The following is a 288,358-nucleotide window of genomic DNA, read 5'->3' as shown; positions in this document are numbered from 1 at the left end:
CTATGGGACTCGCAGAGCAGCTGTGACATCCTCCCAGCTCTCAACTGTGGGCTTCTACCTGTGGCCTCCTCCAAAACAGTGGAGAGTCACCATCCAGAGTTGACGGGTTAACCCCAATACTGCTGAAGCCAGTGGGTGTTATTTCACTTAACTTGCCTGCCTTTGGGTGGGTCTGAGCTCTAGGGTCAGCTCTAGGTAAAAGTGAGTGATTTCTCCTCTGTTATTTCTTCTTTTAATTTCACATCACTGCTTTGCTCACTGACAGCCTAATTCAGTCCCAGAAAAAAATCCAGGGGAGCCTTCTCACTGGCTTGCATTGCTTTAGGGTGAAACCAGATTATTTGCAGCAAAGTGCCTATTCATTTTTCAAAAACATATTCAGATTTCTCAACAACCAACACTGATGGTCATTCAAAACAGGGAGTTGCAGAGGAACATACAAGCCACAGGGCACAGCATCACGTCTAGGATATTACTTAAACTACTTACACGACCACAGGAATAGCTTGAATCTCTCTGACTGCAATACTTGCTGTTTTGATTTGTTACGGAGTTAATCCAGCCAGGAAATAGAAATAATGCCAAATGATGTGGGTAACTAGCTGACCACGGCACAGGTGAAAAGATCAGTTCTGCCGCTGAATGCATTAACTGAAATTTCAAAGTGTTACCAAAAAAAGAGAGGAAAAAAAAATGAGCCAGAAACTCAGTCAAACTGAAATTAGCTGTTGAATTTAGAAGAAAATCTGTGAAATTTTTTCAGTTATTCATTCATCACTAGTCACAAGTTTTGTCACAACTTCAGTGATAAATGTGGCACCCTAATCATGATATTTAAACTAGTTGCAGGACACAGATGACTCAGATGCAGTTCAAAGAGCCTCTTGTTTCAGTCAGACTGAGGCCAATAGCATTCATACAGTTTTTCTCATGTGAGAAATGTTAAGATACACCAAACTGAGTCATTGTGGGCAGTTCTCCGAATGTCAACTCAGTGCTCAGCAGCAGTCTAATGAAAAATACCGCTGTTAAGATAGTAGTCGGGGATAAAGTAGAAAATGTTATTAGGACACATTTTAACTTGAATGCTCCTCTTGGCCCCATCTCAGAGGTATGTCAGAGTATGAGTGCAGGAAGGACGCAGGGAGTGCACTACGGAAGAGCATCAGTAGAAAGTCTAAATAAACTATAATTTGGAGAGGTGGCAGTAGGAAAGGTATAATCAAAAGGGGGTGTGCAGTTACAGTTACAGCAGGAAGAAGCAGCTGGAGGAGGAACCTGCCATCACATGAGATCTGGGGGGCAGCCTCCAAGACAGTCAGGCACAGGTATGGGATATGCCAGAAAAAGGACTTTTTCCACACGGCAGTTTTCCCACATGATTTTTAAGCTGTGGAAGCTTCTGCCATCAGATACTGTGGAAGCCAAAGTCTAAGTGGATAAAAGGGCCATTAGGGACTATGAAACGCATCAGAGCAAATATAACCTCCAGCTCAGGATCTCCATAAAGCAGAGCTGCAGAAGAGGGAGGAGATACAAAAAGACACATCCTTGCATGCCCACTATGTTTCTTGCTCATTTTCCCTAGGTCTCTACTGTTTACCATTGCTAAAAGCAAGATGGTGAGCTAAAAGGACCTCTGCTCTGACCCACTATTGACTATCCCTTAGTTCTTAGGAAAGGCTTAAGGAGAAAAAGCTTTCGCTTGGAGATGTCCTACTACACCTCAAGACAGAGCAGCTTAGTGCTAGGCCCTGGTCATCCAGACACTTGCATGCAAGTGACTTCACACATATAAGTAGGTTCATTAAATTCCCTGGGACTACTCAAGTGCATAAAATTAGGCATGTGCAAAAACGCTTCCAGGTGCAGGGATGTTAAAATGCATTCACTGCAGCCCCAGCTCAGCAAAGCGCTTAAGCATGTGCTTAAACCCCCCCCGCCAAAGAACTTCGGTGTGTTTGGCTGAGCAGGCACGAACTTGTGGCAGAGCTAAACCAGATTTACAAACATGTAGAGCACAATGATAAAATCATGGGATACTTGTTTAAACTCTGATTAAATAAATCAGCAACCCAGAGTATGGTGCACAGCTTGCACACTGCAGTTGCAGGTTTATGAACTCCACAGACATGATGAGAGACGAGTCAAAATTCTTCTAATATAGACATTTATTTCTGATCTTTCCTTTCACCAGGCTCACTAATTGGACAGAAATTACCTTATTTGTGGGCATCAATTTATCATAGTCATGACTGTATGCAGCTATGGTTTTACTTCTTAAAATCTCTTCCAGAGCAATAGGATTAGGTGAGACTGTCATTAGAGTATTCTGATAAATAACAAGAAAAACCTTAAAAACTTGCCGACTGTGGAACGGAGACACTTAAAACAGAATGTAGTGTTTAGCCCCAGGCCTTGGCAACAATTGAAACAAAATGTTTTGAAACAAAGCAAATTGGCATTTTGCTGACTTTTAATGTACTGTCTTTCCAAGCAAGACACCTGGTTCAACTACACAAAACATCTATTCAGAATTATAGTCTGAGCTTTTGTTATGCAAAAGGTAAATGAGGGCAACATGAACTCTGTGAGAGAGTCAGGTTTGGTTTTTTTTTCTTTTTCCCTAGGGTAATCTGTCAAGAAGATACTGGTTACTGACAGGAAACCAGGAGTCTTTTGAGGATGTGTTGGTTTCTTTTTTAGGGGGTGGGGGGCAACAGTCCAGTGGAAAAAAGATATTAAGTACAATAGAATACACTAGGTGCATTAACCAAATGCATATTTGAATATCAGGCTTTATAAAAATGGCACGTGTGTGCGTACACGTGCATGCATGCAGGGGCTTACCAGTATATAAAAAGAGGGGATTCACATATGCAAGAGTCTAGAAGGGTACGTGTCACAGCCTTGTTCATGTGTTACTTTAACTTTGATGATTTCAAGGCATTTTATGAAATCCCTGCCAAACAGTGAGCTTGTCTGTGTGTTTCCTTGCATGTCTGCTGGCTTGGGATTTTGATGAATTCAAACCATTCAAATCTGATGGACTATCAAGTTTACTAACTATAAAGATGGGCCTAAGTCCAGAGTAACAAAACTGCAACCCCAAGTTCGGTATTTAAACTTATGGAAGGGTATATAGTCAATAAAATCCTTGCCTGCTCATTCAGAACACCTCTTTCATCTTGAATTTCATTTGAAGGGCAAAATATGTCATATTTCAGTATTAAATCTCAGTCATGCTGATCAGAAGCCCAAAGAGCTTGACCAGTTTGACCACTCACTCCTCAATCTCCTCAAGCTTTCAGGCAACAGCAAAGCAGCTTGAAGCCCTCTGTCAAATAAAGAAGGGTGATCTGTCAAACAAAGTACCAACAGTACAACAAAAAAAACCCCTATTTGCTCATCAAGTCTCACGCCTCTAAACAAAATGCACAAAAAGCCCTCCATAGCTGATGGAGCCCTTGGTCAGGCTTTTTTGGAGGTCACAGGAGATGCAAAAGTTGAATGCATATGTCATGTTTAACTGCAGTGGGTTAACCACTGCTGTATGTGTAGTTCCCTTTGCTGCTCATGGGCAGAGCCTCTCATTGACCATCAGCTAGAAAAGAGTTGCTTGGGAATGTTTCAACAAAAAGTATTTTTTCAGAGCTGCTGAATAAAAACTTCTCAAGAAAGAATTGCCTTTGACTAATTTCTCTCCTTGAAATAGCTAATGAAAAAAATAGGAGTCATCTAAATGTCTCCCTTTGTACTTTCAAAGGAAAATGGGGGGGGGGGGGGGGGGGGGGGGGGGGAGGTTGTCTTTAAAAGCACTTCTCGTTTTGTAATATAAATAAGTAATGTTTTAAAAAGCTGAAATAAAAACTAAAAACTGTTTGAAAGTCATTAAATGAAACCTGTTTTGGTTAGTTTTGTTGGGTTTTTTTAATTTCAAAAACATACTTGATATTTTAACTATTTGTCCTGACATCAATGGAATTTTTTTTTACCAATTCAAGATAGTAAAATATTCAAAATCTTGAAAATTTCCCATGGGATAGAAAAAAACATATCCTACCCAGCTCTACTAGAAATCACAACACAAAAAGACAATCCTGACTTTATGCCTGAACATGTCTTTTGGGGATGGTGAGCACAAAGGAGGTAAACACTCCTGTCAGTGGATGCTTCAGGAAAATCAGATCTGCATTGTAGCATATGGGTGGCAGATAAACTGGGCTGCAGAATGATGGGTCACATGGATTCTGTGAGATGATTCCCTGGGATAAAAGGTCTTACTGTAATAGTGTACCATGGACAATTTGCTACATCCTTCAAATAGTTATTTCTTAAGGCCAGTCCCCTTTGCTGGTGGCTACCTCTAATATTATTATTTAATTAAAATCATGACAGTATTGCAAAGTGGTGCCATGGCAAGGTAGGACTGCCCCATTTCCAACAAGGTGGAAAAGAAAGGGATGGGAGTACAATGGGTAGCTCAGGCATCAAAACAGGGACTCCAGTCCCAGCCCAGCTTTCCTAAAGACTGGCAGCTCCCACCTGCCCTGGGCATTTATCTCGCCCCAGCCCTCTCTTCCCCAAATTGCTCTGGCCTTGTGCCTGCCTGAGGCTTCCCAAGCATTCTTCCACATCCATGGCCCTTACCTCCAATCTCACATATGGGAAGCTCCTGCCCTGTCCTGGCAGAGCCTCCAGCCCTGGGCAGCTTCCTTGCTTCAGAGCCACCCAAACTTCCCTTCCCACCAGCACCTCCACCCCACCCCAAACTCCTTTCCCATAGCCCCAGCCTTTTCTGTGACTCCCTGCTCCCTAACCCTCTTCCTCCAGCTCCCCATGCCCACTTTCTGTACAGGAACCCACCTCCCCAGCTTCAAACTTTCCCCATCCCTGAAGTCTGTCCTGTCTCCCATCTGGCCTCAAATGCAGCAGATGATTAAAATTAATATAATTAATCCCATTCTCTGTGCGCTAACGGAGACAAGTGCAGGCACTAATTCATGCTCCTGCCCCTTGATGTAATGCTCACTCTTGGCGCACAGCCCACACCCCCTTCCACTGGAGGGCTTTTCTCCGTTTGGCCCCTTTCCCTGTCCCTGGGTGCCACCAGAGACCCTTGGGACCCCGGCTTGCACAAGGTTCAGCCCCATCTCATGGGCCACAGGCTGCTGGCTGACCTGGGGCTGCCTTGGCTGGCCAAACCTGCCTCCTCGCTTCCTTACAGATCTGCCTGGGCTCCTGGCAGAGATTTCCAAAATCCAGACAGGAGCTGCAGCTCAAACTCCACCTGGATCAAGCCTGGAGGGAAGAAAAAGTGGACATGTCTGGGAAAAAGGAGCTTTATGGTAATTCTACAGCACGCAATCAGACTTTTAGGATGGGAGCCGATTTTCTAGAGGCCCTAAAGGGGACGGGGAGCCCAATATCCATGGGCAACAGCAAGTGTGAACACAGCAAGAGGAGGGTGAGACTAGTCCTAATCTGCCTGGTCAGATCCACATCTCACACCGGATGGATGCTGTCCAGGACAACAAATTACAACATTTTCTTCACTCTGACTCAAGGCCTGGGGCTGGTGCTCACCATAACTGCAGGGGTGAAGGGTTCCTTGAGGCTTGCATGCAAAGGCAGCGCTTCTCCCAAGCAGCCTGGTGGCAGGGGTGGCTGGCTGGGGTAGGCGGCCTGGGAGACCAAGGACAGCATCCTCAGCCCTCCCATTGGAGCGCTTCCCTCTCAGTTTTGGTAACGTACCAGCTCCAACACTGCACGGGCATCAGATTCACAAGCTGCAACTTGGGCATCTCAGACACTTGCCAAGAACACCATGAGGGCATGCATACGAAAGACAGGAGAAAATTAAACAAAATAAAGACCAGGGGCGACTCGAATGCTCCAAACGCTAACAGAAGTGAAAAATGTTGCTTCTCTTGCCCAAAGTAGAGCAGACAGATACAGAGAGGTGAAATTGGTCTGTTGCTGAGCGAGCAAGGATGGGGCTGCCAGGCACAGTGGTCAAACAAGTAGACACCAGAAAGCCATGACTCCTTTTAGGGTGTCTGGCAGGGCCATGTCCCCATCAGGAGGGATGAGGATGGGCTGCCTGCATGCCTCAGGCAAACCATCTCAGACCTTTGGGTTCAGTTTACTGTTTGGTAAAACGAAGGCGATAATATCTGCCTCACAGGGGAGCTGTGAGGCTTATTAACGTTTTGTCTAGTGCTTTGAGATCCACTGAGTGAAAGTCCTTTATGACTATTTTATTGTTACTGTACAGAGATCAAAGTAAGAGCTCTAATCTAATGCCATCCCTTTTATGTTTATACCACCCACTTGTATCCAGAAGTCAGCCCGACTGCAGAGTCTCTCTTCAGCCTCTTGGTCTTTCAAGGCTGCAAGCGTTTGTTTGTCAGTGAGGTTTTCCAGGGTAACTGGCTGCTAGTCAGTCATAGTCTGAACCTTGTAAAAGAATAAGGGCAGACACAAAATTGCATCATTATTCAGCAGGGCTGGAAGTAAACCATTGAGCTCAGTATTTTCTCTAGTTATGTGCTAAGTTAAATAGTTAGGTGTGGCAGGCCAAAAATGTACAGTACCAAGCCAGTGCTCTATTTGAAATAATTTTTAATTTATTGGTGTTCAACCTTTGGTTCTTTTATTATTCTAGGAGGTTGTTCTTGTAAGTACAGATACATATACGGGTATACGTGTGTGTTTTTAAGCCACAGAAGTCTGTAAGTCACAGAACAGAAGACAGCAAATGGGTAGTTCATGGATTTTCCTTACCCTGTTTGAAGGAACTAGTGTCAGAGTGTGATCTAATCCTACAGAGATATTTTTTTTTTCCTGTAAGGGAAAGCTACTGCTGGGAATCTCAATTTATTAAGTGTGTGTACTTGTTTATTCTTGGACATCAATTTTACAAAGTGCCTTAACTGTACACAAAGGGTCCAAGATGTTGAAGGGTGACAGTAAGTGCTCTGTTGACAGGAGACTGTGTGGTCCAATTATTACTAGAGGGAAAAAAAAAAAAAGCAAAAGCAAAAGAAAAAAAAATAGTATGCAACTTCATGTCCAAACCTGAATGAAAGGGAGGAAAAACATGAGCTCTATAGAACAAGTCATACTCCCATTCTTGGAAGAATACCAAACCCCATGGCAGATATGTTTATTTTAATACTTTTATTGTGTTAGATATTACTCTAAAACCTGTTCATTTGAAGTTCAGTACCAGAGGGTACAGCTCATGCAAGCAACCTATTTCTCCACTTGTGCAGCGATTCACACCTGCTTGAGTATGAAATGTAGTGCTGTCTGGGTGATGGAGTTTTCTGTTTAGTGACTGAACTGAAAAGGGGGAACAACTAGGACTTAAGAGAGTAAGTTGTCTCACAGTGGAAGTGTCTTGATTCCTGGCAAATCAAAGAGCAGTGTGTTTTATTTTGGATCACTCTCAAAAGATTCTCTGGAGCCAAAACTAAACGTTTGGGGTGGAGGGGATGTTTTGTTTCAGGTTGCTTGCACTTTGTAGTAAGAAACAAAGGAAAACCAAATCATTAAAACAACAACAAAAAGATCCTTTTAAATGAACAAGTAAGCGAGATGAAAACTTAGGAGTTTCACTTCAGAAGTGCTAAAACAATGTGTTTTGATGCTCTGGAAATGCTTCTCTTGCTGTTTTTCACCTCCTAAAACTGATCTCTGAATTCAGCTCAAATTTGAGAAGTTTTTGACTGCCCAAGCCTGTGTTTTTGACTCATTTTTATTTGGCAGAGCAAGTAAGACCATGTGTTTAAGTACTTTTTATAAATAGAGAACTCAAATAATTCATAACTGTGAGATTTATCATGGAGCGAGTCCACAGCCTCATCTATCAGCAAACCAAGTTCCTACTTCATGAAAAAGTGAAAATGTGCATATATCCTGGTGAAAATAAATGAGAGTCTGAGGAACACAGGCACATCCTGTGAAACTACGCCAGCAATCAAAACCTGCATTTTGCATTAGAAGAGTAAGGGGTATGATTTTTTTTAAAACTATTTGTGCAGTTCAAATAAAAAGGTGCGCAGCAGATGAACTGGAACCATGGGGGCACTTCAAAGAGACACCAACGCTAAGGCAGGTGTGAAATGAGATGTAATTGCAGAGAGATATTTGGCGATGTGGGTTATTTCCAAATGATTACCTATCTACTTGCAGTGCCCCTGTCAGCTGCCATATGTGTGTATATTTACCTATTCATATAGGTAAGTATATTTATGTATATAATCTATTCAACAGTGCCAATACCTGGTTTTAACCATTCAAAATGTCATTCTACTGCAAGAAAACATGACAGTCAGCTCTAAGCCCTTGACCTTGAAGGATTCCTGCGGGCACATTTTTGAACTAGCATTCAACATCAGTAAATCTTGTACTAATACGCTTAGCGACTCATAGCCTTTATCTGCCTTTTTAGGGTCAGGCTTTCCAAAGTCCTGAGTGTTTGCCTACTTCTCCCCTCCCAGCAAGGCCTTCCCCTGACTTCAAAGACATGAGAGACAAGCCAACACAAATTGCTCTCAAAAATCCCACCCTCATCTATTTGGCTGCTCTCCCCACCCCATCTGAGCATCTCTTGTTACCCTGGGCAGCAACACATGCCAGCTGCAGGTAGCACAGTCCTGACTTGTACGGTAAATGAGTAAAACTACGCACTGCTGCCCTGATGAGTGTACAGCATTTCAGCAAGTCGTTGGTTAGAATGACAGTAATTTTTAAAGCTGATTGTGGGATTGCATCACAGAAACTACTCCCCTCCAGGGTGGGTGGCACTGCTGCATTATAGGTGAGAAATTATCTTTTTTTGGTTCTTCCTGAAGTAAGAGTCAAATAGATTTGTCAGCAGGCAGTGTCCTGGGACTGCATTATCCATAATAGGAATGCAAGCTCATTTTTACTGCAGTTGAGCAATGGGGTTTGATTCTTTTTTTCCCAGGGTGGCCTTTTTATGTGCTAAAAATGCCTCATCATGGTAAAACACAAAACAGGACCTTCCTTAAAATCCCACCCCCTCTCCTGGGGTGTTTGCCTCATCCAACTCTTTGGAGAGCAGTGTGACTCATGTAGACTATATCAACATACTTAATATTTCCCTCCCCACTTCATTTTCAGTGCTGAAGAGAGAGAAAAATGTTTGTGAAATAGTGCAGGGTGACAGCAGGGTGAAAGAGAGCTTGTGGAAAATTGACACTGCCCTGACATTTCTTATCCCAGGGGCAGGGGTGCATGCCCAGCATTAATGCACCCTCCTACCCAGCACCAAAGCATTGCCTAAGCTCACAGCCAGTATCCACCAAAACCTACCTGTGCAAGGGGCAGGTGCCAGCCCAGGAATACGTTTGGCCTGAACTTTGCCCATGTCCCTGCTCTCTGAAGTCTCCGCTGTGGTGGGCTCCTGTAGTTTGTGCTCCCAGGCTGTCAGTCCGCCCTGTTACAGCAGACATGAGAAGCGGCATCTTCCTTGCTAAGGCATTTTAGCCTGTGTCTGCTTACTGCTGCATGCCCTGAGTAGCTTTTGTGAGAAAGGACTCAGCCTTGGTCCCTCTGGAAAGCAGGACACTTCCACCACGGATGGTGCGTCAGCAGCGCCTTGGAAGCCTCACATGTGTCCTCCTTCCTGATGGCTGGTGGTCAGCTGGCTGCAGCACGGGGGGCAGCTGAACCACAGCTCCCGGCTGTGCGCATGCACTTAGCCCACTGCAAAGGCACAGTGAGACACCGGGAAGGACATGAAGGAAGCTCGGTCCTATCCAAACAACTGTCCTAACCACAGGACAGGGCTATGGGGACACTTTCTCCTTCACCCTCTTTGCAGACCTTCTCTACTTTTGATAAGAAAATTTATTCCTGACGTAAGATCTTTCTGGTGAATCAGCCCTGCTTGGCAAACAAATTTCCATCTGCAGTCCTGTTCAGCAGCAATCCATCCTTGCCTGTACGCTGTCTGCAGGCACAGGGCTGCACCTACCAGCTGCACCACACTCATCTCCTTCCAAACAGCCTTGTGTATACACAAGCAGGATGTCAGGGGCCCCTGACCCAGTTTTAAGAATTGCAGAGTTTTTGCAGCTCTTGAATTTAATTTTACAGAAAAACTTAATTTAGGTTTCAAGAAAATAACCTCCTGATGATATAAATTTGCCATACCCAGTGCCCTTGGGAAAGGCTTGTCTTCATGTTTGGCAGCAACCTGTCTTTTTAGTGACTACATTGCAAAGTGGGTGTCTGGGGACCTTTCCATTCACTTACCAGTTACTGATAAAAGTCTCCTATGTACCTTCTGTTGTTTTGCTATTCCCCCCTCTCCAAGCTGATAAATTCTGCTCACTTGGAGATCAGGCTGACCAAGGGAAGTTCTGTGTGTTTGTACATGTCTGTGTGTCTTCGTACCTCTGAAAATCTTTTCTACTACAGCAATGATTTTCTTCATGATGCACAAGTTAAAAAAAGAAACAAAACCATGCTGATTTTCCTTCCCTCAGTCTACCAGGACCAAACTCTTTGTGCTTCTCTCCCTTGGGAATAACCCCTCTGGGGGGTTATCTCCCCCTTGCTGAGGGGCAGATACCCAGTATACCAGTGGACTCTGGCTCTCCAAGCTGCACCCTGTCCTGCTGGGGTGGCTCAGCAGTATCTGTGGAGTTACGTTGCCCCTGCAACTGGCCTGATGCAGTGATCTTCCAAGACCCAGTACACATGACTTAATTCTGAAAGGCCAGGTCCTCAGCTGAGGGAAACCAAAGTAAATCTGCAGTTGCTAATCACAGCTAAGCTAGTGTTATGAATTGGTTGAAGTCTGCACCACGTATTTCTTGGGATTGTCTGCTGCTTCTATTGAGAGGCAGTGATGACTCTTGCCCAATACCTTCCCTGGAGATGCTCTGGATTTGGGTTACTGGTGGAATGCAGGACCTCAGTCTGTCCTGTTTGAACCAAAATAAGCCTTCACAAAGTACATATTGGAAAAAGTTAGTGGCTTTTTTGCCTTGTACAGTTAGACACATTATCACTATAGTTTCCATTTTACTCTAAAAATAGAATTAGGAGCCAAATTTTCCTGTCCTTTTTTAACTTTACTAGTATAAGCTAGATTTACATTAGTTGAAATAAATGTGAACAATATGAAATTATAATTCTATGCCAAATTAAGCAAAACCAGTAATGGGTAAATTGTAATAATAAATGTATAACAACAATAGAAAAGGAAATAGTATCGCAACTTGAGCTTTAGTCCTAGGCCGACACTGCCATAACTTTCCTCACCCTAGTTTTATTCCACTCAGCTTTATGATAATGGAAGAGCTGAAATACAAAGATCAGAGTTAAATCCTGACTTTGCAATAACTCACAGCATCTGGTCCCCCGTTCCTTCCTGGATTGCTCTCTCCGTCATTCTCCAAGCATCATGCTGATGATTTGCAGTGCCACTGCTATTTGACTGCGTGACCCATTTATCATCTGCACACTTCAGCATGCTCATTTTTCTTAATTTAACCAATGAATGAAGTAGCCTTAAATCACAAAATGGAAATGAGGGAAAGTGCTTAACCACATCTAAGAAAAATGCTGGCTAGACTCCTCCCTGGGAAAACAAAATACATTTCTTTAATTTCAGTCTCAAGCTTATCACACACTTTCTCAGACTGCGAAAACCTCCCTTACTAGGTTTACAGTTTCCACATTGTGCAATAGAGTTTGCTCTGACTCATCTGTACAAATCAGTCATTTTTGGATCAAGGTCCCATTTTTGCAGATTAAATTGCAGGGAAGAAACATCTAAGTGCTAGAAATAGTCATCTAGTCAATTAGTCCCCACAGATGGTCATCTGGAGTCAATGCTCCTGCCTGCAGCAGACATGTTAGGCGCATTCACACTTCTGTGAGTTTCTCCACGTAAACTCTTCTCTCTGCTCCCACCAAGCCCAGCAGCGGGCCATCCCCCAGCACTGTGTAAGGACCCACCACTGTCTGCCTTGCACCCGCCTCCTGTCAAAACCGCCAGCTGGCTCCTAGCTCATGTATGCTCAGCATCATTGGTCTCTGCTATGCTAAAGGCTCCTAAACTAACCACTCATTCTTGACATGGAAGCTGTTTGCATGAGCTTGATGATCACTGCTACCCTCCTGTGCATCCTTTCTTGTCCCAGTATGACCTTTCTTGAGAGGGGCAGCAGGACTGCACACAGTATTCAAGACAAGGACAGACCAGGGTTTTATACCAGGTAGTAGTGACAGTGGTTTGGTTTGGTCCTTCCTTTCCCAGGGCACAGAGAGGATATTTCCGTAGCAGTCTTGCCCCAGGACTCCATTCCTGGATGCTCACAGGTGACTCAGAGCTCAACACTGAATATTTAAAGTTAAGATCTATTTTTCCCAGGGTGACATCACTTTACAATGTTGAAATTAATCTGCCATTCTTATCTTCAGCTTAATTTCCTTCTGCAAAATATGAATGAGTTCCTATGTCTTAGGGTTCAACAGTGTTCACCATCACAATGCTTGTAAACATCTTTAGAAACGGGCTGGTAGTAATGCATTTATAGTATTATAATTAATCCCTTCTATTGCCTAACATCAAATGCAAAGAAGTATACCACTTTCAAAGCCATAATTTAAAAGAAACCTCACCAATGACCATTTGAAAACTGTGGAAGAAAAGCAAATAATTAAAAGCAATTGGTGCCATCCCAGCTCTTTGCCTGTGAGCAAAGCAAATTATCCACAGAACACCATTTTCTTCTGCTTTGAAAATGTGTGCACAGGGAAAAAAATCACTGTAGAATTCTCAGGCTCATTAGATCATGTTGAAAAAAGGGTATAATTGGTTAATATTTTTTAAATAGTTTTCACATCTTTCTCTTTTATGTGAAATTTTAAAATTTGTATTTTAAAAGTCATCATATTTCAAATTTTGGAACCTTTCTGTTACATCTGTTTCCAGCAAGAGGGAAAAGAATAATACATTTTAAATTGTGACAGTTTTTTCCTCTACAGACAATTGCTAATAGTTATGTCAAAACTACATATTCAAAACATTCTCAACCTACTCAAAAGAGGAATCATGGAATGAAAGTATAGAAGAATTGAAAGCAATTTAGGGCTCTCATGAGCAAAAATAGGCCAAATTCATTTCTCACAAAATGTGTGTGTCGTGATGGATGGGGTAAAGATCAAGGCTAGGAGTTTTTCAAAGCAAAATATCAGAGATTCCTCAGCAGAAGGACAAAGTTCAGTGTGTGAGGAAATTGGAACTCCCTTTTGCTAAGGGAAATGGAGAAAATGCATCAAAATAATAAACTGCAAAGCATTTCATAGTCTATCCTTAACTTTGGAGATAAATGCAGGATATTATCTTTTTCTCCCAAAGATATATGTGTGACGAAGACACTGGTTCCAGTGCTATTATAACCAAATGAAAGATAAATAGCAATTACCAGAGATGAACACACTGCTTACAAATCAGGACTTTCAAAGCTAGCACAAGTATTGCCCTTGAAAAATGAGAAAAACTGAGCAGAAAAATTCACTTCAAACCAAACATGTAAACCTGCTTTTGAAACCTCACCTTGCTGGATTCAGCTCTGCTCCTAAAGCACAGTGAGCAGGATGGGCAGCCACACCAGGCACATGCCAGGCTCAGGTTTAGCCCAACTTGCCCCCCAAAGCCCGGACAGCCAGCCTGCAGCAGCGTGGCTGCTGGCAGGAGGAGTGGGCACACCATGGCCCGAGACAGGAAAGGGTTTGGAAAAAGCAGGAGCCAAAACTATCTGAACCAGGGTTTGCAGCAGGAATGTCTCAGAAGGAAAAGCAGAGCAGACCTCTGGACACAAGAGAGCCAGAGCCGGGGGGCAGAGCAATGCAGCAAGGGGAGTGTTGGCTGGTGGGAAAGCCTGGCGTGATAAGGGAGGCACATCAAGAAAACCCAAAGTACAACTATGCAGTGAGTCAGGCTGGGGGGAGAAAGGCTTGAGATGGAAGGGGAAGAGATGTATCTACAAACGCTCCTGCTTCGATCTACACTCAGGGTGCAAATTTATTAAAGCCTGGGCAGCATTTCTGGCTGAGGATATCACATCTGCCTCTCTTTCCTCATTTCCAAATTTTCTTAGCCAGGTTTGGTTGGCTGTTTTAATCCTTTTTCTTTTTTTTTTTTTTTGACTGGGGCATTGAAGCTCCAAGGGGTGTTAACTTACAGTGTCCGTGGAAAACCTTGAAGGAAGAACAAAAGCATCCCAACTTTTCCCAGGGCGGACAAGCAACAGCCAGAGAAGCATCACTTGGTCACGAGGGGGGAGGGAAAGCCGATGGGCCAGTTGTGGGCAACCGCAGGAGCATGGGAGCAGTGGTTCGAGAGAGCAAGTAATGGCATGTGCAATGAATGATGATGAAACGTGGCTGAACTAAATAGTTATGGCCGGATTCTTGCCCTTCTTTCCTAAAGTCAGCAAAGTTTAGCCAGTTTTACAGCAAAGCCAAGTGCGGCTGAGAAATCAAGTTCAGTGTTATCCAGTTTTAACCACCCCGAGTGTGTGCAAAGTGTACCCAAGGTTAAACAAAATTTACCGTAACTCGTATTTTAAGTGTCTCTGAACTTGGCCGCCCACACGGGAAACAGCTTGGAGCAGGTGGTCAGTGAAGCCTGCGGATCCCGGCTGGCTCCACTCGGGGTACTTGTGGGTTACTGACTCACTGCTGAATTATGAGCCCAAACAAAAGGCTTTAAGATAAACTCCAAGTCCAGAAATTGAAGAAGGCAAGGTGAAGGAAATGATGATCCTAGCCTGTGACCTAAATGCACGCGATGGATGAGAAGTTGGTAAAAAGCAAAATAAACCAAGGGGGTGTTGTGCTTGGGTTTGCTCCTCCTGCTTGTCAGAGCACCTGAAGGAGAAATCATGGGAGTGTGACAAGAAACAGCAGGTGAGGGAAAAGTTGTTGTCGATGTGTCATGCTGCTTCTAGCCTGCTAGTAAAAAAAAAACTCTGTATTTTAGAGGATATTCTAACCATCTCATTGGGCTGAAACTGTTTGCTTGAACATATTAAAAATGTTGAAATTCTTACTGAATAATCTCTCCTAGATTAAACTCTTGTGAATACTGCCAGAAATAATTCCTAATGCCAATATATATTTATTTTTTTTTCTCTGTCACTTTTCAGAGCTAAAAAGCTCACAACTGTGGGAGAAAATCCTACCAAACTGAAAAAAGTTTGCTGTTCATTTATCAGCCATGTCACATGCTGAAGTCTTTTGTGAGTATTACTTTCAAGGTACTTAATATTATTAAAATAGATGTTTTTATTTCAGGTACTGTTAAAAATTAAAAACATGAGGGTAAAGGAGAAGAAGTGGGCTGTAGATGATAATATGTCTTTAACCCCTCCTGTACTCTGGTTTTGCTGTCAATGCCGTGCAGTGGGTGATTTTAAGCAGTTCACTGTGCAGTGACAAGAACAGTTTTGCACAGTGACTCCTAGTCCTGAACTTTCCATCTATAAAACATACTGTATGATGGCAGATTTTGGTGGCTTATCTGGCAGCCAAAGGGAGCCCACTCAGACATGTCCTCTTAGGCTGGTTCACAACCGTCTCTGGAAGGGAAAAAGGGCAAGCAGGAGGCTTGGGGAGAGCAGAGGCAGAGGACGAGGTGAACACAGCAACACTATGCATTTATTTACTTCATTATTTCTCCCAGGCATCCCTGTGTGGTGCGGGTTGTTGTTTCATTCAGGGTCCTTCTGTTATCTTACCTGACTGCAAGGTCTGCCGTCACCCCAAGAGTCCCCCACCGAAGAGGCCAAGGGGGCATGGTCAGCTCCAGCCCTAGACCAGCAGTGACATTAATTTACTTTCTGTTTGCTCTATTGACAGGTCTCCTTTCTCTCACCATCCCTCCTGCCGCTTTCTCAACAGCATTCGTTTTATGATCTCCCATTTATTTGGTGCATAAACCCCTGCACCAACCATGCTTTTAATTCCTGTTGAAAAAGAGGAAAAAACAGTCACATTTCCTAAAAGGGGAGTTTTCATTCAGAGAGCACAGATCACATCATGAGTGTTCATGCTGTAAACTAGGTCTGTCTAGATGACTCACAGTGGTTGCCAGCAGACATACCTGTACAAACACACACCCTGAAGTATTATAAATTAGTCTAGTTGTCTAATGCACTCACTGAGTGCCTAATACTGCTGGTAAAATATGTGCTGGCTTTGCTAGCACGGGAGGATGTTGTAAGGTCTGATCTGAAGCCAATTTAACTCAATGAGCTTTAGATCTGGGTTTAAATGGTGAGAAATGCTCCAAAATAGCTCTCATTCAGGGGAGGACATCAAACCACTGGGGCAGCTTCAAGTGGGGGTTTAAATATCTAGCAATATCAGGGTCTATGTAGTTAGCTAACGATGCTAGGAGCTGCACCGTCCTTCCCAGATTCCCCTATTTTCTGTTACAAACTTGAGCCAGGGCGTGTACCATAAACAGCTGTCAGTGTAGCAACACAGTTTAGAGGTGTGGACTCTCATATGCATTTTTATACCAGGATGCTGTGTGAACTGAGCCTATACCACAAAAACAATTGCATCTGTAGTAGGAGCTTTTGCTGATATTAAAGTATTATGAAGAATTGCTCCCCTCTCTTATAGTTTCTGTGACAGATCAGGACCACAGAATTATTTATTAAAACTAAAAATGTAGGAAGCCTAGTGCTGATCTGTACTGGGGAGCCCTTTCTGCCCTGTGTTATGTGGGTGAAAAAAATAGAGGTCTTTCCCTTTTGGAAAGAGGGGTATATTTCCAAACTATTCATATTCTGTGATTCAGCTTCCTTCAGCTGGGCAATGTGTTTGAAGTCACAAAGATAGAATAACGCAGTTCTGCAGAAATGTCTTTTCTGGTTTGTTTGTGCATGCTACAATACAACAGGAAAATTGCAAATGCTCTTTCTAAACTCCCCAATCACAAATTGTAAAATACCCATCCATGAAATACTTTCCAAGAACATTTCATGTGACACGTCTTCAAGACAAAGCCTACTACTTGGAAGACTGCGCGCATCAGGGATTCAGTGGTCTTTTACATCTTATTGGAAATTAACTTGTTTGGCTTTTAGATTCACTACCTTAAAAACCATTGCTGTGGATGTGCTCTTTGCTGCAAGTATCTGGCAGAGCTAGGAAATGGAGAATGGGAAGATTTGGGGAATAGATTTCCACCCACAGTTATGCCATTTTTCAAGGCATCCATTGGATTTCTGTTTACCTGCCCATGTTCCTTCAAGTCAGTGGAAATAGCTCTCTCTCAGTGAGGCAGGCTTGGTTGTGGTTACACACTGGTCAAAAGCAGCCAGAGCAGCCTACAGAGGTTCAAATGAGCTTTCAAGCAGTGAGCTTGCACGGTGGAGCAATTTTGCACAACAGCGTGAGGCTCGAGGATGAGCTACTTGACACTTCTGAAGTGCATTTCTAAGTCCCAGGGAGTTGTGCGTTGCCTGTTAGAGCCAGCCTGACACTGGTACCCAGCTGAACACTTTAATTGTGCAGGAGCTTCTCTTCATCCCTCTGTAGCAGCTGTGATAAGGCTCCTCTTGTCTAATTTGGCCCTCTAACAGGGAGGCGTGTGGTTATTCCTCCCAGATTTGGCAGCTCTTCTGCTGCCTCCTTCCAGAGGTAGGTGCTTCCCTCCCTTCACCATCCAGGGAGCCGAGGTAATTAGCTGGGACTACAAGTCTTGCTTTATACAGCTGAAGTTGGGTGAAATTAAACCTTCCCTGCATGAATTCTGAGACTGTGGTGCCCTAAATGGTTCCAGCATTGGGACCCTTCAGCTTTTACTATATCTTTATTTCACCACAATATCCAGATTGAAAACACATTGCAAGGATCGTTTGGGGCATATGTTAGTGTCAGATCTGTTCTGTGAGTTTCTGAAATTTGGTATTCCCATGTTTGTAAGACAAGACAGCAGTTTCTGCATTAAGTTTTGGCTTTGATAGTTTGATGCTGTCTCTGAAGCAGATGGGTATTCAGTTCCATATGTCATCCAGAGCTTTGTTTTGAAAACACCAGGAAAAAAAAAAAAGCAGCAACTTTTGTCAGATTTCAGCCTGGTTCATTGACCATCACTAAATAAATAGTGGACAGACATTTAATAGTTTTGTGTGTGGGTCTGAACACAGAAACTAGAGCAATATAGCTTCCAAGTATATCTGCAGCATAAATGAATCAAAAAATTAATCTGAAACTTATTGAAAAAACAAATATTTTAAAATAATAAAATCTTCTGGGATATTTTTGTCAGTTTTGCCACATTGCTTATATCAGATGTATTTAAAGGCTGCATGACTTTGATACATTCTCTTGGAGATGACCTCATTATCACTTCCTTCCATTATAGATTAAAAAAACATTAAAATAAGTTTTTTTAAAGGGTTTTAACTACAAGAGAGTTTTCTGTTTCTGGGCTGGGTGAGAGATTTCATTATCCAAAATACAGAGTCTTGTTCACACCAAAATCTCTTTGACAAATTTTCTTGGCATAAAATTGAGTCTCTCCCCATTCAGTATATTGCCACAGAAAGGAGAAATTATTTGTTCCACCTTTAGCCAAAAACACACCTTTGATCCCGCCTTTCCTTTTTGGCACCCTTTTCTCCCCTGGTGCACAGCTGCCACAGACAGCTGCACCTCCCGCCCCGCTGCGAGGACAGCTGCCCTCCTGGTCAGTCAGCACCAGAAGCGCCACAATTTGCAGCGAGATGGGTTCAGATGAGTCCTCCCCGAATTTGCCTTTCCTGATAGTGGCAGCCGACTTCTGAGCCTCCCCAGCATCCGCGGGGTGGGAGTGAGGGAGACCCAGGAACAGCAGCTCCAGCAGATGCCTCAGGCTCAGCTCTCCCACTCACACATCAGTCTGGCATCAGCTCACAGAGCTGTAACGGCCTCGATGCTGGGCTGTGCAAGTCCCAGCCACAGCAATCAGACCTTAACGAAAGCCCACCAACCGCTCCTTGTAAAGCAGTTGGGTATGAGAGGGAGAAAGGCAATTGGAGCACCTATCCAGATAACCACCCTTCCCTGTGGAGATCATCACAGGGGAGAATCAGAGGCCTTTAAAAGTTAGCTTTTAACCCTGCAACTCAGAAAGCACATGCATATCTATTTTAAACCAGTATCTTTGGTAAGAACGTCGGGTCGTTTCATTGCATTTTGTTTTTTAAAGATTAACAAAGGATTTTGTACACACCCGCAGACATGCACATGCGCACACAAATGCACGCATTTATTTTAATCGTTAATCCAGACAAACTAAAGATTATGTTGTCGCATTAAAGGCTAATGTGATGAAAAGATCAAGGCATTTAATGAAGTGCAAAATTCATCCTACTTATGAAAAGAAATGTTGCTCTCTCCAGGGAAAACTCTGTACAGAAAATGTGGCTTTTAAATGAAAGTTATTTGTGTCTGTTTAATATTCTGGACCATGAGAAAAGATTTTTGTTGTTGTTTTGGCACGTTAATAGCGCAGAGTGCCGCACCACTTCATTTTTTTCTAACAACTTGAACTCTTTGGCAGACAGCCCCGCGCAAGAGTGGATTACCTCTCTGCTTTAATGGGATAGTTCATTAGCAGATTTGGTCATGTAATTGGGGAGGATGGTAGAAAAATTTTAAGAACTTCCTAGCTGCTGTATGTTCAGTTCACCTCCTATCAAGCGCTGGGAACCCAGACCCACCGCAGCCTCTGAGACACTCAGTTAATTACTCTCTGTCTCGGAGAGATTATTGCTGCCCCAGCTTCCTCCTCATGGAGGCTAAGCACTGTCTAGTGAATGTGGAGGGAGAGTTAAAAAGTCACATCTCTAAGTGTGCAAAGATCAACTGTGTGAGGCTTTTCAAGCTGAATTGTAACGGTGGAGTTAGCAAAGTGCACGTAAAAGAGAAGTCCCTCCAACACAGGCAGCTGCCTGTGACCATCACTGCACAAGTAACATAATAAAAACCTCCAAGGAAGCTCTCGGAGCAGGCTGCTTTGCAGGGATTGCTCTGCCTTACACTCACAAGCATCTTGAAATACTTAGATGCAGCGATTGAGTAAGCAGCTTCATACCACACAGTATTTTACTTGCAGTCAAATACACCTATATTCCTACCCTCCAATAAATTGCAGAGAGCTAAATTTGGAATTCCTTGTCAGAGGGATTTGGAGAAAAGAAATGCATTACAGACGAATGCTTTCAATAGTTTCCACAGATTCAGTCTAAAGCTAAAAATCACCTGTTTGCTTTTCCTAAGGTGGTTTTCCCTTGCAGCTGAGATTTGCAACTGATGATATCCTTATAGTGAGTGACACTATGAAACTATTTATTTCCAGCAATAAGGAAATTATGTATTATATTACTCACAAGAGGCATGGTGTATTCTGTTCTTGGAAGTCCATATTAATCTGTAAGTTTTACAGGAACAAGGTTGTCAGAAGCACTGAACACTCCTGGCCCACTCGTGAAGTCAGTGCAAACTGGGGATTTACTTGTAGTTATCGGAGTGTGATGACAGCTTACTCTCAGGAAAACCTGAATTACAGGAGCAATACAGCAGATGTGGAAAGCTTGGACAACCTCATAGCAATTGTCTGTAGAGGAAGGAATGCTGCAGTAGGCTGATGATTATTTTTAAGTTCTAAAACATCCCTAAACCTGGGATTTGTGTGAGCAAGGAAGGAACCTTCACCAAGCCATCCTCACACCATGATGTCTCAGAATAACTGAGATTTCAGAAAACTCTTCTATCAAATTGCAGTGTTACTTTTGCAAGCACTGGCTTGGGATAGACACCTCTCGTTTGGGACTTTTCTGGCTCAGAAGTATTTTTACCAGGAGATATGGTGGATGCTAAAGGAAAGGTGGAGACCCCTCTAAAAATTTCCATGTACGAAGCTATAGTTGAATGCTTGACCAGCTTTGGTGAGGAGGACTCCAGCAGAGCTGAGGATTAGACCAGGTACCTAACAGTGAATTACGTCACTCAGCACTGTGAATCCTGCTGCCTTTCTGCATTTCCAGACCCTCTGGTATCATCTTGCTATCCCCACCACCGGGAAGGATAATCAGGGCAATTCTGTCGATTTAGACCCACTGAAAAACACGTCACTGTGACACAAACACAGTGAAGCTCTAGCAGGCAGCAGGGAGTCAAAATTGACTTACTAGGACGTTAGAGGTGGCCGTGGTGGTTCTGGGACTACCCTTCACTAAGACATTGTGCGAAACACATGGCTCTCAGCAGATATTGCCAGTTTCCTAACTAGGAGCAGTGAAAGTCAACTGTTTCATTTCAGATTAGAGGTTGTTATGTACTTTCAAAAAGTCATACTCTGTATGAGAGGCATGCAATGTATAAGTTGTAATATGTGTCCAGAGTCCAGAAGAGAGAGAATATCAATAGGATGGTTATTTACACCCCAACCTTGATTCATTACAGCTGAAATGGCAGAAGAGTAGGTCTTTAATATTTATACCTTAACAGATGGTGTAAATTCACTGTTTAGGGCTAGCCTGCATGGGAAATTTTGCCCTAGCAGCTATGCAAGGGTAGCTTCCTTTGTGGGATCTATTCCGGAAAAAAAATCATTTTACGTCTTAGTAACACTTGTACTCACAAAATGGAAATACTATTCTGGAATAAGGGGATGTTTATTCTGGAGTACCACCCATACGGGGAGTCACACAGAATAGTAACAGAATACCAGTTCTGTCCAGAATATTTACTCTGATTGATTTTTTTTTTCCAAGGAGAGAGCCCTGCAACAAATACGTAAAGGTTGAGCATGCCAGATGCACAAGGCATGTGTAGGGTAGGAACAGATTTAGAGTAGCTCAGAAAGAGCCATTTTTTAGAATTTTGGAAAAATGTCTTCTTCAAAATGTTGAAATTTTATAGTTCCAGGAAAGTTCCGGTCTTCAAAACAAACACAAGACCCTTAAAATGAATGAAAAACACACTCTGCAAAGCAAAGCTGCCTATTTAGACAGTTACTACTATCACTAGCGCATTGACCACTCCTGTTGAGTGCTGGAGTAGATTTTTTTTCACTCTCTCTGTACAAAACAGATATAAGAGATGGCCATATTTCTCGTGTTTTATCAGAAGATGGATGACAACCCCATAGCTCAGCTGAGAGGATCCAAGTCACAAATATTAGCCCAGCAAACCGCTGGGTTTTGGAGAAGGTCTACCAAAGGAGGGCAGCAGCCTGTGGCCTGTCCTTGGTATGCAAAACATAAATCTTTGATCAGAATGAAACTTACAGTCTGATGAACAACCCATATATTAGACTTGCCTATAAAACACAAACACAGAGATCCAGCAGTTGAAAAGGTTAAGATGGAGACTTCTCTTCACAGTTGCGCTTCCTGTTTTAATGCATTCTGTACAAAACCTTTTCATATGTCTGAGAAAGAAAATGTCTACTTTAAACGATTAGGGTGCTGTCCTCGGGGGAAGTTAAAGACGTCCATGGTAACAAAATAAATAATGGAGTAAAAAATGGGTCATGCTTTATTACACCATTTCACGATAACACAGATCTTTTTTTGAAGTGTTAAACTGTGTCTTTTGTTTAGCAAAGCATACCAGCCAACACTGGCTTTCGGCAATCTGCAATGTATTAGCCATGATCCTCTTTCATCAGAAGTCATTCTAAATAAAATTGCGGCTGTTTTTTATTTACTGTAACTCATTGTGTTCACTAAAAATGATGATCTGGCAGGTGAAAGTGAACAGCAGAGAAAACTGTTGGAGATTTTTCAGGCAGGGCCGTTGCACTGGTGGGAATGTCATGGGGCAATGGCAAACACGTAGAGGGGCAGCAAGGACCCCACATGTGTTGGAGATCATACATTTTCCCAGTGTGGGCAGCAGTGACAGAGACATCTTTCCAGCAGAGAGCTTCGCTCCCCAGTGCAGATCCTCTTCAAGGACCTGGGGAACCTGTCAGAGGACAACAATGAGCCTAGCACTGAGTTTCATAAGAGCAGTTCATGAGGCAGGTATGAGAGGAGGTTCACGGTTAAGGCAAAAAATGACACCTTCAGGATTTTACTGAACAGCTGAAGTTCTCCTCTTGAGATGTAAGAGCTTCTGCTGGGAGAGGGGTAGAGGCTTAGCCTTCCTGAATCTATTTTTAATTAGCACCTCACTTTCTGGGAAATGGACTCTCTGGGATATACCTTATGTAAGGGCAGAGCACCCACTGCAACATGCCTTGACAACCACTTGAGGGAATGACCTCAGTTTGAAAATCTTCCTTTTATTTTTCCAACTGGCAGGTTACCAGTTTTTCTGAGGCACATGGAAGGAGAAAATCATCACCAACTTTGAGCTGATTGCTCCCCAGAATGATCCCAGCCTCCAAGGGAGCCTCCTAACACTCAGCAGAGTTTGTTACTCATCGTCTCAAATTTTTAAATTCCATGCTGAAAAGTTAAGCCCCACAAAGATACAGGTACATCCTGCCTCCCATACCTTTTCATCTGTGATATCCCTGGAAGATCTTGCATCCAACTTTCCCAATTTTCAAAAATCTACCCAGTCAGGCAGCTTTCTCCACCCTCTATGCTTTATGATGAGAATAAGGGGTATTATCTTTTTTCAAGTCTGAGAGGGGGAAGGTGAGCAACACGTAAGAGGTGCATTAAGGTCCCAATCTAGCTGCCATGCAAGCGGGGCAGCTGCAGAGGTGTGGACACACCATGTGTCTCTTGTAACACCTTTTGTGGAGATGCAGGAAGGGTATGAATTCCTTGTCCTGGCCCCCTCTGGGTGAATGTCACATCTCAACACTAACCCAACATGCCATCACTCTGCCAGTCTCCAGCCCCCAGTTATCCTCATTTTTCACGTGGAAACACGTATTCAACATCACCTAGAAGTGGAAGATGTAGTCCCCACTCCAGCAAGCTTTCTATCTAAATGCTACCTCAGTAGTATAATCTGAACATCCAGCAAGAGAGTAAGATGCACAATGAAGACGAATGTAGTCTTTGATACAGTCATGGCAGGACTTTTAATGTATTTTTCCTATCTTCTTGGGTTATGTCTTTTGCAGACAGACACAATTTGGTTTGTCCATGCTCAGAGCTATGTGTGCACAAGCCAACTCTGCACCGGAAACCACATAGCCATGATTAGCATAGCGCTGTGCCCAAGCTAATAAACTGGGCTCTGAGGCAGGATATATTAAGTTGGGCTCACTGCCACCCTAATATGTCTACCTGGCATCCATCTGGTACAACATGCAAGCATAGCTTCCTTTTCTTTCAAAAGACCATATAGCTGCACCCGCAGTTATCTCCCCAGTGCTTGGGGTTAGGTCTGGAGGAAGGAGCATGTTGGAAGAAGGAAATGAACTGGCGATGTCCCTCAACTGCCAGGCAAGGGTGAGGAGGAAGCTCTATGGACTGTGATCAACTTGAAAGAAATTAGGGAACATTAGAAGGAAGACAAAGTAGGAGTAGCCAGGACGTGCAAAGGCAAATGGAGAAATAAAGACTTCATTCATTGAGCTGTGGTAGATTTTATGGTGGTATAAGCCCAAAGTCCTCCTGGTGACTGAACATGTCAAGACAAGAATTCATCACTCACTGCCTCAGCCAGGTATGAATGTCCTGAGTAGAGGATACCTCTCACATTGCCATCCACATTACTTAGCTAAACACCAAAAAACATTTGCAGGATTTTTTTATCATCTTCCTTCTCAGGTCCCACACAGAGTGGCACCCCTTGGTCATGTCGTAGTCCTCTCTGCGCTGGTTCCTGGGAAGCTCCGTGGTCACAGGTGCCTCTGATACCTTAGCATCAGCACCAGCTAAATCCAGCTGAAGAAGAGGAATGGGAGCCAGTACAGAGAATTGTCCCATCAGTCTCCTTTAGCCATGGAGGTTTGTAAGATTTGGTGTGAAAAAACTGCCAAATAAAAAGTCAGACCTGTTGTGTTGGATAACTCTGAAGGTGTAGGAAAAGAAAATTTGTCTAGACCACAAATCCTATGGAAGCAGAAGCCACAAAGATTTTGGCCTTCCCTTTCATTCCCTCTCTCATTCTCACAGTTTCAGTCCATCTCATACAGCTGCTTCCCATTTCTTTCCCTCCTGTTTCTCTTGAGAACTTGCCTCATGACTGTGGTGTTTTTGATGGAGAAGGTCTGGCTACTTTCCAGACTGAGTCACCTTGGAGGGCAACTGCTGAAGCAACTCCGCTCTCAGGTGCAGAGCACCCAGTCTGTATGTCTCTGGTGAGCTGAGGAATAAGTCATGGTACTGCAGAGGTCGAAGGTATTCCCCATAGGTTACTGCAAGCAGCTATTTTATTTTGCTGCTACCATTAGACCACCCTAGAGCCTCCTAAGTGTCTTTGAGATAAGTCCTCATTTTAGAAATAGATCCAGGGAATCATATTAAGTCCTGGATCAAGATAGGGGTGGGGAGAAGGTTGAGTTTTGGCCTATTGTAGACAGAGGTCTAGCCCAAAATTTTTGAGCTGGAGCTGGATGCTGCCATGAGATGGGAGGGGGGGAGCAGGAGGAGGAGGCAGAGGTCCTCGCAGGCCCTCCTCTGGGGAGCTGTAATAGATTCCCGCACATTCACTTAGTGGGATGGAGAGCAGATTAAAACCAGATTATTGTCGCTGTAGCTCATGCTGAGCAGAATCTTCACTCTGCTCAAGATGTTGCTCAGATGTGAGCCAGGGTGGCCCTTTACCTTCCCAGAAATGACTCAGGGGAGCACTACCTCTCCCATCAGAATGAGTTTAGTCTGCAAATGTTCACAACATTTTTGAAAAGGTGAATCCCTGGGTACACGTGAGACTGCAGTTAGTTAAAAAGAATTTTATTTATCCATTATTCTTTGGGTTTTTTCCCCTGACTGCTGTGTTGCTTTGAATCCATACTAGAAATTTGTAATTTCCTTAAGCAAAATGCTCAGGGTCATTTGCATCATGACCATGCAAATATGTGCGTAAACATCCTGCTTTCTAACAATACTTTCTTCTTTGGTGGAGTTTGGTTGTGAAATTCTGACCTTTATTGTATTTGTGTTTGCATCTTAACTCATTCAGCAGGGACACAGAAAGAAACGGGCTGCACATACCCTATTCATACACAAAGCACAGCAGCAGCAACAACAAAAGACAGCTAAGATAAGAAGAACACATCTGATGGGAAGCTTTCAGTCCAAACGTGGGGGATGGATGGAGTCGAGGCATGGTGTGGTAACCCAGGGAGTCTGTCAAAGCTTTAGAAAGCTTTAGGTAGGAACAGGAAGCCAAGCAAGATGGGCAGCTGTCTGCTTCACTGCTAGCTTGCAAAAAGTCCCATCAGGCTGCTTCCCATTCAGCCCTGGAAAAGTAATTTCCTCTCTTTTTGCCTCCATTCCCTCTGTAAAATGGGAGCCTTTCACTTGTCTCATACCGTGACAGTAGAGGTTCGGCTTTGTTTCTCTTCCTATAGCACACTGGGCTCCAGCCTGCACCTGAGGATGCTGGCTCCTACTGTTGTACAAGCAAATAAGATGGAAGAAAAGCTGAAGGCAAAGAAGGGGGACATGAACCCTGAAAATGAACCTGGAAACAGAGAGGACACATATTAATCGGTGCTGTAACTTGCCCCAGTTCTTTTGACTGAATTCATGTTGAATATGCTTCTCTCAGCCTAAAGACAGAGAAATAAGTAATGCCACCAATAAAGGTAGAGTTTGGAGAAACAGGACCCTGTGAAGTACAGCTAACCATAAGGAGGATCCTAGCAATGCAAAAAGAAGGATATGACCCAGGAAGTAGCCAGGAAGATTTGCCAGACTTTCAGAAACTTGGAGGACATGGAAATGAGGAAGGGTACAGACTGACAAATGCAGATATTTCAAGAGAGAGAACATTAGACCACAAGACACAAAGCTGGTGCTGAGGACCAAAAGGAGACTCAGAGGACAGAGCACACTTCTCTGTATGAAAGATCTGTTCTTAAAGATTTGTATCAATTAACAGGGATCAACTGGCACAAGGCAAAAATGTTTTCTCCCTCTCATGCACTCTTAGTCACTTTTGGAGGAGGTGGGCAGGGAGCAAGAGAGGATATACGTATACGAATGTATATTTATACATACACATATATATATATATTCATGGCAAGACCTTTATGTTGCACAGAACAGACCGTTTCTGGGCACTTCTCCACATTTAAAAATACATTCTGGCAATTCAAGTGAATAACACCCAGCCACTTCCACTTTGGCCCGACAACCGCCTTTTCTTGATTTTGTGTGTCTCCCCGTAACAATGTGCTAAGCAGAGCCCAGGGGCTTGCCAAAGCAAGCCTCCTCATCACGGTGCCCTCCAGACCCCCGAAGGCTAGCTCTGGCAAACTCTTGAAGGAAGCAAATTCCAGAAGCAAGAGTTCACCCCTGGAGCAGGCACACAGACGGGAATACTCCTCTGCTGCAGAGATTTCAGATACGTGGTTTCTGGCCCCTGTCTAGCACACAGAGCGTGTGTTGGTATATAGGTGGTATAGTTACACATTGTATAAGATAACCTTCCTTTTTTTATGCAAATAGCTTTCTGATTGCAGAACAGATCTTTCAAAGGCAAAGTACAGTATAATGAGGTTGTCTGGAGTTCATGGATAATGTGAACCAAAGCCTCAGGAAAGTAAAAAGTTACCCATCCTGTAATCTCTTTGCAGTGCTCACTCAAATGGATATATTTGAGGGGACCAGATAGGAAAAAGAATCTTAAAGTAAGACAGAGAACAGGTTGAAAGAAGAAATACAAACAAGGTCAAAAAAGCAAAGAACATAAAGTTTATTTCACCAGAAGATGATAGTAAATCCAAAAATATGACACCAAATAAACAGTAGTGATCATAACTAAATGCTAGTGGTTTTGGCTTTTACACAGCCAGAAGAAATCTCCCAGGCCAGGAGAAGGACACAATGAACTGCAGTCCTGGAGACTGGCTAGAGGGTGTCCTGCTCTGTGCCCATCACCTGGGACCAGAGGGCGCATTCAGCCTCAGGGCTTGATCCTCCTGTCATTGATACTGCAGAACTGGAGAAGTGGCTGGAAGCCAGGAAGGCAGGTATGTTAGACCACCACAGACAACACAGCCCCTGTTTAAGCGAATGAATTTCACTTTTCTTGACTGCATTATTTTTTGCTGCAAAGCAGAAAAATATGTTTTTCTTCTTTGTCCAAGTGTGTTGTGTGTTTTCATCTTTGCTTATCAATACTACAGTGAACAGGCAACCAAGATGAACACTTTGCATTTCTAGGTTGGGTTCCAAGGAAACAATACCTGTCCAGCCACATGATCTCTTGTTATTCCCTCATAATAACTTTTGGAGAGTTAGCCACTTTCAACCAAAATATTGACGGCAAATAGAAGCACCAGAGATTACCAGGAAGGGCAGGTAGATCTCAGCCCTATCTGTCCCAGGAGACAGAGGCCAGCCAGTCAGTGTGCTGACATGGGGAGCCCAAGCACCATGGGCTCTGGTGCAGCCACAGGCACCAGCTGTCTCTTGTGCAGCCCATGGCAGGGGACACAGAAGGAGGGACTACAGCACCCAGGAGTTGGCTGAGGGCATTGAGTCTGGGGACAGGAGACGAAGTGGCGTGAAGGTGAGGATGTTTAGGGGACACAGAGGGAAAAGCTGATGACAGAGGAGGAGGAGAAGATGGAGAGCTGGGGAAGATCTGGGAGCTGTTCTGGAGAAATGATGGGAAACGGATGCAACAGCTGGAGGAAAGATGCGTTCAGCAAGACGCCTCACAAAATGCAAAATCATAATAATAGTTATGTAATAACTTCTTATTTTCAGGTTAATAAGGGAAAGGAGGCACACAGCCGGGCTTAATGGAAAGACTTTGCCTTGCTGGGGTTGAACAAGCAGTTTCTTTGGACCAGGGCTGAATATCTGGATCTGCACCTGCCCTCAGCGATAGCTCTGTTCTAAGGGAGAAACAAGCAACAGATCCAAACTCTGAGTTAGCTGGAGAAATGCTGTTTACAGGAGTCTGGGAGTATCCTCCACCTGGGACATCTCGGTCCCTAAAATATGAGGCAGCTCCAAGGGATTGGTGAGGGTATTTCCTTAACTCAGCCCCTTCCCTCCCTCTTTAAATACCTTCCTCTTTTACAAAACTCAGCAGAAGTATTTTAATTTTTCAAGCCCTGCAAGTTCTGGGGAGAAACATGGGGCATTTGGCACTTTTCAGATTTTTAAGCCCAGTCAGATGGATGGTCAAAGGGAAAGACATGGGCTGAGAGTACTGGAATGACTGAGTTTATCTATGGAAAAGTCTAGCAGGAAATAACTAAAGTCACAGTCATTTAAAAAACACCCAGCCCTAGGGCTACAACAGCCAAGCACTTGCTTTAGGCGGTGGACTCAGTGCACTTTTGTTAGCAATGAGGGAGCTCCACAGGTAATGGCTGTGCAGTGGTGGCCCTGGCCTCTACCACCAAGAGAGACTGAGGTAGCTCAGGACAGATGGGGGAGATCATTAACCAAGTGGGAAAGCCACATAATACACTTTTGTTTAACTGATTCTGTCCTGAAAGCCTAAAACCTGTTGGCTTTCCACTGCTTTGTCAGTATGAAAAAATAACCAACCAGGTATGCCTGTGTAAGGTCAGTCATGAAAGAACACGCTAGTCAGTATTTTCTCCTCTGCCCTGATGTTGAAATGCCAACAGCTCTGCAAAAGAAATTCATAAAGCTGCACCAGTGATTCAGCTAGGACTTTTCTAGATTACAGAAGTATAAGGAGAGAGTATTTGCAGCTTATAATTGCAGGGAAACAGGCGTGGTTTACAGCAACAGTAGTTCCTGCTTACAGTTTAAATGTAACGTGATGGCTGCCTTAGAATAAAAGCAAAACAAAAGCTGTTCAAAATAAATGTCTTTAACACCATTTCAGCAATAACTACTCCACACTGGTGACAGCTTTCATAAAGTTTCACTATGAGAGAAGTGCATGGTTTCCCAGGAACTCCAGGCGTCTAAAAGAAAATTCTGGCAGGTAGGAAGCTGCCTTAATTCCAGTAATTGCTTCAAGAATTCAAACACGAGCCTCCTTCTGGCCTTTAGGTAATAACTTCTTTTTCTCCAGGTGAGATAGTTTTTACATATCTCACGAAGATGCAGAGAGGCTTACTTAATCATTTTGTAAAACATTTGAAGTCACATGCAACCACTAGGTGTTAGGATTATTGTGTGCTGTCTGTGGCCACCTTCGGACACCATGCTTTCTGTGTGCTGGGAGCAGGCAGTGCTGCAGGAGATGCTCACTCTGTCACACTCTCTTTCTAAAAGCCACCATCAGAAAGAAGTTTAGTCACAGCAGTCGTGTCCAAATAATGTTAAATATCTGATTAGGTTCACAAGACAAGGCAGTTTAAAAGTTCTGACTCAAATTTCATCCTTATGCCACTACTCAGTGTCCTGAAAGTTAAGTTGACCATATTTGCATTCCTCCAGACTTCTATGCAGACCATTAGGTTGGGAACCATTTGTCTTCTGATACACACAGAATTATCTGTAAATGTTAAAATGTTCCAGGTCTTCCAACTATAGATGTTCTTGAGTCTCCGACAGATATCTACATAATAATTTTATGTAGGGTAGAGTAAGGAAGAGGTAGGCTGCTTTTGGAGAAATAGTTCATGTCTGTAATACTGATGGAGTATATTGAAGGTGCAGTTTTAGTCAGATGCTTATAAATGAAGGTTTTAATTAAATACTTAAACTGTCAAGGGTAATCTGTGTGCTTTTAACCTGACTTTACAGATCTCTAGTGCACCACAGAAGAAACATACCCACGCAGCTTCATAGCTGAAATAATTTGTTAAAACTGCCTGTAGAGCTGTGATAACTCTTTGCAGTTAATTCTGCCCCCACAGTATTTTCCTCTGCTGTAAACATGGTGTACAGAATATTTAAAATTAATTGACACCTGTAGCACTTTCCAGGTGAATATGAATATATTTCCTGTAAAAGGCAGGAGCATTTTGCTGTCCTTATCTAAGCTGTGGAGGAACCAAGGCAGAGCAGTTAAAAGACTTGCAAGTCAGCACAGTGGACTGTTTTCTGTCTGTCTGGTAGAAAACGCAGATGAGACACAAATCCCCAAATTTTAACCATTGTCTTGTGCACAGGCATCCTTTTGGGTCTACCCCAAAGTTTGCTGAGGGCTCCAGGGGATAGCAGCTGGTGAAGAGCTGTCCTGTTCACAGGCCGTTTAAGGAAATGCAGAGCAGACCAAAAAGCAGAAACAGAGAGTGCAAGTTTTTAGTGATATTCAGATAAGTCACATGCAGTGTTTGCGGCATTTTTCCTGCCTGCAGTCTAGTCCTTGAGTCTTCCTGAACTCTGCAGTAAAGTCACGTAAGCTTTTTTTCAGCTTCCTTTTCCCTGAGCACCTAGAAATAAATGCCACTTACCTTGGGAAGTCTCAAACTCCCAGCAGACAAGCAAGCTTGGGCAATTTTCGGGGCAGCAGAGAAGGCTTTGGCCCAGGTGTTGGGAGAGCCAGGCTCTGCCCTTAGCCATGTGGAGGACTTCTCCCAAGGAGTTGCTCCAGCTCCAACATGGGGAGAATGAAACAGATGTTTCTGTGCTTTAACATGTACTGGGGAAGACTGAAATCTTGCTGTTTTGAATACCAGACTCTCCAGAGGAGTCCTCCTTCCCATGTCTTAATTTTTACTGTTGTGGTCTTTTTTATTCCATCTATATTTAGTTGGAGAAAGGATTTAGAGGAATGTAAATAAGTTGAATGTATGTCTGTAAACTTATGAACGAACTTGGCAGTCCACCATCAAGTGGTCTGTTAAATGTGTTGACATGATCATACTGTATTTTGACAGATTTAGGAGCCTGCCTGGTTTCCCACTCTTACTTTCTGTCTTTCTCTGCCTCACACAGACACACACATAAAGACTCTTTCACATTTTAAAACCAATCTAATCAGGCAGGCACTATATTTGGCTGTACAATAGACAAACTGAAACTTCTTTTAGATCTTGGGCACCTTAAGTTAACCAGTTACTGTTACACTGATAGATGGATAGACAGATAATTTACTTGTGGATTACCAGATTTTCTTTTGACATCTGCAAATAGCTCAACCTTGCAGGCTGACAAGATAGTCACAAGTGAAGTCAATAAGGATACTGCTTTTGTGTCCTACAGCTTTGTCACCCTGAATAGTTTTTGAAAGCTGTGAGAACAGTGATTGGAGTCCCCAGAAGCCAGTGCTCCTGCTTGTCTGCCACGAGGCAGTCTATCAAAAGGAAAAACATCTTGGGCTGGAGTCTCTGGAGTGCATATGCTGTCTAACATATCTTTGAAAAGGAAGTATAGTCAATTCTCTGCAAATGGTCATCCATCCTACTAGCCAATAATATCAGGTGCTGAAGAAGTCCCTCCATATAAATTATCCCATATTATCTAGCCATCTCTTAGACTGGCGAGTAAAACAGCAGGATGTTTGCCAGCTGTTTTAACGTTTCCCTGAGCAGCAGCAGCAACATCCACATAATCATCCTTAAACAGTGCAGTGGCCACAGTGGGATGATGTGACATCTCAGATGTCAGATGGTTACCCAGAAATTAAGATTGTTTTCTGAATTCTCCTGAAGTGAGAAGACAACCGGTCTCAAAAGCCCATTTTCCCTCTCTTCCCTCTCTCTGCCTTTTACAAACATGATTTTTCTGGAGTGTTTTGCGAGCAGGTGTGCTCACATAGAGCAGACTCCACAGCCTGCCGGCTTCCGAACCTCACAGCCACCCTGGGGGGAGCCTGGCCCCAGGCCGGCTTGCTAAGCCACCCTCCTGCAGCAGGTCCACCTCGCCACCCTGGGGATGCTCTCAGAGACAAGACAGCCAGTCTCATCCAGGGAATGGCCTCAGGGCAGCTGCTCTGTCCAGAAGGATCCCTTCCATTGCACTGGCAGCAATGGCTGTGAACATCAAGCTCTTGCTGCTTTTCAGGGATGTGTTTTTGTTACATTCATTAAAAAATATGGAAATGGTCAATGATGTCTATGAATGCAGAGTGAGGTGTGAGCACAGTACACAAGAGCCAGTTTGGTGGGATTGGGGACTTGGTTTATATATATATATATATACACACATATATATATTTATAATTCTAATAAGGAGAGGAATGAGGGGAGGAAGTTGGAGTTGTGTTCTAGCTGCTCCACAGGGCCTAGTAAAAAAAAACCTCAGTGGGAGCAAGAGAATAGGTATTTTCCTCATACCTTTTTTAATTCAGTGATAGAATTGCTGTTCTGTTTTGTTTTCTTTTTAATGTAGGAGAATGATGATTTTCCAGCTCTTCTGTGCTGATTCCATGTGGTTCAAGTAATCATGATGTTGTCTGTGAAGCTGCTGTTTAGCTTTCACTTTTGACCACTGAAGACCAGGCACATTTCGGAGGTGCTCATTCTCTGACGGGAGAAAAGGCAAGAGGTACCTACAGCTCCCTTTAACAACCCATCACATCGCAACCAGCCACCGTGCCCTTCTGCTTGCTCTACGCAGCTTCACACATGCCCCGGACATCAGCTGAAGCAGACAGATCCTCTTCAGTGTTAAATCAAGCTTGTGGTTTGCAGGCACTTTATTTGCAAATGCGGCCAGTGACCAGCTCGTGCGTAATGTCAGAGGTGGAGTACTTGGACGACGCCTTTTTCTGGAGGAAGCGGGGAATACCCCGGGAAGCTCCTGTGGAAGAAGCAGCATGGGCCACCTCTGCAGCTGTCTGCAGCCACGCAGCCGGCTCTGGTGCTTGCTGACTGCGAAAATGTTGGGAAGGAGGAGGGGAGAAATACAAACAAAAACATCATCTCTGAAATCTTTACCATCTGGCTTTAAGAAGATGAACATACAATGTTGTTGTTTTTTTAACTGACAAGCAGAGAAACCTGGGGGGTTTTTTTTTGGTTTCTGGGTGGTTTTTTTTCTTTTTACATTGGCGTCTTTGACACAGTCTCCTAAACTCCCTTGTCCTACCTCATCCCCCTTGCTTGCCTATGCAGAGTCATTAAAGGCTTATAATGGAAATATTTTTGTATCTATGTAGTGCAAAACACCCGTTTAAACCGGATGTTTGAGATCAGAAGGACTGACCCAGAATCTGCACTGGGGCAGACATGAAAGCATGAAAATTTCATTCACAAAGGTTTTCTGGGACCAGTTCTGTTCTGCCTAAGTGGAGTCACGCACATGCTGGCTCAGACGCTCCCACAGCGTTTCCAGAGCGGAGTCAATTGCTTTTAAAGTTATGCAGGGCTACATCCTTAATGGACAGAGGCCATGAGCACGACTGGGAACAATTACCAGCTGAATAAGATGTTCATCTGCAAGGGGTGCACTTTTACCAGCTACTACCCTTGGACGGCCCAGGGAGCGAGAGGCACAGTCAATCCCACGCTTACTTGTTTTCCTTCCCTTCATCGCCACAGTTTCAACTGATTTTGATTACTCTGGCGCCAAATAAATGAAAACATTTCATAGACATATAATCATCCGTCACTGTGAAGAAAGGAAAAATGCTTGTGTACTGTATGTTTATAAATACGCTTAATGAAAAAAGGGATAGCTCTACCCTTCCCAGCCTCGTGCGGCTGTAGCCAGTGTAGCTGCGTGTCATGTCGGAAAACCCGGTTGCTGCTTACATCCCAACACGGTCTCTGGCACAGCTGAGGAGCTGGTGGTGCCACGGAAGGATGTGTAGCCCTGCCCTTTCCTTCCCACCAGGTTACGAAGGTTAGTTCCCCGGGGAGAGGTAAGTGATGCGAGGTCTCAGGAGGCAGGAGTGCAGCCTGTGCCCATGGACTGCAGCAGAAAAGCAGCACCTGGGAGGGAGCAAAGGGAAGGTGGGGAGGGGGGCAAGGAGGAAAATAACTTGCAGGCACAGTCTGCTGCAACTTGCTTAGTCCCTGGAAAGAAGCTGACTTGGCTCCCAGCAGATCAGGGGACTTTGGCATTGCCAGGTGAAAGGGAAGAGCAGTCATCGTTAGCAGTGCTACGACAGCCTGCGTGCTGCTCTCATCTCATGGGAGCATTCAGCTTGTCACACAAGCTCTGTGTGCAGATGCTCATCAGGAAGTTTTTCTGACTGTCTGACAATGGACTTTCCTTACATATTCAATCATTTTTTACTATGGGGAGTGTTTGGCTTGCCTCTGTTTTGACGAAACTGCTTGTCACATCAGGCTAACTACAACTTAATACAAGAATGCCATGTCCTAAATGCAACCTTTAAAAAGGCCAGATCCTCTTCCGTAAGAAGAAAATAAATGTGCAAAAATGTCATGAAAAATTGCTGCTAGGATCTATCCATTAAGCTCTTTTGACCCTTATTATTTACATGTCAGATCTGCTGATAGGTTACTGTTTGCATCTGCCTTGGACCCATGAACAGGCATACTGTTGGCCTTTTCCAAACTACGTGAGCTGCAGTAGTAGAAAGTAGCTGCAGTGAGTAGTAGAAATCACTCACAACAAGCTTTTTTCCCTTTGAAGTTCTTGTGAGCATCTAGTGGAAATGAATAAAAATTAAATGCATAAAGTGGACAAATTAAATAGATAAAGTATTGTGGCAAGATATCATGCCAGGTGCTTGTGGAGGTGCATGCTGCTGCAGGAGCAATTAAACTGCACCACACAGTGTGCACTTGCAAGACTGGGGTGGGCAGGGGAGTGATTAGATTATCAAAGGCTCCTTCTAAGTTGCTACACCTTGGCAGGAATATACTGCAAGAGCTGAGAGATGCAAGTGCAATCACTACTCTGCCCACAGTGAGTTGCTCTAAGGCACAAGCCAGCTTGTAATTCACTTTTATATTTCTTCTTTTTTTTTTCAATACCATGTAGCTGACACAGCATTTCAGGTTTTGTGACCCTGTTGTAAAAGTAACAGTGTTTCGTGTTCCACTGGAAGCACCACATTATGAAGATTATTATTTTTTTCAAAGAATGGTCAATGATTTATTTTTCTTGCATGATGATGGAGGATGGCTTTTAAATATTTTTCTTTCCAGGCATGCTTCGAAGCCTGTCTTGTGGCTTTTGGCAGCTGTCTTGTGATATCTGAAGATTTCAGATGTGGTACCAATACCACAGCAAGAACTGCAGTCTGACATGAGCTGTAGAGTAGTGTCCTGCCTTCCCAAGTGGAGAATTGCCCTTTTTTTCTTGAAGTTGTGGTAACTGTCCCCTGGGTGTGCGTTGGCCAACAACACAGATTGGCTATGTGGAGGGAAGGGCTGGTTAGGTTGTGTCTCCTGATAGAAACATAGAGCTAGAGAGTTGGAAGAGATCTAGGAGGTCATCACTTCCATCCCTAAAATATAAGCAGGACCAGTATTTCAAACATTCCTGCTCTTCAAAACTTCCAGTGACGGTGAGTTTGCAGCCTCCCTAGACAGCTTATTCTAGTGCTTTATTATCCTAAACTGTAGAAAGTTTTTCCTCATGTTTAGCCTAAGTCTCCCTACCTTCAGTTGAATATCATCACTCCTGTCAACCTACAGTGAATAGCACAGCTTACTCCCTTCCTACATGTGAGCCTGTGACAGGTTTGAAGACAAGTATTGGATCTCCCTTGAGAGACTGGGAAACAACCCCAGCTGAATCTGTCCTACAGACCACATTTTTCTAGACTTCTCCATTGGTCTCTGCAGTTTGCGCACATTCTTGAGCTATGTGTTCCCACTGGGGTTTTGTCAGTAGCAACTCAAACAGAAAGACTATGTTGTGTGACTTGCCCATGACACTCAGCACTTGCTTTTTCTGTAGCCACATAACACATTTGCACCATGTGGACTACAAGCCCCATATCTTCCTCTGCAGAACTTCTGCCGAGCCAGTGTTTCTCCAAACAGTATTTGTGTATCTGGCTATTGCTAAATATACGACTTTGAATTTGCATTGACTGAATTTCACTTTCTTTATTCACATTGTTGCTCATTGGATCAAGACCTTTTAGGATTTTAGGCTTGTCTTCCATTTGTGGTTCCACTGTTCCAGTAGCATCAGTAAGAGTCTGAATAAGAGTCTTTCCTTTCCCAAGGAGTTAATATAGGGGGATCACACCTGATGCTTGTTTTCTTTGTCCTTGTTAGCTGCTTCTCCACACCATCTTAGCTTCTATCTGCTCATAGGAAAATGGACCAGGAAAGCATCAGAGATCCTGGAGCTGGCTTCCCTCTTTTCCAGTCCTCTAGGAACTTATCTGTTACCTCAGGTTCCCAAAGGTAGCTGCTAACAGCCCTGTGATAGCTTCAGCCAGTTGCCAAACTGTCTTAGGTTTCGATTCCATCCAGTGTATCTGATGTCAAAATGCTTAAGGGCACATCCCCACTGGTACATCAGTGTGAATCAGGAGTGTGCTTTTGAAGCAAACCTCCTGCCCATTTCCCCAGTGGAGCTTTGGCTCACACCATGGAGCACTCACAGGACATGTGAACAGGGTGACTTTCGGATGAAACTAAAATGCAAGGTGCACTCTGGGCCAGACTAGCACTGATTTGAGGAAAACCTCCCTGAAATACGTATGATGTAGAGGTCAGGTCTTCAGCACAGCCATTCCCTGGTACTGTTACTCCTTGCAATTCTTTTCTCTATGAGCTTGAACACGTGCCTCCCTGTCAACAACCAGACTGTAAGCCAGCTCCTCATAGCTGACCATTTCCATAAAGACTTACATGAAAGATATAATAATCACTGTGGTTTCCTTGGGATCTGTTATCAGGTTTCCCTACTCAGTGACAGCAGACTGACTCTTTCCTTGGAAGGCAAGTGTTGGATTACTGCTTGTTTGGCACATACACGCACGTGGACACAATCTCCCCACAACTGTGAAAATACTCCCAGGGTACCTACTGCTCCTCTGAAACACCCTTTACAGCCAGGCATCTGGCTGTGATTAAGATACAGTTTAACTCTATGAAAAATCCCTTCTTCCCTCTTTCCATCATTAAATACGGGGACTCTGAATGTATCTGAAAGAGTCCTCATTTGCACGTGTTGCTTAAAGGGTTCAGAAAGGACAAAAATATTTTTCCTGCCCTGACGTAGAAGTGAGTGCATACTTGCAAAAACCACACCTCTGTTCCCAGGAAAGTCATTCTCATCTGGTGACTAATGTCATCAGTAGTAGGTTTTTAATGAACCTCACCTAAGCAGGTAACATAAAGCAGACCATAACTTATTAAAAATATATAAATGAATATTGACTTTTATTTAGGATACTGACCAAAGTGGGTTTTCTCACATATCCCTCAACTTAGGCAATTTCAGGGCTGCTGTCCAGTCTCTGATATCAAGACATAACTGGCTAAGTGCTACCCTCTGGAAATGCTGTTTGAGGTTTTTCTTATGATATGTCATTAGCCATGGCATAATAATTCAGTAACACATAAAGTACATGCATTATGCATTATTACAAAATGATACAGAATGCATGAATTTCCTAAGTAATACAAAAGGAAATCTGTTGTTGATCACTTCTACTCAACTTTGATGCAAATTGTTTTAATATTTTATTTAATTAGCATTTACTGTGCCTCCCATAAAACAGCTGTCTTTCCACTGAATGCCACAGAAATGTCTGAACAAAAGAAAAATGAAACTAAAGTAATGGAATATCTTCTATTTTGCCTGTGTGTATAAGGTACAGTTGTGTTTTGTTAGGTATGAGGGCTTTTTTCAAAGGCTCATATGTTCAGCCTCACAGCAAATTTATTCTCTGGCTTGAAAGGGAATAAAAGGGAGTAAAGAAACAACCTACTTTGTACAAGCAAACAAAAGCAAATTAATAGATACAATTTCAGTCTTTTACAGTATTTCCCTCCCACTTTGTAGTGCCACAGATCAATCTGCATTTGGGGGGAACTTTTGATTCAGTTGTAGTCGTTCTTCACTCTGCTGGCTGCACAGGAACTGAGGTGGGATTTTCATCACACTTCAGATCTTCAAGGATGTGCATCAGCTCATCCTGTACAGCCTGGAAGAAGACAGAACTGAAGTGCCCTTTAGCTTAAAATCATAAAAGTCTCAAAAGATCTAAATAGAAAATAAAACAAACTCAGACATTTATTAAGAGCAGGCAGAGAAAGCAAACTTAAAGGAAAAGAGCTGGCGTATCTTTGGTCATAAAGGGTCAAGCTCTAGAAAGCTGGTTTATTCTCAGAGCAGCTAGAGTTTAACTGCTTTGATGTTGAGTTCTCTGCCCTCTCACAGAGTTCCTCAGCAAATTACTGCCAATTCCTGTGTCATTGTCCAAGCCTGAAGGGAGGATCAGTAATGACTTATATACTGTTTCAATTGTAAGCTGTTCAGATCAGTAGCAAAAACTTGTTAAACAGTTGTAAACATAAACCCTAGAGGCTGTCAATACAGTTTCTAGGAACCAACTGAAATACATCACTGCCACTTCACTGATGTTCCCCCTTTTTTACTCCAGTACCTAGTCTGGCTCTGAGGTGCATTCCTTGATCTCTGTGTCTCTGTTGTCCCCCTCCTGTCACCTCTTGCGGGTGCATGAGTGTACATTTCTATATGTCTGGACACTTTTTTCTGCACTCTATCACATGCAGATCAGAAGGCAGTGTTAACCACTCTGACATGCTCTCCTCCTAAAAGCAGTGTGGCTTTTGGGTTGAATATATGTAGTCTCCATTTCATAAAGTCATGCCTTCATACGCATCTGGAGCTCCTAAACTGTTCCAGGAGATTGAAAGTGGTTGGGTACATGAAAGATCCCCCACTGGAAGTGGGTACTGCCTCCAGAGCTGCTTCTGTTATCAGACTCCCGAAGAGTGATGGGTTTGCACAGCAAGTTATTTACTTGCTGGACAAGAATATATGTATGTATAAAAGACTTATATAACTTTGTAACTTTATAACTATGTAACTTTGGTGGAATGTATCAGATAGTAAAAGCCAGCTTCTGCATGGGTAAGCCAGCCAGAATGGACTCTGTAGGCAAACCTTTGTGATGAGTACAGGGAAGGACTTTCAGAGAGCTCAGAAGGGAAGCTTAGCTACAACTGCTGAGCCTGCCACAACCAGAGGCTGCCCTCTCCTTGGCCTGCATGGGTAAATGGAAGATTTCTAGTACCCCCAGTGAGAGAGAGGTTGTTCAGACATAACTTCTCAGTGTTTTTTCATTAACTGCCCTAAAGGGGCACAGGAGAAAATAGTACGTAAGAGCTGATATGCTCCTGATTAGCTGGCGTGTTACCCCTTTTCAGACTCCACAGAGGAACAAATGAAACTGAACCAAGGTGACAGCTGCTCTTCAGATCTTAAAGGAACTGAAATAAGCTGCAACCACCTTCAGTGGAAGTCCTAAGGCACAAAGGCTCCCTTCTCTTGAATGTGCATGTTAACACATTTTTGTTCTTAGCAGTGTTCACAGTCATAAGACCTTAAAATCAGATAAATGTACAGATAAGGAGATAGTTCTGCTTTTTAAAGGGGTGGAGCAAAATAGAGGACATGTAACATACTCTCCTAGCAGGACGGCTCTGTGAGGGGATTAGGTTGCAGCCCCAGCATGCCTGAAGCTGAGTACAATCTCACAAACTCTACATAGCTAGTTTTAAGCAAATAAGCCGTTGCCAGCTCTCAAAGACAAAATAAATAAACCTAAACAAAATGTGCTTATTTTAAGACTATGGTTCAAAAACCAGGGGGTCCCTTTCAGTGACATTCTTTCCATTGAGTTCAGTAGGCATTAGAGCAGGCCTTCAGATGTTTGAAACGGTGATTTCTGTCGATATCTCAGTAAGCAGTCTCCTTTCATGGGTTTCCTTCTGCTGGCATTTTATCCATCTGTGTGGTCTGTTCTGAAGCTTCATGTGCCGTGCTGCTGCAATCAGAGGAGATCCAAGGATTCCCCAAATGCTTTCCCTTGAGGGCACTTGGCATGAAACTTTGCCAGGGAAGAAACACTTTTGAATGCTGTTTGGTTGTATGTTTCCAGAGATGAACAGGCAGCAAGTAGCATTCAGAGGTTCAGTCTGGGAAAGATATCCTATCACTGCAGTTTCTCAAACAGACCCCCCCACACCTCTGGCTAAGGGCTGTTCAGTTACACTGCGGGGCAAGAAACTCATATGATATGAATTGACAGTGAAATGCATTTTATCATTGATCCATTGGCAAATTGGCCCAGAAAGATGACAATGCCAGCTTGTTTCGAGTGATTTGCTCCTGGAAAGAGCAAGATCACTCTACTGTTGATGGTGAGTAATGTGGAGCAAAGAGAAACAGAGCTCCACAGTATCCAAAAGTTTCCACTGGTCAAGCTACTGATTGCAGCAGGATTTGGAAAGATTTCTTCCCCAGGGATCTCACCTTTCATTCCAGATCTTTGTTCCACATCACTTTTTTCAGTTAGGTCCTGGCAGGCTGGGAGACATCATGATCCCTCAGCAAAATGGAAACCTGCACAAACTTCCCCTGATCTCTTTAAATGTTCACTGAATCTAAACCAGGAGGAACCACTTATTAAATAGAAATATCTGCAGTAGTTATTGGGAAAGCATACACTGTTGTCATGATCTGTGTTTCAGTGCTATTGGGCATTGAAACTTTCTGAACAGGGACTTCAAAAAAATTTGATAAGTGAGTATACACTATGACCAGGAGTTTCAGAAGCAGATAATGGCTCAGAGTGCCTCTGTCTTCTGATAGCTTCTATGAACAAAATTAAGGGGACTTAATTTTCACAAAGGACTAGACTTCCTATTGGCAAATCTTTCCACAGGCTCATGGTGGGAGTATGGAAAATCAGGAGCTGCTACCGACAGTTTTCACCATCAAGTCCACAGGAGACTTTCCAACTGAAGGATTATTTCAATAAGATCACCTTCTCTCCCAAACTGAAGAGAGTTTCTCATTTCTCCTACAGGTGTACTAAGTTCACAGCGTTAAACCTCTGTCAACACAAAAATCAGTTTTGCATATTGTTGCTTTCTGTGTTGTGGTATGATCTTTTTTATGTATATGCTTGCAGCCTGGGGTAAGAGGGCTCTGGTATGGTACTTCAGGGAAGGTTTTCCTCAAAATTTCTAAGACAACTGAATAAAAGGTTGCAGATATAAATGTGAAATTCCGTTCTCGATAACTCTAAGTTTATAACAATGTAATTCCACTGAAAACTGTGGCATTTCCCTATATTTAGCTACTGAACAAAGAGTAAAATTTAACAGAGGGTGTTGAATGTGATTCAGTGCTTGTAAAAACAAAGTGAAGACTTCTCATTTGCAAGTTGCCCTCTCATTCTGGTGTCTGCCTGTTTATTGCTATGCACTACCTTGAGGCTACAGGGAATTTTGTACAGCTGTCATTGCATCTTTGTAGGTTGGCCAACACATGACAAGCTTGTTAAATGATATGAACAGCACTCTGTTGCTAATGACAAGACCTCTCATCAACTCACACTCCCATTCTATGATTCACCAGCACTTCTTTCCTTTAGGAGCAAACCTTAAATGGAAGTCACGTTAAGTTAACTTTCATTAACTTTCTACAGGGTACCTCATCCCACTGACAAACATGCATATGCTTAACACATTTCTTTAAAGACTAAGAGAAATAGTATGTTGATTATGGCACCACCAGCACATCTGTGCTATCAGATATACTGCCTGGGTGAAATAGCAGCCCAATATACGATGATCTACACAAAAAGCAAGACTGAAGCTCTTCATTATGGAGCAACCTGACTACACCTCATTTTGCTTTCAGCCCTTTTATCTGTTGTGTGAGTAAAGGTGTGGATGCTTCGTGGGCGGGAAAACAAATGCATTCTTTGCCTGCTCAAGAGATTTTTTTCATCACAAAACTGTGCCTAATGCAGTAGCCACTGGCTGTTTAGGAAAGCCTTCATTCACTTTCAGTGGGGGCTGGATCAGACCCAGTCATGCCTGTCACTGAATGGCCACATGTGTAGGGCCAGGCTGTTTGCTGGCCTGTAGGCAAAGGTCTGAAGAGAGATACTCTCATAGCCACAACAAATTTCATTGTAATCAAAAGAGGATATAGGTTTGGGATGTTTTTTCCCCAGCCATTGCCCTGACAGGGCCCACCAGGGTGTTTGTAGCAGATGTAATGGTGGAGATGTGCTGTGGCTGACAACAAGAGAAACTCGTTGTTTTGCAGGATGTGTCCAACTCACAGCTGCCCTCCACTTCAACTTAGCACATCTCCAAGCCAGCAATTAAGACATCCAAGCATTTCATACTGAGGAAAGGGGGAAAAACCCAGACAGGACCATGAGGAGCGCATATGGAAGAAAAGGCAAGTAAATCCAGCATGGAAAAATGAGGTAAACTACCCATTTGACCACTCTTTTGTTAAGCTGTTTTTCAGGATGCAGTCATAGCGTTAAACCTTTCCTTCAAAAAGTCTATGGCAATAACTTTTTTGCACTGGTTCAGGGCAAATTGTCAGTTCTACTCTCTTTCATTTAAGGCTGGATGAACAACAGCTCTCCCCTGCTTTATTTAGTGGTAAAGGTTCATTTATATGATTCTACATCCCTTTTTCATAAATGTCTGGCTCTATTTTCTTTAACAGAGTCCACCTGCCCTCACTGCAATTCCTGCAAGACTTGTCCATTTTCCTGATTGGATTCTTCCCTCTGAATTTATCTTTGACTTTCCATTTCCTTCTTGCTTCTCCCTCTCTCTTTCCTTCTCTTGACTTTTCTCATATTGTGAAATTGCTTTTGCAAATGGATGCTCCTCTATCTCTTCTTCATCCTTTTACATCACAGCTGTCTCTCCTGTATGCTGCCTCTTACACCCAAATGTCTTCCCAGATTCTGCTTGTTAGGCATCTTCCCTGCTCCTAATCATGACTATGCAAAATTAGTGTACTAATCATGATCAGACGGGGCAGGGGGAACAGTTAAAGCTTGTAAGGAATTACTTTTATTAAACACATATATAGAAATTTGGTGGGAATTTTTCAGCCAGGTTTCTTGAGCAGCTGGGTACATGAATCATTTGTACAGCATTTGGAAAATCTTCCCTGGGAATCTGTTTGCTCTTTACAGGGGCTGTACTGGGCAGGCATCCATCTATCTTTCATACTGGATCAGACCAGAGCTCGGTGCAGGGGAAGTTGAAGACTATTTTGGCAGAGGGCAGTAACCAGGTGCAACTCCCAGGTCACCACCTAGCTCACCCAGAGCCAACTCATGTCATGGAACCATACTGGGAAAAGGTTGGCATAGCAATAAAACCAGCAGCTTTCCCTGAGAACCTGTTACCAACTTCAGATTTACCATAGCCATCACTTGCAACATGCCGATATTGTTACAGTGAGAAAGCCCTGTCATAAATGTTAAAGAGTTTTCTGAGCAATTAGACAGAATCAGGTATTTTCGCTAGAATCCTCTGTGAAATACAGATGTCAAGCACTATTCTCTAAGCCCAGAGAAAAGTAGCAGATAAGTAATTTGAAGTTTTATCACTAAGCTATCTGGATTACTTTCTAAAATAGCTACTTCTTATTAAGTAGATATTTCTCATTTTCTACATTTATAGAAAAACTATTAGTTGCTTTGAAAAATATCACCAAGTACATCCTAAAAAGTAAACAGTGAAACAATAGCTCATTACAATATCTAGACAATCTTACCCCTGTGCCTAAAAACACAAAACAAAAGAGATGGCAAAGCCTGCAAAATTTCCCCCACTTGTGAGTAATCCCACTGATTAAACAACTCACATGAAGAAATGTAAGCATGTATTACCTATTTCACTATGTTTGCTTTGTGACTTTATTGACAAAAGTTCAAATTCAGTCCTTACAGATTTAATCCAAGCTCAACTCTTGCCAGTGGTTAGTGTCAGGATATTATTTAGCTGCCTTGATCTGTTTCTCTATTTTATTTTCATCCAAATGGGGTTTTGCTGGTGCAGATATTGAGACAGTGTAAAGCAGTGATACTTGTCAATGTAAAGGGTAGGCTGGGACTCTGGCTGGAATTTGCTCCCCAGGTGAGAAAAAAAGAAAAAAAGTCAATAGCATGGGGAGTTACTTGTTTTTACCATCATGCATCACTTGTAACTAGACACAGCTGTGTCTGTGCCCAGGGAGTAGCACATCCCTGGCACTCACTGATTTTCACAGGGAGTTCAGGGACATGCAGGACAGATCTGAACTGGGGTTGGCCTGTAACTTTTGCAATATTTGCCAGAAAATTAAAAATGCTCAGAAGTTTTATGTGCGCTGCTATGTGCAAACATCTTTAGGTACTTATGTGGATTTTTGAGACCTTTCCTTTTCCCCTCCTTCTCCACAAGTTTCTTGTTATTTCTTTTTTTCCCACTTTTCTGCCTTTTCCCCTGCTTGCCACAAGCATTTGACTCATTTCAATTCCCCAGCAAACGGCTGATGACCCTCCAAACTTTATTACTGAAAATAAGTTATTGGAAATAAATAAAACAGCTCTTGTATCCAAGGAGAAAAAGGGCCAAAAGCAGAGGAGTGATACTGGTCAGGTTTCTGTACCAGAGCACTCTGCAACGGCACTGATGTAGCATTTTTGGTATGGCTGTAAAACAGGAAGACCAGAAGGAAACAGTTCATTTAGGTCAGTCCTTTTTTTAGCTTAGTTATTTGATCTGGGTCAATTTTGAAATGAAAACCTAAAGCATTTTATTTTGAAACTGCCAGAGTGAAACATTTGGGTGTTGTTTTAAAATGTTTCCATCCTCTCCTCTGCTGTGTTGACTGACAGCCTCAATTCACAGGCAGATCCGTTGGTCTGAAAGGGCATCTTTCGGTGAATCTTCTCCTCTGCATTTTTCTTAATTATTATTTTCATAACTCTTAGACATCATTCACAAGGTTATGAGAGGTCATCATAAGCCAGAGCATCCTGTTGATAGCAAACAAGTGCCAGCAGCTCCAGTTTACTACAATACCAGTTTGCTGTTCTGTAACTCAAGCTCTGCTCTTCCATGGTGATTTTGCAGGACTGCCTGGCCCATAACATTCCCAGCCTCTCAGCACTAACTCAGTAAGTGGTTCAGACTCAAGGTTTCTAATGCTGCCGTTCAATAGCATTCACCTTTGACATACAGTGAGGATTTAGTTTGGCAGCTGGCAGCTTTTTCTCTCAGAAAGGCTGAAAACCAGGTCTCTTTCTGACACTGCTGGATAGAGGGAGACTCATGCAGATGTTGGAAGCCTGAAGCCTTTACTTTGGCTTCCAGAAAAGTAGGAAGCAAGGGAGAGTGTTGAGGGAAAATATAAATTACATGTTGAGCAAAATACGCAGGCAGCTTCTAACCTCCTCTCAGTTTCCCCTCTGCAAGATCTGTGCCAAAAGCCTTAGCATGCAAAGTCGTGACAGAGGAAACCTGGGTCATGTTTCTTTTGAGTATACTGGGGGTTGGTGAGAGGGTGCTGTGAAGAGCAGTGTGGCGTGCCTTGGCTGACTAGGGCCTTTACCCAAACTGGAGTGTGCAAGGTTTCGAGTTTGCCCCTGCCTGCTGGCCTCAAGGAGATTTTTGGTCCTCTCACTGTGAGCATTTGCTTTGCTTTAATCTTGCTCTGTCCCATGGATGGGACAAGTGGATGTAAAGGAATGGCATTCTCCTGGTCTTCACCTGCTCTGGCTCGCTTCAGTCCATTTAGCACTTGTCTATCCCTGCTCGTATTTGAACCCAACCAGCTTTGTCCAAGGCTGGCCAGGCACACCATGTATTTCACTCTGTGAAGTCCAGGCTTTGCTTGTGTTGGAGCAGAGCAGTGGAGCGAATCTAACATGCAGATTATGCCCCAGGGTTGAACACATCCTGCTGCACGGAGATGTACAGTGTCTGTCTGGAAGATCTCAAGGGATTAAAGCCAGTCTAAATTGAAAGGAGGATGAAAACTGAGAGGCTGCTATCAGTGGAGGGAAGGAAGCCATTGTTTATGTACAGCCGGTCACTTGTAGGGCAGATGGAGAGACTACGCGTTTCCCTACATTGTTGTGTCAAACCTCATACTGTAAGCCTGACCTCCCAACACCTCCTTAGAGCGGTCAAAATAATCCCTAAATCATTCTGGTTTGGGTCTCTTAGTAGCTTGTGGGATTTTGCAGCCTGCAAGGTGGCTGGCCGCTGGGGCATACCTTGGTGGGGTCAAGTGATTACTGTGCTCTGTGAGGGGAAAAAGTCAGTTTACATGTAGAATCTGATAAATTTAAATGCTCAGAGCTTTTCTGGTGTTAATTTAGCATTTCTACCAGTGAGACCTTAAGTATTTGCTCTTAAAAAACTGGACTTCTGTTGAGGGTTTGAGGGAGGGAGTGGTGGTGGGCTTTTTCCAAATTCTGCCAACCTTATGAGATTCCAAATGGGATCTGTTGACCAAGACTTCAGAGCATGTACATGCCTGATATTCAGGGCTTGTTTACTGGAGCTCATGTTCCAGCCAACCACCCCAGCAACAGAGCCAAGCTCTGTAGTACTAATGCAGGAGATATATTCCTCACTATTCCTACATCTTTGAGTCCTACCCCATACGCAAAATTAAACAAATGACTACTGGCACAATAATTTGATCTTTCCATTGTCATGTGGTCGCTTGTTAATTTGTTTCATGATGTGTCAGCTTCTAGATCTAAGACTGATACTACTCCCTGAAGGTTAACCATTATCTTACATCTTATTTATTAGAAAGCAAAGGATGTCTAAGTACCAGTGATATGAGTTTTCTAAGGGCCTCTGTTTACTGTAACTACAGGACAGCTTTAAAAAAAAATGAGACTGGCATTAATGGTGGAACAGCTCACATAGCAACATTTGGATGCCCTGTTTGGGGCACTTACTGTGAAACGATCCAGTGTATTCCTCTCCTCTGAGCAATGCCAGCTACGCTAACAGTACATTTTGACGTAGATTTATTGTAAGGCTGTAGGAACAGCTGATGTGCACCCAGCATAGAATGGTACCGTGGTGCATTGAGCATTGCCAGCAACCCTTTGCCCACTTCTTTAGGATTCACAGCTTCTCTGGTGGGGGTAGCAGTGGCCTGGGAGAAGAGTCATCCATCCCCCCCGCTTAAGTGTAGCAAAGACCCATAGAGCACAGTCCTTTCCTTGAAAATTCAAGGTTGTTAGATCTTAATAAAGCATATTCTCAGGTCCTGTTTGCAGCTGACTGTTGGCAGAGCAGAGACTGGAGTGGCAGGCTACATGTCGAAACACTCAGGCTTTTGCCTTGCATCATCTGCCCTAGCTATGAGATGACAAAACCAGCCCAACTGTTGCCTGTCACATCGCATAGCTATGCCACAGCCTTCACGGCAGATGACTGAGGTGAAGGTATTAACATAGCTGACATTCGCTGGGCACTGGCATGCTGTGCTGCCGGGCACTGCCCAGAGCGCTGCGGATGCTGATGGCACATGCTCTGGCTGTCTGGGTGTCCGTCCCAGCCCTGGCAGCTCTCCTGCCCCAGCCCGCTGAAAAAGAGAAATAAAATGCAGCACAAACAGTGATTTAAGTCTGTGATCGCTGCTGCCTTCTGAAGCAGCCAGGGACTAGAGCTCCTGCAGGAAGGGTCTCTTTCCCAGATGCCAAGACAAAGGGTCAGAAATAACGGGGTCTGATTTTTCTCTGCCACAGCAGGTGAGCCTGCCCAAGCACACCCCTGCAGCAGCCAGGTTCCTCAGGCTCGCTGAAATACATTCCTGTTGGCCTCATCTCAAACCTCTGTTGTCATTTAAAATCTTCCCTGCCTTTTGGGACAGAGCAGCTAACTCAGCACATTATATACCTCTTCTGTGTCCCTGATTTGAAAAATCTCTTTTTTCTGGTGACAGATCTGTCTGAAATTTGGGTGCTTGGCTTACACCCACGTGAATGTGCCATAAGGTTCTGGCTCTGCTCTCTGGCCAGCCGAGTTAAATTTGTAGAATTAGGTTTCTTGGGCAGTTACCCTGAGAAAGCGAAGCCAAAATTGGCTTCTGTAGGGCCGGTTGCTTGTCTTCCAGCGGCATCGTACCTCATGGCACAACCCAAGCCCACAGGCAGTCGAGAGAAACATTGGAGCCAACCTCCACTCCCGGCTCGGCCACCCGCCTGCAGGTTGCGGGGTCACTTCGGGCTTTCTCCCCTTCCGAGGGAGCGCGGCTCCCCGCAGGGCTGCGGCCTCGTCCCGCCGGCCCGAGCTCCCTCTGCCGGCCCCCGCCCCGCAGCGCCCGCCCGCGGGCACGATCCCGCCCGGGGCCGGGCCGGGCCGGGCCGCAGCGCGCTGGGCCTGGCCGGGCCGAGCGGGCTGTGCTCCCCCCGAGAGCATCCCGCCGCCCAGGCAAGCGCCCCAAGGGAGCCGGCGTTGCTGTCTGGTTTCGTCTTTGGCGGGTGGTTGTTGAGTTAGTTACATGGGAGTGGAAGGAGTCCAGCTCAGGGAGCGGGGAGAGGTTTACCCCAGACCAGCCAAAAAGTTGGTCTGATTGCGGTGGGCTCTGTGTTCAAGACTCAGGTAGGCCTGATTCAAGCGCGGCAGGGGTTTGAGCAGGGCTCAGCGCCCGGTAGCCAAGTGTCCTAACCCTTCAGTTCTTGTTACTCAGAATTGCTCTGTTTTTTTCTGGAAATTCATTTGTGAAAACTTCAGAATTTCCTAGGTTATATGGGGCATTAGAACTGCCAGATCCTTTTGAGTCACGAGAAGCTTCTGTTTCAGCAGATTGAATTTTTCGGAAAACCTGCTGCACACGCATCTCCCCACCAACTCTAAAAGGAAGCCAGAATGCCCGGGTAGCTTGCATTTGTGCTAGAAATGCAGGCAGTGTCAGGAAAAGGCATTCTACTTCCATAGTTGTAACAAGCAGGAAAAAATCCAAACACATTAAGCACCAAATTTTGTCAGGGGACCCCTGCTCCTCGATGAGGGAGAAGCTTCTCCAGGGCCCCTCAGAAGTCTGGCATCGGCTTGCATAAGCAGTATCTGTGTGCCAGGGGCTTTGACTGTGAGCTCCTTGCGGCAGGAACCGCGTGTTGTTACGTATTTGTGCTCCACCTACCAGTATTTTTGATAATATTGCAAAGGCTTCTTCCTTTTCTTCCAAGGGAGCTCTTTCACTGTGGTAGTCACCCAGAAGGTGCAAGGAAAGTCTCGTTCTGCTTCAGGCCTGCTGCTGGTTCAGTCATTTCACTGCCACGGGTTTCTTGGCAAAGGTTTCATGGGTTTCAGTGTGCTGAACCCCAGGCTGTACAGGTGTGAGGCTTCCCGTGCTTTGCAGCAAGGTGGGAAAGGGCTGCTGCCTGCTCTTCAGAAGAGAGGAAAAGGAGACAAAAGGTGGCACAGCAGCCATTTCTCGGTGCTGCAGTAAGTTACTTTTCTCCTCTCTTTTTGCGCTGACACAGAGCCAGAGCCAGAGCCAGAACTGCTATCTGATTATTAGGTTTAGGACCTTTTTTTTTAATTATTATTTTTTAATTTTTTTTTTCTTCTTTTGGGGAGGGAGAAGGAAAGGGAAGAATTTATGACAGGACAGACTTGTTACCACCTCAAGAGATGCTGAGCTAAATCTTGAGGATTTTACTCAGGTTTTCTATTGGGTAGAGATCCTCTGATGGGAACAGGACTTTGCTAAAGAAGGACTACTGGATTTGACTCTATGGAAGTACCTAACAAACTTTTCCCGTGGACTCAGAGACTAGTGACCTTCAAGCACTCCTTAAAGGGTGCCATCATATAGGTTCAAAATAATTTTGGGGGGGTTTTTGTCTCCCCTGGCAGTTTCTTTCTCTTTTTTTAATAATCATTTTTTTAAACCTCTTCACAGTGTTCTTTCCCCAGCCAGTGGTCTTTCCTACAGCTGATTCCTAATGTTTTACAGGATGAGTTGCACATCCTGCCTTAGCAGCAGACTAATACCCGGGTTTGAATTACTATTGAATAAGCAGCAATGAAATCTCTATCAAAATAATCAGTAGTTCCAAAAACCACAAACAACAAAACAAGCAGAGTTGAACAAACTCAGCAAGACCATTTGTAGCATCAGGGACGGTGAGTCATTTTTCTTTTCCCTCCCTCAGCAGACTTCATTGCTGCCTCGCACAGCCCCGGGGAGGGCAGGTGGAGTGGGTAGGGCATGACTTCAGAAAGTTTAAAAAAAAAAAAAGAAAGTCGACATCACTCAGGTCACGTGATGCAAAGGGACCAATGGAGGCAGGTTCTAGAAAGGGGAACAGTTAAATTTGTAATTTTGGTTGTGTGAAACACTTCTTTGGGCCTCATAAACAACCACAGAACCACAAGTTGGGTACAGAGGCAGTCACACAAGAGCGGGTCCGGGATATTGGTCAGCAGGCAGGGCGAATCGTTTTGACTGCAAACCACAGAGTTTCGTAGAGTGGTAAGCATCATCAACCACAACCGATCCACTATTTTTTTTTTCTTTTTAAGAAACAATTTCAGAGTTCTTTTAGTAAAAGAACCTTATAATCCGCTTTGTGCTGCTCCTTAGGCACCGGGATAAAACAGAGCGTGATGGCTGGGAGGAGGGTGGTAGCAGTGACCATTCTTCATTTTTCACTCCCCAAGGTAGAAGAAATCATATATTCCTTCACTGTAAAGAGAGAGTGACTTTTAAAGAGGAAACAATGGCTTCAAACAGCATATTTGAGTCACTTCCTTCTTACCAGCACTTCTTGAGAGGTAAGTGCCATTCAGACTTTCTAAATATACTTTTTACTTTCCCATACTTAAGAAAATGCATGTTTGGAGAGTATCTGGGGACATTCTTGTAGTACATGCTTTTTCCCACTTCAGTTTTCTTTGAGGTGCTCTCATCGAAGCTAATATCTGAGCTTGCAGGAATACCATCTCATTACTTATCAGCCCATTAAAGAGATTATAACAAGGACTCATTTAAGCTGTTCAAACAGCCATGCATGCTTGTGACTTTTCTCTTCATAAATCAAAGTGTGCTAGAATATCTCACATGTATTACTACAGATACAATAGCAGTAGCACAAGCCCCTTTTGATTCTTTTTGGCAGAATTATGACTTTTTGAGCCACTGCCGTGAAAAATGACAGCCAACAGCATACAACACATATTAAAGGCTGAAACACGGGGAGTGAGCAGCAAGCTGGTGTGTACAGCCAGCAGAGCGTGATGCTGTCTCACTTATGCTAGACCATCAGCCTGGGTAAAGGCATGTTCACCGGGAAGAAGTCAGAAAAAGCTTAAAGTTAGCTACAACTCACGTGGCTCAGGAAAAGAAGCGGTGTGGATAAACTCAGAGTTTCTGTTGATGCCACTCAGGTCTTGGATAACTGCAAATTACCGGCTGCACCCACTCTTAGAGAAATGAAGCAGTCCTGTAAAGGCTGAAGGAGGGGATTGAAAGGCTTCACCCAGCAATCTGTCTTTTTTCACCAGTGACCAAGCACCCTCAGTGGCTCCTTCTAACATTCTCACAACCCCCTGTGGAGCTAATGGTTTAGTCATGGGTTATTCATACGAGTAAGCCAGGGACTGGCACGAGAAACTTGTCCGCTTCCTCGTAACTACCTTCCTAAATAGCTCATGCTACAGCTGAACTTTTCCCCTTCCCACGCAAGCCCTCTGCCCGCTCGAGCCCTTTTTGCAGCCGGGCTGCACCTATGCGGATGACAAGGCTCACAGAGCCCGTTGCAGACCTCTCGTCAAGCTTGGCCGGGGTGCTGCCAGAAAGCAGCACTTCATAACTCTTTATAGTTACAGACTACAGTTTCCCGGCCTCGCTGGCGGTGTCGGTGTGAGTCATGAGTTATTCGTATTAATAATCGGGCTGGGGAATGCGGAAGGCTCGTCCCAGCTGCTGTGTCACAACAAGCAGCGGCTCCGCCGGCACCCTGCCACTCCTGCGGATCAGTGCTCCCTCGAGTGGGATGCGAGCGGAGGGCAGTCTGCTGAAATGCTAGCCCACTGTCCTGCCTTGCTTCAGTTCGTTTTTGTTCCCCCCCGTGTCAAAAGTTTTTCTACATCTGTCTTTCCTGGCACCGGAGGAGAGCTTCAGCAATTCATTGCAGCGAGCTGTGTGAGTCACTCAGGCTTGCAGCAGCTTCTAGCCTGGGCAGGGAGATGCTGAAGGGTGAGCAAGAAGTGGCTAACTACTCTGCGGCACTTGCAGTGCTGACATTTCCTCAGCACCCCTACCAAGCAAAGGAAGCAATACTGCTAGAATAACAAGAAGGATCTTCCTGCATTTCGTCAGCCTTTTTTTTTGGTGTTTTGTTTTTTTTTTTTTTAGCTCACACAACTGTTTACTGTTTAATCTGTAGCACAGGAAGACGTACTGAGAAAACTTTTGTGCTTCTGATAAAATAACAAACAGAGTGAACCTCATGGAGCAGTGCTTGCAGCGAGTGCCAGAGCACAGCCAGCCCACAGGAGGGGTTAGGGAGGACAGAGGGTGTATTGCAGACAGGAGCCCAGAGAGCCTGAGAGCAGCTGCTTGGAGACCTGGGATCGATTTGCCCAGAAAAGGAGGAGTTTCATTAAAGTTGTTTAATCCAGCAAGTGATTTAGCTCAATACTCCAGAATGGGTTTTATTATCCTTCTTATTACTGTTCTCATTATTGTCGTTAATGTTACTATAGTACCAGTATTTTTTGTTTGTTCGTGGACCAGGTTAGAAGTCTTGTGCTAGATACCTTAAGATATTAATCTAGTTTTGGAAAACCAGGTACAGATCCTGGTATGTACCCAGTGCAAGCAAGCTCAAACTCCCACTGTACAGTGCTAGAAAAGCTTGGGCAACAGCGCTTCGGTTGAGTTATAAAGCAAATGTTTCATCGTTGCGAAAGAATATTGTGTTTGAACGTGGAAGGCTGTGACGGTTTTCCAGCAGTTCCCTTTTTGTTCCTTTCTTTACTCAAATGAATTTCACACAATTTCAAAATCCTGGGCACAGCAAAAGTAATGCTTGGACCTTGGAGCAAGAAAAATAATCATCCCTAGGGTCGGTTGTTCTAACCCCTATTTCTCAATAGTGTTTACATAGACCGGTCATTCGAAATGTCCAAAACCGTCTCTTTTCTTTTTTTCCCGCCAAAATTTATTGCACTTTCTCTCTTAACTGAAATCGTGAGGTAAAGGGAAAAAATAACATGTTGTTTTCTGCCGTGGATTTCACTTTATCAGTCCATGCAGTTCTCTGTGAAGGAAATCCATAACTCTTTTTTAGCTGATACTATGTGAAAATTGGGAAAAAAAGAGGGGAGTGGGGAAGCAGAACCATTGTTCCAGCCTCTGTGAGCAGTGACAGACATAGAAAGCCTGAGATATTAATTGAATGTGGTACACCACAAAGGATATGGCCCTTTTTCTATCACACCACACCAGGTCCTGTCTTCTGCCACTAGGTAAAGAAATGAGGATTATATTGAAACCTCCAGTGGTGTGCTCTGCATGCTGAACACATTCAAATGCTTACCAGCTCTGCTTTTAATGATGGCTTCATCTTCCTGATGGCTTCATCTTCCTAATGGCTTCTTCCAGTTTACAGTCTGGGCTTGGTGTTAGGAGTACAGGGTAGGAGCATTTCTAAGTGTCTTGCTGCAGTGCAACCCGCAGAAAAACATCGTTCCATCTCTTTCTCAAATCTAGGACTGCATCAGCAAGGCTGTAGTTTAAACTTTTATTCTAGCAAGATTCATAGTATGAGGATAGATATGCTGGTTATACTGAGGGTTCAACACAGGTTCATGTGTATTGGCCGGGTCAACACAGTGATACCTTTTGGGCAGGGGGACCAAAATTAGGCCTGTTGGAGAGTCTTGCATTAAAGAGTGCACATACAGTTTTTATAGGGTGCCTAGATAATTACATGATATCACCCCACCCCATAACTTCTTTAACTTCTTAAGGGTGTTAGACTGTCCTATAAGGTTTCCTAATAATTTTGCCTACAAAGGAAGACAAGAGTAACTAATCTTTTTGCAGGGTTTTTATAGAGCTCTAAATAGCATGAAGCATAATATTTTCCAGGAGGGCACTTTTTCCTCACTTTTCCTTTTGCTGCAAGGTCTAATTATTTCAATATGCAAAGAAGGTTACTCCTGGTTTTGCCTTTGTTGTATTTTTTATTAATTAATCAAGGCAATGAAGACTTGTGGTGCAACATTTTGTTGGTTTCTTATCAAATGGAACGAACTCCAGCAGAGCACTTTTACAACATGGAAAAATACACTGTGCATTCTTTCTTCTTAGTTCTGATGTGCCAAGTAGTGCCCAGCCATTGTGGGTTTCTTCCTTTGCAAATGCTAAATAAAACTGTAGCAAAAACCTCTTCTTGCTCTGGACCCTTGGACCTAAGTATACTGCTTCTCATTGAAAGTTAGTGGCTCTGACTTGCCGTGTGATGGGATCTATGTTGGTAGACTCTTAAAGTCCCTGGTGCTGTATGTGAGGTGAAGTGATCGGAGGCTCCCTGTGATCCGAGTCTACATCTGAAGTGTGTCATTCTCAGCATACAAGACCTCCTTAGGAGTAAGTGTTTGTCTGCAGAGAGTGCTGCATGAGGAGAAGGATAGCAAGTTGATAATGGTTTCAGCCCTCTAGACTTGGTGACATTAGCAGAAGTGGTCATATATTAGAAGTAACTCTGCCAAAGATACATTTCTCTGGGAGATGCACGGTACCCAACACTGCCACATATTTTCCTTCACTCACCCAGTAGAAGAAACCTCTTTTCACAATAGCATAAACTACGTGGTCACTGCGTAGGGGAAAGAGAAAGTTTCCCAGCACTTTTGCAGACTGCCTGAACTGTAACAGAGTTAATTTGTGTCAGCATTATAAAATACTAACTGCATCTTGTGAATAGGAAATTGAACTAAAGCTCATAAAAACCTTGGCTTACTAGAAGAAAAAAACTTGCACAATGTCTGATTTACACAGCTTTCTCTCTGTTTGAGCCTTTTTTCATTTAAAAGCCTTGAGAAACATTGTGAGGCCTGAACACAGGAATTCCTGTGAAGCAAGGGGTAAAGTATCTGACAGAGATGAATACACTGCTTTGGTAAGATCAAGGGATTTTATCCTAGGCCAGAATATTAGACTGAGTGTTTAACCAGTCACACTAAGCGTAGTGATGTGTTGTGATGACAGTCTTAGCAAGGACTTAAGGTTATGGCTGGCTTGCAGATCCCCCAGACTGGCTTGCCCTTTATCATGTGGCCATTAATAAGAGACTGTTGGATGGTTGCTCTGCCTTGGACCATGTTTTACTGCGAGAGCCAAACTTCATCTCTGAGGTAGCTCTCTGGTGGGAAATAAAAGTATCTTCCCCACACTGCCAGTGTATGCAATATGAATAGAAAATAAACTGCATTTTTTTCATGACTAGAAGATAATCATGGTTTAGTCTGACTGCTAAGGCATGACCCCAAAAGAACAGTCTGCTTATCTTCAAATGCATGTGAAGGCCAGTGATATTGGCAAGTTCATGAAAGTAATTTATGAACTCCTGAAGAATTTTACTTGAGAACACAGGATGAGAATCTGCATCATCCTGCTTAAACTAAGAGTGGCAAAGAAATTACTGTTCTTGGATTTAGAAATAGACATACTTGCTTTTAAAAGCTAAGCAGAAGCAATCCTAAAGAAATGGCAAACGCATTTCTCTCTAAAACTATGAGGTTGTTCCACCAACAGGAGAAGCTCATCTGACTTTGACACCCTGCTACACGCAGAGGGGACGTGCTGGGTCCCAGCGGTCTCTGCTGCACCTCCAAAGCAGTGCCCGGAGGGCTGGACAGGGGTGTTAGCCTAAGGTCCTCTTGTGCTGTTATGGAGAGCAAAGGTGACATGAAGAGTGGGCTCAGGAGCTAAGGGGGAATGCCACAGGCAGGAAAAACTCAGGGTGGTCTGGTGCTCTTCAGAAACTGCTGCCTCGCTAAGCGATAATTTGAGGTTGCTCACCCCTGTGACAAGACAGGGAAACCTGTCTTCCTCCTGCACATGCAGGGCAAAGTTTTGCACGTAGGAGGCTGCCACAGAGTACCTGGCTGGCCCTGGTGGCTCAGTGGAGGAGGAAGGCTGCACCACGCAGTGATAACGACCTCCGTCAGAGGCTTGGGCTGCTTCTGCTGAAATGCGTGAGCACCTGATGGGCTGCGGGGTGAGGGCGGCAGTATGGGTCCAACAGCCTCGGCAAGAGGGCAAGGAAGAAGTAGCTCTGGCTCTGGGTAAGAGGATGGATTGAGGCTGGCTGGAGAGGGACCACCCACTCTTTGAATCCAAATTCCACCTGGCATCTCTGTCCTCCCCGTGCCAGCACAGGCCTCCTGGATGCAGGGTGTGAGTTTAAATTGGGGTGTGTGGCATTTTGAGGGGAGGTGGCTGCTGTGAGCATCAGGCTATGCCCAGAGACAAGGCACTCCAGCATGCAATGAGGGAGCTCAGGACAATCCGTTCACTGCAGGGGCATGAGCCTGACAGATTTTCTGTGTTCCTGCAGATTGCAAGGATGCCTTTGCTAAGATTTTTCTCAATTTTTATTTATTTACTTGTGTTTTCTGTTTGGTTGTTTTTTCCTAAAACAACTCTGATCATCAGCTCTCCCACTCCTGCTCCTTTCTCTGTGCTTAGTCAATGGGGCAAGGTATGGTGGAAATTTTTTAAACAGTGGGTGATCACGGCCTAGAACTCATTGCCATAAAATGTCATTGAAATGTCATTGAGTTTAGCAGGATCCTTAAACCAGCTGTGTCTGTATATACATAGCAGTTTCTTAATATGTACCAGACAGGTAAAGAATAAAGCAGCTTTGGAAGGGTTAAGTTGTCTCTTTGTCTCTCACTGCTGTATTTCAGAGCACAAACTGATCTCTGTTAAAGCTTGGAAAGAAAGCTTCCCATGTAAGCAGGTCTGTCATCCGCAAAATGTGGCTTCCTCCATGACATCTTGTACTGGCCATGGAGAGAGACAGGCCCCTGGCTAGGTGAATCACTGGTCTGAGAGAAGGACAAGAAAACATTACACTACCTCATTACCTCTTCTGTCATCTTAAGAGAATGGATAGTATTTGTGTAGACTTGAGTCAGATTCCCAAACAGTAGATGAGTAGTAGGGATATCTCCTCTCTGAAGTGTATTACTGAACTGTATGGGGTGACAGCAGTGGTGTGTTTGGAGCAGTAGAGCACCTACAAATGTCTACAGTATGTTGGTGAAATCCATGCATGCACCAGCATATCCAGTGATACTGAATGCAAGACATGTCATTCTTGCTGCCAGTGGAAAGGAGACTAGAAATTATATATACAGATTCCCAATGTAATCAATTTTCAATAGAAATGCCTTTTCTTCCACTTAGATCCCAGCAAAGTAAGGCCTCAGCTTACAACCAAGATACATTTTAGTCTAAACCATCAAATTCTCCATAAAGATGTATTCAGACTATTCAAATAGGGAAAAAAAAAAAGGGGGCGTAGAAGAACTAACTGTGAAAGCAGGGAAGTAGAGAATGACAGTAGCTGCTACCTGGTAGAGTTTCCAATTCATCCTTAATACTGTCCGCAGGGCTCACCACTTCTGCTTGCAAGTGAAACTCTGTGAAATTGGGTAGTTTCACTTCACGAAGGTCTGTGAGAACATTTTCTCCAGCTTTGATCTATTTGGGTATTTTTTTCAGCCTGTGCTTTTTGTCTTGAGTTTCTGATTCCAGTGAACCCAAAAGCAGTCCAAGTCAGGGGCTTGGGGCTTTTTCTTTTGCCTTCTGAGTATTTTGTCTTGCAGTCTGTTGTCTGGTTTCACACTGAAGCTGTGATTTTGAGATGTGCTGAGAAGCTGCCCTTAGGTAGGGTTTTGACTGTAAGTTGAAAGGCTTGCCTCTCTTACGAATCTTTTCATGAATGTGGTGTGAGGAAACTTGAAACATGTCAAGTTTTATGTGATTTGCTATAAACATTTCACTCAGCTGTATTTAGGGCAAGCCCTGCAATCCTTGTCAAATCAGCAACCTCAGAAGGCACTGACCCAGCCCTTCAAGTGTCTTTTTGTGGTCTTTAAAAGAGAAAGATGATCGTTGCGAAATACCTTGCATGTTTGGGGCAAAGTGGCACAGCATGTGGCCGAGCATCTCTTTCGTTTGTGACAAATGTCTTGCACCTTCTCAACCTCAGCACCACCTGCATCTCTCATAAGTCCATTTTCTAGTCAGTTTTATGGCATACACCTGCACCGTGCCAGCCAGATGCGTGCCTTGGAGGTATCGGGGTGTTTGCAGAGGCCTTGAAGAAGCACCGAAGGATGCCAAGCTCCGTAAGTGCTAAAGTGCCCTGCAGTTTCCTCCTTTGGTGAAGGCAATTGCTGCAAGAGCGCTGAGCTGGGGCTGCGAGTGGTGTGTCACAGCCTCTGCACTGGGCAGACCAGCCTCCTTGCCTGTCAGCGCTCAGGTCTCTATTTATACTTGCTGCAGTATCAAAGGGTAGTGGAAGGCAAGCTGGCACAGCAAAATGAAGGCTTTCATCTCTCTAGCAAGGATAACAGAAACAGATGCAATCGCATGGGTGTAAGCCACCTCCAGCCAACCCCTGGAAGATGTCGGTACACACCGTGGTGGAGAGCGGGGGCGGGAGACGTACCTCTGTGTTTTCACTACTGTTATTATATGGGCTGGGAAGATTTAAGCTAGCAGTGCTTTACTCCCACATGCCTGCAGGCACGCTTCCCCTTTTCTCTGTAGACATGACCAGGAGCAGAAAGCATGCCCCAGAGCCAATTCTTAGGATAATATCCTGGCTCCACCCAGACAGGGACAAAATGGCCATCAACTGCAGTGAGGCTGGGGCTGTCCTTCAAGAGCAAAGAAACCTGTGAGAAAAACACGAAGTTGTGAATAAGACATGAGGTGAGCTCTGAAGGCTGAAAGAAACATAGCATTAAGGTGCAAGTGTAATTCCTGTAATGCCTAGTAGCAGAACTATGGCTTGAGAATGAAATATTTTGTCTCTTCTACCTAGGAAATATTGGTGTAGAACAATTATTTATGGCATATTATGCAGTTTGAGTTGGCTGGGATTTTCTTCTGGTTGCTAGTTCTTAGTTTATACAGCAAGGGTGTAGGCCTCACCCAGTGGACAGGTGAGGTGTATTTCCTTCCTAAGCAGTGAAGAGAGACTCTGAAAGAAGCACTCTTTAGCGTGTACCGTCTCCTGGTCTTATATAGAAGGACAGAGAGGGAGAGGACTTCTGTGAGTGCAACCACAGCTTTGGAAAGCACCCTGAAAGCACCTTGAAGTAAGAGACAAGGAGGAGGCCTCACCTGTGCGGTCAGTCTCCACACAGCAAGACTGCCATGGCTGCTGACCATCTGTCCATATTGCACATCATCCAGAGCAGGCTACTGATATGAGACTGCATGCTACGCCCAGTTCGTAGGAAGTGCAATTTATTTTACAATACAGTTGATAGATAATATCAGACTTCTGTAAAATGCTTCTGTTTTTCAGGACATATATGTAAATGAGTTTTGGGTTTTGCATAGGTTGGGTGTAGCAGAATTCATATCTGGAAGACACATTCAAGTTAAGACTTTGTTAACCCCATTTGCGCAGGGGTCAGTGAATCAGTTACTGCAATACAGAATGGTTTAATTGATCCTATACACATTGGCAAAATGCTCTGCAAAGAAAATCAGTACCACTTTGTCCATTGCATCTCTGTGGACTCTGGGTCAGGGAGCTGCAGAGGTTACTTCATGCAGGGTCCTAAGCAGACCTACATCCACCAGATCACTGAGTATGCTTCTACACCAGTCTGATTCCTATTTTGTTGTCACCATTTCATCTGAACCCAGACCTGGGGGGCAGATACTGTGTGGAAAGTGTTCTGCAAATGACTCAATCTAGGGAAATGGGGTGAGCCTGGCAGCTCAGCAGGTAGGTCACACTCTCGCTAGAGGAAGGACAGCACAGAGAGCTGCCATGTGGTTTGCCCCCACATGCTTTCTAAGGACCGCCATTCACGCAACCTGGAGAGATGGCCACCTCTGAAAGGAAAAATGACACCTTAGTCTCTGCACTAATTCTCTCTTTAGCTTCCACACCAAGCCTGTAAAAAGTGATAATGTATGGTGCTAAACAACCCACACATTTTTTACACTGATATAAAATAACTTGCATATTGAAATGAAGATTCAGGTCTCATATAAGAACAGGAACTTATTCTGGCTGTACCTTGCTGCATTGGAGAAAATGATTTGCTTTTCTAAATGAAACGGGGTGTTTCAAGTACAGTGTGCTGGGCTATTGTGGAAACTAAAGGATGGTTTATTGTTGGGTGGTTGGTTTTTTTTCTCCTAATAGGGATTGCAATGCAAAACAGTTATTTTTTTACAGTTTTATACACAGTCCAAACAACCTTGAGTACTTCTTTGAGGACTGATATATTATTTTGTACTGATGGTTTTAGGTGCATCTATTTTACACTATGCAGCAGAAAAGCTACATTAGCCTCAAACAGCTTCTTTCCTTTTCTACGTAGGAATAATCTTTATCAGTATGAACACCTATATAAGTCCATTCCCATTTGGGAGAGTGCTCTGCTGTAACTAGGCATGTACCAACATGAAGAGGGATTTACAGCTCCCCTGTGGGGTGAAGTTATGTCATTAGACAAATGTCTATATGAGGAAAGATGATTTAGGTTCACCTTTTACTGGGGCGATTAAAGCAGCCCAGTATTTTGTATACATGGCACCTGATCCAAGAGCCAATGAAACCAGAGGAAAGACCTGGCTGACATCCTTGGGCATTGGATGAGACCTGTGATGGCTGTTATCCTCCAGATAAAGGTGTTAACAACCTGAAGTCACTTTGCTGACAGCCCAGGTCAGCAGTCCCTTTTCGCACAGCTGTCCTTACACCCTTGCACACGTGAAATATGGAGGGGTGAGGCTGGCTCCCCTTCTGTGCCACAACCCATCTTTTCTTTGGAGTGGCATCCCGGTGCTTTCTGCCCTTTTTACATGCTTGCAAGAGCTGCTGAATAAAAAATGGCACTGTGCAAGCTAGAGATCGCATTTCCAGCCACCTGCTAATGGGCCGGCTCCTTTTGAAAGGCTATTAGGGCAGCCCTCTCCCGCTCCTCCCCTCCCTCTAACAGCTCCATGCTTCGGGTATGTCCCAGACCCACACAGAGATGGGCCCAAAGCAGCTCCATAGGCCAGCATCCTCCAGATGTTGGAGTGTTGCTGCTTTGACTACACTGCACCAGTTGGAGATCAAAAGCACTATTTAAACAGAAGCAGTTGGAGGTTTTTCAGGTTCTCATCTCCCCTTTCAGCCTTCAGAAAAGCCCACTCTGGCCAGAGGGATTAGGAAATACAACCGAACACCACTGTGTCTGAGGGGATTAGATGGTGTTGTACAAGCTCAGGGCAGTGGCTGGACAAAGAGAGCGCCCTTGGCCTGCCTGCTGCTTTCGTGAAGTCCCACAAAGGGCATCAGGGAGCCTGGGCTGTCCCTGCTCCCTGCCTGGGGTATGGGCATCCTGCCATATGACCGGGAGATGACTTCCCCACCAGGCATCTCTGCTTGTCCTCCACTCTGTTCAGAAGTAAGAGGAAAATCTCATGTTTTGCTCCACAGTACCTACAGGTAAATGGGAGTTCCTTCAAGGCAGCAGCAGGGTTTGGCTTCACAACCCTGGGCCAGCTAAAGTAAGCAGAGGGAGGAGAAAGGGTCTTTCTCCGTAAACAGTTTTTCAACATGGTTTTCATCTTCAGTTTATGAATTATTCTCTCCCTGTCAGACATGCTCTCATTTATTCTTTGCTAATTTCTCCAGCAAATACTGCTCAGTATCCAGCTTTTTTCATGAACACATCCTGGTATACCCCATAGTCCCCGCTGGAGAGACTTCACTGCATGAGTCATGTAGCTGCCAACCAAGCAGCATGCACAGCTAACCAAGGCAACACAAGGTGCTAGCTCGGTAGGTTTTCTCCCATGTACATGACTTAAGCCAGTAATTGAGCATTCCTGCCTAAAACCATAGCCTCCTCTGAAGGCTTAGGCTAATACAACTTTTTTACACAACCATCTTGGTAAAAAAAAATCCAAAACATGATTTAACAGAAATTTGTTGTCAGACTCCAACTTGTTTTCAAGGAAAATCTTTTCACAATTCCCCAAATTCCCTTCTGTCTGAAGTCCCTCACTTGCTAACATCTCAGCCCCTTTTCTTGCAAGGTCTTGTTGGATTATTTTTTTTTCTGCAGGAAATAGAAGCAACTTTAAGGCATCCCTTATTTGAAACTGCAGTTCAAAGGGAGATTGAAATCAGAATTAGAAAAATAACCTATATAAAAGCATTAGCTGTCCTATTTTAGGAGATAATTAGCTGTAACAAAGTTTCCCTCATTTATTTTTCCTTGGTGAGAAAACAAACTACCTTGTCATTGAGGTTTTTATAAAACGCTGCTGTTTGCAACATTTGCCACGAACAAATTAACCCAAACATTTCTAGTGTATGACTTACATTGCTAATTTCGCTGCAGGTTTTCATTTCTGCATCTCAAGACAAAAATGCCTTCAGTTATCACATAGTAAAGGGGGAAAAATAAATGTGGAGCATATATTTGACTGCTAAGGAATATGCATATCCATACCAAGCATTTCTTTCCTGATTGCAGCACAGAAGGGAGGGTGAGAAAGTCAGGAAGAGAGCAAGAATCAGAGGAAGTATTTTATTGTGTGGCAGAAGCAGCGTGCCTGATTTAGCCCTTGTATTGGCAAAGGTACTTTTCCTCAGCAAACCTGTGGAACATAGTACTATTTCCACTGGGTACTGCATTTTCCAGCTTGAATAGGGCATACTCCCAACCAATTGTAGCTGACATGGTTTTGGGGGATCAGTGGGTGATAGAGACACCAGGCACAGCTGCTGATATTTGAGACACAGGTGCTTGGAGCTGCCTTTGCCAGCCAGCCAGCCAGCACCAGAGTAATGCAATATAGGTAACACCTACAGGTTGTGCTCTGAGAATAATCCAGTGGCATTTGTTTGGGTTTTTTTAGAAGCTTGGTGTTTGAACTAAGTCCCCCGTTGTTCATAATGTCATCCTACCAACTTATTAAATTATCGACCTTTTCTTCACTGGTATCTTCCCACTATGGTTAGAATTAGATGGATACAGGTGGCCAAAAGATATCATGCTTCTGTGACTAGCACCTGGTACTGGCCTCCTTTGATCATGATTCTGCAGTCTCATCCCTTTCCAGTTGATACAGAAAGTCAGAAAGGGATGGAAGGACTGGCTTCTTGTGGTGCTGTTATGCAATCCTACTCTTTAATTTCTAAGCTTGCAGATAGTCCTGAGACAACACATTGTGTACTTGGTCCTTTCTATGTAAGTGGTGAATACACCTACAAGGTTTCTGATTTTTTTTTCCGAAATCTCAAGTTTAGTACACTGTGCATAGGGTGCCATGGGATCAACAGGTGTGTTTTTCTGTGGGTTCATGCTTTCCTTTTTCCAGCTTGTCCCAGAAGACTTCTGCATGAGACTTAGCCTGTTAGTTTGATTTTGGTAATGTGATGAAATCAATGCAAAGCTCGAAGGTGGTGTGTGCTGGGTGTGGGAGGGACAACAAAGGTAGGAAAAAGAGAAGTATTTCTAGACTAGTTTCTTAGCCTCTTACATTTTAATGTTTAGCATACATTAATTGATGTGAAACTTGGTAGGCAGCTTGTGTCAGAGTTCTGATGCAAGTTATGATGTGGTAGATAAAAAGTGATGAGGATATTAAGCTAAAGGGCTGGTTCAAGTACTAAAGATTATACCTGCAGGACTTTTGTTTTTCTTTTTTAATCTTACTGTAGCATTACCCTTCAGTGTGCCTTACAATAAATGAATAATATTAATCATGCTGGCTTGTGTTCTGCAGTGGATATCAGCCTAGCACGGTGTCCTCCACCAAACCAGAAGCCATTTGCAGCATTAGTAGTTTCTTTCTTAGTGAGACTTAGTGTTGGACCTCTGTTGAGCCCCATGCAACTTTAGAATGCTAACATGAGACTTTTCAGTGTTGTTATTTGAGAGATAGTTGGAACTGGAGCATACCAAGACCTGTCTTGAGCCACAGCGGATGCTAAGGAAGTGATCAGTGACATCATGAATGTTCTAGTCATGTTGTTAAGGAATTGTTGGGGAAGCACTTAGATGGACTGAGATCTGCCTCAAACACTATGGGTAATTATGCTGTGTATATTAACTCTATTAAATCCAAATGCTCTCATAATGTTGTTAATGTGAGCCTTCCCCACAACCAGTGTAATGTGGTAAAAAGCTCTCATGCTACTGGGGCTGTGGGAAACTTCTCATGAGAATTTATTGTGTTCTTTTCTGGGTAAGCCTTGCTGCACTGGGAAATTTCAAAAAGCTAATTCGGATTATTTGATTGAAAGCGTGCAAAACCACTAAAAATCTTCTCCATGGAAATGTTGGGTTTATGGTGAAGTTTCAGACAGAAGCATTCTGAATTCAAGGCAAGTCTAGTTTGATGCATTTAAAAAGCTGAGACATGCTGTTCTAGGCAGAACTAGTGAAGGCTGATTTCCTACAGACATGGGTCTTGTGGCTGCATTCTCTAAAGCTGATAAGGCTTTAATCTGATTGAAGGTTTTTCTCTTCTTGAGGAATCTCTAAAATCTCTCTTGGGCACCCTTCAGCTGGGAGCACTGACAGAGCCTCTCTGCTACTGCCATGTTTCGTGAAAGCTGTAGGAACTTAAGACCACTTCCACTCTATCAAATTTAAAGTTGACCCACAAACCAGAAAAGCTAGGGGAAGTATACAGAGAATGGGAGCAATCACATAAGCACTGCCTCCACAGAAAAGCAGGCTGATAAAAGAGCTTTGCAGTTCAGTTTGGTGTGAACTGGGCCAAAGTGAATCACAAAGATAGTCAAAATACATTCAGAAGCTCCTTAACCTACTTTGGGAATAGCATGTTCCTCATCTTCATGGATGAAGAACTAGGGAAGAGTGGTCATATCAGAAGTCTGAGGGAGAGAGAAGTCGAAACAGAACCTGAATGTTTTTGACTTACAGTTCTGCGCCTGACTATCTACAAAATGATCTCTTGTTTACTTTGAATTTCAAATCTGATCAAGTCAATGTTTGCATCAGAAATTTACCTTAGCATTACACTCATCATTTCAGGGCCCGGGTATTGTACATCTCCAGCTGCAACTGGGCAATCCAGTTCAAAGAGCAAACAGTAAAGAAAATCCAGGAAAAATTGTTTTCTAATTACTTTTGAGCAGCAGGTAAACTTGAAAATATTATGAGCTGTTTGTGGACAATATAGTAACAGGAAAAGAAATAAGAGTAGATGTCAAAGAATTCGTGATACAAGACTCGTTCAGCTCATTAGAATTTCAGATCCAGGAGGAGCAGTGCACTAGGGTTTTCTCCAGCCTGGCTTAGCACCATCTTGGCAGTAGGTGATGCTTTGCACCTCCCCGTGCCAGCGGAGAAGGGCAGGGAGAGCAGGAGTAGGCTACAGTTCAGTCCTACTAACCCAGCTGGAAACATCACTGCTTGGAGACTCCCTAAAAACCTCCTGGCGTCCAGCAAGGAGGTCGGCGTTGTGGGACAGGGAGATGCGAGAAGAAACCATGCATCCATTTAGGAGTGTTTCTTCTTTTTTTTGCAGAAAATATTTTTTAAAAAAAGTTAATTTTTCTGAAAATTTCATTCTAGAGATATATTTTTTCCTGCTTTCTCTAGTGTTCATCTGCCATAGCACCGGGCAGTGCCAGAAAAGCTTGCAAGTTAAGAGAGCCCTGCTGCAGCTCTGCAGCAAAGCCTGCGCTGCTGTTGGCACGGGCTCCACCTCTCCTGAGAGAGGCTAACCTTTGGCCAGGTAATTATCAGACCAGGAGCAGAGAGTGTTTTGTTTTCCCATATCTAACTTCTGAGTAGAAACCCAGGCTGGTATCTTGCATGTTTGCAGAGACAACAGACTTCTGCATAGCATAGCCCAAGCAACCTTGAAAAACAGAATGTTCTTCTTGAGGAGCCAGAGCAGCAAAGCTTGGTGCAGGGTTTTTCCTAACTGGGGCAAAAACGAGCGGTAGGAGCTTCCCAGCAATGATGTCAGGAGCCCTGGTCCTGCCACAGGCTCTGGAGCTGCTGGCAGTGAGGGCAGTCGCTCCTTTGCCTCCGCTGGTAGCATCTCCATTCAACCAGTCCTACCTTGTGCCTTTGGTCCAGCCTGTGCAGGGGGACTGCATAGAAAAGAACTTGTGTTATCCACATCCCTGCAGCCATTGTGCCATGGGATATCAGTGGCTGCTGACAGACTGGAGAGGAGGTGAGCAGCTTGGATGCGCCTTTGGTGCCTAAACATAGCACAAGCACTTCCTTAGTAACTGCTTTTAGGTGGAATAATAAAAAGCGAGCAAGATGGAAGGTCAGCCTTTCCTCTCCAATGCAGCCAAGCCTGCACCGCATGCTTCTTGTTTTGCTCATCAGCGGAGGGCTGCAGGAAGGAGATAGGCCTGTCCCCTCCGCTGTGCCCTGCCTGGGGTGCACCTGAAGCCGCCCTGCCTGGGGGAGAGGGCCCAGCGTCCCTGAGGTGGCGAGAAGGATCCGCGCCGCCCCTCGCCCCAAAGTTACGGGGAAGCTGTCAGCCCAAGCGGAGGCATCCTGTTTGTTGAAAAACAAGTGACAGTTAAAGAAGGGTTGCAAGAGCGAGCAAACCGCAGGCCCTGCGCAGGGCTGATAACAGCCCTGCGCCGCTTTTGCAGCAGTTCCGTCCCGCCGAGCGCTGGCGGGGGGGACGGCGCGAGCCTCGCTGGCGCTTTCCTGTTTCGCGCTTTTTCTCGCTGCCGTTTCTTGCTGTTGAGTTCTGCCACATTTTTTCAGTTACTCGCTGGTTTCTCAAAAGGGCCCTCCCCTGCTATAAACGGCGTGTGAGGGGTGGCCAGGCGCCTGCTCCATCAGAGGGGGGACCGCAGGCGTCCGTGGGGCTGAGCGGGGGGATAGGGCCCGGCTTTCAAGAAGGTGGCTGCAAATAAGTGTCTTTAAAAGTGTGTACCTGTCATGGGCTGGGGTTTCGTAATCTTGCACCCATGTCTGCCTCCCTGCCAGCACTCCTCAGCCTGAGATCTCAGGGCACTTTATGAGGCTTCATTTAACCCCACATTCAGAGCATTTTTGGAGGAGACCAGAACTGGTAATGCAAAGGGAAAAGCATTTTTGGGCCCAGAGGCCTGCAGTTAGGCAAATAGATCTGTATTTAAATCTCAGCGCAATGCAGACCTAAACCCCCCTTCTGCAACTGTGCATGACTTTATTGCCGTGGCTATTGCTGGCTCCCTCGGGTCTGATGGGAACCCTTTTGTGGTGGTGAAGTGTGTGCATGCATGCGTGTGTGGTTTCTGTTTGCAGCATGAGCCTTGACTTTGTGTACAGCTATGTAAATGGTGCTACTTACCTCTTCAAAGCTAAGCACATGTGTAAGGCTTAGAAAGCTCAAGCTCACAGATGCACGGTCTACAAAGGTGTTAGACACGTGTATCTCCCCCAGCGGGAAGCTGGGATCTTCACTGGGCTTCCCATGACTTAGGTTTACTCACTTTTCAACATCTCACCTTAAGGTTCAGCCATGTGTTAACATAAACGGCTTTCCATTCTTTGATCAGAATGCTGGGGCTAGCAGAAAAGGGGTTTTCTTTCTTCAACCAAGAATGTTATTTTTCTTGAGCTTTGCATAAAATTCATCAGTATTATCAGACCGCTCTTTCTCTTGCTAGATATCTCAAGACATGCTTGTTTAAAACAGCTTGACCAGCATTCTTATCGGCATCAGTTATGTGATCCTGATAATTTTTTTCATTTGCTGAAAGATGGGCTTCTAGTAAGGAATTAGATTCTCAGGAAAAAATACATTGGAAAATTGCTTCAATAAAATGTCAATTCACTTTGTTCTTATAAATGAATAATAATAATAAAAATGTGGACAACATTTTAATTTCAAATACTGCCAAACCACTAGCTTTTGAGTTTCACGGTTTTCCCTGTGACTTTGCCCTCTTTCTTTTACTAACGTGCTCCACTGCTGTGCCAGGAGCTGTTCAAATGTACAGGAAAGCACCCTGAAGAATTTAGAGCCAAGAAATCAATTGAAGATAGGTGAAGGATATGGGCTTACTGGACCAGTACTGTTGAAACTTAGTTCGTGAGAAGCATGAAATGAAACAAAAAGATAAAAATGGTTTTGGCAAGTGTTAACATCAGTCACACAAGTGTGTGGAGGAAGTTAGAGAGCCCTCTGTAATGCAAGGCTGTCTGAAGTCACCTCAATCTCCACAAATTACTCTCCACTCATGCTTTTACTTCTCTCTCCTAGCTGCAACAAAAGTGCTCAACTGTTTTGCTTTCTTTTTGTTTCTGTCCCTGTTGCAGCCTGTCTCGTTTTAGCCCAAATACTGAGATCCCCCAGGCCCTCATGGGGCTCTCTGCTGTGTGGTCTCCCTCCCCAGGCACGTGCATGCTCCTCTCCCCTCTGCTCCTTCCAGTGCAAGACCTTTCCTGGTCCTGGCTCCTCACAAAAGCCCCACTCTCAGTGGGGGCATCACAACACGTCCCCCTCTGTGGCCGCCTCCTGCCTCATTGCCCACTCTGTTATCCCGACAGAGTTAGAGGCACCGTGGCCAGCGCTGCCCTTTGGTCACTTCGCCTCTCCTTCCCATCTAGTAACACGTTTTCTGGGACTGCATACCCCCCATCTTCCTCCCTGCCTGGACCACAGGAATGCTTTACAATTTTTCTTTGCCTTGTAAGTGGGAAACCCCCAAGAAATCTTTCTGCAGAACTCAGACATTAGAAGGACATTGATATTCACATGCTAGCAAGCATTTAGACTGGGATCTTCAAAGGAATCTAGGCAAGCCACCACCGATAGGCTTCAGAGTAACTTGCACATCCCACTCCCTCAGTCACTCTAAGTCTTGGGTTTGCTGCAGCATCTCTCAGTGTAGCAAGTTATGATGAGAAAGTGGAATTGGGATTCACAAGAGACTGCTGCTGGATCAAACTTACTGGCTTCAGCTTATTTGTTTAGTGCTTCAGGCTCTTGTTTAAGTGACAGAAAATGAAGAAAGTGTACTTTGCTGTGTCATTTATTGGTAAGTGAGGGAAACATACATGACCTGCTGTATTTAGTAACCCATCTGCATTGGTTTCTCCTTTAAAAAGTGTGTTTTAGTGTACGAAATCATCTTTCCTTTTTCAGACTTTCCTTTCCTTGCCACAGAGCAACTGGAGAACAGGGCAAATAGTGAGCTGTCTCTTTAGCTGTTGGAGCCAATTAACAAAAGTTGCTACAAACAGCTGTTCTAGCCAGTGTGGCAGTTTTCCAGGGCTTGTTTTCCTTGTCTTTGAATATGGAGTCAGGAGGTGAAAAACTAACTGGCAGCTCGCTGCTCTCATCCCTGTTCCCACCCCATGTACCCCGAGGTGACAGAGGATCCCTCAGAGACCAGGGTCACACAGGCACCTGTGTCTGGCTGCTGCGAGCGCACCAGGTCCCCATCCCAGGCGCTCTGGCCAGCCAGCGATCAGGGCTATGGCATTGCTGCCCTCACTTGATAGAGACACTGTTGCTTTATAAGTTGTGGTGGCTTTTTATTTTGCTGGCACGAAAAGATAGCCTTTTCATGCGTGGCTTGCTTTTGCTGAAGCCTTTTGTGCCCCCTCAAAGATAAAGAGTGGAGAAACTTTCAGGTTATCCAGACAAAGGGTTGCAGGGTACTTGCTCTGATGGGTTTTGAATGCTCTAGTAATAAGGATTCTTTCCATCCCTTCCCTTAGGTCATTCACTGAGAGAATTTATGGTTAGGGATTTTTCCTTAGCATTCAGCAAGTTTCTCTTCTTTTCATCTAAGTCATCTAGTTATTGTAGACTATTATAGTTTATGAATGTGTGTTTGCAGTATACAATACAGAGGTATATATACACATGTGTGTATGTGTAGGGATGTCCATACACCATGTGTATGCACATTGTATTTTATTTACTTTACAGTCTAAATAATACCTCTTCTGTATTTTAAACCCTTCTAAGTGTTTGCAGGATGTGCTTACCATGCCATGTACTCATTACTCATCCAAGGACAAGCTTTCCAAGCTGTCCTCATAAACCTGTTCCTCGACCTGTTAGCTACACACTCCTCAAATCATCCTCTCACTCTGCACTGAGGAACTGCGATGAGCGCAGCAGCCCCACAGCCCATCCCCTGGGCCCACCAGGAAGGTGGCTGCAGCTGAGGCCCCGTTCACACCTCTTGCACTCTCTCTCATCGACACGTTTGATGTACTGCACCATGCCACATGCGAGGGGAGTGGGCAGAGACGCGGGAGGGTGGTGGTTTTGCAGCGCATGGCTGCAGGGGGGGACCCAGGGGGAGAAAGTGGCTCCTTCTGTAGCCCCACAACGACAGTTACATGAGCCAGAGGCCTCAATACTGATATTTTACATCAATGCTTGGATCTTGAAGGCTGGCCCGAATCAGTCTATAACAAAGCCTTTCAGCAGTCCTCCTTATAAAGCCCCGAACAGGACCTCCTCTGGAGGAGATGCCTCTCTCCCTGGGGCTGGCTCAGAGTATCCTCCAAAGTGTGGTGACCCCTCCGTTTTGGGTACTTACTCCTGTGTGTGGATCTACTAGGTGAACAGGGATGGAGTGAGATGTCTGGAGCACCTGCTCCAGCGCTGGGAGGGAGCATGCGTGAGGGCGAGGAAGAGGCAAGGGCAGGAGGTAGGAGTGAAAAGTTTGAGACAAGCTGAGGCAGGGCACAGAGCACTCATAGGGGGCTGCCCACTGGGAAGAACCATCATTGTCCAGCTCAAATAAAGCCCAAAATGCTCTGTTTTACATACCTCCTCCCTTCACACCCTCCTTTCAATTTGCAGCTACCCTCCCAAAATCAGAGTAGGTAATGATCACTGCAACTAGTTCTCACTGAGCTGGGTGCTGTGTAAAAGCAGATGAAAGAAAGCATCCCTGCCTCAGACAGTTTCTCAGCTTAAAAAAAAAAAAAATGAAGCCAGAGACAACAAATGAATATGCAGGCAGCAAGACAGGCTGTCAAGTTACACAGTGCTCTGACATGGCAGCAGCTCATGCCAAGTGTTTGTAGATACCACAGCAAAGGAGGAATTGGAGGGGAATAGTGGGACAATATCATAGGTGTGCCACAAAGTGAGAGCAGCAAAGGGGAAGGGTAGAGGCATTTGTTTGAAAAATCTCCTGAGTGGTTGGGTAACAGCACGGGGCACCACAGGCTGAAGAGTGGTGTATTCGGCCCTTTGATCCTAAAAGGCAGGTGATAAGCAGGGTGAGGTGGGCTGCCAGCCTGTCTTTATTCTGTCAAGGGAGCACCACAAGTATGTGGCAGTGCTGCTTGCTGCCACATCTGTGTGGGGATCAGAGGAAGAGCGTGGTGTACTGGGCGTTGCAGAGCTAACAGGAGGTGCAAGTGTTCTCTGCCCATTCCCCCGTCAGCACTGGAGTAATCCTGGGCTGTGTCTTCGGTGATCGTAAAATCATAGAATACCAGGTTGGAAGGGACCTCGAGGGTCATCTGATCCAACCTTTCTTGGCAAAAGCACAGTCTAGACAAGATGGCCCAGCACCCTGTCCAGCTGAATCTTAAAAGTGTCCAATGTTGGGGAATCCACCGCTTCCCTAAGGAGATTATTCCAGTGGCTCATTTTTCTCATTGTGAAAATTTTTCCTCTTGTGTCCAATCGGAATCTCCCCAGAAGTAACTTGTACCCATAACCCCTCATCTTTTCCATGTGACTCCTTGTAAAAAGGGAGTCTCCATTTTCTTTGTAGCCACCCTTTAAATGCTGGAATATGGTGATAAGGTCTCCCCTAAGACTTCCTTTCTCAAGGCTGAACAAGCCCAATTCTCTCATCCTTTCCTCATGTGGCAGGCTTCCCAGTTCCCTGATCATCTTTGTGGCCCTTCTCTGGACCCTCTCCAGCCTGCCCACATCTTTTTTCTATAGCAGGACCAAAACTGAACACAGTATCCCAGGTGTGGCCTGACAGGCACTGATTTGGATAACGACTTTGTTATCTCTGCTGGTGATGCCCTTGTTGATGCAGCCCAGCATCCCCTGGGCTTTCTTTGCCACTGCAGCACACTCTTCACTCCTGTTGAGCTTGTTGTCCACCAGGACCCCCAGGGCCCTTTCCACAGAGCTGCTCCACAGCCAGGTAGATCCCAGCCTGTGCTCCCCTCCTGGATTATGTTTCCCCAGGTGCAAGACCTTACACTTGTCCTTGTTGAACTTCATAAGGTTCTTGTCAGCCCACTCTTCCAGCCTATGAACCTGATGAACCTATGAAGCTGCCAGGTGTGCCTGTGAATCGCGGTCCTCCCAGGCGGGTGGGTGCTGTCACTTGCTCTTCCCCAGAGGATGCAGTGCAGAGCCGTCCTTCCTGGCTGCTATGAGTCAGCACTTGGTACCTCTCTGCATGGGCCTCTGAAGGAGCCTGCTGGTATCTTTATCTGTTGCCAACATCAGTTCCGTTTGCTTTTATTTACCCTTTCTCTTCTATCAATGGAAGAAGCTGCTCCTTAGAAGACAACCATAGTCAGTGGCTTTGACTTTATGGTGCCGTGATTAGCTTTGATTTCATCTTGTAGTTACCAGAAGTGTGAATGTGATGCCGTTTGCCCCGATGAGTTAAACCACGTCACATAGAAAGTGAAGCTGCAAAAAGTATTAGGTTTTCTCTTGTGGGAAGGCGAAAGCCACGTACACCACTAATTCCACCACAATCATTCCTTGGTTGCTGATGATAGGCAGACTGGAGGTAAATGGGGTACTCTGCTGGGCCACAGATAGGGCTAGCTGACCTCATGTTTTTCCACCAGCATTTCACATTTAATTTGCCTTATTCCCAACACATCCTTTTTGCATTTGACAGAATAGCAGAGAAGTGCAGTGGTGCCACCCCTCACCTCCCAAAATTAACAGCTGTGCCACGGGAAAGAAGCATGGTGCAGGAGGCTGGACTAGAGAGCTGATGGTGCATGGGAAAAAGCTTTGTCTGCGCTTGTGGATGGACCCTCCCTGGATGGCGCAATTTTTTATTTAATTTTTTTAATCTTCTTCCTAGAAAGCATTTCTTTACATTAGTACAGTAACAGAGCTGGAGCTGGAAAGAAGCATGACAAATCTTAAAACATTGAAGTTCAACCAAAGCCTGCTGTAGGCATGAGATTGCCATCCTTTGTTTTGGCCGAGATGCACAGTTCAGACTGCAGTTTTGTTTCATATAAAAATATAATCCTAAAAGGATTACCAGATTTAACCACATACCCCACATATCTGCAGTCTCCTGAGGGGGCTCTGCCTCCACCTTCCTTGCTCAGAGGTCTCTGCAAAGCTCTGCCTCTCCTGATTCAGCACAAACTCTCATACTCCCAAGTGGTAGGTTCAACTTCAGGATTTCAAGTTGGCAAGATCGGATCAGAGCTTCCAGTTTAAACCATAGGGAAAAGCTTACAGCTTGTGTTTTACATTTCTGACCCTCCACAGAAGAGTTGCTTAGGTGTGAACTGTGAATGTCTATCAGTAGATTTTAAAACAGGCTGTATGGTGGTTCATTGTCTATTCCCTACCATATAATTTGCAATACAAATGGATTTTTCCTGATAAGCGTTTTCCACTCAAATGACAAAAGCCATTATTTGTTAGCTACTGTCAAAAATAGGTCATTTCCCCTTCAGGGCTAGCTAAAGTATAAGTGTCACTATTAAACATCTCTGTTTTGCTGTCTCGGAATATTTTGTTTTCTTAACAGAAAGACATACAGAAGACAGCTTGTATTAATGACTGGCCTGACAGAGCCATTCCACGGGGATTTCATTAAAACCCAAGAAGTAACACCTCTTCTGGAGAATATGTCACAAAGCCTTTGTGGCAGTTTCAGGCCATCCCTTTAAATGTAGATAAATCCTTCCTAGACTATTTGTGGGTATCCCTGGTTTTCTAGATGCAAAGCCACCCCTAAATGGCAGTGTTTTAGGATGAAGGATATTTGGCAGCTGCTACAGTCAGCAATTCTAAATCGGCTCTTTTGGTGAAGGCCAGGACTCAAATGAATGGGCCCCTCTCTTTTCTTAAGATTACTGAAGTTCATTGCATGGCCTGGGAAGCCACGAAGGCTGTGCCAGTTTTGGCAAACCTGGAAGTGCAAACCCTCTGTGTGCACCGATGAGGTGAAGCAGAAACAGCAAGAGTATATCCCTACTTAGAGAGACTGGCTAATTCCTGAGATACCTTTAAAGAGAGAGGGCAATTCACATACCCATTCCTTGTCATTTTAAGAGCAGGCGGTGGGTGAGAGAGGAGCCTGGAAGGTTCTTGCTTGAGAGGAGGCAGTTGCTGGATAAGCCTTGAGCTGAGCTGCCCAGTAGGCACAGAAGACCATGGTAGACTAAGGCATTGACTAAGGGATCAAAGCTGGCTTACATCCTCATCAGCTCTCAGTGCAACAGGAGGGTAGAACAGCTCATGCTGTCCAGGTTGCTTACTCTAGATGCATTATGGGTTGGTGCTGGTGGCCTGGATGCATGGCTTCCTAGAAACTGCGGGGCAAAGGCTGCCTATTGTGTGCTTGGTGAACGTCTCTGGGTAGTCGGGAGCTTTTTGTGCAGTGCTAGAGCACATATTTAAAAAAGTCCCTGAAATGCAAGCACCTGAATTCTATGAATTACCATGAATCAGCCTCCGGTGAGCTTGCCGCTGAGTAAATCAGGAAACACACGGTGTTGCACAGCCTGCTTGTGCACTTTGGGCTTTGTGGTAGGCTGCAAGCAACTAATGCAGGCACTGAGGGCGGCTCCGCCACGGGGATTTCGGAGCTCTCTCTGCTGCTGTCAGGATATGCCTTATGGAGGGTTAGGAGTAGAGGGCAGGGAAGCGTTGATAGGTTGGTATGGTAGCACCACTCAAGTAGATGAAAGTTTCTCCTATTGTATAAGTGGGAGCTGCCCAGGAACAGCCTCATTTGCCTTGAGGACAGGTGTATTCGCTTTGTACGGGTGATGCTGTTGTGAGCTCTCCTTTTCATGTGCCTTCACTCCAAAGCAAAATGGGGCAACTGACAGAGAGGAGGGTCAATGTTTGTAGATGGAAAAAAGGCATAGAAGATGTGAAGACTGATAGCTGTAAAACCAAATCCTATTATTCCTAGTTTAAAACAAACAAACAAAAAATCTCTCTGACCTCTATGAAACAGTTTTCCTACTACGCTGAATTAGCTATCTTTTCTTATCAGTATGAAATAATTCCTTCCCTAATGCAAACAATATGCTTGCCATAGGAACAACAAATAGCTGTGAAGCTCACACTGTAGAAATTTCTGGAGGATCAGCAGTACTGACATGACTCCTCTCTATGAATTTACCTCTGCCTCTTCAGGTCAAGTTTTCAAATTCAGCACTTCGATTCTGCATTTAGAGCAGAAAAATGCAAGCTATGAAACTAGAGCTATAAAAAACCAAGTGGTCCTATCTGGACAAGGGGACTTGGCCAAAGCTTCTCCTCTGGATGAGTTCCCGCACGGGGCAGATGTTCCAGAGATGTTTGTGGGGAAGTAAAAGAGCAAAGAATATCAGAGAGGGTTTTGTAGGAGGGAGTAGGAGGAACCACAGGGCTAAGAGGAAAAAGGAGCCTGCTTTTAGGGGAGAGGGGATATCAGCAGAAGAGGGGAAATAGAAGTGGAAAAGGTGTAGAGGAAAGGAGGGAAGAAGCTGCTGAAGAAGGACCCCCTGGGACAGGCAGGGAGTGGGGGCACACCTTTCCCCTCCGTATCTCCAACACAAAAATCCCCCTCCAGGTTTTTGCTTCTTTGAAGTGCAAAGCAGGTTCGTGTGCTCCCTGACAGCAAGGAAAAGGGTCTCCCACAAGTTTCCTCCTACTGCAGCTCTGCTGCTACACGGAAAGTTTGTTTTTTTCTGTGAATATGTGACTCTCAGTAAGCTTTAAAGCCTAAGACCCCAGCTATGGGGTTTTCATGTTTACACTGGCAGAAGAATAGTTCCCTATTACTTTACCACTCTGATGCCATGGCTTCCTAGTCAGTACAAAAAACTGGCATGCTATAGTAGACAAAGAGATTAGCTACAACTCTGAGTCGATTTCCTGAGGCACAGGACAGCAGAAATAAAGCTGGGTGTCCTTGCCCTTGCTGTAGCGCAGGTTGGGATGACTCTTGTCAAAAGCAACTGTTGTGCCAGCTCAAGTTTGGGGATGTTTTTACTCAGTCTTCAGGGGTAAATTGACAGTATAGTGTCAATGGAAGGTATTCAGAATGAGAGCATGTTATTTCACAATTGCATGCAAGAAAACAAAACTATCATATAATTTTTAATGAAATATGTACACAAAAAAATGCCATTCTCCTACAAAATCCCAACTCCCTGGTAGGAGATAAGGAGGTTTATACAGCTGATGATGTTTACTTAAGTAGTGCAAAAAAGCCCCAATTCAGAATTCGTGCATGGCCCCCTTAATCCAGTAGCACCTGCCAAAGGACACCCAATAACCCACTCTTTAGCTGAGAGGGCACACACAAAAGAGACCGTGGGGCACAGGACTCATGTTACAGGCCAGCTGCTCAGTAGGATCGTTAGACTTCTGGAGGAAAAAGGGTCCAGAGCACTTTTGTGGCTTTCAACGGAGTTTATTTAAAAGCTGAGGTGGGGGGAGGAAACTGTATGTGTAAATGCTGAAGAAGAGCTAGTGTATAAGCAAGCTGATAAGAATGTCTAGACTTTGATTTTATGCATCTTGAGCATTGGTGTTAGCATGAGGTTTTAAATGTTAGGTAGTATCTATTCACTATGTACAATTCATCCTTCCATAGGAAACAGGCTACAGAGGACTGTAGTAGGAGTGCAGCTCTGAAGCGATACACAATATTTGGTCTACTTAGGGGCACAACTTCAGATTTCCAGAGATTCCCAAGGGAATTAGGAGTCCATCTTCCACTTACTTTTAATGGGGTTTAGGTGCCAAGCTGGCTTCTGAATCCAAGGCTGGGAGGGGGTCTCAGCTCCAGAAGGACCCTGCGCTGTCACCTGCCCACAGAGGAGCTGACCCACCTGATATCAGTGGAAGTGTTGTGGAAGGAGAACAGAAGATGGTTTTATTCTTCTTGTCAGATCCCATCTTGAAACAACTGTGGCTTTGACTGCTTCAGATTTTAGCCACAATTGCAGATACAATAGGGCTGAAAGTATTTTGTGCAGTCTTTAATTTAATTTAATTTAAAAAGCAAGAGCCTCATATTGTGGAAGTATGACCATACCAGATCCAGACAAAAATCCATCTGGTCCCACATCTTCTCCCTGAGAAAAGCAATCCACAGGTACTTAAGAAAAACATGTAAGAAACATAGCAAGCAGGATATGCTTTCCTGACTTGGATAGGGGCTTTTTCTGCCATAAACTTGCATAGTTGCTTCCAAAACTTTTGACATCCCCAGCTGACTGTAACTTAAATTATGCATTGTGTGAATAATATAGACCCCCATGATAGGTGGTGCTCAAGGTTTATATGGGCAGATTAAATAGCTGGTAGGATTCTTCAGCTCTAGCAATCCTCCATCATTTTTCATAAGGTACCTATGGTTTTATTCCTCAAATAAATTGAAGAGGGCTTGGATGGATGTGTCCTCTTTGGAGATATGAATATATAATGGATTTTTATGTAGGGCAATGAAAAAAAGTAATCCATTTGTTTAGTAGAAAAGCTTCCTTTTTGGAGACTAGTTGCTTAGGAATGGTAGCTGCATAAGAAATGAAGGTTTTAAGGATCCTAAAGACTCTCTACCTTCCAATAAACGTGCAAGTGATTGTCTTCTGCAAAAATATAATGCTAAAAATATACTGAATATATCTATTCAATTCTTTCATTATATGTCTTTAATGAAGTGTTCTTAAAAGAGAAATGACAACTCATAAATGGGGGGGGGGGTGTGTTCTTTTAATTTTCTGTGAAAGTCTATTATTTTTCTTCCACTTAATTTCTTCCTCACACACACCTCCCCCCCAAATTCAACAACTGGAGGTTGCCAGCTTTTCTTTTCTCCATTTTGCCTCAGACTTTACACTGAAGAAGGTTAGAAAGCTATAGTCCTAGAGACAGAGATGCATGTTTGCGTTAATCAATCTGTAACACTTCAAAACCAAGGAAGTTTAGCAAACTGGCAGAATAGTAAAAGACAAAAAGGGCAAATGGGAGAAAAGAATTAAGAACTCATTCAATATATTGCACTCAACAGAGAGAGGAAAAAACTGGAAGGGGAAAGTAAAACTTTTAAGCTAGTGTTGAGAGTGCCCAGATGTTCTGTTTCAACATATTTCAGATGTTTTGTGAAACTTTTCTCTATTTTTGACCACTTGTAATCCCCTGAAAATCAGTATGTTCTTCAGTGAAAGGATACACCCAATTTAAACCACTTGAAGTATGTTTTTATAAAAAAAAAATATCTAATCTACCGATTGCACTAAAGAGAAGGGAGAAAAGTTTCAGGGAAAGATTACTAAAACATCCTGATGAAAATGGTTTGCCCGAGGTTAGAAGCAAATGAATCCAGTACATGTTCTCCTTGGAGTTTTTAGTAGAGGCACCATTTCAGTCTGTAATTCCGATTGCTGAGCACCTGGTAACTTTAAAAGGAATGATAACTTAGGCCAGAGATAGGGTCAGCGTAATGGCACCATATTCTGTAGAAAACAGAGAAAAAGATGGATTGATTTCTATTTGCACTCATAGTTTGAATATAAATATTAATCTGAACTTCAAAAGTTAGTACAGTAAATACCAAAGGGAGCAACAAAATCACTTGGCTGAGAAGTATGCTTTTTAAATATTTTATTTGTTGTAACACTTCACGGTAAACACACTTTACATTTATTTCACAGGCCAATGCTTAAACATGAATAATCGTGGCTTTCATACGTTGGTCTTCCTCTAGGGTAGAGCACGCAGCTGCCAGATATGGCAAATAACTTCACATCTCATGGCTTGAGGCCAAAGGATGGTTTTTTTGCACAGGCTCTCAGGTAACAATGCCATGTCGGTGTGGGACCCACCAGAAAAGGTGGAAAGGTCTGTCTGGAAAATGCTCCCATGCTTTCTCCTGGCCAGGCCAGGACGTGTTGCTCCCAGACATGGAGACAAGTCCTGCTGGGAACAGCAGTTTGGTGAGCAGGGACATGCAGATGCTTCCTCACTGGTACCTCCGTCCTGGTGTTTCTCCCTTGAGTTTCTGACCAGTCAAAATGGATCTGCATTAAGTGCACATTCACAGAGGTGGACTAGCAAAACTTTCTTAGACTTTTCACAAAAAACTTAACTATGGAAACAAATTTGACCCAGGCATAGGGTTAAGGATGCCGTACTATTTCCACCCCCATAGTTCAAGTTTCCATTTGACACTCTTCTACATTCTTTAGGGCAAACAGTAAAACCGCCGATAATTGCCTGTTATTCAATGCACACACGACCAACTTTCCCTCTGAGAGCCATGCATCTGCCTCTCAATTACCATCATGAGATTTTTTTTTTTTTTTGACCAGTGGCTCTTTTTATGTACATGTCTGTTTGATGTCCTACGACAGTGAAATTTCATCTTGCCCTCTAAGCCTGTCCTGTTCAAAACCATTAATTAGCACGCCATAATCACTAGAACCTGTTCATTTGGTTTAACAGCATGTGCTCACTTGCTATCTAGAGTATACACTAATTATGTTATTACTTTGTCAAGAACAGGTACTGGGATAGATGGAGCGAGTGTGTGTTGGGTCTCCAAGGGGATGCTCGGGAAAAGGTGGAGTCCAGGAGGAGTAGGGATTGCAAAGGCTGTGGCAAGGCACCGCTGGCAGGTGGCAGCTGGGTCTGCAGGAAAAGAGCTCTAGCAGAGACATGGTGGAGGTGGATGCTGGAGCAGGGTGAGAAACAGCCAGTGATCTGCTTGTTGCTGTGCAAGGAGATTCACTCCATTTCCCCCAGCTGCTTTGGAGATGGGGACCGATGAGCTTAAGAGGCTGTCCTCTATGCAACTTTAAAGTGTTTAAAAGGGCTGTGAGGCAGGCCTTACCTCACAGTGCTGGTAACTCCAAGCAAAGATGGACAGAGAGTGGCAAGCGGGGACCCACCACCTCCTATTTTGCTGAAAGGGAAGTGAGACAGAGGGAATAACTGTCTTGTGCAAAGTCATATGGGAAGTTTATGCAAAGCAGAGAGTTAAAGCCAAGCTGCATGAGGAGGGCTGTCTGAAAAAACTGCCTAAGTGGTCAAGTTCAACTCTTCTTTTTAATTCCATTTCAGGTTAACCCGAACTGTAACAAAAATCCAGGTATTTCAGATACAGTTTAATATTATATTTATTTCTTTCCACCAACGTAGAAAAAAAAAATGCTTGGCCTTGAACAAAACTTTTATCTGAATTCTAAACCTTCCTTCATATTTTCCGTGACACAAAGCATTACTGGGACCTAGGTGCTGTTGACAGAGCAGCAGAACAGGGGGTGATATAGGGTCTGTCCTCTGGAGGCCAGGGCTGCAGACTCATGCACAAAACCCGGAAAATACTTTTTGCAAACCCTGACTCAATAGCTGGATGACTCCTGCCCTGTCAGGAATTAAGTGTACATCTCAGTATTTCACACTTGGTTTTTTGTTTGGTTTTCCGTACAGCTCAGTATTTCACACTTGTTTTTTTGTTTGGTTTTCCAATGAGCAGCTGAGGTGTAGGCAGAAGTCTGCGTATGCAAGGTTATCCAGAAAAAAAATTAATAATTGGGAATTATCAAGAGGCTTCAGATGCTCTGCTTTTAAAAGCCTGGAGTGGATGTTTTCCTCTTGGCCTGGCCATATTTTCATAGCCACTTGGAAACTCAGCAATAGTATCATCTACAGTGACCCACGCTCCCCTGCTGCCAGTGCAGGATAGTTTCCTACTCTGCCTTCTTGATCGTTTTGTCCTGTGCAGTTTTAAATGACTCAGGCTATGGTGCTTCCTACCACTTCCCTTGGGAGACAAGTCTGCAGTCTAAATAAGCTATATGGTAGCAAATTTTCCTCCTATTCAGCTTAATTTCTTTCCCCTTGGTTTCATCCGTAATGCCTATTCCAGACAGAGGCAATGTTGTTGGAGCGGGGTGAAGCAGCCAGAAGAGCTGGCAGGACTTGCATCGGCACCCCTCAGTGATGGAAAGTGTGACTGCTTTTCGTAACACAGGTGCATTACTTGGGTGCGATTATAGGTCCTGGGCAGCTCCTGGCTATTCAGGGCTGTGACCGAGTGTTGGAACGCCAACAAAACCCAAACTCCTCTGTTACCCTCACCAGCGTCATCCTAAGAAAGTAATATGGAGCAAAGCCAGGGCTTTCCCTACCACAGTCTTATTTCTTCTCCTTCCAACAGTTTCTTTTCCTTTAGTCAGGCAAAGGGAAGCAACTTCAGACCTGTGATGTACATTCACCTCCTGTTTTTAATTGCCTTCCTACCGTAAGAGGTTTCTCATTCCTCACCATTTCAAGCACAGCATCACTCTGTCCTCTGTCCTCCCAAGTACATCAAGCACATCACCTAATCGCTTCCTTAAACTGTGCATTCTGCTTTAGTAATAGAAAAAATTTAGTCTAGGTCACTTGTACAGATTTCTAAAATATTTTAGCCTGGGGGAGGGGAAAGGAAAGGGTTTCTCTTCCTTCATTTCTATACTTGGCAGATTTCTGGTTTTTACAAAAAAATAGAGAGAAGCTGTCTGAACTGAAAGGGGGAGGAGGAAATCTTGCTTAGAGGTGGTTCTAAAAATGTTAGTTTTAAAGTAGGTTTCCTGCAAATTGTGTGTTATGTGTGGAAAGCGTGTCAGTGTGGTATAAATGTGCTATTGGTATTGGATGGCGATTACCTCAGTCAATGGCTTTGCCACTCACAAGTGATGCAAGCTTTTCAAGAATCAGCAGTTAATTTAATTTCATATGTAATATATCAGAATTTGTATGCATATATTATATTTACATATTGCTATTACATAGCAAGGAAAGCAGCTACACCCCCTACCCCCATTTTAAATTAAACTCTTGGGCCTCATTTTTCAGTGTGGTGACAGACAAAGCCCAACGGCCATGGGGTTGGAAGGGAGAGGATTGCATAGATACATGGCTGCAGACAGATCATACAGCCCTGAGCTTGTAAAGACTTCATAGGTCTTTGCAAATCGCCATGCAGGGAAACACGTGCCCTGCAGAGTGAGCTTCTCATTGCTGAGCTCCCCTGTTGCGAGTGAAGAGCAAGGTCCACCTTCCACAGTGTGCATGCTTATGTGCCTGTGGTTTGGGTAAGTGCAGTGCTGGCTCTATACAGCTTTGTGCTACGGCATAACCACCCCCGGCTGCCCACCCCACCTCGTGCCAGCACCGACTGTCATAGAAATTGGCTGGCTGGGGCTCCGGGTGCCTCCACATCTCCTCAGCCCTGGCACAGAGGCAGCAGCCCCTGGCAGAGAGATGTGGAGGAGAGCTGAGGGCTTTAAATCCTGGAATTGATAGGGGTTTTCTGGAGTCCTCCTAAATCACTAGGTGAACAAATGGGCTTTTGTTTTTCTGTCCTTTTTTTTTTTTTTTTTCCTTGCAAGAGCATGGAAGTGGACTGAGGAGGGCACAGAGCATGAGAAACCGTTCTGCCCTTGTGCCCACAAGATAAAAGAGGTCATCCTGGTAGCCGGTGAGAATCTCAGTGCTAAGCCCAAGCTGGAACAGGCAGTAAAATCAGGATTTTAATTTTGGGCATCTTCAGTTTGAGAGGAGTGTTCTGTTTCAAGAACTTAATGTTGTGGAAATTGTCTTAGGTAGAAACAGAAGGATGAAAGCTACAAAGTGGTGTTCAACTAGTTCAGCTAGTTTAGCTGTGTTGAAGGGAGAGTGTGGGTCGAGGGGAGGGAGAGTGGCCTGCTAAACCAAAACCATGTTTTTTGAGCTGCTTTACAAACTGGAGGCTGTGCAATGACATGTTTCTTGTACCAAAGCAAGTTCGCTGTGTTGTCTGGTCTGGTCTATGGAAGGATTTACACAGCTAGAAGTGCTGAGGTTGTGCGGTAGCTTTATTCCAGGAGGTGTTGCCACTGTCAAGGCAGGACTTCTGAGGATGATGTCAGGACACAGCTGCACAACATATTTGTGGACAAATGCACCCCTGAAATGCCCACAGGTACCAGACAAGCGGTATGAAGAGGAACTGCCTTCTAGAAGTGAGACATGGGACAAGTAACCATGTTATCTCAATGTCCAGTAAGTAACCCAGTGGGTATTTATTGTAAAATGGGAGGATTTATCTTATTTTCTTCCTTTTTTTTTTTTTTCAGATGTGCAGCCTAATTAAATTACTCAGAGAAGGGGAAAAAAATCAGTTTAATCTGACTTCAATTTGACTGAAGTCTGGATCTAAAAATGTGGTGCTTTGAAAGACAGAATAAGCAGTTTCCTGAGTCATAAATTGAGTCACACAGACCCCTAATGGTGTTTCCAGGACTGCAGACAAGCTGTTGCTCTTAAGACAAAAAGTAAAACCTTTAAAAATAAACTAGAGTTTGTGGTAGATTTCCAGGGAGATTTGTAATGTCCTGTGAGAGTCACTTCAAAGGTACAGATCCTGCCCCTGCGAGCCTGCATGTTTATATGAAGTGGGCAAAGGGAAAGCTCTGGCAATATGCAGAAATGGGAGCTACATGATAATAATAGTGTGTTTGCATCCGGGGAAGCCCAACAGCAGAGTACTTTACTGTAAGCCTGCAGCACACTTAAAAATAAAGATGTTATTCCCTGAGAGGCTGATGGAATTAGCTGCCACTGCAAACATGCAAGGCCTCGCACATTTGCTTGTGCACATAGTAATATAACTAACCAAAACATCCCTGTACATTAATCTGGTTTACTCTCCCGGTGGCTTTTCAACAACAGACAGAAGGTGATTGCTACCTGTCTGTCCAGCAGCCATTCCCAAATAAATAGAGACCCCATACTGGACAAGGAGGAGAAGCTGTCATGGCTCTGGTGAGAATGGTGTAAGGCACCCGAGCCCAATCCAACAAATGTTTTAGGAATGATCAAATGCCACAAACTGTCTGCTAATTCAGGTTGCTCCTTTGTGGAACGAGTGGGCTGCTTCATATCTTGACTGTGAATTTGTTTGCTGGCAGACCCAGCGGAGACTGGGCTGCCTGCGTGTTCTGCAGTGTCTCCTCTTACCTCTGAAGCTGGTCATTGTGAAAGGAGATGCATTGTGGGGAATGGCGAGTGGGAGAATTGTTTGCTTTCTCTCTTTTATGGATTAACCGAGGATCTTAGTCTCCACAGCTATCAGTGAGTCACCCTTCACAAGCAATAAATTCACACAGCCACAAAAATGCTGCTTTATATTAATGCTTTGGTGCCATTGTTGATGATTTCTTACTGCAACCTGTGCCAACACCACAAACATTCATACTAACATGGGAGCTTCCAAGCCAGCTGATGGAAAATATTTAAGATAAGAAGAAGAAAAAATTTGCCAGAATGAACCCAGAGGCTCCATCTTTAATTAAAAACCAGAAAAAAAAACCAAAAAAACCCTCCAATCCCAGAGCAACTATCTTACACCTCTGGCTTATCTATATTTTCTGGAGCAGATTTGGTCTTTGCTGTAATTTTTTGCTGGTCATCATAATTAAACTCCAAGGGGGTGTGGAGAAGAGAATGTCTCTGATATAGAAGTAACCCACCACCTCATTTTGATTTCAGGTATGTCCCATGCATTCTCCTTGAGATTATGGTAAGAATTTAGTCTACAGAGGATACTCCAAAGCAGCACCTGTAGTGTTGTTCTTTGTGCTGCTTCATGCTTTGGTGTGTGTCCCATGGCACAAGGGGATCTTTAAGTCTTAGAACTGGTTCCCAAGCAAGGATGGCTCTAGCCCTCCCCAGCCGTGTGCTGCCTGTTACACCATGGTGTACCTTGCTGGGTGTCCAGCCTATGGTCCTTTGTGACCTCCCTCTTACCCTTCCACCACCACTCCATACCCTCCTCCCTTTTAGTCCACAGTGATTATCCAGCAGGTCTGGTCTGATTATACACACATCCCTTAGAGTACCTACAGTGTCAATGTATCAGGTGTCGAGTGCGGCTTGCCTTGGTTTTGTGCCTGGAAATAGAAATCCCAACCATAGTGTAAGGGGTTTCATTTTACTTTCTTGAATACAGTACACCACTCTTTGGCAAGGGAGAACACATTTAGAGAAGAATAGACTATACACATGGATGTGGACCTGTCATAAAATTCATTTTAGTTTCCAGTTGAAATTACCCCTGCTAAAAAGATCTCATTACCATGCAGTCTGACAGCATGAAACCCTGTAGAAGAAAAAGGCCACCACCATGAGGCTGGGGGGTGGAAAATGACTGTAGATAAACCAGAACCCATGTTTGCTCTGTTTTCACCAAAATCCTACCAAGTGATGCTGAAAATCCCATCTACTGTATGTTCTAGGGTATGGACAGCAACCACAAGGTCCCACTGCTGGCATTGTTCGTATGGGCTTGGGGCATTCTGTGTAATCATATGCCTGGCCTTGCACAGTGTGGTATACCTAGTTCAACCCAGGGGCATAGGAGTGGGTCTCTGGCAGCTTTCGCTCAGGATAAGGTTTTGGGAAAAAAGCCAGAAAAGGAATTAGAGTCATAGAATCATAGAATGGTTTGAGTTGGAAGGGACCTTAAAGATCGCCTAGTTCCAACCCCCCTGCCATGGGCAGGGACACCTTCCACTAGACCAGGTTGCTCAAAGCCCCGTCCAACCTGGCCTTGAACACTGCCAGGGAGGGGGCAGCCACAATTTCTCTGGACAACTTGTTCCAGTGTCTGACCACCCTCACAGTAAAGAATTTCTTCCTTATATCTAATCTAAATCTACCCTCTGTCAGTTTAAAACCATTATCTTTCATTCTATCCCTACACTCCCTGATAAAAGAGTCCCTCTCCATCTTTCCTGTAGCCCCCTTTAAGTACTGGAAGGTGCTATAAGGTCTCCCCAGATCCTTCTCTTCTCCATACTGAACAACCCCAACTCTCTCAGCCTGTCCTCACAGGGGAGCTACTCCAGCTCCCTGATCATCTTCGTGGCCTCCTCTGGACCTGCTCGAGTAGGTCCATGTGCTTTTTATGTTGGCCCCAGAGCTGGACACAGCACTGCAGGTGGGGTCTCACGAGAGCAGAGCAGAGGGGGAGAATCCCCTCCCTTGACCTGCTGGCCACACTTCTCTTGATGCAGCCCAGGATACGGTTGGCTTTCTGGGCTGTGAGCACGCACTGCTGGCTCATAGTCAGTTTTCCATTCACTGCTATCCCCAAGCCCTTCTCAGGGCCACTCTCATTTAATTCTCAGGAGGCCCTATGGTTGCTGCTGTAGAGGAGGACAGAGCTGGTGACCTGGGTCACCCCTGCAGCCCTAATCAGCTACAAGTCTGATTTTTACGAGCTGGATCAAGGATGCATGAGGTAAAGGTGCAGGGAGGTGCAGCCTGGCTCCCTTTCAAATCCTGATGCTAAAGCCAGCCGGGCGGCCAGGAGGGAGCCCCAGCCCTGGGGCTGTGCGTGGTCACCTCCTGCCCTCTGGTGTGCAGCACCAGGAAAGGGCACGGGCAGCCCCGGGGCCGGGCTAGAGGCTGCCGCCATGCAAGGGACGGGATGCCCCACGGGGTGCCCTGGGCCACCGGCTCCTGCTGAAAAGCAGGGCATTTCCCCAGGTGGCCATAGTGGCTGTCTGGTGTGTAACTGGCCATACCATGCGTGCCCACAGCCACTGATAGGACCGGGCAGAAACCCCCAGTTCAGAAAGCCTCAAGGCAAGAAGCAGCAGCAGCGTGCAATGGCCCAGCTGAACTTGCTGGCACCTAAAGCCTGAGTTTGCAAAGGCATTTAGGAAACTGTCCTAAAGATTTTTTTGGAATTTCAGCAGTATTTATGAGTCTGTCCCTAAATGCTTGTTTAAGTAAGTGCAGCCACTTACGGTATTTCAAGATGAACTTGTCAGTTCCTCTGTTTCAGTGCAGGACATCTCTTCTGGCTTTGCAGTTATTCTCTGAAACACTGCTTGTGCTTTCAGGAGAAAGATGTGCTTTTCCCTTTGCAATCACTTTTCCAAGGTTCTTGGATTATTTAGGACAGAAACATTGTCCAAAGCAAAGCTGGGGAGGATTTCCTGAACACTTTAGGACATTCTTTCCACACATGTCAAAAAAAAAAGAGTTGGTTTGATTTCTTCTCAGGTATGTTAAGATACCAAGTTAGGCCCTCTGTTATTTCCATGTCCATCTATGTCCCATAAATAGGGTGTGTCTGCAGTTCAGCATCAGTCAGTTCCTCTCCCGAGCTGGCTGTGCTGCTTTGGGTGCAGCTAACGGCAGAGCTGTGACCCTAGAACTTACAAGAAATGTTTTCATGTATATTTCTACCATTGGTGATGTCATACAGCAGCACTCTTTCACGAGGGTGGTTTTTTTCATTTCTTTTTTTTTCCTTCAAGAAAAAGAAATGGATGAGTCATGTCTCACAGGCAGCTCTTTCCCTTCTTGTTCACTCATCATCAAAGTACAAATCATGGCTTAACTATGTGCAATTGTAAATTGGTTTGGCATAGTTATGTCTAGATCCACTGAGTTTCCCACTTGTGGGAGTCTCCCATTACCCTTTCTCCTCTCTGACTCACTTGCATGTGTACCAGTGATTTCACTACCAGCTGTCTTACTGCTACAAAAGGTCTAAAAGGGGATATATGTATATATTCCCTGAATTAGATATCTATCTCGCTGCCATTTTGGCATCGTGTACATAAACTAGGATACACCTCAGCCCATCGACATTTCACTCTTTTTAATATTAAACTTGGGTGCAGTAACTGCTTTTGCAGACTGGAAAAATAATTAGGACACACATTTCCAAAGAAGTGTGTGGAGCATTAGCCATGCAGTTCCTTTTGACTCTAGTGGAGGGTTCATATCTAAAGCCTTGTGCAATTGCTTTGGAAGTTTTAGGGGAATTTATTACATTGTCTACTGGTTGAGAGGTTATGTTATTGTTTTACTGGTAGCTGTAATCACCATAATGAAGTTAAGCCTTAGAAAAAGGTCAGAAAACAAATATCTTCTAGTCATTACACTAATGCTGTTAGATCAGTTTGTACAGCTGATGAAAAAAAACTTTGCATGTATGATAGGATAATAACTATTTCAGATTTATGTCAGGAAGTTGTGCTCTGGATCTGCATGCCAGAAGATTGCAAGTTCCAAAAAATGCACAGGAAAAGGTGTCTGCTGCTCTGGGAGACTTGTAAAGTTACAAGAAGTATGGGATGAGGCTCATTTCACCTAACTAGCTCAAGTTTGTCTGTTCTCTAGTTAATGAGGGGAGAGAGAGGGAGAGAGGCACCTCCATATAGGGTTTGTTCCCATCACAAGATAAGTCTCTAAGATAAGTAGGTTGAATCACCCTCTGGCAGTGCCTTTCTAACCTCCAGTGACTATAAAGGGAGCATAGTTTAGACTGGCTTAGACAAGACAAAGCTAAAATTAGGTGAGACGTATCCCACCCTAAGCTTTGCACCCAGACAAATTGCTCTACAACAGCATGACTGAGGAATCTGAGACCAGTAGATTAGGATTGCTGACCATTTAGTTTCCATGCTCTGTCATCCCTGGGCTACCATCTTGCTCTCTTGGAGAGAGAGCCCTACTCCATGGGGGTCACAGGAGTCTTTACTAAATTTGAATGGAGCTGGTGGTGCTCCTTAATACGTTACACATGTAACTGTTCTTTCAACTGGGAAAACTATGAAATGTGGGAAAACAGGATTTGAATAGGATGATCATAAGGATTTTTACCAGTGTTCTCCCCTGGCTTTTAAAAAAAGGAAACTTTGGCAAGAGTGCAAAACCCTTGAAGATGGGTCCACCTTCTTTCCCTCTAATGTTATCTACCTCTTCTGCCCTGCAGGCGAAATGCATGGGATTCCACAGGCTGACAGTTCCTTCTTAGTTCTAGGAAAGTACTTAATGATCTCAATCACTTCATAATTGACTCACTTCCACTACTCCAAGGAGATAGATTTGGAGTGCTAAACCCGGAGGAGTATAGCTGGGCAGCAAAAACTTGCCAGTTTCTGTAAGTGTACTTCCAGGAAACCTATCTCTGTCCACTGCTTGGCTTTCTAACTTTTGTCCCCTCGTTACTGGCTACTATCTTTTGGATTGGTGCCCTTTTGAACTGCAGAATTGCTGTCAGCATGCAACTTTGGTTACAATTCAGACAATTTGTTTTACAAACAAAAAAGTGAAATTGGAAATGTGTCCCTTTCAGTGCCAACAGTCCTAGAGAGCATCTTGTTTGGATACTTTCTTCCCCTGCTTTCACAGAGCAGCTGCCATCAACAGGAGCATCACTGGTAGATGAAGAGTGAGCTGTCAGCATGTTGTCATCTATGTCTGCCAAAATGTTTATCTGAAATGACCACAATTCTTGGGCCTCCAGAACTGGTCTGGAGTTGTCATGAGACTGGAATTGCCCATGAGCTCCCCAGCACTTCCCACATCTGGAGGGCTGGACCTGCCATGAGAACAGCCTGTGTCAAAGGATTTGGCACCTCTGTCTTAAACCCTGGCCAGAGCTCCCCATCCAGAATTGTGCACACAGTATGATCAAACTTGTAAATCAGCTTAGTGCGATAGGTTCATTCACAGAGAAAAACATTTTCCTGCACTTGCTATTTTTGAAATGTTACAGAATAAAGCAAAACTTTCATTGCATGGTGGGAATTGTAGGATTTTTTAGATCAAAGGAAGTTCAGAATTATTTATAAACTGTCAGAATTTCTAGCAATGAAATATATATACAACCAATCGAAAAGTAGTATTGTCTGAATTCTCATAAACAGGCATTCTCATTTTTAAGATGCTGGTTTTAGGAAACCCTAAAAAAACCCAGTGGATTTAACATTAATTAATCAACACAATATAAAAATGTCTAGTCAATTAACCATATCTATATAATTAAGTGTGGTGGACTGTAGCAATTAACCACACCACTCTAGAAACTATGTATTTTCACCCTAAAGTTTTTTAAATTATTTCCATAGTTGGATGGTGGCTGTTCTTTTAGCTTTGACATTGTAATAGGAAGAGATATAGTGTAAACTCAAATTTACTTTTATGTGCGTGTTGAGATGATTGCAGTAGATATTTGAGGAGTCAGCCATTTGCTTTAAAGTACAATGTGAAATTACCTTATCTTTTTCAGTAATGTAGGTATGAGATAGCAGTGCTGACCTGGAAACTGCCCAGTTTTATTCGTTTTCTTGTCCTGTAACAGCTTTAGCCCCTCTTCCCTCATGCCAAATCCTGTTTGCAGAGGAAATATCAGAGGGGTAACTCAGCAATGAATTTACACTGCATTTTGAAAGTGAAGAAAGGTACCTTGCCCTGATGCCCACTGAGAGTATCCACAAGAAGTAATTAGTCTGAAATAACTTGTGCACTGTAAGTGCGTGTTCATGATTACATTGAAGTTCTTATACAAAGTCTGAGACGTTTACAGCAAGCCAATGACAGAGGTTTATAAAGATAATTGTGTAGTTATCTACAATTTTTTGGTGCTTTCCAGTTTACCCTTGCACTTCGCGATATGATCTCATAAACCAGACCCCAAATCCATTTCCATTAGTGCAAGCTCATTAGCAGGGTGACTACAGTGTATATATTAATAGCTTACTGGCTATCAAGGAGACTGACCATCCAATTGTGCCCGTATATAGAAAACAGAAGATTTTTTGTTGCCAGCCATTTCTTTTGAAGGAAAGGAAGAAGTCTGAGTCATCTGGATTTCCTTGATCAGTCCATCTCAGTGAGTAGTACAGGGTGAATTTTGTAAAGCTTATGGATTTCATACCCCAAACAGTCTGTGTTAAATAATTATTTTAGGCTCCAGATGTTTTGAATTTTCCTTGTATTTATAAAAATAAAAAAATCCTTTAATGCTTAATAAGAGTAGATAAAACTTTCTTAACACTTTTGAAAGTGATTAAAAGGCTTTTGGATGCACCCTCCTTTGTTATAGGAAATCAGTGGAATTCATTCAGCTTTTATCCAGATACATAACAAGCTTTTGGCTGAAGTTCCACTTGCTTTCCAGGTCAAGATGAAGGGTTTTGCTGTGCCTTTATGAGCTAAATCTCTCTCCCTTAGCTGCTACCTCTGTCCTTACATGATACTCTAGCAGCTAGAGAGAGGTGAAACGCTCAGACTGGCTGCTTCCTGAATTAAACGCTGGCAGGAGAAGGCTTTCAGTGAAGGATTCCTGTCTCTGACAGCTGCTGGACATCCTGATTTATAAGTGAGCCTGCCTGCTTGGCCAGTCTTGCTGTGAGCAGAGAAGTGTGTAGGGACAGTGGCATGTGTGGGATGGAGATATTGAGTTTCTTGGTCAGGAAACAGGCTCCCTTCTGGACATCTCTGCTCAATGTTTTACTGCAGCTTTACAGATTGAGAGAAGACTGTACAGGAGGTTTTGGTGGTTGGATGTGAAGGCAAATCTGTGACTTCTCTTTTGAGAAGGGCCTTGATCTTCATGGTGCTTCATCTGCTGAGGATCACTCTTGCTGAGCACAACTGATCTGACATTGGTGGTGCAAAGATGCGACACCTTTCCTTCTTTCTGAACCAAGTGGAAAGGACAGTAGTTGGAGGCCTTGAGGGGGTTTCTGCTAGCTGTAGATGCTAGTGTTGGAGCCAGATATTTGTTTGCTGTAATCCTGTTTGTTTACAAACACTGTTCGAAGCCTTATTTCCCTGAATGCAGTAAGAATCAAACAGACGACGGTTTCTTTGATGGTGGCTCCAAGCCTCTCTCAGCCCAACCAGTGTTTAAAGCTCTCATGGGTTTTTTTCTTTGTGGCACCATGCTGTTGCTGTGTCTTCCATAGTCCCTTCTCTGTTGGCTTTGGGCTCCTCTTATTTCAACCCTAAAGGAATTGACTGCTGTCTTCACGTTTATCCCAAATGAAAGGTTAATCCCAAACTTTTTGGGGAACAAAGTTCTTGACTGCTGGGTTGCGGTGCCCTGCTTAGACCTGCTGCTGCACAACCCCATGTTGGCTCTTCCCTGCTCTCAGCTGGCTGAAGTCAGCTCTGGCCAGGGGAGCCATAGCTCCATGTTAACTTGCCTGGGGCTATATGTCCCACCAAGGGGCTGAGGATGCCTCAAATCCTTCCAGGCTGTAGGAGGTTCATGTCTGGGCTGCCCCAAGCAGGGGCACAGGAACAGGGTCTGTCTGCATATGGGTCGTGTAGATGTTCTCTTTAGTTATGCCAAAAAGCAAGTGATTTTGCAAACAACTTGTTAAGAGAATTTCTTGAGCAGCAGCGTCCTTTTTGTTTTCACTAAATGGAGTTATTTGCTGGCAATTATTTCAGACCGGAATAGCTGGAGACTGTAGAGTTGTATTTGCATTTTTGTTCGAGTGCCTGCACATGTACTGCACACTGTGTTCCTTGTGAGGCAGTCATTTATTGTCCAAAAAGCTTTGCTTTCCACATGCAGGCACTACAGCAGGAACCTCACAGGCTGACCTAGGTTTGGAGAACAAAAACTGAATGGCCTGCTGATGCAGAGCCACACTTTGTTATTATTAAATTATTATATTACGCAAACAAACCCTAAGCCTTCTGTAAAGGGGTTGTTTCTTTCCTCTTCTCTGTTGCTTTCCCATAAGATTGCATGCCAGTCAGACTGAAATCTGGTCTTAGTTCAGCACCAAAAAGCTGCCCCAGTGGTCCCTGAAGGATATTCCCCCCTCACATGTCTGAAGGTGGATCTCCCACCCAGCATCTCGCTGTGCTGCTCTCAGGAGTTGCTGAGCTGCAGGTCATGGAGTCTGTTCAGGAATTAGACATAATTCACATTTCAGTTATTCCCTGACATTGTCTTTAATAAGTGGTCCTTTGCAAGCTTGACACTGAGCTCATGGTTTGAGCGGGTACTGGGCATGGATTGCACCAAAACTCCACACAAAATACTGGTTTCTGAAATGAAATGCTTAACTAGAGTGCTTCCTACTCATTCTCTAGGAAACCCAGAGTAGAAAAGTCTTCTAAAAACTGTGGTTATGTTTTTTGTTCTTAGTTAGCATGGAAAATGCAGTGTAATCTATGTCAAGTAGAATTTACCGGTGGCAGCCAGTGCCAGTTTTAAAGGCAGCAAGAAATGACTCAGAAAGAAGGTCTTCAACTAGGGCTCATGCAAGAGACTCTTCTACAGGCTCTGATAGAAATTTGAGACCTGCAAGACCCTAACAAGCTGGGAAGCAAAAATCCAAAGTGTGGTGGGAAGATTAAATAAGAGCAAAATTCTAGCAAAAAGTTATAGTTTTATAAGCAAACAGGGGCAGTGGTTGCAGCATGTGTTAGAGTGCAAGCACTCCTTGCTCTGGTTTGGTTTTGATTTGTTTCGAGGGGAGTGTTCAGCAGAAATTTTCAGCTTGCTGTTAAAACAACACATTCTCAGCTGAACTGGGTCCCCAAATCTTTTTCAGATTCACCTCTTTCGAAGAAAGAGAGTGGGGATTCCCTTCTCTGGTGTGGGAGTTTCCAGAGGCAATCCCCCACCCCTTGGTCATCAGCTGGTGATGCACCCGCCAGACTGGAAGTCAGAACTCAGTATTTTTTTGGAAAGAGTCAGCTCCTAACCTGGGCTCCCACATCCAGAAATAAACATTTATATTGATCTGTATCCAAAGCACATTCCTACGACATCAAATCAGCGCCTTCCAGCTTGTCGGCCTGACAAAGTGCGGCATTTACAACTCCCCATTTAAACACGGAGAGGGATTGAGGCACAGGGCCTGTCATCTGAGCAGCATCACGTTGCGCAGCCCAGCAGGGTGGCGGTGGGACCAGTGAGAGCAGAGGTGCTTGGTGTCTCCTGCTAGTGCTCATTTTCCAAGAGGATAACCTCAACAACCCATCAACTAAATCACAGCAACCTCAACTTCCAGCTTCTTCCCCCGTCCCCTCTCTCTGCAGCTCCCATATTCCCGAGGTTTAACAGAAGTTTTAGATGAGGGTTGGTTTCAGTGTCGCTGTTTCAGGATGGCTTTTTGCCCTGTCCTTTGCTCTTTCTTTTGGGAGCCCACAGCAGGACAACCTTAGGAGCATCTAAGCCAGCTGGCAAGTCGCAGGAGCTACCGTCAGGCACGCCAGCCCTCCCTGCCCCGCATGAAGGCTGCCGTCTGAAACAGTAGGGACATGGACTGCAGCTGCGGAGCAGACTAAATGGGATTTAATTCAATCTTTAGGCAGCAGTTCACTGAACAAAGACCTGACTGTGCCTGGCCTGGCCCTCCCTCAGCAGGGAGCCTGCGGGACAGTCAGACCGGACTAAACAAAATTTGCCAGTCTGGCACTGATTGAAGTTCAAAGCTCCACAAAGGCCAGGAGCAGCGGGCAAGGTCGCTCTGCTGTAGTGGGGTGGTAGGCCAAATGTTGTGGGACCTCTGCCATTGAGCCTGGTTTACCTGCTGTAGGCACTGCACATCAGAAAATGTTAATTCTCTAGGAATAATTGCATCCTCCTAAACACACTTGACCAGCCAAAAATGTGGCAAGTAGCTTGCAGCTTACTGCAGGTTATTCACAGCACAAAGAAATCACCCATCATCTATCATCACCTCAACCCACTCGTTTACATTGTCTTCAGTCTGCCTTACCTCTGACTATCCTAAAAGTAATCCAGGGGTATACAGGTTTTTAGATTTGTTTTTATTTTATTTTTTTAAACACCTGTGATTTCCAACAGCTTGTGGGGTTGGCTGAGCAGCTGCAGCCCCTTCTTGTGGGGTGACCAGTTGCAGTGTATCTCCCCATGCCCGGTGTGTCTTCCATCACTGTCCCTGACAGGGGACAGAGCAGCACTGGCTGCACCTGGAGGACACCTCTACATTTCTCTCACTGTGATTTTTCCCACCAGGGAGTGCTGATCCCATCTCCTGTGCCCGTGGACACAAACAGAGCAAAAGGCGAAGGGGCGCAAGGCAGCTGGTCTGGGGACTTCACACACACCATTAGCAAAAACCAGTTGCACGCGCCTTCTTTGTGTGCCGGGGACAGTGCTGGGAGCAGCAGGAGAAAGGAGCCCATGTGCCTGTAATATTGCCACTGAGGTATTCGGGCCAGTCCTGGTTTTCCTGTCTCCCAGGTGCGAGCTGCGATAAGCCTACACTGGCTTTCCAACCTCTCCCTCTGGATGTGGTGCCCTGAAGGAGTCTTTCCATGGGCTGGAGCAGACTTCTGCACAGGGCTTGCTTGTATTTACAAGGTAGCAGAGCAAATAAACTCTGTTGGTACAAAGCTATGCCTGTAAATTTTTCCTCTCTTTAGGCTTTTTCTTCTCTTCCTTCATTTTTTCCTTCTCCTCTCTATGAATGCATTGTGGCTGACTTGCAGCATGCTGGCCAAAAGGGTCCTCCACAGCCAGGCCTTTTCTACCCGAAATCTGAGGCTCAGAGCTTGCTGCCAGCTGGTAGCCAACATCATTTTGACACACACATTCTCAGTAGAAAAAACTAATCAGTGGCATAGAAGTATGCATTTCCTTCCCTGCTAATTAGAGTATTTTTATTCTGTGCATGTATATCAGCCTTGTGCTATGGAATATACAAAATTTAAGATGCTAGCTACCCCCTGTTTAAATGTCATGCTGCTACACATTGGTATGAGCAACCAAACTGAATCCTGAATCCTCCCCACCCGGGCTGCATCACATGTGAGCCTCGTTAGAGCATTTAAGCAGTCAGTCAGTCACGAGAGAAAATAAAACTAAATGAATGGCAACAACCACACTGGGGAGAATTATGCACGCTAATAATGGTGTCAGCACTTGCTGCTGGAGCACTATTAATGTGCAGAAGTGTTGTCTGTGCTCGATTAGAGCATAATCCCATCCCAGCCAGGGGTCCCGGCTGGTGCCATTGGCAGTGTGTTTGCTGGGGCCCAGATGTGCTGGCCTAAGGCTGAACTGCAGGACCCGCTCCCTCTCGCAGCCCTCGTCCGGGCTGGGGGAAGGATGGACAGCAAGTAGCGGGAGGGGGACATTTTATTTTGGGTGTTGGGGTCAATGCTTAGTAGATCCTATACAGTTCCAGTTTGATATCCTCAGTGACTTGTGCCATGCTCAGGAGGGGATTGCATCAGGCTGGCTGGGTCTTTGCAGAGCATGTGGTCACAGTGACGGAGAGGACCTCAGCTCCTCCAAAGATGTGCCCTTTGGAGGCTGGTGCCAAGCCAGTCATCACTGATGGGGTCCTCCCTGCTGCAGCTGAGCAGCAGGGCTGCCTGCAAGGGCTGGGCCCTGGAGGCTCTGGGCTGTACAGCCACTCATCTGTGGGCATTAATTTTGCCAGCGTTGCTCTTTGTCCTCACCTAGCTCTCCAAATCGTGTCCAGAGGTTAGATGATATCTGGTCTAAATAAATACACTGGACAGGCTGAGTTTCCTGCCTCCTTCTCCCCCTCCTAGCACATCTGTGCCGGAAGAAACCTAATTTAAGCCCTGTGTCTCTGGCACAAACAAATGGGATCTCCAAGCCCTCGGAAAGAGCAGACTATTCTTGCTTTCTTAATACCTTCTTAATTCTTACTCTTCCTTGTGGTTTCAGGTCTCACTGCATTTGACAAGGCAGGCAGCAATGGTGCTTTGAAATTATTTTTATTTGGTATGCTGGAGTAGTCTCTGAGTTGAACTCTGCTGTGTGTAGCTTAACGTCCTGCCATTTTGGATTTGTTTATTCGTTCAGCGGTTGGGAGAATCCCTCCAGCCCATGCATCCATCAGTGAGCTTGCCGTGGTTTGTAGTGGGTTTATCTCAATCTGCAGAACATGTAGCACTGCACTGGTGACTCATAAAGGGCTCAGTCCTGCAAAAAGCACATGTTTAAGCACATGTTTAACTTTCAGCACGTTATTATATCTCACAGAAATCAACAGATCAACTCACTTTCTTAAAGTCGGGCTTGTTCTTAAGCGCTGTTGAGGCTGGAGTCAGAGAGCTCAACACCTTGCAGGAGCAAGCCCATAATGATCTTCTTTTCTTGACTGCATAAGTCACGTTCCTGAAAACACACTCTAAAGGATCAAGTTCTGCTACTGTTGAATAGCACATATTCACAGATAGTCTGGTTTTAATCAATTGGTGGATGACTTTGAGCAAATAAGATCCCCCTTCCTGTAACTCAATTTCCCATGTGTAAAGTAGAGATAATGATACTTGCCTTGTTTGCAGAACACTTAAAGATTTACTGAGAATTCACTCCATAAGAGAAAGGTTCTCTATGTGGCTCTGAATAAATCAATATTAACACATTCTCACACTGGTGAATGCAGAATCGGGGCTGGAAAGGTATTTTCTGATTTTATGCAGTTGCCGGCTCTCACCTGTAGGCAATCTTTTCATGAGAACACCAGAGAGGGACAGACCAAAGTTTTGCAGTCTATCTTTTAGTACAGGAGTCACAGCCTTAGGGAAATAGGTTCTCATTCTCCCTATGTGCATACATGTTAAGGCTATTACAAGGTGCCTAACCAGCAAAATTTAGGCTTGGTGTAAAAGAGAAACTTTTATTTATGTGACACACCTTTTCCTAGGAGAATAAAATATGTAAGGGATAGCATCCTGCCATTCCTGGAGGCAGAGCTCTGCACTTAAAATCTGGATTACCAGGTGACTTGGAGGCAGCTGTAGGTATTTCCTACCTTCACCTGAATGAGGCACGATGACATTGTGCCAGGTGTCAGCTGCTAGGATGGAAACATGTTGACTTGTCCTAGCTAAGGATCTAACTCTTTACATTCAATTGTAAAGATTTTAAGTAAGAAAAAGTAGCTTTTTAAGAAAAGCTACATATGAAGTATATTTTGAAAATGGTGTTGGAAGGATGATATTGCCTCTGTGTGGTCTCATGAGAAGGCCATTGACATTTCCCAGCAAAATTCACCTTCACATCTTTCTAATGACACCCACATCGTATTGTTTAACCTTTTGACTACATTTAATCCAAAAGTTTCTGACATATTCACATTTCACTCTCTATTTTTGAGTCTTCAGTTATTAGCACATGGATAATTCTGGGTTTCCAACTCTGCAGATATAATGTTGGTTGACTCTTAAACCTGTAAGTCCAGTTTCTGCATTTTCCACATCTTTGTGTTTTCTTTTCAGTGGAGGTTTTGTCTGCCATGTAAAACAAAGTGATTATTCCATCCAAATCTTTGGAAAATTCTGTTCTTTGGCACAGTGTTGTACTGTCTGATACTTTTTTTTCTTTTAAGTTTTAAATTTCTGGAAGGGAAACCCTTCCTATGAGGAGACTTAAGTTTCCATCAGTCATGAGAAAAACTGTTCCCTCTGGAATATTAGAGGTAAGCTTGGAAGACAACATTAAACAGAAATAAAATTCCAGATTGCTTCATTTTGAATTTCAGCCCTGTTTCTTTGGAGGGGTTATTGTTTCCAGAAAACACCTTGTTTTTTAAATTTTCTTGGCCTTTTCAAGTTTAGTGCATTGACTGTAGTAGCCAAGACTTTTGGATATGCAGGAAAGAGAAACATACAGCATCTGTCAATAGATAAATGTACATGTGTGTGTTATACAGGACATAAAACTTTGTGTTGTGCTGCTATAAACACAAAGCAATCTTGAAATGTTGCAGTACTGGCTTTCCCTCTCAGTTGTTTTGCTTTGACCGAGAGAGGATTGGGTATTCTTGCAGAAAGTTGTTTTGCAGATAACTTGTGAGATGTATTTAGAAAACTTTCATGTAAGTTCTCTGCCATTTTCATGGTTTGGATGAGCCTATCTTCTCCCTACAGTTTCTGAACTCTGCTCCTATGTCCATAATATGTAGTTCGCGCATATTCATTCAGATTTCTTTTCAACGATTCTGCTAATTATGTTCTGATCTTTCTTAAGACTAACTTTAATTCCTTTGATCCCTGAGCTGCAGGCAAAAGTTTCTGTTCTGATAGACAGGCATAGTGTGTAGCTATCAGAGACTACATGCTGTCTAATTGAATAAATGCTGAAGCCTGCATTCTTTTTACAACAACTGGCAGGGTTATGAATTACTCTTGGGGATAGGTGTCCCTAAATAAGTATTTCCTAATGACACCGGGGGCTTGATTCTGTTGCCCACACATAGACATCTGGTGCCATTTGAGATGCCCTGGGGTTTTCCAGATGGCCTCCAGTTGCTGCGCAGCCTGGCACCTCCCAAGGCATGTGTCCTCCATGAGTCACCTAGGATGTCTGCTGTCACCAGGTGGACATCTTGGACTCCTTAAGTCAGCTCAAAGGGCATTAGATACCTAGTGGGGGTGTCTGAATCCACTCCTAGTAGTCCAACAGAGTTATCCGCTCTTAACCAAAGACTTCCTAGAGATACAAGATTCAAAGAAAGAGTTCTCTTCAAGCAGAGGAACATTTCTGTGGTAAATCACCCAAAGAACAGGGTCTGTGGCATAGAAAAATGCCAGCCATCCTTACTTCTCCAGATATCATGGTACATTTCACACTGTTCCAGAACAGCTTTGCTCTCTGCAGCTCTGAAGTCACTGCAAAATATCAAACAACATAAAGAGGGCACTGTATGGCTTCCTTTATGCAACTGATTCCTAAATATTTGCTTTGGAAGAAAACAGCCTTGTTGTTTAGTATAAATGGAAATGTAATTTGCTTCTGCTTTGATCAAACTGAAGCCAGTCACATGACAGGAGCGCCGCTAACACATGCTGTGTATCTGCTTTTGTCTATTCCCACTAGGCAAGCAGAGATTGCTTTCAGTAGCGAGGCATCCTAGTGCTTGGGTGTGGTACAGAGGAGGGTTCAAGTAATGAGCAAGCTCTCATTTCTCTCAGAAGACCTGGCAGAAGGCCCCGTCTGTTCTTTAATTACATTTCAACAGCTGTTTTTTATATATTTGTGTTTCCTTGTTCAAACGTGGCTTATGAAAAAAAAAAAAAAAAAGAAGGAAAAAAAAAGCAAATGATGAGCATGCTTTTAACCAAGAAACACAAAACTCAGCAACACAAGAAGCTGTCATGGAGTAGCCAAAATCTTTCCAAGAAAAATTATTTCCTTCCCAGATCCACATCAGTGTGGATGCCACTATGGATGAGGTGGAAAGAAAACAGAGCAGGTTGGGACTGGATTAAGAGCAAAGGTTATAATCCATATTGACTTGCAAAGAATCAAACATTGTTAGTTATCAGCCATCCTGACAGCAAAGTAACAGCTCCTCATGACAGTATCCATAGGGTGAATGAAGAGGAATAGCTTTCCAGGTCTTTCCAGGAAGCCTTCGTACTTAGACAGCAGCTCCCAGATCTCCGCTGTAGAGCTGTGCTTGGTTTCAGGGCAGTGATTTGCAGTACTGCCACCCATGCATGCACACACCTTCCCCCAGACATTTGCGTCAGCCCAGGAAATCTGTGGTGGGAAGGAGAGCTATGGCTGTGAATGTCACCTCTGCCTGCAGGGGCTATCCCAGCCACCAGAGTCCATGTGGTGCCATTTCCCTTCAAGGCTGATGGCAGCCCATCTGCCAAGAGGTGAGAAGACCCCTCCAGAAGACTTCTTCAAGATCAGTCACTGGGAGACAAACTTCTTCCTATTAGTTTAGTTGATGTGAGCTAATGGGAAGGTTTCCCTACTGTGGTAAGATGATCGACTTTTCTCCAGCAAGGGTGAAACTGAAAGAGTCCATGCAAACCCCAACGTACAGAGACAGACTTTTTGATTACTGAAAAGGAAAAGAAAGGTTTGCCTCCTTGAGCAAGCTCAGACTCTAAGCTAAAGAGCAAGATTGCTCTTCATAACTTCACTGATGCATGAGAGGTTGTCTTGTTCTGTACATCATGTCTGTCTTGTCCCGTCTTCACTGCCCAAATTTGTAAAAATAGGCATGTGGAGATGACACCAAAGAATCATCTTGTCTCCAGCAATGGTCAGTAGCATATGGTTCAGGAAAGTATGTAGGACTTGGCACTCATGGCCCTTCACAGCTTCTAGCGGTCAGTAGCGCAGGGACTTATTGGGCTGGAAATTGCATGTAGACTATTGTGTTTAGTAGACAGTAACAGACCTGTACTTCCATGGGTTCATCAAATTTGTTCTTTGTGAACATGTTTAAACCCCTTTGAATTAATTTCTAATTCAGCCTCTACAGCATCCTGTGGCATAGGTTCCATGATTTAATTAAAAGCCATGTGAAAAAGTCCTTCCTTAGCTCGTTACAAAAATGCTACCTGCTAATTTTTTGTTCTTGTGCAGTGGGAAATAATGAATAATTGTTGCCTTCACCTTCCTTACTCTATTTATGATTTTATAGACCTCTTTCATACTTTCTCTACTGACACAAACACATGCTGAATCTTTTCTGGTCACCAAGAGGAGGAGAAAATGGAATGCAAAAACATCTGGAATATGAGTGGCTACATGCCATCTAGTTAAAGCAAGATGGTTGTCCATAACTATTTGTGTATACATCTGTGTAAAGGGAAATTATAAAAATAAGAAGGCTCTGTTATCTTTGTTGGTTAATGAAGACAGAGCAAAGGGACAATATATTTAAACTCCAATGAGACTACGTAGGCAAAACAGGAGGACAAAAAGTCCTAGCCTCTCTTTACAAAAAGGCTAGCTGTGGAACAAGTTTAGGACCAAGATGGCCAAGTTCAGACTAGATGTTTCCTACTGAGGAATGTGGTGGATAATAGTAAAGTCCATTAGAATGGCTTCCAGCCCAAAGGGGATAATAAATGCAAGAGTACGGTTGTCCCCTGAAAACAAAGCTGGTACTGTGCTAAGAAACACAGGTGTTAATGAAATGCATCAAAACTAAAAATATCTTAGAAACAAATGTGCTAAAGTGTCAGAATCAGCTGGTGAAAAATAAGTACAGGCATTAAAATCAAGTGCATTTCTTGTGGGAGGTAAGCAAGTAACCTCATCTTTAGAAGAGCCTAATATAAAATCTCTCAGAAACATTTGCCTCTGGTTTTGTTTAAAGGGATATGCTTAAGCACAGTTAACTTACAGTTCCTTGCTTTTGTTTGCACAAGTGAAAGCAACATATGTTATTTTATGAACTGCTAGACATCATGGCAGAGAAACAAGCTCTACCCCCACAGTGCAGTGGAAGGGGTTCCAGTGCTTACCAGTGTTACCAAAAGTACTGCTGAAAAAAGTTGAAGAGAAGGGTAAGCACCCTTCAGGGCATCTTCTATCTCATTCAGTGCACAAATCCCACTCCAACCTTAAAATACTCAGAACCTGAAATGCTGCAACCTAGAGAAAGGGTCTCAAGGAGGTGACAATGAAGGACTCAGCATTTATAAGGTATCACAGTGTTATAGCTGCTGTAGTTCATCTTGGGTGTTTTCAGATTAATTTCTATAACAGATTGTTCATCCCTGAAAAAATATCCAAATATCCAGAGCAGATTTGGATCTGAACATTGTAAACTGTTCATTCAAAATAACTCTAATGGATTGCTTTTGCTAACTTAGCATGACACCAACCTTTGGACTTTCTTTCAGTTCTCATTCCTTTTTAGCTTATTTGTGGAAACTTATAATTAGATTTTCCTTTTCCTCCTTCTCCCCCCACCCCAGCTGATAAAGTGCCATAAATCCTGGACATCATCCATGAGTGCAGTCATTTATGAATTTTGCTATTTTTTGCACATTGCACCATATGTAAGACAAACTAACTTAGAGGCACAGTTTCTTATTCCTGGCATGCAGGAGAGTCACTGAGAGATATCATATGGTCTCCTGGCAAAAGTACAAAGTGGCTCTTGTTGTTTGATCTACTGTCTTAAACTTAAATGCAAAATCTGATAATTGGGTCAGGCAGGAGAAGAACCTTACTAATAAAGCTCTTTTCATTTCCTTTTCCTATATTTCCTCTTTTCATCTTTTCTTTCTCCCTTTCTTGGTTGGTCTGAGGAGCTGGAATCAGCTGTTAGCAAAAGGGTTAGCAGTGGAGCTCAGCTTATAGAATTTCATCTTCTCCCCCAAATCCCCTTTCTGTCTGTCATCCTTCAGTGTATGCTGTTCTCTCGGCTGCCCTGCCACTGGATTTGCTTGCTCTCCTAGGCTTGCTATGAATGTTTTCTCAGAAAAGTCTCAATCTTTACTGAACTTGAATTATTGAATGCATGGTAAACATTCTCCAAAATCATCACCTCTTTAAAAACAAAAATCATCTAGGAATCTCTTTTTCATCTAGGAATCTCTTTCATGCTATTTTTAACAGAAGTTTATACTCCCAAGGATACACAAGCTAAATGGACACTGAACTTTCTTTGCAAGCTGAACATCTCATAATGTAAGAAGCTGAGACCTGAACACTCACTCAGCTGAGTGATTTTTTAAGCAGCAATAGAACACTTTTGTTCTGTGCTAGGAATAGCACAGCATGAACATTCCATGGTCGGTTTAATGAATGGAATTAGATACTTGATGGTTGCCCATGTAATTAGATTGGCTGTACTTTCCCTCCATGATTTTGCCTACAATTCATCAAAAAATAGGAAATCTGAATTTTGAAAAATCAGCCCACACGCTTTAAAAAAGCCCTCGAAGTTTTTGAAGCAACCAAAGTCCTGTGCCCCCCCACCTCTGCAGCAATCAGGCGTCCAGCACGTGAGGGAGGTGCCTGCAGCTTCATCTGCTGGGTGGCCGCTGCTGTGGATCCACCAGCCCAGCACGATTGCTGCAGAAGGGCTTTTATCACACGGGAGAGGGTTGCAGGAGCGGGCAGTTGCTGGCCAGGAGTGACCAAGTAAGAGAATTTCAATTGATCACTAAGCCCCAACTGTAGCATGCTCAGCACACAGGAAGCCCAGCAGGGCTTCCAGACCTATGAAAATGATCAGTTTTACTACAATACAAGCTCTTATTCAACTTACTACACTCTTGGATCTGTGACTTTCCTCCACATCTCCCCTCTGGGAGGCTTGAGAGTTCTCAAGGCTGAAAATCGATTTGATGTTTGGTGAAGGACCAAAGTAAGTATTTTTCTCCTCAAATATTGACTGCAAACACAGAAGCTCCCCAGCTATAATCAGGAAAAATACTCCAAAAGCTGTTTCTCCCTGTCCAGTTAGATACAGAGCAGGAGAGGTTTTATGGGTATACCTGTGCCCGCTCTCAAAAATTCATCTTGGCTGGTGTATTTATGGGAGCAATTGCCCAACTTTACAAACCTTACGTTTGGTCCTTACAAAACAAATTGGCTTGCTGGTTAAGGATTCCTAAATAACTCCTTGCTCAGGACAGAAACTTAGCTGATTAAAAAACCAACCCACAAAACAAAGCAGAACTCTGTAGAAAACATGTACTAAATAATATGTATTGAAAGAGGATATTTTTAGCAAAGATCGGCCGCACTACATTTTCACTGTGCATTCCAAGTTCAGCCTTATATACTGCATCTTGATCTGTAGAAGGGACACTCGAGCAGCTGGGTGATTTCATAGAAGAAAACATCAGAGCTAGCAAGTACAGAATATGTGAGCAGAAAAATAAAATTAAAAAGCTGTAAGGCACCCTCAAAATATGGCCTGAAAATGTTAAATAAGAGGACAGAATAATAATTCAGGGGGCTCAGAGTAGTTTTTACTTGTTCCCAAAACATTTTTGTCCCACATTTCTTGTTTGGAGAAGATAAAACAAACTCATACGACAAGGCGATAAGAACACAAGCAAGGACTGTCAGCAGGGCTTCTGGGTTATTTTTACTTTTGGCAGATGTAAGAGGGCTTGGCTTCTAGTCCGTTTCGTGTGATGACTTAGACCTTTTGCAGGTTTGAATATTTGAGCTGGGGGCCGGCTTACAGTGTCAATTTTCCTCATGTATCAGCATGACAGGCAGCTGTGTTGATCCACTGTCAAACCTCAGCCTTGCACACTACTGAACATGGATGGGGCGGTCAGGTGTCATGTACATTATGTGTCTTTACCAGCCCCCATTTTACACCCTAAGTTGTTTCCATTCCTACTTTTATTGTCATTAGTTACTTCACATCCCATCTAAAGTAACGTACAATCCAGGTGATGAGCCGTGTGTATACCGGTAACAAGTAGCTACCTTGCAGCCTGCCTTTTTAGTCATTTTACAAACTGAACATTTCCAAATAGGCCTCTATGAGAAATTAATGAATTTGTGAGGGTGGCAAAAGATGCTGGTACTGCTTTTCAAATTCCTGCATCCTTATCTTTGAAAATGATCTTGTCTTTTGTCATTTGGGGTTATTGCTCTATTATTAACCTCTCCTCAGTTTGGAGAGAACTGCTTCAGGTTAAAATAGCTGTAACATTATTGGCAAGAAGAGCAGTATGTTGCCAAAGCAAACAGATCTGTACTAAGAGCAGTGCACACTTACAGGCAAGGAGCATCACTGGGTGAGCTGGGCCAGACCCAGCAGGTGACCCTGGTGATCCTCAAGTGCCAAGACCAGTGCTGTTGACCAGAGCAAGCCTTCTGGGGGGTGCTTTCCTCAGGACATGCCTCCCTCTCTTTGAAGCACAGCTCCCCAGGAGTTGTGTGGGATGCCCAGAGCCACCTGTGCCTGAGCATCAGCTCCTTGCCTTTTTTCTCTGTGGCCACAATGTGGGACTTTGTGGCTCAAGGGAGCCTTTGAGGACACCATGGGCTGGAGCAGGACAATGGCTTCTCCCTCGGTCACACAGACATCGATTGCCCAAGCCCACAGTCTCTCCTGGCATTCATGGAAATGAAAAGTCCCTGGGTAGCAAGCCAGAAGGGCAACGCCACTGTGGCTCCTTCCACCCAGTAGCAGGCAGGTGGGCTACAACCACTGCACCAGCGGTCTCAGGGAGAGAAAGAGAGACAATAAAATATCTTAGCCGTACAAAGTCTGCCAGGAATCGCATGGTTTCAATTATAACCAGTTTGTGTTGTTGGGTTTGGTTTTGTATCTTTTTTTTTTTAATCATTGTTATTCCAGATTCACTGGTTCAGTATTTAATTCTACCCAGAATTCCTTTGTTTGGTTCCTTCTTGCACACTGGCTGAAGATTGCCCAGACTTTTCACTTGTGTGTGTTTACTAGTTGACTTTAAAAAAAAAAAAAGTTTTACTTGAAAGGGCAGAAGTGGTAACAGTGTTGTTTTAGGTAAAAAATAAATGTGAACAAAACTACTCCTGACAGTTAACAAATATGAAATACACTTGACTTCTAGGCTATTAAACAAGAGCAGCAAAATGTTCCCAGCAGTTGCTTAATGCAATTACTTGATTAGAGAAAGGCATTTCATTTCCTAACCGCTACAAGAATAAGCAATATAGCTGTCAATAATTTTGCAGTGAGGGCTGAGGGCTGGTGGTCAGCCTTAGACCACATCTTTGCATGGTCATTAGCGCATATCCATCAATGCACCCGGCAAAGCCTTAAGATTCTTAAGGGATTTCAGCAGTATGCGAATGACCTTTTCCTTCATCAGTTTCCAGGATGTTTTTCATTACTGAATATGCAGCACATCATAATGTTTTACATCAATCCTCCATTTAAGTCATATCATGTTATTTTGAGACAGCCTACGATCTTGGCTGCCTTTTGCATTGAAGAGTTGATGTGTAAATGGGGTGGTTCCCTCTCAGAAAGCACCATCAGTGGGCTGCAAGACCTTTTAGGTGGTAGTGCTTGTACAAAATATATATTCTATCCAGAGAAAGGGTTTGTCTTTTCTGTGACTAGTGTTGCATCAGGTGACTAAGGAAGAAGTGGTGGTCAATCAGATGGCATTGTGTTCAGCTCCTGGGGCAATGTCAATCCGTTTCTGACTCACTTATACAGTTCTGAGGGCAAAACTGACTCCATCCCAAAAAGACAGCTTTTCATCCACTGTAATGTCTACTAGTGGGCAAGGGTGGGCCTTTGTTTGCATTTTAATGTGATCAGGATTGTACCTCTGAAGGGCATCTCTCAACCATCACCCGCCACACTGTGGTGTGTATCATGGAGGCGTCTCAGCAAGCATGAGCTGGCTCCCTTTCTGCTGAAACAAAACTGAAAAGCAGGGTCCAGGGGGTTCAAGTACATGCCCTGGCCACTGAAGGGCCCAGGTTAGACTCAAGGAAACATCTCTCAAACACAAACAGTGTGGCTGTCAGGTCTATAGCACCAACAGTTTCTGCAGACCTACTCCTGTTGCTCAGCACTACTGTACTGCAAACACAGCCAGAGTGTATGCCTCCCAAGTTAAAGAGCTGCTGGAGCAGTGTATGGCGGTGGGCCACAGCAAAAACATTCCTCATTTTTCTTTAGGTCACAGCACGTGCAGCCCGATCCAACTCAACAGCTAGGTGCTGGTAGCCCCACAGTGAGGGTCATCTCTGCCATGAATAGCCAAAGTCCATGTGCCTACAAAACCATGCACACATGACAAAAGTGACATTCCCTTGCTTAAAACTAGGCCTAATAGGCAACTCTGGGGTGGCAGGGCTGAGTAGTGCATAGCCAGAAGGGGCTGTTCACATTTCTGTGTTCCCTATGGCCTGAAAGGCAGGAGCATTTTTGTTTCCATAAAAGGTGGAATAGTTTCCCTGATTCATCAGTCTTACTTGAGTCATATTTATAAATACATTCTGTCTGTGTTACTAAACGAGATGTCTTGACCATGTGTTCAAAATTATAAGTGTGAACTCATAGTGTTCTGTTGTACATAAATATTGTCTGCCACGCTGTCACTCCTCATCTTTATATTGACGCCTTTAAACTCATTTATGGTATAAATAATAATGCTTCCTTTTAGGGGGCTAGTTCCTGAGTTGAGTGATACATAATGCATGGATTTATTGAGAGGATGGGACAGAATTAAAGGCAGGTTTTTCCTCATCCTCTCTCAAGCTCCAGGTCACACGATGCAGGAGGAAATAGCCAGATCTGCTGTAAACTCTCCACCTTGCTGAACTCTATCATGACTGAAGTCATTCATCCAAAGCAGCTGGATGACTTATGAATTTTGGGGTTAATTTCCATATGTAAAAAAAAAAAAAAGTAAACCCAAACCCTAACCAAAAAAAACCCAAACCAACACCAGAATAAACCAAGAGAAAAATATTGTGGAAAAATTAAAAACCTGAAAATATCAATTTAAGTTGGTGCAAAATATTTTTGTTCAATCTGAATGTAAATGTTTCACTTTGTGTTTGGTTTAGCATTGGTTTATAATTTTTTATTTCTATTTTTGTAATGTAGACCAGTCTTCAAACAAACAAGCAAACAAGAATTATCCAAATGAAGAGTCAAAATATTAACTTTAAAAATACCTTAGTGCAATTAAAAAAAAAAAAATCACATTTAGAAAATGCCAGAATGAAATTAACAGCTTCGAAACAATTTCCCCATTTTTTTTGGACTGAATCTATATGCAAACTTTATTCAAATTCATGAACTGTAGTTCATCCCCCTGAAATATCAGCTTTCACTGGAAAAAAATGTCTTCAGCTCTGCTCAGAACTTTTCCATGATGATTTCAGAATTGGGGGTATTTCTTGCATTTCTGCATCCTGCTGCACATTGACACTAAGAAGACCAATTTTTTTCCCTTTGCTGTCTCTCTCCGGTATTAACATTTTGCATCAGCTCCCCTTTAGATACTTTTCAAGTAGAGCTTTTCTTAGCTAAGCCAATGTACACAATACAGTTTGGCTTTTGCTAGCAACTAGGAGGTTTTCAATGTTAGGACTATTTCATGTGATTTAGAGACATGTAAAATCGAGAAGGCATCTGTTCACAGGTTATTGGTAATACACTTGCTAACATAGTTTGTAAGATTGTTAGCATGCAGCTGCATGCAGGAAGCCAGCATCCATCAGCAGAGAGTTAGTGGTACTACAGCTGACTTCTCTGCCCGTGCTTTTCATTCTCCTGCGTTTCTTATCAGTGACTGAATTATTACAAATTGGGTTCAGATCGAATTTGACACAAGGAAATCAGGAGCAGCTCTGTTGCGTTCAGCATGCTGACAGACTGGGTGATAATGAGTTGGGGGGGCGGGGGGTATGTGCAACCGTTAGACATGGAAAGGCAAAATCCTCTCTGATGGAACAGAAGGAAAATCCCCACTGATGTAACTGCTGAGCCCCCAGTCAGCCTCTGGTGTGGCTCAGTGCACGCACCAGTTACCTTACCACACACAGGAGCTGCTTTCTAATTTTACTTCAAAAGGAATTTGAGCATATGTATTACCATTGTTGGGGAAAAACAGAATCCAGAAGTGCTTTCCTTGATGTGTTATTCACTCTCCTACTTGGTGTATCAAGGGCAAAATTCTCTCTCCTTTCTGATCCTGAGCATAGATCAAAAGAATAGAAAGATCCTGTATTCACTGTTTGCATTTTCAGGATCTAACCTTTACACGCATGCATACAACAGTAATGCTTGCAACTTGTATCTGAGAAAACTTCTGCATGTTTGTAGTAGTTTGCAAACAAATTGACACAGCTCTCATTTTCTCTAGAAAAGTGATGTTTGTAATTGCAGTTCTGACTACAAAAGGCTACTGCACTGAGCTGGGTGGCCTGCTGAGACTGGAAAGTAGTGTTCGCATTTGATACTCCAGAGTCAGATATTACATTGGTAGCAAAGTGTCTGTTTTTTTTATCTGCCCAGTTCCTGGACCTGCAAGGAATTTACTTGCATGAGTAACTTCTCGGAGTTTGCTCTCATACATAAGTTTTTGTGATATCAAACTCCTATCTTGCATTCGTCACTGAGTGCCACGCTTCATATGAAACCAGCGGGGAGTTTAGGCTTGTGCAATATTTTTCCCTCTTAATCATTTTAGAAGTTCTACAGTGTTATTATAGGCTTCGGTGTCTCTTTTTCTGTCTTTCTGGGTGTGTGCATATCCATATATATGCATGTCTGTGTGTATAAATATATATTTAATGTGTGCTTGTGTAAATTTGTGTACACAAAACCAACTGTGCAATGCAATCCATATTTCATCTGAAATGATAAAACACAACTGCCACAGAGTCTTATATTGTGTAATAGGAAACTATACCCTCGGAGTCTGAATTCCACATTTCTGTATCTTACATACTTTCTCAGCCATTTCAATTGCAAATATGAAATGTGTCATGCTAGCGAATGCGAGGAGAGATGCTTACTTTCCAAATCCCATGCCTAGATATTGCACATTTTAACAGCGCAGTGACGGTGCATTAGAAGCACCGAAATATAAAGCTGGTTGTAAGGTAAAAAACTATTCCTTTTGTGAACAAAAAAATACATTTTGATTTTTTTTTAAATGGTATTTTTTGGAAGGAACAGCCCCTCAGTTTCTGAAGCTGAAGGTCTTTTGGGCAGCACCGTTCGGCTCCGTTACATCTGCCTGGTCCCCTCCCCGGGCAGTGGCTGTGCAGGAGACCCCTCTCCTCCCCAAGATGCCCGCAGCGTGATGCTTTTGAAATGCTGCGCCTAATACACCCACCCGCTCGTCCCTTTCAAGCCCAGCCCATTCCAATTTAGGTGGGTTTAATCTCTGCCTTTCAATGGGTGGGTGCATAGGGGTGTCTCCGAACACGGACCACGCTGCCCGCCCTGATACCCCCAAGGACCCAGGCAAGGGAGGCCAGCACACCACTGGCCTCAAGTGTTGTCATCCCTCTGTCCTTTCCTCGGCTGCCCTGTCCCCTCACATCCCTTGTAGCCCCCCAACTGCCCTGTCCCCTCACATCCCCTGTAGCCCCTCTTCACCTCCTCGTGTGGCCAAAGCCACCAGACTAGGGGACACTGGGTGCTCACCCTGGCTCAGTCTGCTTTATTATACATATATATACACATCTAGGAGGGGGATTGCCATTTTATGAGGAGGAAGGAGAAAAAAAGCTATCCCTTAGGCTAGCATTATTAAGTGAAGCAAGTGAAGAGAGAAAGAGTAAGGGTGGGAGAAGGGAGAGAAAACAAACTGGAAAGCTCACATGAGGCAGTGCAATAGGATGTCAGAGCAAGGGCTTTGATGTTGGTGGAGGAGATTAAATGTCCACATAAAGGATTGGACTCGGGTGGTCTCTGCTGTTTCCTCTCACATGCGCAGCGGTGTGACAATTGCTTTTCAAACATTAGAAACTTACCACCTTCTAAACCAGAAAGAAAAAACAAAACCAAAAACAAACAAACAAACAAAACCCCACAAAAATACCCCAAAAAAACCCCAAACAAACACACATCAAAGAGGGAGGGCTTCTGGACAGGGTCCAAGCACGGCATGGGTTCATGTGTCACACAGTCCAGTGGCTTCCCAGTGATGGAGTGGTACAGCTCTTTTGGAGATGGGCAGAAACATAGCTGCAGTGTCAGGCAGAAAAAATGCTACTGTCAAGGCCCCTGCACAGTGACATGTCCTGAAAGGAAAGGTCACCAGCAGTGAGTTATTCTTTCCAAATCCCCTGTGCTGGGCTCCCAGGCTTTCACCACCACACACTCCTCAAATGATGGAGGAGCTGCTAGAAACCAGAGTGACTCAGGAGTAGTATCACACATGTACATTTTCACCTGGTCTCCCCTTCACAGGACAGTATACCTTCCAGCACAGCACTTAAGAGCTTTCCAGATTTTAAGCACATTCTTAAGCCATATCACCTCTGCAAAACCTCATAACATTATTAATTTTCACATTTGAGTGTTTTGCTAAGTTTCAGCTAGAGCCCCCGCCAGTTTCTCTGCAAGTCTTGAAATGTGAACCATGACCTTATGAAACACTCTCCGTCAGAGTATTCCTGGGTGCAGGGAGGAAAGTTAACTTTGTAGACAAAGGCAATCAAAGGTCCTTACTGCTTAAGGTTTAACAAAATATACAGAAATATAGGGAGCGTTTAGTGCTAATGTTTTGTCCCTTTGGTGTCATTCCTGTAAGCGATAGCTTAAAACATGGTCCCATGCTTCAGTATGCTAAATATAGCCTAAAAAAGCACATGGATGTAAACAGGAAAATTTTAATTGAAGTTAATGGGCATTGGGTCAAGCCTAAAAATAAGAAAGAAACAAGTGACAAACTGCAAACTCTTCTAACTAGGGTACTGGAGGCTTTTGCCAATGAAGTTGAAGTTTAAACTTGCAGTAATTTGGCTAATGTGGTTTCATGCATTTTCTGCTGCAGTCAGCATTTTTATTCTGCTCTGATTATAGGTGCATTTGCAATTTTTAAAGACTTGGGTAGGGTTTTTGCATTGAATAATTACAGAATAGTATTTACTGTTATTCCCTCAAACGCTTTTTACGTCAGTTATTTAATCTGTTCTTTTTTCTTCTGCACAATTTTTCTGCAATCTGTAGTTTTCTGTAAAGATCAGTAATCTTAACACTCACATATATTTTGATAGAGACAAAAAGAGGATGTATTTCCGTTCAGAAAGGTACTATAATAAAAATCTGGTTGATTTTTGATGCCAGAAAAAAAACATCCTACAGATTAAACTGAACTGTGGAATCCAGCCAGACAGTCCAGACTTTATCAGGAAAACGTATATACACTAAGCATGCCACATGCACAGCATTTGAAATGAATACACTAAAATTGGGCCTGAAAAAATTGCATCGATACATATACACCTCATCCATTTCAGGTTAATTAACTCATTTGAAAATATAACTCATGTAATTTTATCCTACTCTATTTTCTGTGTAATAACAGTCCTGGTTACTAAGCTTTCACTCCCTATGTAACCCTAAGCCCCTACTTTCAGTCTCTACTTGCTCTACTTAGACGATAAGTCTTCAATACTGAGGAGTTTCTCTTCACTAAAACAGAAAGCAAGTGAATGAGATGGTGAAGATGAAATTGTTTCATTTATGGTAAAAGCACTATGAACAAGTGAAGTGCAGTTACTGTGGTAATTAGTTCACATTTTTGTCACCCTTGGAAAAAAGGTTTGCAAATCTCCCTAACAATAATGCAAGGAGTGAAGGCTTGGTCGTACTTGCAAGGAAAATATTTGAGTCTATTTAATGTATGAACTCGAAAGCCTTTCTCTCTCTCTTTTTCTGGTATCTCTAGAATGGATAAGATAATTGCATTGTGTGGTTCAAAACACTGAACATAAATCAAAGGATTTAGCATAGTTTTGTAGGACACAGAGACAGTCTTAGCTTACTAAGCTTAAGTTACAGCATATGTTTTTCATTAAAGAATCCAATCCCAGATCTTCATAAAAAAACACCAAAAATCATTGTCTATAACAAAACATCAAACAATAAAATTATCATTAGCTTTCTAGACCATTACAAAATGAGAATCCCTACATTAATTTTACTGTTATTTGCTTTTAGTAAAGTGACCTTCAAAAAGAGTTGGGGTGAATAAAGCAGTGAGGCATTTGCAGCAGAGCAGAGAGCCTGACATTTAAGAGAATTCTCCAGTTTTACTGTAATCAGCGTAACATCACACATGCAGAAGCAATGATTTTAAAAGTAAGTCTGGGAGATAAAAAGGTCTGTTGCTCAGGGGACAGACCTTGGAAACATTTAAGAAAATGTCCAGACTGTAACGGAAAACATACAGGATCATCTTAAGACAGGAAAGTCACATAATAAAAGCATATTGGCAAAAATGATTTGTGAAGAGCGTACAGGTAGAGGCATGTCAGCTTTGAGGCAGCTCTGTGAATAAAAAGAATTCCTTTACTAGTCACCTTCAAGGAAGTCTCTGAGGACTTTTCCAAATGAAATGTATAAAATACAAAAAGAAGCTACTTCTGGCTGGAGACGCTGCAGGGTGAGAAAGGAGGAATTGTTTATCCAGAGGCAAAGGGGCGGAGGAGCATGTGGCAGTAAGACTGAGCCTGTGCATCAGCTCTTGTCGCCCTCACCAACAAGACAGCAGCAACCCCAAAGGGGCTCAGGTGCCAAACTTGGGTGGCAACTTGTGCTGCCAGGAAAATGGAAAGTTTTAAAAAGTCACACGGCTGCTGTGGCAGTGGCTCTTCCCTCTTGTAATCACCTTGGTTTGGCCCCCAGGAGGACCAAGGGGCCCATGCGGGTGGTGGGGAGGATGCCAAGGAGGGGGCAGGCATGTCACCCCTGTGCCCAAAGGCGAGAGCAGAGCCCACAGACCCTGAGTAGGAGAGCGGCCGGACCCTGGCCCCCTGAAAGGCCCCAGACAGGGTGCATCGGCGCCTCTGAACTTAGTGCAAACAACTTCCACTGGGCTGCCCTTGGTTTTATTTCTAGCTTTATTACTTGGTGCTTCTGATTATTTTTAGTTACTAATGGATATATACAATAAAATACAGTTATTTGTGGTGTTTAGATATCTCTAATTCAGAACAGATCTAACAAGGACATTCAAGGACAGGGGAATACTTAGCACATGGCAGACCACATGTTATTTTTTCCTTTCATCTGAAGGATTTGGAGCCTAAGCTAGAGTGGATCCTACTATTATTAATTATATCCCGCATCATTAAAATCCATTCAGCACTGCGGATTCATTGGCTTTCTCAGACATCCTTTGCAGACACCCATGCTACCCTGGGCACACCCAGCTATTTGCTGTCAGGGGGATAGCAGTGAAGAGGAGTCTGCTGGGGGAGCTCCCTGGACAGGAATGCTCTGCTGCCCATTGCCTCGAGCTGGGGGGGACACTGCAGAAACAGTGACGTATGTGAACGTAACTGAGAAGTTTTAGCACATGCACACCATGGTGGATAGGTGGTGGTGTTACCTGCAGCCGAGATTTCATCCATTCGCATAAGCCAGGCAAAGGCTGTACTCAGAGAAAAGTCTCCAGGTTAGACGTGTGGCATGAGGTTTTGCAAGTGCTTCAACACGTACCTTGAAGAAACCATAAATTTGCAACAGGACATCGCACTGGGCTCATACAGCCTCTGCCCCTGCCTCCTCTCTGCAGGCTGATGGGTGATTTATTCCTCTTTGGGTTAAAAAGCTCCCACATTCCACCTCAGATGTGGTTGCACCTATTTGGTTCTTCCAAATCCTCTGTGATCAGGAACATTCAACAGAATTCTTTGGGATGAAAAGAGCTACATAAAGGAAAATTAGTATTGCGTATACTGCTAAAATAGGGGATGAAGGATCTTTACATTTGCAAAGGCAAATAACAAGGTATTGAAAATCTCACTTTTGTTGGCCTAAGTTTTTTCTTCTGATTGCATGTTCGCAGGACATAAAGCAATAACAAACTTGCATACCAATATAAAATTTGCATATGGGAAAAAGCAAAGTTGAACAAAATATGCAAGAATTTACAGCAGTGTTTTGGAGCCAATATTATTATAAGATGCAGTTCCAGAGAAGTACAGTTCGGCGCTGTCAGCTTTTTTTAATTTATTCATTAATTTGGGAAAGATGGACATGCACAGCTTCATTCCAGGCTGAGGAAACGAGAGCTCAGACTATGAAGGAATCACTTTTTTTTTTCTTCATTCAACAAAAATCTGCTGGATCCAAAGTGGAATATGAGTGCAAAATAGATCCTTGGCTCCTGGTTTGGTTTTTTTTTTTTTCCTTCACTCATACAGCTAAATAAGAATAATTTTCCAAACAGAAATTTAATCCTAAAAGATTTAATAATAAATCTAATTGCTTAGATATTAGACAGAACATGAACCAAATTCAGCCTTGGTATGTACAAACTTGCCTTGATTAATTCTACCTACTTGCTGAGAGGGTTGGGTTTGGCTGCACTCTTTTTTCCCCCATCATAATATTAAAAGCTGGTGTCAAGTGAATCTGAAAAGCTGCACTAAGCTAGTGGGAAGCAAATTCCCAATTTTTGCCTCATTCTCCTCCAGGCTTAACAAGGGATGAAAATGGTGCTACACGTAAGCTTTTCAAAAAACATCTCCTGGCCCAAAAACAGTACTAAGAGAGTTTCAGCTTTGCAACATGAACGAATCCTACTTCCCTTCATACAAGGAGTGTTTACTTTCAAAAGTGCCTCAGCTTTTTGTTTAGTTCCTATGCTCTAGTCCTATAAAGCATGATAAAATGCTGAACGTCTCCTGGAAAGTACACGTTTGCCCTCCACGGAGGTCTTGGGGATTTCTGGGGTAAATGACATTGTGTCTGTGGCTCTCTTTGCTGTTCCAGGCATCCAGGTAAACAAAGAAAAAGATATCAGTGTGTGTGATAGCACTCATGAAAGCTCCCTGGTCATGTGAATAAGTAAACCAGTGCCGTAAATTAATCCTCCACTTAAATTCTATTCAAGAAAGTGTCTTTGACTTTCAAGGGTAGGGAGGGTGCTGGGGTTTTTTGCAACTGTTTAGCCAAACAGCATTAAAAGAGCATCCCAAACAAAAGAATAAGAAGGAGGAGAGGAAACCTCACTTCAGTTTAGACTTCGCAAGTATGACACACTGGTCAAGCCTGGCAAAGAGAAGCGAAGCAACAGCCACTGCAGGCAGGAGCCACCCAGGAGAGACGTGTGCATCTGAGCCTTGTCCCCCTCACATGGGTCCAGCATCAGACCACAGTGCAGCGCAGGGCTCAGTGCATACCACGGCTCTCATCCCTGGGAAATGCCTGCTCACCTCAGCGGTGGGAGCTGGTTCTCGGTCTGCCCTTTGAAACTTTAGCTCTGCTTTTGGGTTTCCCTCCTTCCCTTGGTGTCCACTGCAGTCGTAATATTTAAATTCAAATTATTGTATCTTCTCAAGTTTGAAATACGAAGGAGAGGGGAGGTGGGAGGAGAGAGGAAACCATATGTCAAGAAGACTGAATCAAAGTGAAAGTGGTGTGTGCACACACATCAGAGGAGACTAAGTATGGCCTGATGTTTTCTATTTTGACTATTGGAAAATTTTGGTGAGATGTGGGCTTGGTGTGACATCTGTTTAACTTTGGGGAGCGTGTACATGTCCGTGTGTGTGTGCATGTGTGTGGCTGGGACTCATGTCTTTCTTTGTATGAAGCTGCACATTATCATATGGTGATATAAAACATGAACACCCACTTAGAAAATTCATGCAGAGTCTGCTAGGGTATATCATCTCTATTCTGGTGGGTTAAACTCATGGGGCATATGCATAAAAAGTCTTTTTCATGGTCAATATGATGTCCAGGAAAGCTCTACACCCATGATATCTTGTGAACCAAAGGTCCAAAACTGTGGGGTTTTTTAAAATCTTCTTTATGTTGAATGCATCCTAACACATTCATCCAGGCTCTGAAAAAATATTACAACAAGCATTAAAGGGTGGTGCTCCAGCTAATATAGCTTCCTATCCCAGTCTGCTACTTACCCTAAAAACCGTGATATGTGTGATTGGCAGAGGCACTGACATCTTACAGCTCCCCGTTTGAGTCACCCCTGGAAATCAGGCCACCGATTTTCCCTTCTGCTGATGAGAAATGAGACAACCACCCCAGGGGTTTGTTGTTGTTGTTTTGTCTACTTTCCCCATATTAACAGTCCCAATATTTGTTTATAAAATAAGGGGGCAGGGGGCTAACAAGCCTGTTTAAGCAGAATTTATAGAAAGTTGTGTACAGCTCTGCTGACAACAGAGCCCAATACTTCAAGCGTAATCAAGTGCCTGCAGACCAGCTTTTCCACCACTGCTGGCAATAATTAGCCATTCAGACTGCACTAAAAGCTGCCTGAAGGCGGAGAGACATCGCCAGTTTGGGGAGTTGCTTTAAAAAATATCCATCAATATTTCTTCGCTGCTGTTTTGCTTTAATTTCATTCCATTTTCTGTGGCGTCTCTGTACAACCTGGAAATTTGTGGTGCTCAAAGAGCAACACTCAATGTTTGTCAGTTTTTCAGGCAGTAAAGCATTTGACATTAGTGTAGTTTCTATTTTTGTGTAAAATCCCAAACATCTGTTCCACAGGAGATGGGTTTGCTACCAAGCACTACTGTTAGATTTCTCGCCAACAAGTTTCATTGCTTCATGTGGTTTGTGTTTTGTTCTTTAAACAGTTAATTATGTTTTATTCTTTCTTCCATAAAAGCTAAATTTAGCCAAGATCTTCTCTAATCTGAAACATTTTATGGAAATGACAGTGTTGTTAAAAAAAGCATTCTGGGTAGAGATTACAAATGTATAAAATAAGTGAGCACAGTGTCCTTTACATCGTATCTCTGTTCACTAGTCCATCTTTGATGAGTATGGGCACAGGCTGTTGTAAATGGAGATCAAGTAGCCTACTACACATACACGTGTGTACTAGTACGCTCACACACACACACACACACGAAAGGACATGCACATACATACACGCAGTGGTTTATATGCTGCTGTCAGCAACCGGTCCCTGATTCACTGAGCTCAAAGAGGGGGATCACAACCCAGCTGGTGGGATTTATAAGAACATTTTGTAATAACTTAGAAGAGGGGAGCTGGAAAAGATCTCAAGAGGTCACTCCATTCATTCCTTGTCCTTAGAAAGATCAGCCTCATCTATATTATTGCTGAGGAGTTTTTTTATTACTAGTCCACGGAGACATCCTGCACGGGAGATTGCACAGCTGATCTCTGCTGCAGCAAGGGTTTGCTGCTGCCTTGCAGCCACCTGCATGCTTTGTGTGCACCCTGGAGTGCATCCCGCTAGCTGCTGGGCACGGAGCAGTGCTAGCAAGATGGGAGCCACTAATCTGAGCGAGCAGAGCAATTCTGAACATATACAGCACATCTCTGATACCACAGGATCACCTAAGCAAGGGAGGAGTTTTGCCATTCATTCGAGTGGTGTCAGGATTTCAGTCAAAACATACCTGTTTACCATAGGGACGTGAAACGCGGGGACAAACATAAAAATATTGCCAAGAGCACTGGCAGTCTTACTTATCTGCTCCTCAACTTTTATCAAACCAAAAGATAAAGTCTGTTTACAAGAAACTGCTGAGAAATCAGTCTGTAGTCAGTGTGCTTAAAACAGGTCACCAGCTTTCCCAAACATTCGGCATCTGTATCTTAAGCTGACTCCTACGTTTTGTATGTTTTCATTTTTCCCTTTATGTATGGATACGACTTAATGCCCCCATCATCTCTAGGATGGCAAAATGGACAGCAACCCCTTCTGGGAAATGAAATGTGGGTCTCTGTACTCCAACTCCATCAAGGTGCCAGTTCTTCCTTCTTACGCTCCCTTTGCTTGAACTGCTGCCTTGTTGGTCAGACCACACAGAGCTGTGTTCAACAAGCAGAAACTCAAGTGCTCTCATTACAAATCTTCAAGTACTTTTCATACTGACCTCCAGCAAAACATAAATGGGGAAAACTGTGGGAAGCTCACGGTTATGTGTAACCTGAAAACCCTGTATGGAGGAGGAGCTGTGGATCCTCCTGCTGCTGTCCTGTGTGTAACGGTGGGGAGGTGGTATCTGGCTACCCAGTTTGGTAGCCAGAGATTTCTGGACTGCTTTACCTCGCACCGAGCATGGGGTGCTTCCCAGTAAGGGAAACCAAACAACCCCCTGCTAGATTTGCATAGCAGTGGAGCAGCCGTTACCTGCTGCTGCTGCTCCACAGGACGCCCCACCGCCTCCTAGCAAGGAAGGAGCTCAGATAATTTGTGTGGCATTTGCATGGACTAGCAGAGAAAGGCGTGCCTCTCAGGCACTGAGCCTGCCAAACACGGCCTGCCCTTGTTTGCTGGAGAAAGCAAAATCCTTACAGTGGTCACAGCAACAGCAAAGTGCAGCATGCAAAAAGAGGGCAGGGTTGTGCTGGATCTTGGCACAGTGTTTTCCCACCCGTGCTGGATTTTGCAAAATTGTTCACAGCAAGCTCATGGGGGTGGGGGGTGGGGGGCGTGGAGAAGAGGGTTAAATTTGCTCAGAGAAGAAGAGCCGAGGGAAAGCTCATCAAAATGGCAGCTTTGTCTCCCTCCCCGAGGCAGGATCTAGCTGTGCTGGAGGCCTCCCTGACAGGTGGCTCAGGGGCGACCCCAACCCAGGTTCAGGATTCCCACTGATGCCCATGCACCCAACCCCCAGCATGCAGCCCCTGCCGACAGGGGAGCCAAGCCCAGTGCCCAAACACAGGGCCTTTTAGTCATTCAGAGGAGTTTTGTGAGGCTGCAGCCCAGGAGGTGCATTTCTGGGGCCTGTGAAACTGTAAAGATCAGTGCTGCCACTGGTTCACTCTCTTGGTGGTTATTTTTTTTAATACCATTATTACTGTTTTGACAAGAAAGGATCATGTGCTCTGTGCACTGGTAGCCTGCACACTTTTTTTTTGTTTACTTTTATGTTTCACTGATTCTTCAGAGATTCAGCAGCTTTAACCATCTGCCTTCAGCTCTGCGGCCTTCAGCCATCACTTAGACTTTGCTGAAAGACTCCAAGATTTCAGGGGCAAGGGCTTTTAGTTCAGGGGAGTCATCTTCAGTCTTCCTTAGCAGGCACTCTAAACATCTAGCAATACTAATTGTTGTTCTGTGGGGCATCACCTGGGTTGCAGAGCAACAGCTGCCTAATAAAGAATTACCATCAAAATGTGCACCAGCTTCTGAACAGGGGCTGCACTGCCTACATCTAGTGCAGCAGGGAAAGGAGAGGGGCTAGAGTCAGGCAAATATTTTTTTCTGATCTATATATAGCTTTTGTAACACTTTGTTGCTCTGAGTGGTTATACCTTTGTAGAAGGTACCAAACAGTGACAATGTCTGGAGGCAGAATTTAGGCCCATGGCATACTTGACACCAGAGCACATCCTCCTGCGTGCTTGCATGCAGTTGTCCTCACGTCAGGCAGCAGTATAGCCTCTGTACTGCCTGGTTCCCTTACTTGAAAAGAGATTTCCGTGCAATTCTGGGTGACTGGATATCATGGTGTGTTTCATGGTTATGGAGGTAGTTAAGCAATTTGCAATATGCACCTTTCATATCCAGGGATTAGGTTTTCCCTGCATCCTTTCTGCATGTGTGCAATACATATGTATTTCCAGGTTCCATCTTGTATTGGCAAAATGAAAATGGGCAGAAAGGCTATGGAAATAAACATCAGCACCCTCTGTTTTCTCCAGAACTACAATATTCTTCTGCGCTCCTCCCTTCATTATTTTGCATGTGTTTGCAAACTTCCAGCCTCTGTCTTCCTGGGAATGGTGTGACACATCCTTCTGAATTTTGTGTTCACTGTTATCAAGCTTTAGCCTCAGAAATACCTGTCACTTCCTGGATCATTTTGGCTATAAAATAGACCACCCAGTTGGAGAAGGAAATATTGTTATCTCCATGCTAATCGTTAAATTATTTTTTTCAGTACTTGGGCTCCACTGGAAAGAAGCCAGATATGTGGTGGGATACAAACCACTAAGAACTGAACAAAGACCACCAAATACACTCTTCTACAGACAACTCATCAGCAACATACAAAAACACAAAGCAGGCTGCCTTTCCCACAATGTGAAACTGTTGCTGGAATTCAGCAACACAATTTGAACAATTCTGCACTGGGTTCCTCATCTTTCGCTCAGTGTTAAGGTGCCTACCATTGCCTTGCTCTTATACAGCAGATTGCCTTGTAAAATTGGCATTAATCAATCCTTCCAATGTGCTCTAAACTTTTCTTGACCATCTCTTTGTGTCATCTTTTATTGCCAGGCTCTGCCTTGCTTTTATCTACCATCAGAACCGTGCTAAAGTCGTTGGCTCTCTGCGGTGCAGATAAGCTCGCCATTGTTTTAAAACCCCGTCCCAGGGCCTGGCTCTGCAAATCCCTTTTTACTCAGAGGCCAGCACCATCCCGCTTGAGGCTTTGCAGAAGAGAGCCCTGGCGTTTGGCTGGGCTGAGAAGTGGCTTCCCAGGGTGGCCTTCCCAGCACGGGCAAGGCTTTTGGCTGCAGGAGCTGTTGCCTCACCTTCACATCGCTGGCCACAGTGGGCTGCCACCTCCCATCCTAGTTTTCTTCTCACCATAGCTGGTGAACAAACTCACCAAATTTGTGGATCCTTCTTCACCAAGCCTGTAGTGCTGAAATGCTGTGAGTATAGCATATATATAGCATATATATATAGTATATATATGTATTGTATAATTTTCTGCTTTACACTCTTTGGATGGAAGGAAAGCAGTAATAAGTCCTTGAGGGAAATGTCAGCATAAGCAAAGGGATGCTATTCCTTGCTGCTTTCACCTAATCTAATTCAGGGCAAACTATGACAGCGGTTTGCACCACCTAATGCCAGGAACCATTTTAACATGATTCTGAAGGCAGTCAAGATGTTTAGGGCACAGCTGGGTGAAAAGATCATCCTCCCCACACATATGCATAGGCACACAGTTTCCATTGAAACAAAATTCCCAGTGAAATATTCATAAAACAAAAATAAATATAAAATGCCACTCATACTTACGTACTGTGTTTAACCTTAAACCACAGAAAATACCATCACAAACTTAATTTCAAAATGTTTCAAATCAGAAAGTATTCTTTTCCCTTAAGAAATAAGGAAATACAATGTCAACTATTAAAACAAAATTTCAGACTGTTTTCAAAATCTTTTCCAGGAAAATTGTCTGAAGCAGGTCCTTTTTGTCATGAAAAGATCAAACTTGATAAATCAGCATGTGAAAAAAAATTATGCATCGAAAAATTGACATCTGACTCCAGTACGGATCATCATTCCCACTGTATCCACTAAAAGTAACTGCAGACTGTTACTGAATCATAAAATGGAAGATGACCAAGCAGATGTCAAATAAGTTTTTTTAAAAGAAGCCACATATGAAACCAGAGACAGTCAAATACAAACGTGTCAACTCTAGAATGCTGTCTGTTACCTTAAATCTGACTTCGTTCAGCAAATTTCCAATGTTTCTGTAATCTCTTCACCTTCTGCTTTGCAGTTTAGTATGTTCAAAAACCTGTGAAGGATAGACTTCTACTTTTCCTTCTTGCTGCTCCAGGCTCCAAAGGCTGACGCTAGGTCTTATCAACCCACTCTCCAGGAGAAAATATATTTTATTTCCCTACTTTGGGCAAGTGATTTGTGAATAGGGAAGGGACAGTAGTCACATAAAGGCTAAAGGTGGCTTGTTCTTCTCACAAGCCTACAATCACTTTTAGAGAGAAATATGCCTTTTTTTCTGCAGTAAAAAGTGAGATAATAGAAAAGCACCCAGGCCTTTGCTACCTATGCTGGTCTGGAGTAATAACATTTCTGTGTGTCCTTCTGTGAGTTTGGGGTTTGAAATACTAAACTGAGGTAAAGGCTTGAAAGATGCTTGCGGTTTCATTTTGACTTTTGATCAGGCTAGTGAGGAAGCTCTTCAGTTTATGCTGTTTCCTCCACATCTACATTTATAGTTTAAGTGGAGAGAAGAAAGTGGCACTTGGAAAGGATGAGACCAGTTATCCAACATCCCTGTTCTGACTGACAGGAATGGTCAGAGAGACATACAAAATCAGGTATTTCAGAAAGGTGAATTGTTTCTAGATAGAATGACTGTAGCTGTTCTGTCAGTGCTAGCTATGTAAAAAAAAAAATGTAGAAAACCTCAGAAAATACTCTATTTTGAGTTGACTCAAAGCAAATCATTAAGAATTTTGGCAAACTACTTTAAAAATTAATCTAGAACCAAGAAAAACCCCTAAGAGTAATGTTTTCAACTGCCAAGGCTTTTAAAACAATTTCAAAATAAAATTAAATGCAAAGTATTATTTCCAGTAAAAATGTTTGATTAAAAATTTCATTCCAAAACCAGTGGTAAAGTATTTCATTTTTACATTTTTCACTCCTCCTTGAGCAAAATAAGTTAAAGAAAAGGCATAAATTAATGAAATGCCAGTTTAGCCTAAATCTGCATTACTTCTGTGAGCAAAGAAATATTTTGGCTGTAGCATTTATCCAGCTCTATAAAGCAGAAATTCTTCAGTCTGTTTTCTTTTACTCATCCATCCACCCTACAATTTGTTGCCTACTTTTCCCACTCTTTATTCCCCGTAAGTATTACTGTGGGCTATATAATATGGCGCATGAGCAGTACTGGGAAGTGAGAGGAGGAATCCCATTTACTGATGGATCGTACATCTGACACTACCGTCCAAGTGGCTGCTTTCACGTCTTTTCAATTGTTGTGTCAGAAAATCAATCCATGTCTTCAGCAAAATCCTGACACTTTCTCCCATCTACAGAGGGGACCGTTAATAATTCATGAACTCTCTTCTTCTTCAAAACTCAATTATTCTGAAGCTAAACATCCCACAAAATGCTCATTGCTGAATCTGCCGCCGTTCTTCTATAGCTCTTTTTCTGAAGTTAAAATAAGTCATAACAGGGTTGCACATATTTTTAATGGCCAAATCTCAGGAGAGGATTAGTGATAAATAATTCTGAGGGTGGAGATTGTTTTGCAGTGTGGGACTCTGTTCTGTGCCATGTATGCCGAGTCAAGTCAGCTAATACTGTAATTGCATAAACAGGATTGTCTTGGTGAAGTTAATTTCCTGTAGCGGCTTCTAGATTTTGTGACAAGGCTGAGTGTGTATAAGAAATGTTCTCATATTCTTGACACATGAAAGATAAAAACGTCAGGCTTTCTTGAGGTAAATATGTATCTAAATAGCTGAAGAAGGGTTTGTGCACCTGATACAATAAAAGTACTTACTTCTCCCCACAAACACTTTAACATAAAATATCCATAAAATGTCTATTAAAAGAACACTTTTAGAGGAGAAATGGTTTGTTCCTCAACTTATGTTTCTGTGGTGTTTCGTAGGAAGGGAAGGAAAGAGAAAAAAGACTCTTTGAGAACAGAAGTAAAACAGTGCTCAACATGTGAAGTATTCTGGAACACATAAAAGTTAGGGATATGACCTTCCAAGTTATCCATTATGGGATTACCTATATCAAAGCAGAGATCACAAGCAAGTAAGCTCATATCCTCTGTAATGAATTAAAATATTTCCAGTAGTGTTCCCCACGCACTATCCAGGTCAGAGTTTTCAAGCCTAAGTAATTAAACAGTAGATTTCTGAATTTGTGATTGTGGAGCATAATAAATGCTCATAAGTTCCTTAGATAATTTCATTAAAGCCAGAAAAAGCTGGTTTTCTTTTTTTTAGTTGTCTAACAGAATATGGCTGGTTTGAACATTCTGACCACAGTAATTTATTTAACCTGCTGTTGCCACCCAGCCCTGAAGTTTATTAGAACTGTTGACTTACTGTAAAGATAAAAAGCTGTATAAACCAACATTAATCTCCAGAAATGGGTTCTGTCTTTTTGTCTTCCTGCTTCAGACTCATCCATATATACGTCTGTACTGCTCCCGAGTTTCAAACAGAGTAGGCAACTTAGTACGGAGAAAGGAGATGCTCCAGCGACCTCTCTCAGTTTGGCTATATATACACACATAAAGCCCTTCTGCAGACTCCCTTCTTTCTGCAGTTCAACATGTGCTATTGTCTCCAGCTGACAGAAACTGTGTTTTCATACCTACCGGATGTTCTAAATTTAAATACTATTGGTCTACTGTAAATAACAATGAAATACTTTACTCTGACAGCATTGGAGGCAGCATATGGATTCAAGTTTTAGACAACACTACATGTAAAATGCCTTTCCTTTTATAGCAGAACATATTTAGAGTCTTTTAAGCTCAGCTCCTGAACTGAGTATGATGCATCTTGTCATCCAGCCCAATCAACAGCAGAATCACAACTTCATGTCAGTGCAATACATTGTTAACTGATATGTCAGAAAATCAATTAATTACTTTTAAGTAGCAGTTAAGAGTATCCACACAATACTGCCATGTGAATTATTAAAGAAAGCAAGGTTGAGTTTTGTCCGCAATTGAAACCCTGTCTTAGAAGAAAGTGCAAAATGCTGCTTCTGCCCTGAAGCCTAATCAACATTATTGGGCAGGCAACAGGAACCAAAAGAGTGGTGGAGGGTACAAAACGGGAAGGATGCTGCCTCCCAAAGCAAAGGCACCAGCAATCTGTAATGGCTGCAGCTGTTAAGAAGCCAGAACAATACAACACACCTTCCCTTCTTCGGAGGTACAACAACCTCCAAATGGGAATAATGGGAGATATGGCTCTGAGAGACTAGCAAGCAGAGCAGCATGAGAAGGGCAGAAAGGACCTTCTGTATGCTTTTATAGCTTCACCAAGGGATCTGCTCAGACTTTGTGCACCCCCTGTCACTGTCTGTTATAGATTTTCTCCTGGGACCCTCCCCTGGCATGCTGAAGGGAAACATAGCCTTAGTGGGACATCATCATCGTGAAGCTCTCTGTTTTCTTCATGCCTTTGTCTGCTAGAGATGCTACATGGGTGAATAAATCAGTGAAGGTGGAGAGGTGACTGTGAGGTGGGATTTGGCTTGGGCTTCTAATTTTCTCTCTTCTTGTGATGGGAAAGTTTCACAGAGTAAAGTCTGGAGGACTCAAGTAGGTTTTGTTAGAGCAAGCACGTCTGGAAGGTTATCCCATCAATGCCACCACCAGTGAGGCTGGGCAGACTGTTTCATGGTCCCTGCTCTGCAGGGTGGAAGCATGCCCTGTGGTAATGGAAAGCTCACAGTATTTGTTGTGGCATTCCCTTCACATCTGGAAAAAGTGTGATGCTCTTGGTTCAGCTTGGCCACAAGCACAAGTGTCCTATCCAAGTCTGTGAAAGATGGCCCTCACTCTTCTCCCACTCATCTTTCTCTTCTCCCTCTTCTCCTCTGCCAGGAGCTGTGGGAAGGATTGGAGCGGGGGCAAAGAGCAACCCCATGCTCAGCCCAGGTTTTCTGGGGTTTGTCCTCTCTATCATCATAACCAGGGAGATCCTGTTGGGTGGCATGCTGAAGGGGAGGATACAGCAATGTCTCTGTAGCTCTGGAGTGCTACCAGTACCCAAATACCTCAGCACATGGTGGGTTCAGGCTCCATGTCATTGCAGCAGCAACTACAGCACAGATACGGTGGTTTGCTTCCTGGGGGTTTCGGTCCTACCTTTAAACTACTCACCAAATCTCCAACAGCACTTGAGGCCTGACAGATTGCTAAATGGCAATCTGGGAAAGATTTTGCTCTAAAAGCTAATGAGTCATGGTATATCTGTGGTGCCTGTTTTTCCTTGTCTGTGTGGCCGGTAGGAATTCTGGCTTTGCAGGGTTCAGATACAGAGGTCCCGGGTTTGGTGCTTTCCAGGCAGCTGCCTGGCACTGCAGAAGTCTAATAAATGACTCAAATTCATGAGTCATACTTGGCAGGGCCCTCTCTGATGGTGCTTCTTTGGTTCCTCAGATCACATCTGTCGTTCTGGCTAAGATGAGAAATGGTAGGTAATTTTACACATGCACACACTTTTTTTTTTTTTTTTGTCAGAAAATGTCAGTTCATCAAAACCAAAGCTTTTCACAAAAACATATGTAGTTGTTTTGACTGGAAAACATCCTTCAGCTTCTGGGGTGGGATGTTGGGTCAAACTAGAGACTGCCTCTGCAGCCCTGTCTGGATGTGGGAGGCCCCAGTCCTGTCTCTGCTCCAGTTGTACTCAGCTATTCCTGAAGACAGGACCTGCTCCAGCAGGAGAAGCTAGGAGAGCCAGCCGCTCAGTGGCTAGCGCTCTGCAACCTTCACCTCCTAGGTATGGCTCATCCTGGCCACCCGGGCAAGCCCCCTACCTGCTGGGAAGATTTGAAAGTTTGAAACCCCACACAGGAGGAAGACTTTGTGGAGTATCACACTCAGACAGGATATGAGCTCCCAGCTAACGTCAAGCAACCAAGAGGTGCAAGGTCTTCAAGATGGTGACAGAGATGTTGGTGGCTTGTTGAAATCTGCATGGCAACAGCTCTGCCAGGCTTCTAGGTGTGGTTTCATTTGGCATTTCAGCATTTTATCTGTACTGTGGCACATGTGTCCAATGTTGTTTCCAACCTGTATTTCAAACCAGGTTGGTCTACATCAGATGACACATGGGGGAGCATCTGAGTCTGAGTCCATGGGCTAGCTTGAGTGCTGGTACAAGGCCAGGGAGAGGAGGGAAGCTGAGATGACAGAAAATGTGTCGGTTCTGCAGTGATTCTGGCTGAGCTTGGCTGAGAAATTCTCATGTAATGAACTTAAGGTTTGTCGAAAGTGCGTGGGTAGGTGGCTGGCTTGGGGTGGGGGAGATTGTGGGCACTCTCACCTCTTCCCTGTGGCCACGTAATTACAGCCTGGGGTAGCTCTCAGCAGAGGAGAGAAAGATGAAAACTGCTCATCAGTGCAGATACAGCTGCTGCAGATGTAGCAGGGCAGAGACTCTGGCACTCGGGGTGTACAGAGAGTTGGCCTTTGGCAATGGCATGGTCTAGCTGGGTTGGCATCGTTGCTTGGCCAGGTCATTGCAAAGCTCCCTCTCCTGGCCAGCACTGATCTGAGACCTTGTGCTTCCCTGAGCCTGCAAACATGCAGCAGAGCTCAGCACGGGGATGGCCACCCAATGCAGAAAAACCCCAAGCTCTGCACGAGGTGTGCGCTGCTACCACCTCTGAGACTGCTGCTGGGTGATGCAGTGGTCAGTGCTGGCAGGGGGAGACAGCTGCCCAACAGCTGTGCCCCTGGAGCAGCAAGTCAGCAAAGCTATTCCCAGGTTGCAAGGCTCTGGCTTTTTCTAAAAGTAACCATTTCACAACTCTTTGACTTTACTTAAAGGAGACAGTGATGGAAGGACAGCTCATGTAAAAAAAAAAAAAAAAAAAGATAAACATGCTTTTGATCGCTTTCAAATGTCTAGTGGGCAGCTCCAAAACAAATGAAATTTTAGCTGTTGCTCCAAATGTCTCACAGAGTTTGGTTTCACTGGAGAACACATCCAGCTTCATCATGGTGAAAGTGCACAAAAATATTATCCCTATCCAAAAAACGCCCTGGCATTTGAATTTTCCCAGTAGCCATCTGTATTTTTCAGTGAAATCCACCCTTGTTCACAAATTTGGCAATCCCCTCAGAAATGCGGACAAATGCCCATGACATCCCACTTCCAGAAAACAACCTGCTTCAGAAGGGAGTTGCTAAACGCTCTGCAAAGAGGATGTAATGCTTCAAAGCTAGTTAAAGATTGTGTTGCACATCGAAAACAGGACGTGTGCTCCATCCTGTTTCATTCTTACTTGCCTCTTTCGTTTCTTTTTGTCTGCGTTATGCTTTTTAAAAATATGTCAGTCATTTAGCTCAGTTCAGAGAACCCTAAAAAATACTTCTGTTCCTAAAGGGAAACTCTCTGTGCTTTATTGGGTAATCTCTCTGTACAGTCTTAAAGCAGGGACAGAGGCTGGATGTTAAGACGGGAAAGGAACATCAGATTATGTTCCTTTCCTTATGCATTTTTTTTGTATAGCACAGGCCTCAGAAGCCCATCGTTTCTCTAGGGAGCTCAGAGCCTTGTGTTTGAGAAATATAAGTTTACCAAAGCATTGCAAGGTACATAAAGGGATGTGTATGGGAACCCAGTCATTTCACAGTGTTTCTGTCTTGCATATTCAGTGAAGTAAAGGTTTTATTGTTAACATGAAGCTGGTTTGGACAGGTGTCCTGCAGTATGCGTGGGGATGTTAAGAGCAATATGTAAGAAGACAAAATGCTGCATAACTTCAGGAAACCTGCATTTGTTTATGGGGCTATTTTTACAGTCTTGGAAAGCTGTATGGCTAACATCCTCTCAGTCTAAAAACAAAAGCTATTAATCCGCTTTCACTTTTCATATTACCTGCTAATGGGATGTCACAAATGGCACAGTGTTCCCAGTTACTTCCATTTTATTTCAGACTGATGTTTACTTTTGCTTTACAAAACAGATTATAAAGATTTCCAAGGACTAATCTTAAAATTTGTGCAATGCTCCAGATTACTGAGATTAAAAAATCATCACAACCCTGACTTCCAGGTGATCTGAACACCAATAGCTTCACTGAAAGTCCATGAGAGTCGCAGGTCTTTAGCACCCCCAGAAAAACAGATTTCCATTTTTTAAGCTAATGCCTTGCCAAAATGTATGCCTGCCTTAAATAAGTAGTGTGTCAGAATTTACTGCTGGACCAACACTTGTAGTATATATGTACAAATTAAGAATACCTCCTTTCTTGGCTCTCATAACCTCCTCTCTGCCCCCTACGACCTCAAGGCTAACCCTGTATCATACAGCTGAAAAGTGGTTAGTAGGACAGTGAGTGCAGTTGATACAATAAAAATTTAGCTGGGGTTTCACTTGTGGGTTCATTTGACCGTCTTTGAACTGTTGAACGCACAGTCACGCTGTGAGTAAAAAGCATTCATCTGATAGTTGTTTCCTAGAATCACAAAGTCATCAAACTAAAGTAAGTTGTAATGAAAGTCTCTTAAAATTTCTTAAATTTTCTGTCAACTAAGGTGTTATATGAGGGGAGAAAAGTATGAAATCGAAAGTCATCCAGGGCCTGTAGTTTAGTTTTCCCTGGAGACCCATCTTCTCTGAAGTCAACATACATGTATCTTGCGTAGCCCTATCATTCCTTATCTTTATGTAAATGCCCACAAGGTGCTCACACTCTGATAGATGGGCAACAAGCAATAGGAAAAGGAAGGTGAAAACTGATAATAACAAAAAAACCCAAACTTAAGAGAGCCAAGCACTAAAGGTCTGTACATTTCAAAAGCTCAAACATAACACTATATGGAGGGATGGAAAGAAGGAAGCTTTTCTGAGAGTTAGCATCTGAAGATAGCAGCTAGCAGGGGGTGCTTTATCTGCCCTGTAACAGAGGGGCTATTGCATCTCCGCCGAACCACTGTCGGCAAAGCCCAGGAAACATCTTGCTGTGCAGTTGATGAAACATTTGCCTGAGGTCTCTCGCAGTCCTCCTGTGGCAGTTGAATAATGTCATAACACAGGATTGTGTAAGAGTTGCTAGAGCAGTAGAGATTGTACTGTTTCATTTCTTTTCACTAGGCTTTCTGTTGGGTTTTTCTTTCTTTTCCCCTTTCCATTCTTTTCCTTGGGAAAAGGAATATGTTTCTTGTGCGGGGCTCTCCTTTACTCAGGCAGTGGTAAGATAAAGTTCAAAAGAAAGGAAAACAACATACTGCTTCTTGTTTTCCTGTTCAGTACAAGAACAATGGCCAAACAGCCCCCAAAAGTTTCTGGATTAGCCTTTCCCAGAAGTACGTTTTATTTCATAGTCCCTTTTATACTGTCTGTGGTGCAAGAGTTCCTGTGATTTCACAGGAACTGGAACCTGCTCTCACGGAGTGACAGCTTTGGCCCTTCCAGGAATAGCTGAAGCACACACGCAATTTTCCTCATAGGCAATGTTGCATGTGTTGAAGTGTTTGTAGAGCCTATAGGTTTGTGGCCATATGCTGGCAAGTGAGATTTTAGCGTTTTTATAGAATATAATATTTAAAATGCTAACAGTGATCTCAACTTGAAATGTGAAATTTGGCCAGCAGCAAATCCTAGTAAATCTCACAGCCTTTTGTTTCCACATGCATTCCCTGATTTCATTAGAAACATCCCATCCTGGAATCTGGAAAACACAAACCAAAAAACCAAACAAGAAACCCCACATCAGCTATGCATTTGGCAACATTTCTTTTTGTCTACCCAGATACAACTGCTCCTACTTGATTTTCTTCTTCTTATCACTGTTTAGAACCATCTCTCCATTTTCTAGGGGGAGAAATGGATTACAAAAGATGAGATTTAAAAATACAGGAAATACATTTGGTATCCTAGTCAACAGTCCCTTCCTTAAATTAAAAAAAATAAGAGAGGGAGGGGGTCACCATGTGGACCACTAAGTGTGCAGGGGTTTTATGCTGCATTGGTACAAGAGATGCTCTGTAAATCTCCATTGAGAGCTAGCTTCTGGTGCCCTCCAAATGCCTTTTGCACTTTCAGTGACTGCAGCATTGTGGCATGCTTTGCAAAGCAGCTGGACTGAACTTTGGAGGCTGGTTTAACACTTTTTAAAATCTCTCTACCTGCCTATCCTCCATTCACCCATATATCTATTCATCTATGAATTTTATGAAATTGCTGAATTTCACAGTTGGTGACAAATGTGACAGGCTTTTATATGTATATAGCACTTGTACAGTTCTAGGAAGGATTATTTTCTCTTAAAGACCAGGGAAGTGAGATGCGTATCACTTTGCCTACAGAAGAAATTTCAAGTTTTGCAAATACTGACTCATATTTATGGATTTACCAGAATACAGTGGCCGACCTCTGTTACCATTTCACACACAAAATTCCCATCCCGGGGATGTCACTGGAATTGTTCCCATGTACAGGGGGAAAGAGGTTGGCCTTAAACTATTCTGTGTATCTATTGGGAAAAAAAATCTCCTCTTCATAGTCAGAGACATTCTCATGATACCACTGTCTGGTGTTAGTGACTATAAAATACTCTGAGCAGGCTAAGTCTGCAGAAAGAATCGTTATCTGTATCATTACTCTATTTACTGGTAGTAGACCCTTGCACCTTTGAAACAGTGCATCAACTGAAACAACAGGAACAATCCCAACCTGATTTCTAACAGCAAAACTCTGAACTTAAATCTTCATCCACTTCCACTCTAATTGGGCAGAGAAATCATCTGAGAAGCTAAATGAAAATTACTAGCCTATAAATGCCTGAGGCAAAAAAAAAAAAAAAAAAAAAAGAGAGAGAGAGAGGGAGGGAGAGCAGAGAGAGAAAGATGGGAAGTCTCATGTGAGTTTGGTTAGTGGAAGGAAAAAAAAACACATACTAAGTATGGCTGCATGTCATTTTTCAATTTGCTCATGTTAAATAATGATCTCTAGGGCAGAGAAAGAGTGGAGTGAAAAGGAAGAGCTCTCCCCTCATCTTGTTTAGTTTCTGCTGGTCTTCTGCAGTGTCTGGCCACTGCCTGGCTATCATATAAACTTAAATATGAACCACGGGCAGTTTGGTATGTCTTCTCCTCTATCCTGGACCATGTACCTGATGAGGAAAAACAGAGCAGCTACTGGCTTTTTTGGTAAAGACTTCTTTATCTTTCTTTTAAAAAGTTTTTCTTTGCATTGTCATGAAATAGAAATCTTGATTGTAAAGTAATGGAAAGTATTGGGTGAAAACTCTTTGAAGTAATATAATTTCTGTTGGAGCAAAATAAGGAAATCTCTCACTGTATGCATGTGTCCACGAGACAGTTAAATATGTATGGGAGCTTTCACTAGTCTGTTAAATGTGTTGCAAGTCTTTTTAACTGAATCAGTTTCTTCAGAGGAAATACTTCAAAACAGTTTTTATTTCAAACGCTTGGGATATGGGTGCCACAGAAGACGGAGGGAATTGTGCTGCTGAGCGTGGTGGTGGAAGGTGATGTCCGTATGATGACACTTAACGTTTGATGGTTTGCACCTTTGCAATAGCAAAGTGATCACAGAGTAGTAGTGTAAATGGTCATTGTCAATTGATTTGAGTCCCAGGGTTATGATCACTAGTGATGCTCTTTCATACCAACAAATGGCTCAGCTCAGAGTTTTTAATCCCTCAAAAATGACAACGGAGTAAAAATTTTCCCATCAAAGCACCAAAGACAACTTTTTATCACAAGGATATTTTAGACAAAATAATAGGAATTTTAACAAAACATTGACAAATTGTATAGACCCTGCCATGGTCCGTTTTGCTCTGTATATGTAAATAAAACAACTGCCTTTTCCAGCATTACTAGTACCTCCTGCACAAACAGTGTGCCAGAGAGAAAGACATCATGCGTCTTTTCTAATATTTGGCATACTGCGAAATTTGTTTCTAGCTTTGTTCTTAGTGACTCTTTTTCTGCTAAATATTTACTGAACTGAACAAATTGATATCTGTGTGTGAAAGGGTTTTATAACAAGGTTTTAAATATTTTTATGGTTTTGATTTTAAAAGTTCCAATGAAGATGAAAGAATGAAATTTGGGAATGAGGGAAGGAAGAGGTATTAATTTTCATTCCTGCACAAAGATTCCTTCACTGTTCTTCTCCCACTCCATGTTCTAGCAAGTCTGTATGGCACCTTCCTCAGGGCGTTGCTGTTAACATTAACTGGAGCAAAGTTTCCATTTGCAGTTAGATGAGGGGACAAATTTTCTTCTGATTTATAGCCCATGAACCCCTTCAACTCTGAATTCCACTCATCCTAAATCAGTGCTGAATTGAGAGGATCACCATTTGTTTCTGTTACAGAGTGCTTGGGAGGACGGCATTGAATCATTTTGCAGTATACCTAAGTGCTAGATAAAGCCCGAGACTGAGGAGTCACCATCCCAGTCCTAAGAGATGATGCGCAGGCTGTGACTGCCAGAGGAACAGCCGTGTGCCATGCCCCTGGGACAAGTCTGGCCTTTCCCTGGTTTGCTTCTGCAGAGCTTCACACACAGTGCAAGCACTGAAAAAGCCTACCACACGGCTGGGTGATTTATTAGGCTTTGCGAAAGCAGGCAAAAGAGTGAGACGTTATTTTTCTGACCTGTCCGGCGTATTATGACCCATGTCTAAAATAAATCTTGGTGTTTGTGGGATGCTTTCTGCTTTGTAAGGTACAGGGATTCTTGGTGGTTATCTTTTTCATAGCATCTGAGAAATTAGCCTCTTAATTTCATTCTTACTTAAGAGCATAGAATAAGAACCAATTTACAGAAGGCTCACAGAATCCCAGAAGGGTTAAGGTTGGAAGGGACCTCTGGAAGGCATCTGGTCCAGCCCCTCTGCTCCAGAAGGGCCACCTAGAGCTGGTTGCCCAGGACAAATGTGAGTGTCAAGTTAGAAACATTTGTTGTATTTTAGATTCTGGTTTTAGCAGATGCATGTAATTCTTGCTCTGCAAGACACCGAAGATACTGTAGATAAACAGAATGTTAATTGGCTATCACAAGAGATGGTTTATGTAGTGCATAAACCAAATGAGCAACTACTTTGCTTAATGTTGTCCTGTGTAGGTTTTATTTAATGGTGATAACTCACACCTAAAAATCATGCAAGAATGCTTTGTGTCAGCTAAGAAAGGCTAAAACATATTGCTAAATATGTCTGTTGCCTAACAAAGCTAAAAATAATGCATTTACAGTCCCTAATTTCATAATTGTGCAAATGAGCTAGAAGAAAAACAGATTAAAATATTCTGTTGTCTTTTAAAATGAACTTGACAATTTATAGATGGCACATTGTGCCACTGGGTATCATGTGCAACATCTGTAACTGAAGAGCAGTAGACAAATATGATCTTGAGCTAATCTTGCTAAGCTTTGTTCACTGTACAGCAAATTTCCTTTTAAAAGAGTTGTGTATTGTAGTTGGTATTCAGGGAGCCATTTATTATGGCTTGCTGCCAAGAATATTTCATGCTCTTGAATATTCTATAAGGTTAGGGTATATTCCAGAGCAGATTTGTAACAAGACTGAAGTTAAAGGTCTGGAATTACAGCTTTTCTTCTCACCTACCCTGACACAAATCAGGGCCTCACAGCTAGAGCTGAGTAAGCAGAGAACTAGGCTCATGGAGGACTTTGTAGCTCAGGGGAGATGGGAGGCATTACTTTTTGTTAAGCCCTGCTAGATCATCATCCTACTGCATGTCAACTTCCAGGCCATGGGAGGACAGCCCTAAGGTGGTCCAAGCCCAGCATCCCTGTCTGGGGACAAGGAGGTATCAGAGAGGAAGAGGCAAGGGACAGCAGGCTGCCTCAGAATCCCCACTCGGGATGCGCTGGGGGACCTGACTCACGTCAGCTGCTCCCTCCCTCTCCCTGGACCACACTCTTTCCCTCGCTGGCGTGCACAGATCTCATCTTGGACAAATGAGGACGGAGGCTTTGATATGAAGTTGCACCTCATTACGACCTGGGAGAGATCTGTGGTTGAGATCAAAAGTAGTAGATGACATACCTGGTAAATTAAAAATTATTAAGAAAAAAAACACCCAAAAGGAGTAGCAATGATTTCCATTAAAACAAAGTAACACTTTTGTAGCAATTATTTACACATGTTTTAAATCCAGTTATTGGTGGTGAGGGTGACAAGCTGACAGCCCTGGAAATGCAACCTTCTGCCTCGGCGGGAGCAGCCACCCCCGGTGCACAGCCACCCTGCATGCTGCTCCAGGACCACCCACGAGTCCCCAGGGCAGACCCAGGGGATCTGGCTTTGCCCATCCTGTTGCTCATGGCAGACCTGCTCCCTGGGTCATACAGGCAGTTGGGACTGTCGAAACGCCCTGCAGACATCCCTCAGTGTGCTCACACACTGGTTTTCTTCCAAGGGAAGGCAAAGCATGGGGAGGGAGGTGGTTCACACCCTGTCACACCCCTGTCACACCTGCAGTGCTTGCAGGTCACACAGTTCAGGGGTGGCCTCTGACGTCCCCTCTGTTTTAGTGGCTGCCAGAGGAAAGATCTCCACGATTAATGAACAGAGGCCATTCCTCCATGCCCAGCAGAGCCCGGGTACCCTACACCAGCCATGCATGAGTTCAGTCCAGCCACATCCTAGGATGTGCAGGGAGGGACCCCCCAGGTCTTCTCCAGGAAGCCTCTCCCCAACTCTCCTGCCCTCACCAGTGGGGAGGTGATCTTTTTTTCCCCTACAAGTTAAGCAGACATTTTGCCCCATCCCCCCAATTGCTGTGAACCTCCTGTGTCCCACAAAAGGTGCCGACTTGGCATAGTATTGATCAACACTGGAAATGGACTCAGGTTTGCCCAGTGTGAACTGATGTGGGCCCACCAGTCTGAGCAGAGGCGTACTGTTATACCTTGCCTGGAGACTATTTTTTAAAGTGGAAAGTGGAAATGAGGATTTAGGCTGTGGAGAGCTGAAGGAATCATCGCAGCTTAGACAGAGGCAGTGAGAGTGACATTGAGATTAAGAGTGACGCCGAGAGTGACACTGAGACTAAAGAATTTGCTGGCTTCCCTAAAAATTAAAAATGAGCCCATCTCTACTACTGCCGTTCTAGGGTATCTGGACCTGTTTTGAGTTATCCTTGGGGCATTGAGTGTAGGTCTGGTGCCACCAGAAGATCCTCAAATTGGCCTGTGAAAGGGCAAAATTTAAGAGCTCGGAATAGCCTGTCGTGGACATGAATGTCTTGGAAAGTCCTCATTTAACCAACTGACACAGGCAGTTCCCGCAAACATTTGCATCAGTTTAGGAGTCCCCTAAAATAATCAAATTGTGGAAGTCCCCTAAACTAATCAAACTATAAAACAGTGTTATGGGTTAAACTGTAATTGTAGTACCGAAAGAAAGTAACACGGAAAAAAGATGTTAAAAGGAATTAAACAATTTGGAAAATATACTTGTCCTTAAACTAACAAAAATAAAAGCTAGGAATAAGCAACATGCCGTGGAGAGTATCACAAAGAATAAACCTTCTGAGTTATTCTGGTGCCTTTTGGCTCTGGGAAGGGCACATTTTGAAAGGAGTGCAGAGTCCGGCCTGCAGACCTCCTGCTTCCCCTGCTTGTGCCACTGTGGGATTAGTCATGTAAGATTTTAGTGAGGGGCAATATATCTAGCTGTACCTGTCATTTACAAACCCCAGGGCACCCCAGGGAAGTACACAAAAAGATCCCAAGACAGAGTTTAATCTATTATACACAGGCGTCGCCATCGGTTGGTTGGCAGAGGCATTGCTTTGTCAATGAGACCAGCTGAGCATCAGGTCTTTTTACTACTAAAAGCAAGTAACATTCAGCATCTACATACAGTCCTGAGCAGTTGATACTGAAGCATGATTAACAGGGAAAGGTCTTACAACACTGGGTGTGTGTATCCTATGTAAAGCGTGTCACACACACACACTTATACTAGATTTTTCTAGTAAATTCTCATTATCAAACCAAAAGAAGAGTTACAACCTTACACACAGATAAGACCGGTCCTACTATGTCCTACTCTTTCCTAGGCATTGTCCTGTAAGCACGTGCTCAGCCTAAAACTGCAAATGCATCTTACCAGGTGAAGTTCAGCAGAAACTTACCTGTGTATATGTGGACAATGCTGGTGCCACCTTATTGATCACATTCAGAATTATCCAGATATATTATCTTCTTATTACTGTCATTAAGGTCTATAACTAACGAGTCTGACATGTATTGCTGAAACTTTTCTAAGTGCTCACTGATGAGCTGGGCTGTACAGGGAAGCTGCTCCCCACTGGGTACAGGGCAGCTGGTATGGGGTGACACTGGCATACCCAGGCTCAGACCTGCTAAGCACAGGCAGAGTCAGGCGCAGGTGGGATGTTAAGTGGAGAAGAAACAATTTAGGAGCTTAACTTGTGGCTTTGTCTGTGGCTGTGAGAATGCATTAGTGGTGCTGAGTGTGGTTAATAGCGCCTTTGCATCCCCAGGTCGATCAAGGGATGTTGCAGTGAAAGTCCCAAGCATGATCCCCCTAACAGCTCAGAAGCAAAGCCCTTTTCTGCATGAAGTCATTGCTGTGTACATGAAGTCACTGCTGTGCTGAGGAGGGTTAAATATAAAGTGTGCTGGTCAGTGGAGAGCAGACAGATGTGGAACAGGCTCAGCTGTGGGCTGAAGGCACTCGCAGCTCGTGCAGCTGAGACCAACCCTATCATCTGAGACAGACACTGGGAGAAGCCTAGTTCAGGGTGAGGAACAGCTTCTAGCCAAATCTGTGTCTGTGCCTCCTATAGAAAAGAGGTATCTGGGATTTACTACTTCTAATCGCACTGAGATTCACGCTGGGAGAGGTTTCATGTTAGCTGTGGGTAAGGGGCTCTCTGGGTTGGGACAGCAGCGTCTGTCCCCCAAAGAATCCCTCTCTAACTACAGCAACTCCTGCTGAGGCTTACACAGCAAGGGTACTGCCTACCTTTCCTGGAGGGCTGCAAAAATATGAAAGTAAACTAGCTCTATTTGAAGTAGCAAACTGGATTCAAGACTGAAAGGCAGTTTCTGTCTCATCCAATCAAATTAAACCTGAAGCTCCCCTTAGCAACCTCCCTGGGAAAGAGACCCCAGTCGTTCCTTTGCTGCCAGTTTGTTGGGCAGCTACTGGAAATGCTCTGCAAACTCAGTGCGTGAAGCACTCCCACGTGGGCAATGAACAAGCTACCAGCATTTACCCATCATCCTTGAATGGGTGATGGAACAAAGTGAAATGGAGAGAAAGAAATAAAACCCATCCTGACCCTTAAAAACAGGAGATGAAGGGCAGGAAGGGATAGGAGAAGCAGAGAAGCCATCCCTTCAGTGAGTACTTTCCAATGATAATAATAATATCCTAATAATATCCTAATAATTTCCTAATAATATCACCTGCTGATACGAGCATCACAATGTCATACTGGGAATAACATCATGATTTTCTTCTGAACATTTCCTGTTTCATCATTCTAATTTGTCACAGTTTCTAAAAGGGGAAAGTAACATGGGAAGAAGAAAAAGAATGCAGGTAGCATCCTTATTTCTCCTAGCTGTTAACTCCAGTCCAAAGTGCTGCAAGACCACAATTTTCCTTCTGGCAAGCCTGGGAGGGAGGGAACCTCCTCTGGAAGCCATCTTTCTTCCTTTCTGTTGTTAGGAGCTCCTTTTCCTTAGGATCAAAGCATCTCTGCATCTTGTTGACCTGAACAACACACCCCTTATATAGAGGGATAACAGAAGGACATTTGGGGATTTTAAAATCTTTCTGTCTTAATTTCACTGTCTCAAATTTGGGCCAAAGTTAGTAGTGATTTAGGCGTCTGTACAAAGTTTTGATATGTTACTTGCTGATAAACAATGTTTATGTCATAAAACTCCCCTGTAACTGAGGATGTTTTTCTGACAGAGTGAGACCCTCCCAGTCAAGAGGCCACAGATGATGTCCCAGAACTTCCCAGGTCAGCAGTAAAGTGCAATGGGGGTGCCTAGGGAAGGAGCTTTGTCCCAGGAATACACCAAGGCTTTCAATCTCCTGCTTATGACCCTATAGGAACTTGCAATCATTTATAATTCATTTTGACTGAAAAATTAATTTTGACTGAAAACCAAGCAAACCGACCCTGAAGAAGGCAAACCCATACCAGGTAATTTGGATCAGATGAAGTGAGAATGCTACTGTTACATTTTGCCTATTAGCACCATGGCTATAGTCTATATTTTCCCTAGACTGAGTACATTCAGTGACCTGAATCTCTTTCTGGTCAGTCACCGCTCACTGCAGGAGCAGAGTCTGGGGCACGGGGGGGAAAGTTACCTGCACAGCTCCTAGCATAAATCAGAATATCATTAGGGCTTCTCCAATATGAACTGGGCTGTTCGGAGCACTCAGGGCCAGCTGACAGCTGAACTGCAGTTCCTGCTCCGCCAGCATGGCCTTGCCCTCAGAGGGGCTGGAAGGGGGAATAAAGTAGTTATATTAATTCTGTGCCATCTGCAGAATCCTCCTTATGCCAGAGTTGTTCCCTGCTGTCCAGGTGGGTCGGATTCACTGCTCCTTTTAAATGTCCTGGAACCAAAGGAGCCAGACTTTTAATTTTTTTTTTCCCCATTTGCTGGTACAAGGCATCTGTAGTGTTCCTACTGGAGCAGAAGATCAGAAGCCCAAATGTTACAATTAGTGCTGGAGGTTGTTATGATGTGAACCTGAGTACATAAAATGCCACAGAAAATACTAGGTGTGGGTGATGCTATCTGCATTAATCTAGGCATGTAATGAGCGTAGTATAATGGCACACAATATGTATTTTTTAAGTCTCCAAACCAGCAAGTACTTATGCCGGATGGCAGCTTTTCAACAATTTCCATTCCCTTCTCCACCCCATACTCCCAAGTATTTCAAGTAATTGACTTCTCCTCTAGGGATTAGCCACAGTAGAATCATATTAAATGACCAATTTTCCTCACTTAGCCTTTCCCCCCACCCCCCACCCTTTTAATTTTGAACCATGTGGAGAAAGAAATCATCCAAAAGCCCTGAGTGTTTGTGCGTGTTTGCTTTCCACAGCCCTCTAGAATGGCCTCGAAATCATCTTGGCTTCTAGGTCATGCTGGTGCTTTTTGGCTTTGCTTCTACTATTTTTTAAACTTTCCCCTCCAAGGTGCTTGTCAAGCTCTGACTTGAAAAGTTCAAGTGATGTTGAATCTACAGCTTCCCTGGGAGCGTATTCTTCTACCTATTTGATCTTAGGATCAACGTTGCCCCTGCTCTTAAAACTGAACTCATTTTACTTCAGTTGGCATCTGTTATTTCTTGTCTTATCATTTTTAACTAATGAAAACAGTCCCTCCCCTTCCTCTTCATAGTTGTCTTTCATGTACTTGTAAACCGCAGTCACGCTGTCCCCTTGGCTTTCCTTTTGCCCCAAATTATATGTATGTATTTAATTCCTTTAATCCTTCCTTATAGGTAGCTCCTTCCAGACCTCTAATCACTGTAGTTGCCTTTCTCTGTAATCTCTCTCATTCACTCTTATTCGGCCAGTAACACAGTGGCCAGGACTAAACCTGTTGCTCTCCCTGGGATATGAACACTGGAAAAATAAGACTGGATGCTCCCTCGACTCTAGACGTGACCCCTCTGCTTCTGTTCCTCCAGCTAGCCTCTCCCTGCTTATTGTGCACCAGATACCCAAACTTTGAGGAAGGCAAAATACATTGCATCCTGACTGCACAGTGATGCCTTTCACACGTCTGGTCCACAGCTATGGGGAGTGTACACAAAACAAACCCCTGAATGGTGTTTTTGCAGTGGAAACTTTAACCAGTCTCCACTCCTACTCAAACATTTATCAACAGCCATGTAAGACCACAGAGAAAACTGTCTCTCTGGTGATATTCTAGCGACTATTTTTAAAGCCAGATTGGGATGTTTCTCATGAAATAGAGAAGGAGAGGCACCCCCTGCCTTCTGCCTGGCTCTGCAGCCCCTGGCTCTGGGCACATGCCACACACCTGCACACTGACACACACCCACAGCAGGTGAGCACAAGAATGAGCCCAGCCTTGGCTCTGGCCCTTAGCAAACCTCCCAGCAAAGCTGAGCCAGCCTGACTAAGCGGGATAAGGGAGGGAGGGCATCCACACAGGCTGCTGCTGCAGTAACTTCATGGTTATTAAATCTCCCCCTTGAGGAAATGGGAAGGAAGGGTGCCACGGAGAAATGTCTCCAGGGGTGGTGGCACTGGTGAGGTGCTGCATCGGTCACACCGTTGGGATCACCGCGTTGAGATTGCACCCATGCCTGTAGGAAAATTCAGCTGAATCGCATTTCACCACCCATCCTTTGGGGCTCTGAACTTCTCCTTTGGCTGTTGGTTTGACTCATTCCTTCACCCAGCAAAACCCTAGGAGGACCTGCAAAGCTGGGGTTAACACTGGATGCAAATTCACAGTTTAGCCTCTCCTGAAAATTGTCCTTCTCAGGGCGTAGCCGCTCCCTGCCCATTGCTGCCACCAGTTGATAGTTTAAGTCAAAAGAGATGCAGCTTTCCGGGTTGCAGTTTCTGAATGATGAGGGAAGTCAAATGGTAAAAGGTAGCTGCTTTCATACTTAGGTCCATGTCTTTGCCCTCTATGTCTCTGATAACATGTTGACTCTTCAGGCAAATCAGTCCCCACATCCTCAAAACAGGAGTGACGTCTACCTTCTAAAATATTTTGAGTGACGAGAGCATGGATCGGTCTGCCCTATTTGAAAAGAAAAAGGCTCTCAGCTTCTGCCCAGGAAGAATGAGACAGGCTTTTGACCACCATTATCACCTGGAGGTCCTAAAGAGGATGGAGAGTCCTTGGGAGCTTTTTCACTAGTAAACTCGGGTCACAAGTAACTAGATGCCCAGGTTGAGATACTGAATGAATATGTGTTATTTCATCTTTCCTCACAAACCCTCTGCTTTGCATAAACTGAGCTGCAACCAGTTTCTCCACTTTGAGAGTGAATAACCTTGTATCAGTTAACAGAGATCAAAGACAAGATCCCTGGAGGGGTTTAGGCACTTCCCCCTCCCTGAAATGGAGGGAAGTTAAACACCATACACCTGTGTAGTCCTGGCCACATTTCCCCTGCATCATGCTGGCCATCTCACATCTCATTCTTGGTGGCATCATATGTGCACTTTACACGCCAGCATGAAATACACGTATTTCATTGTGTACAAGAGATCATTGCAGGACATAAGGAGAATCTTGTCTTTTTCTTTACTGGCTGCTGCTTTTCTCTGTGCAATGTTTCATTATTCCAGTAGCCCCCCAAAAATTTAATATATCACAATAGCAATTTTTTTCAGGTCAGTCAGTGGAATAACCCGTGATGGTAACTGCTATACAGTAAATATTTCCAGGGGCAATTCAGAAGCCTGATCCCACAAATTTCATTCATAGGCATTAACCCACTGATTCATCACTAGTAGAAGCAAGGCACACTTACACCACTATAAACATCTTTAAGAGGGTCTTAGTACATACATTAAATGAATTCAGGTGCAAGAAGTAGGAGCTGACCCACTGAATAATACCGCCTTAAGCCCAGATGCTCCAAACAATTAAGTGGATGTGTAATTGCATTCCCCAAAGAGATTTCTATTGCATTCAGCAGAAACGCTGCTAAGAATGAGGTTGGGCATGTTTTGAGGTGTTGGCAAGATCAGGGTCTGTAGCCAGTTCTCTCAGTTTGTGCTCATACGAAACGTATGCCAGCTCTGTTAAAGTCTGCATTTTTTTCTCCTTTAAGAAAATGTTTTGTTGCCCGCCTTGTGCAAGTTTTCTCCTGTCCCACACAAATCCAAACCCTTGCGAACAAGTGTCCATTGCTGCCTGCTTGGCCAGGGAATATTTACCTGCGCAGTGGAAACTTGTATTGTGTTCAGGCTCTAATTCACCCTTTGCAATTTAGGCTCTTTAAAATTCATCCCTAAATTGTTGTTCCCTCTCTCATATTTCCGAAGCTTTTGCTTAACCGTATTATGTAAAAAGCTCGGTGCTTTGTGGTCAAGTAATCGTGTACGACAGAGGCAAGGCACGGTAGATAGAGATTCACTTGTGGTTTGTTTACGGCTGTGATGAATTGATGTCAAAATACAAATGCAAGCAGTGCTGAATGTGAATTCATAAAGTTATAACACCAGTTGCGATTCCCGCTTCAAAAGGATTCCTGTTCAAAAGACTGACTGTCCCAGCGCAAGTCTTAGCATTAGGGATGCTAAAAAGTCTTACCGCGTGAGAAGAAACATCAGCTTTAAATACCCTGCATCGTTTCCTTACTTTGCCTTGTCACCGATATTCCCGCAAGCTGATTAACTCATTCGTTCCTATTCTTCCAGAGGACCTGCACAACATATAGTAAGGGGACAGTAAATTCCTCTGAGAGTTCCTCTCTTTGTCATGCAAAAATAAAATTATAAGGAAGACGATAAATACAATTAGCTAAGCAAACTAAAAAAAAAAAAAAATTCAAACCCAAAAAACAACCACCCACGTGTAGTTAGTGTTAATGGGCATGTAAAATATAGAGCTCGATCTGTATCAAAATATCCTCACACGGTATTTTCCCTATCTGCCCTCTCTTACTTAACTCCTTAACTTATCTTGCAGAAGCTTGGCTTGCGGTTATAAAGAGTAGTCACCTTTAGTCTGCATTAACGTCCTTCATCTCAGCATTGATAATGCGGCTAAGCTATAGAAAAATGAAAGCATGTAGTATTTTTTGCGTCTTCTGTTAAATCGTGGCATTTTGTATCTTTCTGACTATCCATGTATGTAATGGATCGGGTTTATTTTGTATGTATAATGAGTTCAGATTAAGACGGAATGCAAAGCAGCGAGTGAAATTCAGCTCACCACATTCATTAATTCAAATATAAAATACTCTCTGCCTTTTGACTAAAAAAACCACCCCAACACTATATGCGTGTTTTCACATTTTAGGCGATATATGTAGATGTATGTACATCAGTAAAATAACTTTTCTTATCTCTACAATGCCCGTAAAAAGTTATCAGCCACTGATATACCCCAGATGGCTTTTAAGCTGTAATTTTATAACAGCCACTTGCCTGTATATTTTTTTTTTCCTTAAAACAGAAGGAAACCTCTCCCTAATAGTTTAAATTCGGGACAATTTCATACAAGAAATGACTACCCGTCTAAGAGACGGAATTTAAAAAAAAAAAAAAAAAAAGAAAGAAAAAAGAAAGAAAAGCACGCACAACTCATAGAAACCTGGTGTGAAATAGAGAGCTTTCTGCACCAAACTCGCGGGCTCAACACAGGGACCTGTTGCAGATGCGGGAGGGCGGGCTGGGCTGAGCCCGCGCTGAGCCCGCGCTGAGCCCCCCGCTCGCTCTGCGCTCCCGCCGCAGCGCTCTGGGAGGCGGGGGGGGGGGGGGGGGGGGGGGGGCACAGAAACCCGGCCCCGCGTCCTTTGGCAGAGGGGAAGGAGGCGAGGGGGGCAGGTCATGCGAAGATGAAGCTGTAACCCGGCCCGGCGCCGCCTCACCGGTCTCCCCGCAAAGGGGCGGCGGGGAAGAGGGGGGCAAGCGGAGCCTTGCACACCCCCACACACACAACCCCCTCACCCCCGCGGAGGGGGTGGCGCTCCTGGCCCGCACTGGAGGGGTGCGAGTAAACCTACACCTGGTCCTTGTCCCGTGAATTTGGTGGCAGGCGGCTGCGCCGCTGCCTGAGCTCAGTTGCGCTGCGCGGGTCTCCGCGCAAAAAGCGCGGACCCGCGGGGCGCCCAGCGCGCCCCTCTCCGCGGCAGCAGGCTCCGGGGAGACACCAGCCGGTTTCTCCCACGCGGGGCACGCAGCCCGCTGTCAGCTGAACCGCGTGTAAACCGGGTGCCCTCAACGGCAGGAGTTCGCCCTCTGCTCCCGCCTCCGCGGGGGCCGGGACGCCACCGGCAGTTGTTTCCCCAACTCCGGCGCGTTTCCAAAGCGGGTGTCGGCAAAACCGAGGGTTCCCTCTGGCCCCTGCGCGCCCCGGGCTGGGGGGAGGCCCGCGGGGTGAGTGCCGGCGGGCTCCCGGCCAGCAAGGTGGCTCTCCCCGCGGAGCCACGTCCCGCGCCCCCGGGACCGCAGCCCCCCGTGGGCTCTGGCGGGGCCGGGCGGTGCTGGCCGCAGCGGGCCCAGCAGGCAGCGGCCGCCCTCCCCGGGGGTCGCCCCGCGGCGCCCCCCGGCTCCCCTCCGACGGCGGGCGGCGGGCCCCCTCTGCCGGTCCCGCCGCGGAGCTGCACCGGGGGCCGCCCCCGGGGCCGCCGCCGTCTTGCGCAAGGCCCGGCGGCGGGCAGCGGCCCCGGCGGTGTCCCCTCCACGGCCGCGCCCACCCCACGCACGCACTCCCACCCACCCCGCCGCAGCTGCTGTCGCTCTCCTTCAAAGCCCGCCCGGCCCCGGGGGAGCGCGGCCGGCCGCCGCCGCGGCTGCTGAGCTGGCGGGGGCGGCGGCGGCGGCGTCCCGGGGGTGGCTGCGGGGAGGGGCCGCCGTGCCGGCGGGGGACGCGGCGGGGCGAGCAGACGCGGGCGACGGAGGGGTGTGAAATTGCACGGGGGGAACCCCGAGCCTGTGCCAAGAGCGCGGTGGGGACGGGCGGGGGCTCCGCCCCGACGGCGGCAGCGGGTCGGGATCGCCCCGTTCCCAGCCCGGGTTACACCAGCGGCGAGCCCACGGCGGTCGCGACCAGCACCAAAAAAAAAAAAAAAAGAAAACCACCAAAACCAAAAAATCCAACCCCAACCCAGCCCCAAAGGCCAGCCACGCCTCCACCCGGCACCCTCGCTGCCGGCTCCGCGGGCCCAGGCCGGCGGCCGGGGCGGGCGCCGGTGGCCGGTGCTGCCCGTAGGCCCGGCCGGTGGCTGGGCCGTGCCGGGGAGGGGGGGGGGGGGGGGAAAGTCCCCCGGCTGGGGGCCCGGCGGCCGCCCCGACGTGTCAGGCGGCGATGGGCGCCCCTGGGGACCGCGTCCTTGTCCCGCGGCGGCGGGAAGCAGCCGGGCGAGCGGGTGACGGCAGCCCGGCGGCGGTAGCCCCGGGGGCTGCCGGTGCGGGCGTCCCGCTGCAGGGCCGCCACCCCCCTCCGCGGGGAGAAACCTTGCCGGGGAAAACCCCGCCGGGGGCTCTCCGGGGCGGGGGGGGGGGCGCGAGCGTGTGCCGGGGCGGCGGGCATCAGCCGCTCCTCGGCGGTGGTGGGAAGGGGGTTCGGTACGCGAAGGGCGAGCGGGACCCGCACCGGAGGCCACCGGAGCCGGGGGGATGGGGGGGTGGGGAGCGGCAGCGCGCGGCTGCGGTGCACGCGGCGTCCCGCCGGCCCGGCGCTCGCGCCCCACGGTAGCGGCGGGCGCGCCAATTCCAGGAGCCCCTGGCCCGCGGCCGCGCCCTGGCTGCTCCCGGAAAGGGCTGTGATTGGCCGGCGCCCTCCCCGTATGCAAAGCAGCCGGGGGAATGACATTCCTCCGCACGCCGCGCGCCGCGGCCGACTCGCTCCCGGCCACCTCCATTCATCCCGGCGGCGGCGGGGACCCCGGCACGGACCCGGCCCGGTGCGGACCCCGGCCCGCTGCGGACCCCGGCTCGGCTCGGCACGGCACGGCGAGCTCCGGCGCCGCGGGCGGGCGGGCAGCAGGAAGGCTGCGTTCCCTGCGGCGCCCGTGAAGACCCGAGAGCTCTCGGCGGTGGAAATGCGCTTTCTCGGAGCGGTGGCCAGGGCTGGAGGCTGTCCCTGCTAACCCCGGCCGGCAGCTCGGGGCGGTGATCTTCCCCGGGGCTTTCCGTCTGCTCTCCGTGGGGGTCAGCTGCTCCTCCGCCCCCACCCGCCGCCTCCTCCTCCTCCTCCTCTCTTGCGGAAGGAAAGCTTTCACTCGTTCAAAAGTAGTGGTTTTCTTTTTTCCTTTTTTTTTTTTTTTTTTTTTAAATTGTTGCTGGTTGGTTGCTTTTGGTTTTCAGTGTGTGCGTGGGGGCTCTCCACGCAGGCTGGCGGTATCCATCCCGCTGGCTAGAGGCGGCCGAGAGAAGAGCCATGTTTCCGAAAGCGGGCTTCCACCTGCTGCGGTTAAAATATTGTTAAGCAGCCGGTTCCTGTGGCCGAATTAGAGGAAGACTGCCTCAGATACTGGGTGGGGGGGTGGGGGGGGAAGAAAGAAAAAAGACTTGGCAATGACTGCTGAAGTTGTTGCAGACTGTTGGTTTGACTGCTGAGGAGGACGTGAGTGAGAGAGAGAGAGCGCTGTTGCACACACAAAACCACAGAAAGAACCCACAATTTAACCAACATCCCCAAACCCAACTTTTCAGCTGTGGACCTTTTAGCCTCAGAGCTTGCGATCGGCTGCGACCTTTCTTTAAATTGATGAAAGACGTTATACCAAAGACAAGTAAAAAGATAAGAGATTTAAAGCTTGAACGCCATGCACTGTGAGCTTTTTTTTTGCTTTCCTTTTTTCTTTTTGCGCAAGAGTGATTGAAAGGTCGTGACATGAGTACTCTTAGAGCAACGCGAACCAAACTACTGAAGCTGATTTTGAAGGCTGCTTTAAAAAAATCTCGCGGAGAACATTAATGGATTCCTGTTGTGTTTAAATTCTCTACAGATTATACTGTAAATATTTTATGAAGTACCGTATATGCGTGTGTGCGTGCGTGTGTGTACGTGAATATATATGTAGAGTGGTAGCCAGCTGACCTTTGATCAGGCAGTCTAGCTCGCGTACTGCCTTCTCTGAAGACTGACCCCGAATCTCCCCCTCTTAAAGAGCGATTTTTGCCTCCGGAAGACGCCGATGTGTTTTGTTTTCTCTTGGGACTGTAGAGAAATCACCTGGAAGAAACCGAGAGGCAACTGACTCTCTGGGAAGCCCAGGCTTTGCATGTCTTTCTGACCGCGGCTCGTTATTTGCCTTGCCTAATTTTTTCCACGGTGCTCGGGAGTTTGGAAGGAGCTCTCCCCCCCCGAGAACTTTTTGCGTCCCGGCCGCAGACTAGATGCACAGGCGTCGCGGGAAAGCCCCGCACGGACGACCCTTTCGCTTATCGGATTAACGTGATCTGTTCCGCCGCGCCAGGAAGCCAAGAGTTAAGTCTCGGCGCGCTCGCTATCTCAGCCGCCTTCAGCGAAAAATTAACTTTGGGGACTGGCGTAGAAACAAGTTTCCCCCGGGTCCTCAGCCTGTATCCGTTTATGTTGGTCCCCAGAGAGCAGATCGCTGAAGAGTTACGCTCGTTTGGCTGTTTTGTAAAAACTCTGTGGAGGTCTTTCACTCAAAAGGCTTGTTGTGATGCGTATCCCCGTAGATACCAGCACCAGCCGCCGCTTCACGCCGCCCTCCACCACGCTGAGCCCGGGGAAGATGACCGAGCCGCTGCCGCTGCCCGGCGCCGAGCACAGCGGCGCCTTGCCGGGGAAGCTGCGCAGCGCCGACCGCAGCATGGTGGAGGTCCTGGCCGATCACCCCGGGGAGCTGGTGCGCACCGACAGCCCCAACTTCCTCTGCTCCGTCCTGCCCACCCACTGGCGCTGCAACAAGACGCTGCCCATCGCCTTCAAGGTACGTCTGCCGGCTCCCGAAAATCGCGTTTCTTGGGCGGCTGGGTGGGCCGGCGGGGAGCGGGGGGGAGCGTGGAAGGCAGGCTGCGCGCCCCGCGCCTGGGGGGGCACGGGGTGCTGGCCCCCGGGCTCGGACCCGCAGCTGGCCCGGGACCCGGCCGGCCGGGCGGGACGGCTCGCCCCGGCGGGGAGGCCACGGCAGGGCCGGCGGTGGGTCGCAGCCGACCCCGCGCCTCCATCCATCCATCCATCCATCCATCCATCCATCCATCCATCCATCCATCCATCCATCCATCCATCCTTTCTTCCTCCGTTCCATCCTTCCGCCCTTCCACCCTTCCTTCCGCGGCCGCCACTACTCGCGGCAGCGTGGGAAGGCGAGGGGGGAGCGGGCGCGGCGCGGCTCTCGCCCGGACTCCGGGCAGGAGCCAGCGGCGGCAGCTGGGGCATGCGATGGGCTGGGCAGGCTCCCTCCCGCCGCTGCCTCCCTCCTCGGACCATTCATAACTCTGGTCCTCAGGGGCGGCTCTGCTCAAGGGAAGAAGAAAAAATAAGAAAAGAAAAAGAAAAGTTGAAAAAAAAGAAAAAGCCAGACCCGAGGAGTTTGCCTGTCCTGGGGACCAGATGCCGGCGTAGCCCGGTGCAGGCGGATACAGGCGTCCCGAAACTGAAGGAGCCCCGGGCTTCCCCAGAATCTGTCCAAGGCGGCGGCGGGTCCCTCCTGCGGGGCTGCCACCGACGGGGGGGACAGGACAGACACCCTCCCGCCGCCGCGGAGCCGCCGCAGCGAACGCCCGGCCGCACCGGCCGGCCCCTCTCGGGATGTGCCGCGCTTCCCCCCGCCAGGCTCTTCGGGAAAAAAACACACTTTTCTTTTTTTTTTTTTGGCTGCTTTTTTTTTTTTTCTGATGTTTTGTTTTGTTTTGTTTTAATATATATAATAGTAAATGTGGGGGCCTACCCTGGGCGGACCCTGCGGCCGCTCGGACGTCTCCTGTTCCCAGAGCCCCGCAGAAAGCGGCACTCTCTCCCTTCCCCGGCCTGCTTCCAGGCGTCTGGCAAAATTCACCCCCGCCTTGCTCACGCTCTTTTTTGACTTGGGTCTGTCGCTGACTTCTTGAACGCACTGGTTTTCTAGCTACTGATGTAGCTACGTTTCCGAGCAGGGAAAGGAACAGGTAATTATTCTCGTTATCCTTTTCTCCGAGGCGGGAGCGCAGAGACGTGCAGCTCCCTAGGAGCCCCGGGGTTAGATTTAGCATCGGGATTTGTAAAGTTCGGGCTTTCTTTTGCGGTCGCTGCTAAACACCGACCGCCTCAGCAAAACTTTTTTGAAGGCGACCAGACCCGAGTCTTTCCGCTGTTTTTTGGGGGGAGGAGAAATGAGGGAGAAGGGAATCAGTTCAGCTCCCAGAGCTTTGGGAAATCCTGCTGAGGAGGCGGCTTTAGGGAAAAGTTTTATGATGTCTGGAGAGTTTCACGCATCTATGAGTCTGGGGAAAGGGAGGAACTAATCGGCAGGGTCAGTTCCTAAATCCGCACATTTAGATTTAATTATTACACTGTCACCCACGCACTAGGCAACTGCTGCTAATTACTCGGGAAGCTCCTCTCCTGGAAGGCAGAGTCACGGTGCGGAACAGCCGTGAAAACCCGCTCCGCCCCGCCGGGAAGGGAGATTATGCGAAGTCCCCAGACGCGGCCGGTGTTTCTCCTGGGGGTCCCCCGCGGGCGGAGGCCACCGCGGCGGCTCCCCGCCGTGCCACGCGTGACCGTGCGCGGGGCGCGCTCCCAGCCCCGGTCATCTCCCGGCGGGGAACGGAGGGGGCAGGCGGGGGGAGGGACGGACACACGGACACGGGACATGAAGCGGCTCTTAAGTGAGAACTGCCCGCGGGAAACAACCCCCGGGGGCTGGTTTCGAGAGGTCCCCGCCGCCGCGCTCTGTCCTCGCCCCCCGCCCGCGGGCGGCGCAGCGCAGTTTTGGCTGGCAAACCCGCTCCCGGCTTCTGCAAACAGGGGAAAGGGTCAGGCTCTCCAAACAGGCGAAAGCAACCGTTTGTAACCCTGAGATAGTTTAACCTAGGAATACGCAAGGGGAAAAAAAGAACCAAAACCCCAACCGAAAAAAAACCCCACAACAGGAGAGCGTTTCCTTATGAGCCCCTGAAATGGTGGGGCTGGGAGGCACCTGCTTGCCGGGGCGCTCGGTGCTCCTCGTCCTCCCCCCCCCCGCCCCAAACCCGCTCCTGCCGTGGACCGCTGAGAAATGAGTCCTGAAATTGTTTTATATGTGACAAACTATCTTATTGGTTTTATACGAAATATTGAATATTCGCAAAGGCGTTTTTAGAGGTCGTAATTTTTAGGATCATTCGGAACAGGAATTAGAAAATTTAGTTCCGATCATCCCTGTGCTGCCCATATCTGATCTGCATCTGACAAAAACGCGCTGAGTTTTATCAAGTATTTGCTAACAGCCATTGCATCAATAAAAAGAGAGAGACAGACAGTTTTCTCTTCACGTTTCCTTAGAAAAATTCACTCGTGATGTTTGATCTTTAGGATCGGGGTATTATTTCAAACCAAAATGATAATTTCCATCCTTTTTTTTTTTTTTTCTAAAATAAAGAATGATTCTGAGAAATTTAGAAAAGAATACATAATAACTCTAATAAGGTGTCATATAGATTCGTTGTGCAAACGCTGTTAAGAAAGAATCTAAATCTTAATTTAAAAGGCAAATTTTGTTTGATTGATGCAGCAGAAGTAGGTAGTTTAGATACCCAGCAGTGCTGCAACTCTGATACTCTTGTCTCTTCTCTGGAAATACATATTTTTAAGAGCTAAAGAGATACTAGATAACTCTGGTCAGCAAGTCTCAAATTATCTGTTTAGTCTTTTCTAATGTAAATGTTTGTATTTCTGTTTCTATTGCCCATGACTTTTAACTCCAGTTTCTTTTCTGGGCTGTGTAATTTTTATACTTCTTCGTAACATTTTATTCACCTGCCTTATTGCTGAGGATGCCTTCAGTGTAATTTGAAAATGTAATTTGAAAAATATTTGTCCTGTAAGAGGCAACTGACCCTGGATTCACGAAGGTTTTTCATCCCTTAAAATGCTGGCATATATTTCCTTAAACGAACATGCAAACATTTGCATTGCAGGGAGGTGAGGGTAATGCCCTGATTTTCCCCTTTCCCTTTCTTGTGCCTTTAATACAGGTACATGCATTAATGTTTTATGGTAACTTTTTAAGAACTGGGTGAGCATGTTGGGTCCGCAGTTGCTGATCTTGTGAGCCAGCGTGCCTCACACAGCCCTGTGCAAGGAGAAGGCTTCTTAGCTTAAACATTTCAAGCAGGGATTAATTTATCCCAAGACCAGGGAAATTTGAAAAGCGCAATGCTGAGCGTAGCACAGGCCACAGAAATGCATTACTGCGCACAGAGGAGAACAAAAAACCAAAAGTCAGGGCCGCAGAGGAATGGCAAAGAGGAAGTTGAAATAGATACGTAAAGAGGGAATTTTGACACAGTGATTTTAACTTTGCATGTGGAAGTGAAAATAAGGGTTATCGGTGACAAATGGGAGAGCACTGAAGGGAGAAACACAGGCTCCTGTAGAAGGAAAGGCTGTGAAATACCTGAGACTGGAGACCTCTTTCATATTATGGGAGGTAGCTATGGCTGGGGAATAAGCGTTAGAGACAGATCAAGTAAAGGAGCTGCTGATCCTGTTTGGAAGGAACAAGTGTGATTAGAAACTAATAGAAATAAGACTGCATGGACATAAGCTAGAAAATGCTAAGAGGAAGGAAAAATATTGAGCTGCAACTCAGAGGACATGATGCAGGACTACTTCCTCTTAGAATGTGTAAAAGAGGAAATAAAAACCAGCTAGCTTTTTTTCCTTCTTTTTTCTTTTTTTTTTTTTTTTTGGTAGTAGTCCTGAGGTCGCTACTGCAATCTTAACTGGGGGAGAAGCAACGGGATCTAAAAAAAGCATGATAGGGGACCTAATTCAAGCTTTTACTTTTGCCAGAGTAAATCAAGAGACACACCAGACATCCATTCGATTGTAGCAGGGCAAAATTGTTTTGAGAATTCAGTCCTGCTCAAGAAGACAAGATAAAATTAAATTTTTCATCATTTACCCAGTGTGAACATTGTAGATACAAGTCAGAAAATTTAAGGTTAGAAATCTATATATCTCTTGGCACATTTCATCAAAAATGCAGCGAATCCTGTGTTCCTAAATATTTGTTTGATAGATGCTGGTACCAAGGAGCTACAGCGCAAACATTTCGGACCAGGTGAAAGCCTTTGAGCGACTGCAGATTTCATTAGTTCAGATCACGATTTCCATCCATCAGGTTGTGGGTGAGGTCTTAAGTCAGTGATTTGCTTTCATGCTTCTAAAGGAAAAAAAGAAATTGTTCAGTAAGTTGTGATTAAACATTCGATCGAGGCCTGCTTTTCCATGGACTTTGAATTTATGCTGGGGCAGCTCTGTTCAGAGCGGTGGGAGGAAAGGACAGGGAACTAGTGCAGCTGTAGGGACTCTGAGCCTCTGCATCCATGAGAAGATTGGCTTGGTTTTGTTTTCTCTTGAATTTTACGTTTCCATCATTGTGCTGACTCTGCTGTAGCTTAAAAGTAATGCTACTGATGTAAATTGGACCAGAATCAGTTCCTGTTACTTGAATTTAATTATTGACAATTACAGAAATATATTTTTGAAAGCTTATTTCATGTATTTTTCATGTCAGAGTACACATTATGCTGTGTATTTCAGAGGTGCATTGGTGTAAAAACTTTTCTGTATCTTTGCAAACTAGGAATGGAAACGATTCCTGTTTTCCCCAAACAGCTTCTTAGTCCACACAGGTGTTTGCTGTTGCTGCTTTTATCTATTTTATCATGTTGCTTGTTGATCTTCTGCACCCCAAATGAAATGCTGTATAGGGAAGCTGAGGCTTCTGCTCCTTGATTTCGTAGGTGGTGGCCTTGGGAGATGTGCCCGATGGGACGCTGGTAACGGTGATGGCTGGAAACGATGAAAACTACTCTGCAGAACTCAGAAATGCCACAGCCGCCATGAAAAACCAAGTAGCAAGGTTCAATGACCTCCGATTCGTGGGTAGAAGTGGAAGAGGTATGTGTTTGTTCTCAATTACACTTTAGTCATGTTCACCAGTTATGTCAGATTCTGGTTACGTGGAGGGCATTTGAAGACGGCGAGTTTTCTGCAGCAGGGAAAACTGCAAGATCTGGTGTAGGCCAATTCCAAAGGCACAGAATTAGCTATATGTTTTTCCTTGTTTTATCCTAGCCCGTCGTCTGTGTTACTTCTGCTGTTAAACAGTAAAGTCTCATTTGAAAAGAAAAAATCACATAGACAGCAAGTCACATTTTGATTCTGGAATCCACCCTGTCAAATTTAGAACAGCACAGTATTACCCATGTTTAAGTTTAAATAGCATATTTTCAATTTAAAATGAGAATTTTCAGATTGTGTAAAGACTCATGATTGTCCTGGGGCTCTCAGGCACTCTCCGCAAAAGCAGGTGTCTGTAACAGAGAGAGTCAACCTAAAATTACAAGTAATTCCTGCATAGATCTAAAAACTTTGCAGGTTCGTCACGACCTGATGAAGGCACAGGGCCTTTTTCTGACATTTCTTTCTCTGAAATAGATGTAGAACAATATGCAGTAGTCCTGTTATTTAATGTGCTCCTGCGAAGTATAGGATAGACCAGAACAGAACAGATGAGCTTGCTGTATCTCTATGATAACCAGTAATTACTGGTATGTAAATAAAAAGGCCTCATGAGTGTAAATAACAAATGAATTGAAGTTGACTTAGGCTAGCATATATAAAAATGTTGTTAGGAAGCTGAAAATAGTACTTGATACGTGCAGCTCATGTAATCTGTGAGTGGGCAGGTGTACAAAGCTTGATCCAAAAGCCCATAAAATCAACAGAAGGACCCTTCCCAACTTCCCTCTTTGGCTCCGGTCCATAATCTGAAGCCCCATAAATTCCAAGCAGTCATGTTTACCTTCCTATTACAAGATTATTTTAAGCGCTCCTCTTGCATTACTGCCCTTGTTACTGTAAGTGGAGTCCCTTTGCATGGGTTGGAGGGGTTCCGTCAAACCCACAGAAGAGAAGCCGGTGAGCTGTTGCTCAGAAAAAGCTCATAAAAAAGATCAGCCTCTCTCTTTTAAGGTTAAGAATGAAAAACTGTCGCATCTTCCATGTGACTTCATATGATATTTACTTACATATTTTTCTTCCGTTTCATTCATATCTTTAAGTAAAATCAGAATGTAACATTACGGTGTTCCAAACACAACGGTGTTATTTAGGGACAATTCAGTGCTGTACCACTCACAAATCAAAAAGACAGCGTCTACTGCACTTAAGTAGGCTTCTGTATACTGCTTTTTCAAGCGATTTGTGCGATGGTGTCTCTCTGAACCAGATTGAGTACTCAGGGCTCGCTGACCCCTCCTCATCATTTTCCACTCCCTCTCTCCCCATGTGAGCATCCGAGCCATCTCCTGATGTGTGGTGCATGCATGGCTCTTACGAACACGGAGTTATGAGCATGCTTCAGGAGAGTTACAAAGGTGACCCACTTGTGCTCACTCGGTCTCAGAATGTTTTATTCCAAATGGGACATGGCTTCAGATCGAGGAAGTTATTCTGATTATACACAACATCCTTTATTTTGCTTTGAAGTGAAATGCATCTGTAGATATTCTTCCAATACAAATAAAGTCAGCAATTGTAGAAGAGGATGGCCCTGTTGAAACATAGGTACAAGCAGTAAATACAGTTTAAGAATAAAATACCAATCCAGTCCCTCTGTATCCTCAGCTCAAAATGCTGTGGGATACAGAGGGAGATGTCTTTTAAATCATGCTGTTTGGGCTGTCTTCAAAATGCACTTGGTGGAAAACACCCGCAGCTGAGAACGTAGCTTCGTAATGCTAGCAAAGAATAATAATAGGGTAATGCAGAGAAAATTATATCCATTTACTGAAAACATGAGAGATGCTGTAATGTCTAAAAGTATCAGTCATTAAACATGTTCATTTGTTATATTAAAGGTACCACCTTTTCAGTAAATGGAATTTGCATTATGATTCAGAGATGACTGTTTAGAAGATTCAAATGAATAGTTGGCAAAGTGGCAGAGAAGCTAATAAAAACAAACCTGTAGTTCAGTTCCTGGCCATGGTAATGAAGCTAGAAATCATAACAGTGAACTGTGTGAGTTTCAAGGTCAAAATCCAGTGGCTGAGAGAGAACAGTCTCTATTCATACAGAAAAGCTTGGCAGGGCACGTCGCTGAGCCCCTTACCCTGCTCTAAGGGGTTGCTAGTAGCCGGTCACTCGCACACAGACATAAACCTTGTATGTTGTATGATATTCAGGTGCTCAGGATCCTTTAAGCGATGGGGTGATTTGGGAACGCTGCATGCTATTAGTCAGTCTTCGAGGTTAAATCTCATCACCTCCATTGGCTGCCCATCTTTGGAACGAGTGACTAATATATGCTTTTGTTTACTCCTTGAACTGGGGATTGTTTTCCAAAGGTGGGGATTGTTTGCGTTTGGTACGGGATTTCTGAGGTGCTGTTCTGTTGAATTTGTATAAAGCCTAAAGCATAAGGTAGCTGCTTCAAAGGGCATTGCTTCCTTTGATACTTCACTAGAGGAAAATTAACCGAAACTTTGTTTGCTGTGTAATATTTGAGTTTGAATAAGTTCAGTTGCCACCAGTGATAATGCAATGCCAGGAGTTTTATGTGAACAGTGATTGAAAGTTCACGTCGGTTACGGTCAGAGTGGACGCTCTTTGTGTACCTCGGGTGATTTAAAATCACTGCTGGAGAATAAGGGACGGCTTCGACCGGTGACAGTTCCCTGTGCGTCGGTTATCGCCCAGGTGGAACCATCCCCATTAAAACCTTTGCTGAACCGATAGCAAGCCACCGCTCTCTCCCTTCTGAGAGAGCCTGAAATTGTCATTCTTGACATTTTTAATAAACAGTTTACATTTTCTTCCATGAGCTTTAAATGAAAACTAGCAAGACAGTCTGACGGCTGTTTCAAACGCAAGACTATTGTCCACATTTTCATCTCGGTAAATAAGCGTCTCTGCACTGACTGTGAGAGAGTTACAGCGATTCCCCCCGTTCGGGGGTCTGATCCTGCCTGTCAGTCACAGCAAACGCACCAACCAAATATCGACTGAAGCTTAAAGAACCGAACTGTGTTTCAGCATTCGTTTCATATCTAACAGCAAGCAGTTGCCCTGTGTTACTCTGCTTGTGCCTGTCGTTCGGAATTTTAAAAAAAAGCACTTGATTTTCTTGACACCCGGAATGGGAGCTGAGAATATTGCAGGTCGCCCAAAACATTGAGATGTTGTATAAAAGCAATTTGGCTCGCTTTCCCAAACAAAACAGATTTACATTGGAATTGGCTGGGCTCCAGAGTTACTATTCCTCACCCTAGTTTGAGAATGCTACTGGGAAAACCTGCCCGTCTGGCTTGTAAGCCCAAGTAAGTAATTTCTGAAAGAAAAATGTAGTTTAAAACTTCAGCCAATCTCAGCCCCCCTGCCTGATTATCTGGTTTAAAAAAAAAAAATTAATCTTTATTTTTCTCCCTCCGTTCATAAACACTTCAAAATACTACTACTGCAAAGTACCCTGTTTTCTTAATGTATAATGAACTGGTTTAGGTTCCTATGATGAAATAAATCTGATGCAAAAAGCCTGACACCATAGAAGTTCATTGGATAAAATTAAAAATAAATAGTTATTTTGGAGAGGGAAAGCTTCGTGGCTCAGTAAGCATTACATATTTTCCTCATGGAATCATTAATCCCAGTAACTATCTTCTTTGTAGAACATAACATTAAAAAAACCCAACAAATAAACATGTTTTCCAGATGAAAATAATTATTAATAGGTTATCATAATAGTAGCTAATGGGGAAGTGTCTTGGCTTGCTGCAGAAGATGTCAATCTAAAGCTGAGAGCTGGAGCTTCATGATAGCTTTCCAGCAAGGCCTTTTTAAAAACCGTGTCTTGGAAAGGACTGAATATTAAGCCTACGTATATGTATTTCCTACTAGCTGCCGGGATTAGAGTCATGAATAAGTTTTGCGATAGTTTTCGATTTCCACAGAGGCAAAGAAGAACTCCTTTTTCACGGGTGTAGCTGCTAGGAGAACACTAGATAAATATATTACCAAGCATAATCAGAAGTTTCTGCCATCAGGACTCTTCCTTCTGGATATAATTTTGGGGAAGAAAAATCTGTTTAAGCTGGAATCTCAAAAATACTTAAAACCCAGAAATTACTGGCCTGGATTCTGAGTCCAATTATTTTTATTGGTCTTCTGAAGTCAGATTTTTGCTCCTTCTGTGCAGCTTCAGCTTGTGGTTGCATTATTTGAGCACTTTGTTAAAATTTGTTTTATTTTTTACTTAAACGCATTCAAAATTATAAAAGTATGTGCAAAACAGAGGAGGATGCTATTCAACAGGATCATAAAATCAGTATTGAGCAGCCCGCTGGGTCCTGGTCCAAGCCATTGGAATGCTTCAGGGGACGCGGTATCAGATACTGGAGTAACAATGAGCCGCACTTGCCAGACGGGACGAAAATAGAAGAAATCCAACAGCAATCAAAACTGAAAAAAGCAGTCAATTGATAGAGTTTAAAAACGACCGCTTATTTATACTTCGGATTGATAAGTATGCGGCGCTAGCAGGATGCTATGGCCGGTGGGAGGGTGGTTTGGCCGCAGAGAAATGAGCAGCTCCTCTGAGCTATCCTGCAGCCCCACCGTCACGCCGGGTGGGCGCGGGCACAGCTCGTATGGCCCTGGGGGTGGGAAAGCCGGGCATCTGCAATGCCGCTCGCCTGGGGCTGCCGCTGACCCCCTGCCGCCCACGGGCAGAGGCCAAATGAAGGGGTCGCGCTGCTGGTCCTTGCCCCAGGTGTGGGTTAGAGTGTCAGTGTTTATCACAGGGCTCTTCTCGCTCCAGCCTGGTCTGAACGGTGAATTCTTCTCTAAAAGACAGAGGCCAGAAGAGGTAATTTTATTTTTAAGTGACTTAGGGTTGCTTAGTTGTGTCCTTAATTTTAATCGAGATTTCTGTGTAAACTGAGTAGCTGTGAAAGGATTCGGCGTGCAGGCTCCCTGCACTGGTGCACAGGAGCCAATGCCTATTTCAAGCCTGGGTCGGCATTAGATTGATCAGCAATCTCAGCCCTTTCAAGACAACGGCTGCCTCGGCCGGCGCTGGCCTTTGGCAGGGACGTAGTGGCAGGAGGAGGGGAGGGGAGAAGACTTTCTCATTATGCCAGTGCTGCCCGAGTCGTCTTCGGCACACACTCACTACGTGCAGCCGGGTTTGCATGAATTGCTGATTGTGTAAGAAAATATATGTATGATGCAGCTCCGCGCGGGGGTTTAACTCGAAAAACATCATGTGGTCTGTGAGGCTGAGCATGACTGCGGCTGGCTTTGCCAGCTCCCAGACATTCTCTGCTGGGTTACTTAAAATTTCGTCTGGGCGAAAAAACTCTCGATCAGAAAGCGTCAACAGGAGAAAAATAATGGCAGAGCGATGTGGAGAACTTCCTGTCTCCGGGAGCATTACTGCTGTAAACAGTGGCCATGCCAAGTGCTGAACCACTGCCCTCAGTCCAATAACAATAAATCTATTTTTTGGTTCTGCAGAGCTCTGCTTGTACATTTTTGAAACTCGGGCTAACAATGAGGATGAGGCAGACGCTATCCTCTGAGCATTTTCTCATTTTTTTTGCCATGATAAAAGGAGTTGGGCATACCAGCATACTGCTTAGGGAAAACAGAGTACCCCTCTAGATGAAAAGGTTACATAGTTTCAAGAGATCTGTTTGCCCTTCAGCTTTTTTTTTTTTTCCTTTGTTTTTATTTTGCTTTTTATTTTAGTGTGCCCTCCTTCAGAGGCTGCTTGAGTTCCGGTAAAAAAATACTTCTTTTTTTGTGTACCTATGTAGCTATATATGTATGTACCTGTATTAAAGCTCAAATAACAGCTGCTATTTTGTCATCAAAATCATTCTGAGAGACGAATTAGGCTTCAGGGCTGGCTAGTGAACTTCAACTGACTATCCTATGGCGTGCAGTTCTTGTCAGCTTACTCAGGATTAGCAGAAGTGAGGATGCTGCAAGTCAGTGGCTTACAATTGCTGTCAGGAGAGTCTTTTCCAGCTGTCATGTGCATAAACCCTCATCAGTCTGAATCAGTTCCCTTCTAAAAACCCTTTAGCAGCAGTAAAAAAAAAAGACTTTTTTTTCTATTATCTTAATGCTGTGTGACTCTCCACATCTTTTTCTCCCATCCTACTTCTCCCCTGTTTTTCCCATCATATTATTTCAACACAGTTTTCTCCAAACCAACCTTATTGCCTTCATCTCCACCCTGTGTCAATCTCTGTCTCTTGTCCTCCTTCCTCTACTGATGCTATTCCTGCCCCTCCCCTTTGAGAGCTGCTGCCCCTCAGCACAGGTTGGGATTCCTGTGTGAGCCTTTATCACAGGAGCAGGTTTTGGCCTCAAAGTGTGCTGCTATAAACTGTCCTAAATCCCTTCTGCCCTTTCCTACCCTTCCCTCGGAGGACAGGGAGCTACCTGCTGTGTGGTGCGGGGAGAGAGCGGGCAGTGTCTGGGGGAGAGGGAGGAGATTGTGAAGACTGAGGCGAGGAGGAGGGAAGCAGCTGCTTTGAAGGCTTAATGCCATAAGAGCTCTTCAACAGGGCGGTGCTTGGAGCAGTGTGTATGCACATCAGTTCCCTGAAGTTTAGGGAGGAACTGAAGGAAATGCTTTGGCAAGGCCACAAAGTTTCCACAGGCTAGACTTTATGCACCACAACTCTAACAAAGCCGCGTCCATATCTGAGGCCATGGAGGTTGCTCTACATTTGAAAGTTGTCTCTGGTGGAACTTGGCAGGTTCCAAGTTCATAATGGCAGTGTTATCTCCCCCATCACTGACTGCATGGATATCCATCGAGTGACCCCAGACCTCTTCCAAGCTCTGAAATCAATGCGCATTGCATTAGTGTAATGACGGTATGGAGGAGTCCTTCCTCTAAGAAAATGAACTCAAAGTAAACAGTCTCAGTGCACACTCCCATGCTCAGCTAGCTACAGGAGAAGTGACTTGTCAGGTTGTCTTTTCGTGTTCACCTGCTCTAGGCCACTGCAGGCGGAAGTCCCTCGCTTGCTAAAATGGTCCTGATAATCATAAAAGTGCTCCTTGCCTTTCACATTCAGAGCAGAATGTTGCTCTTCCAGTGAACCCACACCTACGTTGTTCCCTGTACCTGGTGCCGCTGCCTGCAGCCATGCCAAGAGGTCATCATCTTCGTCGCTCTGTAGGGCAAGGAGCATGTTTGTTCCCAGTTCGTGCACCATGCCAGAGCACCAAGGTATGCCAGCATCTGGCTGGACAATAGCCAGATGTGAGCTGGTCCCAAATGAAAGCCAGTGCTGGAAAAAGGGAGAAAGACAAAATACAGGTCTCAAAGGGCTTTTTCTAGGTTCACAGAACAATGTGCCATGAAATGGAGGTGCTTCAGAACAGGATCTGCCAAAAACCACAACACCCATTACACCGAGGTTTTCCCGGTCTGACAATTAGGCAAAGGATGAGAACAGGGCTTTGAGAGGTGAAGAAATCATGGGGTCAAACACAAGAGCAGTCCTTGGAGAAGAGTCGAATGAGATCTCCCCTCACCCCAGACGCTGCAGCCACCATCCCCAAGAGCCATGCATGCACCACCCCTCTGCCCGAAGGACCTCTTCTCCCAGAGGACCTCCGTCCGCTGGGGCCACCAGTGTCAAGGACTCTGCCACCCCACCACAGCCATCTGGCCGTGGTGCCCTTTGGGGATGTGCGAAGTGTATGTCTGAGGCACGTCCTACAAAGCAGGGACCTTCCTGCTTAAAGCAGGAGCAGGGGCCACTGTGAGAGACTGTCAGTGGGTGAGCCCTGATCAGCAGCTCCCGAACCAAACCTCCCTGAGGAGAAGGGGCAGAGGAGGGCTCAGGCTGCGAGTCAGGGCCAACCGACCATGCTGAGATGCTCCTTCCCGGAGACTGAGCTTGCGGCCTCAAGGGCATGGGGCTGTTTGGCAGGGGAAGGCCCCTCAGATATCCACCGCGGCTGCTGCTAGGCATCACCTGGATGGGGGGGTGGGAGGGCTGAGGGGTGTAATTTTGGACTTAAGCATTTAAATCAAACCTGAATCCCACTTCAGGCAGCTAAATCCTCTTGTGAATCTGGGCCTTAACCTTTTCATGTCTCTCTCATCGCCTATAAAGTGAGGGTGATAATTTCTACCTCAAAAAGCTTGTTAATGGTTTGAAATTATAGCTGGGTAAAGGACTATTATTAGGCTTAAGGATCCCAAGGCATTTTCTGTGAGAAGGTGGTAGCTTTGTATTTAAGTCATTTCGTTTTGAACTGTCCTTTCCATCTGGTGTTCTGTTGCTGTTTTTCCCTTTCTCTGAACCATTCAGCAGTGACACAGCAGCCTGCTGAATGATCATTTCTTCATTCCACTCTAGAGCTGGGTGTGCTTTGTGGAGGCTAAGTCATTTCTGAACATTTATTCACAAACAGCCCAAGCTCTGGTATAGAGAAACACTTCATTTAAAACCAAAATGATATTGCACTGAAAAAAAAAAATCAGAATTCCCAGATATGTAGTAGGTCACAACTTGAAAGCAGAGGTTCAGGTTTTGGGGTAGCCCACTCATAGGAGCATCAGAGATTTTCATTAAAGTCATCTTTGGGGAAAAAGTAATTCCGCCCCCTCTCAAAATCTGTATTCAAACATTAGCGACGTGTACATTTGTATAAATTGCATATATACATTTCAAGTCTTACAAATATTTTAACAATAAGCATTGCATTTTAAAACTCAAACTGTAATCTCCTTGTGCTGCCACTCTGCTGCAGAGGCCAGGCACCCCATAGCATCTCATTCTTCCTGTGCTGTAATTATTGTCTCCACCCAAGTTCATAAGAATTTTATAGTGGTTACTGCAGCAACTCCACTTATAGTTAGAAGCTGCTTGGCTTTTCCATTAAAAGGTCTTCCCCCCCCCCATCCCAGCCTTTTAATGCTTTAATCCATTTTGCAAACTTAATCTGCAGGCTTTCAGTTTAAGAAGGCATCCCACCCCAAAAATTCAGTTAAAACAGGTCACTTGGGTTGTCTTTCAGAACCAAATGGAAAACCACTTTTTTTTATATTGTCTGACGTTGTAACTCTGGTGTACGCACTCACACACACATACATGTATGCCACCTCCATCACAAAGCCTAAAAGCTGGTATTTACATAGGACTTAGACCTAAGGATGCTAAAGTACAGATAATCTTCCTGCCAAATAAATTCCTACCACATCTTGAAATAGTCAGAAGAGACTGAAATTGGACAACATCACAATATAGGGGGATTCCTGGCAGTTTTGTGTGTTTGTGAATTGTGATGTTGGCATACAAAAGTGACTGATGTCTACATTATCTACTGTGTGTCACCCTAAAGTCACTATTGTGGGACACCCTGTCTTCAGAGACCTCATTCTTGCCACCTCAGTCCTGAATCTCTTGACCCTATGCCTCTTCTCCTCAGATAGTTCATTTGTGTCCTTTCCCATAAACTCAGTTATTCTCCTACCTGTCTTCTGCGGCAGCTCCCTTCCTGATAAATGGCCATGACCATTTAGTACCCACACCTGGTATCTCCTGCTACACAACTGCCACAGGTTTTTTTGCTCTGAACAGAATAAACTGTGTTTTTGTGGCATCTCTGCTAAAGCACATTCACAGGAAAAATAACATGAAGGTTAGCAGAAGTAGTAACCTGAGAGAAGGAACCTGAAGGAATGCAGTTGAGACTGATGCCTTGCGTCTAACATTTTAGACATGAACATTTCAAATGAATGCATTTCAAGTCCAAGTTTCTTAAGCAAAGAAGGGCCATCAGGTGCCTCGCAGCCAAACTGCGGAGCAGCAGCGGCAGCGGCGGCTGCACTTTCACACACATTGTCAGGCGGTCAGGGAAGGGATTAGCACAGAGGCCCCTGCAAGGCTGGAGGAGGTGGTGGACGGTATCATCATGACAACACATGAGACTGGGAAGTGAAACCGCTCATCAGTGCAGAAGTGAAACTGGCTGTGCACAAACTCTTGTCAAATTAAAATGTAAATATCTGGCCGAAAAAAGAGAGAAAAATTGTGGTTGTTTTAGTGAGCTGAGTCCCACTCTTGCAATGCTTGAGAATGTGAGCGATCCCTGTTTGTGCAAGGGCGAATCACTCTTCTGAGGGCTTCAGATCAGATACTAAAGGTGTTAGTTGCTACAGTAATGGATAAAAAGCAGCATTCAAGTGAATATGTGATTTTTGAATTGATGGTGACACATTTCTGGGATGATGGCATTTTTTATTTATTCCAGCAGGAAGATGTTCTCCTTTTTTTTTTTTTTTTTTCTGAGGAAAGGGATTTGAATGTTGGTACCACTGTAGCACAGCAAAGTGGGGGAAAAGTGACTTTAGGTAGGACCTGCTACCTGCATGAGCATTCTCCGGTGCAAAGGGAACCATGTACTGTGTGGGACGGGTCTTGTAGCATGGCTGGTACACCTGATGGCAAGGGGCATGCACAAAACATTACTGTGCATCACCAGTATGTGTCTGCTGCAACAGCTGCTGAGAGCCTGAGTCAGCTTTATTTCAACAGCTGTAAGTTACGCCGAGGATAGAACCAGCTTCTGCATCTGTTTGCTTAGATATTTCATGTCTGCAGCTTGCAGACTTAGGGTTATGTTTCTGAGTTATGAAATAAGAAGATTGTCAGAGACAACTTCCAGAAGACTGTGAGGGACTATCCTTAACCCCCAGATAATGGGCTTAAGATAAAATTCAATTTGTTGACAGCTTCTCTATTAATGTTTCTTGATTTCAGTTATGTAATTTTGGTTGCTTAATATAGTTTCTGTGTTGCCTTAGGTTAAATGTACATATGCTTCACCAAAATAACACCTTGAAATGATTCCACCCCAGACACAGCCTTCTTCTAGACTTCTAGCTCCAGGAATCCCCAGAGCTGTGGCAGGAGAGGCAGGTGGCTCTGCTGCTCTCCACCACAGCATTTGACTTGTTAACTGGAAAAAAGCTTGGAGAATGGGAAGGGAGGAAAAGAGAGTGAAGTGCACGTCTTGGTTAAGCACTCAGTAGTGCTGCAGGGAGCTAGGAAGGAAAGGGAAGGGGAGAAGCCAGCGCCAGCCACACTCCCGCAGCAGCGTGTTGCTTTTCCACAACTTATTGCAAACCAAATTCAATAGTTCATAGCTGGGTTCAAGTCTGCAGCAGGGCCACTTTTAGCCATTTGCATGACAACTTGGCCCCATATAAATCCAGAACAAAACACCTATTGATTTAATGCGGTGGAGATCTCATTCTGGGTAAGTAGATGCTATGTAAACACAGATATAAGAACTTCCTGGAGTGAGACACTCGACGGAAATGTTCAAAAGTATACCTTTATGCTGATCCAGGCCGGTTTGGCAGGAGGCAAGTGGGTGTATTTCCCAAATCTTCAACTTGACACACGCTTACACCCGCAAAACATCCATATAAATACACAAACAGATCCGTTGCCCGTGCAACTGATTTGCATGGGCAGTTTTTGCATTTCTTTGGGCAATCACCCCAATTTGCTGACATCTCCCCATGTTTGCGTTTATCTGTGTGGACCGTTGGTTGTGGCGGTCAGAATTTGTGAACCATTTACAGCATGGTAGCGGATGAGGTGAATAACAGTTTTTTCTCGTATTTAAATTCAGTGGTATCTGTGGTGCTGATGGTAAACAAATTATGGGGTTTTTTGATGCTGCTTACTTCAGCTGCAGCTTTTTTCTGATGAAGTGGCCACTGGACCAAACATAACAGGCAAAGTTGTATTCTGACTGTGTGAAACTATCACCAGGGCAGGAGAAAAGAGTCACCATCTGAGCACAGAATCTGGAATTGTGCAGGTTTTTTGCAGTTGGACACACAACTTGAACACCTACAAAATATTTCACTTGTATGATGAACAGCATTTAACTAATGGAGGGTCAAATTATGTTGGCCCTTCTCGTCCTATTGATTACATTTAGAGTATTCAGGGGCTTGAGTGGTAAGAATGGCAAAATTTGGCCCCAGTGAATAATAGTCGACATTTGAGAATGAATATGCAAGTGTGTGTATATTATATCCTGCCCAGAGATGCAGTCAGATATGTTATTAAAATGCAGTAGACATCTTCTCTTTGGCAGATACCCAGGAAGATGTTGTGAGAAATTGTAAAGATGTATAAAATTGATCATTTAGCATGGTTTAATAAAAGTAAGTACATAAGCACTAAAAAGTAGGGTTAAAAAAAAAAAATCATAATCTTTCTTACTAGAACCTGAAAGTCTCTCACTAATATAATATAAATGCCTGTAATATAATTTGTATTGCATTTGTGTATTACATTTCATATTTTTCCATCTATACCTTTTGTCCTTGTCAGCACAAGCATTCTTGGCTCCTTTCCCTTTTCCGTTCTTCTTTTTATCTAATAATTTACTGTAACAATTTAAAAAAAACAAAAACCAAAAACCATGACTCTAATGACACATCTGTGATCATCAGAATAAATCTCAAAAGCAAAAGATAGTCATTGTAACTACATCATCTGTTGGCCTCCCTTTCCTCCACCTGCCACCACAGGCAAGCTTTTGAAGCTTTAACTCCCATTTTTTTCTGTCCTCATTTGGATGAATGTTTCCATTCCATCAGTGGAATCAACGGCTCTTTTTGCCTGAGAAAGAGGTGGATTAAAATGAAGTGATAGGTTCAAGATGTGGCCTCTCTTCCCTAAAGCACGTCTGTTCTCATTCCCCTTCGCATCTGCCCATGCAGCCACTTATATTTTAAGTGTGTCTTCCCACCCCCAGATCCATGTGGTCATGACACTGCCCAGGGATGACTAAAGCAGCACACAGGAGCTTCATGTGACCATATTGTCACTTGGGATTCATTTTTTCCCCCCTTGTTCCTCTCAAACATTCCCAGCTTACAAGCCTCTTGCTCCCTCTAGAGCCCTTCAGTGCTGTTCGGGGGGACCACTTAATCTCTCATCATGCTAGATGTGAGCTCACTGCTCATTTTGCTTCCAGCCTCTGTCAGATGGGATGCAGGCTGAATGCAGACTTCACGTTCCTGTATTGCAGTGTAGGGTATGGGCACAACACCTTCAGATGCTTGGGTCTTGGAGGCTGATCTTCACCTTTGCTGGTCTAGGAACAGTATTGCTGGGCAAGCACTGGCAGACAATATGCATTGTGCTTCCTCCTAAGTTCTTGCAACTTTGCACACCATCTGGGGGTCTCATGAGAAATCCTGTAAAGTCATGAGCTGGGGACAACTGGTTTAATCCATCTGATTTTGGCTATCACAGAGCAGTGACTCTTGAGGGCACTTTTGATAATACAGTCTCTAGCAAACCCATCAACAGTGTCTAGGTATCGTTTCAGAAGTCAATATTGTATTTTGGCCAGAAATGCTACTGTTTCCATTATTTTTTCTAGAAGGGTACTGACCTTAATGCTCTTGCAAAAATAAACATTACCAAGCAATTTTTCCTACCCTAGTTGTGAGGGAAGAGTTGATGGAGGCAGTGAGTCTTGTGCTCTGTCCTTATAAATATTGAGGGTGTGCTTGATGTCTGTGAGAAGGGTTTCCAAAGGCAGACCCCCATCCCACATCTGGAGAATTTAATCGTTGTGGTCGTGAGGTGCTATGTGCCTAATATTAGGAACTGTCAGGGATAGTTACAGAGAGAGCAACAGTCTCTGGAGTGACTCTGGCACCCCAGAAAGGCCAGCTTGACATTGACATCACACGTCAGCCCTTGCACTATGGGTAAAAACTCCCATGATGACACAATAGCAATTGGCTTCCATACACTGAGGCATGCATCATAGACCCGAACTAATTTGTGTATGGTTTTGTGTAGATTTGTGGGGCTGTTTAACCCAGAGGGTCTCAGATTTTGATGTTAGCCTACGGAGGGCTACGTGCCAGCTTGCTGTGACTGCTAGGACATCATCAAATTGTCATCATGACTATTGGAGGCATCCAAACCAGGCCAGTCTTTCAGAATGCCTTCTTGGGGTGTTTGGTCCCTCTTTACAACCACTAGAGAGGTCAGTCAATCACTTAGGCTGTCTGACTGAGTTTTGGTGGCACCCACCCCTTTCTGAGCTGAGCAGAGACACTAAGTGCTCAGTGTAGGTCTTCTACCAATAGTTCGGAGGTCCACTTACTTAGGCATCAGAAATCATGGCATCTAATATAAGCTTCTGTGCTAGGGAGTCTGAATACAGCCTCCACTGACTAATCTGGTATTATTTCCACCAGTTTAGTCTGCTGCATGTTGCATACATATGTGTGTGTGTGTGTATGTGCAACGTGTATGTGCTTATGTGTAAATGCATTATGCAAGTGTATGTTGAAAATAAAAATCTGTATCATGGCTGTATAATACATAAAAGCAAGGAGGAGACATTTATAGTCCTGCTGTCATCCCAAACCAGGTATATCCATAAAACACAGATTTCACTAACAATACGTCCAATCTAAATCTACCTTTGTCAACCAGACACATAAATGATGAGTAGTGTAGAAGCTATGAATAAAAGTGATAAAACCACTTAATAAAGCTAAAGGTAAATGAAACAGAAAAAAACAGAGAAAAAAACATAGCCAGAATTATTGGTAAGCAGCAATGAGTGACATGTAGGTTTATGGTTATATAGTCCTGTGGTTAACCAGTATGTGGTTAATGAATAGTCTTCTGTCAACAAGACGTAAGCTAAGTATCTTCCTGCTTTTGCCAGCTTGTGTCACAACCTTATACTGGCTCTGAGATCTCGTCTGTTCCATAGAAAATCTTGAAAGTAACTTCACCTCCCTCTTTTTCTTTATTCTGGTCTTGTAGACAGGTAACATGGCCACATTTTACTACATATCACTATTATAATTTTTTTTCTGTGTTTCTTTTCTCTCTGGAAAATCCACAAGAGCCTTCTAAAGAAATAAATTGACTATGTATTCTAGCAGAACAGCAGGAGCACCTTACCTGATGCATCAGCAGTTGTAAAAAAAACCAAAACAACAAATGGGAAGCAATATGGAAATACTGCAGATTAGTAAAGCAAATAAAGTGTATTTTCAAAGTCTCTTTCAGTCTTAGTGATCTAGGTGTTGTATATAATGATACAGGGAAACCATTTTTGGAAAGAAGGATGATCTACAGGTGCCTCTGATATTTTTTTAGTCTAATGCTATGGGTGATAAAGTTTTTCAGAAAAGAGTTTATTAAACTTTATTACTGTTGCCTCATAGAAAGATCTGTTGGGCTGGCAGAGAAAGAGTAACCAAGCTGTAAAGCTTTATCATGTAATTTGGTATTTAAAGAATGTCAAGAACACAGCCATCTTTGGTCTGGGTAGATGTAGGACCCAAGAGGTGAGGGCCAAAGGCCCTGAGACAGGGGTCTGAAATTACTTTTGCTTATGGTGCAATTCCGTCAATCTCAGGGACTACTTTCTAGCGAGGATGTGGAGGTGGGAAGACACCGGCCTGGGATTTGTGAGGCTTGTGTTTCAGCTTCTGATTTGTCAGGGCTGTGATTCAGGATCATAGTCAGATGCAGCAGCCAAAGTGGTTAGCATCGCTGGCCACAGGCTTCCTGTGAGATCGTGGCCAAGACACTTTATCTCCCCCCAGTTCCTCATCTGTAGAGTGGGGAGAATACCTCCCTAATTCACAGGGATGTGATGAGGACAGTTTCCAGTAACAGTTGCGTGTGTGTGCTTGCCGTGATGTTGATAGAGACCATTAGCACCAAAGTAGGAACTGCATTAAGAGAAGTATTGAATTGCAAGTGAATGTGCATAGGGAGGCGGGGAATATTGCTGCTAGAGGAAGGCATTTATATTTACATTTATATTTATTTATATAGATAAACGAAGCAAACAATAAACATGGGAAGTCTTAGAAGGGAAGAAACTCAGCACTTGGAAGTGCTGGAGCCGAGTGGTAAAATGAAGCAGGCAGATTTGTATGGGGAAGCTTGCACAGCATGTGCCCAAAGGAGGAGAACCTCCATTTTCTTAAAACAGTTCCTGGTTATCTAACTTGGGGTCATGTCTCTCGATGTCTCTTACTGATAACAAAGATTCCTGTCAGTGTCTGAGTCCTCTGTGATGCTGAGATAACTATGCTAAACCTGCTGACAGGCAATGTTTTTATTGTTGTCCAGGCCAAAGCCATAATGAATGCATATAGGAGGTCTTATCAAAGATGCAGAATGTTACTTCTGTTATTTAAAAAATGCCTGAAGTAAGTGCTGGCATTGGCCAAAAGCAAATCCAGGGGTAGCAGGATCTGAAGGCATTGCAGTCACAAGGGGATATGAAACCCTCCCCAGCAGCCATCATAAATGAGTACTTTTCCCAACTTAGAGCCGTGGCATGCACATAACAATTTTGAAAAGGTCTTTACAGTTTTCTTACTGAATAATAGAGAATCTAAGCATAATGCTCTGCTATGTCTTCATAAAATGTTTTAATTCTCTGTGGATAAGCTGTAGGGATTTTTTTGTTTTTTCCATTCCCTTGTTTCTTGGCATTGCAGTAGCAGATTATTTTTAAAGAGTTCTGGTTCACAACACGGAATTGATCTAATGCTAGCTTCAACCACAAAGTGTGGGATTTTACGATCTGCCTAGGGCATCTGAGCACCCAGTTCTCTTTAATTTTAACAAGCACTCTTGATCAGATCCCTGTGGGAGTTTTGGAAGAGTCAGCCATAATTTCTAAGCTCCTCTGAACTAACACCCTTTAGAAAGTACAGATAAGGTACCAGCAGTCATGCAGATCAGATAAACTCTTAACTCTTAGGGGTAACCTCCTTTTTTTTACAGAAGAAGTGTAGATCATTTAAATATAAATTAATTTTTTTCCCAAAAGGTTTGAGCAGTTGCCACAGCGGGAATGCATCCACCACCAGGCAGTTGTGAGGTTATACACCCTGCTCTCTGGGCACATATCTATCTTCAGATAGGGACAGCTAAAGTGTTTTAGTGCCATTTGGTATGTTCGAGTGCTATCTGAAATGAGAAGTACACCTTTTCTCAACACATATGCTCAGTAACATTTTTTTTCTTGTTGCAGGGAAAAGCTTCACACTGACTATCACGGTCTTCACAAATCCACCACAAGTAGCCACATACCACAGAGCCATCAAGATAACAGTGGACGGACCTCGTGAACCCAGAAGTAAGTGAGCTAATGACAGCATTCGCAGAAGGCCAAGTTGGTGGTTTAGTATAGGGGTTCATCACCAGCCTCAGGAAACGCAGCAATATCCAATGCATGTGGAGCAGTGGGTATGTTTTAAGCCAAGGCTGTTCTACGAATGGTTTTATTATGCCTTCCTGAAGCCTTATTTTTCATGGGTGTCCCGCTGATCTAGAATATGACTTGCATTGCATTTCTATCTACCCAGGGATGACTTGGATCATACCCAAAAGCTGACAGAAGGGATGCTGGTAAAAGGTGGGCAGCGCATACCTTACGCATCACTTCTTGCTAGTCTTGCCTTTCAGATATTAAGAGGATTTTAAAGCATTGGAAACCAATATGTCATTGATCTAACTTTTCAAGCTCAGCCACCCTGCAAAAATAAATAAATGCCTGAGAGAGGACACCTCGTTGCTGCCTTGTGGAGCTCACTGTACCTCATCGTGTCATATAGCTTAGGAGCACCCATTTTCACAGCCAGCCAATCTTTCCTCTTTTTTTTTCCTTTCTTTTTTCAAGAATTAAGTACAAGGAGGAGACGAATGGTTTGATATCTCCAGGGGAATACCCACACCTTTCACACAGGTGGTTGTTTTGTTCAGGTGGCAAGGGCAGGCTGTTTTGTCTAGGCGGTGAAGTGAGGGTGGAGCAGATCTTCAGGTATAGATGCTTCTGCAGCACATGCGCTGCCTGTTACCAGAGGCAATCGTTAACCTCAGTCACTAACCTGAATGGGGAATTTTCATATTTTTATCAAAATGCCCTGATATAAATTGAGGTTTGTGGTTAGTTTCTTGCACTCCTCCCGCACACTTGGCAGAAGTTCTTGCTGTTGCTTAAGTGGAATCGTCCCGGGAGCAGAGAGCAGCAGGATCCAAACATCCACTAGAGAATGAGACTCACAGCTCAGGGTTTCTTAACTGGGGGAGAGGAAGAAAAGGAAGGTTTGAAACTTCAACTAAAATAGCTGAGAAAACTTATGTCTTGCCTGTGCATTTTGTTCTTGAGCCTTCATTTGTCTGAGTTGCATCATGGTGCTGCATGCATTTAGTGGAAAGATCTGACCTATATTTTTTGGATTTGAGGCCAGACTATAAAACAAATACTGCTGTCGGGGCAAGACTTCTTATTTAGTTTGGTTTAGGTTTTTTTTTAAATTGTGGTTGAATTGTCCATGAAAAATATCCCCGGTGAACCAGGCATCTGTGCACATAAAAGAAGATATTTGTATATGCAAGTTCTGGATTTGCATATGCAATTACCTGAGCATGTTCATAGTTTGCAGACAACAAATAAGCTTTATTTTTTTGAATATGAGTCTGCTAGAATAGTAAGAAACAAAATCATCCTGCAGACATACCTACTGTTTTAAATCAATTCTTCAGTTGGTATAATAGTTAATATTTAATAAGATTCTACATTTTAAAAAGGAAGTAGAGATATAATACACACAGAAGTAACATATGTATCTTCCCAACTCAAATGTATGTAAAAGCTTCCTTGTAAATAATTTCACTTTGTCACAGGCAATAGTGCAGGAGGCTTTATGCGTGTGAGGAGAAGAGGTCATACAGCCCCCCAGTAGGAATGCACAGCTCCTTTTATCACTAAGTCATTTGTGACGCAGTGTCCAAGGGATTATGCTCCTTTCATTTTTAAGTGGGCTGCAAAGTCCTTTAGTTTGACTTGTCACCGAGGGTTTCTCAATTGCAGCGGCTGTTGTGATCAGTCTGGTATTTCTTCTTCCTGGTATTTCTTCTTTTCTCTAGACATTTCACTGAGATACGGGTTGGTCTGATGAGATACACCACAGGCTGTGAAGGAAAAAAGAAGTGCATTCTCCATTCTGAGGCAGTTCTGGCGGGTTTGGGCTGTGCATTATTTTTCTGTACTCTCGCTTGGTGGGTGTATCCTATTTTGCATTGGTTCAATTAGATCAGTTACACCTGTAGCCTGTACAAAACCAGATTGCCGGGCTGTTACCTGCCCAAACTCACATACAAGATTTGCGGTTAGACGTATCAAAACATGTATGCTGTGTACTGAAGGGATTTAAAATGATATCGGCCTTCTTGTATTGAGACTAGAATCAAAATAAAAATTGCTAGATTAAAGTGTTTTTAGTTTCAGTAATCGATATTTGGGAACGTTCGTGCTTTCAGATCCATGACTCACTTGCTTGAGCTAAAGGAATTACAGAAATACTGAGCTGTTTTTTCTAAGATGTCCCGATTCAAAAGAAATCCCTGGAAGACAGTAATGGGAACAAAATTAGATACTGGTGTCTGTATTACAGAGACCTACAAAAAACATGCTGAAGTCCAAACACAACTCTAGCAACAGTTTTTGATTCATTTACTTCATGTTTATAATGGTTCTCAGTCTGAGCATTCTCTGTGAAAAATGCTGGAAGGTAAGGGGCCATTTCTGAAGATTGAGGCCATCTGAGATGAAAGTCAGAATTTCACACCAGGACGATTTTTAGTCAGCTTTACAGGACATAGGAATACCTTTGTTTTAAAACCTTTAAGACTGATTAACTTAAGAAATAACAGAAACATTTTCTTTTGTCTTCAGATAATGTTGGATCAAGAGCAGTTTCTGAGCCAGAATTAGACAGGTTCTCAAAGTGGGTTTTTTTAATGCAAAAGGACAGCCTTTTCAACTAGGCATGCTTGGGGAAAAAACTTCAAAAAGTAATACAGAGCAGGATTTGAAGCCATTTTTGGAAAACAGAAAAATACTCAAACCAAAGGCTCCAAAAGCAAATATTTGAAGCACAGACTTTTTGGCTCACTGGGATGTGTGGAGGTACCACAATAGGTGATGATAACACAGTGTGTATTATCTTTGCTCTGCACAAAGGCCTGCAGACTAGGTTCTTGCACGTCCCATTGTACATTTGGTCACAGTTATTGTGATGGCCTTTACCTAGCAGCATATTTGCCTGTGTAACTACCAGATTTGCATTTACAACTGTGATAATTACTCTTGAACAGGACTTGCACCATTGTCCTTTTTTTGCCATTGAACTTCTGACTGTGCCTATCCAGATGATACTTCTCATCAGATTGTCATGGCTTGTAGACAGAGCCAAGGTACTTAAGAATCTGGCTCTTTCTCCACTGCTTTCATTATGTATTTTTAAAATCTCTTTTGAACTTAGCATTTTCATTCTCCAGCTCTGAATAAATGCTTATTTTCAAAATATTTTATAAAAAGAAATAATACTGCACTGTCAGGGAGAAGGGCAAGATGACCTAACCCATCATTTTCTTCTCCAACTTCTATGATTCTATGATTCATAAAGCAATTTATGTTTTTATGAGCTAAGTCCATGGGGAAAATCATTAGCAGTAACCAGATCAAGAGTAGTGCTCCTGATGAAAATACTTTTGGTTAGGAAACTTGGTAGAAATAGTATGACTCTTAAATTAAATATTTCCCTTAGGCCATTTGACCTACTGTGTACGTCTGCTGAAAAATTAGGTTTTTCTTCTTTTGACTGCTTCTTTCTGTTTTTCTCATTGAATTGTTTTAACCTACATAGCTCTGAAAAATTCACTTATGGACAAGGTGCCTGAAAATGCCACAAAATGAAAAGGCTACATGGATTTAGCCCCGGTGGGCCTGAGATGTCCAAGGTTAAGCTGGGCATTAAACGTCATTATCCCATATTGGATATGTGGTTTTCCCACTTTTTTGGCATTCTTATATCAAAGGGCAGGATGCAGAGGGGCAGAAAGAGAATAATATTGCTGAGCAGTATTTGAGAAGGAGCTTAAAAAGCTGCTGGCCCAAGAAGCAGCTTTTTAGGAATGGAAATTTCATTTTGCTTCCTGTCAAAGCTAGCTGGGGCAGGTGGGTATGTGCAGGTACATCTTTGGTCAACCACAGCTAACACCCTCAGATCCTGATCTGAAGAGATCCCACCTCACTTGTAAGGTTCAAGGAAAGCCCATGCTCTGTAGCTGTTCTGAAGGAAATTTTCAAACACCCCCTTGCCTGGCCTGAGGTCTTTTTTAGGCAATCCCCAAGGGCTGGTGGTGTTAAGTGTACCTTATCTGCTTATCCTTTCCCCTGCCCTGTCCAACCTTTGCCCACAGACTTTGACTCCCAGAACAGCTTCTGGGAGGAGAGTCAGCATAGCCCACAAGGGGCCGGCATCCCCCGTCCCATGATAGAAGTGAAGAAGACTCTGCATGTGTCGGGCTGGGAAGGGATGATTCCTCTGAGGGTTTCACATCACCTTCAGCCTTTCATGCAAGGAAAATCAAACCATCCTCCAAAAAAACTTTTCATCTCAGTGAACTGAAATAATACTAAATGCCTTAATTTCTTGCTTGCTTTCTGCTGCAAGTGCCTCCATCTGTTGGAAACTGGGACTAACATGTACCAATGAACAGTTTAGAACCATGAAAAACTGAATCATCGTGTTAGAGACCCACCATATAAATTTCAGTAATGACTTAACAGATCCTCCCATTCACCTGGAGACTTACAGTGCCTAAAACATGTAGACAGCAGAGGTGGTGCTTACAAGTTGATTGTCCATATAACAGAAATGCAACTGGCACTCTTTCTTCCTTTACTAGCACTAGTTCTGTGCTCAGTAGCACACCAGCCTCTCAGTATCACCACCCAACTTTGCTAATCACTTTTCAAAAAAATCTTGGCTAAGGTGCTTGCCCCTGAGAGCTTCCAATCTAAATAGATTGTGTACAGACAAAAGAAAGGGATGGGCTGCAAGAAAAGCCGACGGTTGTGCACTGCCGGGTCTATGCCTGTGCATTTCTGTCCCTGCATCCTATTGTCTGGGTGACACCAACGTGGGTGGACTAGTGCTTAAATTATGGGTGCACTCTGGGGACGTTTCTGGTTGGCTTGTGCAATGGTTTTATGCAAGCGTGTGGCAGCTGGGGGAAGTTACAAAACATCGCTAGCTCAAATTCACACAATGTGACTTGATGCGTTGCTGTCTCTAAATGGTTACGGGTATGTAGGGGATTGCTGTTGGTTTCCTTTCTGTGTGTGTGTCTTATCAAAGGACGGACAAAGAGCAATTGAATCCATTTAAATAAAATAAAGTGGTATATTATTGCAAGGGCATGCTTGCAGACCAAAGGAGCTGTTTCTGAACAGGCAGCACAGTCCTAGCAGTCCCCTGGCAGCAAGGCCAGCTCCACGGTCCCCCAGAGCAGCAAGGGAACAACAGCCTAAAATGTACATCCTGCGGTTGGGCACGTCTCCCCCTGCTGTGAAAGCTGTGCACGCCACCAGCCCATTTTTCATAATGAAAGTACACAAAGAGCGAAAGAGCAGAGAGCAGTTTGTCCCTTTGTGACTTGTGTTTTCTGAAGAAAAGTGAAGAGTGAGGGGGAAATCAGCCTGTTTCCATTATGCACGCACTTTCACACAACCAGCGTGAATTATTCCAGTGATACAGCATTGCACCTTCTGGCTTAGCACAGGACCATATAGCACAGGAGCATCGCATAGCACGGGACCACCTGACAAAAGATGTTACAAGTTTGGCTGCAGAACGGGACCAGAGGCCATGTGTCTGGATGCAGTCAGCTCTGTAGAGCATCCACGGGCACCTCCGCAGCTGTCAGGTCCCCTGTGTCCCAGAAAGACCTCTCTGTGCGCCACATCCCGGCTGCTCGGCAAGCCCCTTCTCCTCCATGAGGGGATGGCAGAGCAGCCCCCTTGGGGCAGGGGCAGCTCCGGGCCGGGGTTGGCTCCCTCACAGCAGCTGTCAAGGCTGGCACAGCACCAGCCTGTTATCTGAGGTCCCAGAGTCTCCTTGCCTGGCCACCCAGGGGGGCTTTCACTGGCAGCAGGAATCTGAAGCAAAGCCCATGCTCTCAAGCAGTTGGTTTCATATTGGAAATCATACAGACATACCATCAGGCATGTGGCCAACAAGCTGAAAAGACCAGTAAAAGCAAGGACCAGTAGCTGCTGTAACTACCCCAATGAAAATATCCCTCAGCGCAGACAAGGTTCAGGCAAGACCTGCCTCATATGAGCTTTAACTGGCTAGTAGCTACCCGCAGCTCCTAAAAACAGTGCTGGTTGTTCTCCATCAGATGTGCAAAGGATTATGAAATTTATATGAATGCTCAGCACTCCCTGGCATAACAGTGATAGGGGGAATCCTTTTTGTCCTACTCAATAGGTAGGACCTCAGTAGGTTTTTAATACCAGCGTCCTTGAGGTTTCATGGTGCAGATACTTCTTTTCCATATTGAAAAGATGGAACAGGATTATCTTCCCTGACATTTATCAGTCTCACTGCTGAGTCAGTTAGGAGAGTTGCTGTTGGGTGATGTGAGGCAGGGAATTTGTCATTTTAGTTCAATAAAATTATCAAATATGTGCAATAAGAAATCTTGTGTCAAGACTGCTTTTCTGGGAGTGCGGTAGCTCATACATACTTGCTTGCCTAGCTATTTGGCTGTTTTTTTAAAGATGTGTTGACAGGACAAGCTCCTTCCTTGCATAAAGCAGGTAAACAGGAAACCAGAGTTGCTCCAGTGTGGGCTAGGAACGGCGGTAAGACTGGCCCAGTCCTATTGAAATTATTTCAACTCCTTTTTTGAGTCATTTAATCCCATACAGCTCTTTTTCCACCCCCCTTGAATTATTGTGATTTTAAATTGAGAACAGGTAGGAAGTTATTTTTCATTTCTTTCACTTTTTTTGTCTTTATCAACTTTGGTTTTTTGCACTTAAAATTCATTATTTTATTGCCTAGCAGTTGAATGGCTACAAAGACTGTGGTGAATATTTATAAGTGTTTACCTATATATGCATGGTGGGATTTTCAAGGGATATACAGCGTCAGTCTAGCTGAGATCAGTGGGCAAGTACTCTGTAACTGACAAAAGCGGGATTAGGTGAATCTATATTACTTCTGAAAATGCTTCCTAACCAGCGAGTAGGTCTGACTTTCTCCTGTCAACTGCACTCACCTACAAAGAATCTGTAGCTGTTAGGATTGGTGAACAGGTCTTTTTGGGTGGGAGCATTTTCCATAGAAATACGAAAAAAGGCTGCATAGATGCCACTTGTATTTTGTGTGTGTGTGTGTCTGTATGTAAAGAAAAGCATTAATATGCATCACCTTGGCAAGCATGTTGGCCATAGGGGATGTGACTATATGGTGGTCCCCACTGAAGACCTTAGTTCACTGACATGCCAAGTATCTTTCCAGTAAAGTTAGTTGGTGGTGCTCTGAATCAAAGATTTCTGAATCTGGTCCTTCATCCATCATGTTTCTTCAGCAAGGAAGGACTTCTCAATGGTAGTCATTAAACGTGAATGAAAGGTTTGAAGTAGCAGCTGGGGCTTCACATCAGCTGGATTTGTAGCTGAAACATGCAACTTGTAGTTGCATGATGGACTTGTAGTTGAAACCCCTCAGTGGAGCTGCCTACTGTGGTTTTAAGGGTGTAATATAGCCCCTGCCCTTCCTAGAAGGAGGTTAGCTGGCAAAGCTGGGCTGTTGGAGCATTGGTTGGTCATCCCGCTGTCCCTCCAGGGTTGGCCACCAAAAGCCTACCGCGCTGCTGGCAGATGAGGTTTCCTTCAGGGATGTGGTGGAGGGCAGGAGGACCCAACTGCACACAACTTCTGCAACCCACTTCCTTCACCCTGCTCTCCACAGGAGGTGGGAGAGAGGGCTTTCTCTTTCTCTTGGAGAAGGGGAAGGAAAACTTTCACCCTCCATGGAGTGATCAGATGCTCCTGATCACTAAACAAGGTTTTGGCAGTGCAGGACCTTTTCTGAAGCCTCTGTTTTTGAGGAGGGAGTTGCCTTACTTACAGGTTTACCAAAACAACACGTTTAAGAGAAAGGCTGGATGAAGTTGTGCAGCACTTTCGGTGAACAGCTCTATTTTCTTCTTGGAATAAAACTGTAAGGGGTGAAAATCCATCTGCACTGCAGTCCCTCCCAGCTTCGCCTGCCCTGGATTATCAGAAGGTGCAGCAGGCCCATACAAAAATACCTGTCTACCCGTTGTGGAGAATGCAAAAAAGACTTTTGCTCTACATCTCCATTTGTGTCCTAGCTCTTTGCTCGTCTGCTGCAATAGGGAATTGTAATGAGTAAATGCATCTTCTATCAGTGTTAATGATAAATCTTGGTCAGACTGTTCCTATGTCAGTGCTGCATGGGTCTGTGCAAAGCATAAGGGAGAGCAATGCCTGGGAGAGGCCACCTCAACTGAGCTTCTGAATTGTAAAGGAAGGAGTTGTCTGTTGTATGAGGGCACGATGTGCCTGTTTATAACTGAAACACATCCTAAAGAGAGGGCAAGATGGAAACATCTTCCCTGCCTTCTTTAATCATGGAACAGATAAGGAACAGCCTGTAAAAATGGGAGGAGACATGAGAAAAAATTTAACCAGCCATAAATGAAAAGTTGATTTATTTATTTTTTTTAATAGTGGCTGACCTTTATTCTTCCTTTGCAGAGTATTGTAGTTTGAGTCCATTAAGCACGATATGCACCAGGCCATCTTCTCAAGGCTGACCAGTCCAGAAAAGCCAGGCTGTGTCATAACCTTAATACATAAAGCTGCAGAAAAATTTAGGCGACAGTGTTGATTTAATTATTAAGGATTCTGTTTGTCTGACTCTGTCTGCCTCTCCTACCTACACCCTGCATTATGGGCTGTTCTTCATTACCTGCTCTACCTATCTTCGCAATCTAGCCGCAAACAGTTTTGGTTGACCACACCACTTCCCTCTTGAAAGTTAATACTGTTTGACTCATTCTGTACTGCTAACACCAAGCCAAAGAAAACAAGCCAAAGAATAACCTGCTTGTATGCAGTTTGGAAACTTCTCAGAGGCCCTGCTTTCAAAATGCTATACAGTAGCTTACTATATCTCTCTGCAGCTGCAAAGAAAATGAGGAAAGCAAAAAATGGTTCAAGAACCTAAAATAAAGACTAGGCAGAACCACACGAAATTTATGAGCTTTCAGTGAACTGCAGTCCTGTGTAGGCACAATGGAGCATTAGTACAGAGGAGGGACTGCTTAGTAACCTACAGATTAAAATATCCAAACTCATTTCTTCGGAAACACAGGTATTTTCAACTATCATGTGGAAACACCAGTCACTGGACTTGGTAAGAGCAAAGGTCTTTAGTTCAAGGGAAGTGCCTAGCCTGGCTATATACTTTTTCTGGACAGGAGCAAAGTTTTTTACAAGTCGTGAAAGTCTGAACGGTCAGTATCCATGGGGAGTAAATTTACTTCTGTGTTGCCAGATTCCCCTGGTTTACAAAAACAGTGAGCCACAAGACTTGACCTTTAAGCCGCAGGTCCCTTGTTCAACTCTGCCTGAGGCTGGATGATGGAGATCTTTTACTGTCTAGAGATATTTTGGTGGACTGATGAAATGGGTTTCTGTCTAAACTATTTCTCTGACCTCCAATACTGTGATGTTTGTGCAACTCGCTTTCCTGTTCATTTGTCCTCTCGGAGGCACTGCAAAGGTGGCAAATGATATCATCCCTTGCTTTTCCCACTTGGGCTGAGGGAGGGGGTTCAGATTCACCCTACTTAAGCTCACACATTTGATTAAGGTGCCTGAATTAGGATCCTGGTCCCCTGTATTCAGCAGAGAGGCAACCTTCTCCAAAGGGCTGCTCAAATGGTGGCTCAGTCCTTGCTGCCTGAGCCTTGTGTTTCTGCAGCTTTTCTTTGGACAGAAGTGTCTTTTTGTGCCTGTATTTTTCTTGGTTGCTTGCTGAGCTGTTGGTTGGCTGGTTGTGTCTCATTCTGCACCTACTCCTTCATACATATCTTCAACTATGATGTCTCAGCCCATGGCTGCAGGGTATTCTTATGGCAGTTTGTACGTGTGGGAAGATGCAAACTATAAAGAAACAAAAGAGGCTTTTGGCAATGCGATGCTTAATTTGGGAGTTATTCAAACTTTGTCAAGGAGTCGGGATTTTTAAAGTATATACATTGACATGGGGGAAAGGGAAAAGAAAGCAAAGGGTATAATTTTGCAGACTATTTTAACTTTCATGAACAACTTATTCCCTCCAAACTCCTAACACTTGGTTCCCTTACTTTTACTTTGCTGCAATGACCTAATTCCTGGGGTGAACCCACAGAATAATTGCACTTCCATGACAGAAATAGAGGACATACATATGTCAGATTCATCAGAAGTTTTGGTAGATCCATGGCAAGCAAAATAATTGTGTTTTAAGTAGAAATACATTTGTGCATTGCTATTTGTTGGTACAGCACAGGCCTCACCAGCAGAGCTGGGGGGAAAGGAAGTATATTTCCTGCCTCGCAAAAATTGTCAAGATTGCTTTTTCTGGCTGTGGTACCTCAGGGTATACGTGAGACTTTTCATATGTTCGTCAGGAGGCAGGGAGAGAACTGGAGGGACCCAGCCTGGAGGAGCCCGTGGTCTGACAGTCAGTGTGCTGGCTGGAGCAGGGGAGACCAGCAGCCTCCTCTTGTCCCTATTCCTGGAGACATTCCCCACTGAAGCTCTCCCAACACAGCTGGATAGTGAATCAGTAACAAAAAGGGCTCTCAGCCTGCAATTAGAGCACTCACCTAAAAATAGGAAACCAAAGTTTGTTTTCTAGTACAGGCCAAGCAAGAGGGGCTTGATCCAGACTCTCACCTGCTTTCACTTGTTCCAGGGCAGGGCTCCCTCTCATTGCAAATTTTGCACTATCTATAGTGTCTGTTTGTGTGGTTTTTCAAAAAAGCACTGATTTAAAAAAGAAAAGGTAAGGAAAAAATAATGCCAAAATATTGTTTAACTACTCTTAAAACATGTAGGAAAAAATGCACCAGCTGCTCAGGGTGCACGTTGTTACAGTGGGGCAACTAACCCCCCAACAGAGGTGCAAGAAGCTACCTGGGGTTTCCCCCAGGTACAGTGGGGAGTTACCAGAGAGCAGGGAACCTGCCCTGTAAATCTTTGTTCACCTTGTTGGTATCACTGGACACTTGTTCAATGCACAGCCAGATTGGATCACCAGGTGGAAAAATTAAATGCTCAGCAAAGGATCATACCTGAAACATCTAGTCTGTCTGCAGTTACTTGGAGCAACAAGCAGATTTTTCCACAGAGACGCAGAAAGGGTGAGTTTTGCCAGGGAGCTGATAGTAGAAATGCATCTGGAAGGGCTTCCTGGTGTCAGTCTGTCTGTGCTTGGCATTGCTCCGCATTCTGGATGTCAGCCTGGTCATCGAGTCACGTAATATCCAGCCTCATTCACACATTTCCCAGCACCTCGTGCCTACGGTCAGGTTGGGTCTGATGACCAACACTGATTCTGCTGGTAATTACAGACACAGCACGAAAACATTGAGCATAATATCCTGTCTACCACGATGTTCCTTCTGTCTGGAAAGAAGGCTTGTATTGTACAGTGCTTAGGAAAAACAGCAAAAAAATATAATTGCTGATGAGTCTGCTCAAAGCTCTGACTATCATCACCATTATTTTTCCTTACCACAGCAATAATATTTTTAACTGAGGAAAGAGAAAATGTCCTACAGTGTGTCTAATTCCTTTTTTAAGAACTTCTTACATTGTATTTTTAACACTGTGCAAGAGGTCGGTGAGCTCTGACACTGTTCCATACTGATCCTCCTCATGCCTGAAGGTGGTATAAATCTTTTCGGAGGCTAGAGAGGAAACCACTCTACAGATTGGTTTTATTTTCAAGCGTGATTTCTTAGAGCCTGTGGGCTGCTGTGTGGCAATGGTTAGTGCTTTACACTAAGCATGTGCATACATCTCTGCTGGATCAGGTCAGGTCTGTTTGAAAACACAGCAAACCGTGTCCTAGGAAAGTTATACTACTTGCTCTTTCTGTGCAGGAAATCAGGAAAAAAGAGTGTGCCAGGTACTTTATATGTGGGATGTCTGGCACATAGAAAAATATTACTGGTTTATGCACTTAAGGTACTATTTCTATTGTTAGCAAAGAAAATGCTTTTTTGTAAGCAGGATAGTTGGCTTTCAAGCATTTACATTTTCCAGCTTGGTAGTAATATAGAAGCACTAAACTTTAATTCACTTTTGTTTACAGACGTATATAGTGTGCTCGCTTCCTAGAATAATGTGAAAGAGTATATTTTCTTCTCATCCTTCACTATGTACAAAATAATTGGATTTATTTTAACTCAATGGCACAAAACAATGTTTACCACTTTCTTAATTGGACACAATAAAACATGGCTTATTTTCTACCCCGCTAGAGCTGGAACCAAACCAAAGACCTGAACACAAATAGCCCTGAAAAGAGGAGATGCTTGGATCAAGGTCCAATGCAGTTCCAAACCAGCCACCTTTCATTAAACCAAAGCATCGCATCTTATCAGTCACTCCCTATTTTGGCAAAGTCTGGCCAGATGCTGTATTTTCCTGTGTATAATCCACTTTTTGGGTGTGAAACATTTCCATTTCTGCCTGGGAAAAGGGAGGGCAGAGGAGAGAGGTACTCTGCTCCCCTCAGGGAGAAAGGGCTCTGCTTAATTAAACTCCCCTTATACTATCTCCACTCAAGTACAACATGCTGATTTGGGGCAGAAAACTTGTGGATGATACACAAGAAAACCTGTGGTGTTTCTGCTCGGGTCTTCCTCTGGCTGGGATGCTCAGCAGCTGTGAGCCAGTGAGTCTCCATCAGACACCTGGACCCCCAAGCCCATATCTTTTGCGGGCGTTAGTACTTCCTGATGCACCAGCTCCAAATAGTCAGATTTGTGAGTGAATGAGAGCAGGCGACAGAAGAGTGTACTCGTCTTGTGACTTGACTTGATTAAAAGAGAAAAAAAATGTCCATTAATCCATTCCAGCAGTGTTTACTTGAAAAACAGTCCTGGGTACCCACAGGAATTTCAGTGGCTTCAGCTGGCAGAATGAGAGTAGCGATGCCTTTCCTTAGCTTCTGTTTTACCTGCTTCTGCCCCTCTGAACCTGAAAGGCATCTAGTGACACTTTTAAAAACTAGGTTAAAAGGAAAGTAATGGGAAACCTGTTTCTTTTTCTGCACCTGGAGGCAGCCTGGAGTGCTGCTGTCATCTCCATGGGACCAGCCATGGTGTGAAACCCAGACCGAGCAGCCATTCCCAATGAGTGCCCAATGTGCACAAAACTGGGAGCTGCCAAGGCACTTTGTTCTTGTTGTTTCCACATCCAGAGCCCCAACCAGATGGCCATGGGCCAAGCTGAGTGCTCCACAGTCTCTTAAAGTCCATAAAACTGCATTTCCCTCCCATTAAGAGGGAAAGCACTTTCATGTCACGTTGCTGTAAAAGTATCGGAAAAGCTAATGTTTTCTCTGCCCTCCTTGTTTAATATTCTGCATAAAAAAATCTGCCTGACCTCACTGAGACAGTACTTGAAAAGGATAAGGAAAAAAATATCCAAAAGCCCCCAAACCCTGTAGTTTAGCCAAGCAGGTTGGCTGTCCTATTTATTCCAGTGTCTCAAACACTGACCCTACAACCCAAGGGAAAAAAAATGCTGCCCTTTTCTTTCCTCTGCTAGTACCTGCAAACTGATGCTTGTCAAAAATGGGGACAGAGGGAGGGAAGGGGGACAGCGGTGCTGCCTCGTGGCAAGCCAGCTGTCTCTGTGAGCTCTGGGCTAAGGCCTTCTTCATTCAACAGCTAGATGTTTGATTGACTTCCATAAAGTCCCATCTGATTTGCAAAAGTGGCAGATCCTTGTGGCCAAACTGCCAGCTCAGCAGAGCCTCACCAGTTTCCAAGCACCTTTCTGCTGCTCTTTTTTATCCTGCATCACGCTGCTCTCCTGGAAAGGGGAAGCCTGGGCTTGTGGTCACCACACCGAGCTGGGAGACGAGCGTCGGCCACAGGGTCATTGCCTGACCACAGGCAAGTCACCTCATTTCTCTGTCATTCAGTTTTCCACCTATAAAAGTGGGATAATAATAGTCTTGGGCTTTACAGGGGTGAACTGAGGATAACTTGCCTGCTCTTTAAGCAAGGTGTTTAGAGGATAACTTCAAAGTAAAGCTAATAAACACGAAAAAGCAAGTCACCCTAGCAAAGCTCTGCCTGTACATTTATAGTGGCTTGGGAAAAGCATTTATATTTGTTATATTTTTCTGACATAGTTCTTCACTTCCCTCCTGCAGACTTTCATGCAAAACAGGTTCTGTGTTACTACCTGCAGCAGTCAGCAAGGGAAAAACGGTTAAATAGCTCTTCTGATTGGGGGTCAAAAAAAAAGAGCCACTTTTGGAGCTACATCTTGAAGTGACAATTGCCTGGTGTTGATTCTAGGTAGTTCCCGTCAGAAATTACAACGTATGGATGAAAACAACAGCAGTTCCCTTGATAAGGAACCTGTTGGTGCTGGTCTTTCTTCCCTGAATGCACTGACTTGAGTGGAATTTCCACAAGCCCAAGGGATGAGAGATCTTGGGTGTGCCGATGCACCACTGGTACCCCCAGGCTATAGAGGAGGTCCCATGCAGGAGGCTGCTAGCCAAAACACCCCCCTTCAATGCCCAAAATTCAGCAGGATGATATGGGGCAGTGGAGGGCTGGGTTGGGGGGTCCAGGAGTTTCACTTCGTGGATGCGTGGTGCAGAGACAGGCAGAGATAGTCCTGTCAGCTCGGAGGGAGCTGGCCTGGGAAGGGGGTGCCCTACAGTGACCTCGGGAGGATGCTGTGCCTGGATTAATTTTCCCTGCTCACCACCTGCTTGCTGGTTTGTTCAGAGCGAGCTTGGGTTTGTCTGCCCTGCCCAGCGTCGTGTGCCAGCTCAACACAAATTTAGTGCCTGAGCTAGATTCAAAGCAGGAAAGTTAATTCCTGCCTCAGCAGCCTTAATGCAGCCCTTGTCCTGTTGGCTTCGGAGGAACTGCTCACCTCCGTGCGAGGCTGCTAGCACACACGCTTGAGCTGCTGGGATGCTTGGTTTCATGCCAGGCAGGCAAAACTCCAGATGCCGGGAGGGCAGCACCAGGGAGGTAGGAGGAGAAGGTAGGGCAGCAGGGGGTCAAACTTGGCATTGGTGCACTCACTTAAAAGCAGAAGATGTCTGAGCGGAATTTGAAATTAGAATAAATTACATCGGGGGGATGGATTTGGAAGGATCTGGCTCTTGGCTCTGCAAGCCCTGGGTTCAGCCTGCTGAAGCTTAAAATAATCCAAATGTATGAGGTATTTTACACATCTTGTATGACTCCGCGTGTTTGTGTTTGAGCCCAGGGTCAGGAGCCCAAGGCTTGAGGCAGCATCCAGCTTTGCACTGCTGACAAATGAAGTGTTTGCTCTTGACCAACCAGAATGTCAGATAAAAGTCTTTTTCATGTTTCTTTGCTTCTCCCCTCCTTTTTTTTTTTTTTTTAAGCCTTAATGGGTCTCTTTAATGATGAAACCGCTACTATATAATATGTCTTTTTATATTTTAATTTTTTCCCCCCCTCTTGGGATAATTTACAGCACAGTGTGGAATCTGAGACAGTTCAAGCTGTGCCAAAGGGCCTGGCAACAGGAAGAAATGCCGAGCCACTGCGATTTGGAACCATAATACAAGTTATAAAATTTAATTTTAGAAATGCAGCTACTGGGAACTGCTTTTAAATGCACATTTTCCTTTTAGTGCATAAAATGGTCCTGTGTCTTGATTGAGCTGTTAGGGTGGCTTGAAAGAGTGCTCTGTAGAATAAGGGGCATACAGAGCTCTTCAGAGACTTTTTGCTGCTTATTCACTGATACTCAAAATTGGAAGCTGGATGTTTATGAATGTTCATGTATTAAATACTATGGGGATGTTTGGAATAGGGCATGGTGGATTATTTTCAGCAGTTTTGTGCCAGTCTGTTTCAATGCTGTAGCTGTGAGTTGAGAGAAGACTAACCATAGGAACAGCACTGGCTATCCCCTTGACAGGAGGATGGAGATGCAAAGAAATCTGCAGAAGGCAACTCTTCAAGACAGGAAAATGAAAATCGGGAGAAGATAGACAGCAAACTATGGTGTTCAGCAGAAACCAAGGATAATGCCACTTTCTTTAAAGGAACAAGTAGAAAAAAAGATGTTTGACCTCTGGGCTAGAGATTTGACATGCGTTCCCGTCAGGGTAACAGTGTCCTATGAGAAGAAGGGGAAGGGATAAGCCACAAACATTCATGAGGCAGCTGATTTCCTGAGACAAATGCAACGTGCAGAAATGGGATTGGGTTTGGGATTAAAGGAGGGATGATGACATCCACTGCTCCACAAGATGGTCCCCAAGAAGAAGGCATGAAAATGACATTTTGGAGCTGGGGATCCTACTCCATTGACTAAATACAGATGGGGTCAGGGTACGTCCTCATAGACTCATTGCCCTGCATTTGGAAGGAGCGTCTTTGAAAGGACAACTTGTGTGTCAGAGAGAGTCTGCTTTTGGGCTTTCTGCTGAAGGGCTGTTTTCTGTGATCTTTAAGAAGAAAAAGCCTATTGAGAGGCGGGGGGAAATTACATAGGAAAGTTTTGATTCCACCTGGTTGGGAACATGGCTGAACCATCCCATTTCAGACATTTCACCAAACAGAAGTCTGCTAGGGAGGTTTCCATTTCAGCCTCAAAGTGTGATGTCAGCAGCCTTCCAGGATAAGATACCCCACTTTTGAAGGATATCTCATAAGACTGGAAACCAGTGGACACAGAAGTGGTTTGCAAAGTTGTGACAATAAGATAGCTCTTAAGAAGGTGGAAAAGAATTTAAAATTTATGCTTTCATAGTGCCTACCAGAGAGCAAGTACTCCAGCAGATGAGACGTCCCTCTTATGTCTTTATGGTTACAGGTTGACACACAAAGGATTCCAGAGCAGAGAGCAGCCACAGGCAACAGTTAGAAATGCATTACCTTTGTCCTTTCATTCTGTTCACTGCTGCTAGCTAAGACTTATCTTGAAACCAGTCCTGCCCGTGATGAGATATGTCTCTGCCCTTCCAGCTGAATCTGGATGTGCCCCAATGCTGTGCTGGAGTTGGGCCTCTCCAGCACCTTCCCTGTTGCCTCCCAGCCCCGTGGGCTGCAGCACCGGAGCTTCATGGGGACCATGCTCCAAGGTCTGCCCTGGGGAGTGCTGGACCCTGTAACTCCCACGTGGCCATGACCAAGTCCACTGTGCACTGGCCGATGCTGTAATGTCAGCATTTACTCTCTTATGCTTGGATGTCTGGTGGGACCTCATGTTTCTGAAGCTCCCAATGCCACTAAGAGAGACTTCATTATTCCAGTTTCAATTCTGCCAGCTTCTGGTGTTTCTTTCATATTTCTGTCTGTAAATCCACTGCAAAAGGATCCAAAAATGGGATTTGTTTGGGTTTGTTATTTTATAGCCCCACAGTACTTGTCTAATTATGGTACCTTATGACAATCTGTAATTGAATTTTTGAGGAATTATTCCAGTGCAGGTTTAGCACAGGGACCACTCAATGTTTCCTCACTTTGCATCCCTGCAGACAGTCCTCCTTTTAGAAACGCCTTCTCTCCCAGTGCGAGGTGTAAGAAGGCACTGCAATTTTCAGTGGATATGGTTCATCAGACTAGGCCATGTCTCAGGCTGCCCCACGATACGGTTACAGTGCATGACTTGCTTGTGTCTCCTGTTCTTGCAGAGAGGTGGTTTCAGTTTAATTTCAGATGGCCGCTAGCTGGTTAGTTACTTTGCCAGTGGATGAGGGGTTAAAAAAAAGAAAAAAAAAAGAAAAAATAAAATAAGTCAACAGACCTCATGTATCAGTGAGATTTTCTGATCTTTTTCCCCCCCCTCCCACAATAGGACATCGTCAGAAAATAGATGAGCAGACAAAGCCCGGGAGCTTGTCCTTTTCAGAGCGCCTGAGTGAACTGGAGCAGTTGCGTCGTACGGCCATGAGGGTCAGCCCACACCACCCAGCCCCCACACCCAACCCACGAGCATCCTTGAACCACACCACTGCTTTTAACCCTCAGCCTCAGAGTCAGATTCAGGGTAAGTACCTGAAATCCTCCCCCCCGCTCGCCCACATCCACCCCGCCAGCCTGCGGAGCATGGGGGCTTGCAGGTGCTGCCCCACTGTCCGTCCATCTCTTCTGGACTCTCCTTGGCCACCTTTAATGAGTGAGAGCCTTTAACGAGTGAAAGGAGGGGCTTCCTAACATATATCTGTATTTCTAAAGACCTGACAGATTTTAAGGGGTCCGTACTGTCTTGTCTTCCTGGCGTCAGTACAGCTCATGGTGTTAACATCACCTGTGCTAGAACCGTGACATCTTGAAAGCCGTTGTTTTCTTGCAAAGGTGCATTATGCCAGGCCTTTTTCTATGTGTAGGTGTATTTCCCAATGGATATTTATCAATTAAATTGTGTGCTTGAATGAGAGAGAAATGCCATCAAGGACTTGCTTTGACCTTTCCCAGGAAGGCAGCAGCAAAGAAAGCTTTGCAAAGTGCTTTGTCCCCTGAAGACAACCTCTTAGTGCTAAGACATTAATATGGGCAGGCTGGTTTGAGAATGTTTCTGTGGCTGGTGGTTATCCAGTGGGTTTTATCTGAAGGAAAACCTGCAAAACGGTGACTCAGGAGTCTGCTTTCCTCTGAGGCTCAGGCTCAGATGATGCCAGTGAAACCAAGACATCTAGCTTGAAATCTTGTCTGCCACCGCTGGAGCTGAGTCTGTCCCTGGTAAAACCAACTGTGTTCCTAGGATCAGCTGGAACTCGGTGAGCAGTGAATCAGGTCTAAACTGTCAGCTGATACGTGTTCTGCAAAATGTGTATCGAAATGCAGATTCATAGTGAGATGCGCCTAATGGAGGTTGCAGGACAGTATTAGTTTTAGCAAGCACTGTTCCTAATGGAGTTTTCCTCTATTCTTCCAGCCAGAATGAAATGACCTTAGTCAGGGTTTTCTGCTGGGGTTTTGGGGAGGAATAGTTACCGCAAATCAGAGTAAATTCTTTTTTCGGCATTTATTTTTAAAACCAGAATACTCTTTGTTGTGTGTAGAAAAGGTTATCGCTTACCTAAGGCAAACGCTTGTTACATCCTTTTATTCCCAGGGCTAGGAAGGTCTTCGGGTTAGTGACATCTACTGCAAAACTGTAGGTGACTGTGTTGTGAGCAGAAGCAGGCATTTTTGAGAAGCATGGGAAATAAATCAAGACATTGTCATGTGCCGTACTGTAGAAAGAGGTGGGCCAAAATACAGTTGGAAGGACCACCCAGCTCCTTCCCCTCCAGGGAGCCATGCCAGCTCAGCTCAGGTGAAAGATCCAATCCTGCACCTCTCCCAGCCCCTGGCAGTCCCCTCACTTAGTTTTCTGATTTGCAGAGCAAACCACATTGGGTTTCTCTTGCGCACAGCTCCGTTCCCGTAAAAGAAAACGCACATATTATTATGGCTACTCAGCAGCCAGCAGCTACGTGGGTGGAGGTATCGGTCGCAGACTTGCATTCTTCAGCTTCTTAGGAACACTATATGCTTAGCAGAGTATCAGGTTTAACGTTGAGTATCCCTCTTCCCTGGCTCCCTGTGAAAGTCCCTCACTCGTACAACTTCAGAGCCATAGTCTTTTCACGCTCGGCCAGGGGTTCAGCTGCTCTCTCCACAAATAGTTTTAGTACATTGCTCTGCTTTGCTCTTTGCAAACAAGATTTTAATGCATTTTACCTGTGGACATAGCTCAGAAAATGATAGCAATCGAACTACTAACATTTCCTCATTGATACCCTCCTCTTCACCTACTGGGCTGCTTTTTCCTGGTTCCCCTTTCCCTCTGCCTCCAAAATGTGTGTGTTATCTGTTGAGCAACTTGTTGAGGCTTGCAGTCTCTATCAGTAAAATAAGCCCCAGACTGAAGCCTCCCTCATTTGGGACTGTCTCTGCTGCAGACGCCTTTTAATTTCTAGGGCTCGTCTTTTCAGGGTCACGCTATCACAGCGGGGAAAAAGGGCTAGGGTGGGAAGGAGCTCCAACACCATCATTTTTTCCTCAGTGTTCAAAGTTTTTGGGTTGTTTTTTGGGTTGTTTTTTGGGCTGATCTTCTGTGTGACCTTTAGCGAGTTGACATATTTAAATTTCTTTTCTATTTTTAATAAATGGCTACATTTCAGAACACAGGCCTCCAAAACCAAAACACTTCTGACCTGCTCCATAGCATTGCTATACCTGTCCACACATCTTTGCATCCTGAAACACTTCTGTTGAAACTCTCTCACTGAAGAGAGCACAGAATGCTTTTTATATAGGCATAAAATAAGGCATAAAACCCCATACATCGCTAACTTCCAAGTAGTAGCATTAAACTTTGTTTTAACTCACACCAGTAATGAATCACAGGCTACTCTATTCATCCAAGTCCAATTATCTTTTGTTAAAAAACAAAACTAACTCAAAATAGACATCTCAGACTAGTTCTTGGATTTAAAGGGGCAGGTTGCCATGCCACTAAACCACTGTTTATTTGTTGAGGTTTTCATCTATAAAAAGGATTGAGGTTAATTTTAACTTCCTATTTTACCAAGTCTTGAATTTGAGCATAAAGCTGCTTGTGTCATGGATACAAGTCCAAGCAAGTTAAGAGACCATAAATTGCTATAATCGAGTTTTATGCTTCTTTCATATCACAGGGAGGGAGAAAGTACACCTGTTCATTTAAGAGATCTAACCATAGCCAATTCACAGACTGAAGGGGATCAGAAGGGAAGAAAAAGCTTCCACCACATCACACATGGTTTAAGTTGAAAGATTACTTTGTCCCAGTACCAAGCGTATAATGTTAAAGGATTTGACCTACATGCACAGAGTAAGGATATTCAGTTAAAGCTCCAAACCTGGCCAACACTTCAACCTTAACTCACCCCTTCCTTTGTACAGAGGGGAAAAGAAAATAGACAGAGCCATGTGAGCTGTGCTGAGGTGTTGTTTAGGAAAGTTTAGGTAAGACCCTTGATCAGCATTTAAGTTTATATATGTAATAACTATAAATATATCTATCTATCTATGTATTATGGTTGAGTTTCTTTTAACACCAGCCTGAAAAAGATACTAAATACTAATTTTACAGTGGTTAGTGTTAACCGGAGTAGGTAGATCTGTAATTCAGGAGTTTTACATAAATACAAATTTATACAGTTCCTTTACAGTATAATTATTTTTCATGGCCAATAGAAATATTTCAAATGTGTAAGTCATCAGGCCACGAAGGTATTCTTTTGGAGGCACTGATGTTGAGTTAATAAATTGCATAAATAAATTTCTAACTAGTGGGGCTAGGAATATAATCCAAAAACATGTGCAATTAAATAACTTCAATTTTTTTTTTGTCCAAATTAGCACAAAGAATGTTTCCAGCTGGTGACTTATTGATTACCCATAGGTTAAAAAAAATGAATAAAATAAAGCTATTTCTTATGTCTAGGGAAAACAAATAATCATTGTAATCACTTTTAGCTACATGCTTCTGGTTCTTTTTATGCTTTTATAGCCTTAAAAATATCTGAGTTTTCTTGCTTGCTTTTTTTTTTTCTTTTTTAAATTTTGTAACCTTATATGCTAAGTTTCAGCTGGGACCATGCTTTTACGACCAAGTCTAAAATCCCTCGAAACAAGAGGCTGTAATAAAACTGCTGACAGATCTTTAAGCGAAGCAGTAGAATTAGCACCGATAGCAAAGCAAGAGAGATCATTTAAAGATCAGCTCTTTGAATTAGCACGAAACATAACGACTGAGAGATTATTTTGTTACAAGCCAGCCTTTTGTCTTCCTCCAGGTGCAATACGCTTTGTTTAAGAGACATTTCAAGGTCCTTGCTATCGTAATCTCATTCCACCAAAAACAGCCCAAGTTTATCAGGGTTCCCATGAACCGGTGAAACACAGGAGTGGAGTCAAGGGCGACATATAAGCCCGGGGAATTAAAATGGCTTTGTTCCTACTATGGCTGTATCCTGCCCTGATTTTTAATATTTCCACTTTTAAATCAGCTTAATAGGCCGTAGGTTAATAGAGTTAGAAGTGTTCACAGAGCAGCGTTTCAGAGCAGGCTTCAACGGGGCTGTCATTCTGCCTCTGCAAAATGCAGTTTTCAGAACGTTTTGAGAATCCAGAGTGACGTGCTCATAGCTCCCTGCCAAAACAGATAAACAGGCTCTCAAGAGTAGGGACTCGCCAACTCTTTCCATTGTGCAATACACTAAATACCGATATTTTTATGTTCTCTTTGGACACATCTGCGTCTCCCCGTCTTTCCTTAACGCGGAGCACTTGCAGAGCGAGTACACGGCATTTTAGCAGCATATCATCCTGTTTCCACTTGATTAACCACCTGACCTCTCCATCCCAAAATACGTTCCCTGGCATGTCGAGCAAGTGCCACCTGAGCTTGGCACCCTTCCTATCAGCACCACTCCTGCCTCCCCCCGGCCGGCGGAGTAGTGGGGGTGAGTCGCGCCAGCACGCCGGCGGGCAGCGTGGGCAGCACAGGCAGCGCGGGCAGTGTGGGAGCTGGCAGCGGGTATATCATTTCCAATCAGCATGGCTGGGGCTGCCAAGCTCACCGGCTCCAGCGCTTCTCCTGAATGTGTGGGAGCCCTCCTCCCTAGCCCCGGAGTACAGTTTCCCCACCACGAGCCAGGTTGCGAACGTTTTGCTAGCAGCCAGGGAAGATCCCCTCTGTTGGACCTCCTCTCCATCGCCCAGCTCCTGGGGCGGGCAGCTAATGTGGCAAATGGGTGCCAGGAGCCCACTCTGGGAGAGGGGGAGAGATGCTCTTTCTCCTTTCCCCTCTTTTCAATGCCAGTAGCCAACAAATAGCTCCCGCGTGGGGAAAGGGAAGGAGGTGAAGCCACTCCAGTGACGTGAACCCAGAGCTCGAGTGCCACCACCACCAGGAGGTCACAGGAAGTTTGTTGAAATAGTGACTTTTTCCCAAAATATTTTGCAAACCAAATCTGTTTAGCTGGAAGGGTTCCAACTGGCTCTTTCAAAAAGGAAATTTTATAGAGAGAAATATCTTTTTACTGAAAGTACAATATGTTTCTTTGATTCGCTGCTATTGCTCAGCAGATAATACTTTTATATAATGGCATGAGTAACCTCCGCAGTTATTCTTTTTAAGGGGTACAGTCATTAGGAGCAGACTCACCCTGCTGTCTATTTATCGTGTCATAAACCAGCTTGCATCTGAAGAGATGAGCACATGAGCATGTGAACCGGATTAGCATCTGCAAAACAATTCTTCTTTCATTCAGTCTAATAGAAGTCCACTTTGGGGAAAAATCCCTCCTTTTTCACACCCCCTACTAACAGATATATATAAACCTGTCTGAATTTAAGTGAATTTAACCTGTGATTTAAGGCTGTCTGAATCAATCCTGTAGCTCTGTAGGCACAGATGCTCCCATTTTTGTCCAGAGTTACTTGTGTTGACCAAACTGGAGCATGTCTTAGGAAGTTTGCTCCAAAGCATAAACTAAAAGGGAGCACCAGAAATGTGACTCTTGCCATCTGCAGAAGCACAGAAGTAAGTTGTCTAGCATTTCTGGCCAAGTGAGACTTCTCATTTTGTTATGAAACTAGCACCCTTCATATTTGTATATTGTATAGATTAGAAAATATCAGTCTGCTAAAGATATACACAAGATGTGCTAATATAATTAAATTAACACAGTTTCATAGTGTCCATTTTTTCTTGGCTCCAGCTCTCAACATTTTTTCTTACTCAGTCATTTCATCCCGTGTAGAAATAGACTTCTTACAGCAAGAGGCATGTCTTCCATTTGATTTGTAAAGTTCGTAATGCCATTTGGGTCCTCTCCAAATACTGATTTTGACAGGGATAAAATTTTGTTACTGTGACACGTTATCTCTGCCAAGACTTTGCTTATCTGCAGGGCCGGTTGTGCTGTGACACACGAGAGGGGTGGTTATGCCCAGCAGCAGCCCAGGAACGAGAGCAGTCCCGAGGAATTCCCTCAGTCTGGCATTAGAAACCTCTCTCTTCCCTCCTCCCCTGCCAGAAGCAGGCCATGAGTTTTGCCGTTTTGAGATACAATAGGTGGGATACACTATTAATAGCAGTATAAAAAGTTTTAGAAAAATCTCATCTGAGGTCCAGATGAAATAATGATCATCCAGTGTTCAAGAAAAATTTAATTCAAGAGGCAGCAAGTGCAAAGGGGGGCTGTTAGTATGACAAGAGGAATAAAGACCTTACTTTAAAGAAGAAGTTAGCAGAGCTGGGTTTAGTCAGTATGCCAAAACAGAGGCTGAGAGAGAAGATAGTTACAGTCAATAAACACAGCAGAGACGTTCAGCGCTGGGGAGGGAGGAGAACCATTTGCGCCAAAGGATAGTTTTGGCTCAAGAACAAGTGGTTATTCTGTAAACTGACCATCAATGAATTTAGACTGGAAATTAGAAGATGGATCCTAGGTATCAAAGCAGCCCTGGCAGCCTTCCAGGGGCTATCAGAGACAGAAAGACATAATTTAAGGCGGATCTTGCTATGTTATGTGAGTGCAGAACACAAGATGTGGCTGGGCTGCAGGGCCCAGGAGATGCTCTCTGGGCCCATATTTTCTTCCATTCAATCAATTCTCTGCACTTGTGGCTTCACCGAGGAGAAACAAGGGACATTTTATTCCCCAGGACAGGCAGGAGAATGCTTGGGGATCTTCTCAGGTCTTTGCCCTGTCAGATTTTGGTGACAAGATAAAACCTCTGCCTGCAAACTCCCAGTGCTCTCCTTACTCCCATGTGGACCACCAGGTCTTCAGCAATTCTCTGTATACATCCCACCTGGGATGCAGGCTCAGCCATCTCTTCAGCACCAGTGCTGGAGACCTCGTGCTTTGCCTGCTAATGGGAAGACTTTTCCCATTTGAGGGTGGCAGGAATCCATCCTGCCTCCCCCTCCATGCACCTCGAGGATTCATCCCCTTCAGCCACAGATTTGTGCCTCCTCCATCTGTTCCCACTTGGGGCAGAGCGAGGTGAGGAAGCCAGTTCCTCAACACCTGCTCGAGTTGCAGGCAGCACGCCCAGCTCCAGGGCATAAGCCTTGCTCAAGAGCCTCCCCTACCTCCTCACATTCAGTTCTAGAAAAAAAAAGGCTTGAAATTGTTTAGCTTTTTCATCAACTTCAGGCACCAATGGAAAGAGTTATGTAATGGTGTTTAATCCCCAAGATTTCCAAGTGTCGATATATTTAAAAGATACCAATCTTCATAGTCCAATTGCCTGGCACTTCCTGAGATTAAAAAAGCACTAGATAAGGCAACAAATATGTTCTCAGTCCCCAAGCAACATCTCCACTTACACAAATTTTTCTTCTGCTTTTTTTCCCTTTTCTCCTCCACACAGAGCATCCTAAAGGATGACTTTAATGAAAGAAAAGGAAATCTTGGTTTAGAAGCAGAAATTGAGAAGTTGAGAGATCTGTATTTTGTTCCAAGTTTCATCAAAGTCATTCTGTGTATCTTTTGGCAAGCTATTTAGAGCTTAATTTTTTACAGAGTATTTAGGAAAACTTAGCACACCAAAAAGGTGTCTTAGCAAAGTTTTTGATAGTGCCCAAGCACCTAAGCCACAGAGAAATCAGTGACAGCTATGGAGATGCCTTTGGAAATCCCTCTAGCTATCTAGCTGAATCTTTAGGCAGCTATAAAATTTGGCAACTTGTGCCCAGACACAGTTTTATTTTTCATTAATCAGTCCATGTCTTTTACCACATGAGAACAACACTGAGCTGATGGGTACTGCTAAGAGAAACAGAGCTTGCAGGTAGGGACAAGTATCCCCAGTTCAGTTTTTAACTTGCACAGTGATCCTCTCTGGTTTGTTTTGTTTTGTCATCTTCCACTCAGTATGCCAAAGTCCCTTCTCCGTTATGTCATTGCAAAAGTGGAGCTGCTCTCTGACCCAATGCAGGAATCTTGTGCCGCCACTGATGCTACCAGCCTAGTGTCAGTGCTCTTGGTGGTCACTGTGATAGCCAGAGAAAAGAATTAATTACTTGGGCTCACTTCTTGCTCCTTTATCTCTCTCGTGGTAGAGCAGTGCTGGAGTCACCCCTCCGAGGTGGAGCCTCTGCCTGCTCTTCTCTCTTCCTCACTTCTGGGGCAACTGAGGAGGCTCAGCGTCTTTCAGGATGGCAGCTTAAATGCACTGTACCTCAGGGGGCATTTCTATCTGCTGTTGAGATTAGCTGGGTCACTGGGCTTCCTTACTTTTCCATGGAAACACGTTATTCTGGCTCACCACTTCTTTTGCCTGGCACTAAAACTCACCTATGGCATCGGCGTGCTGGAGATGTCTAAAGCAAATATCCCCGCCTGCGGCAGGTGCTTCCACTGTCCTGAACTTGGGATGGCCATGTGTTTGATAGCATTTCAGCATTTAAGGCAGCTACTCCTTGGGTTTTGGGTTATTCCTCACTGGCCCTTGAAGCATATTCTTGGCCTTTGAATGGCCCAATTGTGAGGAGGATTAAAAGCGCTGATTGCAAAACTCCAGTAAATAAAATCTCTCTCAGTTCTTTACTGACAAACCCAGTTTCTTTCCATAGCATTCTCCTCTTTAATCCCCTCTTGGCAGAACATGACATGTTTTGATACCAGAGCTCAAATTACCTTCCATGGTAAATAAAACAAACAAAAAATAAATAAGAGCTCCTTACCCTAAAAACAAACACCCACTGAAACCAGTTTATTATTCAGCTGATGCCCATGTGCCAAAAGATACCACTTTGATTTTGTAATTGAATGAATTCTTTTCCCTCAAATACTGAATTGAGCCTCTCCAAACTTGAAATGTTGAGGGGTTAGAGCAGAGTGACCACAGACACCCGTACTATTTGACATCTAGAAAACAAATGAGGAAAGAGGGAGACTAGCACACGAGTTAGTATTCAAATGTTTGTTTCTGAGGTGAAAACCCCACCTCAGTATGCAGATCCTGCATGGTCTGGGTTGGTGCAGACAGCTAGATTTGGATGGAGTGAAATCAACCCCTCCAGCTCCACAGGAGGCTGCGGCAGCTACCCGTGCTCATAGCAGCCAAGGGGCTTTGCATTCAGGAGAACTGGCTCAGTCTCTGCTTTCTTCACCACTGGGATTTGTGCATGGGGCAGGGGGCTCCTTTTGAAGCATAAGGTGCAGACATGCCCTCGTCTCTTCCACCGCCATGCCTTTAACAAAATGTTGCATCAAGCAGATCTTCTCTAATGATCCCACATGGTTAGAGGGTTCACAGGGCTCCTTTTACATGACTGAGTACACAGTACACCCTTAGCAAACTTATTTATACTTTTTCCCTGTGTATTCAGTATATTATGACCCCTATAAATGGAGATTGTTCACATGCAAAGAACAATGGGCTTGGATGTCTCGGTAAAACAATCAATTATGTGGGGAAGAGCACATTATATAGTCAAATAGACGATTGTCTCTGTCTGACAATTTTCATTCTATTTATACAACTCTTCTTTTAAAAGCATTGAAAAACAAAAGCATATGAAATAAATCTATTAAAAAACTGTGGTTTTGCTGTCAGGGTCAGCTTGATTTCCAACAATAAATGCCCAGGTCTGTTTCAGAGGTTTGCTTGGTTTATCTGTGTTGGGCAAGATACTAAGTTCAAGATCAGTGATTCTGAGAGCTTCCAGGATTTGGTGCTCAATTTCAGGCACTTTCAGGGACCCTGGATATCTGCAAAAAGAGATGTTTTGAATGTCTTCGATTAGGTACCCCAAAATGGAACTGAGTCACTAGACACACTTTAGAATATAAACCATTGTAGTTTTCATCCTCTGCATTTTTAAATAATTACAATTACCAGAACTTTTAGATATGACTTGGACAGTTTAGGTTTCCTTAGCTTGTGGCAGATAAAATTCATGTGATCATTGCCAACAAAAAACAATGAAACAAAAAAACCTTTGCGTAGCAAAAAGTTATATATCCACTGCTTTATTCACTGATGAGTTTCCAGTATTCAGAGAAGTTGCTGTGAACTGCTATGTCCTTTGGCCTGTAGGAAAGACAACGTTTTGTCAGAAGTGATTCTTTGTTTTAGTAGTGTAGCGATGATTTACAGCTAGCTGAGCAAGTATAGCATTTATGATGATTTCAGTTCTCATTGCATAAGGTTACTGAAGTATATTTAATTTTTAAAGCCTCAAGTCCAAATGATGATCCTCATTCTGCAGTAAAGCGTGTGAATAAGCTCAAAAGAATAGTGTCTTTGATATCCTTGAGATTTATATATACATGAGCAATTTTGCATGCAAAACCATTTGCAAATTCGAACTCAGTATTAATTAGTTCACGGGGAAGGTACCCACCAGAAAGCAGTGCTGCTCTGCCATACATTGTAAAGGTGAACACTTGTGTTAACTTGAAAAGGAACCACAGAAAATGGAGGGAGACATTTCAAGTGAGTGTAAACCAAGATTTGCCAACTAATGCTCACCTAGATACAAATGGGTCTCTAGTGTACTGTAATTTTTACCCCTCCTCTACAAATACTTTTTTGAAAAGCTCTCTTTCAGCTTCCTTCAGCTTTTAAGCACATACCTGGGTGTTTGTGCCAGGCTCTTGTGCTGAGGGCGCTCCCCGGCCTCCACCCTTGCAAGCCCTCTTCCACTGCCCACCCAGCAGACAAACCCCGCTGGTGGATGCAGCATGGGACCAGCCTGGGACCTGCAGGAGTCAGCCCCGGCCCAGGGAAGCCTCCTGCCAGTCCCCCTTTTCGTGTAGCAATGGACTGCGAGAGCTGCCCGTCTGTGGTATGAAATGCAGGGGCCCCGTGTGCTCCCCGAGGATGGAGGAGCTGGAGAAGGGAGAACGGCTTGCAGCTGGGATTAAGGGCAGCTAAAACTGAGTTGCTGGGGTGTAGGGAGAAACCGGGCAGAGTGGGGTTCGCCAGATGCCTCTGGCAGAGTGAGGGGCCTGGCCATGACCAGTGCACCTGTGGGTCACCCATGGGTGACTGAGCCCACGGTGGCGGGGTGCCACATGGGATCTCTCCATGCACGTGCCGAGCCCGAGGTGGCGGGAGGCCACCAGCACTGACCTCTCTTGCCCTCACCGGGGTGACTAACGCGGCCAGACGTAGAGCAGGGACTAGGTTGAAGCAGGTGAGAGAAGTAAAGGCAGAGAGGAGAGAGTATGAAAACAGGTTTTCCTGGAAAAGTGAAGGAATATACCCATGGAAAAAAAAAAAAAAAAAAAAAAAGAAAGAAAGAAAAACAGCTGTGCTAATTCTTGTGCTTGTTTGATCATGTTCAGAGTCTCCTAAACTCCCATGGAAGGGAACGGTTTTGTTTCATGAGGGTGGTGCATACTGAGTGCGTGTCCATGTGATTTTTGTATTTGTACATTAAACATTTCCCCAAGATGTAATTCCTTCCCTGCTGCACTTGGAATAAAGTGACTTTACAAGAAGGACTACCTCCAAACAGCAAGCAAAGGAGGGCTGTTGGGGCAAGATAGGGCAAATGTAAATGTGTCTGAGCTAGCTGCTCCACCCAGCCTCTCATCTTTATATGAAAAAAAAAAAAAAAGTTTCCAATAACTGAAACAGGCAAGGTCTGATCTGCACAGACGGTCTGCAGGCATCTGCCCAGGAAGCTGACGGTTGGCTGGTACATCCTCATCTGATTTATGTTGTGTGTGTGTTAAGCCTTAAATTGTTGAGTCTCTGGCTGGCTGCAGTGGTATTACTGGATGGTTGGTGTATGTTTTCAGCTCACAGAGCTGGCTCTGATACTGGGGTTGTTGGCGCTGAATCAATTCCAATCTCACACCTGTCTGAGACAATGAAGGCCTTGTTGCACACATCTCCACCAAAGGCTGTCATACAACTTATTTTTCATATTTGAAGACGAAGGAAAAAAAAATAAAGGGAGGACTGAGGAAATGCTGTCTCCTCACAAGACATGTTCCCCATACTTGGATGCAGCATGCCCCTCTTTTCTTTATGGGAAAATATATCTACAAAACAAAGCCAGTGGAGTGCTTATGGAAAATATAGCTTAATGCTGGCAGTTAAATGTGACTAAGGCTTGGTCTCCAGGGACTTTCTCTGTAGGACCATGCCTGGTTGATTAAGCATGGGAGACAGGCACCTAGTTTGTTGCACTCTTACTGGAAAGTTTACCTCCAGCTGGGTTAGCGCTATTAATAGCTTCTTATCAGCGTGCCTAGCACCTGTGCTGTTTACCTAGCATTTTGGGGCCATTTCTTGACATCTCAGAGGTTGTGAAAGGTGCTGGGCTCAGATGCCAGCGTGGCTGAGATCATCTGCTTCCTGGCACTGAAGCAGCTCGCCCTGGGTGGAGGATCAGCCCGGCTCCAGACACCATTCACTTGTGAGTTGAAGGCAGGAGTCTGGTCTTTGTCTTGCTCATCCATCTTTGTCATTATGGTCTCCCTTCATGCACTCTTCCTCCTCCAGTTCTGTTGCACGGGTGTCTTAGATGTGCCTCCTCTGGAAACTGTAATGTTTTAGAGGCTTCTCCTGCCCTTTCTGTTGCACCCTTCTTCCCACTGAGAGTGGGTGGCAGAGGGAGGCAGGGGCTGCAGTCCTGGCCCATGCAGGGTTTTTTCCATTTGCTATGTTAATGGCAATTTTTCAGCAACTCAGACAGGAGGCATGTGGCTGAGCATTTTCTTGGAGCAGGAGTTCACTCCTTACTGCTGAAGCAGCCTGAAAATGCAGAGTGGCCTCCCAGACTCTTCCCACAAACCTGTTTGCTGTCAAAGGCTAACTGAGCCTTCTGGGTCAGCAGAACTGCTGTGGTGTTGTTCATGACTGGGTCCACCTGTCCAGGTGAAAGACTGGTTGTACAGTTCAGCAGCTTTCCCATGCCTTTTTCTACACTTCCCAGCCTGATCTCTTCCATTTTTGCCAGCGCCATCACTAGTTGCATCACCGGGGCTCTGCCGATAGGAGTGGGTAGATGGAGGGCTCAGTGGGAGGAGCAGTGTGAAATGCAACACAGAGTTGTGTTTTCGTTCCTCCTCATCTTGACTTTTACTGCAGTCTCTGTTCTTTGCCCAAAAACATCTTTCGAGGAGGAAATTAGGAAGGAAAAAAGGAGAGTGTGAGGCACTGCAACCCTGCTCGTATCCAGTGAGTTTTGAAAGGTGCAGAATTAGACCAAAAGACAGCTCTTCAACCAACGTAAGATGGCCTTACTTTACTAACTAGTCCAGCTGAGGATCTGCCCTTGCGCCTTGTCAGGGTGGTCTTCAGCGTAAAAATAAATTATTAACTATGTAATGAGTGAATATAAAGACAGATGCTAAAGTATACTTCTGTTGGTACTTGCATGCCTTTGTTTAAGAACACAGAAAAAGGCCCTGCGGTGATGAAATGCAGACAGGAGCATGATGTTATCTTGCACCTATAAACCTTGCTCTGAGTCCACTGGTGGCCACTATCCAGAACTGCTGAGTTCAGACACACTGGCTTGTACTAAGTAGAAATGGTGCTTTCAGTCTTCAGTAAACAGCATTTTTGCCTCAGGGTCCAAATCCTTTAAACATTTGCCTAGATAATTGTCTGGTTTTGCCTTCTAGTGTCTCATCATCAGCTTATCTGTAAGTTCAGACTGGCTAAATGAGCATGTGAGGATGGGGGAAGAGCTGCTGGAGGATGGGGGAATAAACCATTTCATATTTAATTCACTGGCAGGAGAGAATAATGTGAGTGCAGCTAAGCAATCATTTTAGGATCGTGTTGGGGAAAAAATGAGTAATACAGCATATTAATATAAACAGATTAAAGACCTGCACAAATAAATGAATGGGGTTTTGTTTTGTTTCTCTGGCAGTCCCAAAATATCAACAACTGCAAAACAACAACAGAAATATATAATTTCTGGTTGAATTTAAATGAATTGTTTCAAAATGTTGCCAACTTTTTAAATTGTGAAAATGTAGATGTAAAAAGTATTTCAATTAGGACAATTTCTGAAGTTTTTTTTCCCTGACCAAGCCAACAGTCTGTAACCTACAATAACCTTGTTCCTTGCCATTGTATTGGATTTTTACATTAAATGTAAATGCTTTGTTTGGTCTTACTCTTACTTAAACAATTATTTAATATTTGTTTACATATCACAATTATGTTCAGCTTTGAGATAGTTTCTTAAATGGGAAAGAGTTCCTTTTGCTTATAATGATGACTTGTGATCTTACTCTCCATGTCACAGTTGTGTGAAACTGTGCAGTTCAGCACATGGAGTTTAGCTGTGTTCAGCTAAGTTTCTAAAAAGTTTTTGTTGTGTCAGTGTTTCATAGGTTCGTAACTGCTAACAGAGAACAATAATTTTACATGAAATTTCTGAGCAGACAGGCTAGTCACAGGGTGTAATTTGAAAAGAGCTTATAGCAAGCTAGACTTTTCAAGCCATTCAGAAGTGTTTAGTATATTAAAGGTTAACTTTTAAGATGTTTTATACAGAGAATGAAACAAAACTGTTATTTGTATAAAACGTTTCATATTTGTATGAAAAACTTCCTATTCCAAAAAGAAATCTTCCTCAGTCTGGCAACACAACAGCTGTTTGTTGGTTAATACTGGGAATTACTTTATTTCTTCCACACTGGGACATTTTGCAACATTTGACATGTGTTGACACTTCTTTTCTATACTGAATTACAATTTTCCTTTAACACTGTTATTCTTTACTCCACCCATTCTGGTAGCACCTACCTGCACACAAACCAGAAATTATGATGGGGATGTAGGTACACAAAAGTTGGGGCCACAGTGCACGTTTCTGAGCAGCCTGATTGTCCCAGGTCCCCCACAGAAAGAGCTCCAGGAGAAGTGTCAGGGAGGTGTACAGGAGTCAGGGTGTCAGCAGGCTCCCACTGGGTCACCGTCACCTCCTGGCATCACTGCCCTGATGGATGGTGCAGATGAGCACAGATGGGCAGACCCCTCCCCGACCGCCCTGATGGAGAGTGTGCATCCAGGGCATTGCTGGCTGAGCCCTTCATGTTCAAAGCCCTGCGCTTGCTTATTCAGGGGGTCTCATTTTTGGCACCTTGCTTTGGAAGGGAGGACCTTGTCAAGGGAGGTGATTCTCCCCCTCTACTCTGCTCGTGAGACCCCACCTGCAGTGCTGTGTCCAGCTCTGGGGCCCCCAACATAAGAAGGACATGGACCTGCTCGAGCAGGTCCAGAGGAGGCCACGAAGATGATCAGGGGACTGGAGCACCTCCCTTATGAGGACAGGCTGAGAGAGTTGGGGTTGTTCAACCTGGAGAAGAGAAGGCTCTGGGGAGACCTTATAGCATCTTCCAGTACTTAAAGGGGGCCTACAGGAAAGGTGGAGAGGGACTCTTTATCAGGGAGTGTAGGGGTAGGATGAAAGATAATGGTTTTAAACTGACAGAGGGTAGATTTAGATTAGATATAAGGAAGAAATTCTTTACTGTGAAGGTGGTCAGACACTGGCACAGGTTGCCCAGAGAAGCTGTGGCTGCCTCCTCCCTGGCAGTGTTCAAGGCCAGGTTGGACGGGGCTGTGAACAACCTGGTCTAGTGGAAGGTGTCCCTGCCCATGGCAGGGGGGTTGGAACTAGGTGATCTTTAAGCTCCCTTCCAACCCAACCCATTCTGTGATTCTATGATGTCTATGAAGGACTGCCGAGGGGCTTCAGCCCTGCAACAGCTTCTGTGTCTGTTGATTCACTGAGCTGCTGCTTGGCATCTTCAGTAGCACTAAAGAGAGAAGTAATTTTAACTTCAAAGCTCATGCTGCCTATATCTTTTGCCCTTCATATTTAGATCTAGCTTGCTCTGAAATCAATCAGTATAACATTTATAGATGGCCTGTAGAGTGAACACGCAAGCTGAGCTGGATGCATGTCTTCAGCACTCCTGCTCCCACAAATGTGGCAAAGGGTTGAACAAGGAGATGAGTCTGTACCTTCCTTTTAACCTTTCTTCCTCTGGCTGTACACCTCCAGCCTCTCTGATTCAGGGGAAGTCAGGGGAGGCATCCTGCTGCTACCCACCAGGGCCATAGGTCGGGTGGAATTGGTGATGGCCACAGTGCAGCAGGATGCTGCATTCCTTGGCCACACAGCAAGTGCCAAGGGATTTCGTAAAGGAAGCAAAGCATTTCTTAAACGGTATTTTAAATGTATTTCTGGACTGAGTGCCCCTGACAACCCAGTGAGTTGGGGCTTTCAGCACATACTTCTGGGTTTGACTCATTTTCCATTTCAGTTTTGCAGATCTCCTCAAAACCAGCTTGACAGTTTAGAGGAGCAGATCATTTAATAGAGTTTTCAACAAGTCCTTTTTAGTTTAGTACCATAATGAGCAACAGTTTCTTAGTTACCTCCTTTTTAAAAAAATCCATGCATCACTCTAAGTCAAACTGACTTTACAAATTTATGTTCACATGAAGAAGACCTTACTTCACCTTGTAAATCAAAGCTGCACTCTGGAGAGAGGTTTCATACCACTGGGCTCAGTATCATTTTTCTCAAGGTGACCTCAGTTGTTAAAGTATGAAGGTTGCATTTGATATGTCACTTACTTTCTCTAAGTCAATAAAATGAACCAGTATGTCTTTAGATCATCAGAGATCTGCTTATTACCAAAAGTTGTTTTAATCCTGATTTGTGTTGGAATTTAAAAGAATCCAAGCAGATTTCATTTGCCATCCTGAATAAGGGTTTGGAGGGTGATACTCCACTGTGTGTGCAGAGTGCCCCTGGATGAATTCTACTTTATTAGTTTATAGGCTTTCTTCTGAGCACTTGGGATGAGATCATGAAAGTGTAAATGGCTGTTATCTTCAAAGGCTTCTTTTTATACTGACAAAACTCCACCTTACCAACTCATATTAATAATCTATTGCAATCCTAATTAGTTCAGATCAAGGTCAGTGTTTTGTGGTGGATAAAATAACTGTAAGCTCCAGAGAGTAAGTTTTTTTCTTCCACTACTTTCGTGTTGAAAAAGAGGAGGGAGCACTGACAGTGTAAAAGAAGAGATTGATGAGGACTTTTTGTTTATCTGTATGCTAAAGAACTTTAATATGGAGTAATTAGTTCACATCATCAGGAGCAACCTGTAAGATACCTGCGGTCACATTGTAGTCATCCCTTTATCACTGTGTCTCCCAGTGTACTGCAGAGACTTCCTCATTCAACTCTGCTCTTTTTTTTATGGCATTGGTCTTCCAGTGGGAATAATCCACCCAAGGAACTTTCAGCCTCATATTTAATTGTCTTGAAACGTAGACACAAAGCTAGGGAAATGTTTCACTGTGACATGAACTCATGACTGCCTTCTTGAACACCCTAAGGCAGAGTCCTGCTCAGGCAATGGCTCTGGGGCAGGGCATCAGGGCATCAGCAATCGCCTCCCAGGACCAGCAGGATCAGGTCCAGACCACAGGCATGGAGGGTATTGCCCTAGAGAGGAAGGTGCAGGTAATCCTACATCTACAAATAGTGACTTAATGTGACTTCCAGGTCCTGGCCCAGAAGATATCTCTTCACTTCCTTTGGTCTTGCTCCACCCCAAGAAAGAGAAACTTTGGAGGTGTAACCAGGCTGGGATTCATTTCACCTAACTTTAGACATCCGTGTTTTGTGTGTCTCCGTCTGACACAGTCATCTGGTATCTTTGCGATCGAGGAGAGAAACAGCTGTTCATCGGGTGTGATTCACCCGCCTGGCTTGGCTTAGATGTCTCCCTTAGGATGAAATGACTTGCACCCCACAAGTGTCTGTTTTACCCTGTTGGCAATAAAGTCTAGAGTCTAGACAAGTAGCTCAGAGGTAGACACCTACATTGCAGATCTCTCAGGTGGGATGAATCCTTCCCCAAGAGCCAGGACACCAGGAGACAGCACTACACTTTGTACACAATTAGTACCCTAGTTCTGCCTCTGCATTTTCAGGAGATGATATACCTGTCCAAGGCAGGCTGAAAGCAGCTGCTCTCACCAGCAGCGAGGTAGTGAGATGGGCTAATTGACCTGCTTCTCCGTGAGCATTGTGCCCCACCTGAGCCCTATGCTTCAGGTAGACTGCTTGCAAGATGTGAGCTAACTAGGACAAAGTGGATACTTCTCCCCCAAGTTGAACTTTCCCTGCCGGGGTGACATCAGGTAATTCACATGTGCTCTGACTCAGCCAAGTGCTGAGCTCTGTGCCCTGAATGCTCTGCTGAACCACAGCCCTGCTTTCTGCATGCATCAGTCTGCTAAAACGAGGATTGCAATAATACCCTTCCTCAGGGGGCAGTGTGAGGATGAAGGAATTAATTAGCTGGGAGGCAATCACAAACTAGTGTGGTTCAGGGAGAGGTAAAGAGGAGAGCCATAGCTGGGACCTAGAGCAGCAGAAGGGAGAAGCCAGGGAGGGGACAAGCAGGACAGAAACAGAGGTGCTCTGTTGTCTAGCAGTCACACAGACTGTGGCAGCAGGTGAGGGGAGGCTGTCCCAGTCCCCATGTGATTCCACTCAGGACTCAGAGAGATGTGGTTTCTAGGTGTGGATTTACCGAGATGGACAAGGGAGCAGTGACTCCTCCAGTAGATCCCACCCCCTAGTCCCTGCACAGGTCAGCACAGATCATACACCCTCCCAGCAGCAGCACACAACCTGCTCTCTCCCTAGTGCCTCTGAAGCCGGAGGAAAGCACAGTGCCATGCAGCAAGTAGACAAGTGTATGTGCATGTACACGTGTGTATGTGCATGTATGCAGGTGTCCGCGCTTGCACTGTCATCCTTCCGCCCGAGCCACGGGGACCTCTGCATCGCGCCACCTCCCAGGCTGGGTACAACGGGACAAAGGGTGAAGTCTGCTCGCCGCCGACACCCACGTGGTATCTGTCCCTGATTTCCTCACTGTTTCAGTTTGTGCTTTAGCAGTACACTTAGAGATATGGGAGAACACTGCAGCGGCATCGAGTCTGGCAGCATGTCTCCTCCAGGGGAGCCAAAAGACTGGAAGGTCAAGGTTGAATTCTTTTACTTCATTCCTTGTTGATGCAGAGAGGGAGGGAAGAGGAGGACCGGTGGTGGAATGGAGTCTCCCTCTTGAACAAATAACTGCAGCTCTCCAGGGTGACTCATACCTCCGAAGACAAAGAACAATGCATCCTTAATTTGCAAAACTCAGCTTTCCAACTTCTGCGTGTCACTGGCACCCAGAGACTTTGCAGTTTGCCCATAATGCCATCATGTTCTTCAAAGCAGCAGTGACGCCAGCCCAGAAGGAGTGTGCTTACTCAGGAGGAGAGATGGTTTATATTTCATTTGAGCAGCTTATGTACTAACCTGCTAGGGCAGCACATACGTTGATTGTGAAATCAGACTTTTCACAGTTCGGTATTTAGAGTTGTCTGCACTTCCCGATTCTGGCACCGAGTTAGCAGTGAGACTGGAGAGGTTTTTTAGGGGACCAGTGGCCATTACTAAAATACTACTTGTTTCTTTATGGTGCATTGTGCATATATGGTTCTGCTAGCCTAGGCAGCTCATTCAGGCAGCTTTAAACTTGAAGAAATACACAGTTCTCCTTCTATCCCCAAAATATAGACAGCTAGGACAGGTGCTTTCTCTTGCTGCCTTTGGTATCATCTCCAGGTATCTTACTATCATTGGAGCACTGACTTTCTTGACATGGACATGAAGAAAGTGAAGGAAATTCAAAAAAACCATAGGATGCACTTCCTTGGTTTTCTCCTTTCCCTGAGATCTATTTCTAAATAAAAGCTAGCAAAAAATCTTCATATAAGACTTCCAATCTTTCACTACATTCAGTACTGGAGGACTGATATCCTCAAAGGCACTGGCAGATTTGCATCATTTTCATCGTCGAGACCCTTTCTAGTGCAGCGCTGCCAAGAAACGACCTAACACAGAAGATGAGTTGGGGGTAGATGATGCACAAAAACTGAATGCAAAGTACCAAACGAAGAGCAGAAATGGTGCTCTGCGCCCCAGCACCTAATCACACCACTCTTTGTGGTTTTCCATCGTTGTCTTTATTATACTCTCAATCCTTCGCAGGGGCTGGTACCCTCCTGGATGTCCGTGCAGCACCTAGCATGCTTTAGGAAGTTCCGCATCAACTCCAAGCACAGCAGCTAGAACAAACAGCCTCAGCAACTGTTTTTGAAAGGTTTCTGCTTGAGGCTGATATTTTTTTCTTTATTCTCAAGAGTGTGATGCCTCATTCTATCCCAGAGAAGGTTTTTTAGAGGCTCAAATGCCTCTAGAACTTCTCTAGCCTTTGCAATACTCCACAAAACCACAGTAATATTGAAATAAAATTAAAGGAAACATTGAGGCAGGAGGTTGCTGCCAAAGATCTCTCTTCCAGAGAATAGCTGGGAATTTGGGTGGCTCTTCCACCCCCCATAAACTTAAAAATTTCCAGACATGCGACATATCTGTCACTGTCGTTCTCAACCAGAATAAGTCCTGTCACCTGTTAGCAATCTAAAAGGGGCTTTTCAAGGCCACGGAGAGGAGTGAATGCTCATCTCCTATAAATTTCCAGTGGAAATTAGAATGCTTTGAAAAACTTTCCCTGGGGATAAATCAGAGCTCGCACCCACCTCGGTGAAACCTGCAGGTCTCCCAGCTGTTGTGCTGGGAGGTGGCTCTGTGGTGTGACAGTGGTTTCCACAGCCTGGCACACGGAGGGAAACCACCCTGCAGGGTGAAGTAGCTGCTGGTGGAATTTTACAGTTTGCTCTGTAATTTTCCAGCTCCTCATGTTCCAGCACTGAGAGGTATGAGAATACCAGCCTTGTGCGGCTGCTGCCACTGCCAGTGATGAACTTGTCCTTTGGAAAGTCCCCCTTATTTAAGCTACTGACTAATTCTTTCAGCTGCCGGGAGATGACACACCTTTTCACGGTGCTGCATTAGGCTGAGGATTTGCTGGGTCCCGAGTGAGGGAGGGAGACTGAGTCATTTCAAATGCCTTGCTTCAGAGACAGACTAGGTCAGACTCATGCACGACCTGTCATGGTCTCTTGTGCTGCTCACACCTTCACCTGAAGCTGCTGGGACTAGGAGGCAATGCAAGAAAACAAGCAGGAAGAAGAGTCAGAGACAGGCACATAAGAGATGTTGGCAAAGGGGAGAAGGAGGAAAGACTGAATCGAAGTTTTAAGGCAGGCGGCATCTTTCTCCTGAGCCCAAAACTACACGAAACATTTCTGTGCTCATAGTCCATTTCCTCTATTAAGCAAGACACCTCTCTGAATGAACAAGTCTAATCAAGACCATTCCTGCCTTACACTCAAAGGAAGGGAAAGTCACACTATAAAAACTGTTTCCCTTTGGAAAGATTAGCAAATCAGACCGGGGGGCAGGGGGGGCAGACAAATCCCAGACTCAGAAAAGCCTTTCAAAGCAGTTAAGGATCCAACTCTCCCCTTGTCTGCCTCTGAGTTTGACACCAGTAAACTAATCCCAGCTTTCATTCACCCTGTGTCTTATGCCAGTTGCTGCCTTTAAAGTGCTTGCCAGGATGGTGGAGGAATTGCAAAGCTCGATGCTATGTGACTTTCAGGGTTTGTTGCGTATGACTGACAGAAATTTTTGCAACTTGAGAAAAAAGGTCTGGCAACAGCAGCGGCTATTTCGCAATTCATCTTCATCGCACTATGCTGAGGACGGGGGGGTTTTCACTGACACAGATAGCGGGTAATTAGCTGCTCGGTACCCGAGTCTGACTCCTCTGTCTCCCCTGACCCTGGCTTGGGAAAAATCACTCATAGAAGGTAGTTTGTCCAGGCAATTCTATTTTCAAGCCAGCACGTGTCGTTTCGGAGGTGGAGGGGTGCGGGAGGAGAGAGGACGCGCAGGCAGCCCGTGTGCAAGCGCAGGCGGGCAGGAAGGGGCAGGTGGCAAGGCGGGCAGCCTGGTTGAGTCAAAGGCATATACCTGCTCCCTCTCGGGCCGCTGCCGGCTCCGCCGCCATCCCGCCTCGCGCCACGGCGTACTGACTCACATCCTGCTGCTCCTTTCTGAAGCTTCCAGGAACAGGCTGTATCATACTGAGATTTGGCCACGCGGCGCCTCTTGGCTGGGAGCAGGCAGCAATGTCTGACCTGCAGTGACACACGGAGAACCGTCTCTCTCCGCGCTCCAGGGGCATAAAACGGCTTCAGAGGGGTGCGGGATCTAGCCTGGTGCAAGCCACGCGTGTCCACATAAGCATTTTTCCTTTCGGCTCATAGGTGCAGGGGAACCTGTTATCTGAGTTGAATTCGAAGCTTAGAGCTTTTAATATGGCTAAACAGAATTATTTTCTGATCGGAATATAAAATCTTGCAGGGGCTTTCTCTTAAACAGCTTGGTATGGATTGTTATATTTGTTATATAGAAGTGATAAGGTGATAAGACATTTTTGCTATCATCTCAAGCAACATCCTGACCTGGTACTGTGAATCACCGTGGAACTGTAGTCTCCCTGAAACTTGTGGATTTATACCTTGCCTGACAGCATCACAGCGTTTTCTTTTGCAGGGAGAGGGGGAGCGTTGTTTTGCATTTTAAAGCGTGTGCGCCCTCTGAAAAAGAATCACATAGAAATAGCATCCCAGGGCTTCATGTTTACTATGTCCCAGTGATTTCTACACCCTGTATGCTCAAGATCAGTTTTACAAACAAAAGGATGTTCTGTGTGAGCTCAGGAGATCTGCTGTGGTCTTGACCTGTGCTCTGAGGGTGAAGGGGGTTCTTCTCTTTTTGTACTTGACTATCAATAACAACTTTGGAAGCCAAAAGATGCCCTGTGTCACACCAGGACAACTCCTTTGCCTGGCAGGTGTTTGTTTGCCCTGCTTAACCGTGCGGGTTCTCTGAGCCAGGGTACCTTCGGGTCGGGGCATCTACACCTCTCCCGTGCATCCGAGCTCCTGGGATAATCCTGGGATACCCACCCAGCCCAGAGCTGCTCCTGAAGAGAGGTGTCCCTTGGGTGCAGCGACTGCGCAGAGCAGGGCCGCAGCTCGGCCGCGTCCCGGCTGGGGAGGACACCGAGGTGTTAACAAAGGCTCACGCTGCTCAAGCTGGTTCTCGGGCAGCGGGTCTCCGAGGCGGCCCGGCCCCGCCGCCGCTCCGGGAGCCCGGCGCTGGGAGCCCGGCACTCGCCGGGCGGGCCCGGGCCGCGGCGGGGGGCGGTGGGCCGCGGCCGGGGGCTGTGGGCCGCGGCGGGCCTTAACGGCTCCTGCCAGGCCTCCGCTGCCACCTACCGATGCGCCGCCGCCCCGGCACCGCTCGGCCCCCGCCGCCTCCCGCCGGTGAGGCTCTTCATTTTTCCACAGCGAAAACGGCTGGGAAAATGCTAAATACTAGGACCAGAGGGAGCGGCGTGCAAAGGGGAGGCCGCTTTTTTTTTTTTTTTTTTTTCGTTCGCCGAGTCTCTCACCGAAGCTTGTTTCGTTAAACTATTAAACATTATGCAACATTTGTACAGCTTAATTACAACTTTTTAAAACAAGCCGAACGCAACCTTTTTGCGGCAATAAAACATGACGAGGCATGAAAGATGGTTCAATACTTTCGGCTTAATAGCTTGTTAGGCATGAGGCGAGAGGCCGAGAGCTCGTGACTACGCAGCAAGGTGTGAATTATTGCACCATAATTCTCGCCCTGGAGTGGTTTATTGCAATTAATAACTGTTTTCATGTTTTAAATACATTTTCTCACACCGTAAAAAGCAGAAATGGAAAGTACTTGCTAATGGGAGAAATACCGGGAGGATTGGGCACAGATCACCAACTGGAGCAAGTTCCCTGGTTTCGTGCTATTTTGATCTGCTTTTAAATGATTTTGGAATCCTGTCTGGCTTTTAAACCGTGTGGACCCAAAGCCCTGTAATTCCCCTTTGTCAAAGGAGCTCTCCCTGCAAATCTCCTCACAGATAATTCTGAGTTGGGAAGCAACTCCCATTTATTTGCAGCATATTTTGACCAAATTAACTTCAGCCACACAAAGCCACACATCCAGTTCCCAATGCCAAGCTACTAACTTATGAGATGTGCATCTCTTTATTTTGAAAGCAGAAAAGAGATGGATTTGGGAAAAGTTTGTTGCATTTTTGTGTAGCCTAGTCCTGTGGCAAATTTGAACCCATTCCAGTTTAATTTCAGGTAACCTGAAAGTTGAAGAAAAGCATCTATCACAAAAATAAAATGCCATTTGAGGCCCCTGATCCAGATCCTATTGAAGCTGCTGGAAATGCAAACACTGTCTTTACTGGGAGCTGAGTCTGCCTCTTGATATTGAAATGGTGCCATAAAAATGCTATTACAGTGATACTTTTCTCCACTTGTTATTAAAAAACTGCGAAGGTGATGCCTGGGGTTAGTCAGCACAACCCGCTTTTAATATGTGTATATAATATAATGCACTATATTAACATCGCTGAATAGATTGCAACTTGTTAACCAGTCTGATGTCAAAAAGCCAATCTTTAAGAGCAAATACGGGGATTGGGAATGCAGGTACCAAGATGGAAAATTGATCGGTAGTTTGAACTTTCACTTAAGAAAGACTTAATGGGATGAGGAGATTAATAATGGGGGTCTCTCAGGCTGTCTGTCACTGTTTCAAGTACCCCAGAGGTCAGTAATAACAGCAAATGGATGAGGGAGGTCAGATATCTTGGTAATCTCTTTCTGGATGTTAGTAGGCACATACTTGGTCTATTATCTGCTTTCTAGTCGGGCCAGAGCACAAAGCTAATTCTAATAGCACTAAAAGAAACAAACCGTATTTCAGTTTAGTCTTGTCAGTGTTTAGTAAACCCATGACAAGGTCGTGCTTCCTCTTCTGCAGCTGTGGCAGCTACTGTGGCTTTTTCTGCATCTTCTTACTGTTGTTCATGCATTTATTGCACTTGGGGCTGTTTCACGGACCAGGATCCCATGCGTGCTGGGCAAGGTACAGGACAAAGCCACGTCTCTTGTGCTGAAGAGCCAGCAATGTAAGAAACAGGAGAAAAGTGGTAGACAGAGCTGCCCTACCACGAAGTAACAGTTTGTAACAGGAGAAAACAGACAGTACGTTCTCTCCTTTCAGCCTGAAAAACAAAGATGGGTGGCAGCACCCCCTTCACACATACCCAGATCGCTCTGAAGGGACTTCCTTCTTCTCTGCAGTGCTAAGGCCTAAGGACAGAGCACCTGAAAGCTGGTGATAAAACACTTCCAGTCAAAGGGGTTCAGTGGCTTCTGCAGTGACAGTGTTGACGAGAGCCCTTGTAAGAGAGGTGACAGAGGGGAGACTCTGCCACCTGTGGCATCAGCCTCGAGAGAGCACATCGAGGGCTCCCCAGGCAAGAGAAATAGCCAAGGGGGTTTCTACCCCTGGGCGGGGATCACTCCAGCACATGTATCATGATTCTAGTACTTGGCCGCATTGCTGAACCAAAATCAGTGAGATTGCATGCTGAAATAAGGGAGCAATGATTTAATTAACCATCTTTTAGAACTGAAACACACAGTGCTGTACCATTACAACACCTGCTCTGTCGATGCTTTGTGGTATTTATCCTAATGCTACCCCTGGAGACTGAATTCCCTCATCTGTCTCCCTGTCATCTTTAATAAACACTGACCATACATTAACAATGAGATGATGTTGTAATTCAGAGTAAGGCAGGCTTTGTGCCTATGTCTTTTTGTTTGTTTCTACTGAAGTCCATTTAATGCAATTGGATGTTGCTTTTAAAACAGCGTGAGTCAACTGAATTTCTTTTTAAGGAAGCCTGCCTGAAAAAAAAAAATTAAATATTAATAATATCTGAATTTGAATATGTTACTCAGCATAAAAATCTTTACAAGACTTCAGCTTATTCTGCAAGTGACTTCACTAGTTATTTTTTAAAAGCTTGGAGTTTTGTATAAATTTTCTTTTCTAAACAGATGAAACAAACAAAATGCAAAACTCATCTCTATAAAGCACAACAAAATAATAATTTCCACATGGGCTTTCTGATGAAAGATCAAAGTCCTTCATCTCAGGCTTAGGAAATTTCCCTTCCATGCTGATCAGTTTTATCTGAATGCAGTTCATCCAACATTTGCTTTTTTCAAAAAGGCAATTAGCTAGATGAAGCTGCAGGAGAATGCTCTTAGGGCTGAAGAAAATATAAAAGATTTCACTAAAAGTAGTAAAAAAATTTCTGGGTAGGTAAGGGGGGAGGAATCTTTTTCAGTTTGATTTATATGAAAGTTAGACATTTTCTATACACTGAAAATGCCAGCTTCATATACAAAGATGAAATAAGCAGAGAAGAGTTGTTTCTGCATCGGTGCAACTGATTTGGACAAACTCCCTGCTGTGCATCTCTGATTTCAAACGTCAGCCAAACTAGTCGTGTGGCTAGACTATCATAGGTTAGCGTTTTTCTGTAAATGTTTTACGCATCTGTGCATTTTGAGATTTTGCTTCCAAGAAGCAGCAGTTCCTACAGAAAGCCTGTACTCGTAGGTTGTCTGCATTTTCAGCTTAGCAGTGCCATGGAGTCTGTGTGAGGCTTTCTGTTTCTAAAGTTTAAACAATGCTATTAGATGTACCCATCGCTCTGAATTGTATTTCTGTATTTTAGCATATACAAAATAGATGTACAAAACACCTGTTCATTTCATTAAGCCTGGGATTTTCAAAAGAAGTCAAATTCCCCAGTTCTATTCATCCACTTAGGAGCCTGCCTTCTGGAGGACACAAGTTTCACTCTCCACCTCTGTCTCTCACACACGCACACACATTTTAATCTTGTTTTTCTCTCTCTACTTGCACAGTTGCACAGAAACACTCACAGTTCAGATTTTTGTCTCCTGGGTGCCATGCAAGGCATGCCTTTTTGGCTAAAAGGGCTGCAAATACACAGCCCAAAATACTTAATGCATCTCAGCAATGAATAGTCTTTCACCTTGGAAGGCTTGATCTGCTTTTCCCTGACCACTTTTCCCTGCCCACCATCAATGTGAAATACCAAAAATCTTCACAAAAAAAGTCAACTGATCAAAAATCACAGATGCACAGATAATATTTTAGAAAGCAATTCATCTGAAGGTTTCTTGACAAAGGGGATTATGGAACTGAAATGTAATTATCTTGGCATTTAAGTTTCTATTTCAACCATGTGGTTTGGTTCACATATTTGATTGCAAAGTTTTATCATTCAAAACAGCCTATAGGTCTCTTTTTCATTGCAGACACAAGGCAAGTACAGCCATCTCCGCCATGGTCCTACGACCAGTCCTACCAGTACCTGGGCTCCATTGCCACCCCCTCCGTGCACCCCGCCACGCCGATATCACCCGGCAGGGCTAGCGGCATGACATCCCTCACCGCAGAGCTTTCAAGCCGGCTGTCAAGTAAGTACCTAAAAGTTTGTCCCCCCGCACCCGGCCTCACCAAAGCCTTGAGGCTGTCTCCAGTGCAAACAGGTTGCAGCGTCCTAGGGTGCTGCCGCAGCTTTTCTCCAGTTGCAGTGAAGCCTATTGCGGGCCCTCTCAGGCAAGCCTTCTCCCAACACTTTGCTGGGATTTGTGCAAAGAGTAAAGACATACGGTCTGGGTCCAACATATCATTGTCAAAAAAGACAAAAAAAGAGGAGAGAGCAGCACTTTGCAGATGTATGGAACTATAAAAATAGTTTGGAGTGCTGAAGAGCTATCGTATCTGCCAAGAAATGAATGCCACAGATATTTCAGTTCTGTTTCTTTCCCTCACTCTAAATTCAGACCAGAGCACAGCAGGTTATGGGTGGACACACTGACTGCAGGATGGTGGGGTTTGACATTTTAAGTGTTGCACTGGATTGTCTTGTTACATCTTTGTCAAATTGTACTGCAGAGCTTTACAAGCCAACATTAAAATACAGCATGGAAGTGAAAGCTACCCCCCTGGTTTCCACCATACTCAACTGACCATCTGCTGACTCTAACCCACACATATTGAACCAATATGTGTGTGTTCAATAGCAGGAATTTTCTTAAAATGAATGAGAGCCATATAATTCGAATTTGCACAGAGCTTTTTCAAAAACATCTTCTTTGGCCGCACATATTGCTCTCATTTGAATACTCAGGGCTTCTTCTAAGATCAGAGAGAATCACTTGAATATGCTCCAGCCTGTCCTATTGTTGTCATATAGAGCCTGCTTTGAAAGAGTCACAGGGACGATGCCCACCAAAAGTAAATTATGTGTTAGATCTGGGTGCTAATTACATCTTAGAGATAGCTGAAAATACAGGAAACCATTCAGAAGAAGGAAAAAATTTCTTGTTTTAAAAAAGGTCTATAGAAATGCTTATTCTTTATTGACACACTCTTCTTTTAAAAATAAAAGACTCCTTTTTACTTTTTCCCCTGTGTTTTCCTCCTGTTGCACTCCTTTCCACTGGCAAAATACAGAAACAGAGAAAAGAGAGAAGGATGAAAAAAGATCTTCTTCATAGCAACCAGAAAATTTCAAGTAAAACAAATTATTTCATCAAGTTTTTTTACTTAGAAATGTATTTTTTCTTCACAGAATTGTTTGAAATCAATATTTACCAGCTATTCTGCTTTTCAAGCCCTATACATAGTTCCTGATGCATGTGTACTTGTAGATGTGGATATGTAAATCAGACTGAATGGAGATGTTAATCACATCACATCACATCACAGTGTGGCGACTGAGGTTGCACTCAAATGAGTGAATGCACTCGGTATTGAAATGCGGTATTTTTTGCATTGCCGTAGTGCCTAAATGTTGTCATTGTGTACCCGGGCCTGTATTGCACTGTGCCGTATGAGCACCAAAGGCTTCCATGGTGGCTGCCCCCGGGAGTGCAGAGTCTAACAGAAGACAGCTGCTTATGCGTGGAGTAACTGCACCCTGTGTTTCTTTTGTGCACATGGTGAGCATGGAGGTAGGGCACCAGCACTAGGGCTTGTCGGTGCTTTTTGTGCCCGTGGTCAAAACGGTCCAAGCAATTTACCTTGGGACAGGCGTAGTTTCTCTGTGACTTGTGAAGGAACCTAGAAGAGCTTAGTTCACATGTCAGAATTCTTTCTTTGCTCTCTTAATTCTGTACATGGGGGCTCATCTCTACACACCTTAAGTGGTTTTTGCAGTGCTTCCAAAATATTACTTCTATATTAAACGTCATTCAGTAGTCCCAGAAAAGTCCTTCACAATATATTCCCCCCCGTCCCATTACTGTCACACACACTTACTGTCTAAGAAATTCCTCCTTGTCAGGACAAAGAGCAAATCTGAGGGGTTTTTAGGCCCTATCATCTAAAGACACAGTGACTCAAAAGAAAAAGCAAAGATATGGGACATACTTGAAACACCTTGACATTAAATCTCATTATTCTGTTTTTTGCCAAAACTGGGCAGAAGAAACCCTCATCTGATAAGTGATGTGTCCAGGCAGTTTCAAGATGTTTGGTTTCTTTCTCAGGAATGAGGTGTGGAAGTACCATTTAAAATCTGGCAGGTTGTCAGATGCCACCTTCAACCTTAGCCACTCTGAAGCTCCTGCCATTCCATATCATAGTGTATCTTGCCATGTTAAATCTAAAGGTGCTGGGGTCTAGGGGAAGGAGATGTGTTCAGGGGTCCCATTAATCTTCCAGAAAAAATAGAAGACAAACTCAAAAAGGAAGCATACAGCATGCGTCAGAGCTTTTCTAAGAAATTTATAGAAATTCATCAGTGTGCTGGCTGTGTCGTTGATGAGCTTTCAGAACTTGGCGCTGGAGTGTGTCTGCTCTAGCTTTAAATCTGGTCAGAGCCAAGAGCTTTGTTTTCTCTCTGCTTCTTCTCATGAGTATTTCCTTCAGCGCATGGCTCCTTTTCTACAGACTCCACGCCTTGTCTGACAGAAGAAGTTGTCTTCTGGAAAGATTTTTTCTTAATTGTTATTGTTGTTATTTTAATCATGCATAGCTGCCAACTCTAGGGACTGACACCTTCCATTAATCTGAGTCATGATGAAGATCCTTCCTAAAGAGGCCATTATCTGCTCCGCTTGTTTAATCCTTGCACACCAGGGAAGGAGACGATGGGACCGGGCATACTTCCACTGATGTCAGCCAAAGTGGAGCAGAATTTGACTGTCCTATAAAACATTTCGCTTAGCAGGATGAGAAAGGCTTCTAGCACACATGAAAGGAGGAAAAAAGGCCAACCCCCAAATATATCATTCTGCTCTAAAAAGGCAGTACTATTGTTGTCCTTTTTACATACTCATTAGAGCCAAGATTTTCAGAAGTTAGTAACAATTATGTAGACATTATATGAGGACCCAGATTGAAGACCTTAAGTGAAACTGATTTATCTTGACTTTGGTAGTGTTGAGAGTCAGTGGGGAGCTGTGCTCCTAAGTGCTGAGAGCTGGACTGAGCCTGTGTGTGTAAACCCCACCTGTGGACATTCATGTACCTGAAGAATAATCTCCGCTCCGTGGAGCTTCCCATTTGAGTTGGAAAATAAAACTGGGTGAAAGGAGAGACTGTGCAGAAGATGGACAATTTATATTTAGGTCCCATCAGTATCCCTGGTGAGTCAGGTGATGCTGGGCAAGGAGCTTGAGATCTGTGTCCCTCTTCCCTACCCACCCCTTGAGGGTGAGGACACACTGGAAATGTAAATAATTGCATGTGCTGTAAGGTATCTAAAACACATACAAAACAGGGCGAGAGCATGGCACTCCTTTTTAATTGCTGCTTTACTGAAATTAATCCAAAACATCCAGATCTACGAGCATTACAATGACTGCATTAGAGAGCAGGTGAGGGATAGCTCTGTTCTGGCTGCTTTGGTTAACCACAGACCAGCATTTGGATGTTGGTTATTGCCTTGAACAGGTGAACCTCCATTCTGTGAGCTCAACAGTTCTTTGTCTCTCTTCCCCACCACCCAGGTGCTTCTGACTTGACTGCGTTTAGTGACCCTCGGGTGGGAATCGACCGCTCCTTCTCCGCACTCCCCTCCATCTCCGACCCTCGGATGCACTACCCGGGAGCATTTACCTACACACCGACGCCCGTCAGTTCAGGGATAGGAATCGGTATGTCTGCCATGTCCACAGCCACGAGATACCACACTTACCTCCCGCCTCCCTACCCTGGCTCATCGCAGGCCCAGGGCAGCCCGTTCCAGACCACCTCGCCTTCCTACCACCTCTACTATGGAACCTCCGCTGGCTCCTATCAGTTCTCCATGATCTCGGGGGGGGACCGGTCCCCCCCACGCATCCACCCTCCCTGCACCAATGCCTCCACGGGATCGACGCTCCTCAACCCCAACCTCCCCAACCAAAGCGATGTGGTCGAGGCAGAAGGGAGCCACAGCAACTCCCCCACTAACATGGCGACCACAGCAAGGCTAGAGGAAGCGGTGTGGCGACCATACTGAATGAATTTTAAGTAGTTATGGGTCAGGACTAACGTGCTTTCCATTTCCCAGTGCCCGTAGGTATCCCATAAACACCCGTCTTGCTTATGGGCCCTGCCATGTTCATACATCACTTTCAGAAGCAAACCCTCCAGAAGTCAGCGCTCCCAGGAGTGGTGGCGTGTATTAGCCAGCCCCTGGTGAAGCGACGTCGCTCCAGCAAAGCATCCCTCGCAGTGGGCTGAGCTTCTGGAAAGGAGGACGCCTGAGTTGGTGGTAGTGAGGGTGGGTAGAAAGGTACCCAGTCTGTTTCCAGGCCTGTGGCTTTCTAACGTGCCCGGGCTTGAAGGTCTCCACAGCCCTAAAGAGAGTTTCGGTTCACTTCTATTTTTAAGACTTAAAACCCAAAAAATCTTAGTGAGTTTACTGCATCTTATGGACATACTAGCTGTAAGGAAGTATAGGAAGATTCCCAGAGGGAAACTGTGAACGCTTCTGTTTTAGCAATGCTGTGAATGAGAGGTTTTATATGTTGGACTTAATTCTTTCTTTTTTTTTTTTTTAACCATGTTGTATATTCCAAAGAATATGGAATTTTTTATTGCTGGGTTTTTTTGTTTTGTTTTGGGTTTGTTTTTTTGTTTGTCTGGTTTTTAGGATGCAGCTCATCCTGCTTTGCATCTAATTTGTTTTATTTCTCTTGGCACCTTACAAATTGCAAAAAAAAAGATTTTGCTCTTTTTTTTGTTTTAATCATGCTTGCTTCTTTCTTGCTTTGTCAACTGAAAGAATCAGCTCCTTTTTCAATGAGTTAATTTAACTTTTTTCTCTTGGACTTTTTTTTTTTAATACAACGGCTACAGCCTTGGGTCATTTTCAACTACTGTACTACTTTGATGATTTCATTGATATTTATGCTTGATATTTAGACTTTTTCTTATTTGTTGATACTATTATTATTTAAATATGCCTATATTAAAAAAGATCAGTAATTGCCTTTTTTGGTAGCAGCCAAAGTCAAATTTATCACATTGAAAAAGGCTGGAATAACGATGGGTAAAGTGACCTCCTAATTACCTAGAAATATTGTTTACAATTATCTCACTCTCATTTTACTCAGCTGACTGGGCTCAGATTCTCAAAGGCATTTAGGTGCCCAACTCCCACTGAAATGATTTAGGCACCAAAATCCCTGTGAATTTCTGTGCCTTCCCACCCAGTGGAGTCATCTCTCCCTACTTCTTCCTCATTTTTCCTTCATCACTGTGGTGACCCTCAGGATCAGTAATCAGGATGTACATATTTCATAAGGCAGACTCAATATTCCCTGACTAAATACATCCCCATATGGCCCCATTCTGCTCCCGAGCTTGCCTGGGCTTCCTAACAGCGACGGTGGAGGCCTCCTAGTCTTTCAAAGTGAAAGCCAACACGCAGTTAGCATGGCAAGGGTAAAGTCCTGGCTCTGATGGAGTTGGTGTGAGATTTGCTCCCAGCTCAGCAGAGCCAAGATTTCTGCGCAGTACAAAAGCCACATTCCAGTGTGCTGGAAAATAGATCAGTTCATGCACCACGAAATAACTCGCACTGAACGGGGTTGTCAAGCTCATCTGGAAAGCAGGCTAGCAAAGAAGGGGCCTTAACAGTTCTTCTGTCACCATCTTCTGAGGGAAGAGGAAGGGTATGTAAAACTGGTGCATACAATATTCTGTCCTGTAGCAAATATGCAAGGCTTATACTAACAGCATGTTTAATACAGAGTCGTCATCGTTGCCCATCGTTACAGCACAAACATATCAGATGTCACTGTAAAGTTTATGGCACTATTTTATTTGAGGGTTTGGTCTGAATGCAGTTGTTGTACTACTCATTAATTACAAACTGCTGATGTTGACACGTGTGCGTTCCAAATTAGCTGATTGTTATTTAATGTACCTCTTAAATGAGTGAAACAATTGCAGGTCAACTCAGAGAGTATTTGAAAGCAGGACTTCAGATCAGTGTTTGATGTTTAAAAAAAATTAAAAGGATTCAAATTAAAAAGATCCTTGGCTGCAGGCAGCAAAACAGCTGGACTTATTTAAAACCATTTGTTTTTCAAGTTTTCTTTTTTTTTAATATGATTTTGCTTCTTTGTTTAAGTCAGATGCAGTAGCACTTTGGTATTGAAAAGTTACAAATTGAAGAATTTACATTGTCAATAAGGTCATTTTTGTGCAGAAAATAGGGAGTGTTTCAAGAGATCTCAGCAAAAGTTCCAAATGTTTCTGTTAAAATACATGCATGGCCTTGTGCTTTTCATTTAGTATAATATTCTTTGTAATTTTCTAGAGTTTGCTCTGAACAAAAAAGGCAGAAAACATCAAAATTACATCAAAACGTTTAAAAATATATTTTGGAAGTATGGAGACCTTGCTGAATACAGAAATACAGAGACCCTACCTGTTGTGACATTTACATAGTTGGAATCTCACCTCTTCAGTAGCCTAAAAAAAAGTCCTTCATCACTAAACAGTAGCTCTGTTGCAGAATCCATCTTACACATTCTCTGTCACCGTGCAATTAAAAATCATCATTTACTACAGTTCTCACACCTGCCTTGTGACTGGACCACCCAAGTGCATAGTACTGCAACGTGAACCCTGAAGTGAGGGAAGGGAGAGGACCTCAGAGGAGCCGGATGCCTCACTGCAGAGGGCAGGGCTGCCGTGGCCAGGTGACTTCAGCCCCGTGGCAGAAGTGAGGTTGATGTGGTTAGTACGTTCCCAGGCCTGTCTGTTGCCACAGCCTGCTTTCTGCTAAAGCCCTTTGCCCCTTTTAGCCTGTAGTATTGTACAAGATCAGGGATTCACAAGAATGGGGAATTGGCATCTCTCAGCCTGGAGATTAGACCCTACACTGAACATTTCTTATGTCTACACATCTACTTTCTCTACACTTGTCCTAAAGGTGAAGCTTAATTTTACTCTCCCTGGTGTGAACAGGATGAGAAACTTCAGAACTGGTCACACACTCATCGTGTGTCCTTACTGGCACGTCACAAAACCCTGGGATTTCCCAGTGTCTCACTTGCGATAATTGCCAGCAACTGAACTTTTGAGTCTAACCTCCCTTTGCATGTCAAGCACAGCACAAAGCAGCACCCTCTTTACAGAGGAAAAGCAAAGTTCGTTATCCCCCCCAATTAGTCTGTTTAATCACTGTGGGTTTCAGTGTATTCACACAAGTGCCACAGAGAAACCACAGTTTACTCAAATCTATATTTTTGTAGCCATCCCCTGTCCCACTAAGGACAGCAAAGATCTTCAAGGCTGTAAAAATGCTCTCATGTCGTTCCTCTTGTATCTTAAGAGCACTTAGCAGGCAGAAAGAGGACATTTGGATAAAACATTTCCCCCATTCACCCATCTCCAAATTATAGTATATAAGTATATATTTTTATATATATATAATATATATATATTTATATAGTTTTATCATCCCGGTAGCTGAATGAAATAAAAAAAGAACTATTGTGCTTCTGTTCACAAGTTGCAGTCAGCAGAGTGCCTTAGATACCTTCCCCTACCGAAACACAGTTAATGGCAGTCCTTACTATCAGCTTGTGTGTTCCTTTCACAAGACACAACTCACTGTCCAGATGCAGCCATATCAAACAACTTCAAAGTAAATACAGGGCCCGGCTCTCATGTGCTCTAAGGCCCATTACTTTGCTTTCAAACAACATTTATGCTCACTTCAAGAGTTCCTGCTATGCTTCCAGGGCGAGGTACAGGAGCTTTAGTGCAAGGGGGAGGTGGATGCAGAGTGCATCCCTGCTACGAAGGATCTGATTTATAGAATTATGCCAAACTATCCGCTGGAAAGGAGAAAAACCCTTTCCTCCAAATGGCCCACAGTCTTTGTCAGAGTGTTCCGAATTGCCTGCACTCTTGAAACATTCATTACTGCTTTCTGGGTGACCTTTTCCATTGGTGTATTTGAAGATTCAGGAGAAGTGGATCATTTTTCTATTTGAGCAAAACGCTTGTTTTCCTGCATCATAACAGTTTTGTATTTTATTTTTGTTAACCTTGCTTGGTCAGTACCGATCACTTGGCATTTTTCTCCTTGTCCTAAAAGGGTTGCATCAACAGAGTTACTTGTATTTATGTATGTAAATAGATTTCAAAAGCTTCATAGCAAAATATTTAGTGCTTGTAATTACTCCGCGTTTTTTTCATTTTTCTGTGTTTTTAATGAACTTACCTTTGTGTTTGCTTAAATACTGTAGTGAGACTTATTTCTTTCCAAATTAGTTATTTTAGGCTTCAAGATTAACTACATTTTATTCACTTTTGTAAACAGTTATAGCATGGTCTCTATTCAACATTCTTCACTTTTTTGTGGTAGGGGAGAAATGAATGTGCAAAAATCTGTGGGTTATTTGTGGTGTTCTGGGTTTGACAGTCACATCTTACTTTAAAACAAAAACTTTCAGTCTGAGGTGGCCGTATGGCAAGTCTGAGGGGAGGACACAGTGGGAGACGCACTCCTATCAGAATAGCATCAGTGTATTTGTTCAGCATTTACTGGCTATGTTTACAAAACAGATGCTGCAGCATCCCGCAACAGTCACATTTTCCCTTGGCACTGTCATGCTGAACATTTCCAGAAGGGGAAACTACCAGGTTCTGGAAGTTTGCTTTTTTGGTTTTGATTGCAGGGGATTTTTCTTTGGGGGGGGGCGGGGGGGGGGGGGGGGGGGGGGGGGGGGAATGCTGTTTTTTGGAACCAGATAGGAAAAGAGAATAGAGTAGATTTTTCCCCCACTACAGGAAGTCTCTAGATACCACGTCAGAGTAGACTCTTGCTGTACATAGGGATGGCTGTGTCCAGCGCCACGGGAGAATTCATTACAACTAGCACACAGAGCAGCTGGACTGCTGCGTTAGTTCTAATGAAGACTTTCTTTCTTTCTTTCTTTCTTTCTTTCTTTGTACCACAGTTTCCTCTGTAAATTCAATATCATAATTAGTGTGAATGACAAATAAAATGTTTGACAAGTATGCGCATTGGCCTGGTGCATTCTTTCATCAGGGAGAAAACAACCCTCTCAGAGAAAAAGTAACCATCAGAGAAAGGGTATTGACTGTGTATCACTCACAACATCAAAAATATGTTTCCATACTTTTTCTTTTACTGATTTCTTTCTTTTTTAACCAAAAAAAGGCATTTTCCTGCTGTGGAGTGACCTGGCAAAAGGCCTGCAATCCAATAGGACCATCAAAATAGGACTGAACTGAGACTTTGCAGATACAGAAGCCTAGTAATTGCATTATATCTCAGGATTCTTGATTGAGTTTCAATATTTCAAGGTCATCTACAGCTCTTATTTTTCTCCCTTAGTCTTTTGTTTCTTGGATTGGATCCTTTTTGATATTGATGAGTTGAACCTTACTTCAGGAGCACCAAAACAGATAGTTTGAGGTCATACTACTTATGAGATACATTGGTTGTTTTTCTCGTTAAATAAATAATGAAACAGCAGTGTTAATGAAACATTAATAGGGGGGAACCAAGCTTTCAAAATGAGGAAAAAACCCAGAGTCAATATTAAAAGTTCGATCTGAAAGCCCCTGTATCTATGCATATATATATGTAATCTTCTGATATTGGCCCTACACAAGATATTGCATTATATTAAAGAAGCTTTCAGTAGTATCCTTCTACACAATAATGTATATATACAAAGGTTAACTTTTATCTACTACTCTCAGTGAAGTGAAAAACAAGCTACAAAACAAAATATTAAAGGTGGGGTTTTTTCTGACAACTTCTCAGATAGCACCCCATCTCTCAAATGATAATTCATATTATCTTTTTAAAATTAGGGCCAAGACACTAAGAGAAAACAGCTACTGAATTCCAGGTACCTCTTTAGAGGTCAGAAATGCTAACACAAACCTCTGACGTGGTTACTGGTTACCCTGCTCAGTACGACCATCTGACATTTCTTTCTGGCACAATCCCATGTTCTCCTAACAATAATATTGCACTTATATTTTTGCAAGGGTCTACCCTACAGATTCTTCTCCTTACTCTGTGAAACACAAGAGCACTTCTTTAGAGAAGGATGATGAAGTCGAGCACAGATTTATTTTGTTTCTTACTTTAACACAACAGGAAAAGAAGCTACAAATAGCAACAGTCAAAACAAAAACAAAAATACTGCACCGAAGGGCATCTCAACAGAAATTTTTGTTGCTTGACTTTGAAGACTGTAGAGGACGTAGCAGCAGAGTTCTCATTTTGTGTGGAAGGGTAAGGCATCAGACTACCATGGCCATTTTAACCGGGTGCACATACCCCACTGCCACCGAGGCTGCCTGCCCCTGTGAGAAAGGCCATGTCTTTCTTACTTGACAACAGCAGCTGAGGCATTTGTGCAGGCCAGTTGGACTGAGACGAGTCCCTCCTAGCCCCAAGCCCACCACCAGCTTTCACAGTGGTTGTGCCATTCCAGATCGGTGGCACCCAGTCTCTGCAGGGTGCAGGGAGGAAGCATGGGCAGCTGCCCTCTCCTGCCCCTCTGCCTTCCTCCCTGCCCAGGGTATCTGGCAAAGGGGGGAGCTGAGAGATTGCTCAGGAGCAGGCAGTGCACAGTCAGGGCAGCCCTCTGGGATCCCTGGGCACGCGAGGTGGCCCTGCCATGCCTGTTTTGGCAGCTGAGAAAGGCCAGCTCAAGCCCCCTCCTCTGGCTGCTTGAGGGGGGGGAGAGGAAAGGGCAAAGAAGGTGACGAAGACTAAGGCTGGAGGGTGCTGTTTGTGAGAGGAGGGACTGGCAAAGGTGAACGCAAAAGGTTGTTGACTTGTTGCACCTCACACCCTGACTGACAGCTTTTAATGATGTTTAATTATAAAGGCCATTGTCATGGGTGTTCTCCCACACTGCTTTGTTTGACTTGTGCAATGAGGAAATAGCCATAAGCCAGGCTCCAGAGCAAAAGCTGCTTATTAAATACTATCAGCCCACAAGGCACTGTACAACTCAACACAGCTGTCCTGGGAAGACAACACAGGTGTGTTACCTTCAGTGTACATGGCTTTTTCCCCCTTTTCAGTGGCTTGTCTCACAAGACAAGAGACTTGGATTAGTGGTGCAGGGTACTGTGCCCAAAAGTGATATCCCTTCTTCTGAGCAGGCATGGGAATGGTCGTTACTGGTGCAGCATGTGTGGTCACAGAACGGACAGTAAATGGAATTATCTGCTCTGAAACAGACCTTGTTCACAGCATTCATAGCTTAGAGGCCTACCACCACTGCAACTGCTATGATACTGGAAGACCTGTAATGGCACTGTGGTTTCCAGACATGACTAAAATATGACTCAGTCCAGCACTGTGAATGGGCCAAAAATACAATTTATCCATGGCCCCATATCTTTTTACAGTTCTGGGCTTTTTACAGTTCTATAAGATTATTCAGGAACATACCTCGACATGACTTTAGGCACCCCCTTCTTCTCCCTGCACCCCCTTCTTCTCCCTGTAAGACAGCACCTTTTTCCACCGTTTAACTATGTTGAGGGCTTACATTAACTTTGCCACTGGGATGCCCTGTGGAGCAGAACTTCTAATGTAGGCAGGATCTCAGGGAAGGAATGTCCGAATTACAACTCATCTCAACTCTTGCCTGCTGGGGGAGGGAGGCACACTGTAGATAAAAGCATGTTTAACCCTGAGGAGAAGGAAAATAAAAGCTCAGAACCTACAGGTCTTCATTGGAATGTCTAGCTACTGAATTAGGAAGCTTGTTTTCTGGTTTTAAGTTACAGGGACACCTAGAAGTCTCCCAGACTGGATTAGTCAGCACGAGTCACTGTCTGGGAATTGTTTGGGTTTGTGAGAGGAGGATAAAACAATTTAGAAAGAAAATCTAATACACAGATTTAAAACATAGCCTGCTTTCAGAGCAGGGAGGGGATTAGGTCTGATTTGTTGGCTTTATAAAATGCTGGTTCCTAAGGGTAGCAAGGCTGTCAAAAGAGAGAGAACCTGTTCCCTGCTGATGCAGAATTGTTTCCTGTAGCATGTAAAAAGTGCCTCTGGCTGTTTTACTTTCAAATGCCCCAAACACAGGAACATCTGTAGCTTTTCTGGGGAAGCTTAGACAGAAATCTTACTATTATCTGCTGCTACGCCTGACACGTCCTGTAAGCAGAGAAGAGAGTCTGTATTCAGGGCAGCCTGCAGTTACAGTTCCTCAGGAGGTCTCTGACATCTGGGTGTGCTTCACACGGCCACCGGGTTTATGCCTGCTGGCTGTTTAGTCCCATTTCCCCTGTTTTATCACACCAGAATCCCTCAGGACCAAGACCTCCCAGTTTAGAACGCAGCTCTGTTGCTGTCTGCAGGGATACCACAGGTACAAGGGGCGTGCCTGAGGAGCACTGAACCCCATGCCACAGAGCCCAGCCCAGGTATTCCAGTGTCCTCTAATACCACCAACTGCTCAGCTTTTTTATGTGGCTTTCTTCAAAGGAGCCCAGTGGTCAAACTGCACTATGTCTTTGCATAGGGTGAGCATCACAGGCATGGAAGTCCTTCGAAATTGGCTGAAAATAGCTATTTTTCACTGAAATAGTAAAATCCCTGCATGAAGACCCTGTGGTAAACTTCACCCTTCCTCTTTTAAATGTCTGTGATAGTTGCTCTGAAACAAGGCAATAACGGTTATTTTACACAGGGAATGTTTCCTGTTTCACTGTGGAAAATGGTAGCTAAATTTGCAGGGGGGGGAACTGTCCTCCCTTTCTATTCTGCTCCCTCCTCTAACACACGTCTCTGATATTTCTCCAGCCTCCTGCAGAACTGGGAGCTCAGTGATGTCAGTCCAACACATGTAACTTTGTGGGGTGTATGATCACAGACGGTCAAATGCCAGCGTGTCCATCCCATGGGCATTATGATTCTGGGACTGGATGAGAGGACGAACAGTTGTTCTATTTTGGAACAGAAAGTCACATTTCCAAAACTTCCTGCACACAGCAAACATCTGTCCGTGTGATTCTGAAATAATGTTCAGTAGTATCTTTCTGAAAATGCTGAAACCAAAATGATCTTGGTTGCCAAAGGTTGGAGCCTGCCAGTTTAGCTGGGAATCCTGGGCCTTCCAGGCTCCTCACTCTGTGGGAAGCAGGCAATGCTGCTGATCGGCAACAACAGTGACATGGTTGGGATGAGTCAGCATGTTGCACCACAGTTTATCAGAAATATTTCTGACCAGCGCCAGGTATGAGTGGCCAAAAGCAATCTCTTCTTACAACAGGCATTTTTGGCTTCTTTTCAGTGCTGTCAGGACTGTGGCTGTGATCCCATGGGCTCACTTGGGTGACCTTGCAGACCTAAGGTGTTAAAGGGGCAGTTATTTTGCCTTGTAGTTCTGCCTCGCCAAATGTGATCCCTTTAGTCTGACTTGATTAGTAAGATCATTTTGTAATGCCCTGTATACTTCTTAACCTCCTGGGTCTTGAAGCATATCACCTGTTGGAAAACATTTGTGTCATTCCTCAGTGTCCTATAGCCAAGCTTGACACTTTCTGCTTTGTAAAGTCTTTCATGCACCTTAATTCTCCTTAAGACATACAATTTTGGGGTTGCACTTCTGTTAATTCTCCCAAGGATTAAGTTAATAAATGAAGAGTGAATCCAGCAAAGCAGAGGTGTCTTTTACCCACAAACAGAACATAAGAGACTTTAAAGGTTGGCAGGCTACTCTGTTTCAATGAGCAGCCTATAGCTGAACTGGTATTTGGCTTCAGCTGCTGTCTCCAGAACAAATAACCCGCCAGTGTTCTCCCTCGACCCTTAAAGAGGTGGCTGCTTCTCACTGATATTTGCTTGTAACTCTTTCCTCTAAGAAGGTTACATCAGTCCATAGCCAGCAACCAGAGAGGACAGGAGATGGGGAAGGAATGAAAGGAAGAAAATTTACAAAAATCATGAAGCATGATTTGGAAGATAAATCTACAAGTATATAGTCACTTTGCAAAGCATGTTTGTTCTCTGTAAATGTCTCAAGCAATGGTCTTTGGGGCAGTCTTTGTTGCCATGTCTCCATTGCTGCCTGTCTCACAGGAGGTGACTATCCTTTGACTTTCCAATGTCTGCTTATCAGATTTTAAAGTCTTAAGATGCATCATTCATCCACACCTTGCCGTAGCATATATACAATTGCGTGGTATGGTCAAGAAATTTCCAAGTGTCCATTCAGCCAGTTCCATTAAAGATGAAAAAGGAGTCACTCATTGCTGAGTCCCCTCCTTGGGGGTGGTGAATTTTGCCACTTCTCAAGGCTTTCAATACAACAGTGTACTGAGACAAGAGTGGGTGGAAGAGAGCGAGCCCTTCAGTCACTCCTTGTGAGGGGTATTTTTGTGCTCTGTTTGCAACAATACCTACAGCCTATTGAGATTTCCCTCCCACAGGAAGCTTGGTGATTTCAGTAACACAGCTACACATGAGGGAAAAGTGAGCTGTGTTTGGTCTGTCTTGTGGGGGGAGAAAAGGAACGAGTGGGGGGGTCAAGTTTATTCCAAATCTTTAAATAAGCAAAATAATGTTTCCTGTCTGTTATCCCTCCCACCTGTATTTGCAACCAGGAAAGAGAAAAAAGTTCTAGCAGAAAAAACAAGTTCTGTTAAAGAGAATGAGGTTTTTCACTGTCTGTTACAGAGGTGCAAGAACAGTCCCCAAAGCAGTTTCTCCTTCCAGTGGAGGAAGCTGTAAATGACTGAAAAAAAGGAAAAATTCTGAGGGTTTTTTCCTATCCTTGATAAACCAAACATATTAGAGCTAAACCATCCTAGGAACTAGGTTCCCCTCTGTGATGCTAATGGAGACGGATGCTGCAAGGAGAAGAATAACCTCATCTTCTCACCACGATTGTTCAGCATCTCTCATAATTAAATTCCTCAAGTGTCTCTTTTCTCCTTTGTACCACCGCTTACACACACTATGGAGCTTTAGGATCCAGTACTCTCAGTTGCTGGTAATAATCCACCATTAGAAATTAACACGGCTCCCACAAGTTGCTTATCTCCTTGCCAGTTGTTATGATGCTTTACTCAATGAAGCTATTTCTGTACTTTTCCCCCTTTCCTGTCCCTCGGAACGTCTGTCTCTCCATTTGTCCAGCTCAGCTGTGTTCTTCCATCACCTCTGGTTGGTATCCATCCCTGTGTGGTCTCATCAGATGTGTCTCTCTTTCAGATGAGTCCATGGGCCATACAGACACCTGAGAGCATGATCAGGGGGTGAGCCCCTGCTGCTGCAGAAAGATGTACCCTGTCTTGGGTGCCGTTTGTAAATTTAGACTTATGTTTGCTGGGTGACATATCTTAGCACAGCATGTACTTGACTAAGATTCTGTCCCTGGGTTCTTCACTTGCTGATGGCTGTAGCAAAATCCTTTCCTTCCTGTGCCTCGGTTTCCTCATCTGCAAATGGGTAGTGACATTGACCTTCTTTGAAAAGCACTTTGAGCTCCATTGATGAAAAGGTCCACAGAGAGGAGGTTGTTGTTATTGTTGTCTGCAGTTTAAAAACATGCTCATAAATCATCTTTCAGGGATGGTGAAGCAGGTTTCATTGGCTCTGGAGCTGGGTGACTGAACAGAGAAGAATTTCCTTCTTTGGCATTTTCCCCTAGTTTTAATAACTTTGAACTCTTGCTTTAGATCTTGTTTACATTAGGCTGGTTTAGTAACTGTGTGTCTCCCTCCAGCAATTGTCTCCTTCTTCCCCACCTTCCTCAGGTATTTGGTCTAGGTACCAAACATCTGACTCAGGTCTTCCTGGAGATTGGCTGAGCCGGGGTGGATGGAAGAAGGAATTATTTTTCCCTGTTGGTGAGTAGAGGGACTTAACGGGGGAAGGAGGCGGAGGCCGTGACTGTCATGGACACGGGCCCTGGGAACATAAAAATCTAGGCTGTTACCACACCCATTTGGCCTCTTGATGAAATGTTAAACACAAACTGTACGGATGGCCTGTGCTAAAAATGTTCGGGTCAGAGAATTGTAATGGGTCTTTCTAAGCTTTACAAGCTACGAGGCTGCGATGCCGCCTTTCGGGGCAGGGAGGGGAAGAGAAGCTTCTTTGAAAGCAGCAGGGCACTCACAGCTAAACCGCCGCCGGTTAGTTACACACGCGCATTTATCACGGTGTGACCCACAGAACTCGATCCCCACCAGGCCCAGCATAGCTGCTTCTTGTTCGGGTCGGTTTGGAGAGGCCCTGACAGGCGAAGGGGTTGGTCAGCGCCCGGCCAGAGCTGTCCCGCCAGAGCAGGGCCTCCGTTCCCCAGAAGCTCGTCACCGACGCGGGCCCGAGCCGGCACCCCGGGCTCTCGCGGCAGGCGCAGCCCTTGCTGCGAGGGGGAAGCTCCCCCCGATCCCGAGCTACGCCGCTCACCCCTGTGGGCCGGCGGCCCGGCGGGCGCTGCGAGGCCGGGCCCGGCCGGGCCGCAGGCGCCTCGGTGGCTCTCCCGCCGCCCTCCGCGTCCCCAGCGGCCCCCGGCCGCCCCCGCCCGGCCGCGGCCGCGGGCGGAGGGAGCCCGTCCCCTTACGGCCGGGGCGGAGGCCGCTAGAGGGCCACCGCCGCTAACGGCGGGCGGCCGCGGCCGGCAGCCGGGGCCGCGCCGGCGCCGCTGGGAGCGGGAGGATCCCACCGCGCTGCGGGGGTGCGCGGCCGGCTGGCGGGGGCGGGCCGGCGCTGCAGCTGAGGGAGCGGAGGGCAGGCCCGGGGGGGCGCCGCGGGGGGCCGGCGGCTGGCCGTAGCGCCTCCCCGCCGGGCAGGAGCGGGGCCTGCTCCGGGCAGAAACGAGGGCTGCGGTGCCCTGACGAGGGGGGTGAGATGAGGGCAGGGGGCTAGATAAGGGGCGCCTCAGGGGCACCCCGTCTGCTGTGGCCGGGTCAGGTACCCGCGGACAGGACTCCAGGCGCTGCTGCCGCAGCCCTTCCTCATTGAGCCTGGAAGTTTTGCGTGCCTTGGTAATGCGCTGCGTGAGGAAACAGCTTTATAAAACCCGAGTCTTGTCTAGCCCAGTGTTAGCAGAGCCCCGCATCCATAGGTAAGATTTTCCCCACAAGCCAGTAGCCACTAACCTCCCTGACATTTCACTCCCTCTCCGCACGGCCAGGAAGCGGTTTGCAATCAGGGCTGAGAGGTGCTGGGGGTCAGGGGTTACAATTTATTCTTAGGCTGCCCTTTCAAAGGGTTATCACCCTCCATGGGGAGCTGCAGTGTGACAGCACCTCAGAGCAACAAGAACTGGAATTAAACAAATACAAGTAATTGTCAGGCATTAAATCTAACAGTACCTGAAGGCTGAGCCTCCCACAACAGGGCCCTGCTATTTGCTGGGAATCTGAAAGCTATTTGATACGCTGTTAAATCAATAAAAGGAGAGGGGGCGCGTTTGCAAAATTTGTTTGGCATCTGTGAGCTTAGCAGATAGTTTTTCGGTTCACATGGTGCTGGCTTGAAATTGGAAAGGTCATTATATGAAGTAGTAGCTTGAGAGCAGCAGGGCAGGCAGGAAGGCGAAAGGCCTCAGCCGTTCACCGGGCCTCACAGTGGAGCCTGCGTAGCCCTTCAGCCCATCAAGGCTGCAGCCAGGCACTACCAGGAGGAATGGGTGGATATACATTAGCAGTAGCTGTAGGAAGGATAGCAACATGCTTTTCCTCCTGACAGAAGGGAGATTTTTAAAAAGCCATTGACCTTGTCTGCAAGACATTTTCACCTACTGTGTTCATTGCTGCTGGATGAGATTTTTTCAAAGCCATGCCAAGGGTGTATGTAGCTATATATCTTCTGTGAAAGTGAATGGAATACATCCATCTGGCATTTCTTTCCAAGTTTCAACCACGGATCCTTTCCTTGCTTCTTCATCTCAGAAAAAGTCTTGTCACCCTCTCTGTCACCACGTGGGGGACTTGAGCAGCACGACTCAAGGGAAGGATGGCCTGGAGGGGACTGAAACTGCATTGCAAGGAGTAGGGGCAGTGAAATCCGAGGAAGAAAAGGCTCAGGCATACAGCTGACATGAGATGAATTATTTTAAAGCTCCTGACAATTGCAGATCTCTAAATCTGAAGGAAAAGAAAATTCTTAACTTAGTTTACCTATAAGAGTCTTTTATAGTTAACTGAATCCAAACCTGGCAGGAAGGTAAACAGCATTGGGTCTCTGCACTTGGGCCATGTAATTAGGCCCATTCAGAGAGAAATCCTGACTTTTCCAGACAGATGGGCTAGCTGCGAATGCACTGATCAGACAACCAGAGAGATCCATAAATGCTTATGGGGAATAAATTTCAAGAAGTCTTGATCAAAACTGTCAGGAGCCATAAATGCATCCAGATGGGAAATAGCTCAGAAGAACTTCCCATTGCCACATCAGAGACCTGGAAGCTTGGAAAATGTTGAAAGTTGACTGTAACATGAGGTTCAAAGCTAACAGGCTGGGTTGTCTGCAGTACTGTGTTATGGCTGTAATCTCAGCAATGCATCAGGCGCCCTGGCTGGCTGATAGGAAGACTTTGACTCCTGAAGCAGGCCGATTCCTACTCCTTCAACAATATGCAAAATATTAGTACTCATTGCTTGCCTTCCATTCTTTCACATCCAAACTTTTGTAGCGCCAAATACTTTGTCATCCTGGATCTGCGAGATGGCTTGAGCCCTGTGACAGCATGTTTCCAGTCACATCTGACAAGCTATCTCTGAAATTTATGGCTTTTTTTAGTAGAATCCATGCTGATCCAAAAATCATAAGAAGGTGCCAGATAACAAACCAGATTCTTCAGGTGTGTTTCTCTGCTTTATTGATACTGTATCATCTACATGTTTGGTTTCACTTCAGGTGTAAATGAGTTACCACTTCACTGTGACTATAGCAGCTATCAAAGAGGTTCACTGGAGTATTCCTTTTGGCAAAACCAGGACCTGTAAATGTCAGGTGGTTTTTACACACAATCTGGCAAGCAGATTTTTGGTAAAACTTTGGCCTTGCTCTGAACATATCTCATTTCCCATTCTACAAGTTCAGACACAGAGGCTGGGTTGTATCTCTAAGAAAGAAGCTAATCAAAGGGAGAGGCTCGGTAACAATTTTTATTTCTGATGAGCATTCCCAAAAGAAGAGCAGATTATTTTGCTGATCAAAATCAGAAATTCTGATTTTGATACTGTCAGACACTAACAGGCTTGAGTGTCCCTGCCCAGCCTCCCCTGGGCCTGCCCCCACCCTTGCCCATGGGCCAGGAGCCCCATTTTGGTGCTGGCCCTGCATTGATCCTGGCCCTGACTCACTCTCTCGCTGTGATGGAGGCTGTCGATGGACCCTGCTACCAGCCCCTGGCTCTGCCTGCTGCCTTCAGACCCAGCAGGACAGTGCCTGTCAGTGAGAGCACTGCCTGCACTGGAGTCACCCTTTTTCTCCTGGGTCCCTATTCCGTAGGGATCGTCTGGCCCTTGCTGCTCTCTGGCAGGTACACTATTCTAACAAAAATCACAACTAATAATTAAAGAAGTCCAGCAAACAACATCTTATGTCATCAAAAGGCATTTGTGTCCAAGACCAGTTATCTTTCCTGGTATGGATATGTGGGTTTTTTTTCACTGAAAATACACCACAGTTAGCACTAATGGACTCTGCTGTTATTGCTTCTGCAGAGAGGTCAATGGCTCACCATATGTGGAAGTTAAACTGATCATAACTTGGGCCAGCCCTTCTGAGGCAGAGCAGCAGCACTGAGTGAGGGAAGTTGCTACTGCTGTTGACCAGGTTCTTCTCAGGAGCTTGCTTGTCTCCAGAGTCATCAAGCATTTCCTCTCACAAGGGTTAAAAATCAATTTAAAATAAGATTTATGAAATCCTGAAGAAGTTAATAGAGCTACACAGTGAGAATCAACATTGCAATGAAAGTTGTGATCTTAACACAACATGATTTGGCAGGTTGGAGTGGGAAATGGAAGTAATACCCACGTATCCCAAATTGCATGTTAATGTTTACATTGCGCAGTGGAAAGACCCATGATGTTAGCCTGTAGTACTCGGAGCAACCTAAGTAAAACAAGCACACTGAGATCTTCCCACCTAATTTCCCAAGAGCCTTCCTTTGCCATTTAGCTGGAAGGAGTATGCCCAGAGCTAGCCGTTGGTGTTGTTTCTGATAAACATTGCACTAAGGAAAGGCAGGACCTACTACTTCGTTCCTGGGTGACCTGGCAGGGTGTCTACAGAAAAAATTTTAAAAACCTGTGGAGGTTCTTACCGAATCCATTATGCCCCTTGTCTGAAACCCCAGTACAGACCTAATCCAAAGCAGCGTGCCAGTACCCTGCCAGCCAGTACCGTAAGGTAGACTGCATTTCTTTTCGTAGCATTAAGATGGGATGCTGTGTTTCATTGCCATGCTTAACTTTTAACACTAACCAGTTCCAAACATAGGCATAGTCTGACTAATTGTGGGTGCATGAAAGTAGGTGTGTGTTCTTCGGCTTGGTCCAGGCCTTGAAAAAGAAGCTGTAAAGTAAAGTACAAAACAAGTGCATTTTATCAAGTCCACATGTTTTCACAGAGGAAAAGATTTTTTATGGTAGGAAAAAAAAAAAAATAACAGGCAAAGATTTATATACCTCCTGCATATAGAAATTCCCACTTTCTTTTGCTTAGATATGCCTGTCTTCAACATATAGTAAACTAGGTGTCTCAGAATCATTAATGCATTTATTTTCATTGCTGTCCTGGAAGTTAGATATTATGAACCATAATTTTAAGCAGTGTGAGGTCAGACAGCTGCATAATAACTAGGAGCAACTCTTACTACTGGCCAGAGCCATACAAGATGCAGGCCTGGGCAGCTGCTTCTTCATGAGGTTCCAGAACTGCTGCAGTCTCTACATGGAAATGCTGCTGACCTGAGCTATCTGCCCAGCAGTGGAAATGGCCCCTGGCTGTGCAGTCCTGTTAGCAAATGTGTTGTCAAGAGATTTATTTTTTTTCCTTTTGACAGTTGTCAGCCTTGCTTTAACAACCAGCCTAGAAGAGAGACCAGTTGTCTCACCACCCCAAGGAGAAGCAAAAAAATAGAGTACTCCATTGATTTCTCTTAGAGGAAAGGGGAGATAAATGAAATGAACTGATGGGCAGGCCTGAAACATGTTTACTTTGCACATATTATTTTATTATGTTTGGGAGGCATTTCTGGTTAAAAAAGGAGCATAATTAAGCAGAGGAATGTTTGTAATTGTAACTAGGGATAGAAGTCTGGGCCAAGGAGCTACGCTTCAGTGTCCCTGGGGTGAGTTGGTCACCCTCAGCAGGGCAATAGTTTCCAGAACTGGAATGCAAAAGTTATAGCCTCAAAAAAATAAAACAACAAACCAAAACCAAAATGGCAGAGAAGCAAAAGAAAAAGGCTTTGATTAAAAGTTTTCTTTAAAGAGTAAACCAGGGCAGAATTCGTTCAGAAGTCCTCCAAGTGAGAGACAAGAATGGGGTGAAGGGTTTCCTGAATGCACAGGGACGGGGCTAATCTGAGATGTTGCATGCAGTCTTGCTGGAGAGCTGGAAAAACAGAAATTGTCTCCAACACTGGCTTGGAGAGTGAGGACTGGCAAGAGGGAATCGTAAGGGAGCCCACAGCCTGAATCAGCCACTGCTGCTCAGCACAATTTGACCAACCCAAGCTGGAAGTGGGATGTTACTGCAGGAGGTAGGGAAGCAACTGAGAGCTGAGCTAACCAGCTTCCCCAAAAAAGAGGACTGTCAAATAGTAATACACCAGGAGTTAAGTGTTGTGTGCTATGCTGTTTATCTACCTTTCTTCCATTAATAAAACATTGTTTATTAAGGAAACTGAGTCATGTTTGCAAATGAAGAAAATTAGCTTGCTGAGCACCAGAAAGTTTAGTTTTAATTTTCCCAAGCTTCTATATGGGCATCTGGGTTTAGAAGTGACCCCTACGATTTGAATTCAGCCCTTGTTGCCAATCAAGTCCCAACAGAAGGGTTGTATAAGCAAATGAAGTTTATCTGGCCTCTCCCTGCCCAAGGCCTCAAACAGCAGCTTCAGCTCCTTTTTTACATCCAGGCTATGTGGGATCCTGTGAAAACAATTCACTAGTCTCTTTCTTGTGGTTTCTTTAGCCAAAAGCACAGCAAAAATCTGTCTGTACTCAGCTCTGACCGCTTGCCCAAGCTTCGGTTTCAAGAAACTGTCAACAAACAGGAGGCAGTGTCATGCTGAAATGTCGGCTCACCTGAGACCAGCCACGAGTGACCAACAAAAGGCTGACAAAATAGCCACAGGAACGATTTGCAACAGGGCCAGATGGGGTACTATTTACTCAGTATGAATGAATTTTGGGTGAGGCATTGTTGGGCTGGGGGAATTCTTCAGAATTAAGCTCAGGGAGGACTGGTCAAGTGCATCCTTTCAGGGTAGCTTAGTATTTTCTCTTTCAGTAAGAAGACCAATCTTCTCCTCCAGCAGTGAGCTTGCAATACATTGTACATGTGCTGGAAAAAGAAAGCAATTTTGTAGTGAAGGAGAAGAGAGCTGCTCTTTGTTCCCAGCATTGCTCTCAGTCCTCTTGCTGTACTTGAGGAACCTCACTTGGATTTCAAGCTTCTTTCCCTGAGCCTCAGCAACGCTTTCCCTGCAGGAAAGCCCCATTAGTCAGTGGTGGAACCCAAAAAGTGGGCATATGGAGTTAGCTACGCAAACTGCATTGCAGTGGGTGTGCGGCCCTGTGCCAGGACCAAAAGGCGGCCTTTTGTCCAGTCAGATGGCAGTGCTCACTCCAAGCTGCTTCTCTCTCCCCAGTGTGCTTCTGGGACTCCTTTTCCCTGTGTTACACTGCCTAGATGTTGGGCAAGTACAGTCCAGGGTGTACCGTGAAGTTCAGCTACCGTTCTGCTGCTGAGAATGCCCCTTGTAGCCTTTCCTCCGGCACCAAATGCCTCTGACAAACAGGAGGAAAGCTCTTGGCTATCACTCCCTGCAAGCTGAGGCAAGCTCTTGAACCAGCGGTATATCACTCCCACTCCACTTTTGACTGCCAGCAGTGGAGTCATTTAGCCCTGCATCTGACAGATTCACCCAGGCTGGTTACACCCCTATCTCACATTTTGATTTAGTCCCCAGGAGCACATGACAGAGTTTGGAGGCTTTGCTATTTATTCAGTTCCTCACTGTTTGCTGTGCTGACAGCTGGCGTCACTACCATGTTTGAAATCTTGGCTCCTGAAGTAGTAGCCTCATTTCTTTTCTGCGCCTTGACGATGTGAATCCAGGAAATTGCTCCTGTGCTGCTGTTAGCAGTGACTGTGCTTAGTCCCAAAGTTTGCATACATGTTTAAGATCCTCCTGTTCAAGCAGTGATAGCACTCCGTTGATGTGTTTGCTCGGGCAGAGAAAAGGCTTCTGACGTTGGTGACTCTGTTATTAGAGTGGCACAAAGCAAACCACAGAAAACAGAAAAAGCCGTATCACCAAATGTCAAAATGCAGATTGCTGAAGTCAAATTGGATGTGGAATTTGTTCTCTGGGTAATGAAGAAAGACCAAGGATTTATAAGACAGGGGATGGGATGGTTTGTTCAACCAGAGAGAAATTGTGCATGAAGTTCTGACCTGTAGGTAGAGGCTTCAGCACCCCGCAGATCCCGTTTGACCACAATGGCAACCAACATGTTGGCTAATATTCTTATCACTGCAGTTGTTTTAAATGGCTTCCTAGCAGCTGCTTCCCCAGTCATGCCTGCAAAACCACAGCATCCAGCAGGTAAGGTCTGCTTCAGTGCAGGATCCCAGTGCTGTCCTGTGATATGTCTCAGTAGGATACCAGTCTCCTATCATGGGTGTAATTGTTAAGTGTGCTGCTTGGAAGGATGAGCTGACAGATGCAAGTAAAAAGAGTTTAAAGATTTTTATATTACAGTAGGGACTACCAAAAACCAAAGCAAGATATTCTCAGGTGGAGTAACTCTCATAGCCCCACTGAAGAAACTGGCTTGCTGAAGATGTTGCATTCTGTTTAATAAATCCTTTTTATTATTTAATATTTTTCTTTAAATTAAATAATGTAATTATTTATTATACTTTAACAATATAATTAGCTAATTAAATTTTGTTTTAATTATTATTTAATAATTAATTTTTATTTTGTGTATTAAAGCTGTGTACCTTACAGCAAACTCTACCATTGAGCTGAACCGTACTAGAGATCTGCATTTTCAGTAAGTGCAAGGCTACCTTTTGGAGGTAAACAGAGCTAAGAAGAAAAATTCAGTGTGAATCCAGCCAACCTGTAGATAGATACAGTTTTACATGTGACATTGAAGAAGGTGGTAATGCTGCTTTTTTTTTTTTTCCCTGACCAAGCTCAGAGGCAGATGTCGTTGGAGATCCCTGTAGCAGACCAACAAGAAAGGATCCTGAAATTTTTGTCATTGTTTGATGAAGCACAAAAAAGTGCCATTCCCACAGCAGACCTTAAAATCAGTGGAATCAAAGGTAACTGCTGAAAAGTTATTGGTCTGGAAATTTGCAAATCTGCTACTGGTTTTGCAGAGATAAGGTGGTGTATATAGCTGATTCTGTGCATGTCTCTTTCTATAACGCATATAAAAGCCAGGTAGCAAAAAGTGCCAGGTACCTTTTTGCATAGGGTAAGATTCTTCCTTATTTCCTTGATTGTTCTTTTTAAATGTGTTTGTCTAAGGAAGGAGTACCTGTATGTTTGTCTGTGTCTCATGGGAAGATTTTTTGGGAAGGAGATGTGAAATAAGAATTGTCTCCACTAAAAGGTCTTAGAGGCATGGAAGTTTTCAGACTGTTGGAGATATTTATGATGACATCCATAAATGGAGAGGAGAACAAGTTGTGAAAAAGCTTAATGCAAGCAATATGTCATTGCAGAGGTTTTTGAGTATTTTAAGGGCACCTCATTTAATAGCATTGGTTCTGTATGTCATACAACTTGTAGTACAACTTGCCATGTCATTCAGCATTAGTGACACAGCATGAGTCAAATATTGAAGAGATAATGATCATATCTGCAGGGCAGAGGTCATGTTTCAGTATAACTGAAAGCAAAACCACAATCAGGGAGGTAGAGGAATTTAAACAAGAAACAAACCCACAAGCCACAGAATTTCCATTGACTTATATTTGGACCAGTGATCTTTTGCTTTTGAATCTTAGAAGAGGCTAAATAATTTCTTTTACTAACACTTGTAGGTCATGCTCTAGCTTCAGAAGGTTAATGCTATATAACCTGATTCATGTACACCACAGTATCATGCTATAAACAAGAGTTTACTCACTATGTTCTAGTGTGTCAAATCTACCATCTGCCTGGTTAAACAAGGATCCCACTTCAATCATAAACTTAGTGTAGGCTCAATACTTGTCCATAGTCTTCTCATAAAACTTTTCCACGAAGTAACAGGGAATCCATTTTAACTTAATGAAAGCTGAAAGTGTGCAAATGGAAACGAACAGGATTTATGTGCGCAGTTAATGTTAAACTTGTTGTTAACTGGACATGTTTAAATGAAGAACGTAAGCCTGTGAGTGCTGCTCCAAGTCATGGCATGAACATTCTGCTATGAGAACCAGCATTAAATGTTAGTAGTCCACAAAAAATACAAATTCTGAGCAACAAAACTACCCAGCTAAACCCAGACTGAAGAGAGAGATTTGCAGCTTTCTCAGGTCAAATTTGGTAGATGTCTCAGCACAAGAGAATTTTGTCTGAATTTTATGCCTCGTCTGTAGGCATCTAAAAAGCCTGTCCACTCTGCAGTCAGCCAAATTAGACTGTGGTGATACTTGTCACTGTCAGACCTGCCACAGTGCCCAGTAGGGTTTTCCCACAGAGGTCTTTATCATGAGTGGGAAGCTCTGTCTGAATCGATCTGGGTTTATGCTTGTGTGACCCAGGTTGTCTGACCTAGGTAGTTCTGTACCAGGACAATTTCAAAGATCCCATCAGAGCATAGAACTGCTTTCCTGAACTCAAAGACAGCCATGTGTATCTTGAAAGGCAGCTTTTGTGTAACTGGAAAAAATGGGTGAAGTTTTACAGTAGCAAAGCAACTGACTCTGCACAGAATGCCCCCCACCAGGCTCTACTTTCAGTTAATTGCCTGCCAATTCAGCATTTGCTGTGGAGTGTACTGTGGGCAGTTTTCTGTCAGGTGAATCTACAGTGTTTCAAAAGCTGCATTGTAAGTAATATTGTTTGAGAAAATCAGACCATCGTGTACTCGCTGTGCAGTCTGTTTACACCCACATGATGTGCTGGTAAGTAAATAGTGAGTACACTCCACTGTCTGGTGAATTTGAAAAGTCAGTTATATACTATTATATTATTTGCTTCCTGTTCCTAGCTTTGGTCCCCTTTGAGTTATCTTCAGGGAAAGGTAAAGTTGTAACTGTTTTCTAAACTGGAATTTTCATCTCCTGAAGGATTCCTTGAGGATTCAGCTAAAATGTTCTAATTAAACTAACTTTGGGGTAGAAACCAAGCATCTTGTTTGAAACTGTGCAGTTTCTGTAAAGTCTGAAGCATGCCAAAACAGGGAGCACCACCTGAAACCATTGTGTGAGAGTAACTCAGCAGGTGCTGTGTGGAAGAGACCGACTCTCTCAGTATCTTCGGAATTTGAAATCTCAAACCTATCAAGCATGTGTTGGATCTAGAAATCTCATCACTCTGCTAGTCACACATGTATATAATGTGGACCACTGAGGTGTCCAAGTCTGAGCTCTCTCCACCTAGCCAGCAAAAAATATGTATGTTCTGGGACTGTTTACACTGACTTTGCTAGACATTTATTCTAGCAGATATTATTTTTACCCTCTGTCTGACATTCAAAGGCATTGTCTTTCATGCCTTTGTGTGTAACATTGTGTCTATATGATTCTGACATCTCTTAAGAAGGGGTTTAAGGCTCTAAATGTAAATTTGCCTCTGTATGTCTGATTTGGTTTTCTTCAGTCTTTTGTTATCTGCTGCTTATCTTGCTGGTTCTGGCTGAAAGTGGCAAGGCAGTGTTCATCCACTACACTGGCTAACCCAGATTCAGGTGGCCATGGTCCTCTAGGCAGAGCAGGACCAGGGATTCATTCACCCAGCACACACCTGATACTGGTCTTCTCAGGTCCACTGTCCACAGGCAGAGGCACTGACCGAGAGCCTCAAATATATGTATACACTTTAGTGCTCTTCTCTTGTCTACCCTGTTGCCTACTGCTCCTGAGTTAGGTAGGGCTCAGACTCTTCATAATGCCTGCAAAAAGTTACATGCTTGGAAACTTACCTGAGCAGGGAGCTACCTACATAGCAATAAGTGAAATACAGAGCAAGTGCCTCAGACTGAAAATAAGCCTTCTGTGCTGGTGTCTCAGGCAGATGAGAACACTAGTCTCAAGCTGTAACACTGTGTCTGTAGTTAGGCACTTATAGATCTGGTGTTCCTGTTGGTTAAAAAACACAGGGACTCTTACTGCCTTGTGTGAAGCAGTAGCTAGTGGTTTGAGAACTTGTTCAAGAAGAGAGTTTTCAGGGTCAAATCTGTCTCTTTTCTGAGCCACAATGTTGTTGTGAATCTCCAAAAAGCATCCAATTACCAAGATCTCTGTCAGTCTTAACTGTCATACCAGTAGTAAAATGTTCATTGTACTGTCAAGAAGTCAAAGCATCTTCCTATCCACTTTAGAAAGTCTCAACAACTCGGTTGTTCATACCCTAATCAGGGATAGAAGTGATGCTGGAGGTGAATCTGATCTTTAAGGGACGCATGGCAATGCTACATTTACAGAAAGCTGAGCTGTGGGAAGAGCCAGCTCTGCTAATTTTCCTTATGGATGCATCTTGTTAAATGACAGATCATGCTGAATTGTGCAGGAAGCAGAATCATCATCTTCCAAAACCGCTTTTAACTGTGTTCCCTTTTTGCATTTCAGCTTATGCCAAGATGTATGGAAAGAAGGTCGAAACGGTGAGAAGAGGGAGCTCTATGTTTTCTTTTATTTTTTACTGTAGTTGTCTAATACCCCTGTAACTCTCATCATTATTCAGTAAAGTAAGCAATGCTGTGTTTTGTGTTTCCTGGATTGCCGATGTTCTCAGTTTCTAGAGGCTGCTTCACTAACATTGTCCTACATTTGTACTGTTTTGGACAGGAAGGTGTAAATGAAAGTCCATCTGATCCTCCATCTGAACTGAGCAAGGACCTCGTGGAAATAAATCCTTTACATAGGAGGAACTTTTGGAAGCCCTCACTGCCACCCTCCTGGAAAATTAAGAAAGGTGGGACTTAAAGAATGATGCTGTACCTTGTCTAGCTAGTTACTTGATCACTTTGGTACCATAGCTAGTGTTGCAGAAGCTGCTAGAAGTGCCTGGTTAAAAAAATGTCTAGTGTAAACCATAGCTTTCTCTCTGAAACACTTTCCCCTAACGTATATACACAGGTGAGACATCAATTCAGTCTCTAGGGCCATCCAAACTCTGGATTCATGCTAATCATACCAAGTGTTGATGAGGCCCACAACAATGAGGAATCTATCTGGGCTGTGAAAACCACTGAACACTAACTAGAGAGTAGACATTTTAGCCATTATCAAGTTGAATCAGATCCAACCTTATATTGCCAGAGAGAACAGATGCAGACCTCCCCATGTATTTGTAACAAAGTCTCTCTCAGGGAAGCTGTCCGGTGGTTGGAGTGTGAGAGACCTCACTTCACCACAGTTTGCCTCATGTCTCTGGAGTAGAAGCATTTTCTTTGTGCCTCCTTCAGTTCTGTGGGTATAAAATGAGAATAACAGCTTTGCTTTCGTGACAAGGGTGTTGTGGATGTGAGTGTACTTCTGAGGCATTCAAACACTACAGCAACAGGGGTGAGATAGGAAGCTGGCTAGAAATGAAGTGTTTCAACATTTTTTAGCTTTAGATCTTTCGGGATTATTGTTTAAGAGACATCTCATTTTTAACTGGCTTTCAAACATTTTAAAATGACAACTTTTTAATCCAGGTGAATGATTTTGACTGATCCCACATTAGATTTTTATAATACAGTTTCATGGCAAGTTCTTGAATTCAGGGGAGAAGGGTGTTCCATTTACAACTTCTCCCGCTCCTATTTTGGTCATGTAATTTCTTACAAAGTAAAGTATTGTTACTGAACACCCATAGGCATATTCTTCAGAGACAGATGGATAGATGGAGTTTGAATTCTGACTGAGAGGAGCACAAAACCTTAAAGGCCTCTGTGTGTGTGTATAAAGCATTGTTTATACCAGGTACATGCAGTACAAACACTGCATGTACACTCAGAAAGAACATTTCCCTTCCCTTGTCTCAGTTTACCTCTTTTTAAATTTTTTGTTCTTTCATCTTCTCCTTCTCTACGTCTCTCTTTTCTTCTTGTCCCTTCTAGTTCCTGCACTTTGGATTTATATTCCCAGTAGATATACAAATCAGCAATTTAGTACCTAACTAGCAGTTCATAGCCCTGAGCAGGAGTAAGAATCCCAGGTCACATTTTTTCTTTTTTATGATTTGTAACTAATTACTAGCCTTCTGCTAGTACAGAAAAGCAAGCAGAACAGAAGAAGGAACACTTACCTCTTTGGTCTGTCACACTTTTAAAGTCAGTTCATTCTTTCAGAGGTCTAATTCATTATTTTGGCAGCTGAGAAGATTGGTAGTGGTAGATGTACTTCACTTCAGCAGTACTTCAACATTGTATAGCACATTTGATGTACTGGAAGATTTAAAAAGCCAAGCCACAAGCAAAAAGCAATTGTGTAATTTGAAGTGGGCAGAATAATGTTTTAGAGCTTGTTACATCTTGGTCCCTCTTTTTGCAGACTGAGTACCCCTCAGTCCTGTCTGAAGCTGCCCTTGGGTGGGATCTCCAGATTCTTCCCCTCTTACAGTGGGGTTCAAGCACAACATGAACCACTCACCTCTCTTGCTTATCACACTGTAGGGTCAACTGAATTTGAATCCCCTCTGGTCTATATTTCTGTGGGCACTGGGAGAGCTTCTAGTTCAAGGTGTGCACTCAGCCCCAGCTGGCACGAGACCTGAGTGAGCAGCTCCTCTGCATGCCCTAGGTAGAGACTCTATGCTGCTTATGCCAGGGGCAAGAAACCCTCTCTTTGAATACGGAAAATGAGGATGGCAACTTAAGCATTCCAGTGCCTTCCCACATTTATCTAGAAACAACTCTTAACGCGGTGAGAACCACCTTGCTGTGGTATTAGGGGTGTGTCTACATGATACAAGCAGGCTATTGTGGATACCCCCACTCCACTGGGAAGCAGGGTACTCTCACCCAGACAGAGTGTCATCTTGGGGAAGAAAATCAGGGTAATTTAGGCACTTTAGACATCTGAACAAGATTAGAGTGCTGTCTCATAAGCCTGCAGAGCCAAGGTGACTAATAGTCTTCATGAGGATATAGGAACATGGTTAGCTGTTACAGCTCCTCTCACCTCTGCAGCAGCTGTGGTTCAGCAGGCTGCCTGTTTTATCAGTTCATTGATGTGGTTATCTGGGTGTGCCTTTGCTACCATGTTTCCCAAGGCACAACCTTTATCAAGAATGAGATGGGAGAGGGAGGGAGGAGATGGGGAGAGGCCTTCAGTTTAGCTCAAATTACATCCACAGTGATGTGAGCTCCATCAGAAGAGATTTAGCTGATACCAGCAGAAGAGCAATCTTCAGGAGGACTCATGCAATGGTAGGACTTCCCATCCACATCACAAGGTATTATAACAAATACCCTTCCTTTATGGGCACATCACCTTGCAGCCTCTTAGCTCAGACATCCTTAGGCACAGAGGGTCTTGTAACACTCTACCTGCTACAGTACAGTTACACGTGAGGCACACAGAGCCTGTATGTTTTGTCAGAAGGATTTGACATGCAGCATCCTTCTTGCAACCTGTGTAAGGTCCGAGTCCTTGTAGCTCTCACATGGGTATGGCTTCATTACCTGGAGAAATTTACAACCATTTCAGTGTCCTACAATGGAGTGAGCAGGAAGATCTGTTCCGTGATTATTCCTACAGGCAAAGGAGCAGCAGAGTTTTCACCTCTAGAGACCTCATCTTCACTGCAGATCACCTGAGAGCAGTGAATGTTTTCAAAATGAAGAACAAAAAGTTGGCTGAAAGCAGCTTTTCAAATTTTTTTCAACAAAAGAAGATACAAGTTTAGTATAGGTCTTGTTTTACTTTTTAATCTTGAGCTGAAAACCAAGGTTTGGTATTCTGTGGTCTTTTTTTTTCTTCTCCAGCACTCTACCTCTCATTTTTCCCCTTTCATCACTGAAAAAGTAAAATAAAAGGGAATGATAGAAGGAAGAAACCCAAGAAAAACAAATGCCCTCAGTCTTTGAAAATGAATATTTATTTTGATTTCATTTCAATGGTTTGATTTAATCAAAAAGTTGAACAATTTTCAAATTTTGAAATAGGACTCTTGTTTCCCTTAGTTCATTTCCAGAAGAGATTTTTTGGTTTGCATTCTGCTCATCAATAAAAACATCTTAATCAGCAGGAGTCCAATTTAGACCGGGACCTGGAAAAACCTTGTTCCTTCACGTCTTTGCAGTTTGCTAGTGAAGGAAAAATGAATGCTGGTCTAAGCCATGCATTAGCAACCAGCTTGCTTTACCCCATCACTCATGAACAGGGCCTGCATTTGGGTCTTTGTCACATGAGATAACTAAGAGTTGTTCAGCGGTACGATGCCAGTTAAGGCTGCTGACAGGAGAACGTAGCAGTGAGCCGTGTGGCAAACCTCTGCTCTACCAGCCCTGGCAGATGTTCAGTATCTCTCACCAGGAAACTCAGTGTAGGGCACCAGCTCCCATGCGTGGTCAGTAAAGTCACAGCGAGTGTCTGCAGAACCACTATGAACCTTTAAGTAGCTTTTAAGGGTCCATGGGGGGCATCTGGGTGGCTGGCAGCGATTGGGTGATATCAGCACTTGGAGTGGCTGGTTGAGAGGGATGTTTGCTAACCTAGTCAAGGCTCTAACATGCTGTGGATAGTTTATGTCGACTGTAACTTTTAGGGTCATGCCTCACCTTAGCAGTTGATTACTAGAAATAACCTTCCTAATAACCTAGTGAAAAAAAAAAAAAAAAAGGCTTTTAAACTAAACTTCAACCAGTTTTAAGGGGCTTGTGAAATTTAAATATTTGCTTATACTCAAACATGTTGGTACAGATAAGGAATACTAACTTGCTTTCATGATGTTTATTTTTTCATTGCTGTGAAGCTATTTTAAAAAAATGCATTGGGGAAATACATTACAGTTAGTTATCCTGCATTTGATTTTATTTCAGCTTGCTTTTGGAAATACTGCGTTGAGCGCAAATAGTGTTTAACTCAAGTTGACAGGTCATGCTGAAGACTAAGATACTGAAGCTGAGAAAGAAACCTTCAAACCTTGAAGAGTTTTCTACACAAGTGATTAAAGAGCAATTAATAAAGCAACTGTCTGATCATATTTGCCTTGTGTATAGTAGGTGATTAAAAGGGACATGTGAAAAATTGCATTTAAATTATAATAAAAACATTTTTTGTACAAGCAACACCACACAGAAGACTACTTGTGCTAATAAGTATTTGGAAATCAGTGGTGCTGTCTCCACAAACATGCCTTTAAATAATGGATCGTGATCTCTGCCCTGGCATGGGATCAAGCACTACAAATCTGTGTCTAGATATTACATCTTATTGCATGTCAAGGCCACTGAGACAGCTGGTGATACTGTTAGCACCACAACTTGCTTTCTCTCTCCCTTTATCCCATCTAATTTGTTCTCCACTAAATTGTTTAAAAAAATCTTTCAGTGGTCTTTTAAAAATAGAATAACTCAAATGTGGACAAACGTATTTTCTTAAAATGATGTGTTTTAAGAAGGGCCAGACTCAGATGCTCAAAATGTGTAGAAGATGAAGATACATTTGCTGTGGGACTGTGTGGACACTTTAGCTCACACCATCCCAGAACAAATGAAGTGACTGCAGTTTTTTGATATGCTGGGTCATTTCTATGACTTCTCTACCCACATCTCCTCCTTGTGTTGCCAGAAATACACAAACACGAACCATAATGTGTTGGTTTAGGTAGCATCATGTGTGCCCAACAATCCATTGTGGAGGGCTGCAGCCACACTCTTTTGCATGAGTAAGAGCACTAAGGAAACCACAAAACATTAAGTTTCAAAACTATCGGTGGCCACAATCATTTAATCAAATATCCTTCCAAGCAATGCCAGATTTTAAGAGAAAAAAACAACTCTTTTTGCTGAGTGTCTGAGGCTTTTTTTCCTTTCACCTGACAGAATTGGAAGTGCAAGCATGTGATTCTGAGGAAACCTTAGAAAACGAGGACAGGGTGAGGGGGGTTAAATGAATGATCTGGAGGCAACAAAGTTTCATGGTGTCTATAAACAATAAACATGGGCATAACACAACAGGGTGTTTCAAGCAGATATGGCTCTTGCCCTTTCCAGTCAGTAAGGATGAATGGTGATGGGCTGCCACTGAGCCCTGGCACACCAGCTCCTGAGCTGCAGCCAACCCTGGACACAGACATGGGTGCTGTCTTTGGGTTACCGTGGGTCCAGGGAAAGGGAGCAACTGTGGGACCTTATGAAATAAAAGGGTGATATTTTTTCTAAAGGGCATGTATTTTACTCACTTTTGATGTCCCATTGGTCACCTGCACCCAGACACCCACCCAGACAGTCTGTGTGTGAGATGGCAGGCCAGTGTCACCAGCTGCCAGGTCCTGGCACAGCTCTTGGGTTCTTCGCTGGTGACAACAAACTATTTTCTGGATGTGACTTTTATACCCCCTAGGGACCTGTCAGGATCTTAAAGTCAAAGCCAAAATTCCTGCTTCCCACTGGTCTGTTGTTTTCTTTATCAGGATGTTTTATGGCACCCCTCCTGTTCCTCCTCATCTCTTTACCTTAGCTTGAGGCTTCAGTTTGTTCTTTGCCTTCTTGCTATCAGGTTCTTTGAATGAATTTACTTCTACAATGCCCTGTAGCAATTAACCTATTCATTTTTTAAACTCCTGTTTCTTCTAGTGCTCTCACATGCATATTTTCATTCATCTTCACCACCCTCAAGACTTCTGTTACACATACTCTGACCCGTGCCAAAGAGCATTACTCTCACCAACATCTGGGCATGATTTGGGTAAGTACTGTTCCCCACAACCAGCATGGCCACCCTGTTTCCAGGAGGTAGAAAAGAGCTGTACAGATGTGAACCACAAATTACTACATGCTCTCAGGGCCAAATAGCCCAGGATGTCTGTTATTTATTGATGATAAACAGCCATAACTGTATTTATGGTGAGTAGTAAGAGAGGGCCAGGAACTGTCTCATGCATTTGGATTGCCGCAAGAGCTGCGGAGCAGCGTGAGCAGCCCCTGGCTCTTTTGGATCATCCCAAGTGGATCTCCCCAAGACCAAACAGTTACAAATGTGGCCAGGCCCAAACCAGCATGGATGTGGGACAGTTTGTGCTAGGTGGCTAGATGGTCAAGGATTACATCCTGCCCTTTTCATTTTTTATTCATCAGTAACGGGCACAGCCAGTATATATTGCTCTCAAGATCTCACTGCAGGTCTGTGACATACACAATTCCTCCAAAACAAATGAAAGTTGTGTTAAATTTTGCCTTGTATTCATTAAAATCTAGGCCACTGTTGCAATGCCGCTTACCAAGAAATTACTAAGGAAATAAAGACAGAACACTGTTCAAATTACTTATGAATTTGTATATTTTCTATTTAAATTTGTAAGGCATATGAAAAGAGTATACAGATTTCATTTTTTATATATTTTATATATATGTATTTGAAAACATAGAGTAACAGTTAGTAATATGTGATGAGTGACTGCTCCGCTATCACCCCAGAATGAGTCCACAGTCAAGGGTGGGAGGGGAAAGGTATTGGGTCTGTTTTCTCTAGAGGCAAACTAAAACTGGACATTTAACACTGCTTACAAGGAATTGTGATGATAGCACATTCGCATCAGAACTGTGTAGCGTGTAAGATGAAGACACTGCAGACACAATGTATCTGACAGACTATTACCCTGAAGTAGTGCTTTGTTAGAAAGCCACCGTATGTTTGACGTGGGCAAGGATGAGTGACTAGTCTGTAAGAGTCTTTTTGTGGATACAGGTGCTGTAAAGGCTATTTTTAGCCATTTTCACATCTATTTTGTACACACAGGCAAAATCCATCAGAAGGAAACTTCCAGGTGGCCCTATGACTAAAGCATTGCATCCTCTACTCCTACGGCTTGCTAAGGGCCTGCTCAGCAAAAAGCAGCTGTGGAGATCACTTTTTGTAGTCCATACATCTCTAATAGTGTGCTCCCTGATGCCAGGCTAGAGGGTGTTTCTCACCAGTATTGACTGCCTTGAACACAGACCCATGCAAGGCTGGAGGGGTTCATCTACTCCATACCTTGCCTAGGGCAGGAGGTAGATCTACATTGCTCCTGACAGATACTTGTCTGATCAGCTGTAAAGCTCTCACTCTTGAAGTCCTAACAGCTGCCCTGGGAAAGCCAATATGCTGGAGCTCAACCAGGAAAAGGAAGTATAGGACTGTTTCTTTCTTAGGTCCTCTCCTCCTCTTTGCTTTCCAAAACCAAGTGAGAGTCATGGAAGGATGACCAAGAAATCCTACATCAGTAGCTGGGGACAGATGTTCAACCATTTCTTCTGTCTACAGTGACAACCAAGTTTCTTCCTCCTTTCTTGTCAAATATCTGTTATCAGATAGACCCTAGGCCAGTGACAGTCCGTGTTCCTCTCTCTGGGGAAGTTTGGAGGGAAGTTTGATGGGTTATCCAGCACTGAGATAGGAGAAGGCAGGAAATTTTATTTATTTATTTATTTTTAATGCCAAAGAAGACTCACACAATGTGAAAAGAAGTTGTTCTTCGTTGACCTGCCCTGCAGGTCTCTAGCACAGAGGAGAGGGCTTCTGGGATGTCAGGTGTGTTCCCACCTACAGGCTGGCCTCTCTCCTGGGTGAACCAGGGTGCCTGGGCACCAGCTCCTGGCTTGTGGCCCTCCAAGGCTTGCAGAGAAGCAAACAGAAACCCTCCCATTAACTGTGAAGTTTGGCAACAACTGTGAAACACAGATCAGAGGCAGCAATAATGACAGGTTAAATGTGTTAGAAACACGGCTATTTCTTCTCAAAATTCAGCAATTTAGCATGTCACTAGTCTGCAATATTGCTATAATTGTGTGACCTACACTGTTTCCCTAACTTCAACAAATGCTTTAATATTGACTGATGTCTTTAACTTGGAATGCACAACAGACATTCATGTGTGCAGACATCTGTACAGACACTCAAACATATACATATATAATTTAAGAAGGAACATAATGCTATACAATCATTATAAAAGAAGGATTGGCCCAAAGCAGAACTTAAAATTACACTGCAGAATGTATGTTGGCTTTTGTTTTTTCCATCTTGGCTGGTGCCCATCTAAATCTCAGAAGCAATAAAGAATGGAAGCATCTTCTGTTTACTTCATTCTCTTTGCAACATCCAAATACGCATACTCGATTTCTTGATCAGCAGGACAAGTGTTTGTAAATTCATCTCTTGCATATGCATTGTTCAAATATCTTGAAATCCCTGTCATTTCAGGTGGAAAATCAAAATTTCTATATTTTTTTGCAACAACCTTTTATTAAAAGAAAAAAGAAAAATATCATTACACACGTGATCTGAAAAAAACCCACAAATCTACTCTTTATGCACATGTTTAATTTTCAGTGTGTAAGTCTATCATTATATGCAACATAGGGGGATAAGGAGAAGGGAAGACAAAAAAAAAGAGAAGACACGGGATGAAGAAAGGTAGCTAACAAGCTAACTTACTTAAAAGGATTTATTTGGTATAAATATTCTGCTAAAGTGATGCAGAGCTATGCGGACCAGTAGACCACACCTGGAAGAGATAGAGCTTAAAACAGCAAAGGAGCTAGCTTAAACCAGAATTAACAGAATAATTTTACAGTAACAAACTGGCCCGCACTTGGATACTTTCACTGAAACAGAAATTAAAAACTTGAATTAAAATACTAAATTTCAAATAGCTAGGGAAAACAACTATTGGCTGATAGCTAATCTCTCCCTGTTGGCCAGCAAGGATGGTGTGACGTTCATCCTCCCTCATCCTTCAGATGTTCACCTGACATAAGGTGATCCTCCCCGTACTGGCCCTGCTGACCCTTCCTACCTCTGGAGCTCCACTGTGCCTGAGCTTGGTGTAGGCATGGGAAAGGGCTCATTCCCTTGCTGCTCTCTGGAATAGGTTCAACCAGGACATCTCGGGGGAAAGCTTTCACTTCTGGAGATGTCAGAAAGCAATTCAATCCACTCTTCCTCTGGCAAAATAGTAGTCAAAAAGGAAGCTTGTTTGTTTGAACACCAATGAACTTCCGGTGTGGCCATTTCTCTCCCAGAGCCTGGCTGGCTCCAGAACAGCCCAGGGACAGGCTGTAACAACACCCAGACATCATGGTCACCAGGACTGTTAGGTGTGCATTGATGCTCCACAGCCCTGCAAGAAGAGGCTGGGAGCCTTGACTGGAAGGCAGTGGGTGGTGGCTACCCTGCCAGCATTATTGGTACTAGTGGTGATACTCAGCAAAACAAGAATTTTGGATTAAATGTGGGAGAGAGACAGGTTTGAATTTCAGCTTTTTCTGGCTTCTTGAATTGGCATGGACAAAATAATCTAACCTCACTGGTCCATGGTCATATGTACTCTGCATATGAAATGCAAATGAAAACACTTCTCTACAGCTCTGAATATAGTACTCATTTCATACTTGTGAGAGGCTTGGCAAGTGCAGTCACAGCCCAGATATGAAACCAGATATTCTAGCTCCAGAGTCATCAATTTGAGGATCTGCCTAGCTGTGATGTAATGAAATGGTCTTGTGCATTAGCGTTCAGTGTCCCTACAGCTACTGTGTGGCCTTAGAACAGATAAAGGATTCCTCTGCCTTTTAGAAAAGGACTTGAGCTTCTGTGCTGCCCTTCTCTTCAGGAAGCTAAAAAGCAAATGCAAACCTTGATTATATGGAGCTTTGGTAGGAGGTTGCAATCCGCTAAAGTGAGCTCATCTCCATCCAGGAATTTCCGGCTGGAAACAGTGATCTCCTCAGTGCTATAAGCATCAATTTCATCAGGCAAGGGGCTATTTAAATAGTTGTCCAGCTTCCTCAGGGCTTTAAGCAAAGATTTTTCCAAATCTAGGTTAAGACAATAAAAAGGTCATTCAAGCCTGTACCAAGGTCTCTCTGACACCAAGCAGAAAGGCAAGTCCTGCATCCTGTCTCCTGGCACCAACCCAGCTCGTAGACACCCAGCCATGCCAACTCCTGCAATTCCTTTATCCTAAGCTTAAAACTTAATGCTGGGATAAGAGCTCTAAGTAGCTAAAGGGGGTTCTGAGGAAAACCAGAGTGGGGATGTGTTACCAGAAGTGACTCCTCAAACACCTCTGCGGAGTGTGCTTTTGCAGAGATGCCTGGCAGAGTGGCTCTGCCTTCACGCTGACTCTCACCTTGGGAGCCATGGGGCAAGTGCCTGCCCATAGGCAGGACAGCAAGGCTGGAGTGACAACAGCAAGCCACTGGGATGCCGCTTTGGGGTGTACAGGAAACCAGCCCCTGAGTCCTGTGCTTTCGGCTGAGCGCAGAGGAGTGGGGTCGGGGCAGTAGGGGCTGGCAAGGGTTGGCTGGGATTTTCATGGGCTGGTAGTGCCTGTGGGCTGCTGTGGAGAGGGGAGAAGGGAAAAGCAAAGGGAACAAGGCTGAGAGCTGGAGGACAGAGATGAGTTAATGCACGGTGGTAGTGAGTGTTCTGCTCTAGAGAGATGTGCCATGGGGTTAGAGTCCTCATTATTTACAGAAAAGGAGTAGAAAGGTAAGGTCTCAGTTCAAGCAGGCTGTGCTTTTAGCAGAGCTGTGGGGAAGATGCAGTGTTACAGGCTTGAGAGCTGAAGAAACGAGAAGGAGCTGGAGTTGGTGCTCCTATAATGAACATGGTAACTGCATAAACTAACTTTGGGAATCCTCAAATAAGAGAGTGAATAGGCATGGATTTCCCCAGACTTTATGCTCTGGAAAATGACTGTTTAATCTAAGCTGTAAATGAGATATCTCCAGCGCAGTGTGCTAGAATCATACAGCTCTAATTTCTCACAGTAAATACCAGGGCTGACAAGAGGACTGCAGCACATACTTTCATTAGCATCTTTTCTTGGGTTCTTTATGAACGCAGAGAATTTTGCAAACACATCATTTCCTGCAGAATTAGACTCAGGGTGGTTTGGTGCGAGTTTGGGATACCTGAGGAGATTAAAAAAGCAAAAAGAAGTTAAATGACTAGCCTTTATTTTCATCTCCACTAATTACTTAATATACATTATTTACACTGTAGCGTCACAATATACAGCCACACAAGACTCTCAAAGGGAAGCATCCTGAACTAAAAAATCACTTAGCAGGTGCAAATTTAAACGCTAGTTAAACCATGTGGATGACCTCCTTTTCCTGAGGGAGATGGAAAATGACTGTTCGCAGTGCAAATACTGGCCAAACAGCCCGGTGCCTCTCCCAGGCCTCCTCCACTGGAGGGAAGGCTGTGTGGAGCGTGGCTCCTACCGTGAGGAGGAGTGAAGGGAAAATCCCTATTCGCAGTAGCTGCTGTTCCTCCCAGCCTCCTTGCGTGGCCCGCTCCTGCATGAGCAAGCTCAGAGCAGCCGGTCCAGCAGCTGTTGTTGCCAGGGGCAGACAGGAAGGGAGAAGTGGAGGGGAGAAGCTGCTTGCCTAGTTAAGTCAGGTTCAGCTGCTTGAGAAGGGAAAGCTGCAGAGGGGGGCTGATGTCCCAGGGGAGGGAACGTGCATGGGTGGGGGACACGATGCTGTTGATGGTGGGACAGCGGGGTTTGGGGCGAGGTGGGAAGAGCTGCTGGGGTGGGGAAGGACAAGTCTGAAACTCAGACCCCAGTGTGTGCCAAGATAGGCCCACCTGGCCACTCAAAATGAGCCCCAGCATGTCTGCCCTTTTCTTCCAACTACCTATTCCCGGTAAGTGTAATTATTTGTATAGTATGAAGAGGAAAACCTCAAACAAACACAAGTGGAGGAAAAGAGGTCAGGTTTCTGCAGTGGCATGCAGGTCTCTGCACATGCTTGCTGCAGCAGGGTGGATTTTGTGCCTTGGGAATGACTGACTGTGGTGGCACAGCAGTGAACCCAGGGCAAAGGCGAGGGCAGCGGGAGGAGCACAGCCAGCATCTCGGGGACACCCCCTGCATGGTGCCAGGCTTCAGCACTGTCTCACACCAGTCAAAGTTACCCATCCCTGCAAGCTCCACTGCAGCAGCTGGACCAGCTCCGCCAGGCCTCCCACATGCAATTATAACACGTGCAGCTCATTGAGGGTCTGACCCACCAAAACCGAGGGGGTTTGGTCACTGATCCCTGTCAAGGGACGTGAGGGGCTAAAAGCAAGAGAAGTGGCCAGGAATACAGTACCGGGGCGGCGCTAGCTTTTCTTCCAAGAACTCCTCGATCTTATTGACATCAGTTTTCACTTCACCATCAAATGTCATGAAGGGGGGGTTTGTTCCTGGGGCAAGGTTCTGCAGGTCAGCAGGCTTTCTAAAAGGATGAGAGAGGTGGGATTAATCACAACAGGAACCACATTTGCAATTTCTACACTTAATTGCAAAGAACTGTTTCCCCTTTAGAATAGCAGGCTGCTCTACATCTTTCTTACAAAATAAAACTTAGCCAGCTGACTGGTGGCATGGGAATTTGCTAGCCCGTATCTGAATGTGCTCTGAAATGCTTAAAAAAAACCCCTAAACTTCTGTGTTATGTTACAGAGACATAGTGCAAAACAGATTTAAATCTCAACTGCTTCAAAGGAGTTAGTCCACTTTATACTAATGAACCCTAAAGAGGAATCAGGCATCCAGACTGTTAATGTAATGCCAAGCCACAGTGTGCATTTCAAATCTATCAGAAGAGAATCACCCTGTAAAATCACCATTTTGGAAAAGTTGTTCTGAAAAGAACTCTGGTTACAATCTCACCTTTTCAAATCCACAGTTGTGACATTAAATATGACACCTTTTAGCCACAGAATCATAAAGAGACGCTGAGAGAACGGGCAATTTCCAATACTTTCCCCATCACTGCCAGCCTACAATTAAAAAAAAAAAAGGGTATACATACATCTGTGATGATAGCAAATTTTGATAGCAGATGCAGTAGGAAAGCAGAAAACCCAGATCTGCTACAAGTACATATAGCAAGTTACTCATCTCTACTAATACGTATTTTCATGGAGTTTCCTTATATCCTTCTCTAAACACACACATAGATATGATTAAGAATCCTGTCCTCTTGGAGATGCAGTTTTTCATTAAAATGCATAATGAATATTGCCACAAGTTAGAGAACAAAATTGAAATCAGAGCAGTCCATCCAAAGGAAATAGTCTCTACCTTATTTGTCTATGTGAACATAAATCTGCCTAAGTCACTGCAAAATTAAAACAAGTTAAATCAGTTTATGATCACAGGAAACAAAGAGAAAGATTTACCAGCATAAACTGAGATGTAATGTCTAAAGCACTTAAGGGAATAAACATTAAAAATCAAATAACTAAGAATTTCAAACTAAACAACTGTGGGGGGCCCCAGAGAAGGCGGGAAATTGGTGGTAGCCTTGCTCCAGATGGACCCACTCATCTTCTGCACTTTGCAGAACTGAGGTCTAATGAAGCACAAGTGCCGCGTCCCCCTGGCTAATCCCTCCTTGTTATAGACCCAAGGCTCCCACTTTTAAGACTGAAGTGTGGCTATATCCACATCATGTAACCTCTCTTTCTGTGTGCCTCTGTAATTATGGTCTTTTCTTTTTGCTAAACAAATCATCAGGTGTCAGTGTAAAGCATAAGAGGTGCAACTCACTGTACATGTGGTTGCAGAAGTGCTGCTCTCATGTACTTTGTATTGCATTTTGTTAAGAGGCTTTGTTAAAATGAGGTGAAGTCTTGCATAGTTGCTATTGGTTAAATTAGGCTTCATGCGACATTGTTGGAAGAGATCAGAGGGCTAATTTTTAACTCCTTCGTATGATTCTCCTAAAGTGCAGCTTTAAAACTTAGATTAAATGTAAGGGCATGGAAGTAAAAAAAACAGGTGCATCATTTATTTGGTTAATAGGTTAATAGGTTAGTTCATTAAGGTTTGCAGACCTTAGAACCAATTAATGAAACCAGTTCTGCTTGCTCTTTCACCTTCCTCAATGCTATCAAATGAATCTCAAATATATCAAGAAGTTCTCCATAAACAAACATTGCTGTTGGATTGCTTTATAATCCTCACCTTCACAAAGAGCTCTATGTCTGGAAATGAGCACCTGGTCTGGAGCAGACAGGTTTCTGCCATGGAGCCTGAGGGATGCATGAGGAGAGATGCTCCTGCAGCTTGATAAACTGTCTTATTCTCCCTATCAATCCGAAGGATTCTCCTCTGGTAACTCTCTCCTGCTTTCTGCCTCTGGTACTGTGACAACTACTAGCTTTCTTGGTAGTAAAAACTAGAATAGCCTATTGCCTTAAACACTGCCAGAGGATGAAAACTTCCAGAAATGCTAAAACAGCTGGACTGCTGTGTTAGAGAAGTCTTGTTTCGTAGGTGGCAAAAATGAAAGCTGGTCAAAAGCTACTATTGTATTTTTCCTCCTACTCAGAGCACTGCTTTCCAGTGCTGTACAGTTTACAGCAATGAGAAAATAGAAAACTACTTGTATTTCATAAGACTACAAATGCTGCTAGCATGTGCTTAAAATAAAGCCAAATACATGACACCACCATTTTGTCTCATACTGCCTCTTATTTCAAGTTTTACCCACCCTCCAAGGAAAAAGGGGAGTGAAGAGTATTACTGTGACCCCTCGGTGCTAGCAATGGACACCCCCACCCTCTGCCAGGCTGCACTGAGGGGTGAAGCAGCAGCCAGGGGACATTGTTTCAGATGTGCCATGTCTGGAGGAGACAGGCAGGTATGTTTGGTGATGAGTCAGCTCCTGCCGGCCCCTTTCCAGCTGCCCCTTGCTCTCTGGCAGTGGAGGTGCTGCTGCAACCACTTCCCACCCAGCTCTCCGCCTGAGATGGGCTCTCAGGGAAACCCCTTGAGCAGGACACTAAGGGGACAGCAGCCCAACCTAGTACCAACCTGTGCTTTGATGTCTTGAACACTTTATTATAAAGGAATTTCAACTATTAAGCCAAGCCAGTGAAGAAATAGTCTTACAGCAACAGATTGCTATGGTCTGGGGAAAGAAAGAACAAGTGTCCAGAAAAACAGTTCCTACAACTGATTTGATATTTTCATTCAGCCTTCGATAGGAAAAAATAAGTTATCTCAGCAGGGTTCAAGAACCATTTGGAGAACATCCCAGATAGTTCTGTGATCAAGAAGAGCTATGTGATCAAGAGTGACAGCAGACTGAACTCTTCCTGATCAATTACTATTTTCCGCTGGCCATTAAATACTAAAATTTTGGCTCCCTCTAACTTTTACTGCTAGAGCTAAGGAAACAGGCTGTTGCTTTGTTTTGTCACACATCACCTCGGTGACAGTACATTTCAGGGAGCCAGACGCAGCAGCCCCAGCCTGCTCTTCTGGGGAAACATCCATAGGTAGAGTCAGAGATACAGGTCAGGACAGACACATTACCATGACAAACACAGGCACGAAGCAGGCACTGAGCTCCAGTATGTCCTTAACTGGAATGACGTATAGGCAACCAGGATGGTGAGCAACTGGCAGCCCTGGAGATGTTACAGAAGCAACCTCCTGTCTTGTTTCTAAGTGCCAACTTTTTAATGTCCATACCTACTACTATGGCACTACTGTTTTTCTATTTTGCAATGGATAAAATAGCAAACAGCAAATCTCACAACCTTTTACCTTCATGCCTCTCAGCCTGCTAGCCACCTTTCACAAAAAATAAAAAAGATAATTTGAACACTGAGGAATTGAATAAAACAGGGGATTAAGCATTGCTGATTACAGCAGTGCTCTGCCAACTGTAATGACTGAGATGATTGATTGTTTATGTAGTACTTTTTGACTAGTTCTATGGGTAGTTCTGATGGCGTTGAACACATCAATAAAGTCCAGAAGGTATCTAACCTTCACGTACTGTGCTGTCTCCCCTCCCATGCTGCCTACAAGGGACATTAATAGTGTACTGCTATCTCAGCTGTGTTCTGTGCAATGCAGGTACCATGGTCTCTAGTGAAATGCTGCAGTGTTTGCCCAGCTTTGCTGTCTCCAGTGGTTGTGGTAAGCACTTGGCTTTTGCAGCAGAAAATAAATTCAAAGAGACTAGTATGTTTCCCCAGTTCTGATGTGGCCATGATCCTTCTCACAGGCTAAGGAGGAAATCTTCTGAGCAGTTTCCTTGTGAAATCATTGATGCACTTTATTAATTTAAATCTATTCTAAAAGCCCATGCTATCCAGTCTGTATAGTACATCCTGACATCTAAGACGGGGCTGTGTCCTCTAGGGTTGCTGTGCCTGGACTGAGAACAACAGGCAGATCTTTGGGAGTTACTCAGTCAAAAGCCTCGGCTGCTGAGGTCCTATGGTAAAGGAGGCAGCAGCCATTCAGGTAGGGACAACTGGCAAGCTGGTGAACCACATCAAGCTTTAGGAAGCTGAAAGCCATTTAGACCCCAAGGACTTCAGCCCTGAGTGAGAGGTGAAGGGAGGACAAATCTTGAGACTTGGCACGCCAGAACTGGTGGTGGATACCTCCAGGTTTCCTTCAGTTCTGCAGAGCTGGAGGCAGATTACAGTAGCCCACACAATAGCGCAAGCAGTGATTAAACCTTTCCCTACCGTAACAGTGACCAGCAGTCTGAAGTGACTGCAAGAACCTTGAACACCAAACCTCATTCAGACCTTGACATGGTTTGACCTGGCAGTTCAAAGATGCTACAGTTTCCTACAACCTTCGCTGAAAGCCCAGAACGTGGATATTTCAGCCTGCTGCAGAAAACAGGGTGAATACAGCTAGCTAAAGTGCCTTCAGATACGTCAACTTGCATTTTGGCTTACAGGAGACCACTCTGTCCTCCTAACTCAGCTCATCTAATCCGGAGAGCTACAGCTCCTACTGGACATAAAAGCTTCAGTGACACATGCCAACAGTGTTTGTTCAAGTTTCCAAACAGAGGGTCTGCCATAATGACACCAGCCACTCAAAAATCATGAGCTGAGACACTGCAATAGCTTTATAGCCGTGTATTGAGCAACACGACAATAGCTGAACTATGCCATCATTGTACAGTAATGTACCTTCCAACAAACAAGGGTGGCCTTTTTACAGAAGTGAGACTGTGTCAACATCTTACCTTGCAGGGACACGATGCAGCAGTGAGAGAACCAGAAAAGACTCGCCTGACCCACAGAAGACAGTGCAGGGGCATTGCAGCCTGGGACCAAAACTCCCTGTGTTTTTCTCCACAGCACCACTCAGGGATGTGTAACTTTGAGCTGTGCTTGGTACATGTGCAGAATTTAATTAAGCTTCCTCACTGTTGTGCTTAGTGGTTACGTAGGGAAGTCTTAACTCCAGTGAAGTCAGCCGGAGTCTCTTGCTGTTGATTCAATGAAGGATTGTGTTTTCAGACTGGTTATAATCCTAATAACCAGGAAAATGCTGCTGTAATTGTAGGTAATGCTGCAAGCTGGTCTCTACCTACAATTGTTGTGACATTCTCTTAACATCCAGATCTTCTGGGTGAAGTGGGCCAAATCCCTGAAATACGAAGCTGGTTTTTATGCTCTTCCGCTGCTTAAATAGATGGCTAACCAGTGTCTTGAATCAGCAGCATTTACATTTTAATTGTGATTGGTCAGGAGGTCAATATACTTTTTCTAATAATACTGGGATTTAATGAGTTCATTAATCAAACAATTAAGGCAGCCTTTGCTACAGAGGAGAAAAATGTCAGGCCATGCATAGAAGCTTTGATTCAGAGCCTTCAGAGCTCTAGGCACCGATCGTATATTGTGACAGTATTGACTTATGACAGCTCTCCATAATCATGTGCCATTATTTAATGGGATTATTAGCCTATACTCCCTGTTTTCATTCTTTTTTCACTGTTCCACACTCTCTTCGGTCTGTTTTGTTGTTGTTCTGGGTCTTACTCAAAGATACTGGGAAAGGGAAAAGCTCTCCACACCCTCCTTTCCACTACTGCTTAAGCTCATGGGTAGGAGCACCACCATGCCTTAGGCTAATTTCACTAGGCAGCAAGACCTTATGTGCAATATATTAAAGATGGTCCCAAAAGAACTATATTCAGTTTCTGAAGCTGCTGCTTCCACCTTAATTCAGCAGCTCTGCTTTTCTGAGTGGCCTTGAAGAGGTCACTTGCCTCCACGTCCTCATCCATAGCAAGAGGATAATTATAGTGACTATATCCAGGAGTCACACACCATATGTTATTCTTAAGGCAGTAGTTTGGGCCCTCCCTGAGCTGGAGCTGCTCTGCCCCTGGAGCTGTTGTAAGAATTTGTTTTGTAACTGTTTCTGTCCAAACATCTCGGGAACTGGGTTTCTGAAGGTTCTATTGACCTCAAATGTTCTGTGCCTTCAAAATTGTGATGACTGGAATTTGTTTTTCCTGGGCTTTTTGTTTCCTTTTGAAGGTTAAGGACGGAAGAAACAGTTCAGAAGGAGCAGACAAGACTTTTTTATTTGTTTTCATATAATTATATAATCCTTTTGAAGCTACAGTAAAAAGGAGAACAAGGAACATAACTTTTTCTTTTTCCCAAAAGTTGAACTCTAATTCCATTTTCTTTCTTCAACACGAGGGAGCTAAGTTACCTCCTTTCCCATATTTATGCTGGCTAAGAGGCAGGTTTATCCAGCAAGTGGAGCAGAACCACTGCCTACTGGGAGCAACGAACCATCCAGCTGGGACCAGCATTGTGGACCTGCCCCTGCCTGTTCTGCTGAGCAGGCTGTCTCAGGCTGAACTAGGACTTTCCTCCAAGTTTCCTTATTCGATCCTCAGCTATCAGGCAGATTTTGTGTGCTCTTCCTTCTCATACCACACCAACAACTTCCCTCTCCTTTTTCACAACGCATTTGATCTCCTGTCAAAGAACAGGAACCACAGCAATCGGCTCAAAACTACTGCCTCAAAAACTACAAGAAGTTTGCAAGCTTGGGCTGCCTGTGGGAAGGAACTGTAAGGCTGGGTGTGACTTTCAAGACCAACAGCTATTTTGCTTTAATTCTTTCTAGAGACTCATTTGTTCTGCACTGGCATGGATTAACTGAGCCCACTGCATTCCTAGCACCGACCCTTGCCCTGAACTAAGCCTTGCAATGCCAGCCTGACGGCAGTAGCTGCTATCAGTAGCTACCACTGGCTCTGCACATGTAGCGGCAATGCAAGAAAGACCCCTGTGGTAGACAGCATTGCTTCCTGCCCTGCTGCACTGCTGGGACCAGCCATTGAACTTGCCTGCACGATGGCCAAAGAGAAAAGGGAAGGGAGCTCGCAGTGCCTCCCCTCTCCGCCTCACCCCTGAGAGGAAATCCCACTGTGCTCTGGTTTACCATGAAGTGTCCAAGTCATTTTTTTTAAGATCACAGGCAGAAAGAAGAGGGAAGCGGTATGACTGCACTCCCACACTCCCACTAGCACAAAAACATCCTTCAGCCTTGGCAATATGTTCTGAGAAGCTCATGGGTTTGACTGCAGCTACACTAGAAAATGTCTATTTTCTAGACATAACCAAGTTCTGTTAGTGTACTGTGACAGATAAATTGATTTAATTTAAAAAAAGCCCACATCTACTCCTTGAGGATACAAAGTGTGTTTTACATTCTTGATGCCTGCTACAGTACTCATGCAGATTCCTATAGTATCGCAACACGGAAAAAAACCAAAATTGGCAATATTACTTCTGTTATGAATGCAATAAAAATGTAGTTACAAGTCATTTTGGTTCACTGAAGGCAACTATAATGCACTTAATAACATATGATATTCTGTGCTAGGCACAGAAGCACCACAGGCATGTCATTTGGGTCAGATCACATTCAAACCAAAGCTTTTTGCGAGGAAGAGACAGATTACCTGGAATTTTCTCCATCTAAACACTGTGTTCATTTTGTGGCCTAGGGCTAGGGCATAAACACCCAACGCTGAATTTTAGAGAACTCTTTTGATGCCACCTACTGGGCTTGAAATGGAAAACTTGACTTCTGCTCTTGGAGCCATGAGCGGTGGCAGCCTCAGACGTTAGCACATCTCATCATGAGAGGTTCTGTCTCAGAGCCACCTCTGCAGCGAGATGCCTTGCTTTTTTGTTAACACCACTCTTGAGAGTACTTGAGATGCTGAAATAGTACTTCCAGACTAAGTTTTAAGACAAAGCATCTGTAATTTAAAATGCATTTGAATAGACAAAGCAAAAATTTTGCCACTTATTCCAATACTTTTGAACAGTCATGTAGGTCTGCCTATCTGCTAATATCCAACACTTAAAACACATGTTTCCAGCTGCTGTTTAATTTCTCAGCCAAACAGCAGAAATACTCATATTTAAAATGTGGCTGGTAGTTGAGATTGCTGTGCATAAATTGTATTTTTGGTACTTGCCAGGGTAGACTCTTGCTGTGTGTGATATCCGCAATAGTAAAGTCCAATGAGAAAGCTGTGTTAAACAGCAACTGGACACTCCTTTGGGTAAAAAAAAAATTTCCTTTTCCCTTTCTCTCTTATTTAAGAGCAAAATAAGCACTTTAATATTGAAAGTGTGCCATAAGTATTTTTGTCTTAAAAAGAAATGTATCTTATTTTATATTTAGAAATATTAGTAACATCTATCTTTTATCTTGGACAGTATTGCAGGGTTCAGAGAACACCAAATATACTTAAAGGATTACAACTTTGAACACACAAGATCAGTAACACACTTTTTGTCCTAAACCCTAATTAAGCTTTCAGGTTAAGGAGTCAACAGTACACATAACAAGCACTCTGCTAAAAATAGCTTCTTTCTTCTTTTAAGGCACTAAGACAAAAAAGCATGCAGGGGAAGGAGGGAGCAAGTATACTAAAATGTTTTCACTAAAGAATGAAGGGGTGGTTTGACTTTCATCATCTTCTCCTATGATGTGACTTATAAGGCCTCTTTTTACTGCTGAAGCTGGAAGTCAGCCCCTGCTGACTCAAATGCAACTGGGGACAAACCCCAAGCTCTCTCCTTCCAATGCAAACAGCTTCTAGTAGTTGAGTAGTTGAGTCTTTGACCAGAAGAGTGTCCATGTTGAACTCCACCCCTGTAGGAAGCATGGCCCTTTTCCACCTGAGCTGGAATCTACCCACCTTCTCTACCCACCACCCCCTATGTAAGAAGGATCAAGCTAGGGCTGCAAAGACTTCAGCTGCAGTCTTCAGCTACATCACAGACAAGTCCTCACTCTATACACCCGTCCTCGAGTACGTGTTTGAGTGGTTCAAGATACAGTCTCAATAATGAGATCATTCAACGCAAGACTGAAAGGATCCCCATGACCACCTATCCAAACTAAACAATGCCAACATGTTGCAATACATCTTACAGGGCGTGCAAAACTAGTAATCTGGATGGCCAGCTGAAAAATGGACCCTGGGGCCTCTGGTTGTCTTCCACCTTCTCCCCTTTGCCCTGCCTCTCTTTCAAGTTACAACCAGTCAATGCATTTAGGCACACCTGCAACTTTGAAACAATCAAGTTGGCTCACCAACTGCAAACAGAAGGATGAGTCCTTTAAGTTTTGTATCTGCTAAATATCCTCTTGAAGGACAACCTGAAACGCAGCTAGTTACGTTGGCTCAAGTTAAATCAGACTTTCATTGTAAGTCCTGTGCACTCAGTAGGGGAGGAGAAATGACAAAGTAGAGCATCAGTTGACTTTAGATCTTAATCATCCAGTCTGCAAATTGAGGAGCTCTGGGAAGAGGGCATGTTAAAAAGGGTAGATGCCTAAATTAGCAAACTGCACAAAACCTGAAGATGGGTGCATACAGAACTGCAGGAAGGAAACCTGGAGGATCAGATCAATTTGTGTGCACTTGGCTTGACTGTGAGCTGCTACTACCCCAGAGGGAAGAGCCTGGTTTTGTTACAGAAACATGAAGCCTTCTCCATCCAGGTCAATGGATGCCATGTGCTACAGGGAAAGGCAGCAGCGCAGAGAGTCTCACTGTACAGGGCACAGTATGATTAACTAAAAAGCACGTGCCTTCTAAAGCACCAGGGTAGCTGGAAGTGGTTCAAATCACTGGTATGGTGGCTTTCCTGTTCTCTTCCTCCACCTCACAAAAATGAAAACTCACACTGGTCCAAGGGAACCCTGGAGGTCCTGTCTGGCATTTCAGCAAAACGTAAGGGCAAGTTTGAGTCAGAAAGATGCTGAAGAATTATCTAATGCTAACAACAAGACCTGCAGATGGAGTCTGCAACCCAGGAGACAGAAGCAGCACCAGCACCACCAGTGCTTTTTTGGAACAGACTGAATACCCCACAAACTGATAACCCTAAGTGCTGGGATAATGGAAAAGCGATAAAAATGGTTACAAACTGTTACGTTACACACTGAAGCTGGAAGCCACCTTGCATAGAGTCAGCAAGAAAAAACAGGTCTCTGGTTAGTAGAGACAAATAAATATATAATAGAGAGAGAGACACTCCTTGAGGATTCATCATTTTGCCTGTCTCACCCACCCACCCACCTGGGATGACGTGCTCTCTGGGAGTGCTGCTTTCTCTGAGTACAGTACTAAATAGCCCTATAGTGTTTAGACATCTAATTTAACTGAAGTGAGCTGAATCCCACCCTTGGAGACTACTTATCAGCTAGAGATTAACTGCTAAAAAAAAAAAAAAAAAGGCTGGAGTGCATTATTCTCAATGTGTCTGACGCAACTGCCCAATGGAGCTGTAGGGAAAAGGTGATGTTGCCTTAGGTTACATCAAAGCTGGCACTTCCATGGAGGCAGGGCAGCATTCAAGCCACAGCACAAGACACTGTACATGGTCCTGAAGAGGTCTCTGCAAGAATCTGGTCTTCCACCTTCATGAAAGATTAAATCAAACTCGGTCAAGCGTTACTAAGGTGATGATGAAAATGACAAACCTATTTTACAACAGAAGACAGGAAAACCTATTCTTGTTTAAATTTGGAGAGCAAAGACTGAGGGAAGATATGATTACGCAGTGCAAGTGTAATTTTTTTCCCTGATAGTTGGGGGTGATGCTGAAACAAAACCAAACGGGTACAAACTGGCCGTCAATTTTTCTAGCTGACAATTAGAAGGGCTCCGAACTACCACAGCACAAGGTTTTGAATCAGGTTTCCAGCAGGATTAGCAGATGTATCAATATGTATGTGCATATGTGACAGCACAAAAAGAAAAAATCCACATTTTGTCTCAAGATGAGATTTGAGCCTTTTCAGCAGGGACTTGGACTTGCTCTCCACTGGAAGGTTCCTTGCTGCCCTTTGTTTCTTTGCACATGATGTGGACATCACTCCAAGGACACAACGATGGCAAGTGGCATGCTTTTGTATTCCATGCCACTGAATGTGTCCAAGTGAAAATAATGCATGTAGTGAACTCCGGGGCAATGATGGAAAGGAAAGGTACTGCTCAGTAAACAGCAGCTATCCCAAATAGAGTTTACACTCTAAAATAATGATTCCTTGGAAAAGGAAATAGATGATGGATATGGTATCTCTGACAGCAAGCTCCAGCCAGGGTAAGATGCTGTTGGCAATGAATAGAGTCCATGTGTTAAGATTAGCCAGATGGCAAAAGTAAATGGTGCCAGAGGTTATCCTCTTCTGAGGAAGAACAGGAGAGCAGTTAGCACAAAATGGCATTTTATTTAAAGTGGCTTGAGCAAATCACTGCAAATCTAACTGCTGATGCTGTATGTTTGATGTATGCTTAAACTAGGGATGGACACATGCCAGTATGAGCCAGTATTCATACACTGGCCAGTATTCATCCACTGGCCAGGTACTACTGTCCAACTTACAGAATACAAAAAGCAATACAAGGATCCCAGGGATAGCAACTGGAAAAACACTCTCCTCAGCCCACTAGTCTCACACAGCATTGGCAAAAGGCAACAGAGTCTGAGCTGCAATGGGACAAAAGTCTTGAGGCAGCTACAGGATCCAAATGCAACCCAGGATGGCTGCAGCAGCCACATCCTCTCAGACAGCAAGGACATCCAAGCAGTTCAGGCCTAATGGAGTACAGGAGGGTTCAGGAGGTATCTCAGCCACCAACTGGCTTGATTGGGGATAATCATCAAAACAAGGTATAGGCATACATGGTACCAGAATGCCACCTAGCAGAACAGCAGCAGCAATGGATAGGGAGAAAGTCTCCTACTTGTAACAGCAATACCATCAAAGGATGGGATGTTGACCATACTTATGAGCCACCAAAAGGTTGGTGATAAGGAGTGGTAACTTTCAGACAGGTGCTGAGTGCCTGGACCAGACATCAGGAGGCTGCTCTGGGCGCTTGGGGCTGGCCGCTGCTGGGCCACAGCATGCACATAGTCAATACTCTTGACAAAGAGACAGATCAACTGCTGAAACCCATGAGCAGTTGTTTGTACTCATCAGATGGTAACGCACATCCTCAAAACAGGCTACAAAGATGATATCTTAGGAGCCTTGCCTTAAAGTGCCATCAGGATGTGGAGCTCCAGGGCACAGAGCAGCTCCCAAACTGATGCAAATATAGACCTATGGAAAAGGTGTGGCTGGGATCCTCAGACACGAGGAGTCCTTAGCCCAGCTTTCTTTTTTTTCCTCATGGAGACAGGGAAATGTAGACCTTTCTAGTAGCATCTAGGCACTATAAATTAAGTACTGTACAAATACAGAATGAAAAGACTGCTCCTAACTTAAAAAACAAACAGAAAACATATGTAGACCGTTAGGAGGTATGTGGGAATGCCAAAGGATTTTTTGAAGTCTTTTTATAAAACATTGTGTAGATTAAAGCTTTAGCCAAAGCTAGGCCAAAAAAAGATGCCAAGGGAAGAAGAATGAAAGGAAACTAATGTAGGTGCAAGGTGGCAAAAGGAATTAACTTTTCACCTGCACAGCTTCAGCTTACCACAGAACACCATTACACTGTTTTTTGTGTGACCGTGGGTTATAAGTAGTAGGCTAAAGGTTGAGCCTACCTACAAACAAGGTGACAGTTTAGATATACCCGTCTACTGTGTTTTTAATGATGCAGCTGTACATTAGTTTTCATCTCATCATTAGTTATCTAACTATTATTACTGATAATAAAAGATGGGCTCTATCCTGGAGCAGCGCTCTTCTGGCACTGAATGTGAGTTCAGGTTGAGTTCCCACCTGCAGAGGTAACAAAACCCTTGCTACCTCACATTTTAACATCTGAAGCTTGGGCAAGATTTGTGTCTCCCAGCCACCTATTAGCATTTCATAACATCTTCTAACTATTTCATTATTAAGGCTTTTCTCATTCTGTTAGGTTTCTGAAATTATACGATACTTACTTTCATGCAGTGTTTGCATTAACTTACTATGACTACTTTGGTTTATTAGATTTCATAATTCATATGTTCAGTAAGGCTCTTTGCTAGACACAGTTTTTTGAATGCTCTTGTTCCTCAGTTCATGTTGAGGGATTAACAGTGCGTTGGAGTTTCTTTATGGGATATTTCCCTCGACCCCGTTTTTATGTAGTGAACAGTGGTCACAGCTTAAAGGAGTTATATGCATCTGGAAATTCTAATCCTCTCTAGATGACAGAAAGGAAAAGAAGTCTGAAGCTGTAATTTCCTCTGGTTTCAGTTCTCTCCCTCCCCTACATGCCAGCAGCCATTTCAGAGCAGAGAAAGCCTCCTTTATTCTAACTTTCACTGCATTATTTACTTACTCACGGTCTGCTGAGTAAGTAATTATTGCTGAAATTAACTTAATTACTTAGTAAGTAATTAAATGCTTTTGATGCCAAGGAAGAAATTTTCCTTCATTAAGAAGCAACTTTGTGGCAATAAACTTTTTACCTTTGTCCAGTTATTTTATAAATAATGAGAAAAAAAAGGCCCAAAATCACTCCTGGTACTTACATGAAATACCCATTTACTTTTGATTTTGATATCACAGTCTGTCCAGTACTTCTACTGAGCAGTGGGTCTGCCTGCACCCTGCCCTTCCAGTTCTGACAAAGACTATAAATAAATGAACCATTAAGTGATAATTTTGTAAAGCGAACAAAACACAGGAGAGTACAGGTGAAAATTAAAATGTGCAATGTTTTGTAATACATTTATAGAGGCTGTGGTTTTACTAATATTCACTCTTATTTACATTAAAGAGATTAAAGATTAAACTTATGTGTGTATGCACTCTTACAAAAGAGAAAAGTAAACCAATTCTGCGATTTTACACACACTGCTGTTGCTAGCCTCGGGCCAGGCCCTTCACGTGACCACAGGTATTTTCAACAGCAGTGGCTCTCTACAGGGCAGTTAAATGCAGTCCTCTTAAAAAATCCTTAAAATCAAATTAAAATTACAAAGGAAAAATGCACATTACAGGTTTATTTTCTCAGATATCTTAAGCTACCTATACCATGTCTGCAAATAAAGCCACTCTGGTAGCTACAGTATTTAGCGTAACTTGGATCAGCGCTGAGCCTGGTTTCAGAGTGAAACCGTTGGTGCCCCTCATGATGAGAAGGCAGTTAATTAAACATAGAGGATGCTGGCATCTAGCTACCTGCCATCCACACAGCACAGTACGTATGTGGTAATAATGCAAAAGCAATCAGCAACCAGGAATCCACTGCTTTGCAAGCTCAACAATAATTTGCTTAAATAATTAATAACTAGTTTGAGTAATAAGGCCTGGTCATCCCAAGCACAGCTGTCTGAAGAAGACTCCCTGCAAGAGCAGAACCTCCCACGCTGTGTTGCAAGGAGGGGGAAAGGGAAATCAGATGCTTCTGTAGCAGCACCAGCATTTGGGGGGCATCAGAAAGAGGCTTCCCTGGGGTAGCTTCAGCTTTGTGGGGAGATCTTTGTCTCACGCTCCTGTCGCTCAGGGCTGCCCACCCGGGAAGCAGCCTGCGGTGCTTCCCGTGCCACATCTCGTGCAGCCGGGCTCCAAGAGACGGGGAGCAGCAAGCCCTGGTAGAGAGCTGGGCAAAATTCAGTATTTTCCCAGATTTCCATCTCCAAGTCGTAGTGCAGCAATCATGCACAGTCTTTTCTTGGCCAGATACTAAATGCTTTAAGGAAAAGTAAATGTCCTTTCAACTGTTTTTAGATGTCTAGCCCCCAGCAATATATGAATATAGTAACCTTTTGTGACAGTTTATTCCTAAAACAGCTTGGAAAATTATTTCAACAGATAGTACTTTATCCCTTCATACTTATCAATGCATTACTTACTTATCTCATTATTTTACAAGGCTTACTTAAGATGATGGTGACAAACAAGCTTCCAGGAACTGTGCACAGCAAGGAGAACAGAGGCAAAGCAAGGCAAATTAAATGTAAAAATAAATAGGAAAATTAACTTGTGGCTAGCAAAGACTGAAAAACTTTACCTACAATTTAGTAGGGTTTAAATTAATTTTGACCAATTTAGGAATATCATTCTGCTACACAAGTAGTTGTCATATTGCATGAATTACACTTGTTTTACGTTTCATTCAAAATAGCATTACTTTCAGTCATTGCTATGTGTTTACTTTTTTAGTACATGATGATAATGAATTATATGTGTAGTATTCATGAACAGTGACTGAGACTTTTCAAAGCAACGTAAGTAATCATTGCCACTCCTCCAAAACGGAAGACATTTTATTTTAACGGGAAGTGTGACAAAATCTCCCCTGCTTGTAAAAATAAAATAAAATAAAGTGGTTTATTCAGAAGAGAAGGCTTTACACAGAGGCAAAGGGGAAAGCGGAATGGCTGCAGAGGTGCCCCCACTCCACTCCCCCTGAAGTGAGGAGAAGGGATGTCATCATCCACTTTAATCAGAACAGAAATACATTGTCTAATTAATAAAAACACACAGCCCTCAAAAAGATCACTCCCCCTAATCCTTATCCATTCTTTAATTTTAAGATTTGAGATTATTTTCAAAAACCTGCCAGTAGTCTAAGAAAACCAAGAGCCTTTTAACTGAACACAGGTGAAAATTGGAGCTGGGAGATGCCGCCCAGTTGCAGATCACTGGCTTTAGTCTTATACCAACTAGTTCAAAAATGAATTTCCTTCTCCTGTGAATTCTGCCTACAGAGTTTGTGCTGTCTGTTTGTGTTAATGGGAACATTACCGGGTCACAAGCACACAAGCAGCAAACCAAATGCTATTAGCTATTTATCCTGTTACAAGAATTATGTTTAAATACCTCAATGCTATTCCTAATCCGTATTTAATAACACGGCAAGATGCCAGCTGAACATTCTACATGGAGACAAAAATCTTACATCCTTTTTAAATTCTTACGGGGAATTACTTCAACAAAAGAGCATTATATTCTCGAACACATTATAGGTCTGGGAAAAACAGATTAACTGGTATTTCAATGACACATCCTGTTTTACACTTCACCATATGAGACTTAACCTGCAACACACAGCTGTGCTGTTTCAATCTAAATGCAAAAACTATATACATATACATCTGTGATTTGTGTGGTAAATGAGAAATACCTAAATAAATAAGCTATTTTATGCAGCTTCAGGGAGTAGGTCGCTGAAGGCTTGAGAAAATAATTTGCCAATGGTATTCCTACTTCTGCTGTTTAAATCCAGAGGTGAAAGTGAAAAATGAAAAGAGTGTGTGGGGTTTTTTTCCCTCCAACAAGTACGTGATGCTTTGGTCTACATACAAAATAATTCAAATGACCAGGTAAAATATTACATAAAAAAACCTGTCAGCTCCAGTGGGAACTGGCAAAGACATGTCCTGAAAGAGCAGTTAAAAACTGGACACAAGTACCAGCAAAAACCCAATAGCTTGACAGAGGTGGGGGCTAAACTCTATTCCTTCCCTTCCTGGTGTAAATTCAAATTCAAGGCTATTCTTCATCCTGCCCTCCTCACCATGTCACTTCCATTCACAGATCTTTGGAAACTATGAGAAACACAGTATTCCTAATTAAAATACAGTTTTTACATAAAGATATAGTGCATGAATCATACTGCAAAACAGTCAGCTATAACACTGATATGCCTCAAAACAAGGACTGTTCCTGTGGTCCTGGTCACTGCGGTGCTCCTGGCAGAAAGGAGGCTGACGCTTAGCTGAGGGGTTGGTAGCATGTTCATTTCTGCAGGCAGCATAGGCCTCCCAATGTTTAAGTCTTTAAGGTATATTTGGATCCTGTTTCGAGTTTCATCTGCCACCATTATGGAAAGAAACTTGATTTTTTACAAAACGTTCAGGTTCTGTAACAGCTTTTAAAAATAATTTCAAAAATTACTACCAGGTAAATGTCAATGACTCTCCAAGACACAAATGAGAATTCTTCTGAAATCTGAGTAAATGTTTAACTTCTTTGCAACTACCCTATTTGAATAACTTGGAAAAGAGCAGGCATTTGTGACTCCTGTAAGCTGTAGCTTACTTTGTTCTGTAGCAATTATATTTCTAGTCTCTTTAGAATATTCATATATGTGCTAAAATTTCAGCATATGAAGAGGAAAAAAACAAGAAGGGAAATACCACCTTTGCACCTCTGACTGTCTGTGAGGCTTCCCGATAACCATCGCCCTGCTCATGGCACACCCCACAGCCGGCCAGCACACCAGTCCCCAGCTCCCCAAAGGAAAGAGGCTGCAATGGGCACCCTCCTCCAAGCAAAAGCCTCCAACAGTGGTGTTAGTGCCTGGCTGTACAAGCTGCCACTGTTTGCTTTGAGAAGCTAAATACTTTTTTAAAGGAATTAAAACACCTTCCTTTAGTGCTGACAAGGGGGGTATTATTGAAAGCAACTGGAACCAAGTCGCTCAACTTGTTCAGACTTTTATCAGTAAATAATCAGACACTGCAAATGGAAATGCATACAGGTCTTTATCACAGCGTGATATTTTACTATCTGAGCAAGAAAATAATCATGTAACCTTCACGTGGCATTTACTTATGCTCCTTGGGCAGAGTCCGACAAACATGCAATTTCTTACTTTTTAAAAGAAGCAGTAAGACCTTGTTAGGGGAAACACAGAGAATATCGTCAGTGATGGCACAGAGGTAAGTCTCCATGCTTCACTTCCCCTTCCATAAAATATGTATAATATTTCCTTTCACTACTTTACTCCCTTTACTACCTCTGAAAAGGAGGGGTCTGTCTCTTGCTAAAAAGTATAAAACTGCCGCCAATGCAAAGTGACTTCACCAGATAAGCATCCTAAAAAAGTGTGGTCATATTAATAATTTCCATTATCACTTCTGCTTCACAATATTGAAACTAACTTCTAAAAAAGAGCCATAAATATAATTTTGCATGGATCTATACGAGACTGTAAGACAGGCTGAAACACAGAGTCCCTGGGATGGCTAACCCTGACTGGCACCCATCAAGGTGCAGGGCCCAAAAAGGCAGAAATGTTTGTGGAAGCAGAGCAATCACAAGGTTGCCTAATCCTCTTCGGGCGAACAGGGCAGCAAACTGCTGGAGAGAACTGATTTCAAATGGAAGAAGATATAGAAGAAAAAGTTGATTTAGTATTAAAGATATTTAATAAATAGAATTAGACTTTTTTAATCAATGAAAAAATGGTTTATTTTTATTGTTAGGGATGCCAATAAAACCCAAATCCAGATTCTCAAGACAACTGGGCATGATTTGTTACACCCATGCTGGGAAGGGGACATGATACCTTTTCATATTTTTAATGCCTACCACATTCTGGTTTCTCAAAGCATGTGGGTAACACATCTCTTATTCCACAAACAATCTCAAAATCCATGGGAACCAGAGGCTACTGAATACCATTTAAAATTTACATAACTGCTACGATAAGAAATAACAGCAGATAAGCCATATATTGCTTAACCATAAGGTTGCTGGACATTCCTGTTTCCCTGCATTTTATCTTTCTGATGCTGTCTGACTTTGCAGATAATTATTATATGTTGATGGTGTCAAAGAGAGAGCAGGGAATAACTCTGTAACTCTGTGTCTATGGCACTGCCTTGGGAGAGGGATGCACACTAATCTTTCACTTACGCTCCAGGTAACATCACAACCTCAGTCACCTGCATCCCACATCAGTGTCCTACGTACAGGGCTAACAATGTAGTTACTGCTGCCTCCTCCGTTTTGGCAACTGTGCCTAAACCCTTTGTGAATGAATCTAGACCTAACATCGACAGGTAATATTTCTTAAAAAAAAGCTCTTAGTTTTTGTTTAATGAAGACCATTAGCAAAATTTCCTCTGAATTTATTAATAATTTGAGTACAGGTCTATTTTTCAACTAATTGGCAAAATTCCTTTCCTCCCCTTGCCCAGAAAATTATTCACCACACTCTAATATTTTATATTTGTGAATGCCATGAGTCCTGTAGACTGGTTTGTTATTCATCTGTATACAAACATCAGTCAAGCCTCAAATGAAACAGACAGCCAGCATGAAAATTCCCAGGCACAGCTGCATGGCAATCACCTCACACAGCAATCACCAATGTTTCCGAAGAAGGCTGCAGCTCTCCAACAGGATTTATGAAATAAAGGTTCACTTCAGACAACCGGAGACTGAAGGCAGAAAGCAGACATGGAAAACTTCCATCCTCGCCCTGATCTGTAACAATCACAGGTAAGATCAGCCTTTTAATGAAGACAAAACTCAAGGAGCAGAGGCAGTATGGTTGAATTTTGGGCAGCAGGCTGATCTCATCAGGAGTTTCTGCTGGTTTCAGCCAGTAAGAAATACAGACCGTGCCCTAGGACTGAATCAGGAAAGTGTCCCCTGTTTAGCAAAGGGCTTAAATAGCATGTGACGTTAAGCTTGTGCTTAAAGTAAAACACATGGTGAGGTGCTTTACTGAAGCAGCGAGCTGAGAGTAAATAAAAATAGGAAAAGGTCTAGGAACGTATCTTTGAAGACATTTACTTTATTTCAAAACTTTTTTTGCCTAAAACAAGCCTTCAAACCGCAGAAGATCTGCAGTCACACTGAGAATACGTAGATGCTTAAGACTTATACAAGCCCAATGTGCACATGCAGTTTTACGGCTTTCAAAGCATGGACAAAAAGATGACTCCAAGAAGTACGACAAAAAAACCCAAAATTAGATGCAACTTCGTATTTTTGATCACTTATGCCTATCTGTTGATTTGTGTGTTTCTGGAACAGGACTTGGCCTGTCAGAACTGACACTGGCATAAACCAGCAGAGCACACTACTGCTCCATTAAGCATCCTCCAGAAGCAAAGCAGCAAAACTAATTTTGGTGTAGTTTTCAAAATTATTCTTTACTCAGCAGCTCCAAGGAACCTTGTTTCTTTTTAGCAGTCTAAGCTCTAAAAAGGTGACAACCTGAATGGCCAGAAAGAAAAGTATTGAGAGGTAAAAATGAAAAAGGCTGCACATTCAAAAAATGTGCATAGCTCTCTCAGAAAAAGATTGGTATTATTGCCTTTCAAAGCAAAGTCTCCCAAGCACAGTTTTATTGAAGACTGTTGGAAGAGTACTCAGCCCCCAGAAGAACTGCTGCAGGTGCACCCGGCACGCACAATAACCTGAAGAGTTATGAAAGGAATTTGTAATGCCAGTCCTCTTAAGCTGCATTAGGGAACCTGAAATTGCCATATTCCAGCTGAAAAAAAGTAGCTGAGAAAGGGCAAATACCCATGGGAAGGGAGCCAGCTTCCTGCTTTGTACAACAGTCTTGGGAACAGAACTGCAAAATGGTTTTGAACAAACACACCTCTGCTGATTTGGTACTTTTTGTACAGCTGTATGTAGTCAGAGCCAAAAACACCATACAAACAGCTAATTAACCAGCAGCCAGAAAAGCGGGACTATGCTGGTTTTGCTGGGCTGCCCCACCAAGGCTCAGTCCTGACCAGCTTCGGTTTGATTCTGGTTTCAGCAGATCTAGCCTACGCAGTGCTCGTGCTCTGCTCCACAGGAGGGGGGTTTCTTTTTTCCTTGTTCTGGTGTAACTTTCATAGCTACTCAGTTATAAAAGCAGACAGGTCTCATAACCAACTGTAAAACAGAATATCCAAAAGAATGGTGGAGGGAAACAACATATAAAAAAATGACAGGATTTTAGTGGCAGCAATGTGGCACCTGAGAAAAGGTCCTGCTTTCTAAAGAAGGTACACAAAATGGAGCTTGAGAGGAATAAAAACAGAGTGAGAAAGGAGCAGTCGTGTTCCTCAGGGAAAATGCAGCATGGTTTTGATAGAAAGTGAAATGCAGCAGCGCTGGTTGCGATGGGGTGAAAGAGAAGCTATCCATTTCCTACTATTGCCCAAACCATACCAAATGCTCCCCTGCTCATTTCACGGCAGTTTGCCCTTCTGTAGCATCACACAAATGCAATGTGCTCACCTTTGGCGAGCTCTGGGTAGTTGCCTTTCCTTGGGTAAATAAACAGCAAATAAACTTCCCCCCAAACTTCTTTTAATCCATAAATATGAAGCTAGTGTAACTCCGCACATACAAATCTTTACTTTCATTCTCCTGAGGTCATCTAAATACTGGGCTCCTATGGTGAATCACAGAATCATAGAATAGTTTGGGTTGGAAGGGACCTTAAAGATCATCTAGTTCCAAAGCCCCTGCAGACTGATTGCACCAATGAGCAAGAATCAAGATCTTAAGCACAAATACCTACTCAGTGATTATACTGTAAATGTTTACATTAAGCATCAGGTACAGCACAGAGGTCACTGAATGGGAATACAGGCTGGGAGGTTTTTCCAGGGATCTGAGCTCCTGCTGCCCCATGGACTTCTTATCTACAGCACTCAAAGCCTAGAAGTTCAACTTATACTTCAAATGTAAGTTATACATAAACTACAGATCCATCACATCACAGAAAAGGAGATTCTTTTTTATGCTCTAGTATGAATCACCCATTACCACTTAAATTGGATACATTAATCTGTGGTGTTTGGAGACACAGATGCTAGCATGCATTATTCCTATGTCTCTACTCACAGCAAGGCTTTTACTTTCTTATTTATTAGCATTTTTGATAATTTAGCACATCTCTAAGGATCTCAAGTCAGTCAAGCAGATCTCAGGAATGGCGCAAGGAAATTCTGTTTCAGTAAAGTAACCTTGGTCCCTGGTAGGAATTAAATAACTCTCTGAATGAAAGTAAATGACTGATTTAGAGAACAAGAATGTCACAAAACTTAATAAAGCCTATTACTTTTCATTGGATAAAATCTATTACCTTAGGTTCATGGTCAGCTTTTACTACACACCATTTAACCCAGAAGCTAACCAAGAAATGTTCTGGAAGATAAGCAATGTCAGAGAAGGCCTTGTCCTCAAGCTGGGTTGTTTGGCTGACTGTTTGTGTTCAGCACTTACAGATAAATCACTATCCCTAGAAATCTTTGGAATGATGAAATCTGCAGTTGTGATTCTGGTGTTCAAATCTTCTACCTTTAAGAAAATTTAAAATTCATTGATAGGTAACCTTGGAGGTTTTGGGGTTCGGGGTTTTTTTAATTTAGAAATAAACTCTTAAGTCCTACATAAATGTTTAAATTGCTCAAAATTAGCTGACTAATTTTAGTGAGAGTTCCACTGTATTGAAATGGTAATATTAAAATTTATGACATTTACAGAAGTTTTCTGACAAACAAAGGGCTTTGCCACCGAAGGGAAAAAAAACCCAACATACATAACACCATTGACCTTAGAAGACCACAAGGTGTCCTACCCAAGGTGCCAGATACGCTTAGGTGAATTACCAAAGAGCGATTGGAAAGTATATCTGGATAACCTTTGCAAACATTTGACTTTGAAAAAACAGAAACATAAAGTATTACTATCTAAAGGAAATACACGGTACACGTTGTCTCATGGGAAAATTGAAATCAAATAAGCACCTAGTGAAACCCTCAAAGCAATTCTGATACGGTCTTGTGCCTATAGCCAAGGAGTGTTATGTAGTTCAGCTTCATTAAGGGCACAGATGCCCAAACACTGCTGTCTGCTGTCTTTAGAGATGCCCTACTGTATCCTGTCTGGCATTGAGCTGCTGGTCAAGAGGACATTATCTCCATAGATGCTGCTAACCCTGCTAAATACCTCAGATAGCATGAGATCTCAAAGTTGAACCCTGGGTGTCTGAGTTCAAACTAAATAGCACTGCATAGCAACTCAGATCAACTTAAACGTACAATTGCTGGTACCCATGCTTGTCGAGCTAGCAGGAATTTTACCACCCACCTCACTGTGGGAGGCATGAGGTGACACGATACGCACAATATTCAAATACATACATGCAAAACTAAATGAACCAATGCAAAGCAGCAGGAAGCAGAAAAAATAAACAAACAAAAACCATCCCAAACCCTCTAAAAACAACAAGCCTGGTCAGCAACAGTAAAAACAAGAAATACTGCTCATATGCTTACATCCAAAAAGTTTCTTTGTGATAGTGATGCTTCTGTTCCCTAGCAGGGAAACTGTGAGAAACATTCTATCACTACTACTGTATGATTTTCCTGTGAGTCTTCTCCTATTATGGGACTTATTTTTAACATTTCTCTGTATTTGTATAGTGCTATCAAATCACAGCACGGACCTCCTATCTCTAGCACTGAGCATTCAGGCACAGACAACAGGCAGACAATCCCCACCTTGACCATTTACAAATAAGCCAAAAATCAATAGGCAGGTGAAATGAATAGGCATGACAAAGAAATTAGGAACAGGACAGACAATAATCTCAGTATTGTAAACAGCCTAATCACTTCACTGTTTCTAGTGTTACAGAAGGGTAGTTTTAAATCGAGGTTTGAAGGTCAGGGAGCTAACGGATAATATACCCACAAGGAAGCCCCCAGGTGCATGGGAGGAAGCACACAAGGTGCTTGCTGAGAAATGCAGCAGAACGGTGAAAGAGGTCAGCGACGCTTGCAAAGTAGAGGTGGGTGTCAACATCTCAAAAGCACAGAAGAGCTAATAGGCAGGCATAGAGCAGTGATATAATAGAGCATAAGAGGGGTGGTCACATGCATTAGAGACATGCGTGTGAAGGGAAGTGTTTCAGGCTGGAAACAAACGTTTGCATTCAGTTTGGATCATTTTCTCACTTCCTTAACCCTTGAGTTTTAGCAATTGCTGAGGAAGGAACACCATGTCTGTGGACCACGTGCTGTGGTCATAAACATTCAATAATCCCCAAATGCCAGAGTTCACACTGTCCCACATTGGAATCCTTTTTCCCATCAAAATGCATCAGCACAGTATTATGTATGCGCTCTTAAAACCTACTTTAAGCCACCAGAGAACTTTCAGTGTCCCTCTGTTTATAGCCCCTTTCCTGCTGCCAAAAGAAGGGTAGAAAGATAGCAAGTATGTCTCAAGGTGACAGCAAGAGCAGCATGAACATGAACTCTCCTGACAGCTTCTCACTTCGCAGCATGGCTGCCCTGGCACATTTTGGTGAGTGGGGAGATGTTGAGCTCTACAGTAGGCGTTTTTTTCTTCCATTAAACTGGAGAAACTCATGCCAATCTCTAACAAAAAACCTAATCCAATCTCAACTAAACCAAACTCAAAAAAATCTAGCTCCAGATGAAGTAAAATATTCAAGCTTTGTTATACTTCTCCACTGAAATCATTAGAAAAGCAGCTGTATTATTTTCTAGGCATTCTTAAGTTACTAATGTTACATCAATCATAAAAATGCTCCTTCTTCTGTCTTTATTAATTCACAAATATTTTCAAAAACCATGCTTAATCCTAATATTTGGGGACTACAGAGTCTCAACATATGCTCTTATTATAGACTGCTCTCCAATTTCAGCCACATTGTTCTTCCATAAAGCGTGCACCCAAGTGCAATAATGCACATGTGGCCATTATGACTTTAGTCTCTGCCACTCTCCAGCATTCCCTGATGGATATAAGAGCATAAAACAAGAATAAAAGAAGTTACAAAAGTGTCCCTGTGAAGGGAGCTGTTGATCTGTGAGCCAGAAAATCCATAAAGCACTTCTACCAGGCTCAACAGTAATAGCTCCTGCTGTTTGACATAAAATCAGATTTTGGCTCCAGTGTTACCATCCAGCTACTGTACACCAACGTGATGTGCAGAGCTGACTTTGGACCACAGAATCCATCCCAGCCTGCATGCTAAAGAATTGCTTAAACTGAAGAATGGCTGGGGAACATTCACCAACATCAGCCGCTATTATCACTCATCTTTCCAGTATGGCATCATCCAGCACATCCGACACTACTACATGTAAGCCTCAGAGCATTCCTCAGCCTTTTTCAAGTAACAACACTTCAACGGAGACTCAAACTTGAAAAAAAGGAGTGTGCACTGAGGTGGGATAAATCAAGGCATAAACATTGTTTCAGCTCTAACCCCCCTCACGCAGAAAGCTGGCAATGAGTTTTTCTTTCAGGGATAATTCTGGATGCTACAGAAGCAGCCTGAGCCAGCTCAAGAGGTACAGTATTTGCATGGGAGCTATGGCTTGTAGTGGAGAAGGTCCCAAACACCTTCTGCTTCCCTACTTTTAGTTCCTTAGTTTTACATCTACTCTGAGAAAAATATCCCACTCTGCTTCGCACTTTATTTAGTCCAGAGAGGTCAGAGAAATGGGAAGAAAAACACCTTAGTATGGTTTCTACACACAAAAATTTAACATCTGATATTTTGTCTGTGTGGATGGATGCTGTTTCCATGCCAAGTCCCACTGATTTTGGTGGGATACTAGGCACAGGCTAGAAAGCAGCTCTAAAGCTCTATACTACAAAATACCATAAAGTAGTTTTAAGAGCATTACAATTTTTTGTCCATTTCCCTCTAACCTTAATGTTCCCTCCCCAAACAAACTGTACAATTACAAGGGATGCTACACTGCTGGGCAGTTTACTGGCTCTCTGAATCTAGCCTTGCCAAACTTTGGGGCAATTACCTAAATATCAACCACAGTTCATACTGGAAAATTCCAGTATCACATTTTAAATTATTTTTGTGATGTGTACCATTCTTACTGCACTCTGAAGATCTTAAAATCCCTTGAGAACTCCTTATAGCACAAGTCACAGTGAGTGATTCCAAACAGATGCTGCTGGGTCCATTCCCACTCCTGCCCTAGGTCCCAGCCCCATGGGGTGGAGGGCACAGGCAGAGCCCCTGGAAACCGAGATGCCCATGTACCCTTCCCATTTAAACCCAGAGAAACCTCAGGTAACCCAGCACTGGGCCCATCAAGGGAAACTATGGGAGAGACCACCTTGCAGGTCAGATCTATGCTTTCTGGGTTGAGCAGTACCACCAGCTCCCAGGGCCAAGGGGACGGGCAGCCCTGTCCTGTCCTGCCTGCCGTCTGCCACAGGAATGAGGAGCCAGAGGCAAGTTTATTTGGGGTGTTAATCACCAAATCATCTTAGTCAGGCTGGACTTCGGCCCGCCAGATTTAAATGCCACTCATCACAGGAGCTGCCCGGGGCTCCTGAAGGAGGGGAGGGTCGCGAACCCAGGTTTCCCCAGCACCCCCTCACACCCTACCTTGACGAAGAGGGAGATGTCGTATTCCTGCTTCTCCTCATCCTCCTCTTCCTCCTCCAGGGCGGCCGGCGAGCCCGTCTCGTCCTCCTCGTTGTCCGCCCGGCCCCGCACACCGTTCAGGTTCCGACCTGCCGCGGCCCACTCGCTGCCCTCGGGGCCCGGGGACCCGCCGCGCTGTCCCGCCGCCGCCGCGCCGCCGTTGCCTGCCCTCGGGACCGCGCTCCCCGCTCCTGCCACTGCCGGGGCAGCGGCTCCCGGCTCCGCCCCCGGAGACTCCCCACCGTCCTCGCCGGCGGGGACACCCGGCGACAGCCCTCCGCTGTCGGCCTCCCCTCCGGCCGGCAATGCCACCTCCGCTTCCCCGCCGCTCTCGGGAGACACCTCGCTCCCCGACGGGGCCGCCGCCTCCTCGGGGGCTGGCCCCGCCGGGGCTGCCTCCAGAACCGCATCCTCGGGGGCTGGCCCCGCCGGGGCTGCCTCCAGAACCGCATCCTCGGGGGCTGGCCCCGCCGGGGCTGATGCCGCAGGCTCCTCGAGATCTGTCCCCTCTGGGACTGCCTGCCCCAGGGCCTCTTCGGGGTCTGTTCCCGGCGGAGCTGTCGCCTCCAGCTCTTCCAGGTCTGTCCCTGACGGGGTTTCCTCCCTCACCATCTCCTCTGGATCTGTCCCCGCCGTCTCTTCAGGTTCTGTACCCGCCGGGGCTGTCGCCGCAGCCTCCTCGGGGTCTGTCCCAGACGGGGCTTCCTCCCTCACCGCCTCCTCGGGGTCTGTCCCTGCCGCTTCTCCGGGGTCTGTCCCAGACGAGACTTCCTCCCTCACCACCTCTTCGGGGTCTGTCCCTGCCGCTTCTCCGGAGTCTGTCCCAGACGGGGCTTCCTCCCTCACCATCTCCTCTGGATCTGTCCCCGCCGTCTCTTCGGGTTCTGTACCCGCCGGGGCTGTCACCGCAGCCTCCTCGGGGTCTGTCCCAGAAGGGGCTTCCTCCCTCACCACCTCCTCGGGGTCTGTCCCTGCCGCTTCTCCGGGGTCTGTCCCAGACGGGGCTTCCTCCCTCACCGCCTCCTCGGGGTCTGTCCCCGCCGGGGCTGTCGCCGCGGCTTCCTCGAGGTCTGGCCCCGCCACTTCTCCGGGGTCTGTCCCCGACGGGGCCTCCTCCCTCACCGTCTCCTCGGGATCTGTCCCCGACGGGTCTGTCTCTGCGGGGTCTGTCCCCGCCGCCACTTCGGAGTCTGTCCCAGACGGGGCTGTCGCCGCAGCGTCCTCGGGGTCTGTCCCAGACGGTGCTTCCTCCCTCACCACCACCTCAGAGTCCGCTATCGCTGCAGCCTCCGCGGGGTCTGTCCCCGACGGGGCTTCCTCCCTCACCGCCTCCTCGGAGTCAGTCCCCACCACCTCTCCGGGGTCTGTCCCTGACAGGGCTTCCTCCCTCACCGCCTCCTCGGGGTCTGTCCCCGCCGCCTCCTCGGGGTCTGTCCCAGACGGGGCTTTCTCCCTCACCGCCTCCTCGGGGTCTGTCCCCACCGGGGCTGTCCCCGCCGGGGCCGCCTCCACCTCTTTGGACTCCGTCCCCGTCGGGTCCACGGCCGCGTCCTCGGGCTCTGTCCCCGGCGGGGCTGCCTCCTCGGGCTCCGTCCCCGTTGGGGCCACCGCCGTGTCCTCGGGTTCTTCCCTCTCCGGCGCGGAGCCCTCGGGCGCTTCTATCCCCGCGGCCGCCACCGGCTCCCCTCCTGGCAGACCCTCGCCCCCCGGGCCGCCCCCGTCGGGCTCTGGCTGCTCAGACCCCGCCGGAGCCTGCTGCCCCGCGCCCGGCCCGCCCAGGGTCTCCGCCGCCTCCTCGGGGGAGCCGCTCCCCGTCCCGCCGGTGCCCTCGGGGGGCACCGCCGCCGCGGCCGCCTCCTGCCCAACCGCCGCCTCCCCGTTCAGCCGTGGCGCCTCGTCGGCGGGGGACCCGTCCGGGGACTCCGCCGCCCCCTCGGGGGACACCCCGGGCTGCGGCTCCCCCGCCGCCGCCGCTTCCTCATCGCCTCCTTCCCGCGGGACGTGGCTCCCCTCCGGCGGCGGGGCGCCAGGCCGCCCCGGGTTCTCCGCCATGTCGGCCTCCCCCGGGGCCGCTGCCCAAGAGCGCGGCGGGCGGGCGCGTCCGGCCGCCGGGACCAGCGGGGACCAGCGGAGCCGCCGCCGCCGGGGATCAGCGCCGGGCACCGACGGCGGGGGGGTGGGGGGGGTGGTGGTGAACGGACGGCGGCGCCTGCGCACGGCCGCCCCCGTGTGTGCCTCTGTGTGTGTCTGTGTGTGTGTGTCTGTGTGTCTGTCTCTGTGTGTGTCTGTGTGTGTGTGTGTGTGTGTGTCTGTGTGTGTGTCTGTGTGTGTGTGTCTGTGTGTGTCTGTGTGTGTGTGTCTGTGTGTGTGTCTGTGTGTGTGTGTGTCTGTGTGTGTGTGTCTGTGTGTGTCTGTGTGTGTGTGTGTCTGTGTGTGTGTGTGTCTGTGTGTGTCTGTGTGTGTCTCTCTGTGTGTGTGTCTGTGTGTGTGTGTGTCTGTGTGTGTGTGTCTGTGTGTGTCTCTGTGTGTGTGTGTGTCTGTGTGTGTGTGTCTGTGTGTGTCTGTGTGTGTGTGTGTCTGTGTGTGTCTCTGTGTCTGTGTGTGTGTGTCTGTGTGTGTGTGTGTCTGTGTGTGTGTGTGTGCGTGGGGGCGG

General features: G+C 44.4%; 2 protein-coding genes across 7 annotated transcripts; one reads left to right on the top strand and one right to left on the bottom strand.

The window, feature by feature from the left end:
• The first annotated feature begins 51,232 nt into the window (after positions 1-51,232).
• RUNX1 (RUNX family transcription factor 1) lies at positions 51,233-226,911 on the top strand. Of its 3 annotated transcripts, none has more exons than XM_074858292.1 (8): positions 51,233-51,482; positions 51,671-51,784; positions 150,465-150,718; positions 155,721-155,877; positions 173,083-173,187; positions 191,035-191,226; positions 218,469-218,630; positions 222,174-226,911. In XM_074858292.1, the coding sequence occupies exons 2-8, from the start codon at positions 51,730-51,732 to the stop codon at positions 222,665-222,667; spliced, it is 1,419 nt and encodes a 472-aa protein (XP_074714393.1). In that variant the 5' UTR covers positions 51,233-51,482; positions 51,671-51,729; the 3' UTR covers positions 222,668-226,911. The 3 variants fall into 3 exon arrangements, with proteins under 3 accessions (XP_074714393.1, XP_074714392.1, XP_074714394.1); XM_074858291.1 differs by lacking the exon at positions 51,233-51,482 and adding an exon at positions 84,279-84,467 and having other exon boundaries at positions 51,723-51,784; XM_074858293.1 differs by lacking the exons at positions 51,233-51,482; positions 191,035-191,226 and adding an exon at positions 84,279-84,467 and having other exon boundaries at positions 51,723-51,784.
• A 26,611-nt stretch (positions 226,912-253,522) lies between these two features.
• CLIC6 (chloride intracellular channel 6) lies at positions 253,523-288,064 on the bottom strand. Of its 4 annotated transcripts, XM_074858290.1 has the most exons (8): positions 286,966-288,062; positions 286,660-286,725; positions 285,667-286,380; positions 259,917-260,026; positions 259,354-259,479; positions 258,056-258,162; positions 256,880-257,061; positions 253,523-255,482 (listed from the first exon to the last, which is right to left on the bottom strand). In XM_074858290.1, exons 1-8 carry the CDS (start codon positions 287,755-287,757, stop codon positions 255,321-255,323), a joined length of 2,259 nt encoding a protein of 752 aa, XP_074714391.1. In that variant the 5' UTR covers positions 287,758-288,062; the 3' UTR covers positions 253,523-255,320. The 4 variants fall into 4 exon arrangements, with proteins under 4 accessions (XP_074714391.1, XP_074714389.1, XP_074714390.1 ...); XM_074858288.1 differs by having other exon boundaries at positions 285,667-286,505; positions 286,596-288,064; XM_074858289.1 differs by having other exon boundaries at positions 285,667-286,725; positions 286,966-288,063.
• Positions 288,065-288,358: the final 294 nt, after the last annotated feature.

The sequence above is a fragment of the Strix uralensis genome, chromosome 2 (assembly GCF_047716275.1).
Source record: "Strix uralensis isolate ZFMK-TIS-50842 chromosome 2, bStrUra1, whole genome shotgun sequence".
Classification (NCBI taxonomy): domain Eukaryota; kingdom Metazoa; phylum Chordata; class Aves; order Strigiformes; family Strigidae; genus Strix; species Strix uralensis.
The sequence above is the reverse complement of the archived record's forward strand: the minus strand, read 5'-3'. Positions and strand labels throughout refer to the sequence as shown.

Coding starts and splice junctions, on each gene's coding strand:
- RUNX1 (XM_074858291.1), top strand. CDS start 84,404: ATGAAGAGGAACTGCCTTCTAGAAGTGAGACATGGGACAAGTAACCAT. Junction 173,188..191,034: donor CGGACCTCGTGAACCCAGAA/GTAAGTGAGCTA, acceptor CTCCCACAATAG/GACATCGTCAGAAAATAGAT. Junction 218,631..222,173: donor GCTTTCAAGCCGGCTGTCAA/GTAAGTACCTAA, acceptor CCCACCACCCAG/GTGCTTCTGACTTGACTGCG.
- CLIC6 (XM_074858287.1), bottom strand. CDS start 287,757: ATGGCGGAGAACCCGGGGCGGCCTGGCGCCCCGCCGCCGGAGGGGAGC. Junction 259,480..259,916: donor ACAACTGTGGATTTGAAAAG/GTGAGATTGTAA, acceptor TCATCCTTTTAG/AAAGCCTGCTGACCTGCAGA. Junction 258,163..259,353: donor GAAAAGCTAGCGCCGCCCCG/GTACTGTATTCC, acceptor TAATCTCCTCAG/GTATCCCAAACTCGCACCAA.